At 38.2% G+C, this 255,822-nt stretch overlaps 3 protein-coding genes across 8 annotated transcripts; 1 reads left to right on the top strand and 2 right to left on the bottom strand.

The window, feature by feature from the left end:
* Positions 1-21,219: 21,219 nt before the first annotated feature.
* BIRC6 (baculoviral IAP repeat containing 6) lies at positions 21,220-208,099 on the bottom strand. 6 transcript variants are annotated; one of them, XM_065632740.1, is made up of 74 exons: positions 207,702-208,099; positions 192,200-192,381; positions 189,168-189,305; positions 188,563-188,756; positions 186,524-186,635; positions 185,122-185,204; positions 183,710-183,932; positions 183,449-183,609; positions 181,473-181,531; positions 178,821-180,215; positions 171,198-171,347; positions 167,529-167,754; positions 162,360-162,520; positions 159,452-159,583; positions 158,001-158,132; positions 157,542-157,720; positions 156,820-156,950; positions 155,807-155,968; positions 155,564-155,695; positions 155,205-155,302; positions 153,800-153,947; positions 149,335-149,468; positions 148,074-148,220; positions 147,360-147,547; positions 146,388-146,702; positions 145,869-145,968; positions 145,187-145,401; positions 144,793-145,001; positions 144,134-144,480; positions 143,019-143,238; positions 142,024-142,157; positions 139,315-139,452; positions 138,430-138,557; positions 137,728-137,859; positions 135,584-135,799; positions 132,821-133,004; positions 132,280-132,435; positions 131,781-131,914; positions 130,164-130,317; positions 129,277-129,393; positions 128,136-128,290; positions 126,898-127,024; positions 125,906-126,016; positions 119,144-119,277; positions 118,017-118,144; positions 115,443-116,005; positions 112,329-112,504; positions 111,682-111,778; positions 111,308-111,502; positions 109,614-109,814; positions 108,703-108,982; positions 106,368-106,624; positions 105,057-105,105; positions 104,362-104,583; positions 97,595-98,375; positions 96,820-96,963; positions 94,936-95,065; positions 92,225-92,356; positions 89,727-89,894; positions 88,053-88,226; positions 84,507-84,715; positions 81,997-82,297; positions 79,477-79,694; positions 77,669-77,833; positions 75,516-75,684; positions 46,537-46,747; positions 37,351-37,496; positions 36,402-36,512; positions 34,999-35,216; positions 34,382-34,543; positions 32,981-33,058; positions 28,149-28,337; positions 24,277-24,411; positions 21,220-23,279 (listed from the first exon to the last, which is right to left on the bottom strand). In XM_065632740.1, exons 1-74 carry the CDS (start codon positions 207,952-207,954, stop codon positions 23,100-23,102), a joined length of 14,535 nt encoding a protein of 4,844 aa, XP_065488812.1. In that variant the 5' UTR covers positions 207,955-208,099; the 3' UTR covers positions 21,220-23,099. The 6 variants fall into 6 exon arrangements, with proteins under 6 accessions (XP_065488812.1, XP_065488810.1, XP_065488808.1 ...); XM_065632738.1 differs by having other exon boundaries at positions 105,057-105,165; positions 148,086-148,220; XM_065632736.1 differs by having other exon boundaries at positions 105,057-105,165; positions 207,702-208,098.
* Positions 208,100-211,391: 3,292 nt separating this feature from the next.
* On the bottom strand, positions 211,392-226,345 carry YIPF4 (Yip1 domain family member 4). Its single transcript, XM_065632393.1, has 6 exons — positions 226,108-226,345; positions 222,417-222,570; positions 219,434-219,605; positions 216,882-216,959; positions 214,898-215,011; positions 211,392-212,438 (listed from the first exon to the last, which is right to left on the bottom strand). Exons 1-6 carry the CDS (start codon positions 226,190-226,192, stop codon positions 212,301-212,303), a joined length of 741 nt encoding a protein of 246 aa, XP_065488465.1. The 5' UTR covers positions 226,193-226,345; the 3' UTR covers positions 211,392-212,300.
* A 6,315-nt stretch (positions 226,346-232,660) lies between these two features.
* NLRC4 (NLR family CARD domain containing 4) lies at positions 232,661-245,474 on the top strand. Its single transcript, XM_065632521.1, has 9 exons — positions 232,661-232,743; positions 234,339-234,396; positions 235,962-236,222; positions 237,476-239,467; positions 240,513-240,605; positions 241,408-241,578; positions 243,615-243,707; positions 244,049-244,216; positions 245,158-245,474. Coding segments are annotated over exons 2-9 (3,096 nt in total). The 5' UTR covers positions 232,661-232,743; positions 234,339-234,395.
* Positions 245,475-255,822: the final 10,348 nt, after the last annotated feature.

Genomic DNA, 255,822 nt, shown 5'->3' with positions numbered 1-255,822 from the left:
GATACAAGAATTTTCAGATAATAACTTTCATCTTTAACTTTTTTCCAAGAGTGTAAGAAAATTATCCATATGAAGTGTTGTGCTACTGTGGTATCTGAACTAGCACATTTAATGTCACCTTGCAAGATATCTGTGCTGCTGTTTTAATGCAGCACTTATCTTCCGTTTCAGTTTTTTTTCCTGAAACATTTTGAAACAGATGGTCTCATCATGAAGTATTGAAAAAACAACCATGACCTGTAAAAAAAAAAATTGTAAGCTTAAAGTAATTATTATTAGCATAGACATTTATTATGAGATTTTTAAAGAGATGGGCTTTGTAAAAGCTGCTGTTAGGTGTAATTTAAATTCATCCTCAGTTCCATGTGCCAGGTCTCTGGTACTGTTGAAAAAAGCAGCACTTGTGTTATATGCTGGCTTTGAACAACAGTTGATCTGCTATTTGAGGAATGGGGAAATGGGAGGAATTATTGAGGAGAAAACCCAGTCATTGGTTTAGTAGGATGAAAACTTGCAAGATTGTGTAACTAAACTTCTGCAATTTTAAAGAGAACATTTGATGTATCTAGTGAGAGGTGGGGAGCTCTAAGGCTTGTATTGGGGAATTCTATCAGCTTTTCTTGCTGTGTCTCTGTTAGTTCAGTCAAGCTATATCCCAGTAACTAGTTATTCTTTGTGAATCATGGTATTTAAGGTTACACCATCTTGAGTTACAGCATCAGCAACATACTTCAAGCTTGTTGGAAGCTTAGTGGCCCCAAAAAGACATCAGATAAATGTTCAAACTATATTTTTCAGTTTTGTTGAGTTTAATGCACAGGCCCTCCCTGTAAGGAGAAAAGTGGTCCCTCAGAAAGCTTCCAGCATAGCTACAGCTTTTCCAGTTACATTTGCAATTTAAAAATAGACCTAGACTTACAGTCTTGAGGTGACAAAAGCAAAAGAACGACAATTACTATACAGCTGTTACGACCTACTGGTTGTGTATCTCAAACACGGGAACTGATGTGATGGTTGACATGTATTACAGTTATTTCACTCCATTCACCAACAAGCATTGTGTCCATTGGTTCTCTCAGGGCTGACCAGTTTGCCAACTTTTGCTCTTGCTTCCCCCAGACTCTGAATAACAAAAATCACTGCTTGGCCAGTGAGGTGGAAGCAGAAAACATACACTTCTAATGTGCTTAAACAGTAGCGGTTAGGAAATGATTTTCTCTTACAACCTTTTATAAAGCAATAGCTGGGAGAGACAGTGTGGGCCACTGCACAGCACAAGAAAAGAAAAAGCAATTCAAATCTCTCTTTGAGAATGTCCAGCAAAGAACATGGCCAGTTGCAAATAGCCCCGGACAGCTCTTCTCTCATACTGTGGTGACTCTTACAAGTGCTGACATTAATTTTCTTTGATCATTTATTGTATTTGTTGTATTCTAGTATTACTGTATCCTTTTTTGTGAGGTACCCAAGATTAGTAAATAACTGGACAAAGATAAAGTAGGTCCGGAGCAAATATATGTCTGTAAAACAAAATTGCAAGATCTGAGGTGCAGTCGACCCACTCTTAATAGGTTAGTTTTTCTTAAATTTAGCCATTCATTTACTATTGTCTTTCCTGATGTCAATGAATATATTTGCTGCTCATTTAGCAAATGTTTCTCTGTTCCTTCTTTTTTCTCCTTTCTGTCACGTAAGAACATACTTTATCTGAACTTTTATGAACTAATTCTTGCCTGGTTAATCAGCAGAAATTTGCTCTGCATCAATTACATAACATCTGTGAGCTTTCAGACGAAGAAACAGCTTACACGAAAATAATTAAATTTACTATTCAACAAAAGAAGAATTCAGCAATTACTCTTTAATTTCACTTATAGTGCTGCTTTTTCTGTTGGTTCTCCAAAGTTTGAGGTATCTCTGTGACTTTTCACCTCACTGAGGTTTGGTGTGTGACTTAAAGAATGAGGACCATTGGTCATCTATGTTTTATAATACAAGATTTGGTGAGTACTGTAGATGAAAATGGTTGTATGTGTGTATATCTGCATGTTAATTACAGAATATTCCATGTGAATAAGCAGAAAAATACTCGATATGTTTCTGTGACTATTTTTACAATAAGCAGCTCTTTTCAGCCTTCTGTCCTAGATTCTGAACAACACAATTGTTACGTGATTAAGCGTTAATGCATTTCACACAAATTGTATTCCAGAATTGTCTTAGATCTACAGAACAGTCACCAAACTTACATGTTATAATGTAACTTCCAATATGTTTCTTCCAACTAATTAGCATGAAGGATTTAACTTTAATAGTGGTACTATCTTAAATGCTCTATGGCAAGTGATAATGAGAGACAGGATCATCCCGCCTGGTGAGAAGCTCTGCAAAGCTCACAGCTCTGCAAAATAGCACAAATACATAGTTTGATGAGTTGAGTTCAGCACAGAGAAATAAAGGGTGTGTGAGGACCAAGTGTTCAGGCAGGAGGCCTCAAATTCTGGAAATGACAGAAATCCAATTATTATAGTAAATTTAATCTAGATAATCTCTTGCACAATATTGATGAGAAGTTAATAGTTTACAGTCTTTTCAAATGTGATTTTGAGTAACATAGAGCAGCACAGAGGATGCTGTTGGTCCTCCAAAGTTTGATGTGCGCAAAACTGTCTGCAAATGTTAAAAGCTGAAAAATAAATAACTAGATTATAGAATATTCACAGTTAAAACACCAGTAGGTCTGACTGGACTTTAGCAACCTAAAATCTGCACTAAAATGAATTTTCACATTCTCCATAATTCATTTCTGCCTAGATCTTTCTAAGTACTAGCTTCTTTGAGAATTATTTGTCCTGGGAAGAACAAAACCAAGAAAAATGTTCTCTTTCAAAATCTGCCCCAAAATGACTATCAATATTTACTATATATTTGTAATATGACACAGTAAAAAATTGATGAGGTCATTAACATAACTAGGATGACTCATTTCCCTTTCCTTCATGACTGTTTCTGCTGAGCTCTTTACTTCTCCTGGCTGCCCAAAGGAGAAACTCTGACATATTCTGAGCAGGCTTCCAGACAGTTAGAAGAAAATGACCCGTTCTTTTACAATCCCCAAAGGTGATCAAAGGTTTCTTTAAATCTCGCTAATTTTCTCTGTACTGCCAGTACCCATGACGCACTCAAGAGATTTTTCATTCATTTTGCACAGTTGTTAATCGTTAGACTCCACAAACATCAGGAAAACTGTTGGATGTCACTTACAATCTCTTACTTTCCACAGGCAAAATTGATAAGATCAGGATTTGACTTTCATTCACATGTGAAACTTATGTATAATCTTTCAGATCGTGTGGTCAAGTGAGTGCTGTTATATTCCAATCCCCTTCCAGGTTTCCTGTGACCAGTAGGATGAAAATAAGTTACCATAGGTTTCCAACTGTTCTTCTTAGTATCAGAATTATGCCTTACTTCTGTTGCTGTGGGAAATTCTTTCTTTCCGCTGTTGTAAGTTAAGGAACATTCTAGCAGGGTTATGACTAGAAAGCAGACTAGAAATGCACATGATGAGAAATCACTTTTTGTATCTTGTTGCGTGCCTGAACTCTGCTGATCTATTATACATCCATTCTGTTCAAAGACTGATTGTAGCAATTGTTGCAAAGGCAATTGTAGCAAACAGTAAGGGATTAGTCCATGTCTACATGTTAATTTATGTTCTGCCACAAAATAAATTACAGGGCGTTGTAACCGTACTTTGAACATGAGAGTAAGGAAGATATTCATACTGTCCTCAACCTGTTTCCTTGAGAGAAATGCAGTTGCATGAGGCTTATGTTGCATCTCAGAGGAAGGTTTTTCTTATTCAGCTTTACGAATAAAAAAATGCATAAAGGTTCATTTTTTGGTCCTTATCCAGTCTTGAGTTTTAGGATATTTGTCTGAATTGCCTAAGGTTCTGTTTGGCTGTGTAGTACCTCTTGTTTAACTGATAAAGAGTGGCCTGAAACAAATACGGTCACTTTACTAAGGACCAAAAATCAGTTGAAAACAGACTTGCAGTAACGAATTTTGGGAAAAAAAAGAAAAAAAAAGAAAAAAGCTTATCAGAAAGTTGTTGGAGATGTGGGAGTCTATTAAGAGCTGGAGAATACTTTTTGTCTTTGTACGGATTCACACAGAGCAAAAACATGTTGGTGGTCTGACATCCCAGAGTGGCTTTGAATTGTCTGAATCACGGAGCTGCATCATAATGACTCATTCTCGTTGCATGCTGCCATCCCTGCTGGGAAAGAACTGCAGTTTCTCCCTTGGAGCAATTTCAGTTTGCACATTTTTGTTTTCTCCTCCCACTGAACTGTTTGTTCTTACAGACGTCTACAGTTGAGATTGCCTTCTTCAGGAAGAAGAGCTAGCACTGTTTTGCAGGTGCACTAGGTCATTTATTTCTGTATTACAAGCAAGTATTCACTCCTCCAAATGGAAAAGGAATATAAAATCCTATCCAGTGTCTCTAGGAGCTTTGCTATAACTGAAATCCCTCCCACTTCAATGCCCAAGAGCATAGTAACACAAGCATCAGTTGCAGATCTGTACTGTTTGTGTACACCTTTCCTTTATATACATAAGATCTAAACCCTTTAGAATAAATATCCTAATCCGTATAAAACAAGCAAGTGAGCAGCCACTGAAGGAAAAGCCTTTCTAAAATAGGATGATCAACCAGTACCATGAATTCTTTTGTATTCAGTTCCACTCAGCTCACAACTGTCCTGTCTGGGATGAAACAGTACATATCGTGTGTTTTTTCACCACCATAGGTCAGTCCAAGAACGAGTGAAGCAGGAATGGCACACAAAGAGTAGATGCTTCACTAACCATATGCTCTTCTCATCTCTGGATGTAGATGAGACATTGTGTTTTCAGGGCAGATTCCCAAAGTTAGGCGGGGAGCTAGAACCCAAAACATCCTTTTTCCAGAAATGGTGATTTTTTTTTTCCCCCTCCTATGCTTATCATCTTTTATAACCTTGGTAACACAGTGGGTGATCTGTCCTTCCACGAAGTCATTAGAATTGTTACTCACTGCATTTTTCACAAGGACTTTTCAGGTATATGTTAGCGTTACCGCCAAATTCTTGTCAGCACACTCAGGCTAAGAGCATATGACTTGATGTCTGGCAAAAGTCCTACAGGATTTGCTTCTAAAAATTGCTAAGTCCACACAAGATGAGGAGAGATCAGGCCAAAGAGGCATAATGATAGTGCTCTCCTGAATAAAATATCCTTTCTTAGAACTCCCAAGGAATAGGATTTGGGTATCTGCTGCCACCTGTGTCTTGATGTTATTCTCAGATCTTCTTGTCCAGAGGTGTTTTTTTTTTTTTAACTTTATGAACCCATGCCTTGCCTTTTCTTATCCAGAAAGTTGAAGCTTAGGGTATTTGATTCAAGTTTTCCTTTGAAGTTGGCAGCAATTCTAAGGCTACACGCTGATTCACTGTTCCCATGCTGGATGCTCACATGGAATTTCAACCTTCAATGCAGTTAAACTTTGTAAACCTGTTTAGCTAAAGTTTTTCCCTTATTTTCAAATAATCCTTCTTAGAACCCATTTATAAATTATTTTTTTCAGCAACAGCTTTTTGGAGTGCTGAAAATGCACCACTGTCGCTCTTCTATTAGTGGTTTTTAAAGTTACGTATTATTCAGTCCTAATTTGATTAGGTGTTTCACCTACTAAAATAATGCTTTATTACCTTCTCTAAATTGAGAAAGGTTATCAACAATTGTGTATTGCTTTCCTTGTTTTCTATAGATAAGTATATTTTTAATAGCCAAATTTAGATTGCAGAGGTGACATTGAGACTAACTGGCGTGGAGCCAGATTTCTGATAGCATCACTGTGTGGTATAGGTCAAGACTTAATTTAGTCTGGCTTCTAGTGTGAACAAATTCTCCTCTAATGTCATCTCTTTGATTCTGACATAGAATAATAGCTATTTCTATTTACATCTCATTTTTAAGCTATGAAATTTCTCTCCTAGCACTACAAAGGCAAGGAAGGTACAGGATAAAGATAGTGTCCTTGCTGTAGCTGAATTGTTTCTGAAAGAACAGAAGTAGGGGTTGGGGACTTCATTTTCGTCCTGGTCTTTAAAAATGAAAAAAGGTAAGAAAAGGCTCGTATCTTTAAGTCACCTAGTTAGTGTAGCAATTCATGTTGGTTTATGTTGCGAAGCCCTCCAGTTTCTAATTTAAATGAATCTACTGCAAGGATTTAATATGTCAAACCTGAGTTTTGCAGAGACTATAGGTCCTTGTTAGAGAAGTAATGCCTAGCTTATACTTGTAAATTATATTGTGTCTTGATCTTTTGGTTTTTAAACATGTAATAGAATCACAAACGTGATTGCGGTTCCTTCTCTCTCCTCACAACGAGTTTGTCCTTAAAGTCCTTCTTTAAAAAGTAACAAAATGTTTTCTTTCTCTCTCCCTCTCTCTTTTTTAATAAGCCATACTGTCCTCCATTTCTGGCAGTCAAGTTTCTGGTCTTTCCAGGTTTTCAATCAGTTATTTGGGAAGTCTGCTGCTGGTTTTGTTTCATAGTATTTCTATCATCTTCTCCTTAACTGCTTATTGGGATTTGAGTTTTATATACATGGGATCTTTAATCACCATTTTTTGGCATCTTAACATCTTGAATTAATTTAAGCAGATGAAAGAGATCAATAGGTAAGGTCTTAAATATTCTTGATAGCCAGATGCTCCTATATTTTTACATGCAGAAATCTTCCAGCTGCTGTCAGGTTGACAAATGAACTGAGTTTTGAATGTGTCCCCTGTTCATTGTAATGGCTGAGTGTTCAGGTATTCCAAACCCCTTGTTCTGTCTCTGCATTGAAGTGCATAGGCCTAATAACAGGGAAGCTTCCTACTTACTAGTTTAGTATATAGTACATTTCTGGTTTAGTGCCATCAGAAATAGATAATTTTAAATATTTGTAAGTATCTTTAGACTTAAATTCCAAACACAGAATCTTTTAACTGCTTCAGACTTGCACAGGAGGCACTTGGAGGAGGAGCAGCATATTTCAGTAGCTGGCTTTTGAACCCGAGAATTGAAAATGTAATTATTTGTCACGTGTGTTCTCTAGAATTACTTTTTGAATTTGCTACAAAGTTGTATAAATAAAAACTGTCTCATCTTAGCATGTATACAGATATTTCAGTCAGGCTTAGATATTATTGCATTATTCCAGCCTTTGCAAACAAGCTTAAAAATCTATAGCCGTTACTATATTCTCTGTCATTATTTATGGTAAGGACTGGTATCAGAATACACATGGTGTCCTGCTGTAGGAAGGTCCCAGACTCAGAATGTACAGAGTACCTGTTGTCACAATGTAAAGCCTTCACATTGTTGATAAGTAAGTTGGAAGGTAAGGCAACATGTGGGAGCAAAATTTAAAAAGACATTATAAACTATGTTATCATTATACTACTAGAATAATTGTTGTAAAATTCAAGACATTAGATATCATAAAGATTTTATAGTTGCTTAATGACTTAAAAATACAGAAAGAGTCAAATCCCATGGGGCCAAGCACAGCCAAAATCTCTGCCAAGGTACAATTTGGAAAGATGCCATTCAACCTCCAGGAGAAAATCCTGCCAGAAGCTTGGACTAATAACAGAGTGTTCAGACTCACTGTCTAAATAAATAGACTTTGCAGTCTATTGGATAATGATGATACATAAAAATATATTAACAAATCCCAATAATGGGATAATACCAACATCTTAGTCCTACATGTGATTGAAAATAAACAGAGAACATAAGGGAGCAGAAAGAAGCTATCCAGCCCCTGTGTTCCTGTTCTTGCCAGCCTGATTTTGTGGGGAAAACAGATCTATGCAGTCTTGTCTTGCTGACTGTGTTCATTTAATAGATTCAGAACCCACTGGCCATGTTCAGCCAAACTGAAACAGAGGCGTAACTTGTCTCTTAGATTAAGTAGTTTTTTCTAAGTTTGTGAAAAAGCTGGATAGATAAGGAGAAGAGAAATAAAACAGTCCCAGTTTGTGTCTCCTGCATGAAAACTTTCATCATATTATGTAACAGGGAACTCAAACTTCGAGGGAGCGAGGGGTGTGCAGGAGTGGGAAACCATTAAATGCCCTGAGAGCAAAAAAAGCTTCATTTGCAGCTTGCAGTCAGCTGAGACACAAGGTGTTGGGAAGCCAGGCCTCACTAACTCTTGTGTATGCAAAACTCCTGATATCATTATATCACCACGATCCTCAACATTTCTGCTCACAGCACACAATTTTGGAAACTGTTTACTTTTCCCAGTAATTTTTTTAAAATTATTTTTAGTTTCTCTTTGTACTTATACCTAGTATTTATTTTCCAGTATCATAGTATCCATGTGCATCTGGGCTAAATTCTGCTGCCGTTGGCATTGCAATTAGTGGTATCATTTTTTTTCATGACAAGCTTACATTCAAGTTTTCTTTTCATCACTAAAAAAGTGTAGCTCACAATCTCCAGATTTCAGTTCCAAACCAGAATTTGTGACTATAACTCCTGCTGATGTCTTCTGGGGAAGGAAGAGAAGATTGGATTCCGATGTACCATGGTTTTCTTTGCAGGGTTATTCTGTGTCTGTCATTGTATGGCTAGTTGTTGTCAAGGTGTTCCAGACTTTCTAACATGGAGGATGTGTTGCTTTGCTTCAGGTTATTAGCACAGTCTTGAAAAAAAACATTTCTAAAAAAATACTGAAGTGTGAGAGGGAGAGATGAAAGAGGAAAGGCTTTACATTTTCTCTGTTGAGTCAGATCTGCCAGAATCCCCAGATTGCAAAGTTGACAATGATTTTCTTTAGGCGCGGCCTTAATTCCTTTTGGGATGCAATATATAATCTTACTGAAATACCTTTAAAGGGTAGCAGGGCCTAACAGGGGCTTATGAGTGAGATACGTAGGATGATCTATGGACTTGAAAAATTTATCATTTAAACTAAACAAACAAAAAAAAATCGTGGAAAAGATTAAATAGTCCCATTAAAATACCATCACCACACTTGCCCTTGCAAAGAAGAGCTGAATATTGCCATTAGGTTCTCCGTATTTCAGTGACATTGAAAGTCGCTGCTGGAGTTGCTGCTGCCACGGGGGCACCTTCATGGTGGTTTCCAGCTGCAGAAGCACTGGCCGCTGCCTTTTCACATTTAATGCTTTGTCTGGACCCACGAAAACAGCTGTGAATTTCTGGAACAGAGTTTAAGGAAGGGATTCTTGTTCCTCACTGTATAAGAGGTCACAATTATAAGTTACAATTTTTAAAATGCTAACAGGGAAGGTAGGGCTTCAGTCTCTGGATGAGTGTTTTTGAAGCTATTTTTAACTTAAACTTCAGTCAAAGAAAACAACAGCTAATTACTTGCAGCAGTGGTAACGGATTCACGCTAATCAGAAATAACCAGTTTTAAAGGAGTTTCCTTTGAACAATTCTTTACAAAACTTTCTTTTGGGCATCAGAGCTATGTTGATAGTGGAAGTCAAGTATAAAACATTCTGAATTGTTGCTTTTCAGTAAGAAAACCTAAAGCAAATTGGTAAGCATAAATAAGATGTTACTAGTAATTTATTCATTTGTATAACTTGCAGGACTGCTAAACCGCTTTGTAGCTGGCTTCACATTTCAACCCAAGATGATGTGAAATTCAGCTTTCATGGCAAGAATGATTGTCAGTGACATTCAGAACTCCCCTTCTGAAGAAACCCACCAAAAGCTTGTGGCCAGCCAAGCTTTTCACCTCCTCGTCCTTCATACAGCAAAAAGCAGCAGCCGTGGCATGAAGTAACTGCTGAAACGGAAATACTGTGGAAATCTCCAAACTCTTGAGGATTCATAGAAAAATTATTTGTTGAATATGACTACAAGATGGGTAAGCTGTCTTCTTGGTTTCTTTTTAAAAAAACAGCTGTCCCTGTTCTGATCTTTTTTTATCCTAATGATGTTTATCTAAAGGTGAGATAGCTTTGCTCACATGTTCGAATACAATTAAAGATGGAAGAGTAGCCTGAGACATAGAAAAAGTATCAGTTCCCAGAAATAGTGATCTCCTAGTATTTCTATAGTCTTCATAATTTCCCTAGGTATAGTGAATTCACAGCTTCTATAATGTGTGACATTTTGAAGAAGATGGAAGTAAAATGAAATTTAAATAAAGCCAATGCTAAAGCTTACTGTTTTGTGTACTAATGCAGCAGCAGTCTGCATTTTTTTTTTTTTAGCACATGCTCCAGTGGTACTGTAGTCAGGTGTCTGCCCTTGGAAAATTTTACAGATTTCTCAGGTGAAATACCTACCTTTCTTATCGTTTTTGTAAGCAAACCTCATACCTATCGTGCAAATGACTACTTGAAACATGAAGGAGATCTCTCGTTGATAAATATCGCTGTGTGGTGTGAGGCATTGGCTTGAGGTATAATCCTGGCAGCTGCTAGATTTCAAATGCGAGAAACTTGGCACGTTCAGCACAGGATAATCCTCAAGCTGGGAGTAGCTTGGGTGGAGCCACAGGATGAAATAAAACCAAGAAATCTCTTAAAAGTGATTTATCTGCATTCACTGAATATAAGAAAACAGGCTCAGTTTTTTCTCTGATGTTGACAGTGCAGTTCAGTGCCACCAGCTAGAGCGTCACTTACAGTGTGCTCACATAATACATTATTCTACATTATATATATATAATATTATCTATTATTATTATACATAATACATTATAATACAAATACAGAGTGCCTGCAATTTTTTCTATTTGTAGATATGATCTTTTAAGAATAGACAATATTTCAATAATGGTTTTCAAACTCTCAAAAACAACAGACGAGGTATTTTCTTTTTGAATTTTCAAAGTCTTGTTATTTATTCATATTAGGATAGGGCCTCTCATAGACCCTGCTGTGAGAGTCACTATATAAACCCAGTATTAAGCAGTTAGTTCGTTTCCAGAGAAAGAGTAGTCTAAATTCAGTACTGCAACAGAACAGCTTTGCTTACTCATTGCCTAGGAAGCAATTTTCTTATTTTGATTGAATCGTATTGAAATAGAGCCTAGCAATCTTAATAACGGCAGAAGAACTGGGTGACAGTCCTTGCTACGGGACTGTCAGGGCCCGCTGAGTGCCAGCTGCTCCTTCAGGCCCGTGAGCTGCAGGGGGGCACGTGGCTGGCCGGGGTCCCACAGGGCCCGAGCAGGGCAGGCCCTCAGGCTGTGGTCACATTCAACTGAGGCCCGGGTGTCACAGTGAGGAGGAAGCAGGTCCAAGTTGAAGCCAGCCCAGGGGTTGGGATCAACAGGAGCTGTGGCAGAGCTGGAAAAAAACATTATGACAGCCTAGGTCAGGACCTGGGCTGGGCTTAAGTAGAGCTGCTGGGCGCATGGGCAGAGGTGTGTGTGGAGGCCCCAGGTGAGGCTGGTCAGGGCTGTTAAGGCCTATTAATGCAGTAGAGGAGCTAACAAGAGCTCTTGCAGTGTTAAAGATATGAAGAGAGTTGTTGGAAGATGCACTTGGAGATGCTGTGGAGAGCTAATGTCGTAAAAGGCAGAGAAAATAAGCCAGCTGTGTGAACAGCTGCATCTTGTCTGATTTTATCTTTTTAATGAAGAGATCTGAATGCTACATAAATAACAGAAATTGCTGCAAACCCTCCATGTCTATACAATCAGTATGTTGCAGGAGCTGTCATGGCAGATACTGAAAAAGGACGAGAAAAAGAGTGTCAGAAGTGGCATTGCAGACAAGCCTGGAAGGGTTTTATTTTAGTTTGCCTGTAATGCGGTGTGAAAGATGGCATGAATGTGTTTGTGGAGGAAAGGGTAAACAGGCAAGGGAAATGGGTTGTTGGTAGCTGGGTGAGGCATTGGGCTGTACCAGTTTACATACATGGATAGTAAGAGCTCTAGTATCTTGCTCAGGAAGGGATGAATAAGGGGGAGGGGGTGGGCATTTAAGAAGTCCAATGCATTATTGTTACTGAAAAGGAAAATAATTATTAGTGGTAGCATTTTATGCTGAGGGTCATGTTCTGGAAGAACCGCCTGCTAAGTTGTGGCAGTGTTGCTGGTAGCGGTTAAGCAGCTGGACAAGAGGTTCAGTGGTTGATCCAGACTACTTTGAAGCGTGCTTTGTTTCTTGAGAGTGCAACAGAATTTTCCAAGCAAATGAAACCCAGCCTGTGTTGTTTCCTCCCCCCCACAATTTACATTCTTTTCTCCAAAAGACCTCTTAGTTGTCTTGGAATCAAGAGCATTTCAGCCTCGTAGCTCAAATACAGGGCAGATGGTGCCCTTGCAGAATTTAAATAAGGTATCAGCATGTTGTCACCTCGAAGTGCAGTGGTTAGAGCAGTTCTGCAGTGCAGTCACTGGGATGTCAAAAGCAGAGGAAAGAGAATTTTTACTTCAGCAAATGCTGCATACAGCAGTTTTGTGAATTAGTTAATGCGATTTGGCTTGCTGCAGTGCACCTGGCAGAAAATTATGAGAGACATACATGCACACTGTGAGTTAAAAAAAAAAACCAACCACACCATGTAATTGGTTTCTGCATGCAGTAGGTTGAGCGAATTAAAGGGAATTTAATAAATCCATAGCTGGCAGGTTTAATTTGTCAGCTTTTAGCATGGCTTTAGTTGATAATGGGCCCCAGTATGAATTTAAAAAACATACTAACTTTATCAACATCAGGGAGCACAAAAGTATGAATTTTTCTTAAAATAAATACAAAGTTGTCAGGTGCTGTCTGTTCCTGAACTTACTGCAATATGGAGAATGTGTGTGTATATTTCCCTCCTCATTTCTGTAGCGATTGTCATTATCATTTAAACATTACATTAACATGTTGCTCAAATGAATCATTGTTTCCATCACTGAACTCCATGTAATATTTTCCTCTTAAAAGGGGCAGAAAGGAAAAGAGCTTGAAAAATAATTTAGATGGAACACAATTATTTAGGCTGCCATTTTAGGAAAAAATGGTGACTTTTTACTGTTAACCTAGAAGATATTATAGGAGTTAAGAGAATTGGGCATCCAAGTATGAGCTAAGTACTAAAAACAAAGAGTCTGGAGCAAAGGGTCGCACTTTGCCAGAAGAGACCATTTTTTAAACAAAGAAGTCAAGCTTTGCAAGCAGCTCTGAAGTGAGAAAAAGGGGACCATCCCCATTCTCGCAGCAGTGATCTGTTTGATCAAGTCATGCCATCTCACATGCCTGTGTACTGTGCTTCAGGATGAAATAGATGATTAAAACATTTGTGTTAAATATCAAACCTGCTTAACTGTTTTACCAAATTAAACTGCCCAGACAGAATTGCTTCTCCTTTGGAGTCAGGTGTTGAAGTATAATTTGAACACGAAAAGAAACAAAAAATGAACAGATCCGTATTTTTAAGTGTTAGTTCTCTTTTGCCCAGACTAGGTGTTTTGCAAGATGTTATTTGTTTCTTTGGGGTGTCTTACTTGTAGATGGAGATGTAGAAGTCTTACACGCAAAAAGCTGGCTTTAAAGGAGCTGATGGGGAAGCTGACAGAGCTACAACCCTGCAACCATGGTGCTCGTTAGAGGCTGTGAAACCCACTTTAAGATAAATGCTGAGGTGATGTCCAGCTTTCTGTTGTAGCTGTATGTGAAACAGCTGTTTCAAAGGGGACTCAAATTGCATTGCAGCTGGTCTGTGTGGGCTGCACCTCTGCTTAGATCAGCTGTGTGGAAAGAGAAGAATGGCTGTGCCTTACCCAGCAGGGCTCTGCGTACACGGTGAGGAGTACGGATTAAGGCCATGTGAAACACAGCTTTTCCCCAGTGTGTTTTTCATCTATTTTCCCGAAAGGAAAAAAAAAAGAGCAAATAGAAAAAAATTGTTTGAATCAAACCGAAGTCATAGAATTCTTCTAAAACCTGACTTGGAGAGATCGTATGCAAAGACACAGAGAGTAACAGTTTTGACTTGCAGGTTTTGTCACAGTCCTTCCATTGTCCATGATGCTATATGTATATATATTTGTTCTACTATGCTGCTGTAGGATTTCAGTAAACAGTTGCATTTTGGTTAAGGTATACACTGCAATTCAGGCAAGGCTTGTTGCTTTTGTGGGGAGAAATAAAATTCTGTTTCTCTTCTGTACTGCTGGTTCCTTGTTTGAGAATTCTTATGCACACAGTCAAATCAGATGCAAAGCTAGTATCAGTTAAAAGAATTTGTGTGTTCAGCTATATAGACGTACAAATGGTGAACATGAAGCACTGAATTATTGCTCAAAAATTGTCCTTAAAAAGAGGAGTGAAATTATACAACTTGGAAAGTTAATTTTTATTTTAGCCATCTTTTACAAATTTCAGAAAATTTTATTATTAGTTGGAGCTGTTTTTTTATTCTAGAAAGGTCTAGGGTTCTTACTGCTCCAGTACTAAGTGATGAGTGTATTTTCTCAGTCTGTAAAAGTGTGACTGTGTCAATATAGTATTTAGGTATATTTTATGAAAATTAAAACCAAATTCTTTTTACCAGCAGCTGACATCAATCATGCCTGGCCCGCTCTCCATAACCTTTAATGCTAAAAAATGTTCCAAAAGGAAAATTTATTAGATCACCTATTTGGATTCTCTGACATAATTCTGTCATGGCAATGAAGTGATTTACATGGAAAAATGTATTACCTCTGCTTTTAGACAAAATGAGTTTATGATGATTAATGGTTTTACTGCAAGTACAAGAGAAACTGGAAATGACCAGCCTTTTTAAAGTGAAACACTGAAACATGACCTATGCTCAGTTTTCCTCCTTATTTTCTTCACCTTTCGTAAGATGGTTTTGAGTAAATTAAAAAGTACAAATTACGTCTTGTAACTGAAGAAAGCTATAAACGCAGGGTATCCATGGTAACATCTCTGCATAACTGGAACTAGAGACAAAAGGGAGAAAGCAATTAGCTCAAAGCACAGTCTCTAAACTACCATGATGGTCGGGGACCTACATCACGTATTCCACGAGTAGCTGGAGTCACTGAGGGAGCTGGACGTGCGGTTTGGGGAGGAGCAGGCTCAAGGGGGATCACCTCCCGCTGTCCTTCCTGCTCAGCATTTCTGTGATTCTGTGCTACAGCTGAATTTGGGCAGAGGACTTGGCATACAGAATGGTCACACGAATGGCAAAATAGTATTTTAACAAGAAGGCCAAGAGCAAATCATCTTTTCTGATCCGTGCTTTAAAATGACACTTGAAACATTTCTTTTAGCTTCATACAGAGCGTTTTCCTTAGATGCCACATAAATAACAAGTAATACATAAAGACCTAAACCAAGATGAGAAGATGAGGCTTAATAAGAACTCTGAAATCTTTTCTTTACATATGCTAACCGAACTAAATCCCAAAGGCCATTATGGCAAAAGCTGTCCAACTATGGAAGTACTGATATTTAGGAAAAATTTAAATAGCAGCATTTTTTTCCAGATGGCTTACGGAACAAATTCGGTCTGATAAAAAGGCAGCAAATATTGAGGTGCACACTGCTGGCGATTCAATCTGCATGGAAACTTTGCATCAGTCACAGGATGCAATATTTGGGAATGAAAAGAGAATAATTCGGGTCCGACGCAGCAGGCGCGCTTTGCTGGGTGACCCCAGGGGCTGACCGGCAGGGTGCCCAACGGCAGCCTGTGGCGGGCGCTGGGCACTGGGCAGCGTTCTGCTGCCTCCGTGGAGCTTTGCTGCTAGAAGGTCAGTCTGATGAAATGTGGAAAATGAACTATCAGGGAGAAACGAAAACTGGGTGCATTTATAGTCATGGTTTGTCCTTAGTGACATTGACTGGACAGCTGTCTTTGAGGGCAATGGAAAATCACTTGCTGTTGGATTCTCTGCCTGAAAATGCATTTGCAAGTAAAAGCAAAAGCGTATTTAAAGTAGTAATTAAAAATACACTTACGCAAGTCATACTAACATTTTCAGGAAGACAGCAGTATCGCAACAAGCATTTTAACTGTGTTATTTTCATTCAGATGCTTAATCCATGTCTTGCATTAGGCGTACATTGAATTTAGCATTTTGCTGCAGCCCTCTGTATGCAATCTTGAAATTTCAGCACTGTCATGCATTGATTTCTGCTAGCAGTACAGACTTTGAGAGCTCTGCAAGGTAGAACCATCCTTCCTGAATTACACCCTTGTTTATCAGAAGCCATGTACTGCTGTTCTCCTATTCTTTGTTTAAATGGCTTGGCTTCTCCTCTGATGCATGTTATTGATGTTCAGTTCCCTGCTGCACATCATTTGTTCATCTGCCTATTTGTTTTCTAACACGAATGATTTCCTTGGAGGAACAGCTAAAAAAGAGAGGAAAGAGGTTTAACGCATCAGTAGACAATCCAGATACAAAAGAATGTTTTGTTCTCGGGAGTGCCTCTGCTTTGGTCTCCATTTGCTGTCATCAACAGCAATTGTTTGTGATTGAGTGTATGTTTGTAGGTTATTACTATTTTTCTAAACCAGAGTGAAATCTGTATTGAGTTAAATCATCACTTGGATGTAGTTTCTACCTTGTCTTCCCTGTTCTGTCATATGGATCAGATGGTCTCTGTTACACCCTTCACGTTGCTCATGTTTAAAGCCTCCCAGGGAGCTTGATGACAGCAGGTTTCAGTGTCTGTGTGACCTGCCTGCACACTCAGTTGCCTTTAGTGACCGTGAGGCAGATGAGAAATGTGTTGAATTGAATCTGCAATAATTTTTTTTTGCCTAGTTTGGGGCTTTTGTAACGCTTTGGGACTTATTCAGAATCCCGCACGCTATGGCAACGTTCAGCCAGCCAGATGGTTGCACGATTTCTCTCGTGACTGCTGCTGAGCTGGAGGCCAGCCCCCACAAATTTCATATATCGCACCAAGTCTCGCTGGCTGAAACTGCCTCAAAATGTAGCTGAGATTTGCACAGCGACAACTTGGTAGTTGAGAGGATGGGTCCTGTTGGCAGGCGTATCATTTCCTGTCCAGCGATCCTGCTCTTGGCGATTGGTTTTGCTCTGCCACGTCACCTCTGTTGCCTCTTCAGTCGCTGCCATGGTACGTTGCCTGCGACCGTGTGCGAGGTTTTCAGGGCAGCGTGAGCTGTGGCTGCAGCCCGGCTGGGGTCTGGGACTCGCATCCCGCAGGACCACTCCCAGCCAGCACGCACAGGGATCTGACAGCCCGGCCTCCCTCAGCTGAGCGTGCTGCTGCTCAGCGGGGCTGGTAGCGCGTATGTGACCAAGATGCCCTCGTTACATCCTGAATTAACCACGCTGGTCCCCCCGTGCAGCGCTAAGAGGTGCTGTCATACTCAAGGCCTAGAATTGTGCTGTGCTGGGCTTCAGCTAAGGCGGCTGTACAGCTGTGTGGCATCCAACTCATTGCCACCTTCTTCCAAGCTGCTTAAAATAATTGTAGAAATAAGCTGCTTATTATTACCAGAGGTTTCAAACAAAGGAATTTTGACCAACAAAGTCCTGGAAGTTTGCACTGCTGTGGTTATTACTGATTTAGGTATGGGCAAAGGGCTGAAAACTTACAGTTTCAAGGTGAGAACAGGACTTCTGGAGACATCCAACCATTGTTTAGGAGTAGGCCGCAAGACGTTTTCTGTTGGTACTCTTTTTCTGAATCACATACATGTTTAAAATATCTGAAAGAAAATAAAAAAGATGGAAAACCCCGCATTTTGTTTTTCCCATTTGCTGTCTTGGTAAATGAGAGAATACTTAATGAAGCAACAGAGGCAGTCTTTAATGATGGGAAATTGAATTTTTTTATTATGAGATTTTAGTTTGCTTTAATTTTCTGGCTGGGGGGGGGGTTGCTTTATTATTTTTTTTAATTGTATTTATTTTTTTTTAAGATGTGTTTATATGTTTGCTATCAGGGGACAGGGATGTGGTTGATTTCTACCCATAGAGCTCTATACAAAGAGTTTATGACCTAGCGAAGGCTTCGTGCATGTCTGTGGATGTGGGTTGGTAGGTGAAGAAGAGAACAATGAATGGAGGTGCAAGACAAATTCATTGAAAAGAAATGCAGTAAGGGGTTAAACTGGAAGTATGGAGCACAACAGTGGCAAGAGCAAAGTGTCTGCAAGTTTTTAAATGCAGTGAGACATGATACGTTTGAGAAGCACGTCATGGAAAGCCATGTCTGACTCCAGCTCTAGCAACCTTAGTAGATCAGTCTGCTTCTTATTTTTGCAAAAAATATATTTTTATTTGGTTTAAGTATAATTTTGGGCAATACTCTCGAGGTTTAACAACGTCTGTTTTGTGCAAGTCTCACCACAGTTACCCTATTTCTAAATGTCTTTGAGGGGCATGATGTGCCTTTCCTTACTCCTGGGTGTTTTTCTTAGGGGTCTGCTTGCACTGGTTCCCAAGATTAACTCCCATCTTCTTGACAGAAGCAGGGCTGCTAGATGCCCTGCATGGTCTCTAATAAAGAACCTACTTCTTTCCCTTCTGGCCTTTTAACTATAAAATTTTGCGATCTGAATTACAGAAACATTACCAACTCCAGCATTACTATTATCTCAACATTGAGGATGATACTGTATTATTAAATGATACAGATATTATAGGCACTCTTAATGTAAAGGATAAGTAGCATTAATACAGCTGGAGAACTAAGTGGACCAGGTTATCACTTTCCAAGAGCCAAAAAGTTGCTTCCGAGGCAAGAAGCACAGAAGAGATTGCAGCCTGTAGAGACAGCAGGTCACAATATGCAGAACTCGCTCCAAGATGGAGCAGTGTGGGTTGGGATTTGTCTTCTCTGAGCCTTTATTAAAAATAGAGGCAGCAGTGAGATTAGTATACTAATACTAATTAGTACTACTATACTAAGTCTGCATTCATGTTCTAGGAGAATAAAACAATGGCAACAGCAAAGTCTCTGGAGAATTAAATATTTTTACCTATGATTAATTTTAGTAATTGTGGAATTTTTACCTCCTTTCAGCTTATTCTGTTTCAGAAAGCTCATGTTCCGATACAAACGCCTGCACGTCCCACCTAATGTTGTCACTAGCTATGGAAAAGGAGAGGGAAATAAAACTCAGAGAACTGTTTTTTGAAGACAGGTAACTACCCGACCTGATACATTTATACATATATGAGTATGTATACGTGTAATACATGATAAAAAAAAGAATCAGAACGTATATCTGAAATAGTTGCTGTACCTTATACTTATGGCAAGATAAATGTATATCTGTGTCTCATTTCCATTGAAAAATGCTTCTTATTTCTGTTTCATAACTACAGAGAGTTGATAGTCCAGGGAGGTGAGTCCACGTGATAGTGACCGGCTTCTGGAGAAACAAGGGAACCAGAACAGAACACTTCCAAACCACACTAAAGCAAAGGCAGCATGGAGGTGGAAAATGGAGGCAACGTGCCTGAGAAACTCCTACTAAAAACCTAAACTTAAGTAATTCTCCTTCACAGGCATCAGAGTAACATAGTATAGACCCAGCTGAAATGTAGGTCAGCTGGATTTGTGTTCAGATATTTATGGGTAAACAAGGTAAATTAATAATATGGTTGTTTGCTTATCGTTTGCCTCAGGATGTAAAATAGAATATTTGTTTATGTAACACCAGAAACATTTTGGGAAAGAAAAGCTCCCCTAACAAACATCCTATGTATAGGATTACATAGTTGTGTGGGAAAAAATATTGTTTTGTAGTAATGTTTTCTTAACAATGTAGTTCCTGCCAGAAACTGAATGCCCTATTTGATACAGCAAGCAGAGATTAAAGCCATCAGAAGTAGTGTACATTTTTTTTTTTTAAAGAAAGAATTCAAGCTCTGTTGCTGCTTAATAGATTATCATCCAAGCACAGTGCAGATGACAGACCCACACCGAAGCTCCCAGGAAGTGACCAGTGGTCCAGCGCCTCACCTGTGCTATGATTTCACCTGCTGCGAGGGAGTCTCCTCGACAGGCTGGCAGACGTGCACAGACTCTACCTGGAACTTCTGTCAAATGTATAGAGAAGAAATACAGTGACAAAACCCAACCAACAATGCCAAACAGGCTGCTGTAAACCCCATCAACCTATAGTCACACATAGTTTATTCTGCTAGTACCTAGACATCTAATATGTAATTACTGGAATGAAACTTGAAGTTGTTTACGGGGTTCTTATGTTTCAATTTTTTTTTTTTTCCTCCTAATTGTCATCTTTGTTTTTTTCCTGTATAGCAGTGGTAGGATTCCAGAGGAGCATTAATCCATATGTTTATGCACATCTTTTACCCAAGGGAAATTCCAGAGGAAACCACTAAATCTTGTGGAGGTCTCATTCATGCGTGTATACAAAGAGTACTGTGTCTACAACTGCAGAGCAGAACAGTTGTTCCTGCACAGCAAATGGGTGCAACGAGCAGTTTGCTCTCACGGAGCACAAGGTCTCACAGATTGCCGAGCTGTTCCCTCTTTAGTAGGCAGATTGAATCAGTCACAAAAACATGGCGTTATTGCCTGTGAAGCGTCAGGAAAGGCTACTGAGTTACGTGGTGTGCTCTTCCTTCACATCCCGCTCTGTGCCGCATGGCAACTTGTCACCGGTGGATCCTGGGCCAAAGGCAGTACCAAAAACCGTGGGCTGAAATTCCATAATGATCTCATTAGCAGGATGCTGCCCTTTGTGCTTTTGAAAATAAATTCTGCTGATTTTTCAAACATTTTCTACAAAAACAGCGTAACAGTTAAAATACAGGACTTCACTGGGATGGCTAGAAACTGTGATATATCAGTGATATATCTATACAGGTTATCTATTCAGTTTGATAAAATGGTAAAAGATAAGGGGAGCTGGTTAAAAAAAAATTCTCAGGTGCCTACAGAACTCATAGCATTTACTGTGATTTTACTGCAAAATAACACAATTACCGTGTGTGTTATGTCTAAAAACCTGAAAATACGGATTTTGTATCTGTTGTCAAGTTCCCAGTTTACTTACCCGACTGTAACATAGTTGCAAGTTATTAAGGCTGGAATCTGTGCATTAATTTGGTGCAATACCATTCTCGCTCAGGTTAGAGCAAAAAAATGATAATTGGTACGTGGATTCAAATTAGAGTTTAATATCCCATGCAGCTGTTTACATCTGCTTAATTAAGCAGCAGTGACTTTACATTAGCATTGCTACGATACCATAAATACACACTATAGAAAAAGGTACAATCATGTTAGCCACCCTCTTAATGTCAAATCAATGCAAGTTAGGTACTTTCTATTTCAGTGTTGCTTTTTAATGGTAAAAAAAGAAGTCTTCACGTTTAAGGAGGATCTTCAAGTCTGATACATTTGGTTTTGGTACAAGTGCCAGGATTTTACAAAAAGACTATGCTCCTGTAGGCAGACAGTTTAAGCAATAAATGAGGAGCTTTAATGGAAACCACTAACTTAAATTAGTTGGAAGTCAGTGGGTAATTTTGCTTTTGGAGCCTTTACAAGAGCATCACAGTCATTTTGTACAGTAATAGGAGGCAAGTAAATACCCATCCAGAAAAACGCGGTGCTGGTTTAACACTGAGGGAGTTCTAACACTTCGACTATGTAGCATAAACACTTTGTTTCATGTATTTACCAGCAGCTCTGGCACAGAGCTGCTTGTTTTGCTTTTTGATTAAGGATCCCCTGAAGTAACGCACACGTGCCTAAGTTGGTATTTTGAGAGGTGCGTACAATCAGGACATGCCTTGGATTAACACAACATATCAATATAACAAAAATCGTACTTTGGTCAGAACCATCAAAGTCTGTTTACCATCAGCATAAGAACACAACCTCAGTTGGTGCCGTTTTTAATGATTAGAAGTAATACATCGTAAAACAAAAAGTGAAAAAATTCCAGCGTGATACTTATAAACAAAGAACAAATATGAAACGAAAAATCTTCGTTTTGCCTGATTTATAGTATTTATAATACAACAGATCATTAGTCTGAGGTAATACCAGTAATAACTTTTTAGTCCTTCAAGGACTGCTCAAAAATTAAGAACAGTGACAGTAACGCATGTGATGTCAAAAGCGAGCCTTGATTCTTAAATCAAGCAAATCCTTTACCCTTTTTAGGCAGGGATCTGTGGTTGCAAGTATAAAATTAGAAATAAAGTCTGTACAGTAGGAACTACAGAACGTTGGAGTCCTGCATGGCACGTCATGAGCCCCGGTCAGTACTTCGAGTACGGCTCATTGTGTAAAAATCGGACATTTCAACAGAGAAAAGACCATGTTCCAGAATAGCCCTTCAGAAATTTAGAATACTGTTAGTTTGCATAAAATAGCCAAACAAAAGATGAATTCGGAAGTCCAAATTTTGGCATGAGGTAAAATCATGTGCATTTATTTCATCTGCATTTTAGAATTAGTAAGCATAAAATTAAATATGTTGACTGGGATGAATTCAGTCATACAAGTGCAAGTCTTCAGCTAGAATGTATTTTATGGCAGTTTATTTAAAAAATGTACCAGTAAATCATAAAAGAGGGATCATGTCCATTTAACGTTTATTGAAGTATACAGGAGGTTTTCTTTAGAATCAAATATGAGCATGAATATATGGCCAAACTTAAAATCTATCAAATTCAGTGAAAATTTTCTGACTTTAAATAGTAGCTGTAAGAATGACCAATATATATTCTTTGTTACAACCGCCCTCACTCTACAAGTAAAAAAAAATAATAAACATTCAGTAAACATTCTTTCCTAAGGTAGTTTCCCTTATATATCAGTGATTTCTCCATTTCTTGTATACATAACTTTTTAAACATACCAATCAGTGGTTCTCACAATTGAAAAATAAAAGCACAAAAAAGTTTACACTCTTGTACAGGTAAATAAAAGATCATCTTGAATTAAACTGTATATCTTAAGGGCATAGTATAGTTTCAATTTCATTACCTATTACATAATTAGTTTCTTACATACAAATATTGACATATTTGGCTTGTGCTTCAAAGCCTTTGTGTCTAGAAAGTCCATGTCAATGCAACTCATAACTTGAAATCAGTGGGGATGTCTTTACTGCTGCTGGGTTTGACCTGTTCGTGCAGCAGAGTCTCTTCTGAGCTGCTTGTGGCACTGCACTTCTCCGGGGAGTCCTCGCTGTCCGGATCCAGCCCCTCTGGACACGGAAGCTTCAGAAGTTCTTCCCGCAGCTGCGCTGTATGACGCTGAATATACACAAAGATGTCAGCATGGAAGACCATAGTTAAAACGATACTTTTCACAATGTTGGACAATATCAGGCGGAAAAAGAAGTAAGTAGAAAAAGTGTAAATGTACCGTTTCAGTGACTGTATTTAAGGACTGGGGCTTCCCTTGTAGTGACAGAACAAGTAGCAAGGGCCGCTAGGGACAAATTCAAGGCAGCAACCAGAACTGCAGCAAACCACTGCATCAACAGAAACACTCTCAGTCTCACAACTGAGTCATATCTGCGTTCTGCGCTCACAGCAGAAACTGGCCTAGACGAGGCGGGTCATACAGTCAAAGCTGAGATTTATAAAGAGTTCACGGTCTTGATGAGATCGGATATATAGAGATTTGTGTACTCATCATAGTAACTACCTGTAACTTCCATTTTGAAGACAAGTCACACTGAAAGAATGCCAAGTCTAGCAATAGAAAAAAGAAGTCTTTAAATTTTTTTTTTTTGCTTCTCAGGGGAAATAATAAATATAAAAATAATATAGGTCTGTTGTCTGTGTGGACACAAAATACACAACTGATAGTACTTGGCTAGAAGGGAAGAAAACACTATAATGGTTAAAACTGTTGATAAAAGTTGAACACAGTAAAACTAATTGTAATGGGCCACAGTTTAATAATTGTGCTTACCTATTCAAAAAGCTTGTTTCCTGCCAAGGAACTGGTTACAGTACAACTTTATCCTAAACAACAATAAACTTTCTATATCTTGCACATTTATAGAAAAATAGGCAGGACAGGTGCTAAAGGAAAAACCTAACTTGTAGAAAAAAGTACTGAGAAAGTGGAGTGCATATACACTTTATATCTTGACAGTCGGGAAACCGAGGTTTGTTTACATGTTTTACAGTTGCTGGAGTTTTCTATTACTGTTATCATAAAACTCAGCTGCTCAGCAATCTTATTGCCATTTGTCATCTTTGGATTAAAGAACGTAAAACTATAAAAAGCAAGTCTTACCTTGAGAGCTGCTGCATGATGGGACATGGTCCTGCCTACCCGTTTGTCACTGCTGTACTGCTGGATGTCTGCTATCCACTCCTCACACTGAGCCATGATCTCCACTCTCTTCAAGTAAAAATGTTTGTGGATGACCTGCAAGAAAATATTCCGAATGAAGGAACAGAGCAATCATGCTTTTCTAAGAACCATATACTTTAACGATATAAAATTTGCAAGACTCATTTGAGTCTAAGTGGATATAAGGAAAAATAATCAGTATAATTCAGCATTGAACCGGGATGCAGACAAATTGTGGAACTTCTGTCCTTGGAGGTCTCCAAGACCCAAGCGAAAAAAGCTGTGAGAAACTTGGTCTGAGTTCAGCTGATCCTGTTTTCAGGAGGAGGTTGGCCCGGACGTCCCTTCCAGTCTGTACAAATCTATGATTTATGTGCAGTTTGCCAGTTCAGCGTTCACTTGTGGTGGCTGGGTGAAGGGTAAATGAGTGCCAGAAATACAGTATCACACCAGGGAAAAGAAAAAGTGATAGCAGAATGTTAGACCATCTTTGAACTGGAGAACGTGTCTAACTGTACAGGAACTATGTATGGACACCCATGTTTGCACAGGTGCGGGGTTACCCAGGTGGAATATTAAGGCTTCTATTGTTGCTTTCACAGTCTGTGTGACTAAAGAAGCACAGGTGGGAAGTACTAATACATGCACCACATCTTTCCCTGTCACTAACCACTTGCTGCCTGCACAGCAAACAGAAAAGCACAAACACTGTCAACAGCGCGAGCGCAGGAGCAGAACGTGTCTGCACAGAGCGGCAGGATCACACCGCTGGGGTGCGAGAGCTGCAGCCACAGCCACGTTCCCGAGGCAGAGGCAGCACCTCTGGGGACACGGGAACTCCCAGGCAATAGCAGTTGATCTGCCCACGGTTTGGGTGGGAACCAGTATTTGATCGCATAGTAACTGTGGTATTTCTGTACCGATTTTTGTTTTACAAAAACCCTTTGGACAAAGTTGTGAAACTCTGGTTAGCGTTGGCTTTGTCTTGAACAGTTTGCTAAAACTCTGCCTGCTGAAATAAACAATAAAATCAAAGAAATTTTATTGAGCACAGAGTGTTCTTGGCAATATTGCTACATAATTGACAAAATCATCTTTCCCTCTAGAGGTTAGAGTATATAGCTATCTGTCCAAAGAAAAACTGCCTATTGAAAGCATAACTGACTTTAATTCTGGATGTGTTCCTTATATCCATAATGGAGCTTGGAAGAACTCCCAAAGACTGGAGTTTAGATCTCCTGAGCCTACCTGTCATTTAAGACACTGAAGGGAAGGCAGCTCAGATTTGTGAAGACAAAACATTTATAAGTTGAAGGATGTACATTCTTTCTCAGAGCTCAGTTTTCAGGATGCCTTTACATTTATGTTACGGAATGATTATTATTGTTCAGGTTCCTATAAAATGCCTAGAGAGTCTTAACAAGCACCTTCTCTCTCAGAGGAGTGCTGATAATCTGTACCAGAGATGTATTTACATTTGCATGGGGCTGCAGACAGAATCTAGTGTTCTTCCAAAATTTGGCTCCTGCATCAGAGAAGAATGTAATGCTTTCCAGTGCCAAATTTCCATTTTTTGATATGTGAAGAAAGCTACAAGTGCCTTTACATAATGATAGGGAATATGTATTCGGAGAAGCAGAAAGGGAGCTCTTGTTGCACAATGGATAAGGCACTGGGTAGGAACCCAAGTGTAAGGCAGAGTGACTGTGTGTTTAACACAAAAGCTATCTTGGCTTCAAAGGTCTCCTTACTGAAACAGGCTATTGTAGCTTCAGGCTTCTCAGAGTCTGGAGGGTATCATCATACTGTCCTAAAGACCTCAACACATGGAAAAATAGAGAATTGTATCTTGGGAAATAAGGAAAATTGCAGTTACCTAAACCAGAACAAAACAATTGGGATGCAAAGCTCTGAAGCGTTGGCCAGTTATTTTCTGCACAGCAAAACTCCTCTGTTTGCAGGTAACAGAAGGGAGTTCTGAATGTTCAAGATACCTCTGCAACTGCTACCTACCTCTTAATGCTACTTTTCACTTATGTGTATGTGGGGGGGTTTAGCTTAACTCAGCCCTAGGTATATACATCATTTATAAGGCCAGAAGTCGTATTGTTTTCAGCATCTGCCTTCTGGTAGCAATGTGCTGTGCACACGTCATCTGTTCTCAGGGCAGGGCTGCAGTGTACAAGCTCCCTTTTCATACGAGTCGTAGACAAGCTATGCTGCAGAGTCAGCACAACAAGGCTGAGATTCTTTTGAAGAAAAGCGCAATAACGGCAAACTGGGATTCATTTACCAACTACTATAATATTGCATCACCTTCATTTCTGTATATGTGAAAAGAAAGATGGACCGTTACTGTCAGGGAGCTCACTGCCTTCTAATATCTTCAATTAATTTAAACTTAATGTAATTTGAGAACTTTTTTCCAAAACCAAAACTCTTACATTTAGCTAGAAAAAAATGACCTATTAGCAAAGGTTATTCGATTATGTGTCATGATATTATCTTTATCATGGTCTTCAACTTCTTGAGTAAAACATTTAAGAGGTAATTTAGAACAATCACCATGTTTTTCTTCATTAATTCAAGACACTAGAGTACACAGCACATGACCTTCCGCCTGCATGTGGATAAAATATTTACCTCCTGTCATGCAGGTGAAGTGTCCATGGTTTCTTATTCCACAAGACACAGCAATTTCAATTGAAAAAGGTTTCTGCATTCCAAAGGATGTTTTTTCAGGAAGGGATGGGAAACTACCCTCTCACTCAGATGCCATACTTAGCCATGTGTACAATCCTAAAATAATTATCCTTTCTCAGCATTTTAGTATGCAGACAATCAAAAGCACAGGTGATACTACAAGACAGTTCCACATCTCAATTTAGAAGTGGCCACAGTTTTAGTGCTCAGAGTTAAATATGTTTTTCTCTAAGTATTTGCTGGCAGTACCATGAGATGACTCATGTCTAACCAACCATTTTGCATTAATATTCATACAGATTCTCTTACTGATATATTTTCAGCTCTTTTTTCCTTGAATCCTTTGCCATATATGTTTAAGTCCCTGACATCTAATGGACCTGCTCTGGGAATGGAGTTGGACTAGAGACATTGAGAGAAGTCCCTAACAACTAAAGTAGTCTATGATGCTATGGGTGAGTTAGTCTGTTTTCAGGAATACAAACAAATTAAGCAACTGGATCTCTTTCAATATTTTTTTAAGACAGTGGGGATGCATTACAGCTAGTATTGCTGTATCAGCATCAAGACAGTTGTTTTCAAAAGGCACAGATTTCTACTTTAGCACAGATGCTTTGTGGATCCTTCCATAAATAACATGCAGGCTGGAATTTTTTTGAAGGTATTTGTCCAGTTTGCATTGTTTTGGTGTATCTGAAGTGTGTCCTAATACTTGCTTCGAATTCATGTTTCTTGGAAAAATACTTGCTGTCAGCCATGCTGATAACAAACACCCAGTGCCCACTTGTAGGGCTGACCAGCAGTTGTCACAGGGAATGTAAAAGGCACCACCTGGCACTAAGAATGAGCCAAGCTGTATGAACCATTTTTTAAATCAAACTGTGCTCCAAGCCTCCTTACAGGTCAGTCCCAATTTGTGTGCGTTCCCCTTTCCTAGAAAAGAATCTGGGAAGTCAGGTGCCCCCTTATTCACTTCACTCTCTAGGCAGTTGTCCCAGGAAATAAAGAGGAGCCTGAGAGGGATCTCTCATGCATGCTTCCAAATACCTGCATTATTCTTAGTGCTCAAACAAGATAAATAAATATTTTTAGCATGTCACAAAACCTACCTCCTTAAAACATGGCGATGGATTTCTGATTTGTTCGAGCATTGCCCACTTGACTGTTGCCTGTCGGATGTTTCCATCATATTCTCTGGAGCTCTGGGTACCACTGGGAGTACCTCTTGATCGTTCATAACCTGGTTCATTAAAATATGGTTCTGCTACCAGTATTAGGGATTGGACAGACACTAACACCTGTTAAGAGAAGAAACTAAATATTAGAATTGTGCTACCCACTTGTTTTTACAAATATACATACTTCTGCCCACCTTATTTGCAAAACCACTTCTATGGCAAAATACTTTTTACTACATTTGTAATACAGGCTACGTCCTTGCTTTCAAACCAAAACCATTATTACACAAACATAAGTAAATGTTTAAAGGAAGAGATATCTGATTGCACCCTTTTGTGAAAGAAAGTGTATTCGTCAAGTTCTCAGTCAACAATTCTTTAACTTTTTCTGTGGCTGAGCTTACTAATTCTAATTCTGAACCAGATGGAAAAGGAACAAGGGAGTCAAAATCCGAACCACTGAAATTAATCTTAGTATAGACACTCTCCCATTTTTTCTTTCAAACACATTCAGTTGGTTTACATATATTTTTAGCCCTTTAGTTTCAGCTTTTACATACTACACTGTGTCATATGCCATTAAAACAAAACCTCAGTATTTTTCCTAGATAGGGGAAAAAAGCGTTTTCAGTGCTATATCAACAAAGCACCAACTACTCTGTGATAAGGAAATGACAATTTTCTCCCTTTCAATTTTACTACTGAGTACATGTGGGAACAGATGCTTACATATATACAAGGCATTTAACTATACACCCAAATATACCTAATATAAACCAAAAGAATTAAGGAGATACATAGGGCACTTAGGAATCCAAATGTGTATACATTGCATATTCACGATTTGATGGTTGGCTATTTTTCCATTTTCAGAATGTTTGTCCCTGTCAACTTGTTGTATTTAATAAAAATTATGTTACTGCAAAAATGTTGTTATGTAGGTAGAAAGACATAACTGACTTTTTTTTTAATGAAGGATAGGTTATTCTTATGTACTCAGGACAAAGTCCAGCAAGAATTTTAGGGATTACAATTCTGTGACAGAAACCTAGTTCCAGAATTGTAAAGAATTCAAAAAAGGTGATTTGAACACTTACATTTCCTCAAATAGTGAAAAAGTGATAAGTTAAATGCCTAAGAATGGCATTTCCAGCCTACTTTTCTAGCATTTTCCTGGCATACTTAGGTGCGAGCCACCCACTGCAGTACATCAAATATGTCAGGGCAGCTGTTTCTGGAACTGACTCTTCTCCCAACCTAGGTACAATTTAAAACTTGAAGCTGCTCCCTCATTAAGCATCCCAGTTTGAAGATTTGGGTATGGATGACAACAGCCCTTCTTTTCCTTGGAACATGCGGAACACAGAGCTGCCATCAGACAGGGGCCGTGTCACTGACAATTAAAGACGTTGGTTCTTTCACAAGGCAGCACCCCAACAAGGAGGAGCTGTGCTCGGTGCCTACACGTGGCCTTCTCTCCGAGCGCCTCTTGCAGCAACGCCAGCACAAAAGCCTTCCCGCTTTCCATGCTCTCTGCGATGTGTCCGTGCTCCATAGACACAATGCCAAACCAGGAACTCATATTAAAGACAGCCCAAGAATCGGTGCAATGTGACCCAGGTTAGCCCCACCACCACTCACAGAAACCCCCTCTGACTCCTTCTGGGGCCAGGGCACTTTCTAGCTGTATCTGTGGAGTTGCTTTGCTTGAGCTGCAGCACAGCAGGGCCACCCAGGGCAGCAGGTCTTTACCCTGACGGGGCAGGTGGCTCTGCAGTGAACCAGCATCCTTCGCTAAGCTGAGAAGGAAAATTCAACAAGTGTTTGTGTTTCTCAGGCAGGTGCTCCAGCTACCTGCTCTCACATGGTACCGTGTGCGCCATCACGCTGCCTCCCGCACCCGCCACGCATTCAGCAACAAGCAGCCATCGCTATTTTGTGTTACACGTACAAAATTCAAATAAGGATAAATGCATTAAAACATACAGAATGTGCCTTGCAAATTAGGTTCCAGCAAGAAAATGGCCACTTATGACACTAAAAAAGGTCCAAGGCTTCAGGTACCTGAGGCGTTTTGGTGATCTGTGGCCCTTACATGTGTCTGGAGGTAGTTGGGTTTTGCCTTTCAAAAAAAATTTTGTATTTTTTATATATATATATATATTTTTAAATAGTTGTGGTAGAGCAATTTGACAGTATGCAGCACTGTACTTTCTTGGCCTTAAAAACCAGTTGTTATTATACTTTGAACTATAATTGTAATTAATGAGAAACTCTAAACTGATCTTCCAGTTTCATTTGGGTTATAAAAGTTAATTTCTGAAGTATTTTGGGTGGTCTGACAATAGTTTAATCTTTGAGCCAGAAAAAACATGCAGGGTTTAATACTTTCCAACTGATTTATTTAGTCCTACAGCTGTTTTCAATTTAACAACTATGAAGTATTTTTCTCCCAGTATGGGGGCTGGGGGACAGGACTTTTTCCTACAGCTTTTTTACTATTTTCAAACTGAAACCCTAAAAAACTCTTAAATTTGAAACTTAAATGGTGCATGAGATTTCTAACAATCAATTATAATATTTTGATCTAAGAAAAAACATTAATGAAAATACGGGTTCCTAGTACTTCTACACTTCTACGTTGATTTTATAGTCCAAAATTTCAGTTTCTCTCTTGATTAACAAGTTGTATTTTGGCAGATTTATACTGTGTAAGGAACCACAACTTAGATCTCAAAATCGTAACTGGCCTGTGAAGAGAGAGGGAACATTAATATCTCCAAGGATGGAAATTCCACAATCTCTCTTGGATATCATCCTAGTGTTTGATCACGCTCACAGCGAAAATGTTGTTCCTAATATTTAAGCAAAAGTTCCCATGTCCCTGCATCTTTAAGAGGTGTCTGGCTCCATCCACTCCATACCTTCCCCATTCAGGTACTGCCGACAGCAGCAAGATCTCTTTGCCATTGGTCCAGCCACTTTGCTACCACTTACAATGCACACCTCCCTGATTTGGTGACAAGTGTAGCAGGGGAGACTGCATCAGAGGTCCTGATGAGGTCAAAGGGAGCCACGAGCACTGCTCTGCCTTTGTGCAAAGCCAGGCACCTCACTACGGAAGGCAAGCAGGGATGTGCTGCTCGCCTCCAGTGAAGCCGCACTGCCTGTTCTCAATCACTTCCTTGTCTTTTGTGTACTTGACAACAGCTTCCAGGAGGATTTGCTCCATAATCTTCCCAAGGACCACAAGGTGTTGCTGACCAGCTTGCAGCTCCCCAGCTCCTCCTTCTTGCCTGTCTTGAAGCTGTGTGTGAGATTTGCCAGGAAGGTTCCTTGATTGTTCTGACCTTCCAAAGATGAGAGCTGGTGGCTTTGCAGCCACACTGGCTGGCTCCCTCAGCACCCCTGGACGCATGAGACCTGGAGCCATCAACATGGGGGTCCAATCAGCTTGAACGCCCTGTTCTCTGCTGTGGGCAATTCCTCATTCTCACAGACCATCCTAGTGAGGGCTCGGGGAGATGGAAAAGCAAACCTTACCACTAATGCATGAGGCACAGATGACCTCTGCCTTTTCTGTGTGCCTGTCAGTACATTCCCTGCCCTGCTGAGCAGCAGGAAAGCCAAAGAAAAATGTGTTCTTCTGCTTCCACCACACTTGTAAGAAGCCCTTCTTGCTCCTCTTTATATCTCTTGCCATTTTCAACACCAGCTGAGCTTTGTTTTTCCTAGTTTCTCTCCTGAATGCTTGGCCAATGTCTGTATTTCTCATGAGTAGCCTGTCTCCTCCTTGCACCTTCTGTGTACTTTCTGTTTGCAGTGGAGCTTAGGCAGTCGTTCCTGGTTCACCCATGCTGGCTTTCTGCCACTCCTGCTTGACTTCCACACAGGGCAACAGACCATGCTTGCATTTTTAGGAGATTGATCAACCAGCTCTCCAAGGCCAATTCCTGAACAAGCTGAAATCTGTTTTTCTGAAAACCAAGGTTGTAATTCTACTATGCTGAAACAGAAACTGTACAGTTTTTTAGGATTTGGAACAGAAAATGTACCTTGTGCTATGTAATAATTACTCCAAGGAAGGAATAAATTCAGAAAGTGGCATACGAAATAAGCCATTGCAAGCTTTACTTTTATTTAATGTATGTGCTTATGAGTCAGTGCATTTCTACGGCATAAAGCTGAAAATTATAAACGGCTGTATGTCCTAATAAATTCCAGTAAAATTTAACACTAATTGTTATTGAACACAGCACACCTACACTTTAACTCCCTTCAGCTTTATTCCTCTGTTCAGCTTACTCGTAGGCTTTGGAGGAGCACCTTCACAGTTCGCACTAAGACACTTCACCCGCTCATCTCTCACAATGTGGAGCCTGCTTTGTCTTCACCACAAATAGCTTGTGATAGAGAGTTCTAGGAGGTGATGCCATCTTGCAGACTTTTTTTTTTTTTTAATCAAATATTTTAAATCATCCAAGCAAAGTCCAGGCAGTGCAGGAATGAGCTGCACACATGAACAGCCGCTCTTCCAGGACAAGACCAATAGAAATATTGGTTGGAAAGAGCACTTTGAAGGGCTTGTCTACTCTGCAGTGTTTGTATTCTCGTGTTCCAAGCATGTTTTCTGGACTTTCGTCTTATTTATGGTTGAGAAAGAAAATTCTGGTTTAAAAGCACTAGAAAAAGAATTGTTAGGATCAACAGACCACTTACTACTCCTAAATGATATCTACTGAAGAAAACAAAGAAATGCTCACCTGCAAAAAACTTGATGTTTGGGGATTCCATTTCTCTTCCGGCCTCCCATGCCAAGTGTTAAGTATGCTTAAACACACCTGAAGAGGTGACATTATTAATACCACAGACAAATACTGTGATAAAATTGTTCTGCTTATGCAGAACAGAATGCTAACATTCCACTTACATTTTTTTAGACAAACTTTTGTATAACTGCATTCTAGAAGACAAGTCTGTTTCCTATGAAACTAATTTGAAATCAAAGCAGATAAAAATAATGTGGATAAACAAGAACAGGATGTTAATAAATGAACAAGGCAAGGTAGATTACTTTGCTTCAAGGAAAACCTATGGTTCTTGTGGCTCCAAAAATAAATGAATCATGAATACTATTTGATTCTTTACTTTCCTCTTTAAATACTGTTGTGACACTTATTGTTGTAGATTTTAAAAGACAATCACTCTCCTTAAGCATGTGAAAGGTGGTTTCTGTCACACAGATTATCAAGGAATTGAAAATATTCCTTAACTTTTATGACTGATCTGGACTTTAAGGAAGTCTATGGAAGCCATGAACAACAGTGGAATAAGGGAAAAACATTAGCCTATGGATTAAATATTGACATACACATACGCAGACACACAAAGCTGAAGGACTGCCATAGCGCTACAGACGAAGCTACTTAGTGGGCCTGTGCTTGGTGGAGGCACACACACAGCCATCTCTATAGCTCTGTAGGGAATTTAATGTGTGCTGATTTTTAATATACACAGAAGTCACATCTCCCTGATATGCACTTAGATTTTTGTGACCTTTCTGGAGCCTTTAGAATGAGCCACAACATACCAAGCAGATGGGGGGGAGGGAAGGGAAGAAACTTGTTTGTTTTAACTTCTATTGCCAAAAGCTTAATTATTGTTTTCTCAAAAAATAGTGAAGTCCATATTTTAGAGTTACATTTTCTTTTATAAAGGATACCGAGGTTAAGAAAAGTCTTTTATCTTCTCCTAAAGAAAAAGCACTTTTGCATGGAAACAGAGAGACAAGGCACTTGGCAAACACATTCAGCTGCAGCTGATATGAAGCACACTTTGCTCATGGAAAGGGTATTTCAGCTGGCCCAAACAGATTTCTGCCTGGTTAATTTACCAAAGCAGGTGGAAAAGAACATTTGTCTAGGTCAAAATTACTTGCTTTTTGATCCAATCCAACTCATAAAGGCTTTAAAAAAATCTCCAAGACTATTCAGAGAGGAGATCATTCCCATTTGAAACCCTTCATGTCAGTTTGAAGACCAGTTTTCACTGAAGAGCTTCCTCCCGTATGTTCAGAGCAGCTGATCACTTGATTGCAAAAGGAAAAAAGTTTCCTCCGTTTCACTCCCTTGTTAAGTCTATACCCAAGCACAAAGCTGACCTACCTTGCCATCGTTGTAGAGGTTTGGATTAAATCTCACGCTGTGGCCTCCAGTTGTTTCCAGATTCACAAGTGGAGGGGAATTAGGATAGTCTTGTGGAAAATATACATCAAATTCAAAGCAACCATTTGCGTAAGGGGTGTCTGCAGGACCAGTAATAAGAACCTACCATTGCAAAAAAAAAGATGACAGTTTTTTAAAAAAACCTTATATTTGTCACACAGTTGATATATGAAGCTTTTATTTCTACATGCTACTTATCAGAAAATACCATTAGACATCATAATCATGTGCAGGCTGTCAGTCTGTCCATTTTGATACTCCGGGTGAACAAAGCCCTCTGCCAACGTTCATTTCTCCAGATTACAAATGGAAAGCAAAACAGGAGGAGCTAAAACTCTACCCTCTAATGGATGCTATTAATAGAATTTTGCTCCAGGCTTCAGGTCCAGAGATATTTAATATACTTCTCTAGACCTACTCCTTTTAATTGCCTTCAATGGCTGTATGCAAAGATACACTTGGACCATAATGGAGTAATAAACTTTTCCCTTCAGAATAGCTTGAACATTTACATGCCAAGCTGAAGGAGGGAAATAAAAATAACTTTGCTTCTTTACCTTCATGATGTCAAGCCGCTCCTCATCACAACGCACAAAAACGCTGGATGAGGATGAGAGAGGCAGCGATGTGGAAAGAGTCACAGCTTCTTGAGCAAGACGTCGGGCTCTGGCAGCACTGTTGGCGTCACTTGCATTTTTTACCTGAGACATGTAGTGGTAATTGACTTTAAAAACCAATTTTCCATCATCATCTTCAGAAACCATTTCAAATGTATCTAGAAGAGAATAAAATTTTAATGCATCAGGAAAGCAGGGAAGTTAATAATGGATTAGTCTTGGGTAAAGACTCTGAGTATTAAAATCAGGAAAGTTTAATTTGCATTATACTAATGCAAAAATTACATATTTTGTGAGTTAACCGTGGTCACAGAAAACAGAGCATTAACAGTCCTGGGTTGAATTAATTCCTGCAGAGAATTTACCAGCTTTCATATGCGACTTGTCAGATATGCACCACTTCTGATTTGGAAACCTACCAGCTACCCTCCTGACCAGGAATATAATGATACTTACGAATACATAATAATGCTCATAAAGGAACTGGTGTGAAGCAGAGTGCCAGCGGTACTTACCTCTTTGGTGGTTGCAATGTTATTAAAGAATCAGAAAAAACTACAGTGAAGCAAGTTTTCTCTAATTACTTACTATGCAAAATCTGCAGCACAGCTGCCTGGGTGAAAAGCCACCACTAGAAACTTGCTCACCTCCTACTCTTGGCCAGCACTCCACAAATATTTGTGAGGAAAATCCCTTACAAATATAACAGCAAAGAAATGAGACTGCAAATGCTGTCACTGCAGTTTAAAAAAATGCTCACAGAACATGTTTTTGCAATAATTTTGTAGCTCTTTTTGCATGAGATTTGTTCTTTACGTGTTTGTGGTTGGTTTGTTTTTTTAAAACACCTTCCCTTTATGGCCACTATAAGCACCGACTCCCACCACATTTTCCAAATGCAACACACAATAAAGTTTACTTCAGTTTCATTTAAAAATCCCCCACATTTTGATCTGAATTCTATTCCATTTAAAAAAGAAAAGCTACATTAACAAACATATATAGATATATACAGTCATGTATGAGCTTTAAAAAAAATAATTTGAGGACTGAAAGACTCACAAATCTTTACTGGAATGAAAACAAGAACACCATGAGTGAATCCATCTGGTCCCTTGAACAAATCTAGTGTATGCTTAAAACATTTATTAGCTCAAAGAGTGCTTTAGTTGGTAACCTGAAAACACAGACTTCTATAGTTTTCCATATGTGCAAAGTATCAGTGGTGATATATGTAAAAAAGTTGGTAACTTTTAAAAATAATCAGGGAGTCTGTCCAACAGATTACATATTTCTTCAGTATCTGCTTTCTAAAACACAAATATTCACACTTCTCAACCTACCAAACTGGAGTTTTTTCATGACAGCCACATACTTTTCTTCAAGAGACCGTAAAACAGACAAAGGCTTGGGCTTCACAGCAGCCTTTTTGGAGAATTCAGCCATCTTCTTTTCTGTTATACAAAATGCGATGACTATTTGTAGTTAATCATGTAATTATGAGACAAGTATTGCAAGAACTTGGGGATTATTTAACTTGAAATGACATTTTATGGTTACATTGTTCGCAGAGAAGCATCAAAACTGGGGCTCACGACATACAAATCTGTTTTTCTCACTACCATGCATTTTATTAACTGAACAGCTCAAAGAAAATAAGGTCCTAATCTCAGCTCAGAAATAATGAGTACTGCTGCTATGAATATTCTCTTATTGTTTCTTCTACTTTTTTACCAATTAAAAATAGGAAGTATGACACAGGCTTGTGTGAATGGACATTTACACATGTATTCTTGATGCACACTCCAAAATCAGGAGCTGATTTTACACACCTTTTTGACATCCACTCCCCTGATTAAGCTACTTAATCTTTAGGTTTCTTTACCATACAACCAGGTGGTCCTTTGAACGTCTGCAGGTTTAAGCCATGATTTAGATTTTTGTTCTGCATTCACCTAATTAAGAGTTAATCTAATTTATAAGATTTAGTCTTAAGAGCAAAGGCTTTACTATAAAGGTCATGTATGTTGTTTTCTGCCAAGAAAAAAAACAAAGGTGCTACATAATTGCGTTGTGAGATGTACTCTAGCTTACTTGAATGATTCTGTTTCCTGAACAAAAACACTGAAGACTACCACTAGGTTCCAGCCCTCTTTGAAAATGTTGTCAGTGGCTGGGGGCAGGAGGGAAGTACTTTTTCTTGCTCTTAAGCTAATTTCTAAGTTACCTGTTAATGATACACAATGATACTGTTATAAATACACAGTATTTATAAACATATTTCTATTTTACCTTGATTTGCTTGGCGCAAACTGGTGGTAGCAGCATAAACGATCTCTGCAGTCTTTTGGATGTCTGGTACCAAAAGTGTCAGGCCCTCTGGTTCTTGATCAGAAGTATCTGGTTTTACTCCTGCTTTAGCCTTGTCTTTTTTAGACCTGTTTTGAGCAAAGAAATAAGATATAGTATGAGGGAATATTTTTCAACCAGTCATACAATACTCAGCATATTTGTGAACAAGGAAAAATACCAAAGATTAAAGATTAAAACAAGTCTTCTGAAATGGAACATATCTGTGTATCTCCAGGTTAATCACTGAATGCAGCAACCAACTGTGACAACACTGAACATACAGTCTTGATTCAACAAACAGAAATACATACAATATGAACACAAAACCAGTGATACTATTATACTAGTTTCCGCTTCAACCACTTACTATCCCTGATTGCTACGCTGCTTGCTGTCCTTATGTTTGCACACTTTCAAAGACACTAGAAAAGTCCACAAAATCAGCATCAGATAGATCATGTCATGAATGTGCACTTCATCTGCCCACGTAGATCCTAGTGCAAACTCAAGACCCGAACAGGTAATCAAGTACTCTTTCCTATTCCACAGTACATTAGTGAGTCTTTAAAAGACGCTAACAGGAAAACACTAGGAAACCAGCAAAAATTCACAACATGTCTATGAACTACAACTCAGGCATCACAAGAGAGGAGGTCAAAAATGAGGTTTGTCTCTCTCTGCAGTTCTCTTCTTGGCCATAAAAGTTAAGACCTTTTATTTCAATAAGCAGTTCAATGGAACAGAATTTTAATAGTCTTACAAATATAGAAGGTGCCTATATTATATTGGATGTTTATAATAAATATATTGCAAATTAAAATACCAATTTAAACACCTCAAATGTTTATAATGAAATAATTTGAAAATACAGTATATACTAACACTGTTGTTTGATAGAAGCTAGTTGCCTAGTAATAAGATATATTTAAATATTTTGATTGTGATAACCCAGTATTTACTAGTATATATATTCAACTGTTGAAATTAAGACATGGTATTTGATAACAGTGCAATGTAAATGTATATATTTAAAAGCTACTATGTTTTAAGAGCTGGCATAAATTTACATTGCTATTCTGCAAAATTAAAGAGATTTTAATGCTGACAGCCACTAAATCATTTTACTGTAATTTCTGCATTTTGTGTGTTTGTTTTAATATCACCTGTTCATTTTAAGAGTCAAACAAGTTCAACAGCCAAGAAGCACTGGTTTTCTCTTTCCCACTACCATACCCAGAAGCAAAACAGAAAGCTATCTACACAAGAAAATATAGCAACTTAATGCTCTGATGTCCCAAACATATTTTAGCAATTGTATCCTTTCTGTATTTTAATTCAGACTGAAATCATGCATAAAGAATGAGTCTCTAAACCATTCAGCAGACGTGATTACAGTAATACTCAAAGTCTGTACTGTACCTAATCGAATGAGAACACCCCTGGAGTGCATTAATAACAAAATTCATTACTGCAGCAGGGTACATTTGCCTTGTTCCAGATTTAACCCCAAAGGCTGTTAGCCCCCTTGCTGACTCGAAGCGATGCTGAGCTCTCAGATGCACGAGGTTGGGAGGAAGGCACCAGAGCCCAACAGCGTTGTCCAGTGTTTGAGGAACAGCTGAAGACAAAGAAGCAGCAGCTGCCTCTCCCATTCATATTTTCCAAAAATCCTTATCACTGCCTTTTTCCTTGTGGAAATCTAAGCCAATATTTTAAAAATCACTAAAAAAAATGTGCATTTGAGCCCACTAAACCTCAGTGATATCTGTTTTAACATCACAGACATGCTAGCAGCTACCAGTGTACAGATTTAGAACTGCTGGCTGTTGATGTAGAATCCTTAAGGTACTTGTTACAAAAACCCCTGGAGAAATTTTGACTAAAATGAAACGTTAACGGACTTATCCAAGAGAAAACTGCATGAAAAGCAATGCAAATGTGATTGGTGAAGATACTGAAAGTGAAATTAATTCTTACAAATTTATTTTCAAGACAGTTACCTTGTAGGGCTTCTACCTCCCCGTGGTTTTACAATTTGGACTACCAGCCTTTTCCTCCTACTTGGTCTTAGAGTAAAACAAAAATTTAAGTGTTGGCCTCATTAGACAAAAGGCTTAAACCACACGCTGAAAACCTCCTGCAGATATACTGAGTTACTGACAGTCAACTACCTAAGCTGACAAGGAATATATGTCTAGTTGAAGCAGTAGGAAAAGGAGATGCACTCAAATTCAAATTCTCAGTACCAATAATAGAATTTCCTCTCGTTCCTCGTGAACACTTCAGTGCTTTTGAAGTATCGCAAGAGAACATATTTTCTTAATGTCCCTTTTACCACTAATACAAATATTCTATCCGCTGTTATCCTGAGCAAATAGACAAAAAACCCCCTCTCCTCAGAATATACCTTGTAAATCAAAGGTTGGCAGAAAGAGCTCTACCCTGTCACCTGCAGGTATCTGGAGCTCGTGTGATGGTCTACGTGACCAGGTTGCCTCACTCTCCAGCCAGGCCAGAAATCAGACTGTGTAGAAGCACTTTAGGAAGCAAAGTGTGGGAGTGATTCCACCTTGGATGCCAAGAAGAAACCAGGTCTCATATTTGACCTTAATTCTGCCCAATCAGGGATTTCAGTCGGTTTCTTAGTGAATATAAGCTAGCTGGCATCACAGATCTCCCAAATGAGACATGCTGCCTTACCAGCATTCAGTTTCCTCACACAAGTCACGCTTGTATATTTTAATGGTTAAAGTAAAGGTGCTATTTTTTCTTCTCTCTTTTGGGGAAAAACCCAACTGATACTGCCATAACTTCTAAGTTATTTGGAGGTATTTAACAGTAGAGTTTTTCAGTTTATTTACAATCAACATACAGTAAACCAAGTAATTCCCTAGACACTAGATGGGGAAATCAGTCAAAGGTTCCCCAGTGGTACATATTTTCACACTGATTATAATTTGTAAAGTTCACACAGTTTTGTCATCTCTAGCCATCTGAGAAAGAACTGAATTTAATCGCAGACGTTAGCTATTAGACTTCATTTTATATTTCTTTTACATTAGAACACCACAGAAGCCCTTTCTAAAATAATATCCTTACAATATGGTTTATCATGACTTAAATAAATGCAATTTAAAGAAAATTAGATTAGGTACACTATAAAATTAAAATCTTCTGTGAAACAGCTCTGGAACTGCAGATGGACGTGTGCAGCTGGTCCATCTACCCATCTGCCCGATTTAACAACACATCTTGGTCTGGAAAATCTAAAAGCCTCTGTAGTTGCGTAAACTATATGGTGATAAAAGGGGAGAGACACAAATGTAATTCAAAGCCTTGTGAAAAAGTTGAATGGGGTTTTACATATACCATAATCTTACCCCACTTGGAGAAGTAAAGGTCAAAGATTTCTGTGGCCTCTGTAAGGCTGCTGCAGCCTCTGGGCCTGCGCTATGGCCTAAGTAATAAATACTTTAACAGGCTTTGCGAGGTTTGGTCTCGGAGCGGGGAAGCGGGACTTCCAGGATAGTGCAAATGTTACTGGAATGGCAAACCCATTTCTTAGTGTCACCTGCAACACATGGTATTACTTTGTGTGCACATGAAAAAGCAACCTGGGGACCATTCTACATTTGCTAGCATGTGTAAACTGGGCAAAGCAAATCATTAGTTGAGAGAATGTCATCCTCCCTTCTTGGTGTCATCCCCACCGTTATGCTGCTGCCACACTCCCACCTGGACTGGCAGCCGCAGCAAGCTCTCTCCCAGCTGTGTGTGACACACAAGCCTTCAACAGGGACAAGTAGAGTCCCAGCTCGAGAGAGGGGCTTGCTGGGAATAACAAGACTCCCCCAAAAATATATGAATAGGGAGATGAAATACCAAAATTAAAATGATAAAGCCAGCAAGATCCTGCAGCTCCTTCCCTGAACTCTAGCAGCCTGCATATAAATTTATGTATGTAGATAAACTAACAGTGTTATCAAATTCCTGAGCTCCAATTTACAGATTTTTTCAGTGGTATTCCAAAGAAACATGAGAAACAATAATACTCATAAATAATAAACTATGGTCGAATATATAACCATATCAATATTTTGCTGTACATTTTATCTATTTTTAGAAAACATCCAAATGTCTGCATTATATTGTATATTTGTTTCTGCCAAGATTCTGCTTGAAAGGCAAAATTTAATGCAGTTATTTAATACAGTTATTTAATACCAGCCAAACCTTTATCTAAACATTGCAATTTTCATGGTGGAGGAGAAGCCAAATATTTAATTTAGACTTTCAACCACTGAAGAAAAAGCAGACAAAATCATGTCAATTCATATTTAAATGAATGACAGTCACTAATATATTTGCTAGAAGAGACAGCAGTGTACATGCTAATAATTTAAGTCACTAATTTAGCTTGTGCTAGAAGATGACAGCCTTCTCTTCATGCTGTGCTAAATGAATAATGAATGATACACTCCCAGGGCAACTTTAATTTTTAAAGCCAGTACTAATACTTACTCACCCATGCCTGATACTTACAGGTAAACGTGATGATACGGAATGATACCTTTATCAAAGTATTCATAAAATAGACCAAATGAATCATTCAGCCCTTCCGTAAAACAGACAGTGCTTATAGCAGAATTCTGTTCAGTTTTATGGTGATGCTTCACTGTCTTGGGATAAAACTGCCACAGGTTTGCAACCATGGTATCACTCAGCTCTCATGGTCCCCCACCTTCTGCAGGTTTCCACAGGTACCAAGTAGAAGCTTGTTCCTCCCATTAATTCACAGATTCTTCAACCAATCTCTCAAAACCAGGCAAAACAAACACGGGAAAGTGCCTTTGCAAACATACACTGGTGCCTTTGCAAACACGCACTGGTGACAGTTGGTAATCTCCTCAGATGGCTCCACATGCTCCTCCTTGGGGGAGCACCTACAGACACTAAGCTGAAGCATCCCAAACCAGCCCAGGCCGCAGGACTGCTCGCTGCAGCCACCCATCAGCTCCCAACACGAGCTTAAGGGTGCAGCAAAAGAAACAGACACTTGTTTTGTCTCTTAAAGAAGAATTCAAACAGATTAGGCCTCAATTGTGGGACCCAATTATAAAGAAAAAATTTTGTTTGCAAAATGCACTGTTTCATGTAGAAGTTCTGCAAAATAACAGTGAAGACAATGAAAAGCAGGGAAAACGCCGCATTCCCACACAACAGAAAAACACTGAGGTGATAACGACAATGGGATAGGCAGGGCTGGTACATTCAGACCACCTTGGAAGTGGCAGGATTAACCCTTAGTAGCAGTGTGCCAAGGGACAGATGTGTGAAGATGACAGAACTCAGATCTCCCTCAAGCAGTTATCATGGGGGTGGCAAAGATGATGTGGAAAAGGAAAGTATGGTTAGGAATTTTAGACATAGGCTTGCTATACTCCACCTTACACAAGTAAGCTGTCAGCTTATTTTGCCAAAATTAACAGTTTGCCACGAAGCTCCCCTAGCAGATGCCGGTTCAGGGGAGGCACACTGGCAGCTCTCTGCAGCAGAGGGCTCAGCCACCACAGCAAACCCATGTCTCAGACTCAGCCCTCGTGGCAACAACCCCGCTACATGAGCCTGACCACTCAAATTAGTGATGGCTTTTGACTCCCTAGCAGTCCAACAAACAGGCACGAGAAATCATCTCGTACCTGAATGTCTTCTCCATTATCCAGAATTTTCCTAATTTACCTATAGACTATTATGGCCTTTGAAAGCGAATGAAATTAAATGCTAACTGGAACCCAAATCCCAAAGATGTTCCGCTTCAAATTCTGGATCCAGGTGGACACTCTTGCTCCAACACGGAGATGACATTCAGTAGATATGCAAGTAGAACTGCTGTTGAGATAAAGGAAAGTTTTGTCTTTGAAAGGATATTCCACAATTACGTTGTTGTTCTGGCATTTGACCTAGAAGGGGCAGCAGATTGTCCCATTTAAGAAATACATGCCAACACTTGCTTATATTGTTGGCAAACCTTCAACTAAAATGCTGGGAATTAAAACCTTCCACTCCAATGAGTCCAGGCTGTTCAGGCTGTTGGTGTTTTCATCCTTGTCTATATACTGCTTTAAAGACAAACAGTATTATGCTTAAACTAATTAGAGTGAGACAAGATTTCTTTTTGTGCTGATATATCAAAGTAATACAAGAAAATTGTACAGATAATGTAACTGAACCAACCACGGAATTTTTATCAAATCCATAAATTATTAAAATCATACCGAATATGCTTCTAGAATTCTTAGTTTTCAGACCCTGCCTGACACTGAAGGACTAGTCATATCGTATTTTATGTCACCAAATTAAAAGAGCTCATGGGCAGTGGTCATGTGCCATTCTTGGGAAGAAATATTTTAGACTTCAGCCTGGGTAAGTGACATCAGAAGATACAGTTTCCATGCCTATTAAATCTGAGGCTAACAGATGACCAGACTTGCAAAAAAAAAAAAAGTCATTGTGGTAGAGAATTTCTTACATCCATTTCTACTGGAAATGGATTACACAGAAGCCAACTATATTTTCCTTTCTATTGTAAGAAGATTACATATACTATTATCTATATAACATTGCCGGCAAGCACAAGCTGACATTTTTAGATGCATATCCAACATAAAGAAGAGTTATTTGTCCTTCCTATTTTTTTTTGCATTAAGTCAGCAAAATATACCACAGGTACATTACATGCTTGACATGTGAGACTAGCAATCTCAGTCAAGAAGGATTAGAGAAATTAATGGGTAAAGTCCAGTCCATGATGAGTTACTAGAAAGGGTTCCCAATAATGGGATTCCTGCTCAGAAAACCTCTCACGTATTGGTTGATAAATATTCTCAGTTCATAGTAGGAAGAACATTCTACACACTCCTTTTCTTGACATTATATTTACCTTCTTTTCATGATGTTTCAGCATATACTTATGGACAGCACTAAATTTTAGAGGGAAGGATGGGTATTATTTCTTAACAAGTCATCTTTAAATTGGAAGCAAGTCAGCAGAATCAAAAAACCAATTAATTGCTGGAAGCAGAAAATTATTAAAAGAAAGACATGCAAATCTGTACTGCTGCATTTGCTTTTCCAGCTCCTTCAGTCAGAAGACAAAAAAGAAGATTTAGTGATTTAAAATCCCCAAATCCTCAGTTCTGGAAACTAGAATGGTTGAAGACTGAGAAAAACAGAGATGGCAAGTACGTTGTGCAACCTGTACCAGCTCCAGCACCTCCCAGAGGCAGGAGGTTCTGGGGGGCGCACCGGGGCTCCCGTGTGTGTCAGTGTCGGGGCTGCCCCTTCAAACAGCAAACGTATCCAGCACCCATTTATTTGGTCAAATGACTAACAATCAGGCCCTCTCAGATGTGTATCCTGCTGTGTGAGCCATGATGGAAATGCAACATTCCACAGAAGGTGACAGTCAGACCTCAGTGATAGCAGCATTTCTAAAGATGAGAAGCCATCATTTTGCAGTGCAAAAATTGATGAGAAAAGCAACCACAGAGCAACACTGTGAATCACTCAGAAGTGCTCCATGAAGATGATTTGAGCTTTGGAACAGCCAGAAAAGGTGAAAGAAACATTAGGAAGGTAAAGGTAAGTAGTTTTGGCTGTTAAAATAATACAAAGCTGCATTGTATTTACCCAGAATCTTCAGTTTTTCTTTGCCAAAAGGGGAACATTTAAAGGGAAAACTGATGTAGCAGAATGGTTACTGGTTGTTACTGAGTAGAACGGGAAAAAGACTGCCGGTCTACATTTTATTCTTCTCCAACATCTATGGCACAACCAGCCACAGGGATAATAGGACAATAACATAAGGTTTCACAAAGCAAAACTGTCTTGTAACTGTGAACTACACCAAAATCATCAAGGAAGAAAACCAGCTAACAATTAGCCTGGAAGAGAATCTGTGTTTATTATCTCCTTTATAACCATTTTACAAAGGGAGTTACCTAGAGGCTGGCCTGTGGTTACTGAAAGAAATTGCCATTTATGATTTATCTGTCTGCTTCCTCAAAAAGTCAGCTGAACTCTGGCAGGTGTGCAGAACCACCTCATATGGCACTATACTGCTACCCTCACACAGTCCCATGGCATCACAGCTGAGATGGGATATTCAGACACTTTTCCATTTGTTTGCTAATTGCTCTGCTGGACTGCAAGTGTTTGACAAGAACTGTCAAATACAGAGTTTCTCAGAGGAGGCTGAAGACCTCGAAGTCTGACATGGACAGCTCCAGGGCATTCATTTGTAATTTCTTATCATCTTCAGCATACTGGCTCACCTCTGATGCCTGTGCTAACTGGCAAACTAGTCATCATAAAATCACGAACGTATAGAAGCCTGTTTTTCATATACAGCACCAACAGATACAACTAGTCAAAAATTTTCAACCATGCCTACATAGTTAGGGTTCTCACCACAAAAAATAATTCCCAAATTTTTCACCTCCTGAAACTTATTCTTCCTGAGAGAAGCTGAAGCCTTCTCTCCTAACTGGTTAGCCTCTGATGGGGAATCCATTGAGGAACCTGGTCCTTATTCAATGGGTAAAGCAGCACAGAAGCATATAGAAGATAGCTGGGACACTTCTTGTAAAAAACACCATTTGGTTTGGCTCTCGCAATCCCATTCTTTACAAAATGGCCTTGTCCAACAGCTCCTGAGGAATGCTTCTGCCCTCAGATTGACAGCAGGAAATGCGCAGTCCTGCAAAATAAAGATTCACCTCACTGAAGAGGGAAAGAAATTCATGAAAGATTTGAAGCTCCTAGATTCCTGAGCAGCAATCTTCTTTCTGATCAGTGGGCAGTTACCAATGAAGCAAACAGAGTATGCAAAGCTACCAGCTTCTTTGCATCATACAAAAAAAATTCCTTGTAAATAGTACAGTAAAACAGAATATATACATATAAACATTAAGCTATAATAGATCAAATAGATGGTATGTTCTTACTCTGGACTGCAGCACCCATTCATATAAAAATACAGAACTGAATTTTTTTCACTTCTATATTCATCATATATAAGCACAAAATACAGTTTAAATGAAGGTCAGGGATGATAAAAGTGATTACCTCAGTCGGTTGGTATAGGTATCTACACAGGTCTTCATTTTAGCCAGCAAAGTCCCAACAGACGCTTGCGACTCCAATTGTTCTTCCTCCTCCTCACTACTTTCTCCTGACAGAGGAAGCAGCAACGGTACCATCGAGGTGCAGGATGCAATAGCACGGAGTAATTCTAGCAGGGCTCGGTAAAGGGGAACATGTCGGGCCATATCCAAAACTATGAGAGAAAAATAATTTACACAAATTACTAAAACTGAAGACCCTTCCACTCTTAGTGCAGATGTTTTAAATAGAAAAGCTAGATTTTAATAATTATTGAAATATTAATGACACTTAATGATAAAATACAGTATCTTCTAACAGCCATTTATAATTTATGTTTTAATAGACTTGTCCAGAGAAAATAGGATAAGATACCTGGAAAACAAAGGTTAGCAAAAGACATGAGAGGACATAAGTGCTAACAAGGTATGGAACAGGATTACTGAATATTACATTCATTTCCAGTAGATTAATATATAATCCTGGCTCAAGTTGTATGTTTACAGTAATCATAAACAAATGTCTATGAAGGAAAAATGATAACCTATGGCGTAGCATGGCAGCATTTGCTGATTCTAATAGCATAAGTATTAATAAAGACAGACTTACATATTGCCCACTTTATTTATATTTATCTCCTCCTATGGGAAAATTTGTCTCCATTATTGCAGGAATATTTGTGGTCATGAAATAAATGAAGTTATCTCATAAGAAGTCTAGCTTTGCTTCTTTGCACAGAGAAAGTATTGTTTTAAAAATCATTATGCATTCTTCAGAGCATGCAAAGGCTTTGAAGAAGATGCAAATTTTAGCTGTGTATGTATGAACCACACGACAATGAGGATGAGTAAGACTATAAACTAGGCTGGCAAATCTTACTATCTTAGTGCTGCTCAGTGTGATATATACGTATTATAGAGGTAATCATGGGTAGACTATAGATATGGGCTCCTCTGGCTAGGAAAGGCAGGGGAGACACACAATTCTAATGGATTCTCTAGCACCACGTTGTTTATTTTTCTTTTCCACTTGCTTGGATAAATATGTAATGGATGTCATTTCAACTGACTTTGTATCATTAACAGAAATCCTGAAAACGTAGCAATACACAGATATTTTAACACAGCTGCTTCCTCTGTCCCTAGGACATGCTATTTTTAACTGAACTGCAGAAAATAATTGCTCTAGTTCAAAGAATTTACAAATGACTGAGTTTATGATAAAATAAATTCATGCTTTTTCCAGCAAAGAAACACCAACAAACAAAAAGCCCCTGACAACCCGCATTAGGACAGAACAAAGCACAGAACTCTAATGTTTCATTTAGCACACCTCACCCTGCAAGCTAAAGCAGATCACAAACTTTCATCTCCTGTCACCAAACCCTTAGCTCTAAATGCAACACGACGGGACAGTAGAAATAGCCAAGCAAAATTCACCAAGCTGGATTTATCTCTAAGAGTTCTTTGATCAACAGCTTGCTATTCATATTTTGAAACTATTACAATGGCACAAAGTCTTAGAACTGAGTGAAGTTCTAAGAACACTTACCGAAACAAAACCCTGTACCTGCCAGACCTCATATCACGGCTCTAAAAATATCCTGTGTCAAAATATTCCATATTTAAAGCAAACTCCATTGAATGTAAACATTAGCATTAGAAAACCAGGTTCAATTATGTGTCGTTTCTTACATTTTATATATTATATATATTTTTATTATAAATATACATCCATTCCTTATGCTCAGTCTCTAGCAAACACTGGTTGCCCACAGAAAAATCTCCACAATGTGTAAAATGGCCTCAAAATAAACATGAATAGATATGATGATGTGTGAATTAAAAAAGTGTTGGGGTAGAGCAGGGCAAAAGAAAGGGAGACAGGGAGACCATGAAACCCCATAGTGTAGTCCTTGCCAGAAATCACCTCCCAATTGTGGTGCTAAAGATCAAACAGCTCCTCAATTTAATCAATAGCTGTTTATTATGATGATAGTGAGCGAAGGAGAGATACGACCTCTTAGATAACCACAGGATTTCACTACTGGAAAGCTTTTATTTATTTATTTTAACAATGAAATTTTCATGAGGCCAGAATATATAATTTCAAATCCTTCAGTGCTTGCTTGCCCTCTCCTTTGCTAAACGGATAAATTCAAAATTACTGTCTGTCATGAGGGAAACTGAACTGACATAACTTTAAAATAGGAATGTTTTCTAGAAAGACAGGAGAGAATTTTGGGTTTTAGCAGGTTTAACTTACTTGCACTGTTTTGCAATTGTTCCCATGTGAAGCAAATGACATGTATGCATTTGGTTTCAGTTTAAACAGTCTTTTAGCAAACAACTACCAATTTATTTTACTTTAATGCTAGGTGCTTTTAAACTCAACTCCTTAATACCATTATTTGTCTTTGATTACTTTTGTCCAAGGCCTTTATTATACTTACTAGGGATTATGACCCATGCAAGTGTGTTTGTCCAAAAAGCCAGAATTGCCCCCATCCCCAATCTAAATCCTAAAAATGTTTTTCAATACTGGATATCTGGATAAGCATCAGAAAAAACTTGCTGTAAAGAACTCAAAATTGCCAAATTAGTGTTTATTACCTTTATTGGCAGTTTGTCTACTCCTTGTGCCTACTTTGCTTTCAATGGAAAGAGAATGCCAAACTGACCACAGTGTGTTTCCTGCAGATACAGCTCTGCTTTCTGAAATAGGTTAAGAAGACTCGAGCATTTTTTAAATCTCTACATTTACATGTAATTAGATGTTCCAAACTGGATGATGCTCAATTTCTAAGACACAGTATTTAAGCCACTTGGACTACAAGACACTCCTTTGTAAAATACCCCCGTGGCCCAGATCTACTGTTCTCTAACCTGTCCATCTCCTGGCATTCCCGGCTGCATTTGCAGATGTCCTGACAGCACCTTTCTGGACTGACCATGGCTGAGCCAGTCCAGCAGCATTCAAATGAGAACCTCTATGGTCAGGCTGTACCACTCAAGACTCCATCATCATCTTTACTGCTTTTAGTGTTTGCAGCATATTTAGGTAGTTGGGATTTATAATAGGCATCTTCCCTTTAGATATCATTATGTATATATTTGGGGAGAGTATTTCAGAAATATTAATGATATAGCTTTGTAAAAAAAAAATCCTTAGATCCCATAACAAAGTACTTTAAAGGAATCAAATAAAAATATTAAAACCAAATTAAAAAATAAAATACAAATCTGCAAATTAACAAGTCCTATTTCCATCAAATAGAAGCAGTGGAACGTTTTGCCTATCATCCTCACAGACAGGTATCTTACCAACTAAGACACCAGCAATTTAGATTTTTAAGCAAATACAAACTTCAATGAAGAACAAGTGTTAAAAGTAATCCACTGTTTTCCTAAAAGTATGCTATTCCTTGGGAACATACCCAACTTTTTTCTACCTGACTGAATTGGGCAATACAGGTGTAGTGTAACATTTTACTTAATTACGGTAGCTGCTTGTGTAGGGAAGAAAATACAACACATCACAAACCAGAAACAAGTACTTCTGCTTATAGCAGAGCAACAATTTGAGTGTAGCATTAGCGTATCTTAAATATGTCAGATTTTTTTAATGGGTACTTCAGTTGTATAAGGCGGCACTAACAACATGTGATTTATATGGGCACGCACATAAGCACACCAAACTGCAAATACACAGCATTCCTAAGAAAATCAAAACGGAAGATTAAAACTCTTGGCTTTATAAAAATGACAGATGGATATATTATCCAGGATTCTCTGTTATCCCCAAACCAAAAACGTTATTAAATGACGACAAATATCCTTTCGAACAGCTCAGTTCGGTGCTCTCAGGCTCCCGCACCACCCTGCTGTCAGGCACACACACACACCACGGGGTCTGTCCCCTCTGTCCGTCTTTGTGCTGTCAGTGCTCCCCGATTCTGTGGGGCAGTGAATTGCTGACGAAGGGCCAACCCACAGTACCAGGGACCAGTTCAGAAGCTCCTCCTTGTTGACTCTCAAACAGAACTGCTGCCCAAGAGAGCCTATCTGAACTTCTGCTACGGTTCTGAGCACTTCTTCAAATCACTACTATATGCCATATACGTACATCAAAAGCAAGGTAAAGATTATTTTATTACTGGACTCAGAGCAGGTATTTGCACTCAGTTTTTATCCTGCTTCCTTGACTGCCTTAACCAGGGCTGGTGGGACAGGCCCACCTGGCGATGACCCAGTCTGCTTCCCCCACGAGCTTACTACGTGCTTCTCAACTTGCGTTCCATAAATACATGTCAAGGTCTCACCTTTGGCTATACCAGCAGTTAAACAGATCCAGCAGTGGAACATGAAGTAGAGCACGAGCTAAAAACTGCTGCTGAACCTGGAGCGTGAGCAGGCAGCTGTGACAGCCCAGGGCAAGGGAGCAGGGCCAGGAGGTGACAGAGAGCAGCGGGGCAACACCACCAGGGGCTGGGCAGCAAGGCAACAACAGCAGTGATCTTCATGGCTGGAATTTCAGTACTACCACCACAGACAGATGATTTAAAGGATAGTAACAGCGGCATCTTTATTACCACCTTTGTTTTATTAATTGCAGGAATTAGGAATCCTAGAAGGACAAGTGGACATGTCCAAAAAACAGGCCAATCTCTTGTTGTCCTTGATAATTAGCAAGGAAGTTCACTGTAGCCTTTCTGGATGACAGGCAGCATGCATATACACTCACAATTCACACCAAATGTGTGTCTCAGGTCTACATTTATTCTGTTGCATTTATGAAAAGCAGAGATCTCAGCAAGGTCACTGCCATTTACTAAGATAGGTAGGAATGGTGAACATTGGAAAACATCTCATGGTTTAGTGGGATAGGATCTCGGCTGCCTCCTCCCATTCTTTTGGGTAATAAAGGTCAACTTTTACTGGAATCACGACAGTGCAGTTAGCCTCCTGCCACACTATTTGGAATTTACAAAGTCACTGAAGGCTAAATAAGTAAAAAATAGACATTTCCTAAAACCAGATCTCTCTTACATGCTAACAACAAGCAGTTCTGATTTGAGGGGGTGGTGGAGGGAAGAGGAGTCTTACTGAAGTTATTTTAAGAAGTCTTGACTTTCAGAAACTGCTGGGCATCCCGTCATTTGAAAACTGGAGTCTTTCACAAGTGCCTAAAGGTCATGAGATATTAAGGCACTGATCACATTTTTGAAAGCTTCTAGGCACCGCCTGCCGAGAAACAGCTGATTACCATGTGTGTGATTTCAAAACATTTCAATTGCCTTCCACACATCCATTTATTAATCACCAATACAGATCTATCTCTTACAAAGACCTAAGACTACCTCTGTGCAATTATAACCTTAATATAAAGAAAAAGCATACAAGGGTAGGTAGTTTCATAGAATTAAGGTATCACCTTAAATAGCATATAAAGCATATATATTTCTCTCTCTCTATATATATATCTGTAACACGATAATGGCCCAACTGAGTCTAATACTCCTTTGCTTTCTTTTAATATTATGCAATACTCAAACAAAGAATAGCCAGGCCTAATGGCCCATTAAATAGACAGTACTGAACAGCCATAAATTTTTTTTTTGCAATTCATTTAACATCCTCAGTATAGCTTAACTGTCTATGAATAAGATTATAAAACATATTTTCATTGCAAAGGATATTTAAAACGTATCACAAAGAATATGCACATCTATTTTAGAATAAAGGAAACTATTAATACAGCATATTCATTCTATCCCAAAATCTTTACACTTTGCAGCAGACTAAAGAAACAAATAGAGAAGAACAATTTGTAAGAATACGATGAGAAGTTCTGCTTTATTTGCATTTAATGTGGAGGCCTTCCCACTGTGATTCTCACTGTAACCCAACTAGGAATTTCTAGCCCAAAGAAGCCTATGAACCTGATGTAAAATAAAACAAAACAGACACTTGGGGAAAAAAACCCAAACACTTTTACATGCATCACATTGGCAGATGCATACTCTCCTTGCTTCTGTGCTATGAGAAAAGCTGTAATAGATGCTCTCAATCTATCTCCTGTACATAATTTCTCATTTACTAGACTCAAATAATTTAAGGAATTATTGAAGTTCAGTTATTTTAGAGGCATGACTATATTTTCTTATGCACATTTTTTCTTTTACTTCTGATCAATATAGATGACTTTCTGCCTTTGCTGAAGGAAAGAGGGGTGTGCTGGCAGCCACAGCAGAAGGCACCACTAGAAACTCTTTCTCAATTACTGCCTTTTAATTTGTTTTCTCAAAGAGATCTGCCACTGCAAATATGAAAGGGATGGTCATGAACGGACAATTAAAAGAAAATAACTGAAAAGAAAAAGGCATTCTAGAGAGAATGCATTTATCTAAAAGGAGGAAATGTAAATTTAAACAAAAACATTCTTGCAAATGGCTACAAGTGTGGCTTACATATAAGAGATCAGAAGAGGGGAAAAAAAGCAGGTTAAAACTTGAAATGAACAAATTGCCATCTATAACCAAAGATGAAATTGAATTAGGATTTTATAATTCCATTTCAAGAGGCCTCCTTCTTGCATGGGGTAGAGTTTCCAGGGATGCAAAAGACACCCTCAACTCTAATTTCCTATTTTGTTTTGGATCTATTTTTCTCCTATTTCAAGGAAACTTTATATCTTCCTGGAAAGATGAATGATTGTATTTTCTTAAATATTTGTCTAGAGGTAGCCATCTAATCCTGCCTCTGTTTTAAGTAATGTGAAAGAAAACCACTGATATGTATGTAGAGCACCTATATTGTAAAACTGTTCCCTTCACATCATGCACTAATGCTCAAAATTTACTACAGTGTATCCAAACCTCCCCTGCAAAAAACCCAAGAAAATACCTTTGTATTCCAAGACACCTATTTTTTCTTCTATAGTAATAAAATTCAAAGAACATTGGTCTCATCAATTTAAGAAGCTAAAAGTAAAATAAGACATTCTTATCATCATGCTAGTTACTAAAAAGTTTTAAGTTCAATGTTAAATCACAACTGCAGTACCACACACGCCTGCCACTACATTTTTCTTTTTTTTTTTTAAATTTTACCTTTTTTTAACTCAGAGTAATTTAAAAACAGATCTTAAAATTCTGTCAGTTTTACACCATTTGTAAAACACACTTAGTAATTACTGAGGACATTTTTTTGATGCCTCAGTATGTTATTCACAAACCTAAAACCCAGAGCCGTGATTAAATCAAAGACATCAGGATCTTATTAACATATTAAAGACACTCAGCAGCTACAAACACCGCTGTTCAAAAAGCCACACAAAGGAAGCACTCATTTTGTATTTTTAATTAAAACCTTCAGATGCAGTCTCGTGCCACAGTTAACTGCCAAGCATGAGTGAGACACATTGTTCTTCCAATAGGGCCACATGTCCTTTTGCTAAATATTTTAAAACTGGAGCCATTCCTCGGTCCCCCTTTACTGCATCTTTGCAAACATATGATCTATGAATGCAGTCCATGCTGCAGGCTATAGTGTCAGTTCCAAATACATCATGCTCTGCTGCCTCTTGATTTTCCATTTCAGAATCAACCCAGGGCAAGCCTCTTTTATAATAGGCCTAATTAACACCCTGTGTTCTGCTCCATGGTGATAGAAAAAAAGATTGCCTATAGAGTATTTCAAAATCGGATCTCTACGAAAACATTAGCCTTCCAGCAAAAATAAAACAACAGCTTTCAAATATTGTCATCTTGTAATAATTTAATTAGCTTAGCTTTTTCTTCACTTTTATTTATAGGAATAACCCAAGCATTTTCACAGTACCGTTCTGAGTATAAAAAAAAGCATCAGAAAAGACCAGTCCTCCTTCACATCAGGAAGCAGGAGAAGGAGGGGTTAAGCCTCCCTACAGGTCATGAGTTACAAATCCTGTGTCAGAGCAGTAAAACAATGCAAGGAGGGTGGGCGTCTGCATTCAACATGTACAGTGTGAGGCTCCAAGTTTATTATTATTATTATTATTGTTCAGCCACGGCCTTAAAATTTTGCTCATCTGGTGCCAGCACTGAACTCACTAGCAGTCAAAAAAGAAAAAGATCAAATGTTAGAAAAGCTGAAGTGAAATCAGAAATTACTTCATGAGACTGCATTCAATCTTCAGTGCCACTTCAACACCATGGGCATCTTTCCCCTTTCTTGAAGAGACAGGACAGAACTGGAGAAGGGACAAGCGAAAGGCAACTAAGCAACCCAAGGTGAGAAATGAGCTGCTGTACTATGTAATAATACTTTGCAGCCTTGGGTTTCTTTTCAAATTAGGGGAGGTAAAAAAAGTGAACAGAATTGGACTGATTAATATACTAAAAGGACTGGGTGCACTATTAGAAGAAACAGTGCTGCTTGTACAAGAACATACACTGCACAAGACATCACTATGAAGTTTTGGTGAAGCTTAGCACTAAATGCTGAGGCAGTAAAAATAGTTACAGGTTCAAAAGTAACTGGGTAAATTCATGTAACAACAGGCCATTAAGGGCTAATAAATGAGGAGACACCACCCCTTGCCACATACTAGCTAACAATACCAGGGCGGCATCTGTATGTCAGCCCCATCCCAATAGTCTCCCACAGGCATCTGTTATTGTCCACTACTGGTGATAAAGTAATGGGCTAACAGCCTTGGTCTCTCTTGGCACTGCTATTCTTGTAAGTGTATTCTAGGAAAACTGGAAAAAAACCCCAGTTTAACTGCAATATAAAAGGAAAATTGTGATCAATTATAGAAGAAAAATGCATTGCTCAAGTTGGTCGGTCAGTCATCTGGAGTTGGAGTAGTAATGTGGCTGAAGGGAGAAGACTATTGCCCTTAAGTATTTCTGGTTTGCTTATTTTTAAAGAATATTTGAGTTTGGTGAAAGTAAGTATTTTCAGGAAAATTCTGTTTACAAGTGAAGTCAAACAGCACTTAAAAACTTGTCACAAATGTATCTGTGAAACCAGAAAAAACCTCAGCCAGAAAAAGCATGAGGAATTATTTCATTAGGCTGGTGTGTACAGTTGAGTAAACAGACACAATTTCCTGTATTTTGAAAGGATGGGAAAAAGAAACACAAGTTATATAAAAGACGTAAGAAACAAACCAAGATCTTAAAGCACAAGGGACTACTAAACCAATGCGTGGTCCCCAGTTTTGGAGGTATTTCCATGCCACACTCCAGTCCCTGGTAGTGGAATCCTTTAGATCAGGGGTGTCAAATTCACCTTGCTGCTGCCTTCAAAGGGCCAAATGTAATTTTAGGACTGTGTAAGTGTAGAATTAGTTACATTTGGCCCTTTGAAGGCAACCGCAAGGCAGATGTTGCTCCTGGTGAAAATGAGTTTGACACCCGTGCAATAGAGAGATCACTCTCTGCCATGAAATAGTGCCCCAAATACTATAACTCTGAAAAGGTGGTCAGGTAATGAAGCGATGGTTCTTGGAGGCTATAGAGCCATCTAAATAGGGGGTGGGGAACACATCGTCAAGTAAGAATAATGAATGAAAACTAAAAATGCAAAATTCCATATTCATTGGGTTTGTTTGAAAAAATGGCCCAGTAGGCATCAGTGTAGAAAGGCTGTGAGCAGACAGGATCCAACCCCACTGCAACTTTTAAGAATCTCTCCTCTGAGAAATCACTGGTTTTATCCACTGACATCAGTTCTTAAAAAAAATTAAAAAAAAAAAAAATCAATAAAATATGATGAAATACAATTACAGCATAAAGCTATAACCAAATCATGTTTGTGTGCAAATCTAGAAAACAAATGTAATGAAGCATCAATGTAAAGCTGCAGGATTGCTCCTCTATATTATCCAGTAAATGTACAGTGATATAAAGAAAGGCATAGATAAAAGAAAGATTTTTTTAAAAAAGTAATGAAATAAACGGAATATTAAAGGTAAACTAGAAGTGTCAATCTTCCACTTAGCTAAGAAAATAAGAAAAATATTTTCTGTAGTGAAAAAAATACAAGATTTCAATATTCTGCACACAAAATCTTTCTTGTATCGGTAAAAATAAAAACAGGTGCAAGCTTGCCTACCACCTCATGTTAAACGTCTCAAGTGCAGGCACTCCACAGAGATGAAAGGAAAGGTATCGCTAGTTTAAGAACATGAAGCAGGATTTTTAAGGAAGTTAATCTGGCTTTCATCATGCCTGCACTGGTGGAGGGAATAGTGATTTCACTATTTTTGGCAGAGGAGTGGGCAAGCAGCCACCTTGAAATGGTCCTCAGCCTGAGCGTTACCCTTTCCAGCCCATAAAACAGTCACTAGTATTTTAGAATAAGATGGGAATTGAAAATAAGATGGAAGCCTGCCATTTCATTGCACATGCTGCAGAAATCAACGTGGAAATTCAAAATTAGATAATGACATCGTGGGATGTTGGATGTTTTTAAACCATTACTTCAGCAGATGGAAAAATGCCAAGACTTGGGTCTTCTGTCAGCAGATAACAACATTGTTACTGGAACGAAAGGATGTGCACTTCCTATGCTTTATGGCAAACTTTCCATACGTGTGAGCACACCTACAAGATCAGGTCCTCAGGGGACAGGAAGGAGACTACTTAGGAATCTCATTTTCCCTAAATATCTAATTATTTTGCTTGGCCAAGATGGCAGAGCCCCTGCGCATACACAAAACAGAACCTTTATCACTTCAGCTTATTCTCTAGAGAATAGTTGGCTGTTTAAATAACAATATGAGCTTTTGGTAAATGGGCAAAGTGCAGGCTAAGGAGAAAAATTCAAGCCTGATAATCTTCCTGAGTCTAAGTTAAATGAAAGGTAACACCTTGCGCTCACTTCATATTGAAACTGCTTTAGAGTGCAAATAGCTATGTGGTAAATTTATCAGCCAGTTTAACTGAGCACCTCATTATGATGGGGAGAATCATCTCCATGCCCCAGGGTTGTGGAATAGGAAAATTTTCACCTTCCATGCAACCTCATGCAAGTTCCTGCATCACTTCTTAAAATGTATCATCCTGCATTATACCACAGCATAACAATAAAGACAAACTCAAAAGAAAATAAAATATTCTTCTGTTAATGTCTAGTACTATCTTGATATTGTCCTCTAGAGAGGACAAGAAGATACAAATACTATTTAAAAAGTTAGAGGTTTTGTGTTGGAATAATCTACCATAAATTAACTCTCTCTAGACTGCTTCAGCTACAGCGATTCATTTCGTTTGACTTGTACTCAATACCATGAATACCTTGAGAGAACAATAAGAAAGGAAATACTATGAATGGGAAGTGTCTGCATAAGAGTATGGGAAATGGCAGATACATTTACAACATTTTATTTTAAAAAACAGGAGAGAAATTAAGAATACAAAAGAAACGAAAGACAAGTGTGACTGTTACTGCCCAGAATAATGAAGACCTATCACTTGGCCAAATGAGACTTTCAACTGCTGAAAACAAAAACTGCCCTCACCTCAATGTTCCAGTAAGTTCCTTTCAAATGCCTGCTGAGCTACATACCTCAGCTGACAAAACTCTTCCCTGAAAGTACACTCTTAGGAAAGGCAAAGTAAAAATGTCTAGAACTAATCCTGGCAACCTGCTCTGAATGTGAAAAGAAAGGGACTGCTAGTTCATTTGGTCAAGAAATTTTTAGCAGCTTATCCAGTTGTGCTGCCACTAATCGACAAAGCCACTAACACAGAAAAATAGAAAAAAAAAAGAAAAGGCAGTACATACAGTCCTTTGAGAAGTCTCCTGTGTGTACCAATAAAACACTTGTGCCCTGTAAGTGGTTTCTGTATCTTTGGCAACAAGGACCAGGAAGGCATGAGAGTTTAAAAAAAAAGGAAAGACGACGACTGTACATTTCTATGATATAATATGGAAATGCAGGACTTCTAGTATGGTGTCACATTCCTCTCTGATGTCATATTCTCTTAGCAACAAGGACTGAGCCTGTCGGTAATTAGAGGCATCAGTTTTAAAATTCATTCTTAATGCCTCTGGTAAAACCTGTGAATGTCTGTAGCTCGTGGGGCTGCACAGCAATCTATTCCAGACACCCAGCACTCATATTTCCAACCATGATTAGCAAGTCTAAATGAAACCACTTGAGATGTACTGTCTGACTAAAGTAAAGTAAGAAAAAATGGGAGGCCCAGTAATATTTACTCTGGAAATTCTGAAAGATGCAATGTGGTATGTCAAATTTTAAAGGGCCTGCTGAATGTCTTCACCAATTACCCTCAGGAGGAAAACCAGTATAGTACTTACAGACTCCCAATCTTGTCCTACAAGCAGGGAGAGAGGTACCAGGGTCGGTTTCCAGTCAATGAAGTGAAAGAAAGAACTGCATGAAATGCTCATGGGCCTTAGCAATGAGAGAAACGGAACAGGAAAGGTTAAGAACAAGCTCCCTCCACTTTAAACCAGGCAAAAAACTTTACTGCCTGTGCCTTGAACAATCACATCAGCGACCTGTACTGTTTTCTGTAAATGAAACAGACTTGACTTTACTACTTTACTGTCACCATCACAAGATGGTGACAGGCTATTGGTAGAGAGAATTTCATTGAACACCTATGGCCAAAACCAAACACTTTTTTGAGGACAACAGTACTTGTCTTTTATTTCTCAAGTGAGTAATTAAAAAGAAACATATAGAAAGTAACTTCAAGAAGGAAATGAACACCAGCTGCATCTCATGTATGACTGGTTAGTTTCTACACATCCTTCTATCAAGGATCAGCATCTAACTGCATTTCTCCCGAAAGCTTATTAAAAAAGACAACTCATCTGTGGTAGTCAGGAAGGCAACCACCACAGTTAAATTTCCTTTTCCATAAAACATATTACACAGTGGAGCGCAAGGCATCAAGATTTGTCAAAAAAGTGTATCTCACAGTGGTAGCAGAAGAATGATGTCTAAGTGGATTGAAAGGGGAATAGCAAAAAAATTACAGGTTCTTGGCAAGCACATACAGATACATACGCAGTCTGTTGCTCATGCTTTCAAGACAGTCATACTATCCTGTAACTGCAGAGGTCCAGAACTTCATGGTAGTCTTCAGATGAGAAAAAAATCTTTGTACTTATTTATGCTTTCAGGATTGTTCTATGTGGCACCTTCAGTGGCTTAGTCAGTATTTGGAAAAATTTCTGTTATTTAAGGCTCATAAAAACAAACAGACAAAAAACCCTACCCCACTCCTGATGCCGGAGTACTGTTTTCTGTGAAGTACTCTGCATTATTTAGGCAGCAGGACAAAGAATATGTAGGTGAGAAACAGGAGAAGGAAGAACAAGGTGAGATGCAAGAAGTCCCACTGAAATCTAGCCTTTACTCCTCCTATTTCTCACCTGATGATTTCATTACTATCTTTCTTGCAAAACTCCCTTCTTCCTGGAAAATCTAACATGCACTTTAATTCACTGTGATAAAGTGAGTGGGGCTAGAGGTTGCAAGCTAGTCTGAAGCAAGCTCTGCACATGCAGCTGCAAAATCCACCACCAGCTGTGTAAATCAATGAAGAGCTCTCCAGTTAATGGATTTATGTTAAAAAGCCATATAAACCAACATGCAGTACAGAAACAGATAAAGATTAAAGCAGAAAGTTACAGTCTCTAATATTTTCTAATAATTTGTTGTAAAAATATTTCTATTAGCTCTCTGAAGTATAGTTCAGTCCTTAAGGACTAAGTGCTGTATCTGCCATGCAATCCTGTATCCAAGTACAAACAAAATCTAAGCTGCTTTGTTCCTTGTAACTAGGTTTTTAATTCTCAAATAACTCAATGCCATGATGTTGCAATACATACTTCCTAATTACTCCCTATAAATTATAACAGATTTCTGCAACACAGTAGAGCTAGAAGTAAAAATTTACAATTATTTCATAAATCTTTTTATATTATTAACCACTCAAACAGATAAATGGTTTTGACATTAAAAAATTATGTTATTAAAGTTATACTCCAAAGGCACTATCTGCTAGGAAATAGTATTTTCAAATGCTTTGAAAATATAATAAGCATATAGTCATGTTCTTTTGCTATAGAGAGTAAGAAATTTCATGAGATAATAATTTCGCCCTCTTATTCCAAAACTATTTCCAACTAACGGTGACAAATCAGAGGAAAGACATGTGGCAAACGGTGCTGGGATGGTGGTGTATTCCAGGTTTGCTTTTTTAAGATCAGTCATCTGGAAACTCATATGGACAAAATTTGTTTCTTTCTTACAAGGTAAGATGGTTTAGGGGTTTGGAGAAAGAGGAACTTGCTTCAGTACTGTTGTTCTCCAAAAGCTGCCCTTGTGGACTAGGATCGGTTCTCATTGCTCTGCTTCCCTTTGCCTGCTCAGTAACGACTCAATATTCACTTAACGGACTCCTTGAACACAACAAAATTTATGAACCCGACAGGTCAAAACCCTGGTACTTGGAAGCCCTAATACTCCACAGTCATGTAGCCTACACTCAAGCCAAGGTGGAAGAAATAATCCCAGATACCTGCTGTCTTCGACAAAAAAACCTCCTGAGCTGCAGAGAACAGCACTGAATCATGACCAAAGCATTTTAAAAGTTACTAATTGCTTCTTAATGTTACAATACTCATATGAGAGATTATTTTTGACACCAGTGAAGAAGAGAAAAATGAAGATTGCCTGAGGTCCCATGTGAAACTAGAGACCGAAGAGAAAAAAGCCTCTCGCCTTTTTTCCATCATTCCTTTCCACCATCTCCAGATCACCGCACAGAGGTGGGGCTGAAAGCCTCACCTCTAACTCCAGAACACTCATCAGTCACCACCTTCTGAGTTGCTTCAGTTCACCAAGAGAGTGATTAAAAAAATTCCCTCAAAAGCAATATGGGACATGTCACTCAAAACCCTCCAAAGGCAAGTTGGCTCAGTTTTTCCTGAGCTATTACTCAACTGTCAAAATTACCACTTTTTGTGACAAAGTAGCGGTGTGCATTTTGACCATATTCACTGACAATAAAGCAGTGGTTGATCTTGACTGGTGCCAAGTGAAGCTGGTGTCAAAAGGGGTCTGGCAGAAGAACCAGTTCCACTCTGTGTCCATTTTACTGATTTCTAAACACAGAACTATTTTAAAGCAAGTGTGAGAGACCAGAACAAGTACATTTCTGGTAAGTGAAGACTGACAGGTGGGAACAAACTAGAGGTACTTCTGGAGTTAAGTATGAGAGAATTCTGGATTTTTCCAAGGATATTCTGGGTCAGTAACTAAGTTGCAAAATCAAGAAAAACCCCCCCGACAACAGTCAAAAGGCATTGAAGTTCTTCAATCAGAAGGCAAATAAGATGTAGACATATAGTTGAAGTGTCAAAATCATCAAGCAAATGCCGAGATGAAACACATGAAAGAGGTGTGAATGAGAACAGTAAGAAATCTAAAAGTAAGTTGTGTTGCTATAGATGAAGGATGTGAATTTTTACTCTTTTTTCAACAGAAGAGTAAAAAAATACTGTGAAACCTGCCTCTAACTGGCCATGCCCATCACTGCTGACTTAAGGGCATCACACATCAATCTATATAATTAAAAAAATCAGCTAACAGCTCCCACAAAGAATACAGTAGCTGTATTTAGTTCTCAGGAGAGGGGGGAAAAAAAAAGAGAAAGAAAAAAATAAGGGAGAAGGAAGGAGCACGGATATCCACTTCTTGTTTACGCGAAACAAACCAGTTCATCTTAATTTGTGCATACCATTTCATCTCCCAACAGATACAGCTTTGCTCTGTTGTTGCGCAATTTGACTGAAAAAGTGTCAGATCTCACAAAAAGAAGTTCGTGCAAGTTGTTGGAGAAGAAAACTAGAATACATCACCTACAGGATGCACGTGCTACTACATTTCAAGTAGCTGCCTGCATCCTAGGGAAAATGCAGAACTACAAGGGAAAACAGTCTTCATGGACAACTGATGTATGCATGAATGATCTTTTGGATTTCATTACAGCATTTTGACCTAAATTGACTTTAAAGGTTTAGGTAGGTCTTTACTTTTTTTTTCAGTTTTCTCCTTCAGATCTTCCTTTACATTCTGCTTTAACTTGCAATCTTTTTCAGAGCATTTGCTCTCCATAAGGGCAAACAATATATGACTCAAAGCACGCTATTTTTATGAAAAAATACAGCATATAAAATAATCTTAGAGTACGCAAATATCAAAATTACATAAATCCATAAAAATACATGAGGAAAAAGAAAACTTATACTTCAGTTAAGAGTACTTGTTCCTTTTGTAAATGTGATGTTATGGGTGTACTACATTACCCACATCAGTAGCATATAGCGGCATAATGATAATCTAAAGGATCGAGACTGTAAATCCTTGAATTTATACCACTGAGTTTTTACAAGACAGCCTGGCAACTCCCTCTTGAAGTATGAATATCTTTAAAATATGACACACATTTGTATTGCCTAAGGTCCATTCCCATGCAATACAAGTGCTCCAACATCAGTGGTAATGAATAGAATGACCTCTAATCAAGAGAAGTTGTTCTGCTCTTGGGATGATACATAAATCAGTTACCAAGGAGTTGCCCAAGTCTTACTAAGTGCTTGAAAGCTCTGCCTAGATGGAAGTATAACAGAATTCACTTTAGGACATTTTTGGATACCAGTGGCCAAACTCAAATACTATGTAACCATGTAATATTCATCACAAAACAGGGGGCTTCCAAGCTCTAATGTTATTTTACATGAAATTTAAACTATCTCCCCATCTTTCCAAATACCATCAAATATTATGGATAAATCGAGACCTTTTCAAATCAAACTGTTATTATTCCACCTGTAAGAAATCTTGCATGAAATTTTCTCATAATACTGAAGATGCACTGTAGCTATAAGGAAGTTATTTGTAAAATACCAGCTTCCACCCAATTCCTCGAGTTTCCTGTAACTGAGAAATGTTAAGCCTGACAACCTTTTCTCTTTTTTTTCTACTCCCTCCCTTCCCTTTGCCAATACTGACAGCTTAGGCAGCTACCGCCTTGTCCCTCTTATTGTGCTGTGCTAAAGGATTTATTTTTGGCTGGGTCTCTTTTCCAAACTGGTTCACGGCACGTCCGCACAGACATGCATATCAACGCAATGGAAGGACGGGATGGGAGAAGTGCCACCAAACCAAGGTCCATGGCAAATGCTGGATCTGGATCCCCGTGTGCAGGAGGAGTTGCTCCCCCTCGACTGCGCTCAGAGGGAGCCCAGAGAGATTTGTTTCCCTGGGTTCACCTCAGCCACTCAAGTGTCAGCTGCATCCCGACTTTGTGCATGGCAGACGACTCTGAGACCTCAGCCATGGCAATAACCACACCAAGAGACATCCTGCGAACCTTTTGCCGCTCCCTGTGGATACACCTGAATTAGCTGGGTATTTGCAGCGGAGGTGCTGAATTTATTGTCACTATTTATACTTGAGAATATTGCAAGAAATTCTTCTGCTGACCTTGAACCTTTATACCTGGTTGTGTCAACAAGGTAACAGATTCCTACCGTCCAGAACCATCTTTAAATAAAAAATGCACAATGCACAATCTCCCCCTTTTGACAATGGAAAGGGTTTGATTTTTAATGTGGGATGGTCAATAAAGAACAAAGGCTTGAAAATTTGTTTATTGCTAGATGCTCTCGGCAAAGTGAATGGTCAGAACAGACAGGTGAAAATGTCCCTATCTCTAAATGGATCTAAATTAATACAGAAATACACTCAAGATACAGACAGAAACCAACTCCAGGAACAACTGAAGTTGCAGCAGCGTTTTCAGAATAAAGAAAGAGCTTAAAAGGAAAGACTACGTATATACATATTAGAATATATTTTAACGTAATTATTTAAGTCTTCTAAGAGTTACCCAATTTCACTGAGGCAACATTACTTTCAGGATAAAGGGCAAATTATGTACAAGTACCATACTACTCACAGTACTTCAAGCATGGTATTTACCACTAAAATAATGCACGTGTAAAATATGCAGTTTTGTCCATTACTAAGAAACTAACAAATGTACTTAGACACTTCGGAAAAATAATGAGAAAAAATTAACGTATAAGTAAATTAATTTGAAAATGGAAGTATATAAAGCAATGATTTTACTCTCTTTTGCTTTCTCACAAAAAGATTATTGAAAATTAAATTTCAAACAATGCCTTGTAGTTTCTAAAATATGCTGCTCTGGAAAGTGATCAAGGTTTCCAGTTACATTCCTACTGTTTACTGAATTCAATGTAATTAATTATAATTTGATTTTTCATATGCATAAGCTTTTCGTACTTCTGAATTCTGAATTGCTTGATATTTTAATTATTTTTTTAATACGTTTTCCCATATATGTAAAATATAGTTGCCTTCATATCAAGAAGCTATGCTATACCAACCAAAACACATTGCATTGGCAGCCATCACAGAACAAAGCGACTGAATAAAATTATTTGAAACACAGCTACTTGCAGAGGTTATTGAAATTGTGGCTTTTTATCTGAAGAGACTGAGAAGAAGAGGAGACTTCACAGAGCTCCCTCCCCTTTCCAACAGGGCAGGCAAAAAATACCTCTCTGGTCTACCTAGGAAATAAATGAGTTACTGCTTCATATGAAATCAGGAATGGAATATTTTTCTTTAGGTCTGTGTTTTCATTAATTCCGCACTAACCTGCATTCTTTTGGGTGGCGACTAAAAAGAGGGAAAGCATTAGAAGCAGCATTTCCCGTAGAAACAATTGCCTGTCAAAGCATAAAAAGACAAAAGGCAGCAACACTCTTTCAGCTTGAATGCCTTAATGTCACCATTTGTCACGCAGCGCTCCCTCAGAAAACCCCGAAGTACAGTTAACTCTGCTCCTCTGCCCACCGCACACTTTCTCCTCCGTTGGTGGGGAACGAGGATGTGCCGGGCCTGACAATGAGACAGCAGAGCCACCGCACATTGTTATGCAACTCCTCGTCTGCAAGGGTGGCTCGTAGCTCCTGCTTTATTCAGCAAGTGCCAAGTGCATGTTTAATCAATGTCACAGCTCACCACAGTGTGCAACTGCCGCCACTGTCACTCCTTCCCTCAGATTTGCCTGGCTGAGTTATGCAATGCTCTGAAGAATACCTTGGAATTCTTTCTGGAGGCTCTGAATGCAGGTGCGTGGCAGCATCCACACTCCTGCCAGTGAAGCAGACTTTCTTCGTCCTTTTTCAGGCTGGACTAAAATCACACAGTGTGACAGCACGTACTCCGCTGCATTTGGAATTACAGCATGCCAACATGAGAAAGCCTCTTCAGACGGCTGCCACAAAGAGTAAATCGAAGGCTGGATTTTTCTGAAGTCTTAATAAATAACTAAGTATCACTGAATAAAACCAGGAGCTGTTTGTATTTTTTTTAAAAGGCTAAACGGAACAGCATGCATTTTGTTGCTCTGCATCATCTAAGGGAAAAAAAAAATCCTCAATTTTAATGAGAATTAGTCAACAGTGAGGATCATTACCAGGAAGGGTTTTGCTGTTTTTCAACTACACCTGCTTTAGTGGATTAGTGAGAGAGAAGGCCAGTCATTTGGAAGATACTGTAACATTACCATCCTCATCAATAAACTTCATCAAGGAACTGTTCATGCTCCTGTCTGGTCTGTCTGAGTGAGGAGAGCAGCCCCTTCATGAAGATAAAAGCCTGCTTTGCCACTGAATCGACGAGTAAGCAGCATGTCTGATGACATTTTATTCCTGATGCAATGTAGGGTAAGAAACATAATCTTTTTTTTTACCTTTCTGTGAGATATGCTCCAAGCTGATGGCTTTAATTAGACTCACAACAGAAATACGTTTATCTCCAATGATTAAAGATGTTTGCCAAGAGAGAAAAATGCTATTGCACTATAAAATGTGATTGCAAATTTTCAGTAAATTTGGGTTATCTGAACTAGCAGAAATTCCAATCAAATTTTGCTTTAAGGTTAGGAATTTGTGATCAATAAGGCTAAAACAGCATAGCAGATTACATATAATATCAACATCTCAGCCACCAATGAACATAATTTTACAGGGAATATGTTTATAGGGGATATTTGACTGTAAATTAAGAGTACCAGAGCAGCTAAGTAATAGAGACGACCTGTCAACCTCATTTTTGCAACAAAAAAGGTAATAAATCATACACGCATCTGTAAATCTCTATCTCAAGCCCTTCTATTGCATCGAATTTTGTTACCGTAAAAGTACTACTGTCCTTTGGTGTACTGCAATAATAAAAACATAAAACTACAGCCTTTATATTTGAAGAGACAGACATTTTCTGTTAAATGTTGACTATGGATGTCCAAGAGCTGATGTATTAAGCAAGTGAAAGGATAAGATCTCACCTGCAATTACCTACCTAGGGCTCCCTGGTCAAAAAAGACTGCAATACTGCATTAAGGAGGCATATTTTCCATGTTCGAAACCAGACGACATGAATATTTTCAACTGTTCTTGTACTGTGACAGTCAAATATTTAACAACAGCTGAAAATTCACATACTCTCCCCAGGCATTTCAGAGTATTTGACAATGCTCACATACCTGCTTGCATCTATTTGATGTTTCATAAGGAAACAAATTAGCTGGTTATAGACAAATTTTAAATTTCTTTTATAATAAAACATTAATTGGCTTGAAGCATCGAGCTATTTTTCACTCGTTCTACCAAATCTATATCTACAGAACAACTACTTTTAACATGGACATGTTAATACAAAAAGAAAACAAAGATGAATGCAACTCAGTGAATACAGCATTAAGAAATACTGTGTAAAGAAGTAGAGAGTTGTTTTTACAAAGATCAAAGCTTGCATGTTTGTCAGATGAGCTTTACTGTTTGCTTTCTTTCTTCTAGCTAGCTGCCAGAATACTAGTGAAGGTATTTGCAGGAAAAATGGGGACCTCTGCCATCACAACACTGGAAGATGTAAAAAGGCAAGAGGAAAAAGAAGAAAAAGAAGAATCTATTTTAGCACTGCTTGGGATTATTGGAACTGTGCTCAATTTATTTGTTATTGTTTTTGTGTACATCTACACCACGCTTTGATGACATTTGTGAACATCGATTGCATAGCACACAGTGCAAAGACCAGCGATGGTAAGAATGATTTCTAGATTTAAAGCAAAAAAACCTACTGTCTGACAAGATGATCGAAACATTCCAGAGCAAAGTGCCTGGCTAAGGGCGCCGCATCAGTGACTGCTAAATGTACCTGTGAGCCCAGCTAGGGTGCTAAATTACGTAAATGAAGGCAGTCGATATTCAACTTCTCATTGATAACAGATGAAATCCAAGCAGCAGCAACAGAGATGGCACTGTTTTATTGCCAGCAAACATGCAAGACACAAGAAATGTAAGCAAACACTGAAAACAATCAGAACATAAAACCAAGTTGATTAAATATATGAATACATATAAGCAAGGCCCATGATGCTTTCTATGGTTTTGTGCAATATGTCTCTTCACAGCTGAGACCAGAAAACAGAAAAAAGGGTTTTATTTTTAGAGCATCATAATTTAGGCTTATAACTTACATTAATGTATAATCAGTGTGGAAACAGAAACACTGTTATACCAAAAATTGTAATATTATAAATAAAATTTTAACTATTGACTATATTCTGCAGCATTTTTGTTAGTCTTGTGGAAAGCTGAAAAAGGCTAGATTTTCTTGCCTTTACTGAATCTGTATTTGGAGTCATCATGCTCTATTGACCATGTGCTTTTCTAATTAAAAATCCTTTAAAGTGGTGTGAAAAAATAAAGAATAGTTTCAGTACTTTTTTAAAGAAATACTAACAATCACAACAACACACTAATACAAACGAAAAAATCTCAAGTTACATTTTCTATATCGCCATTTTTAGAACATGTTTAACATAAGTCAAATACAAATTTCCTGTTTTTATCCTGATGCTTATTTTCAAGCCAAGTAAAAGATATCACGTAAGGATTCATGGTGTTGCATGGAAAACAGTTTTAAATATCTTCACCCAGAAAGTGTACTCTCGTTTTCTGGACCAGGTCCTGAAGACATTTTTCCTTTTTGTACCATTTATGATTGAGGCCCAGAATTGCAACTCTCATACATATTTCATGCAACATGCAATTAGACTAATGAAACTGATGAAATATTTCCTTGTTTTAAATTAAACCTATGCATGTTTTTGAATGAGATCCAAAGCTGCAGTCTGAGATCATAGGAGTTTCTGTATCTGTGAATATATCTCGCGTATCTCTCCTAACAGAAAAGCTACTTTTGAGAATTTAGGATTCAAAACACAGTAGAAAAATAACACACACACACACAAAAAAAGAGGAGGCACTGATTTTAATAAATGCCGTTCTTAGCAATACATGTGCCACAGAGGAACTGAGGAGCTGCATTTCTGAAAATCAGCTCAGTTCCTTCTCCTAGGCTGCAAAGCTACATCTAGTGCTTCCATAGAATGACCAAGAAATACATCTCTTGTATAGGTGACAGCTTATTACTGTATAGGACTTCATAACCGCTAGGCCAACTGAGCCTTTGGAAGTTGCTTCTAAACAAGCACATGCATAAAATAAGGTCAGGGAGCTAGAACAGAATGAATTTGGCAACCATATTCCAGTCAGCTGCAGAAACTACACTGTAACACATTGATTTATGGATGAACGAGGTGGAAGGTGGTATATTCTGGTTTTGCCACTCTGAGTCAATACTGGCTCATCCAAAAGAAATGATCAACAGAGCTGAGGCTGCACTGGAAGGAAGCATGTGCAGGCAAGAAAATTTATTCACTATCCATAGCCTACAGCAAATCTCTAGTACTGTATACTCATTTTCAGTATATGAAGCATCAAAGCATTCTGTAAAGTAAGCTACATTCTAAAGGAATTATGCAGGTTATTCCTGTTTATTTAAGACTATAGAATAGAGTCGATACATTCTTAAATTCATCAATGTAATTCTTACATCTCATATTTATGGACATTACTGCACTAATCTCATCATACAAGGATATTTGAGATAGGGCATAAAATGAGAGGTTACAAGAACCTGAAAACGGAACAGAAAATCAGGTAGAAATTGCTGCTGTTTATTTTGATCCTGAAGTTATTTAAAACTTGTCTATTCTGTGAAATAAATAAACATTTTTATTTCATGTCATTCCAGTGCACAGCTCTCGTCTCAAAATTGTGAATCAACTGGTATACCAGCACTGGAGTGAGATACTGCATCTTTTTTTGTAACACTTCAACAGCAAAAAAGATAAAAAGCAATTCCAAAGTTATAACCAAACGTGTCAAATGTGCCAGCATCTTTCTTTTACCAATGAATGAGTTCACTAACATTAATGGAAACTAGTGGAAATTTTTATTTGGTAATTCTATACTGTCTTTCTAACCTGCCATTGTATTTCTTATTTCACTTAAAGCAAAAGGCTTTGACCCTTTGAAGAAAATAACAGGGTAATACTATCATAAGAAACTGCCTTAGCGTATGAGTTATATTTTGTATTAAAACACAAGTCCAATATCCCCTCTTAACAGGTAATACTTGTGCGGACCTAAGTCTTACTTTGGCTAAACGAGCTCCAATATACAGTACTGATGTTTAAATGTTTAATCCAACATATGCATAAGAATGTCAACAACAAAATGTATCTTAACAGCAACTACCTCTTATTAGACACAGTAAAAAGTCAATAGCCTAGGGAAAAGCCTAATTTCATGACGATTCCACATGTACACTGCAGTAGTACCTTCGCACCTTCAGCAATGGATGAATACAGATTAGTACTCTCAGCTGAATGAGCTTAGTGCACCAACGTCAGAGATCCATAAGGGAACAGGAACATCCTAACGTCATCAGCCTACTCGGTCCAGTGGAACTGGACTACTTTGCAAAAAGTAAAGCAGCACCATATAATGCCTTGAGAATAAGTATGATTAGTAGAAAATCAGTAGAAAATCAGCAGAAAAAAGAACTTCAACAGGAAATCTAGTGTAGTCCAAGCTCTGAGGTAAGGAGGCGAGGCCTGAAAAGTATAACTTTAATGGACCCAACTAACAAAGGTATTTCAAAAGAGGCAGAAAAAAGAATTCAGTACGTTCACCTTCAACAGATTTGTCTATAGTACTTACTACATAAAGTTCGCAATTAGGTATTTGGCAGTAGGACGAAGCAGCACAATTGTTAATGAATCCACAAATCTAGGGTGCGATAGTACTTGCTGAACTATGAATGGTGCATTAAAACTAAATATTGGACTCTTAAGATGTGGAACATGCTGGTCAGTGAACACAACCCTCTTAGTAAATCTCTCACATAGAAAAGCATCATCTCAGCAGTCAAACCTAAGGAAGACTGAGCTAATCTAACACCACAAGCGATGCTGACCACACCACATGGAGTCTTTGTTCACCAGAGAAAGAAGGGTGGCTAAGAGAGCTAAGATGGGAGCATGCAAGAAAAGCCCAGCTAAAAATCACAGTATCACCTGCTTCCTGTAATCTTGGGAATTCAAGCAAAGAGAATTCAGGCAGAATTCTGCAACTTGCTATGAGGTCCATCTTCCTCACCTTTAAACGAAATTAAGTCATCTCAAGGTTTGCTAGATAGTAGTTTAGGGACAAGCTAGTACAACTCTATATTTAAGAAAGAAGAGTCTACCTAATATTGTGGTATCAGTGAAGAAATCCCAACTTCACTGGGCTTTTTAATATCCAAGAAATACACAGTCCTTGTCCTAAAAGTCACTTGATTTTCCTTCTATTTCAGTATTCTCTTCCACTGCCTCTCTCTATAAACCTTGTGAGCTACAAAGACTGTTACTGTTGCTTTCGTCTCTCCCACTTGTAAATACTAGCTTGTATTAGTCTTCATAAGCCCAGGTCCACCGGTCAAAGTAACTCCTATCAGCAAAACCTAGACCTTCAAGCTAGGCATGTACTCTAGTTAGGACCTGATGGTCACTTGTTTGCTGGGAACTTCTTGTTGCGCAGCACAAATTTTACTGTTGGTCATTTTGTTCAAGGAGAGAAATGTTCACATGTTTGACCGAGTTCCCATGGCATTAAGTCTTTGAAATGGAATGTGTCGTATACAAGACAACATTGAAAAGGTTTTATACGGCAGATTTTGGTGTGAAATACGCGCACGTGCTAGTTGTTCCATGATACAGAAGTTAAGAATAACATGAATTTTACCAATGTAAACACGAATTAAGTAGTTAGGAATGAACAAAAATGTTAAAAAAACCCCCACCTCACCATGTTACAAAGATAAACTTTCGACATTTATAAAATGAAAGATAATAAAAGTCACAGTTACGCCATATCAAGATATGAAACAAATATAGGAAAAAACGATCAAGAAAGAGGGTGAGGATTACAGCAGTTATTGCTCCTTGTGACTAGAGCTATGATCCACCTTGCGTAATAAGGAAAGTCCTTCATAGACAGATAAACCTTTTTTCCCTACAAGAAAAAAGCAATTATGGAAATTAATGAAAGTGGTCACTTCACAGTTTTCAAGGACTTCCCAATCACCTTGCTCTGATACAGATGAAGCTGCAGAATGTGTCCGAGCCATCTGCTTTGTAAAGATCTGCTTCAGGATGAGGTTTCTAAAAGATTAAATGGTATGTGAATGGACACATTCTGACCTATATTTCTTTTATCTAGAACAATCTAGATAACAATCTAGCCCATGTATGATTTGGGCAAATTGAGCAGGGATGGCAAAACATATTTAAGCAACAAAAACACCTAGATAAATTTCTAACTGTGACAAAGGCCAATTTTCTATTCTGATAATGGAACTGTTCAAGAATTTTGCCAAAATGACTTTGTAAGCAGGATTTATCATACCTGTAGCTAAATGAACATGTCTAAACCAAACACAAAATTCTCATCAATACCAAAATACTCACCATTCTTGTATCACCATAGTGGTATCAACCTACTGTGCATAAAGGGCAACAGCACACCCAGCAGCTTCACTGCATTCTACATAGAAATTTTTTTCCCACATCATTTTATGCATATGACAGATATATAACATGTGAAGATCACTGTTACTGCAACCATTTACAGCAAAACCGAAAATCTAGCAGAATATCTCCAGCATAAGGGTAAACTTTAACTGGTACCAACAGCATCCATTAAAGTTTGAGAAAGTTAGAGTTGCTGAAAATTGCTGTTTTCTGTCAGCGTTGTACTGGGCACAGCTTGTCCCTGCTGGGGTGCCAGAACCCGGGAACACTCTATTAGCATTCTGTATACAGCATCCTCATTTCTCATTCCAGCATGGTACAGGAAGAAAACAGTTACCTGCCTCTTCCACATGAAAGTGCATTTTGAGAGCAGAAGGCACACTGCTCTGAAAACTAGAACACCATGTACATGAATGTTACTAATAACGCTGTTCCCTTTCCTGCTCCCCCGAGCAGGCATTCAGCCCTACTGGAGAAGGGAATTTTTCAGTCTTATGAGCATTGTACCAGAGCTTAACGCAGCTCCAGAGCTTCTCAACCTCTGTCCCTCTTGCGACAGCCAGGCTCCCTGTCAGCCATGTCTCCTGACACTGTTGGTGACACCAACAGCCCCAGCATCACCTCCAACTCAGACTCATTAGTGTGAGAATTACCTGTCTGCTTTTGAACTAAACAACTGCATTGGAATTATGCCTGGCTATCACTAAGACAAACTATTTTCAGAGACTCCTTTCAAATTAAATGCATCTGACTCAAATATTCATGAAGATATTGTTTCCAGAACTCACGCCTTTTTGCACATTTCCTTCTCATGCTGATATTCCATTACATCTTAAAAGACGAGCCTGACTGATATAAGCCCACAAAGCTCTTTTTTTAATCCAGAAGAACATTGTTAATTATAACTTTTTATATAGTATTTTGAACAAATACCACAGGAAACGTGCAAGACTATGGCTTGGGTTGATGTATTAAGCATAACAAGGCTGCTACATTAAGAGCTACAGATCCATTTATGAAAAAGCAGGAACTATCTGCTTTGTTCACTCTTTACTAATCTTTATTTCACAAGCACAACGTATGAACGTGCCCTGCTAACACAACAGTAGTCCAGCAGTGGAAAACATACCTAAAATGAACATTTCCCAATGACACTTTGCCTTTTCTCTGTATTTTGGGAAAACAAATGGTCTCTGAAAGCCCAACTAGCCTGAACTTCTCAACACCAGCCACATATCTGATATCTTCTATCAGTATCTGACTGTTCTTCCCCAGTTAAAGGTGCATTATACAAACACAATTTTCTATTGAAAACAGCAAAAAGCAATTTCAACAGCTGTGATTCATCTATAACTCAGAAACAACAGCTTCATCCTTCAGATAACACAGCATTTTTGCCAGATCTTTCACTGACTTCTCCTTTCTACCTCAACAAAGAAGAAATTACGAGTATCTGTTAGAAAGATTCTTTGTTGTTTTGCTTTATCATCTACTTTATTGTTTTACATTAGATTTTTATTTGCAATAACAAGCCTGGTCTTTAACCTACAGAGTTTGTTTTCCTCACTGTAGTATGTGCAAAATAGAACCAACAAATTAATTGCAAAATCAGGAAGAGGTGTCAAACTGTGGACTGGCAAGTGAAACATCTTCATATTTTAATTTTTCTTATATATGGCCCCAGCAGGCTTTTTGAACTACTTCCATTCCATCATACAGGATTACATAATGCTCTAGTTACCACAGATTAGAAAAGCCACATTCTTACTTTAGTGCTCAGTAGCTTTGTAACTAGTTAAGTCACAGATGATTTCTCTTTTACCCCCGAGATAAAATACACTGTGTAATTCAACAGGAAGCTACAACATTATTTCAAGAAATTCACATCACCACACCCTAAAACTGGCCTTCAAAAGTACTATAGTAACGTGACAAGATGTTTAGCAGTTAATCCAAAAATAGGGCAAGCAAAATAAGGCTCCAAAACGAAATTATTCACATTCTGAACAACTCCTTCTGCTATTCAGGGATTAAATCCATCCTTACGAAACAAAGAAACAAAAATTCAACTTAAGGCTAAGGTAACGTTTACAAACTTCAGGCTGACCATTATCTGAAGAAAAAATGCTTATCGATGTCTTCATACTAAAGCCTGTCATCTAGTGAGACTGAGCACAAATCACAGACCCAGTCTGCTGGTTTTGCCATTAGTTCCACACAGACGTGCTTAACTTATACTGCTTGACACTACCTTATACAACTGAAATAGTTTTCACAGCAACATACTGGATGAAATTACCAAAATGTCTTTAAGATTACAAGTAGAAATGTGATGACAATATATAACTAATTTGTTTTTCCTTTTAAAAAAAACCACAACAATTTCATTGTTCCCATATATTTGAAATATTTCGCAGTTTTGATGAGGCTTATTTTTGTATTTCCTAAATAAAGCAGAAAAAGCTCTGATCAAAGAGAATTGCCCTAGTACGTGCAACATTTACCAACTTTGTGCATATACCTGCTTAATTTTCTCACAAAATTAACATTTTTCTTCAGAGTCTTGTATAAAGTACTCTCTCTCACCATGTATCTTCTATAGAACACCTAAAATACGAACTTTTCAGATAGAAATACTATTTTCCTGTTAATTTCAACAGTTTAAGAATTAAATCTCAAATTTAAAAAAGACACTAAAACAAGGAAGTTCTAACTCTTTCAACAAATGAGTATTTCAACAAACACCACAATTCTGTTTTCTAAGGCTCAAGTGAATGTTTTGTTAGTACACTTCTAAACTGGCAAACGTACTGAAACTACCTACTGTTTCTGTAAAAACTTATTTGACAGAAGTAAGCTGACTTTAATTTAGGAGACAATGGCACATTACCTGAATCGTTGCGGAGGTATGATGACATTGCTGGGATGAGGCAAGATTGACTGAGTAGCTCGAGGAGAACAGATGGAAGAGCACTGCTGTTCTGTCCTCTCCCCTCATGGCTAGTTTGGGTCTCCCCATTTGACGTACTCCCTGCAGGATTTATGTAACTGGCAAGAACCTGAAATACACAAAAATATTTAATCAAACCTGATTTATTTTAGGCAAAAGAACTTCGACTTTCCTTCCTTAAGGAAGACACCATAACACATCATTAGCTATTTCGCTAATTCTGTACAGGTATCTACTTCAGCAGTCCCAAAGATCTCTCAGAAGAAATTCTATACAGTTATTAGATTATGATTCCAACTTTAGCTAATGCTAAAATTAATTAGCTCTTATAATTCTGAATGACTTTAAGAGATCAATTAACATGAATTTTGACAAAACCGCTGGAGTTATCTGAAGCAGGAGTTTGCCAGCTCACACCACCGAGACGCGCTGCTGATCCGTCCCATTCACTTCAGAACACCCACTAGCAACAAAAGATTCTTTTTTTTAACTGCAAATGTTTTAAAAACACTTGTAATTTCCTTTTGGATGGGACTTCAGGGCTTACAGATGAAACACTGACTTATGGTGAGCATGAGAGTTACTTGGAACAACTGCTTGGGAGCATGGCTGGGGCAGCCTGCCTTCTCCTCAGCATGGCGGGGGAGTCACCTCACGGCTGCCCGCCTGCTCCTCCCAAGGGAGCTCTTGCCGAGTTCACAGGCCCCTACTGTGTTTTGTAGATGTACAAACTAATGCACTTCCATGGCTCTGATCTGTGCAGTTGTACTCTCAAATTAAATAACATCGAGGCTTGAAAGGCTGTATTGTTTGAAGTTTCAGGGTCTCCATTCACCTTTTTAGCCTCTTCTCCTTCCTTTCATCCTCCCTCTTTGCTCTAACCCCATTACCACTGGTATTTTGGTGCAGCATCTTATCAGCACTCTGCAGAACAGAACTTTTCTAAACAACCTTTCTAGAGAAGGGACCAGGCAAAGTCTGCTGTACAATTGGCTGACATTTTCAGCAAACTGCTGAAGGGTTTTCTACTTCTCCCTGCACTTGATGATTGCTCAAAGCAAATGCCTCCTTACCTCACGACTTAGACAGTTACAGCTAAACTTCTGCATGGCATAATAGAGAGCACTGTCTAGAAGCTTCGCCAAGAGCAATTCAGGTGATTTTCCTCCTTCTTGCTTAGGAAAACTGTTTCGCATTTTGTTTTGCTTTTGCAAGGGCCATGATGCTTGTGCCTTGAAAGCTACACTGACCGGAATAACTGATTACATCAAAATGATATCTTCAGTCAGGGCGTGGTCATTTTCAGATTTTCATCTCCTACGTGCTCTACCCCAGCAGAGCTGTTAGCTAATGCATTTGAGCTGACAGTTCTGTGAATGAAATTTTTGATGACTAGATAGAACCTCATTTTCCCTACACTGACCTAAAATAACAGGGGTTGGTCACATTTCATGGTGGAGTGAAAAGCCTAATTATGCAGGATTTTCTTCTCCTTAGCATGAGGCATTTGGAAGGCAGTTTTACTAAGATCTGGATGTTTACTGGTGATTTACTGTTGTCATTTAATTGACTTACTCATGATTTTATAGTATTGCTGAGTGAGGTTTTGTTATATTAACATAAGACATTCATGGACACCAGTAACAACTATAGGCATTTCCTTAAAGCAGAGCAGAAGTATGCGAGAAATGAACAGGGAAGATTATTTGGCACACAAAACGTCTATTCCTGCATCCTCCTCCTTTAATGGACAGTTTTTACTTTTGACTGAATGCAATTATGTCCACAGAGATGTATGACAGCTCCAGGGAAATACACTGGAATGCTTCTTGGTTCATTGTTTATTCAAAACTGTCACACAGGCTTATCCACTCACGCCTTCTTTATGCAGCAGCCCACTGACGTTTGAAAACAGCCTCACTCCAAATACGATCTATACCATTTTTCATGTAGACAGGCAGTTGCAAACTAAATTTTTCCCAAAATACCGTAATTACTGAGCTATATGACTGAAAAAATATAAGTTCAATTTTTATTATCCAGGTTCTAACGTTTCAAGTGCTTATCATTAATGACATTTCATTATTACACACCTGTAGAAGGCAGGTCACGTGCTCTTCTTCTAGCCTTTGCTTTGTCAGAGCTTGTTCAACATCCCATCCTGAAGCTGTGGAGCCTGTGCCAAAACCTGTACCCTTAGCCCAGTACAACTGCTGTTCTTCTGTTGATGCACTGTTGTGTGTACTTGACACCTGTGGCTAAATTACAAAACAAAACCAAAAAAACCCACCACAATAATTGCATTTTTTTCCATCTTATGAACCAATTCTTTAGAAAGCCTTTGCTTTGCAAGAGAAGGTAATCACATTTTATTAACTTAACAAAGATATCACTGGGATTCAGGGGAATTCAAAGCTTTAGATAGGAAAGACTCTGCCACATCCATGGAACTCCAGTACAGGTCAGTGCTAAATTGTTCCAAGTGATTCTTCTCTAAAACTATTATTGTTCTCTGTTAAGATACTGTCACTGCTTACATGATTCAAGGTATTAAAATGCTACTTAATCCATATCACGCTAAACGTCACAGCTCTGTAACTATTGCTGTTTAACAGCTAGTCAGGTTTAAAAGCATTATTAGATGAAGTGAATAGGAGTAGAAATGTCATCAATGTTAAGATGCTCAAGCATGTGCTGATTTTGAATAAATGCTCCATATCGACAGTAGTCTAGAATCACCATTTAGCTTTTGCATTGGGAATGTAATGCATCTTGGTGATGAAATAGCTGTGTGATTATTCTTATGTAGACATTACTCATTACATCACTCATGAACATGCTCTGCCGTTAACACTCAAGAGGACTGTCACAAACACTGAATTAAAGCACTTAGGGGAAAGCCTGGCTCCAGAAACACAAGCCTCAGTGCAGGTCCAATGGATCTCTAGTTTCAAGTTACCATCTATCAACTGATGGGTATGAATTATGAGAAAGCAAGCTGGTTAAGGGGTCATGGTAGAACTGACGCAGAGATAAGAATTAAAGGTTGCCCTTTCCCTCCAAAAGCGCAATAATGTTAAGGTATTAATGTATTAGCAGCCTGATAGCCCATTAGGAGCAGAATACCTCAGCTTAAATTTGACTAGCCATTAAAGTGAATTATTCTCATGCACAGATTCATGTCTTCCTTGCTCAAGCCCTCATCAGTATCAGAGCTGCTAAAATATGGACAGCCCTATATTTTGCATTGTCTTAGCCATATTTAGCCACCAGGAACTTTTCCATGCAAGCCTCTGTCACAAAGTTGCTAAAGAAGGCGAATCATCAATTTATTTTAAATGTTTTTATAGACAAGTGGTATGTCTGTAATTCTGGAGATTCACTCAGGATCTTCAATGCTATGGAAAACTTTTGTCTTTGGATCTCATTTCCCCATCAGTAAAAAGCGGATTAAAAAAAAAATCACTGCATTAATTCAATAATTTTCACAACTCATTTACGTTTGTGAAGCATTTAAGAGGAAATAATTTGCAGCCAGCAGAGTTTAGATGATGAATGCTAAATAAGGTAATGAGGTCATGCTATCTAATGAGGTTTAAAGAATCACCATCCATTGAGCATTATGCCTCTCATACACTGAAAAAGAAGGTCCTGTGAAAGAAAGTGATTACACCTTAATGCATCAGGACAAGCCTTCTTTGTTGGTTAAATTTCATGACTACTACGTTTATCTGCAGCATGCATGGAAAATTACTTAATCAAGTACTTTTTTTTTTTCTCTTCCTTCAAATGCCAACTCTGTAGAAATTAGACTATAATTAAAGCAGGAAAATTATTTTCTTTTTTATACTGAAAACTCTTTACTGCTTCTCAGTGGCAATTATTCTGCTGCTAAACTTACCTCTGCCTGGTTGGGACTAGAGTTGGGCACTCTTGGTGCGTGGTGGCTCAGAGCAGACAGACAAGCAAGGATGAGATGTACAGCCCCGATCTCCAGAGCCATCCGCCTCAGCAGCACCCCATCATCTGTAGTCAGCGGTGTAGTGCTGAACAAACTACGCAACACATGGAAGGGCAGAGTTGGAAGCACGTTTGCTGAAGGAGACTGAAGGATATGACCTAGATTGAAGAAGAAAAATATGAAACCCACATTTTCTTTCAATAGTTCAATACAGACTGTTAATCTCTGCAATGACACATACAGAAATATACTAAGGACTTAAGCATTTGCATATAGGAAGCTAACTATATTAGTTTTCTCTTCAGAAAAAAATTTCAGCATGAGAAGAGTGTAGAAGAAAGAATGTTTATTTATTTCCTTTATGGGTTTTGGTTAAGAACCGAAATTATAAAATCTTATTTGCCATTTCCAGGGAGAAAACTGAGTCTGTGAATGATAGCGAGCATACTTCTGTATTTGACTACACTTCAGGTTGTATTTCTGAATTATTAAAATGAAGGTGGTTCAGACTAATATATTTTTTTAAACATTCCAACTACAGCAAGTTAAAGAAAACACAAGCTAACAACAGCTCAGCTGACAAGGTGCTGTAGTTTATCATGGCAGAGGGGTTTTTCCATATTCATGTGCTCAGCGTGGCAATTAAGTCACTGACACAATCCAAGCTGTGATGCTATTCAATACAGGGTGAAATACCAACATAATTTGAATTAGATGAGCTACATGTCTGAATTTTATTGTAGAATTATTTTATATTTTTAACACTTTTCCATTGCGAGCAAAAATTACTTCTTTTAAAAGCCACATTTCAAATAATGGCATGACCTATTAATGCAATGTACTTGGATTTGGGAAAGTGTGTCAATTTTTTCGGTATTTAACAATGCATTTCACATTCCTTTCTGAATGCATATGTAAATATAGATATTTGACAACTGAAAATACTTCAAATACTGAAGATACTTCAAAATAGCCAACTCTGGTCAGAAGTTTGCTCCTTATTTTAAAGATATATTATTTTCTCCCTCATTCTTAGAGTTTATCAGCTCTATCATCAGGTCTAAACTGAAATACGTTACAAATATCTATGTCTATATTTGTATGTATATGCATCTGCATACACACAGGAGTCAATTCATACCTATCTGATACTCTTTGTAAAGACAATAACAAGAAGGAAGCAAAAAATCCTCTGTTTGGGATCTTCATAAACAAAATTGAACACCTCTTGAAAAAAGTCCATCTGATAGACTTACAGAACTGCAGGTGTAGCCAAATGACAAGGAGGGAAAAAAAAAAAAAAAAAGAAGCGCTAAACATTTGCGCATGATTTATTTTTGCAGACAACTGAATCCATGTTAACCTACAAGCCATAGATTTTTAAGTGCAGCTCTTCACATTATGCAAGAAAGTAGAGAGATTCTAGGTATATGAAAAGATGCATTTCCCAAAGAAAAGGAAAATATTAATGTTTTATATAGGGAAATAATGTGGACTACTGTGTACAATTGATCCCACAATCCATAAAGAGTCGAATTCAGATGTTTGGCTTAGGGAATGGATGAATTGACTGTTTAGTCCAAACACAAAGGCTAAGAGGAAATACAATTCCTGTCAAAAATGCATTGGAGAAAGAAGAGCTATTTATCATGAGGAACAATGCTGGCACAATGACAAATAGGCATAGACTGGATATGAATAAATTTAGGTTGAAAATTAAAGCAGCCACTACCTATTAGGAAAACGATATTCTGGAACTGTATACCAACAGTAGTAGAAAAACCAGCATTTTTTTCAAAGTCATAATGAAAGGAAATGTCTTAAAGGTACTAAAACATCTTTCGCATACACTCTTCCAGTTTTTCAAAACACTAAAAAATACCAATATTAGAGCTATATGCAGAATTCCGTGTTTGGTTGTGTCTCAGGTCACTGTTCATTCATCGAAGAATGCCCCATTTCTCTCTGAACTCAGAGAATTAAGGCAGATCTCCTGCTCAGCTACTTTGATCACTATGATCTTTAGATCTTTCTCTCCTTTTCTAAAATATTATTATTCAACAGTTTATTCTACATCGGCTGTAGCTATGCTTCTGTTTATGCTATTCTGCATTTTGTTGTGGAATTATATGACATTTGCTCAACTAGCTGAGCATACCCAGCTACTCAGATCATTCTGTTCGAGCACAGTGTCATCTTGACAGTGTCTTTGTAAGTCTTGTCAGTAGTTGTTTTACAATTATTTTGACATCTAGATAAGGACACTTGAATACTGATGATTGTGACAAAACTTCACCAAAGAGAATTTAATATTTAGAGACAGACTATCAAAAGATGCTAGCAACACAGTTCTGCAAAAATAAATTCTAACTTCCTGCTAAAAGCATTACAGCGTAAATAAAGTTAAGTAAAATGATCTAGCCGTGGTCTACAAAGAAACATAATAATTGCAGCACATACTTCCTTCACCATCATCTGTAACTCCCAACACCAATCTCAACAGACACTGAGCATGTTTCCGTTCTTTTAGCAGCACCTCAGCATAGCCCGGGAGACGAAGAAATAAACCAAAGGCAGCCAAAGAATGCGCGGGAATGGGAGACATAGTCTGAACTGTTGACTTGATCGGTGGAGGTTCTGCAGCAATTGTTTCTGGTGCCTCATACACCAGTTCCCCTGATTGTTCAATGGTAACCCATTCAAACTGATCACTGTCCTTCTGCTTTTCCTGCGTGGTTGATGTAACCACTGGCGTGCTCACCTTAACCAACAAAAAGAACAAAAAAATTGGTGGTCATTCAGTTAATCCCATAGGCAGAAAGTTTATTAAAGTTAGGATCTAAAGCACATACGATCTTCATATAGGACACCATTAAAAAGTCACATGAACCACACTACCATTTACAGATACAGGGACCAGGCTAAATGACTAAAAAGGGCACATTGTTGCATTTTGAATACAATTCTAGAGAGTCACGCCTACATAAGAAAGCAACTGTGTTTTGCCAGCCTCAAATCCCCAATTAAAAATGTGTTGCTTAAAATCTAGAGGCATAGGAGACATAAGTTACATAGAAATAAGCAATACAAAGATTAGTTTATGTATCAGACTGTTAAATAAGAAATGGCCCTTTTATTCTTAACATTAAACAGCATAAACTCGGGTGTTTAATTTTTAATTACATATCGCAAAAAGGAGATCACCTGATATTAATACCTCTAAAAACTAGGAAGAAATTTGGGTATCTTGGCAGTCTTGTACCAACTTGTGCTCCTTTCAGCCTTTTGACTGATTTGGCAGGCTTTAGTAGTATTATGCTCTAACACAACAGTCTGCAGTGCTGTTTTACGAACAGAGGACTATGCAGCCAGGTTATTATGATGGGAACCAGAGTTTAAGGGGGTAATAGCTGCACAGTTGCCCAGGAAACAGTCATACACTCCGTTAAAATGAAGGTATGACATCTCGGTCTCTGTCATAATTAAACGTCACGGAAGTTTCAGGCTTTTATGCTATTCAGATGAACTCATGCAATCATATTTAAAATTTGAGTATTTATCAGACTGATCTAAATGGGAAAACATTAATCTGAAAAGCCTTTGCAGAATTTATTCAGAATATCAAATTCCTAATTAAAAGTCAAAGCCATGTTTAGCTGCATTTATTTCAATCATCTACACATAAGAGAATCAGAAGTATCAGTGACTTAGAGAAATATAAAAGCAAAATTAAACGAAGAGTCAGGAGAATTCATCAGTCTTCAATCTGAATCTTCTATTTGGTATTATTGTATTTAATTTGTTTTTATGGATCACAGAATTCTTATTCAGCATTTGAATCCAAACTTATATCAGAATCTAAAAAACTGTGAAAAGAAAACTTTCCAAGACTATAGAAAAAGAAGCAAAAAAAGGGATAAAATTTCTCATGGTCATAGGTTGCTTTTCATTTGTTGCAGAATTCCATGAATCAGTCTTCTTCAATACAGAGTAGACGTTATCCGTCTTGGATTTCAAATACAGTAATTGCTTATGTGAACACCTTTCCTTAACTTTTAATTTTTGAATTTTTGACTTCTAAAACATCTTCACAGAACTATTGACAAATGACTCATACTAATTATCTGATCTCAATACAGGGTTACTATTCCTGCCACAGTTTTGCAGTCAGGGTACTGAACAACATCCTTAATTCATGTTTAACTTAATTTCAAAGGGAATAAATATTCACAGTCTTTCCTATTAGGACTATCAGCCAAAAATTTTTAAAATAAAACCAAACAGAATTTAAATAATTCAAAGGTTATTTTTCCCTTTTAAATAAAGACTGTGTACCTAGAACAGCAGCTAAAGGAGTAATTCCACACTAATGCCATCACTGAAACTTTCGAAAAGCCTGCCAGCATTGCCAAAGAAATTCTATACCTAATTTAATAAGTAAAAAAAAAAATAACGGATATATTATTTATTATATAATTTTATTCTTAGGTATATTATGTATTATTATAAAGATAATTAAGATTATACAGTTGTTTATTATTTATAATAATAAATCTAAAATAAAATTAAATAATCTGCTTTAAGAATTTATTTCACTTAACCATTAGAAAAACCTCTGAGGGTACATTTACATAAGCAATTAAATGATAAGCAACTATGGCTTTATAGCTCATCAGAAACTTTATGTTACTGCACCCTCCAAGATATTTTATGAATTAACAGAAGTGAGGCAAGCAGCAACACTGAATTAATGCATTTGTTCCACAAGGACGTGGCTACCCAAGCAGCCATAGCATGTACAGGGAAGCGTATGTATAGCTGGACTGGGCTGTGGAGTTACGCACTCGCCTATTTTAAAGCATCTTCCTCACGTAATCGAGATGTCAAACTGAACCATAGAGAAACATGAGGAAAATATTGTCCTTAAACAAAACAAATAGAACACTCTTAGCATGTTTTTCTACACTGACTTTTTCACTCACTTGCTGAATCACATCAGGATAAAGCATAGGGAGTCTCTCTGCAATAAGGGCCAATCCACCCATTCCTGCAAAAACTTGCAGCGGAGACTGAATGGGACAGGTCTCAAGAAGCGATTCATCTAGAACTGCATCCATACACTCATCCCCAGGACTGATTGCTTCATCTTCAGGGCAAGGTCCCAGTAAATCTGCATGTTCTACAAAAACACAGGGATAAAAGAAATTAATACATCATCATCATCAATGTTGTCCTCATTTAAAAGAGTACTTCAAAAGCAGCAGTTCCTTCTTAAGCAAAACTGAGTAAAAAACCTGAAATTAATAAGTTCGAGAGTATCAAAACAAAATAAAAGCATTTGTGGTACCTTTTGTCAATGATGGCAGATCCATCTCATAAGTTTGGATTATTTATACAGGCTCATATGTTAGTTATTAGAATTTTATGTTTAATTAGAATTTGATCTATGCCTTCAAATTTTTGTTAACTTTGGAAGTATGACATTTTCTAATACTGTCTTTCATCTAGGAGGTAAGAGTAGGTTTGTTACTCTCTGATAAAGAGTTTATAGCTGAAGAAACGAAAGATTACCTTAAATTAGTGTTGCTTTTTCTTCAAAAATGCTGAACAAGAATTTTTTTTTAGTTTCCCCTTCGCATCATTTAGCTCACCATCCATAAAGTCCTATCACCTATCACTCACCACACCTGCCATTCTCACATCTCCTCTCTCTGAGAGGTATCAAAATGCCCCTCTGACAAAGCTATGAAATTTAATTATATTCTTCCCCATAAAAAAATGTCTATTTTAAACTTTCTACTAGCCTCCATCCTCTCAGTTTATGACTAAGCACTATAATATCTTCTAGAATGGACAAAAAAATGATCACTGCATACAATGATACACACAAATTGTATATACAGAGCCCTACCACAATTCATTTGGCCAAAACTTAACCCTCTGCTCATTACCACAGGCAAACTTCTCAGTGAATATTCAATTTATTTCATCTACAGAATCTGTATTGTAGATTATGTTATTAAATACTATAATGCAGTGGTATTCAAAACCTTCACAGTACACCTCAAAAGGCAGCATAGATCAAGTGGTCTCAGTACTGCTTCGCTGTAAGCAGCCTGACACCCAGCTGAAAATCCATTATTAGACTTTAAAAGCTTGTATGCATACGTTATCATTTATTATATGCTTGCACAAAGAAGCACATTAAAGCATACTTCATGTAGCTACCAAACCCAACTCTTTTAAGATTCAACCACACATACTTTATCTTTTCAAACCCTTTTTTCCCTAATTTGTAAGGGAATAGGAAACAGCAGGTCTTTCTCCATCCCAGTTCTCAATTTTTAAATGTGCAAGAAGCACCATTTTACAAGGACATCATGGATATATTGTGGCAGGAGCACATCGTGGTGGAGCAACGTGATCAAAGTATCCAATTTAATAAGTTCAAATCAGGGATTTGTAAGAGTATGTACAGCAATTCTCCTTAATTCAAACTGGTGGACTGAGAAATAGAAAAGATCGCATACTCTTCCAAAGCAGGATAATCCTTGTAAGAAAGAGCCCAAACATAACACCTACAGCACATACAGCTTTGATGTCTACTGTTTGTCAGGATACAGACAGAAACACTTCTGCACCACGGAGGGTGGGCAAGGATGTCTGCAAACATGCTGGGCTCAGCAAGGGACCTCTTCCATCAGACATGTGGAGGGTTCCACCACGCTGGGCTGAACACCACTTACAGTTCCACTGCTTGCAATACATGAATTGATCAGACCATGAGAAAGGCCACATTTCTCTGATAAAGAAAATTTTAAAATAAAGATTTTGAAGAAGACTCACCCCTCTGTTTTACAATGTAAAAAGCTGTAAGCCTTCCCAAAGAAGGAAAACAAGAAAATAGACACACACAGTATTCAGAGTGCACAGAAAGATCACTAAGGCCAAATGCTTCTCTGCAAAAGACACTTGAAAAATGTTACCAGTGAGTAAGGGTATAGGCAGATGTTTTATTATGAGTGCGAATACAATGCTGCTCCTTTCACATCTTAAATATTGTTGCAAGCAGTTACACCTAAGTACGCTTCTCTAGTACTTGCTTCTTATTACCCAATTTAAACCACTTCAACTCCATGAATGCTCTGCAAGTTTTCAGTAAAGTCACACACTTCAGCTATGGGAAACTGCTGATCTCAAAGGCGCACAGAAAAAAACCCAGAAATAAATGACGCTATTCCTCAACTGTAGTAATAGTAAATGCAGCTGTAGAGACACCATGTGAAACTATAGTCTATCCACCACAGATGAAAAAAGAAGTCTACTTTAAGTAGCAAGTAAGGAAATTATTTCTTTAGATATCAAAAACTAGTAATGTGAAAGCACCTAGGTGAGGTTACACAGGAAGGCGTCCAGGCGGGTTTTGAATGTCTCCAGAGAAGGAGACTCCACAACCTCCCTGGGCAGCCTGTTCCAGTGTTCCATCACCCTCACTGAGAAGAAGCTTCTTCTCAAATTTAAGTGGAACCTCTTGTGTTCCAGCTTGAACCCATTACCCCTTGTCTTACTGTTGGTTGTCACCGAGAAGAGCCTGGCTCCATCCTCGTGACACCCACCCTTTATATATTTATAAACATTGATGAGGTCACCCCTCAGTCTCCTCTTCTCCAAGCTAAAGAGACCCAGCTCCCTCAGCCTTTCATCTTTTTCTTCATTCTTCTTTCTATTTATCTTTTATAGGAGATTGATCTATCAAGTGAACAGTTTTTGCAACAAGCCCCTGTTTCAAAATAACTGAATGATTAACTTCATAATTCCATGCTGTGTCAGCAGACTGGTGATCAGCAGATCACCTTAGCTCGATTTTAAGATCACATTCTTCTATGGAGTGACACCAAAATATCTCAAGACAGATTAATGGGATACAGCTTCTCCCTCCCCTCTCCCCAGCACTCTAAGTGGACAGCAAGCAATTAGAAAAACCCTTAGCAAGAAACAGACTGTATTAGAAAATGTTAAAAATAATGTTTTTAAGAGCCAGTTACAAGACCTGCTTAGATGGGCTTGAGAATAATTGCCATTTTTAAAGCAGATTTAAACACTCAAGTTACTGCAATGAAAAATTTCACAGGCTTCTGTAAATCATGTGGTTTCAAACAGCTCCTCCATTACTTAATCTGCTCTGGTTATCAGCATGAACACTTACTACAGAAAACTGGTATACATGTCGAGAAGTAAAATATACGGTATCTATACAATCATATGCAATACTACAATGAAGAAAGACAAGTGAAACCAGAACAATCATATTGGTGCATCTTATAGATACAGCCTAAAGATAGGCAATGAATTTGTTCTTTATCATGAAGTTTAGCACTGGTCTCATAAAGAATAGCTCTGGAACATCATCCAAGACAAGACAGAAAACTGCTGGTTCTTACCAAGAAAATCAAAACCATTTTTGTCCAAACTAAAAGCATTTTAAAGGAGGATACAAAAAAAGTAAGAACACTCACCTTTTTCTGTGTGAAGACGTTTAAATGAGTCTGTTTTCGATAAGCTTGGATCTGAGATTACTTTGGAACCAAGCTTAACTGTCAAATCTATTGATCGGTATCCTTGAGGGAGTTTACGATCATACAGCAGAGTCAGAAGCTGGGCAAGTGTCATTTCAGCTGGTAGCGGCTGGCCTGAAAAACAATGGCATCAAGTCAGCGGGGAAAATTATGATTGGGTTATTTTAACTTACGTGTCCAGGTGGTGTTCACTATTTGCACCACAGATGCCAAGTAGACTAAATATTATCTGGCTCCAAACCAAGGCCTTAGTTTTACAATTTGTCCTCTTGGGAAAAGGGGTCCCATCAGTTTGGAACCAACTATCAGAAGGCTATGCCAACATTCCCTAAGGCAGCTCTGTGCCAAGAGCCCAGGCACTTGGCACACCTAACAAATTGCTAAGCCTGATCTGATGTGCATTTTAAGCAGGTACTGCCTGTCCCCTACTATTAAACCCCACCCCTGCATCACCCTTGAATTGTGGTGGCACGAAAGTTTGTGACCATAAGGAAAAATGGCCTAAGTGGAAAAAAGTGGAAAACAAAGAAACGTGCAATTCCTTTTCAGTCCTATTAGTCCCAAGTATAGCTCACTGCTCCTGTGCTGGGACACAACTCAGCAAGGAAAAATGAATGGCACCACCAGGAACACTTTTCTCAGCAGCAGCACAGACTTGAAATGCACATGCAATACAGCCCAAACTGAGTACTCAAATCAAGATTTTGGCCACTCTCTTGCTTACAAATAATATGTTCTTGCCTGAACTTAAAAGTTATTCTAAAGGCAGAATTTTTTTTTCCCTGGTAACAAGTAGACTTATATCTAAAGTAAAATGTTTTAGAGCTGGACCACATAATACACTTTGCACGCCTGTTTCACCTTGACTGTACTTAATCAAGTAACACAAGTTCCAGGAATGTCTGTAGTACCAACTTGTTTCTTCAGTGGAAGATGGTGTCTTAAGAAATGAAAATTAGAAATGTCTTGCCATCATGCAAGTGAAGAAGTTTTCTGCTCTTTTTTTCATCATTGATTCTGCTTTCCATGGCTGCTTTTTTTTTTTTTCTAACAACAGGCTGTTGCACTTGTGATCAACCACAGCACAACTACAGAAGGGTCTATACTACTGTTAGTAGACATTCAACCTTTACCAGCTAGATACTGAAACAGGCAGTGTGTTTTGATCCCCTTTCCAAAACAGTAGCTTTAACTGTATCAATTTTAGATATTTTAATCCAGGTACATGATCCCTCTAATAATTGCTTGAGGATAACCTCAAAGCCAATAACTCTGTAGTAAGTTCCAAATTTAGTTTTTTACTGGGTGAAAATTATTTTTATGAGACAATTACCACTTATTAGCTGGTTCCACATAATACTGAAGTGTTTCACTCATGTTCCTGTCCTTTATCCCTGACCTAAGGTTAAGAATTCCAGTCACACCAATCTCTATTTTTGTCGAGTCACCATGATGTTATAATGCTCCACTTTCAGCTGAAAGCTGTTACCAAGCCAGAAGGGCTCTCCATAGAAAGATAAAAATGTCTGTTAGGATTATATCTACTTTCTGATGACATATCAGCCACTGAAGAAGACCATAATTCCGGAGTTTAAAAACAGCTATTAAAGTTACCTGGTAGAAGTTTATGGTATAGATGAAAGACTGGAACACTAATGGTCTTGCTGGAAGATTCTCCTCCTGAGGAAGAGGTACCTACTTTATCTGCCACCACTCTTCCTCGCCTTGATGGTGGACGTGGAGGGGTGGATGAAACAGCTCTTTTCGACTGAGATTTCAAACCTAGTACGCAAGTAAAAAATTCAGTCATTCTGGTATTTAGTAACTTCAGCTAGCCAAGATGCAATGTATTCAATACCTTCAAGGACAGCAAAGAAAGCTAAACTTTTCAGCACTGGCAGATTAAATTTCAGAATAGCACTCATGTATAAAATATATTTGGATGTAATCCTGGAATTTTTAGTCACAATGCTGAGCATCCTCCTGAGCCTCAAACATAAACCAAACTGTAACTGTACTGGATCATATAATCCTTTTAAAAAAAAAAAAAAAAAATCAGAAACTATTCTGATTCTGCTCTTAAACTTAGTCAAAGTCCTGTCTAGCCCTATGGTAAAACTATTTTAGGTTATTTTTTCAATTGGAAGCAAGAAAGGCAAAAATTTCTAAACTGAGAGATATTTCAGCAATAGATAGATAACAAGCACTTGTCTGGCCTACAAAGGTGACTTCAGCTGCAGTACTGACAATAGCACATGTGATGAAAGGTGTCTTTAAACATGCTCTTAAAGTTGCCTAGGTCAAAACCTTTAAAGTAAATACTAAATGAAAATTAAAAGGCAGAATATGTACATAAAAGCTTACTAAGCTTGTACAGCATGACTGCCCTATTTTGGGACAGCTTAAGTTGCCTCAAGGCACAGTGAAACTATACGACTATCATGTACCCTTCTGTGCAGGTGATGGACCAAGTAAAAAAAGCCGGCAGGTCCATAAACAAAGACTCATACAGTCACTGCCTTTTAATAAGCCCAGAGCAGCTGGAAAACTAACAACACCCACACCTGAAACGCTATAATACACTCTGGTTTCAGCTGATCAGTAGGAGTACCTATAACACACAACACATTCTTCAATAATCTCAGTATACAAAACTAGCTTGTCTCAGGAAGATGAGACTTCAAGTACCATATCTACTCTCTTAATTTTACCAATAGGGAACAAGTTAAACACTGGCTGCATGAGGCTCTGAGCATACTAAAAACAACCCTTCAGAATAAATAAAAAGACAAAGACTAAAGAAGAAAAGATTTCACAAACAGGTAGCAAAAACAAATGAATTAAGTTTACGTTCGAACTGTTTTACTTAACTGGGAAAAATACAAACAAAAAGAAGGAAAAACTGAAGTCTGCTTCTTTCTAAATAGGGAATGGGTTATATCAGGCAGTACGATCAAAGATGCAACTGGTATGAGATGTGGTTGACTATATTATGCCATATCTTCAAGCTTGGTATATTTTTTTTTGCCAGATTCTCCATGCATGTTTAACTGTTCATTTAGGCTTATTAATATTTTAGATCTTATCAAACATGTTTACCCTGTTTAAGTGGCACCTACTGCAAATATCTTTCCAGATAAAGACACTGTAATGAACTATTAGCTGTGTTGCTGATCCATGAAAATGCTGCCTTATTCAATACTTGAGTTTAGAGTTATATTTACATCTAAAAACCTGAAATAAAAAGGTTAAGAAATATTGGTGCCAGAAGTCAAAGGAAATCAGCATCTCTTCTTCATGCTTCATGAAGTGTAAATGAAATTGAGGTAGTTCAATGAAGGCAGAAAGCTAGATAGGAAAAGGGTAGTTTGAAGTTCATTAATCTCCCTCACATACGGCAGAACTTCCAACCAAAAGACTAATGGTCTCTACAGTCATCATCTGGACTGTAATCTTGTGCCAGTGCAAAATTACTATGTTCAATCTATAACTTCTATAGCAGTTTTGGAGAAGGGTTTACACGAATGATTGCAGGAGGATCTTCACATTAGTTTTTAGAAAGAAAACCCTGTATGTGTGGTTTCCAAGTGGAATAACATGGCTTCATCTGACAGGTTTTTTTTCAACATCTTTATCTGACAGTTTTTAGCAGAGTTCCACCAGTTGTTATGCAAAGTACATGGATTCTTTTATTTCCAAAGCATATTGTAGGAGTAGGTGATCAAACTGATGCACCAGACACTACAAAAAGGTAGAGGCAGTAATACCCATACCATAGTAATAGTACACAAATACTAATGTATTGTCATATAATCCAAGCTCTGGGTACGTCTCTACAAAATGCTGTAAACTGTACTAGCAACGGCATCCACAACATACCACTGACACACGCATTTAGGTACAAATTTGCCTAAGTATATAATCCGCTAGAGGTAGCAGTTGTATAATACAAGGAACCAACCTTTGCTGCCTAACAGCCCCTAAGATTAATTGAGCACTAAAATTTTTCTAAACACCATTAATAATATAAAGAATTGTTGGTAGATATGATTCCCCATCCTCCCTTAATGTAGAAAGATCCATTTTTCAGAGATGGAAGAAAAAAAACATACCAGAAGCAACCACAACACTATAATTGTCCTGAAATCCATTTTCTGCTTTAACTTTTTCTTTCTCTTCATAGTTCTTTTTTTCTTTATCTTCCTTCTGTTCGTTAATTAGCTTAGCTGTGATACTGGGTGTATCTATACAGGGAAAAAAAAAAAAGGAGAGAAAGGCATTTCAAGATATCAAGTTAATTTTGTTACAGCTTCTAGGCTGTTAACAAGGCTATTCTCAACTCCTTTAGTGGCTTAGAGTTTCATCCCAGGCAGCAAGAGTCTTGTAAATATCTACGAGTTAAGGTATTATGATAATCCTGGTCCCCTCTTCCCCCAAAAGTCTGTCGTCTGACAGTTTAAAACTGTCTGTCTACCTATCTATCTAATTAGACTGGGTGCTGGCTTTTAAAAAAATATTATTATTAAACTTCAGAGTTGCTGTGGTTTGGTCCCATGGACCGAATGCCTATTTATTGCTAAAGAGTTTAAAGTTCATTAATAAAATTAAGACTAAGGTGAATGAAATACAAAACAAGTGGTACTCATCCTAGACAAACCTATTTGCAGTGATAATGCACATTTTCTTCCCATGGTGAAGGGATATGAGTAGCAGACTTAGCAATGATTTTAGATCCATGTCGTGTCCCCCTCGCCCCCCTTTTTAATAGGGCTAGGAGAAAATGTATGAAATAAACATAGTTATTGTGATTTATTTTTACAGAAAACACGACACAATCAATTTGAAACGTTAACAGTGTAGTTGAGAAAAAAGAAGTTAAGCAAAGGGACAGCCTCTGGCAAAGGATCTTCATGACTTCGACTGCTGCAGTGGCAGCAGCCTTTTCTTCCTTTCCACCCCCAGTCCAGCACTTCTCTCCCCCCGGCACCCAAAACACACAGTTTGCTCCTCACACATTCAAATCTTCTTAACTATGTCCTAACCATGGACTTAATGGAATGATATACATGTATCACAAAGTTTTAAATACAGAGAAATCACATCAGATGAGGGAGGGAAACACAGAAGAACCTGAACTTTTCCAGAACTAATTCTTCCAATTTAAAATGAAAGTTAAGCTGAGGAATAACAATTCCAGAGCAAACCCCAAAGTTACGATGCCCTACAAAGTCAGCATTTGATGCATTTCAATTATAGGCATTACAGTCCATCACATCATCCCATTCCCCTCCCCAGTCCCTATTAGCGCTGGCTATCCAGCTGACCACAACAGACCAGCAAGGCAGCTACTCAGTACAGTTTATGTCACCGCTCAACAACTGATTCCTTCCTCATCTGCACTGACCATCCCACCCATTGCAGCAATTCTGACCATAAACTGCACCAGGATCTAAAGACCTTGGGCACATTCCACACACGACCATGTGAATACAGGATCTTGTTCTGTCTAGTGTTCTGCCGAATACCATTATAGTACTTCTATCACCTCGTTAGGGAACATATTTATTGCTCTAATGAATTTGATAATAATTTCAACATAAAGATTTTCAGCAAACATAAAAAAGCAATAGCTCCTCTAACTCCACGAAGACCTCCTTCAGAAATTAAAGTTAAGCCACACCGAGTTCCAAAATATTACACAAACAAATATCTGCATATAGGAACATACAAACCTAGTTGGATATGTGTGCAGCTAAGTGGACACACTTCAGTGCACATCTACAAAATGGCAAAATCATTATTTGCTGTGATGATCTTTGACTTTTCTTTGCTATTACTGAGAACCAGAACTCTTAAGAGTAAAGAGAAAGTTCTGGGTTCACCCTCCCTGCTGCCTTTTTTTTTTTTTTTTTTTTGAGTTAAACATGCTTAAAACTGATTTTTGATGTAACATGACCTAACAAATTTTGGTCTATTTCTTTCTTGAGGAGAATTGACTTGTATCTTGCTTGGTTTTACCTAGAAAGCTCTGGCATGAACCTGACACCTTTAGTATGAATTCTACTCTTTAACTACATTTTAAAAAGATCACTAACCCTAATCTTTAACATATAGTTCTATGTTCTAAAGTATTAAATAAAATTTCAAGTTCAAGGTGGGATTCGTTTCAAGGTTAGGACATCTATCATTTGGGTGTTAAAATTCATATTATGGTCTGTGGAGGCCTGGTCAACAAAGTCCTCTACAGGGGTTCATCTCTCCATGTATGTTCAAGTGGTGTAACTGGAAGTACTGAACTATAAAAAACTAACAAATATATTAATGCCTTAACATCATCCTCTCATTGTATATAATTTTAAAATTAATCTCTAAAAGTAAGTTCTGGTTTTCAATCTCCATTTAGTAAGCAAACTCAAAAGTTTATGTAACAGGCAAACGCATAAACACAGAAACTAGATGGAGCCTTCCCTAATGTCATGATTTCATTTTCATCTTGAGATAAACTTTTAAAAGTTCCAGGATATTTAACTGACACAATTTGGGAATATTTAAGTGACTGGATGAAAGATAGGGTGTTCTAAAGACGGATATTTGCAGCATCATTTGTGCGGTCTTGCAAATATCCTATGAGATATGAGAACACATTGATACTAAAAAGCAAACACGAAATTCCAAACCAACCAACCAACCAACAAGAAACAAAAACCCTCATCTGCCCCACCTGAGTTTTATAGATGGCAAAAATAGCATTTGACCAGTAAGAGACAATTTTTTCTTTAGAACTGCATCTTAAAAAATAAATCATGAACTATTGCAAACTTGCCTGAAACACGATCAAGAACCTCTGCTAGAGTTGTTGAGACAGGCAAGTGAAGAGTACGAAATTTGTGTCCAGCTCCATACATTGGATGTTGAATTATGTGACTAGTAGCATTAATTCTACCTTTGTACAGCTGAAAGGAAAAAAAAAAAGTCAACATTTAACATGCCTATAACATTCAGGAATAAGTTAAAACGCTAAGTTCTTATAAACTTGCCCCTGCAAAATAAAGCTATACTTTTTGTGTGCTGAAAAAGGAAACTGATATATCCTTCAACTTTGGACATATACTATAAAAATGCATAAACTTAGGACAGGTTTTATTTTTTAACGAAAAGATTTTGCTTCAAAATCCCATTTTTTTTAAGGATGAGAAACTATGATATCATATTTGTTTTAAAAAACCTAATCATTTTATATAGCTGTATATGACAGAAAAATTGAGTGTCTGAGAATTGCAATTATTTACGAAATTAAAACAATTCTGAGATTCATTAAGAAAAATCACTATACTTGCTCTGACTTGAAGATGAAGTTTGTTCTAGATTTAATATCAACTTTTTGTTATTATGACAGATAACTAAGTCACTACTAGTTAAAACATTTCAAATATGTTAACATCTTTTGGCCCAAGTTACATTCATATGTTGTATCACTCTTTGCTTGCAGTGAATTTTAGACTTTTCAACAATGAGAGTGCCACTGGTCCCCTTTCTCCTGTCATCAGGAGAACTGTTAACTAATATTCACACGCAAAACCAATTTATTGTGCAATATTATCAAACAAATTTAATACTTGATGACAATCAAAATCTAGCTTATAAGATACAGTTTAGTTAAGAACTTAAATAAAAATGCGGATCCAATCTTTGAATGGTTATGTTGTTGGATATACTAGAAGTATATGCTGCACATCCGGGTTTCTTTTTCAGTGTTACTGAGGAGATTATGATTCCTCCTCTAACAACAGACAGACTGTTTCCTGGCATTTTTAACAGAAGAAACTGAATTACTTGGCAACTTCTATTCAAGATATTCTTTCTGCTTTTACATACCTAGTAGCATTCTGTAAAAATCTGTTCTACGTAAAACAAATTATTAGATAATTGATGTTACTTCCACATTACCAATGGTCGTGTTAACAATTAATCTCAACCAGGTTAAAATAAAACATTTAAATGTTTGTGATAAAACTGTATTTGTTCCTCCTTTTCTTTTTTTATACTAAATGATCTGGTCTCCCTGTCACATATCTCCTGTAGTACCTTCCTTCAGAGATGTAGTAAGAACAGCAGCAACCGAAGCAGAAAACAATTTTTCCTCATATGGGAAGTGTCAGATCTTTTAGTAACTTCTGTTTTTCCTATATTTCTTTATTCACAGGCTTCAACTGAGAGCATAGCGCTTTAGTCATTAATTATAAATCTGTGTTCTGGTGAAGTATAAAATCATACATCTGCTTTATAAATTAATCCAATAATTTAGGCATGGTGTTTCGGCTAATGCTGAGGGATCTCTGCCAATTTTGAAGCATCACAACTATGACTGTTCCTCAATGAAACTGATACTAAAGAACTGTTGGAAGGTCTAGAACTTGTATCTATATTTGCTGCTAATGCGTAAGGATACTACTAACAAGTCTGCCATAAGATAAATTTCAGTTGTCAATTCTTTCACAAGCAGCATATTTTCAACAACATGGCTTTATCTTACAAGAGTGCCTTAAATTTTGTTTTAAAATGCTGAGTTACAATTCACCAACACATTCCTTTCCAAAATTCTGCAATGTGTACAGTAGGAAAAGCTGTTATCTGACATTTCAAAGTTGATAATGCTCTGATTATTAATTTATTCTATGTTCACCATACAGATATGAAAAATTCTTACTGGACATGGGGATTGAAGAAACAAAGTCACTTTCTCATCCTCCAGCATCAGCTGCAAAAAAAGCCTCCTAATAAATCCTGAAATATTTCCAGAGGTTGGGAGGTTCCCACGCTGAGGAGAGGACTGGAACAACTCACAGAGAACCTGGGAATGCAAGATGACATCAGATTTAAAATATTTCTATATTTAGGTCTCTAAAATATAGCTCTATACAGCCATACTAGGCAGTGCTTAAGATCTACCTTCCAGTTATCATCTAAACCAGATCAGAAACTGGTACAGCTGGAGAAAATACCAGCAGCAAATAAGGGGTTTTTTTAAATTAATAAGTTCAAAACACTGACTACGGCATCAAAGTAATTGTAAACATGTAGACTACTCAAAATATAAAAAAACTGAAGACAGAGTATTTAGAAAAACAGCTTTCAAATTCCTAAGGCAAAAATTTCCCACCACATAATGCAGTATTACTACCGGCCATTAACAGAGAACTGTACTGATTTTTTTACTCAAGTCTACCTGTTCCCAGGGCATTGTCATTCTTAATGTGGAAAAAGCTTTCTTTAATTCTACTTCAATTCAACTAGGTCTACAACATTAACAAATGTAAGGAAAATAGCTGAATTTTACTAAAATGCCAAATGCAAAGCCATGTTCTGCAATAGTCTGTATTTCCCTGGTCACAGATTGCACTGAGCATATGCTTGCACAAACAAATTAACTAGGAAATCTTAAGTTACCATTCTAAAGTAAAACTTTTTTTTTCTTTTCTCACCTGTGCCATAAGCCTCTGGTTATTAGGATGGCAAGAAATGCACTGTAAGAAGAAAGCAACTGTTGCGTTTTCAATTGCTGTCCGCTGCTGAGTGGTCAACCCTGTTGTTACAGTTGAAGAAAGCAAACTAGATCTTGCACTGGTCTGTTGTGCCGTCACATTGTGTCCTCCAGAAGTAGCACCAGAATGGCACAACAGAAATAAAAGTGCTGTCCACAACGGATTCACTTCAGAGCCACCCAACCAATCCTTCATCATGTGGCTATTGCCAACTTCTGTCAAAAACCTGAGAACAGGAGCAACCAGGTCTGCCGTGATGGGCATTTTATTAAAGTGCTGTGGAACATGATGCCTCCTGAGCCTGTCCTGGTTGATATCCGTTGATTGTGCAGTGCAGTCCGAGCTAGAAGTATGGTTAAAGCAAAAACTAGCAAGACTTCTTACAAGCAGTGAAGGCAAACCTGAGTCCAATAATTGCTTGATAGCTTCAGGAGACTGAGATGAGGCAGCAAGAGTAGCCAGGTGAGATTCTGTTAGTGCAAGGGGAGCTTGTGCGTTTTTAGAGTCATCTGTTAAAGATGAACTAAGGTCCTGCTTTTTGCTGTCATCAGTCATGGACAGTCTGTGTTGACACTGCATTGGAGGAGGAGTGATACCCATCCATCCCATGAGCAAGGAAAAATAATTTGGGTGGATGTGGCACATTGAGCAAAGCAAACTATCAACAGCTTTCTTCAAAACCATGTTGCAGGGAAGAGACATGGACCAGATAAACAGTGACCTGTAGAAGACAGAAAATCATGTCAACACATAGTTTGCCACTCATATTCCCTTTTCTTCATTGGTTCATAAAACATCTTTCTAAATTTATGATTAAGTGTTGTAGAAGCTGCTGTAAAACACATTGACCTGAGCTTGAAAGCCTCATTTAGATCACACTATCTGCAGGACGTTCATTACCCAAAAGGCATCCTCAACTCTATGTTTAAATTTCTTTCATCATACTGTATTTAAAATAGAAACAAACTGACTTTTCTGACATGCTGCACATTAAGGACAGGATTTCAGTCTTTTGACAGTTGTCACGTAATGTATGCGTTTTTGAGCCAACTCTTCGTGCTTTCAACTCTCCAAGCTGCAGCTACTATGTAATAGGATCACACACACACACTTATTTCCATAAAGCTCTCTTAACTCTTTGTAAGAACTGAAAGTATTTTAACGTGTTTCCAAAATTTTTAAAAGTTTGTTTTATTAGAGTTCTACCTAAAGATGGTGCAAAGAAATGAAGGCAGCAACCATCTTGTTTGCTGATTGTTACCTGCACTATCTTTACTCAACTTGAACTTGGGACACAAGTTAACAATATAATTATTCCTCAGAGATACTAAAATCCCACCTACCTTTGCACTTACTTCTATCCAAATGCTATCTGCTTGAATGCTAATCCAAGACAAATGAATGCAAGAGCTAATTTAGCTCCTATTATTTGGCTCAACTTTCAGAAATGCTATTTGTAAAACAGTGAAAGCATAATTTCTTTATATAGATTTGTTCAGAGTAGAAAAAGTATTTAACCCCCCCCAACCAAACAAAAAACCCCAAAACAAACCCCAAAAAACAAACACAGTTTTCTGAACTGAATCCACAGTACCATGACACCATACATAAGTCATATTATCTTAACCTTTACATGCAGAGATGAACACACACTTTGTGCCACTTCACCTTAGTTTTTTAAATAAGTTTGGATGCATCATCATATATCATGTTTGAAGACAAGGATTGTTTTTCCCTCTTCTGGATGGAAGCATTATTCTGTGCTTAGTCTAAGGGATTCTAAGAGTCTAGAATAGAACATGGGTCTAACCAAAAGTTAGCTTTATTATCAGTCTAGCGAACAGCTAACGAAAAACCCTCTCAAGATAAAACATTAAAATATCATCTCAGTGATCAAATGACCCACAACTTTGAGAAGATAGTTACAATTAAGTCCACATATAATAAAAGTAAACTTAAACTCTTCTCCAACTGCATATAAGATTCTTTTCCATCTAGATATTAAAAAATAGCTAAGGAACAAATTAGTATCAATTGGCCAAAGCAGAAATCTTGAAATGGAAAATGGAAAATGAGGATGACGGGAAAATATATCCAAGAGAAAAATGACATATCATATGAATAAGAAATTAGGAGTTATAGACAGATCAATGAAAATATTTCAAAAGTTAAAATATCAAAGAGGATGAAGAATACATGAGTAGTTATTTTTATTTGAAGAATTATTTAGTCTTATAAGTCTGACAACAATCCTTCTATATTTATTAAAAATGTATATTATAATTTGCTCCAGATGCTGGCTGATATGAATTACAGTTTTATTTGGCAGGACATACAGGAACGAGGCTATATTACAACATGAATACTCAAACTAGATATAATAGTTTTATTAGTGTTCCTTCATTTTGTCCTGTGATGAAAATAACAAACTCTCCTCCAAAAGACAGGAATTCATTTGTGATATCCACTTTTATATTAGTATAAATCTAAATGGGTTATCCATTTTAGGAAGTCTGTTTTTATCAGAGTTCTTTCTTTTCAAATGTTAAAATTCTTAAAATTCATAGTGAAAATGTATTTCCGTTTAAAGGTATTCCTGAAAAGACTAATTGACCTGCAATTTAAAATCCTTGAAATGATTCCCAAAATGAAGCAGCTCACTTTGAATTAACAACTATTTATACAGCAGTACTACTGAAGTGTCTTTGGAAAGGGTCTGACTTGTAGTCATGTCTGAAGACCATCATGCTGCACATACAGAAAGGCTCCACATGCTTCTACCAATAACCGTAACTTGTACATTTCCCAGTGTTGGAACGTTTGACTGCGCCTAAAGCAGAGACTGAGGCAGCAGAAAAATACGAACATTTCCTAAGGGCAACACAAAATTTTGTGCTATTAAAGTTCCATTCATTAACTGGAATTTTATTCAACAGTACAAATGAAAGATGCCATACTAGATACCATTTAACAGCTATATTTCCATAAAACAGATGAAACAAAACTATGTGGCTCTCTGTTTTGTTTAAACAAAAGAGATGGTTAAGCAACATAAAGTAGGAATGTTAGCTCATATATTTTCAATCACTAAAAGTATACATTTAGTATTTAAGGTGAACTTTTTTTTAGAATCAAACAACATCCAAGTGAATCCATGGTTCAAGATTCACTCAAGATTTTATGCTCTGTTTCTTTCTAATCAGACTATGGCTGGAACAAAAGCGGCAACTCCAAAAACCCAATCCCCTCCTCCTCTAGCTCTTAGCTATCAGTTATAGATATTGGATACCATGAGTATTAAAATAATGCTTCTATAATAGGATACTAATGAAGATCATGATTTATAGGTACTGTGAAAATTACTGCAAACCCTCAATTTCAACAAGAACAGCCCAGAGCTATCCATTAAAAGACAAACAAAACCAGGCAAGTATATACACAGATTTGCTGTTTTGTTTTGGATTTTTATTTTTAAACACAATTACACCTGGAATATGTCAAGTACAGTTTTGTGTTTAGAACTATAAAATTACCTGTTTTCCCTCCTTCCATTTTCAGGTGATGATGTGGGATGGAATAGAAAAATTCAGTCCATAAGTGATTGGCTACAAGACTGGTGCTACAGACAGGGCTTTGGATTCCTTGATAACGGATGGTTTTATAAGACACCAGTCCAGATAGTGATACGTGGGAAAGGTTTATCTCACAGGGGCAAAAGGATGCTGCGACAGGAATTAGCAGGGCTCATTTGGAAAGCTTTAAACTAGATTTGAAGGGGGATGGGGTTGTAGCTGGGCTTGCACCAGTGGGGAGGCACTCTAGAACTGATGAAGACCGGGAGGCCTCCCATCCCCCTAGGCTGAAATCAGTGTGCTCAGCTCGCTCCCTGAAGTGCCTGTACACCAATGTGCGCAGCATGGGGAATAAGCAGGAGGAGTTAAGAAACCTTTGTTCGGTCAGGAGATTATGATCTGGTGGCAATTACAGAGACATGGTGGGACAGCTCGCATGACTGGAATGTGGTCAAGGATGGCTATGTCCTTGTCAGGAAAGACAGGCCAGCCAGGCGAGGTGGTGGAGTTGCTCTTTACGTGAGAGAGCAACTACAACATACTGAGTACTGTCCAGGCACGGATGAGGAGCGAGTTGAGAGTCTGTGGGTGAGAATTAAGGGGCAGGCTGGCAGGGGTGACACTGTTGTGGGTGTCTATGACAGGCCACCAGATCAGGGTGAGGAAGGTGATGAGGCCTTCTACGGGCAGCTGAGCGCAGCCTCACAGTCACAGGCCCTGGTTGTCGTGGGAGATTTTAACTACCCTGATGTTTGCTGGAAGGAAGAGAGGTGTGCTGCTGGATCTCATCCTCACTAACAAGGAGGGTCTGGTTGAGGCAGTAAAGGTGGAGGGCTGCCTTTGTTGCAGCGACCGTGAGATGGTGGAGTTCAGGATCTCATGTGGCAGGAACAGAATAGCAAGCAGAATTGCAACCCTGGACTTCAGTAGGGCCAACTTTGGCCTTTTCAAACAATTGCTGGGGGAAATCCCATGGGCAAGGCTGCTTGAAGGTAAAGGGGCCCAAGATAGTGGGTTAGCATTCAGGGACTGCTTCTACCAAGCTCAAGATCAGAGCATCCCGACACGCAGGAAGTCAAGGAAGGGAGCCAGGAGACCTGCGTGGTTAAACAGGGAACTGCTGCGTAAGCTCAAGTGGAAGAGGAGAGTTTACAGATCATGGAAGGAGGGGCTGGCCACTTGGGAAGAATATAAGGCTGTTGTCAGAGGATGTAGGGAGGCAACTAGGAAAGCTAAGGCCTCCTTAGAATTAAACCTGGCCAGAGGGCTCAAGGACAACAGAAAGAGCTTCTTCAAATACATGGCAGATAAAACTAACACCAGAGGCAACGTAGGCCCACTGATGAATGGGGTGGGTGCCCTGGTGACAGAAGATACAGAGAAGGCAGAGTTACTGAATGCCTTCTTTGTCTCTGTCTACTCTGCCGGAGGCTGTCCTGAGGAGCCCCGTACCCCTGAGGCCACAGAGGAAGGCAGGACAATGGAGGAGTTTGCCTTGGTTGATGAGGACTGGGTTAGGGAGCAATTAAGCAATCTGGACATCCATAAATCCATGGGTCCAGATGGGATGCACCCACGGGTGCTGAGGGAGCTGGCTGAAGTCATTGCTGGACCGCTCTCCATCATCTTTGCTAAGTCGTGGGAAATGGGAGAGGTGCCTGAGGACTGGAGGAAAGCAAATGTCACTCTAGTCTTCAAAAAGGGCAAGTAGGAGGACCTGGGTAACTATAGACTGGTCAGCCTCACCTCCATCCCTGGGAAAGTGATGGAACAACTTATCCTTGGTGCCATCTCGAGACATGTCAAGGATAAGAGGGTCATTAGGGGCAGTCAACATGGCTTCACCAAGGGGAAGTCGTGCTTGACCAACCTCGTAGTCTTTTATGACAGCATCTTCGCAGCTAAACTGAGGAACTGTGGTCTGGACGATCGGGTAGTGAGGTGGACTGTGAACTGGCTGAAGGAAAGAAGCCAAAGAGTTGTGGTCAATGGGGCAGAGTCTAGTTGGAGGCCTGTATCTAGTGGAGTGCCTCAAGGGTCAGTACTGGGGCCAGTATTATTCAATATATTCATCAATGACTTGGATGAGGCAATAGAGTGCACTGTCAGCAAGTTTGCTGATGACACCAACCTGGGAGGAGTGGCTGACAAGCCAGAAGGCTGTGCTGCCATCCAGCGAGATCTGGACAGGCTGGAGAGCTGGGCGGGGAAAAATTTAATTTAATCCACCAAGGGCAAGTGTAGAATCTTGCATCTGGAGAGAACAACCCCAGGTTTCAGTATAAGTTGGGGAATGACCTATTAGAGAGCAGTGTAGGAGAAAGGGACCTGAGGGTCCTGGTGGACAGCAGGATGACCATGAGCCAGCACTGTGCCCCTGTGGCCAAGGAGGCCAATGGCATCCTGGGGTGTATTAGAAGGGGGGTGGGTTAGTAGGTCGAGTGAGGTTCTCCCTCCCCTCTACTCTGCCCTGGTGAGACCACATCTGGAATATTGTGTCCAGTTCTGGGCCCCTCAGTTCAAGAAGGACAGGGAACTGCTGGAGAGAGTCCAGCGCAGGGCCACAAAGATGATGAAAGGAGTGGAGCACCTCCCTTATGAGGAAAGGCTGAGGGAGCTGGGTCTCTTTAGCTTGGAGAAGAGGAGACTGAGGGGTGACCTCATTAATGTTTACAAATATATAAAGGGTGAGTGTCATGAGGATGGAGGCAGGCTCTTCTCGGTGACAACCAACAGTAAGACAAGGGGTAATGGGTTCAAGCTGGAACACAAGAGGTTCCACTTAAATTTGAGAAGAAACTTCTTCTCAGTGAGGGTGATGGAACACTGGAACAGGCTGCCCAGGGAGGTTGTGGAGTCTCCTTCTCTGGAGACATTCAAAACCCGCCTGGACGCCTTCCTGTGTAGCCTGATCTAGGTGTTCCTGCTCTAGCAGGGAGATTGGACTAGATGATCTTTTGAGGTCCCTTCCAATCCCTAACATTCTGTGATTCTGCGATATCTTTAAGTAGTCACTCTACCAATTAGCTATTTGCACTACTGTTTCATAATGAGTGCAGTTCAAGTTGTACCATTTCAGTGAACAAAATAATTCAGTTATAAAAAGTATGTGGTGAAAAACTTTGCTTTACTTACTCAAAGAGCTCTCTGTCCAGCAATGCTGGTAAATCATATTCAACAAGCAATTCATAACTGTGCCACAAAATTGCTGCTACACAATGCAAATGGGAAGGAGATGGCATCAAAAGACCATACTCTCGCGTTGAGCTATTGGGACAAACGTAGCTGACCCGGCCACTTTTTTTCATAGCTGCAACTCTTGCAGAATCGCTCACCCATTTCAGCAATGCTTGAATTCTGGAAGGCAAGATGATGTAGTACATTATGAAGGGTCAAAGAAACACTCAAAACCAAATTAGCTTGCTGCCTCTTAGTAATCTCATTCACACATTTATCTCTTTCTTTGAAGCAAAATTCAAGAGTGAACTCAAACTTCAAGACTTAGATCACTAACAGGGGAAAAATTAAAAACACTTGTCATCTCGGACAGCCAAATGTAAGTGATCTTTCTATAGCGAAAGAAAACGTAGCAGGTGTCTGAGTTCCGAGTATTTGAGAGAAAAGTCAGTTGAATACTAAAAGTTTTATCACACTTATAAGAGCAAAAAAAGAGGTATAGCATTCTTTGCAAAGGATAAAAAGAGATAGGAGGGAAAGCTATCTCATAACAATCACATTTTTTAAAGGCTGTTTTCGTGCAGTAACACCAATCGACTATTTAGCAGATTATTTTTGTATACACTTCCACATAATCATGTAAATGATATTACCTGTCTTTTGTTCCTGGGTCTTGAGTTGTTCCAAGCTGATAAAGAATGTCTATTGTAGAGTCAGAAGAGAGACCATTTAATCTTCCAAACAGTAAAGGGCTATTCAGATCTTGCCGCGTTCAAAAAAAAAAATAAACAAAACACAAAAGGGGAGGGGAAATAATAGAAGTACTTACATATGCATTTTTAAAAGTACTAATGAAATTGCTACAGAATTGCAATATTAGCATCTAATTGTGTTTTGCCATTAACATAAGGATGCAATTCTTATACACACCATTATCTCAAAATTGTGGCTTTTGTATGTTCACCGCCATGTGCAGCCTTGCTATAAAAGGGAAAATCATTGCAACATTCATCAGATACAGGACTTAAATGTTTAACTAGTAGAATTTTCCTCAACATATTGCAAAGAGACGTGACTAATTCCAATAGAGCTGTCAAACCTTGTGCTTTCACAGAAGCAACCATTCAGTTCAAAATGGAAGCTTACAACTCCAATTTCCCTCCATGGGACTAGGGCCAAGAACTTCCTCAGATTATTTCCGATCCACCTTCTCATTGTGTTCATCTTCTGCCCTGTAGGAAACTACTCTCTAATCTAACAACATTAAAGCAAAACACAGTAGGCTACACTGAAACATTAAATCGTGGCAAAATATGTCATAGAAGCTGTTCTGAAAAGTGTTTTTTGTTAGTATCAGCAACTTCAAAACAGGAAAAAGATGAATTAGGTTTTCTGTCATTTAAAAGACACAAAACAGCAAAGTGGTATGGAATCACAAATACAAAAACCCCTGTGCATTAACAGAAGAGCTACTGCAAAATTTCATTTTAGGACACAGATTAGTTCTTCAAGTGTCTTGATTATGTACCTCCATCTGTAAATTTTTTCAACATTTAGTGCTATTCAGAAGTTATGATGTCTTACAGAATATTACTGCCCCAAAATTGCTGGATTTGTTTTCCTTAATGCTACTCATGGATGCTCTTTATTTTGAAACATCTAGACACAGTATCTATATGAAGACAAACTTATGATATATTGCGTCTCCTACTGCCATGTCTTCGAAGCATTCACCTAATTATCTCTTCTACACAAAAATAAAAACAACCCTGATCACACTGCTTTACTGCTGTAGAACTACCCACATACAAAGACTGTGATACTTAGAAGCATAACAAAGCACAACTGCAAGTTCTGGCAACTCAAATTCAGAATTGGAAAGTAACATGCAAATATACTATATTTGTACATTTACATAAGTGATGTTTTTAAAAAACAACTAAAAAGAAAAACATTGCACTCACCTGCAGGATCGCTCCCTGATGCTGAACAGTTTCTTAGAAGAATGTCAATCAATTTTAGGCCTATTCTGGTGGACTGAAGACCAATTTTTACAAGCACAGCCTCAATGTTTGGAGAATGCATACCACAGTAAGGCGACATTAGTAAAGCAGCACATGTCTGCAACAGATTAGCAGTGGGTGCCGCAGCACTAGCCATCATGCCTTCTAAATCACTTATGTGAGTGAGGCAGTGGTGCAATAATCTTAACCATCCAATACTGAAAAAGAAAACATGAAAATGAGTTAATGTATAATTTTCCTATTTTTCATTTGTAACATAACTACCTGTATTAAATTCTAGGGTAAGTACTGCAGAAAACAGCTGTGACATGGTCAGACACTCAATTTAATCTGCTTTTCTCAGATGATGAATTTAAGACTACAATGTCATATACATTAGTAATCTGTTGCAACCACTGGTTTAAGGTTATAAGAAAGGCAGGGTCTGTGGACAGGAAGAGTTAAAAGCCTGCAAGTTTTATTATTAAAGTACTCAGGATTTCTTTATTCACATACGTATTTTTTCCATTAGGGGCAACCTATTAGGGGGAAAGTAGAGGGGAAGGTAGAGGATATGCTGGTTCTCTCTTTTTTTTTTTTATCCATTAAAAGGAGCTGGCCGAAACGTAAACGTGAAACATGAAACGGCACGCTGCCTCACTTAGACACCATTGGATTTATTCATATTTAAGGTTAAGATTCTGCAATAGTGGTTGGCGTTGCAATTATACGCCCGTAAAGCTTCCCTGACATCACAAAGGTTTTGGGTCATACCCTTTTACCACAGATTACAGTGAACCTTCATGAACTTGATTTAAAAAGCATGCAGAAAAAGTGTGCACTTTTTTAAAGAAACTAAAAATGTGTTAGCCACTGCATTTCCCAGACACCTCTCTTACTTCTTTGACAATATCGTTCAGTATTCCTTTTAATAATAGATCTTGAAAAGTATCCTATTACAATTGAATCAATTTGGAAATATATTAGCTAGACTTTATAAAAAGTATACTACAATGCCGTTTAAACAAGCACTATGAACAAGATGGCAATCTAAGCTGCATGAAATAAAGAGTACCATTTCACCGAAAAGTTCTAAACTAACAGGTTAACTTATTTTCACAGCTAACCTTATCTCCCACAGTTCAAAAACAAACAAACAAAAAGGCAAACTTGCATCTAGATCTTAAATGAAGTTAACACTAACTTTAGCAATAATTTACTCCTAAATATTTATCATTTTAGAAAAGAGCAAGTTTTCTGTTATGCCTCAACCAGAATTATGTCCAAGTTTATTGAATACATATCATTTTACTACTATTACTTTATTGAGATACTATTGATAACTAAGCTGAAAGCCACAATAAAACATTCCAAGACATGATGTACACTCACCTTCTTTCTTCAGATACTGATTATTTTTGTGTGACTTTAAGATAACCTTTTCTAAAGTACAAATATAGCAGCAGTATAATTCGGCTATGCAAATTTGCTTCACTGCTATTCAAGATCAAAGACCAATTTCAGTTATGCAGCTTTTATCAAATACACACTGGACAGTATTCATGTTCTCTAAATTACTCTCTCAAAATTTTTCCCAGCAAATGAAGAAAGACTTTTAAAGATTTCCCATGCTCTCTTTTCAAATTTATAAACATTACAGTTCAAAGATGAACTATTCCAAAGTAATGAATTTTTACAATTAAGCAACTGAAATTTCAGAATAAGGAAATCTCAGAAATTCACCCATTCAATTCAAAGTTGGTAAACTTTAACACTTATTGTTTAAAAATGCTCAAGGGTTTATTTATTCCTATTTTAAAAATCAGTAAGAAACTCAAGATGCCACCTAACCAAATAAAAGCTTTTGAAAAGAAATCTTGCTGATATGTCAGAATCACAACATTCAGTTCCTATTTTCAAAACGTTCACAAACAGCACTATTAGATATGACTTCCACAAAACATCCCATTGTCCTATTTCTATTCCTGCTCCAACACTTACATAACCCTGTTGACTTCAGTAGGGATAAGAAATATGTTGCTACTTCAGTTTTTTTGAAAAATGCCTACCCATTAAAAACAAAGAATGCAACTCCAAGTGCTCTCCTGCACTTTGTATTCTTTCACAAGTTTTCCACGATATTTGAAACAGATTCTGTAAATCAGCTAGAAAACCAGGTACTCATGAATACAGTTTGCTACTGAAAGATCTGACTCAGAGCAGGAAACATCATTAAAGAAGACAAAAGCATGAACCAGCACAAACATGCCTCTGTCCATTGACAGTAGCAGCTTACCTTGTTTTAGAGACCTGATCCTCAGAGGGAAGGAACGGATTATTGACAGTTGCAGAGGAGGTGTTTCCGAAGGCGGTGAGGCCTAACAGTTTGATCTGAGAGAGGCCCAGGGTACTGGCATCCCGGGGACGATGGAGACGGAGGCAGACAGCTGAGGCAACTTCAGCTTTTACCAGCTGGATTTTTATATATGTGAGACCACTTGTGATAACAGGAGTTGACAAAGGTAACATATTGACACCATCTGCACTTATTTCAACAGATACTGATGAAGGGCAAGCTACAGAGTAAGATAAGAAGGTTTAATACTGTTTAAAAATTTGTACTGGTTTGAATTTTAAGCATTAAACACGTATCCCTGTTAAAGATACAGAACAAGATGACTGAAATGATCTTAGGCAAACACTACTATGGAACTGCAGCTGGAGTATTTGACCTGTGTGATGGTATATGTTGAAAAGCACAAGCATTTTGCTACACGGTCTATACAGTCTATTTCAAAGACTTCAGATGAAGACAAGTCCTGTCAGTGTAAATGCCACGTTTCCCTAGCAGAGCTATGACAATAAGGGCTGAAAATCTCAGGCTTTATACCACACAAAACTGTTTTGCCTGAAGACTCCTGACCAACATCACATTCTCAGTAGGGAAAGTTTTGAGAAGTTTGACAAATTTCTTTTGGCGCATGAAGAGTTAACGTCACAAAACAGGTACTGAGCTAGAAGAAATCAAGCAGAGGCAGGGCCTTCCATTCTCAAGGAAAGCAGAACTAGAAAGCTTTTCAACTTACTTTACAGGCATTCTTTACACAGTCTGTCAGCTTTAGTTCCTCTAATTATACTCCTCGTATCATTTCTAAATACTACCCTTCAAATTTTCAAACCGGCATCAATATCAATGAGTTTACTTACTTGCCAGAGAGGCCAAGTGAGGCTGGATGTGGATCTCCTTGAGCAGCACAGCTGCAGGAAGGTGAATCGTGAGGTCGCACCAAGCTTCCTCGGGTAAGAATATGTACGACCAGGCGGCAGAGCGAGCTCTTCTGTGGGGAGGAGTCGCCTGCAACAGCACTTCAGCTGGCTGGGCCGTGGGACTGCTGGAGGTGATGGAACCTTCAAAAACAGCACCGTTAAAATAAACTTTTTGTAATAAAACCCACATTAATTTACAACCTGAACTGTGAAAAACACCTTTCCCCCCCGCCCCGCCTCCTTTCTCGCCTGTTTTAGTTTATTGATAACATCCCATGAGTAATAACGACAACTGCTGAAGAAATTTTTCTTTTACTCAGGCTGTTTTACAATAGGCAGCTGACATACCCACATGTGTATGCACGTGCTTGAAAATTTGCTAGAGGACACTTGCTACCAAAATCGTAAACTTTCTATCAAGAGTTCATTACAAAACCAAACCAATCAAAAAGGTGCAGGTTGAACAGTATGCCTAGAAGTTGAACTCAGTTAATTCACAGTTAACATAATGAAGGCTTTAAATGTTTAAATATCACAATGGTAACATAAACGACTTTATAACTCAAGCCTGCAAACCTTTTTCTCTAAAAAGATTTGTTGCACGTGAAAACCTTTTTCTAAAAAGGACTCCAGAGTCAATAACCCTGACCACAGCAGCTGCTAATATTTCTAATCTTAGTATGAGTTAAGAATGAGTAGAAAGATCTGAGCTATGTCTTCTTTAGCAAGTAGTATGGCACAACAGGACCAGATTTGTGCTGTTCAAACTACAGGTACTTGTGGTGTTTTACTTTAAAGTAGCTCTAGCCTGGCCTCATGACTGAATGCTTAGTAGCAGCTGGAGGTGAATTCCTGTGAACATTTTTGACACTCATAAATGTGAATGACAGGACTGAATGGATTTCTCTCTTGCCCAATAATTTTTCCAGAAATTTTAAAAACAATCCTTTCTCCCCTCTTGATAGTGAGACACACTGTATGAATACATTCACAGGCTATGCTAGCTTAGTGGGCAACAACAGAAAACATTAAGACACCAATAGTGAAAAGGAGCCTGTGCAAGATATTAGAGCACATTTACATCTTAAAACACATGCATTTCAGTTAACTAGCAGCCATGGTATTGATACTAAAACAACATTGCAATTCTAGCAAACGTGCAGATGTGAGAGCAGAAGCAGCAATATCAGCCCTTCTCCAGATTTTGCTGCTCTGTTTGACCTGGCTCAGGCTCATTCTCTGTCATCCAGCTTTGCTGTGCTTCTCTAACACCTCCATCAAATCTGATGTGCTTTAAGTGAAGTGAGCAAATCTCAGTGTGCCTATGGCAGATGGTGGGCTGGAACGGGGTATCCCTTGACCAACGGGAGGAAGAAGGGGCCCACCTTGATGCATGAGAACATCAGATACAGGTCGCTCCCTTTCCTTCTTTCCTGTACCCACGTCAGGTCTTATTACCTGTGGAGGAGGACCTAATCTCCTCCCCCAACATCTTGAAGCACCAGCAGCCCCTCTGTTCAGAAGATTTAATAGTATTGCAACATTTGATGCTATCGTGGTATTTTTTGTTATGAACTTGATAAAGACTCAAATGACCAGGAGATATTAATGTAAGAGAAAGAAGTATTACTTACCCAAAGGCGCGAAATTGTGAATTCCTTCTGCATTATCAGGCTCAGAAGCTAGCACTCTAGCTTTCAAACTGCTGTCTGTTGCTTTGGTGGGACCAGAATCAAGAAATTTCATAATAGTTGAAACCATGCTTCTTGCTGTGTTAACAATAGCTCTCGTGCTCGTTACCATGTTGTTACAAATAAGCTGAACGCCACCTGTGTATAATACGGGCCGGGGGGAAAAGCACCACTGTTAGAAGCATGCCATAGATTCTAAGAAGCAAAGGCCTATTTAGTAAATTTGCTCCTCCAGACACGTATCTGTATTCCTTCTTTAAGTGCCAAAAAAAATCTACAATAAACCTTTCATATGATGCAGCTAGAGACATTCTTACCCATATCATGGAAAGCCTTCAGTGCCTCACTTGTATCCAACACTCGTAAAATGAACCAAAGCAGTGGCTCAGATAACTGACAAGTGGCAAGAGAACCCTAGAAGAAAAAGTTAAGAAAAACAGTTTCATGCAAAATTAATATGACAGAAATAGGCATTGGTCTCCTCTTTCAGCAGGCAAAAGTCACAGAGGGGAAATGCCACCGTAGCTGACCTCTCTACCACAAACCAGCAATATCATGCTCCATACGGTTCACTCCTATGTAGAAGTCTCTGTGGTAAGGAAAAGATCTAACTACCAGGGGTAAGTAGCTGCAGGGAAATTGGAGTATTGAGCATTTATAACATCCACTGGTATGAACACAATGAATATATTTCCCACCTCAACACAATAAAACATTCAATCCATCTTCAAACCTTTAGCCAGGAACATTTATGGGAACATCAAAACACCCTTACAGAAACTCTCTCTCTCCCTCTACTAAGGACAAAAGAGGGAGGCTTCCTAACTTCAGCACCGAAGTGAGGTTGGGAAAATGCTAACATTTCTTTCATGCAGCACTAGTTCAGTTTTCTGAGGGTATTATAGGTTACAGTATCAACTAACCTGTATTTCCCTTGCAGCACAGCAGACCTAAGGGAACTTACCTGTCTTCCCATGTACCCACAGGCCATGTAGGTAAGAATTGGCTGAAGCATCACTTGCACTGTTGTTGCTTTTTTACTAAGCGTTGTCAGGATAGTGAACAACCCATCTCCAACTGATATTGCATCTAAGCCACCATGAAAGTTTTCATGTTTAGTGAGATGTAAGCCACTTGCACCTTAGTGAAAACAGAAATAGTTCAAAGGTCAGAAGCTGAGACCTAACAAACCATTACAGCACATAAGAGAACTCAGGGATATTTAAATTTCTTTTCAGTTAAATGTTGACATGGATTTTACAAACTACAAATGGGCCAATTTTCAGGATCATATTAAATTACTGTTAGTGTTCCAAGGTATATGTTACCTTATTTACAGTATAAATAGGTAGACTTGACCCAGGAAGTCAGGGAATTTAAGTTCAACTTTAGATAAGACCACACAAATGACTGTAATTAGTGAAGGAAACAGAATAAGAACAACAAAGATTGGAATCGCTCCTAGCCAGAAGCAACTAGAAAGTATTTAACTTTTTTTTCAGATAATAATAGAAGTTACAGCTCAGGATTTATTAATGAGGATTTACTGAATATCAATATTCAGTAATATTGATTACACATTGCTGAAACTGAGGATGAAAAGCAAAAGAATAGTCTTCCCAAGGAAGAGATTACCTCCATAAATACAACTGTCTTAAAAATATATGACACCAATCTGGAAGAGCTTCTAAAAGTGGTTTTAGATTTGAGTGGGGGGTATAGATGGAATAATCCCATTCCATTAGAGAAACTGGAGTTATACTAACAAATAATAAAAAATAACATGTTCAAGTGATCTTTGGAATATGCCTTAGAGAAACATTCCAGCAAGAGAACTGACAGCTGTAGGACTTAAAACACCCTCCAGCTATCAAGAAAGAAAATATTGATAAGCACTGGATGCATGGAGACAGACAAAGAAAAGTCTTAAGACTCAGTCTCTGCTTGGTCTAGAAAAGTTGAACGGAATGAATAATGGAGCCGAAGCCAACTAAGGTGGGTTTGCTGTGAAGACTCTGAGGCAAGGAGAAGGCAGGATAGAAGGGGAATACTGCTACTTGTATCACTTTCATAGTCCATCAATGACAAAGCATAAAAACCTAACGAAATAAATAGACAAAGTGGTCATATAAAAAACCCAACATATGTTTTAACTTCATGTGACAAGTGAATTACTCAAGGCCATCCTGGTTCCTGAGCAGCTGGCTCGCCAGGTGCAGTAAATTAACATTATTAGCATAAATTTTGACAGCAGAGCCACTACTTATCAGCACACGTCTGCAGCAACCTTCTTGTTTATCTTCCCTGGGTAGCCAGCATGCTGCACTAGCTGTTACGTGTTTACTACTATATGACTATATGCTGATAACTGATTTTTTGATCATATATAACCCTGGCCAGTGTCTTGGAGAAATGTTTTTTCATAGATGTTGTCTGGAGAGAGCTTAATACAGTTCTTCATTAAGTAACTAAAACCACAAATAGCTGCATTACATCTTCCCAAAATACACATACAAATTATTTTCAATAACCTATATTAAAAGACCTTGCTAGGAACAATCCACTGAAGGGATTGATCAACTGAAAAACATTTTGAAACAATACTATCTTTCCAAATTGTCTTTCTTAAAATGCAAAACTGCTGCTGGACAGAAATCGGTGGTTTAGAAAGACATTAAAGTTGAGGAGAAGAATTTTTGAATTTCACCCCAAAGAAACACATATTGAGCAAAAACCATCACTACCAGAACAAACTACTTTCAGTGTTCATAGCGTATTTGCAATACGACACCAACTACCCAGAGTAAAGGAGGAGACGTTCTGGAATTAATTTCGGAAAGGTTCCAATAGCTCAATCCAGGCTTGTCAAATCCTGCCTGCTGTTTAATTTGACTACTGGAGGTTACTACTTTTTTCTCAATTGCTTTTATGCCAAAATGAACCACTGGTCTAACATTTACGTGCTCTTATATATACTGTTTTCTGATAACAGCATTGGTTAACAGTTTCACATCTGCTTAAAAGAGACTAGCACAGAAAAGGCCAGAGGTACTTTCTTCAAAACAAGGGAATCATTAGAAAAAGAAGAAAATTTTGCAACTATTATGCCTGAAATGGAGTGTAAGCTCTTTGCCTATCCTCCTGAAAAATGTTTTCCCATTTTTGCACATGCAGTAACATTCATGGTATTTCAGTCAGTGGTTTAGCTTGTTCAAATAAACTCTCTACTACCATCACAGCTCATGAGCAAGGCACAAAGAGAACCTCTCTGAGAAAATGCACCTTAGGTACATGTCTGACAAACAGCAACCTTGCAGTTCAAAGTTTCATCAGCTTCCTCACTTGTTCATAGCAGGAAGATCCCACTCACAAATATATGACTGGAACCGATATTAATGAGATTTCTGGTAAAACAAAGGAATAGAAAAGTTTCTGTATTCTGTGCAAAGGCCACAATTGTAATTTGTCTTTTCTCAGTAAGGAGTGAAAAAGAAGGAAAATAATGCAATACATAATGATCGAGGTACCGTGTCTATAGTAGAAAATGCAGACTGACCCTAATCCATGCACAGAGGCATGGCCATGTGCAGAGACTGAAATACAGGAAGAAATCCCACTTAAACATAAGAAAAGGCTTTTCTGCTTCTGGAATGATTGAACATTGTAAGAGGCTGCCCAGAGCAGTTGTGAAGTTTCTGCTTTTGGAGAATTAAAAACCCAACTAGACAAGGTACTGAGCAACCTGCCCTCTGAGGCGGCTGCCGGGTGACCCTGCTTTGTGCAGGGAGGTTGGTCTAGAGAATCTGCAGAGGCCCCTTCCAATGTTGACCATTCTGAGATTCAGTAAATTCAAATGCCAAATGCATTCCCTGTTCAGTTCTAATCACTCTCTCCCACCTCACGGTAGTTTGGTTTTTTTTCCTCCCATACCTGTCCCCCTTTCACTTCTTATCAGTCTCTTTTGTCCTGTCATTTCTGTGACACATTCTTTCATGTACACACTCAATTTATGAGTTTGTAGAAATATTAAGTGTTTTACCACCCCAAAGATCTTCTGTTTTATTTACAAAATACCTACCAATAATTGTTGCCATAGCACTGCTGTTACACTGGCCAAGTGCAGACAAAATCTGGCTCATAATTTGTTGGTTGGCCAACACCAAGTCTGCCACATATGCAGTTGATCCTTGAGTATTAGGGTTGCTTCCATTGCCATCTTTGCCTCCTGAAACCTTTTCTTCATCAGACACACTGTCTGTAGTACTGCTGGCTACTGGAACACGGGCACTATATTCTCGGTTACTGGAAAGCGGCAGCTGAACTAAAATGTTGACCAGCTTTAACAAATCAAACATAAGTTGATCCCTTGTCATTTCTCCACAAACTGCTTTGGCATCACCTGGACGGATAATATTGGCAAAAAGCCCTCCAAAACAGGCTCGAGCGCCCACAGAGCTGTCTGAGCCACTGCGAGACATCACTTTGTCCGAACATGTAATGTAATGATGCACAAGGAATGTTATAGACTCAATTACTGCAGAAATAGTGCTAACTGATACAACTTCAAAATTCTGTTCCAAGGTAAATTCCAAGAGTTTCACTTGTGCATCTAAGGGTCCCTGGCCGGTCTGGAAAGCACCCCTGAAAGAAAAAAAAATATATATTAAAAAGTTAAACAGGTTTGGTTGTTTGTTTTGTTGTGGACTTTTTGTTCTTCTTTTTTTCCTTGATTTTTGAGAATCAAAAAGCACACCAGACTTTCAATAAATAAAAATCCAGCCATTTCCAGAAATCCATGTTGAAGCACAATCTGATGCTTCACATGGGACAAGCATTCATAACCCCTTAATATACTGGTTATTACAGAGCCTGTAGAACCTGCTCATCCTATCACTTTCTTAGTACCACTAAGGATTAAAGGTTTTTTTTAAAAAGTCTAGGATCCATAATAATTTTTAATCATCCAGTTAATTTTGTAGGTATAGGCTTAGAATATAGTCCTGTTCAGTTGTGGGAGAAAGGTTTTGTATGTTTGCAGAAAAATTTCATGTGAAGAAGTCATCTAATACTTCATATCATTAAGATCATTTGTTTTCTAACAGGATATCATTAAAACACTTTTCTTCCCATAGTGCGTTTTGGGTTTTGCTTGCTTTTCTTTTCCCCCACCTAAGGTAGAAAGAAGAATGGTCAGGTTTTAGCTATCTAAAAAGTAACTATACATAAGACCATGAGAAGGTACTCAAACTATTACAGTTTGGTGCTTGCAACCTTCGATTGCTTGAAGGATCTCTTTTAAGGACAAGTTTTTCCAAGTGCTTTTACACATATACCGGTGGACTAAAAAAATGAACCTTTTGAATCAGTATATTTAAAATAAAAATGGTGCTAATTCTCGGTGTTAGTTACTGATTTTTGATATAATCATCTTTTGACATCAATTAATCTTACTATAACTTTTAAAATTAAATATAGAACAAGACAGTTTACAGAAAGAGCCCTGAAGAAAATATTTGGCATTTAATTAGTTATGACAGTAAAATACTCCTTTTCCTCACAATCAGTCTTATGCTTATACCAGACCTGATATACTTCAATAATTACTTTAGGTTTTAGAAATAACCATCTAAACCCTTTTCTGGTGCTTTGCTTCCATTGTATGACATTTCAGTCCCATTTTCGGTTTGTGTCAAAAAAAAAAAAAAATCAAAGACATTCTAAAACCTATCCTTTCAGTGGTGTCCTCAGCTTATTTCAAACCAATTACGGCATGCAGACATGCATTCCAAGATTCACTGTGAAATAATGATTTTATTGTATTATGGCATTTCTTGTATAAGCGATTGATCATCAAGGAAATGTGCTAAACACAACCCATCCAATTTAAGTTACTGAGGTAAAATCTCTTAAAGAAGGCCAAAATTGGTGTTTGTATGATTAAAGAATAGATAACACCAAAGTGCCACCTACTGGGAAGCCAGAAACTGAGGAAGCGCATCCCTAATTATATGAAGCCTTTGCCTGGGAATGAGCAGAATATCAATACTAGAAATAAATGATGATTCTCTGGAGATGTTTAAAAGACACTTAGATCAGGTTTTTAGGGACATGGTTTAGAGGTGGGCTTGACAGCGTTAGGTTAATGGTTAGACTTAATGATCTTAAAGGTCTTTTCCAACCGAAATGATTCTATGATACTGTGTACTTCAGACCAAAAAACCGCCACATTTCTGGTGTACTGCTGTCTGCACAATCTTGTGCCCATCGACACAACCTTCAGGGATCAGAGCTGTAAAAGACAAGCCATAAGCTCTTCTCTTTCCCCCGCCAGCAGCATATCTTCTCTACGCTAGTGGGGAAACAAGACATCAACAGGCCCCAGAAGGAGAGTGGGGCAGTCCAACCAACTGTTTAGTGCTTCTGTTCACTGTCCCTCACACACAGACCGCTGTGTGTGGAACCCGGTCACACTCTTCCATGTGCCAGAAGAGCCCAGATCCTGCTGATAGTGCTGCAGTAAGAGCAAAGATCTCATCCATCTATAACCTGACAGCACCACAAGGTGGGACATACACATGTCATTGTGATTCAGAGTCAACACAGTTTTGAAAGACAAAGAGGGCATGAAGGGAAAAAAATAGTTAAGATGTACCTTTCTGTTGAAAGTATATGTATTAATTTCAATAAAAATTCACTGAACATCTGAGGACAAGTTGAAGAAAGGTGCACTTGTAATCGAGTAAGAAATTCTTGCATAGCTTGTGTCGCTGTTGGCCCAACCTACAGGGAAAGGCATTTTAGTATTATATACAACTGAAATGTCTTCAAGAATGTTAAGCTGTATCTAACAAAAATACTGTCTAAGAACAGAAATGTATTATGTAGCTTAACTTGCTTTGTGAAAAAATTTACAAGGTTTTCACAAGAGAACTTTTCCATACCAATTATGTGTTTTTCTATTACTAACCATGAGTAAAAAGCAAATAATTCCATTATTTACCTGAGACTCTTTCTGTAGCTTGAGACTTTACCTTTTCAGCAACACAAACTATGCTTCACAGAATACATTTCTGTGCTAATCTGCATGTTTTTTCACAAACCACACATTTACCACAAGTGCCTTAAATTAATAGCACTGCACAATGTTTAAGTTCTGGGAAAGACTATGTATTTTCTGGAAAATTTTCTGGAAAATACTGGAAATACCAGGCATTTTCTGTCTCCTAAACTAAGTGTTTCTGAGACTTCTGTGGAATATTACAGATAATCAAGTTAACTTGGTCGTTTTTTGTCACTATTCAGAGATTTTTCAAGGACTGCAAAAAGCAAAAAAAGAAACAGTAAACGCTACACAAATTTAGAAAACTGGCAGAAAACAAGACCATAATTTTAAATTCTGGAATTATTAGTTATTTAAACTTAGACTTCATTGGCATTTTGATCCCAACCCAATGAGATTCCAGAAAACTAACTGAACTCTATTACTTTTTTCATGTGTGCAACTAAGAAATCCTAACATGGAACATATTCACTGACATATCGCACAGCATCCTCTCGCTGTGGCAAGCCTCCAGATAGTTGTAAAAAAGTACGATCACTACTCAGAGTGTATCACCAACATGAACTTCCCCACGGTTGCTCATCAGAACCAACCAAGACTATAACCAAAAAAAAAAAAAAGAAAGAAGCCAAAGATATAACACATTATGAATAACACATATTCATGTCAACTGTACTGAAATCCTATTATGAAGAGTTTTTCTCTTAATTGCTAGTTACCTGTGGACTGTGTTGACTTGTTCCATGAGGATTAGTGCCGGAAAGAAATTTCACTAACACATGAATGAGGTTTGGATCTGACACCAACAATTGGGCAGTACTTTCCTGAGCTCCAATGGCACTGCTTGGACCAGCTTAAAAATAAAGACATGAGAATTAAATCTGAAATTGTAAGCATTAAGTGTAAATCAAACATTTATACTGCACATCCCTTATTCCATGCTGTGTAAATATTCTCTGCAAAATCAGTTATTGAAAGCTGCTTACTCAGGACTACAATTTTGAGTGTGTGTTTTCCACTAAATACAGATATAAACCCCCAAAACTTTTCCATCAGCGTTCCAAGCTTGCTAAGGCAATATTCTTGAAAGCAGAGCTTCCTTTCGTAGAAGCAATGTATACAGACATTTTGATTTGTTCCTCTTTGCTAGTCCAACACTTTAATAAGGTTTAAGTGCATTTGTGAGTTTGTCAGACAGAGATCACATGTTCTATTATCCTGTAAACAATCAAGATATTTTTGTTCTTGGCACATTCAGAGACTTCTCATCATTGACTAAAACTGTAGGGAGCTTAACAGATAAGAACTTTGAGGACCAGAATTAGAATTAAAATATACCCCTTAATGATTAAACAAATGAGCTTTATTACCTGAGAAATCTTACAAATTCAGTAGTGGTATATAGAATCAATTCAAAATATTGAATAAAAATAGGTATTCTTATAATATTATATGTATCTAAATGAAATTTCAGGTTATTACAGTCTGAGAGACATCACCTCTTACAGTATATCTCATCATATAAAAAAGATTATATCAAGAGGAAATGATGCTCTGGTACGAGAGCCTGGCTGGCATCGCTTCGCATCCCAATGTCAGATTCTTAGTTAGGGAGGCTGTTAAAAGAACCAAATCCTGAATCCCCATTCTGTCAGAGTCTTCATTCACAATCATCTCCTTAAACTAAAGATCCCAACCAGGAGGGAAACATCTCTGTCAAAAACAGAATTAAACCTTGACTACTTCCATCTCAGTTGAAATGCTTCCAGAGCAATGAAATAAAAATAGCATTGGAAAGACACTTGCTATGAGAAGAAATCCTTATGGGAAGATGGACGGAGAAGATAATTCACAGTAAGTTTTCCCTTTATCAAATGCCATTTTATTCTCAAACTATAAACAGACATCTTCCTCTAGATGAATGCAGAAAACTAACAAGGAAAGTATTTCTTGTACAGCTATAAAAAACATTTTGCATTGATTTATCAACATTAGCAGTGGAACAAGCCTGTTGGCTATGACTGATGGCACAGCAATAGCTGGAGCTGAATAAAAGCAAGAAAGCTTCCCACAGCATTCCAGTTCCTTTGTATTGCAGACAATAAGCCTGTTCTAGTTTACATTTGACAGTGCACAAGATGAAAAACTGGCTCTTGTCTGGGCGGGGGACAAGTCTGCAAAAAGTAACCACAGAATTTCACAGGTTCTCTGAAAGAAAAACTGAACATTTCAGAACAACAGAGAAGCCTCCATTGCAGGATGTGCCTTGGAAATACCAGTCTGAGTGAACTCATCAAGTTGATTTTCCTCCTCTGAATCTGCATTCCTGAACATTTTCTTAGGTAAAACACACAACACACTGATTTTCCCTCTAAGAAAACTAGGTATGTAGATTGTTGGTGGGGTTTTTTACGTTGGTTGCTTCAGGGTGGTGTTTTTGGGTATATCATGATACAAATTAAAAATGAAAATGACACTTAGGTCACACAGAACACCAGTTTGCTGAGCTTGCAGCTCTTGCATGTAGACTTGACCTGTTTTATTACTGCCTTTTGTGGGGGTTTTTTTGAGAGAAGTTTCACTTATAAACTATTTTGAAATTTCAAATCACTATGACCAAAATTACATTCAACTGCAGCTGACATAACTAATGAAAATGAGAAGTTAATCTGAATTCGGTTATTCTATTTTTCACAGTTTTCTGTAACTTTTCATTGTTTCAGTGTAACCGCCTCATTCCAACTTTGTGTATGACTTCAGTTTTGTGCTATACATCATTTGAGTTTGTCCTAAAGTATGGAGTATCCAAATTCATTTTAAAAGCATCCAAAATGTTCATATTTTTATTTCAAAAAGGGACATACTTTTGTGGTTTCCTTCACAGAATGGTACTTTCACAGACAGAAGGTATTTCATTTTCTTGAGAGACCTTGAATCACCTATAAGGATCAGTGTGACAAGCAACATCGCTATTTGATGTTCTTTTTTAAAAAAGAAAACAAACTAAAAGACTCTCTATTGAAACTACAGCTTTCAGAATATTTATGCTTGCATTTTTCTGAAGAGGGTACACTTGGGTTGTAGCCTCAAGTCATTTAATTCATTCACTTGCTGTTCCTTTCTTTGAAGGTAACATTATTTTTAAAACTCCAAATTTTTCCTGTTGTGTTCACCTTTACTTGTTCGGTCTGTATTATAACTACTTAATTAAATCTGGCTATTTGTGAAGACTTTCCATCTTAATACAAGCAGATGTTATGTCCCAGCTTCCCTGGAATTGACAGTCCCAGCCCATCTCCTCTTGACCAGCAGTAGCCAAGTCCACATGCTAACTCTCAACCAATTTCCTTCAAGGATTAGAAAGCTCCATAGTTTTTCTACTGTTTCATGATAGAGTTGATGCCGTAACTGAATAAATACATCTTCAATACTTCCTATGTTATTTTATTTTTATATTTTCTATTAACAGCTGAAAATATCACAATAATATAAAAAATGACTTTTTTCTACATTGTATTTGTAATCTGATATGTTTTGTTTGACATTCCAACTCGGATATCACGATGCATCTATATTATCTGCTCTGTCAGGTAGTGTTCATGCTCAAAACAATGCTTTCAAACAGTATTTCTGGTGACAACAGTAACAGATAAGCAAAAGGGCATGTGAGGAAAGCATGAATAGTTCTTGCTAAAGGATCAGATGAGTAATTGCATTATGAGAATGCTTTGACAGATGCCAGCTGTTTAGAGCAACTGTAGCTCTGAGAATTTTTTCTTAGCCACTGTAGATTTGCTTCTACCAACCTTCCTTTACATGGCACTAAATGGTTCTAGATGTCATCCATCACACACATCATATACACCATTCTTGCAAAATTTGTCCCTGGATCTTGTAAACAAATTGAGGTACTTGTTCTGAAAAGAGTATCAGGTTTGTCCCTGAAAAATATCTTGCATTCCTCAGGTTTCTGAAGCACAGAAGTAAGACAGACTGAGCTCTCATTCTGAAGACATTTCTTAGCACATAATGGCATAACGAAATAAGATTTTCTAACCATCAGCTGATGTGCCCTAGACAGTAGTTGCTCCTAAAATCCCAACAAGAATCTGCCCCATACTCAGGTAAGGAAAAAACAAACAAACCCCTACAACAACAACTACTAAAAAGCCTTGATTGCTACTGGAGAGATCTGAGGTTTTGGAAAAATAACTAAGAAATAGTTTTGAAATTAACATTAGGATGAGATCTCTAGAACCACTTAATTTCTCATGCCAAGATCTTCCAATTTATTCATCTCTTGAAGAAATGGTGACCAAAACTGTAATCTTCAGAGTACAATAGTTCAGAAGTGGGTTCAAAGAGACTATCCATAAAATGCAAATAAGGCAAGCCTCTTATCTAGAATGGATGGAAGAATATGAAAAAGCACTGCACTTTTTTTTTTTAATCTCCTCCCCCTTTCCTTTCTCCTTTCCCTTCTTTTTTCCTTTCCTTCCCTTGAAAAACATAATGGCTGAATGTGAATGTATATATCAAATGGCAATAATTAATTTCAACTAAATAAAGCAAACTTAAGGAGGTTCTCTGAGAAGGCTTTGAGATGCAATGGTTTACAAAAAGAGCGATAGTGGGATTTTCTCGGTGCTAAAATGTCCACCTGCAAAGAGTTTAGTGAATCATCTTCAGTTTCTGAAGCAGCAAATATAAATATGATTATCTAATAAGGATTCTGCCAAGAAGAGGTGCCTTCTTGCCTATTCAAAAGGCTTATTGATTCTGAAGGGCATGTAAGGATAGGACACAGGCTTTTAACTATATTTAGATTAGGTACAAGGAAGAAATTCTTCACCATGAGGGTAGTGAGGCACTGGAACAAGGTGCTCAGAGAAGCTGGGGATTCCCCACCCCAGCAAAGTTCAAGGCCAGGCTGGATGTGGCTTTGAGCAGCCTGATCTAGTGGAAGGTGTCCTTGCCCATGGCAGGGGGTTGGAACTAGGTGATCGTTAAGGTCCCTTCCAACCCAAACCATTCTGTGATTCTATGATTCTACAAAGAGGTTTATTACACCTGAAATCACCTGAGTAAAATATTTTTTTGTGGTGTTTTATTTCATCAATAAAGACATCCTCCAAATGAACACATTTTGGGGCTTTATTGTATTTTGGGTATTAAAAGGGGAAAGAACCTCATTTTATAACGACGCGCATCTAGCAAGACCAACCTAAATTATTCCCAATAAGCTATAATTGACATCTTAGTGGTTAAAAAGGAAAACAAACAAACACACAAAACCCAACCCAAAACAAAACAAAAAAACCCCCACAAAACCTGTAACCATAACCTGTCAACACGGTGAAGATATGTGAACCATTTGCACTTCATAGCTTAAAACATTACAAAATTAAAGAGGATAAAAGAGAAATTTTACTCCTAAGAAAATCAGATTCTGGAACAACTTGTCTTTAAATCATTTGCTCTCTACTGGCTGTATATATTTAAAACCAAACCAAACAAACAAACACAGACACACAAACAAAAACACCCAAACAACAACAAACATGATCTCTTCTGGAAAGCATGATCTCAAAAGTTATAAGCTTGTGAGAACTCCTCTGAGACACAGTCTACAATGGCTTGTGAGATCATTATTAATCCCAGTTCTGGACTAAAGCACACAGAAACCAAATTTATTGATTGGAGAAGTGGTCTGATGGATTCCACCTTCAGTTGTCAAGAATTAAACATTCCACTTCTTAAATGTGACAAGTCGGTGCCATTGAGACAGAATATTATCTTGAATTATTAGCTGCTGAGGAATCCTGACACAGAAGTCATCTCATGGGGGCTTAACCTTATTTAGCTCCTGGTTCTATCAGTGAGTATGGGAAAAGGGGCAGCTAAGTGATATGTATCTGTGCTAGTCCACACACATGTGTAAAAGGACACGCCTTCAACCCTTTGCCCTCCAGCAAGCTTGCACCTCCAGCCCTTTCAAACCCAACCCCAACCTTGGGCTCACGATCCTATATACACAAAAATCCACAACCACATTTGTATGCTGAAGTGCACCTGCAATGAGCTGGAGCAGTTGCTTCTGAGCAGCTTTTTATTCACATCCTCACTTACTGATCTCTGGCAGCTGCCTAAGAAACTCCTGCAAACACCCAGCTGCGTGTCTGCCAGCGTCAGAGCACAAACATTGAGCCTCATACCACTTGGAAAAGATTCACATAGCAGCTCAGTGATACATACAGCATAAGTTTTGGAAAATGCTAATCTACAGTTACAAATTGGACTGGTGAAAATACACGTGGCAGGCACTCTTATCCTACAAATCTGGCCATGTTCTATTCTCAAATACCAAGAACAAGAAGAGGTCTCAGTTTGAGAATATCAATTAAGTCTCTTCCACTAGTTGAATCACAGCTCTAGTGTTTCACCTAATAGCAAAAATTTCAATAGAGTTTTGTGAGACTGAAATAACATCACAGAAAAGGGACAGAAAGTGAAAACTAGAAGAAAAAGGTGCATCCTAAGGACAGTGGTTTGAAATGGCACATATTAAAAAAAGATTCGTAAACATCTTTGAGGAAAGCTGTGGAAAATAGCTGTCATATCAAAGGATGGCAAATTGCTTCTCAGAAACGTGATCTTCAATTGGCTTTGGGTTTCTTTCTTCTGTAATTACTGTCTTTAGTCATATGCTTGGACTGAAAACAGAATTTAGAAGAGCTCTGACTTGGTCTAACGTAAGTTTTAAAAGATTCTAGTCTCCAAGTTCTTACTACTTGATTCTTCTTTAGCCTTGAGGACGAGGCCACAAAAGCATTCCTCATGACAGCTGCCCTAAGATAGCGAGCCATTTAGAAGCTTAATTTCTTAATTTAAATATTACATCTTTTAATTTTTACCAGTCTTGTGGCAAAATCTCATTCACAAAGGGAGATTATTTCTAGTGTGTTATGGAGCAATATACAGAAAGAGAGACAATCTGCTGTGCATAAGGAAATGAAATGGCTGGATTTCTTTTTCAATAGATTCAGCTTCTAAAGGCTTATTTTCAAATAGCTTAACATAAGCAATGACTAGGGCCTGCATACTTACGAAAATATTCCTACTGTATCAGAAGAACATAAATCTCTTTCATTGTGCCCTAATCCTTTCTCTCTGCTACTTCTTCCCATAGTACAAAGCTAATTCCCACAGATCATTAGCTAATCCTAAAATTCATTTTTAGAAGACATTGACAACCTATTTATAATGAAGTTTTCTTTTACCACAATGGCTTCATTTTCCATGGTACAATTCAAGGAGCCCACTCTTGAAAAGCCTCAAGGTAAGAAGAGCCAACGTAAGTACTTAGATGACAAAGGGAAAGTTACGGTAGTCTTTCAGATGGGAATCGATACTCATCTGTTAGTCAGTAAATAGGCAACATAAAACCAAAGCAAAACAAAAACAAACCACCCACAACTTACCGTTAAGCTGCATATTTGTCATGAGAGTTAGGCTGTGAAGCACAAGGCACCATGTCCGGAGTAAGGTGTTAGGATACCATGCCAGAACTGACAGGAAGCTAGTTACTGAAGCTGTCAAGAAAAACATGTTTTTCCAAGATTTAGTATTCATGGTGGTATTATGAATTTTTTACTTTCACTGTGAGGTGCTATATTTATTATTGTTATTACTATTATTATTATTGTTTGTTATACTTACTGTGTTTTGACAACTATTGTTCCAGGAAATTAGAAAAGAAGCATCACCAACACTTCCCAGGAACTGCCCCACAGAACTTTCTGCAGTGCCCAGACCCTGATATCTCATAGAAAATGATGCAAAGAAACTTCTGGTTTCAAAATGCTCTCATGGAAGTCAGCACTATAGTTTCATTACAGAAAGCACTAATGTTTCGGACTGTCACCACAAGATATCACAGATTTTTAAAACTACACAAATTACAGAAATTCATAGGGGAAAAAAAAAAAAAATCGACATGTCTTTGTAACAGATTAGTAGACTGATGCCAAAAACTAATAGAGATTCCCCCAACACCAACTCCTTTGATAATAAAGAGATCACAGGACGGCATACAAGAAGAAATTTGTCAGAGAAGTACATACAGGTGCACAGTTCACCTTAGACAAAAAATGTCTTTTAAAAAGTCCTCTTGCGACTAATGATGATTAAGAACCACAAATTTTACAATTTAATTTCTGAGGAGATTATACAAATTCAAGTAATCCATCTTTTAATTACATACTAGCTACACGTTTTTCATGTTAAGATGATAATGAGCCCAAGAGCTCTTTAATAAGAACAAAGACATTATCCCAACATTGCTGTTATCAAGAATACTTATTTTAATACTTCTTGCTTATTAACAAAAATTGAGTACTTAAAAATAATAATAACATAATAAAATAATATTTCATTTCCTGAAAATTAATTCCCCATATTGAACGTATTTTACCTTGGTTCAAGGAAATTACAGGTATTCGGTTAGCATTATAAAGGAAGATATCAGCGCCACTATCTTTACTTCCAGAGGAGCTGGAATTTAGGCTTAATGTGAGCCATAACTGTAAAAGGGATTCAAGCTGAAAAAAAGGGAAAAAAATGCAGTATCAGATCAAACTCAAGTGTTTTTCCAGAACTCCAGAGCATGAAATGCTATCTGTTTTGATTTTAAAAGCCTTAGCTACATTCTCAGGTGTTAACGTTTCAATGATAACACACACGCACTTTACTTGATTTGGAGATTCTGATAAATGTAATATTCAAGTCATATTCAGCGTAACTACTAAATGTTTCTGCTATGTTTTTGTAAAAATGATTTCTTCTAAATACAGTTAAGTTTTTCTTAAGAAGTTTCTTCAAATCTACATTAAAAAATAGCTTTACACGCTGCTTAGACATGGCTGTAGCCTAAACTTACATCTGTAACACTGGTTTGCGTGTAAACTTTTGGAATATCTCAATATAGTCAAGTGATGTTCACTAGTCATCCAAAATTATTTAAAAGGTTAATTTAATTACTGGGTAACCTCCTTTATTATCAGAGACACACACAGAGGAAGCATCAAGGTCCTTTACCCCACAAAACATATTTTGCCTGACATATTTAAAGAACGACTGAGGGACGGAGTCACTTGCCCAGTTAAAACATGAACAGGTAGGCAGGCACCTAACCACTCATCTACAGCACACATGGCACTCCCTTGTTTCTATCAAGAAAAGCGTTGCCAAACTGACTGTTTAAAAAGCATACTTCTAACTTCAACATTTAGGATCACTGTACAGTTCAGGTTGGAAGGGACCTCTAAGAGGTTACCCAGTCCAATACTCTGCTCAAAGAAAGTCCAACCAAGATGTCAGACTTGGGCGGCTGAAGGGTTTATCCAGCTGGGGTTTGAAAACCTCCACAGATGGAGACTGCACGCTTAGTGACACTCTTCACTAATAAGCTAACGACCTAATAACTTGTTTTTAAATATGAAAATGTATACCCGCTTTTTAATGTATGTCCTATTTGTCAAAAGCTTTCAGCAGTTTGTCTATTACATTATTGGTACTGTTGTACATTCATAAGCAATAAAGCACATAACGTAACAGGTTAGTTGCATCCTAAGTATTAAGAAATACAGGCAAACAACTTGCAAATGTAGAGAGAAATACTAACAAAATACTTCAAAGTTCATAATTCTGTACCTGAACATGGTGGACTTGTAGCATGGAAAAAAGTTTGTTGAAGCATGTGCTCAGCATAGGTATAGATGACAACTGTACAATCAATTGGGCGTTTTGGTTAGCAGCATGTAATCCTCTTAGCAAGGAATCATCTGTTCCACTAGGAGACTGAGTTACTAAAAAACAAACCAAAAAGTACCAGCTCCCCATGAGTTACTTTGTAAAATTTGCTAAAAGTAACTCCATATTTATTTCCTCATATTTTATGCTTAAGGGAAAGACACTTATTTTATAATTTACAATATCTTCAATGTGGTGTTCAGCTGAGCTTGGCTACTGACTACCATACTGTAAAAGGCACACTTGAATGTCAGACACTTCCAGCTTCACAAAAAAAATCTTTGGAAAGTGAGTCCATAGAAATACATTTTCACAATTCTTGCCAAACATACATCATAGGAGTGTCCTGGTAACACAATGGTAAGACAAACAATTGGAATGTCTCTTTCATGCATTATGGTAAAGCTACTGCAGTCAATAATAAACTTCCAGAAAATAAAGTCTGAGGATGTCACTAAACCAACTCCATCATCAGATATTCAACTAATGACTGCATGGTACCCCGAAGAGCTACAAAGCAGCACATCTTAACAGGACAGGCAGTGCAATTAATTGAAAAGATGTTGAAAAGTAAATCAGCATTATGAGTTGTTTTATATCATAAGCTTACTAAACTGGTGAGTTCAAAATTGTATTCAAATGTTTTCACTTTGATCCCTGAAAAGGTGAAACTGTCAAGTGCAAAGCAGCTTTCAAACAGCTGAAATTCCACACTGAATGCAAGAACGGAGCTTCAGAAAAATAGGAAACTTAACCTTCATTTTTACCTACATCAGAAAACAAAACCAATTCCTCCATTGTAATATTATGCACTGTAAAAGGAATCCTGCATATTTGACCAGTTTCACAAGTTGTCTTAAATATGTCTATGCATAATTAAAAAATCTAAATAAAGAAATATCTCTAAGCTCAGCCTAACAAGATAGATCAAATGAAATTTAACTTTTTCTAAGCTGCTAGAGTGACTGCAGAAAAAATTAGTACAAATTTCAAAGCATCATGGTCATTATGCGAAGAGAATGATTTGACAACATGTACTTACATGTAGGAGATGTGTTTGTTAATGCTTGTAGAATGGAATCAGCCTCCAGGGTGGACATCATTTTCAGCATCAGCTCAGCCTGCTGTTCAAGTCCAACTTCTAGACGTGCATCTAAAGCTACACAAGGCAACAAAACAGAGTAAACTGAATTATATCAAAGACATATATAATTAGTTACTATAACTTCCTGTGCAAGTAATATAGATAGACAGTCCACATTAAACTGAAAAAAATCTCAGTATCACTAACAGGAAGATTCACTTTTATACATGACAGAAGCAGAATGTAGAAACTGAAAATCTAAAATGAACATAAGATTCTTATAGTCATTAAATATATAATTAATACTAAATTTCTGTGAAACACACATATTGCTTTTCACAGTCACTTTAATATTATAGATGACTAAATTTGCATATGTGTAAGCCTGTTTTTCCTAAAGGTAATAGCTCTCAAACAAGAACTAAAAAGCTGTTTTCCCCCCCTAGTGTGGCAGGGGAAAGATCCGTCACCCCAGTTCAGCAGTACTCATCCAAGCTTAACAAGTGCGCCACCTCATTTCTTAGGGTAAAGTCAACTTTCAAAAATACCAGACAACCAGAAAAGAGCTTCCAAAATTTCCTGACAAAACAGGAATGATTTAGCACTGCTTATAAGTGTGTCTTCAAAAATGTTAGAAAAAAAGATTTGCTGCTATGTTAGGCAGTTTTAAATATATACCTCGCATAATATTCTCTCATTTACCACAGAAAAACTGCCGCATATAGAAAACTGAATTATTTCCATTTCATGCATGCAGAGATTGTCAACATAATTTGATATGCAACAGTGTCAAATACCGTATCACAGAAAACAGACCCTGAACAGAACTTCTGTTCATTGCTTACCTTGAGAGACGGATATGCTCACAGTTTGTGATCCATTTTTCTCTGTAGTTACCGGTGGTTTTGCAACTGGAATTCCAACACCTCCAATGTAAGGATTGTAATTGTAGGTGCCATAATCGGCACCCCAGTAATCATACCAGGTGCTGCTTATAGGCTTAAAAGCCAAACCAAACAACATGAAAAAAATAAACAGCAACTCATTAGACTGCCAAAGTACAAAAATAAAATTACTAACACTGAAGTAACAAAAAATTAAAACAATAAGATTGGATCCAATAGCTTTAGAAAATTTTGTTTCGATTTTTATTGCAGTATAAGCTACTGAATCCTTAGTGATTGTCAAAATCCAGCAATTGTAGTTAGCTGTCTCAAAGATACCAGAAGTTTTTATTCACACATTTGTATCATATTGTAAATTTAGAAGTGGAGTATCACACAGATATTTTGAAAAGTTATTTATCAAGACAGAATACTATATCGTTAATTGTACTCTTAAAGTCCCTTTAAGCCTCAGTGAGGCTCAGGGATTATTTGCACTGCACTCTGCAAAAGAAAGAGTTGAATAATCTCTACTTGAGTGTCACAATTTAAGACACTTAGAAAGTACATGGATCAGAAGAAAAAAAGATAGTAATGCAAGACTGCATGAAGGCGATTTGTGTATGCCTGTCTTTGTAACGGCAAGATCCAGTATCAACTGTCATTTTACAGATACAGAGCAAATCTTAAGAAGGATTAAGAATGAAGAAGTGCTTTACTGACTGTTTTTTAGAGGACAACTAATCAGGCAATAAGATCATGTGGATAAAGTGGACTAAGGAGTACTGCCAAATGAAATAATAGCAGAATAAAGAAGGAGGGAAAAATCGGTAACTCAAAAATTAAGCAGTAAGTAGAATATTTTGGTAGGGTGAGATTTAAAGTAAAAAAAAAAATCTTTCCATGATAGATAATCAATGGAAGGACATATGAGAGAATACAGAAAATAAAGAAAATTTAGTCTTGTCTGAGCAATTTAGTCTTGTCTTGTTAATTCAAATGAGGCTGAAGGTTTAAGTCAAAAGTGAGGAGTGGGAAAAGTCCAAATGAGAGAGTCACCCTTACAGTCAGAGAACAAAATCATATAATAATTTTCTTGTTCCACAGTGAAATCAGTTTTGTAGTTGCTTCTCTTCATAGTCTGAAGCTGGTCTGAACACTAGCTGCTACTGACTTTTTTTTTGAAAAAACTCCACAATACTAGCAGTATTAACTCTTAGAATGAATTGCAGAAGCAAGTGGCACTTTATTCCTAACAAAAAAGGACAAAACTAGACCTTATTTTTCTTTTATATTACTCTTTTGTGGTTTTTATCATGTGCAAAAGTATGAGCAAAGTTAGAATCACTTTTTTATACAGTTATCTTCATGCAAACCCAAAATATTTTGTGGTCAACTGAAATATATCTAAGATGTGAGCACAATCTTTACCTTCTTTCCTATCATTCTAATTAAACCTTTATAAAAAGCTAAAAGCAGGTCTAAAACATCAAATAACACTAATCAAGAAGTGTAAGAGAGAAAGGATTTTACTATTGCACATGTAAAGGTTATCCTGAAAACTCGGCTGTGTCATACCTTGAACACTTTGGCTGCAAGGGGATCTTTTTCCAGATCAATATCCAAAGGATCAATATCAACTTCCATCAAGTCTTGTAGTAATTCAAGGTCAATGTCCTTGTCTTTTTCCAAAGATGACAGAGGTGGAGCACCTTTGAATGATTAAAAAAGTATTAATACTAAAGACTACAGATTATAAAACATGGATATATCACACACTTAATGGATAATTTTAAAGCTTTTAATGTTAGAGCTCTTAGTGGAAAAAGTTAATGAATGCAATAAAAAAATGAAGTTGCCTGTTTTAAACAATCAGAAAAACAAGCATTTTTTACTGATCAGATGTAAAACTAAGTTGAAGCATTGCTCATCTTCCGCCTACATTTTCCAAAACTAATTATCCTATAACCAAAAATATTTACTGATATTTTGACAGCTGAGTAACAGCAAAGTTTTGGGTTGTTTTTTGGTTTTTTTTCCAGTATACCTATATATGTCAAGAACATGAATAATTTACCTGTGATGTCATGTGTCAAAGGCTCATCTATTGTTTCCACTAACTGAACTGTGGACTGCTGGAGAGAGTCATCAGAATCACCAGCCGAAGCTCCAGCATCTTCTACCAAAGCACTCTCTTCAATAGCTTCAGCTGCTATCGGTGCCAACAACTCTCCTATGTATTAGATTAAGAAGACAACTCCATTTCAAGCTTTATTCCAGTTACAAACTAACATCCCAGTTTCTCAAGCAACTAGCTGCTTTTCTTCATCTAACTCTAAATTTCTAAGGGATACTTCTTTATGGGGTAGAGTTCTGAATAATTTGAAAATCATCAGGGTCATATAAATATTAACTTCTCAATGCACGAGTCATAAATTCAGGATTGATTGTAACTGCAATTTTAAATTGCATTTTTTACACACTAATCTCAATTTTAATATTTTTTTAATATCTTAATAATGTCAGCAGATTCTAACATAACTAAAAAAACCCCCTAAAACATTAAAGAAAGTTTCAAGTGTAACATACATGCTGAAAAACATGAACTTAAACCAAACCTGCTAGAATATCCTGCAGCATACAAGTCAGAGAATACTGAGCCCATGCTCCTCCCCAAGAGATGTCTCCTCTGTTAAAGTCGGTTCCAACGAGAAGCAGCAATAATCTTTCCAACTGAGTCTCATTTACAATCTCACATAAATGAATTGTTGGTCTTGTAGCATTTGCAATTCTAGCAAGAACCTATAAAAAACAAAATATATGCCTATTCATATTTAACACTATGAAAATATGTAATAGCTTTTAACTTCTATTATTATTAGATTTTGCTTGCAAGTAAATCAGGTATTTTTACTAGCTTTAAATTTTAGAATTTTACAAGTGCAATTATGAAGTTGGTGCAAAAGTAACTGCAGGTTTTGTATTTTTGAAATTTGCCATTTGAAATTAGAATACATTCCTAAATAAATGTGGTTATGTCATATATCATTTTAATGTGCTTTTCTCACTGTATGTTTTTTTACTACTGACTTATTACTTGATGTTTATTTGATATTTATTTTAGACTATGGAAATAGTTCTATTTAATCTCTTTATCAGTGACCTGGATGAGGAGATTGAGTGCATCCTCAGTAAGTTTGCAGATGACACCAAAATTGGGTGGGAGTATTGATCTGCTGGAGGGTAGGAAGGCCATACAGAGGGATCTGGACCGGCTGGATCGTTGGGCTAAGGCCAATTGTATGAGGTTCAACTTCAAGCGCCAGGTCCTGCACTTGGGTCACAACTACCCCAGGCAGCGCTACAGGCTCAGGGAAGAGTGGCTGGAAAAGGCCTCATGGAAAAGGATCTGGGGGTGTTGACTGACAGGCAGCCGAACATGAACCAGCAGTGTGCCCAGGTGGCCAAAAAGGCCAACAGCATCCTGGCTTGTATCAGGAATAGTGTGGCCAGCAGGACTAGAGAAGCGATTGTGCCACTGTACTCGGCACTGGTGAGGCCCCACCTTGAATCCTGTGTTCAGGGCCCCTCACTACAAGAAAGACATTGAGGTGCTGGAGAGAGTTCAGAGGAGGGTGACAAGGCTGGTGAGGGGTCTGGAGCACAAGTCTGATGAGGAGCAGCTGAGGGAACTGGGGCTGTTTAGCCTGAAGAAAAGGAGGCTGAGGAGAGACCTGATCGCTGTCTGCAACTACCTGAAAGGAGGTTGTAGCATGGAGGGGGTTGGTCTCTTCTCCCAAGTAGCAAGTGGTAGGACAAGAGGAAATGGCCTCAAGTTGTGCCAGGGGAGGTTTAGATTGGATACTAGGAAAACATTCTTCATGGAAAGGGTTGTCAGGCATTGGAACAGACTGCCCAGGGACGTGGTGGAGTCACCATCCCTGAAGGTGTTTAAAAGGTGTTTAGACAACATTCTTAGGGACATGATTTAGTGCCAGAGTTAGGTTAGGTTATGGTCGGACTTGATGATCCTGCGGGTCTCTTCCAACGGAAATGATTCTATGATTCTGTAAATGACGTTAGACAAAAAGGAAATTCAAGCAATTTTCTTATTCGTGTTCAAAATGGGTCATAAAGCAGCGGAGACAACTTGCAACATCATCGGTACATTCGGCCCAGGAACTGCTGGTGAACACATGGTGCAGTGGTGGGTCAAGAAGTTTCGCACGGGAGATAAGAGCCTTGAAGATGAGGAGCATAGTGGCCGGCCAGCGGAAGGTGACGATGACCAAGTGAGAGCTATCATTGAAGCTGATCCTCTTACAATAAGAGAAGTTGCCAAAGAACTTAACATTGACCATTCTATGGTCGTCCGGCATTTGAAGCAAATTGGAAAGGTGGAAAAGCTCGGTAGGTGGATGCCTCAGGAGCTGACCGCAAATCAAAAAACCCGTCGTTTTGAAGTGTCATCTTCTTCTACACAACAACAACGAACCATTTCTCAATCGGATTTTGACGTGCAACGAAAAGTGGATTTTATATGACAACCGGCGACAACCAGCTCAGTGGTTGGACCAGGAAGAACCTCCAAAGCTCTTCCCAAAGCCAAACTTGCACCAAAAAAAGGTCATAGTCACTGACTGGTGGTCTGCAGCCAGTCTGATCCACTACAGCTTTCTGAATCCCAATGAAACCATTTCATCTAAGAAGTCTGCTCAAAAAAAAATCGATGAGATGCACCAAAAACTGCAACACCTGCAGCCGGCGCTGGTCAACAGAAGGGACTCAGTTCTTCTCCATGACAACACCCGACCGGACAGCACACGACTAATGCTTAAAAAGTTGAATGGATTGGGCTACGAAGTTTTGCCTCATCCATAAAATTCACCTGTCCTCTCACCAACCGACTATCACTTCCTCAAGCATCTCAACAACTTTTTGCAAAGAAAATGCTTCCACAATGAGCAGGGTGCACAAAATGCTTTCCAAAAGTTTGTCGTATCCCAAAGCACAGATATTTACGCTACGGGAATAAGAAACTTATTTCTCATTGGCAAAAATGTGTTGATTGTAATGGTTCCTATTTTGATTAATAAAAATGTGTCTGAGCCTAGTTCTAATTATTTAAAATGCACAGTCCAAAACCACAACTACTTGTGCACCAATCTATTTTTTTAGGGTTACTTTTTCTCTGCAATTTTGAAGCCGTCAAATTTTAAGTTACACAAAAGGTGACAGATCAGAAAAACTACCTCACCAGAAATTACTAGAAATTGTAATGCTGCAGCTAATTTTTACAAATAAGCCAGCAAAAAAGCAGTAATAGAAAGTAATGCGGTCTCCATTGCAGCTACAGAGTGATATGTTCCGTATTTTTTTACCTTACAAACGAATAGAAGTAAATCTGCATGACAAGTAAAGTCCATTGACAAGAGAAAGAGTGCCAGCTTCTGTACTACAGAAATACAACGTTCGTGTGCCAGTGTAAATGGAAGTGGTTCAATTTCTGGAGTTTCCTTTGTTGTTGATACTTCTGTATCTAAAGTAGAACGAGGCCATTCTGCAGTCCGACGTAAGCGTATTAAGTCCTTGAAGTGCTGCAGAAGTTAAATTCGAAACAAGTTACATTTTCAAACTAACCTCTGAATCTTTTCCCAGTGAAAATCTGAGGCAGCAATACCAGTAACTAAAACTTAAAGAAAGAGGGTCTAAGAGTATATGAGAATATGGAATGGAATTAAGGCTTTATTGACAGAAATTTGTTTTGTTATCTCAGGTGACAGACTCATAATCAAATTATCCAGTTCTGCACAGGTGAAAATTAAGTCTTTATTTTGCCATAAGTCATATCGAGAATACGAATTTTAGAAGTTCCTTTTGTATTTCCACACCTGCATATAAAGCTATGGTTACCATAAAGCAAACTGTATACTAAAATACCTTACACGGAAATTTACCCTTACAAGAATGCTGACTTCTCAGTTCTTCACATTCAATAAATCACCAATAATTTCTAAGTTTCATTAGCCACCATAAGTTGAATTAGTTTGATAATTGATCAGGGCTCTAATCTGCAACCTCTTTTACATTGGGTCTTCAAATTCAATGGAGGAAAGACAGTGCTTTTATTAATCCTCCCATCCACCATGAGTACACCTTTAGCAGCTCAGTTAATTTTATCAGCTACAGAAGCAGTCTAGAATTACATAACACAAATGCCTTTTATAATCTCACTTAAGCAGTAGCTACTGAAGCAGATAAGAGAAAGAACTATTTACTAAAACAAAGGTTTCGGTTTTCTCCTAAATGCAATAAATGTTTTAAGTTACTCACAGCTTGTCATAACTGAAAGCAATTAGTAGGCGAAGCAGCAAAAACTGCATGAACTGCAACTATCAAGTGTACAGTAAAACCGTAACTAGATGTTAAGATACTGCAAGGGGAAAATCCTTTAGTTCAACCTGGCTGCTGTAAAGTGAAACTTAAATAGCTGGACAGCATATTTCAGCCAGTGACTCACTTAAAGATGTTTCAAGGGAGCCCCCAGTGGAGTAGCCCCCCGATACAACCTGCTGGAATAAAGCAGAAGATAGTGCAGGAAAAGAACAGCCATGACAAGCAGTGTTAGTGAAAACTTAGGCCTTTATTTTTATGCTGGTGTTTCATTTTTTGTTGTTGTTGGTTGATTGGTTTTTTGTTTGTTTGTTTGGGGTGTTTGTTTGTTTTTCCATAATTATGGAAAGTTGTTTTAACGTTTCCCTTTAGACTGCCTTTAAGGTCCAACATTCTACAATCTCTTTTCACAGGCCTATTTTCAGTTATCCTAACAGACATTAGTACTTCTGGAACTAAAGAGCAAATATTTAAAGAGATACCTAAGTTTGGTATCTAGAAAGATTTTCACATTTGTTTGTGTTCCCTGCAAAGTCTGTGTTGCCATCTCCAGAAATCCCCATATTTCAGCACATCATCTCATGATCAAAATAATTCTTTAACTACCACATCCACTTTCAATATCTGGGGCTTACTGCAAGATGCTGCAACTTAGGTGGCAAGTACTTTTAGGAAGCTAAGAAGCTTCTGAGAAAGCTCAGAAAACAGTCTAAAAAGTTGTATTTATTAGTTCGAGGAGACAGTCATTGGTATGATTATTTTCTGATTACTCAACCGGAAGAGCATCCAGAAGAGTATCATGCATTGAAATTCACCATATAAAGTATTGTTTTACATTTCTATGGGTATATGTTATGCAAAGTGAAAAGATACAACTGGCATTCCCAAAGCTACAAGATTATTACTGATTTTGGCCATTACTACCTAAAAACCCCTGTAGAAAGATAAACTATTTTTCACAGTGCAAGAAATTTACAGATGGCTGCTGTTTTCAGCATTAGAAAATACCTGATAGCAGCCATGATGGAACAACCTTTTAAAACAAGGTCAGTGTAGGACAAAAGTGACTTTGCAGGAACAGGTCTTTTCACATGAAGGACAAGAAGTCAGTCACAGTTTCAGAGCATCATACCTTTGAAGTGGCCTGCTTTAGTTTTGCCTGTTCTACTAAAAGTTTGTATGATGATCCTTTGTTGCTTTGTATTTTCTCTTTTTCCATCTGTTCCACCAAAGCCTTCTGTTTTGCTTTTAATAAGTTAAGTTGCTAAAAGAAAATGTTAATAGGAAAAAATGAAAATTTAAGCAATAAGAAGTTAAAAGGATCGGTATGTTCATATGCTAGTAATCTCCGTTCGAATTGCAACTTGAGCTTTTAAAATACAACTTATGTACAATTATAACTAAGACAATGTAAGGGGCTGCTAGCAGACCCAGAAGAGATGAAGTTTAAGAAGAATCAGTGTTTGTAAAGGAGCTCAAGACATACATGCCCAGGGTCATAAAACCTGCATAGTTGCACTTACAAATGAAAATTTTGTGTCTTAAGAATTACCAACTTTTAAACCACAGCTTAAGTGCACAGATTTATCTAGAAACTAAATTATATTTACTGTCCAATATGGGCCAGAGAGTGCAAATTACACTCCAACATCTGTTCTCCCAGCAGATCCCAAGCCCCACAGTTTGAGATGAATGTCAAAGAAGTTAGGCAGCCTTTAGCTACAGAACCAGACCTATGCAAAAGCCAGGCTGAATGAGTCCCAAGGCCAAAGCTGTTCTTTCAAGAAATGAGACATACTTCCGTGAAAATAGCCACTACCGTGCTGGAAGTCACCTGTTTATGATGCACAAGCTGTTTTCTGATCTTTCGGGAATACAGTCTATCTAGGCTACTGTTGCCTTTAGTTGATCTGCTCAGACTCTGAGTGTGAAGGCTGTTATTTATAAAACTCCACTGGTTTCCTAATTGAAACAGGAAAAAAAAAGGAGGATATATTAATCCATCTTATTAAACTTCATTGAATTCCAGAGAAAAGCATTTATGTTGCAGCAATGGTTAGCATCTCCATATACTAAATACTAAAGAAACAAGTAAAATCTAACTCTTAGTGTTATGCAACTATCACCATTGATGGCAATATTTCTGTGTAATTTTAAAATGCAATGGTACCATCTTGTTCTCATTATTTTTAGAACATATAAGGAAGTAAGCAAGACTGTCCGAACTAAAAGTGAACAGCTTCCACACCACAAAAACTTAGCAGTTTTTGTTTTTAGAAAAGATGTTCAGAGAAAACCACAGCTAATCTACTTAAATAATAATAAAAATAAACAGACAGAAAATGTATTTAAAAACACTGAATACAAATACCATGGCAAAGACCAGAGAAGTTACGAAGTCATGCCATTGCCCTTTCCCACAATACAAACTGTCTCAACATGGTGTACTCCCAATTGCCAGGTCTCATAGTCATAGGATAGTATACAGACTTTTTACAAACCAAAATCAGTCCTGGATTTTTCATTTAATAAAACAAAAGAGGTCATATTTCTAAGTAGACGAGGACGTAAAGAAGCAGATAACAGTGCAAATAAAATGAGCACAACATCTATTGTAAAAATATTGTTTTTCAGGTGAATTGAAAATACATTTTAAGTATTTGAACAGCTCCCAAATCAATACCCATAGAAGCAAGTTTTGATAGTAAGTGTTACATACCTGTCAAAAATCGTTCCCTCTCTTTTCCATTCAGAGGTTTCTTGGCTGTGGCTGCTTCATCTTCAACAGTAGCCACGTAATCCAGCAGTCTGGACACCAGCATTACTACCCAGCTGATCATGGGAATGTCTAAAACTCCTTCAAAATAAATAGATTTGAGTACCTTAATAAAGTTTTGAGGCCGTAACAAACTAGTTTTAAAGATATCATAGAAAGCACTAGATGGCACACATTTCACTAGGTCACAAAGATTCCATTCCCTTTTTTTAAAATGAGGATAGGAGTGTGAGCACTTATAAATGAGGGACGATATCAAACATTCAGTATAGAACTTAAGCAAAAGAAAAAAATGTCAGTTCTCAGATGAAGTCAGAAGTCAAAAGCTCGACCTCTACCGCTAATGTTAAAAAAGCAGCATTTTTTTAAAAAAAGTGAAAAATTGTATGTCTACATTTCCTAAATACCAAATGCAGAATGACAGCTGCTTGCATTAAAGCACATAAATCAGAGGTCTCAAACTCCGCAACATGAATTTCCTCCAGCAACCAGGGCTCCAACAAGACACTTATAACCGTGCACCCAAATACCTTCATTTTGACTCCCTTGTTAGTGTATGCTCACGTAGCCATTTTAATAAGATGCAAGAAAGTCAAGACTGAGTCCAGACTAGATGAACCGTGCTGGTGGCACTAACGACCGGCTACTGCCTATTTCAGTCTCACACATTAAATGTAGTATTCTCGTATAGGAAGAAGGAAAAACACCATATCTTACACATCAAGCAAGGAAAACCTTTGTGTGCATGAGCGAATCTAAATTAATAGTTCTAAAGTGAACTCATGAGTGTTCAATAAGAACCAGAAACCTAAAATTAACAACCACTTAATCACAGTCATTATGCAAATGGCATACTTCTACATAACATCAATACAGCAAAGTCATTAGTACTAAAGGTTACATGCACATTTTCATAGGTGTGCACTGTGCTGAGCCACATTTAACTGCACTACACTTTTCATGCACTTACCTCAAAAAAAGCTTAAGTTAACTCAAACAAATATTAATTCCAGATCAAACAAGAAAACTAAGGCACAGAAACAACTTGTCCAAAATCACATGTAGCTGCTGGCAGCCCAAGCAATAGGATGCTGGCCCTGACTGTTAACTCTGGGTTCCTGTCCACAGGGGCAGAGAGCAGCCTGCTCCAGGCAGGCAGAGGACAGGAGGCCTCCCCATAACAGGACCTGACAGGAACTGCAGACTAAATTGCAAGAATAGAAATGTGTAGCACTGGTGAGCACTACACACCTTTTGGGCTGGCAGAATAAAAAGAACAGCACCTGCTGCAGAGTGAAGTATATACTTCTTCATACTTCTGTTTAAAGAAGTACGTTTCTTTTCTTTTTACCTCTCTCTCTCAAAAAAAACCCAAAACAAACGAAACAAACCAAAGACCCCAACCTTCAGCTTCTCCCCCTCCCTCCAAGTGTGCCTTTTGCTTATTCAATTTTTTCCCCCTCTGCCTCAAAGTTTACAATTTCTCTCTATCCACAATACTCAACTCTTGCTGTGATTGTCCTTTGTTTTCTGACTTTTTCCTCAGGAAGTTTTCACCCCTTGGACCCCTAGTTATGTGTGATAGTTCTCAAACGGGAATTTCTTCAGTTGTACCTGATGCTTCCACCACACATAATAATGCCCTAGTACTCACCTGTACTGACCAGGAGGAAGGAAGCTGGAAGACCAGCAAATAGAGCTCTGAAGTATCAGTTACTTCTGCTTCCTAAAGCCCTCCTTGAGGACAACTAGTAAGGCAAGAGCTATGAAAGGAACTAGCAGCCATGGGGAGGGTGCAAACAGAGGTAGAGGAGATGTAAGCTTTGGTTTGCCTCAGACTAGTTCAAGACTACAGCAGGATATGGCCACGCTAGAGAAAGTACATGGTAGATCAATGGGAAGCAATAGGAGAGCTTCTGTCCCTAGCTGTAGGCTTGTTTACATCAGGAGACAGGGTATAAAGTAAGGAGAGAGTCTTGGGGGGCATTTATCTACTTCACAAAGCCAAGAATTTTAAACAACATATTTTCTACAATGTTCTGCTACATGTACAGAACAAAGGAAGTAGCCTAGAGTCTGATGTTTTCAGAAGCAAGCATTTTCTTCAAACTTGAGATAGCTAAGAAAACACTCAAAATCACATTTGGAGAGTATAGTTTTGGTGATTTTTTTTAGGGACAAAAAAAAAAAATTCTTATGATTGCAAAAAAACCCTATGTAGTTTGCAGAAACCATGCAGATACACCTAACAAACTTGTCTTCATAACCACTTGAAACTTTGAAAGGATCTCATGAGCAAAACGAGGCACTTCTTTCAAAAACGCTAAATTCCAAAGTCGTTCAGAGTCACTAGGGCTGTCTACATACTGGATGCTCCTCCCACTTTGTTAAAATTTTAAAGTTTCCTAGGTAAATTAAAAGCAACCAAATAGATTTTGCTCACGTTTAAAGAGGGGCTGGGGAGTCAGGGAGGAATCTCTTTTAGCACCTTAAGAATATGAAGTTTCAGCACATTTTAGAAGTCAACTGTGTTTTGGAAATACAGTAAATGAGCAATTTCTTATTTTAATACACCAAAAACTGTGAGCTGGTCTCTCAATTTGCTAGCTTATAATGAATATGAAAATACAGTTTCCCAAATTAGAGGGCTACCTTCAGTTCTTCTGTGCACAGGTAAATGAGGTTGCAGTGGTGACAGCAGGTTATCCAGGAGATTAAGTAAACTTTCTAAAACACCACTGTTGCTAAGCGATCTTTGGCCAATGCAAGAAAGCAACATGAAGACCCTAAAAATAAAATTTACATGTTTAAAATTTTATTTCTTTTCAGATCCAGTAATATTCTGAAATACCCCTTATAGAACAATATTCCCCTAGGCTTTCATCTTAGACAGAAGCACATTGCTACAGAAAACAGTACTGTTGCCCAGCAAGTGAAATGAATTTCACATTCTATTGTTGTGAGGATAATGCAGTATTTTAGGAGAACATTTTTTCTTTCACCCTCAAGAGGTCAGCAGAGCATTCTGCTTCGTGTATCTGAAACAAGATCTCAAGATCTTATAATTCCTTTTTAAAAATTATGCAAATATACATGTTGTTGTCCAAAGAAGGCAGAAAGCCACAGAACAGCAAATATGTTTGATTAAAATAAAATGCTAACATTTAGAGTTTCAAAGACCTCAGTCAATAATCTGACATTATCAACACATCTAACATTCAATGCTCAACTCCACGCTTGTTTCCTCTTATCTCAGGGAAATCCTCTGTGTTAAATGCTAATAGTGTGCTTTCCAGCCTCAATTCTACTTCCAAACACACTAGAAAAGCAGCTCTATGATGAGGGTGCATTTAAGCATGCCAAAGGAGAAGGCAGTCTTTGACACTGGGGAGCAATCCTGCTAGGTATGCAAAGATCTCCAAGTAATGAAAAACAGCAATTTATTGTGGTGCAAGCAACACATAGGTGCAATAAATAACTGCAATCAGACATCTATCATTTGCAGTGCTTTTTGGGGACTACTTCTTAAATCAATGGAATACATGGATAAGTATCCTTCAGTCACATTTTGTCAATTCCAATGGTAAGCTATGAGCAATGGAATTATTTAAGTGACCCACAGGTTATGATATAGACTTATACCTTACCTGTCTTGTGGGAATATGAGAAGTTGCTCTGAATTGTATAATTCCTGCAGCACGTTTGAGAGAAACTGACCCCACCACCTTTCTCCTCCACAGAGCTGAACAAGCAGAAGGCCAGTGTGCAATCGTATCTTTGGGGTTCCGCTGATACACAGGTGTTTAAATAACTCTTCACAAGCTTGAGCATGAAAAGTACTTTGCAGAACCACAGGAACAGAGTGCCCTTTAAAGAAATGAGAACAAGCAACTATGTTAAAGGAGACGATGGCTTCAAAACATAGGAGGAAAAGGTTGACGGGAAGTTTTAAAAACTATTATGATTAGACTAATTGGCAAAGGGGGGAACAAATGGGAGACAGTAATTTGCAGGTAACCCACAATAACCAGGCCATTTGGTCAAAACCAAGTTAGTGTCCTGTCAGTGCAAATACCCTCATGGAATCTACACAAAGCAAAAACCAAACCATTATTACGCTTAAGAACAGACTGGTACAGAAAATTACAAGACAGACACACCTACCTATCAATAGAACAATATTCTGCTTTCTAAAAAAAAAAAAAAACCCAACACACACACGAAAAAACAACAACAACAAACCCCAAACACCACTGATTGTCTTGGAACTCTTTCATGACTTCCCCCCGCCCAGGTCCGTAGAAGTAATTTCTGCTTCCCCTCCCCACTTCTAACTGCCTAATCCATGCCCAGTGTTGTACAGGCTTTGATGCTCACAGATCCTTCCACAAGCTGATTCTACCAACAAAACAACATGACTGTTTTGCCCCAGCAGTCTTTTGCTACTTCAGCAAACCAAATCAACCCACAAAAGAATGAGATGATTATCTGAACAAAGGAATATGCAGTCAGGACTATGGAAAAGGGTGAAGGATCTTGACATGCTCTCCTATCCTTTTTGGGAGCAGGAAGTGGTTAGGTCAGCTTGGTGCCACTGGTGAAACTTTATACTGTATGTTACCAGCTACTAAAATAATAGTAAAACATATCTGAACATAGTTTCAAAGCTTTATAGTAGGAAAGTGCAGATCAAGAAATAGAAACACTTGCAAATTGTTTCTACTAACATGACAAAAATATCAAAACCTCAAAAAATACTAACCATTGGAAGAATGAAGCAAACTAAGCAAAGTATCCAGTAAATATCTAATGATGGTGCGTAACTGTTCCGTGGATGACATCTGAATCAACTCTTTTGGATCAGATTGCTCCTTCAGCGTTTTCCTGCTTGCACCTAAAGCTACTTTGAGCCTCTGAACAGCATGGTGAGCCAAGTTGAGTTGAAGCTGTAGCTGAATGCAGTCCTGGTAAGCAGAAAATACTCTGCTATCTTCTTCTACTGCCTTGTCTGGCTTTCGTAAAAAGTACTGGGCATTGTTAGCACTATTGAGTGGTGGCAGGTCAATACTCTGCAGAAGGATTTCTAACCGATGACAGGCCAAATTGTACCTAAAGGGAAACATTCCAACACACAATTCAATAGACATCAGCAAATGGCAATGCATTTGACAGTCAATCCTGCCAGAAGATGAGTTCTGGTCCATTTTGAACGCACTGTTAAAACAGATATTAAAAAAAAAAGTACAGTGTAGTCTTTGTTACTGCTATAAAGATATTGACTGTAACAACTCTACAAAGGCAGAGTTTTCTTTGGTCTGGAAAATATCATGGGAAAAAAAAAAGCCCAAATCTATAACATTATGATACCCCAGTGTTTTAAATTAAAATAACTAGTAAGTACACATAATTTTTTCTTCTAACCTGCATTGTATGTCTTCTTGCAATGCAACCATCATTGCCAAATGTTGGTCAATTTCTGGCTGATTTGCAGCTTCACCTTCTCCTCTGAGGGGATCGTGCATTAGTTTCAGTTCATTTTCAAAGGGTAAGATATAGGTATGGCCATAATAAAATCCTAATGGGATTTTTGCTCTGGCATTTGTGCTACCATATCGACCAATAACAGTGATCTGAAAGAGAACACAACTATGCTGTAACACAATGGTATCAAAAAAGGCAAAATAAACATCAAGTCAAAAATTCTTTAAAAATTTACAGCCAATTAAAGTTTGGATGGAAGAGAACAAGAGAAAGTTCACATGCTAACAAAGATCAAGAGTTTAAAAGATAGAGTATGCAGCCTATCTCTTTTTACCTTCATAAACCTGCAAACTGGGGGTGGCAACAAGTCATGTAAAATAAGTGAATGTGTGCTAATGTCAGTAGCCACTACCAGTCGCCTTCCATCCACTTCTTCTCCTAAAGTCCAGATGTCAATTGACAAGGAGGCCAAATCTCCACAAGTGGGAATCAATACATCCGTCAGCAATATCGGTCTTCCAAAATCTAAGGTCACGAATCTTCTTGCTCCTAGGGGAACAACACAGGGCTGCCTAAAATACCAGTGCATGCTAACCAGCAAAGAGATGTTACTTCTCAAATAATAAAGCTACTGCTTATATATTGTTCAAAAGGTGTATATTTTAGGTTAAAAATAGCTGCACTATCTCAGAATCTCTCACTACAGCTTGCACTCTTTGAAAAGAAAATTTTGGCTTCAACTTAAATTGTTATACTTTTTATGCATTATTTCAGAACAGGTGCTCTGTCCAGAGACCAAACATATTCCCCCACCCTCCAGGATTTTTCAACTCAGTAAACATCACTGCATGCTGGGTCTTAAATTTCCAGATACAACAGAAATACGAACTGAGAAATATAATTTCTTTGGAAAGCCAAGTGAGACTGCAGCTAAGCAACTAACTTAACACCCTGGAAAACATTCCGCTTCTTATTAGAAAATGTGTCAAAACTATTATTATGAATTCTGGTTTTACCTGAGTGCATTCGCTCTATAATAATTGACTGATGAGGTGGAGGTTGAAGAAAATGTGAAGCGTGAGATATTGCAAGAGCCAGACCAGATCCAAGAGGATTCTGAGGAGTGAGAAAACATCAGTAAAACTAAGTCATTAAAACCTATGCATTTATAATAAGCTGTTATTTGCAAAACACTATAAGAAAACCTTTTGTGATTTAAAAGTGTAAAATTTTGACAGTACCTCACTACATTCAGATTTGAGCATGAACCACCAGAATATTTTAACTACAAAGTTCAAAGGATTAATAAGTCCTTATACAGTTGAGCTACTTCCAATTAAAAGAAACCATTGGAGTACTACAACAACTCTACCTTGCTTTCATAAGTCTGTCTTTTCATATGACCTAAATTAGTCATCCAGTTTACACATCTCATCCAAATAAACAGATATTTACTAGCACTCAAGTACAAATTAGATCCTGATAAGGCTTTACAGCATCTTGTTTCTACAAGAAAAACAAACAAAAATAATTACCGTTCTAGACTTGCTTGTATTTTTGTTATGTGCTGCAAGGTTAACTGCTGGAGGATCGATGACTGAACCAGGGAAAAGCTGAGCAAGCTCTGCATTAATAACGGCAGAAACTGCCTCATTAGGTGGAGTCAAAGGTGGAGTCATGAATAGAGGAGTTGTTTTTGGTGTGGGTGGAATGACATCTGAAGGATGGATGAAGAACCCTGGGGCTGCTACTGGATTAGAAGTCACAGAGTTGTGAACAGGACCAACTGCTGATGCTGCTGCTGCTGCCGCCGCTGTCGTCTGATGCAGTTTTGCTTCCAGCTTTGCTTTCTGCGAGGAAAATCAAAGCAGCGTATGTAGCAGATAATACTGCTTGTGAACACAGTAGTAGTATTGAACTACAACTTCAACTTCCGTTATAAAACTAGATTTAATAAATGCAAGCCACCTTCAGCGCAGGCATGTTAGATGTCCAACTATAAGCTGAAAAATGAAACTCTGTTCAATTTGACCTCGCTTGTTGAAGAACATGAGTAATTAAGTAATTCATTGGAGTAATAAAAAAAAATGTAAAAACCTACAACTGAACAGCAAAGTAGAGTCAACACACAGTCAAGCTTCATACTGACAGTGGCTTTATGACTGATACTTCCCTGTGCTGGCAATCGCACTTTTCACTTCAGCAGGCTTTTTCAGTTTTAGATTGATATACGTACGTATTAAGACTTAGTTTTGATTACAAACTCCCAACCCACCCTCATAATACACAAAAACAAGTCTGAAAGACCAAAACAGTATGGGAGACACTCTCAGTATTTTGTTTAATAAGAGTGATCCTCAGTGCAGAGCTGTTCCTTCCTCAAATACACTATGGAGCAAAAAATTTAAAAAAAAAAAAAGAAAAAAAAAGGCGACTAGCTCTGCAACTACTTTCTCAGCTTTTGAAGTTTAGAGACAGCATTAAAAAATAGCCAAATAGCCTCCAACCTGTTGCTGAAGCTTCAAAAGCTGCTGCTGTTTCTCTTGCAGCACCTGGAGCTGTTGCTCGGCTGAGGCCATTGCATGAGAGAGAGACTGCAAAGCTACCTGGGCTGCTGAACTCAGTGCTGTCGAGGCTTCCCCAACCGTTCCCGAAGAGAGGCCACCAACCGCTGGGGTAACCCCAAAGGTACTCACTGGCATGAAAGAAACAAACAAACAAACCCAAACAAAACAAAAACATGTATGTAGAAAAGAAATGATAAGAACACAGCTTTAATTTAATTCCTTACTAATTGTTAAGAGCAATTAAAAAACTGGAGAAAGGTCTCCTTTTACCCAGTTCTTGCTACAAAGTAACATCATCTTGAATTACAAACTATATGATTATTTATAGACTATGCACAGTCATCATATATGCATTTTTGTTAAACAAAAGTCACCTAATGCCCTGGAATTCCTTTGCCACATAAGGCTGCAAGGCAAAGATGCAAGCTTGTATGTTTTACTTGCTGATAGAATCAAATTTATTCAAATTAATAAATTTGAAATCCAGTTTGTTAAGCTCAAAGAAGTTTAACTTCATGTATAGTAACTATTTTTTAAAAAATTCAACACTTTTAAAACTACAAGTAATCTGTTTGTTAAACCATGCTCATTATGTCCAATTAAAAATATATTGTGGAACTATGCTAAGTAGAAAAAATGAAAAACTGTATATACCAGTAAACGTACTTGCATCGTCCCTTTCTATTCTAGTTCCATCACTTGTTGAAACACAGGTAAAGTGCAGAGGTTCAACTTCCAGGAGTCCAGTAAGGGAAGTAAAACTACCTTCAGCAGCTGCACAGCTACTTATTTTCCCATTTCCTGAAAGAGAAATAAATACCTGCACAATCAGCTGATGTTTTCTTGCTAGTGACATTTCAAGTCATGCAGAGTTGAAAGGGATAACTAAATATAATCCACATATTACTTCACGTTGTGGAACAAACACCTTAACACTATCACATCCACAATATAACAGAAGTATATTTCAAAATGGATAATGTTGCCAAATCTGAACAGAGTACGTTAAGTCAAACTATCAAATGTGACAGCAGAATGATAGTGTAACCTTCTAAATTCCAGAAATAAATTATATATGGATGCTTTATTCTTTCCTACACTGTAAGAAAATTAGTTTGCAAAAATACACTGATGTTACCAGAAAGGAAGAGAAAGAAAGTAACAGACCAACTAAGATCATACACTAAGTTAGTACAAAAACTAGACTATTATTCAATATGCCAACAAATTCACAGTGTTCTACAGAGGGAGGGATGGGAAAGAGATGGACAAGAGGATACAAGAAAGGTAAAGAAGTCACTATGACTGATGAATACGCTTGCTATGAAAAGAATTTCCTGACAGGGAAAGATTGTCTCATTCTTTGGACATTCCATGGCCTAAAGATTCACTGATTAACTAACCTGATAGGATAGATACAAATATGCTTTTAAGGTACTTTAATGCCTCTGAAATAGAAAAAAATCTCATTAAATCTGTAATATTTAAGTAGAAGAGTGCCATATGGCAGCTTCCCAATTTCAGAAAAATCCATTTAGGTTTCCCTGCCTACAAGACAGTTGCTAATCTACATGAATAAGAACATATCTCAAGGAAGCTGCTCAACAGAAATGACAGATGCTTCCTAGATAACTCTGACCCAGGCTATGACAGCAGCCTTTCTGTTTAATCTCTAGCCTTTTCTTAGATCTTCTACAGGATAAGAAAAGAAAGTATTCCAGAAAGAGGCTTTTTTTCTTGCCCTAAGGGCTACAGGAAATATAAGACATCACGAAGCAACAGAACATCTTGAACTTCATTATGTACAGCTATAAAACAGATGGAAAGTATAAGACCACATCTCCACTAAAGAAAACCAGTATAATAGAGAGAATTACCATTTCTTCCACAATAGATTACTGTTAAACATACGTACCTGACAGAACATCAGACAAATCAATTTCATCTGACTGTACTCCAACGCTGCTGTTGTATACATTTTTACAAGAAGAGCCACTTATTTCCAAATCAAACAGAACTGGATCAAAAGGTGAACTATATAATCCATATCTGCAAATGGAATAAGACAAACAGCACTATTCAAACAATAAGAATTTATATAAAATTATTTACAGAAAAAGGCAAAGTATTTCAACATCAGGATTATATTCCAAACTATTCTTAGAAATTACTATTCACTCATATTTCATTAAAGTAATTTATTAGGTGACCTTTTCAAACAGCTTATGATGCTAAATAAGTAACTGTTACTAATTAGTTTTGAAGATGTAACACTGTCCTGGGAACATGACACATAATCACACTCAGACATGTAAACTACAACTACAAGCCTTAGACAATTAGCCACACCAACACACATGCCTGCGCATGGTAAATCAGAGATTTATCTGAAGTCAATAAACACACAGTACTGTTTTCCAAAACAGCAAAAGAAATTCCACCTCAGCTTTTTCTTCCAGCTGAAGTAACAAGGAAAAAGGAAATGCTGCTAGGGATACAAATCAACACTTGTGAGTACTTTAAATATCTCGACAGCAGAAAATCTCATTACTCCTACTCCGGCAGTACTGCAGGGGAAAAAAATGATGCATTCACTCAGGCAAGAAGGTGGTCCCAAATCAATTAAGGTATTTTAAGCCAAGAAAAAGGAAAATCCAAAGTAATAACAAAATCAGTGTTGTGGGGTTTTTTTTGTGTACCAATACGTATTAACAGCAACTGACACAAGGAGAAAAAAAAATTGAAATCGGGCCAATTCATTAAGCAGGAGAGGAAAGAAAGAATGCATCTGTGTAGGTACAAAAGTGAGAAACATCTAACAGTTCTCACTTCGACTGACAAGAGCCAAAACAAATATGAAGTATTTCCATGAACACACCAGCAGTGACAGAAGGTTCCTCCAGCCTCTTCTCCCTCTGCCTCTGAGCAGCTTCTCTGTTCTTTAGCAGGCAAGGAAAGCTCCCAGCAGGTAATGCTGAGAAGGCTGGAGTGTTTAAATGTCTCTCAGTCATGAAAGGATAACTGTCTACATGAATGCTACAACACCAGCAACAAGGTAGAACATTTCTCTGAACGTTAAAACACTTCTACTTTGGCTGGGCTCAATGCTTTTTGCCACACAATACTAAGACCACAACTAGTCAGAAAATTACGTTATACAGGAGGGCAATAATTGCTACCGATCATCAAAAAAAGAGGCAAGAAAATATGACATTTAATATACATTCCCCAACCAAGTTACTTAGAAGCATCCTCAAAGTGGCAAATTCAAGACGACAACTTTATACTAAGAACAACACAGGTTGCTCTCTACAAGCATGTACTGCAGAGATACAGTGCACACCACACATCTAGCAAAACTGACATATTTGCTGTATGCCTTTTTTTCATAAGCAAAGTAAGACAACGTGCTACTGTAAAGTGGTGACAAGAACACACAAAAATGCTCAGACAAAATTCAGCAGGGTATCTTCACAGTCTGTTTTTAACCTCAGATTTACAAACTCAATAAATTAGGTCAGCTCAACATTAACACTTGCATGATTTCAGTTAAGAGTTTGATTTATTAGGTAAGAAGAGATAAACACTAAAAAGGGGCTACAAGAGCTTTGTAGAACAGGTTCGGAATTCAAATGTATGGCAGAGTTAAGTATATTCTGTCCAACCCAGATATACTTCAGTAAGCACAGTGCCTTTTACTGCTCCTTCAGCAGAAATGATCAAGTTGACAGTTTAAATCTGCATTAGTGACACTTTTCAGAAAAGAATATAGAAGTTACATCGACAAAACAAACATAAAAACCACACACACAAAAAACCCCCAAAACCCCAAACAACAAACCAAACCAAATCAACAAACAAAAAACCAAAGAATGAATCAACAGTGTCACTAAAAACCCCATCACCCTATTCATCTACACAGTAATTAATATGAACTGTGTGAAATAACTCTTCTGCTTCAATCAGAGATCACAACTGGATTAATGTTTACAATTTTGTGTATCACAATTCAAGGAAGATGAGGACTAAAGAAAACAGCTCAAGGAAATGTTTTAAGAATGACTACAGATCTGGATAATACAATCAAGATATGAACATCCTCTAGACATCCAAACTTTGTTATTAGCTCTTTATCGCCCAGGTGCACAGGACACAAACATTAAAAGGCTTCAGTTGCAGCAGGAGAGATTTCAGATTGGATGTGGGCAGAAGGAGACAGTCAAGTGTTAAGGATAATTAAGCCATGTAATAGCTTACAATATTTAGAATAACTAAATTCTACCACTACTTTAATTAGGTGCTCTCACAAACAGGCTGGAGAAATTAGTCAGACTTGCTAGGGACAAATGAGCATGCTTGGTTGTAGGACAGCCTAAAACACTGTCTGAAATCCCTTTTTTCTTGTTCTGTAAACTCCAAGTCATGTAACATACACATTTGACCTTATCCTTGCAAGTTTTACTTGCTTTATTGTGACACACAAAAGTAAAACGACTACTACTCTGCCTGAAGACAACATGAATGTACAGAACCTTTAAGTAGACAACTGCTTTTATTTAATTACCAAATATTAGGCTATTGTACCATGGAACAATGACAAAGAAGAAAAAAACCAAATTCTGCAACACAAATGGACACAAATATGTGAGAATACAACCCAAGGAGAGGGAACAGAAAAAGTGTAAAGCAATGGCTGCCTACTAATTTCTTTTTTTTTTTTTTTTTAAATATGTATTAACACTTATCTTCTACATTAAAAAGAGAAATTATAGCATCTCTTGATATGTAGACATATGAAGGAAAGGTCAATAAATTCTGCCTGAATTAGTAAACTAAGTCAAGAAACAGCCAGTCCTCACTAGAGAGAGAGCTATAGTAATAAAATATGGGATTAGACAGATGTCTCTGCTGCTATTCTTATCCTAACTGTGGGGATACTGAGTTAAAAGAGGAAGTAGATTTAGTTCCAAGAAGAAAATCAGTAAAACACCATCTAGAAACATTCAGAAAACCTAAGCTTGACGGATGCCAGGAACAGGGTCTCACTTCAGAGACCTTTCCTCGTGCTGCAGACAGCTCTGTTCACCACTAAGTGATCTGAAATGTTACATGTGCAAAACTCAAAAGTAGGCAACTGGAAAGGAAAACTTCCATTTCATATATGCTGTCTAAAGGAGGTACTTGAAAACAATCTATACGAAGGAACAAGTCAATTCCTATAGAAAGCCGCCATTCTCACGTCAAGTAGAATTCTCATGTTTTTCTCTTACATTCGGTTTCTAAAGAAAATCGAACGTGAAAACAAAAACACCTTTTATTTTTCCAGTTCACTTCGTGTATTTTCCAAAATTCTCTGTTACCCAGTCACCATTTCTATTGCCAGGATAAGTCTTCTAATCAACTGCAAATATGATGGTGAAATAAAATAACAATTGAGAAGAGGAATGCAGTATAGACCATGCTAAGGATCCAGGTATATAACACCTGAGAAAAACATTTTGTCAAGTATTTTGTAATTATAATCCTTTAAATTAAAACAAACCAACCAAAAAAATAAAAAGATCAAACGACCAACAAAAAACCAATGACAACACCACCAACAAGAAAAATCCTGCCCACCAAACTTATCTTACTACATTTTCAATTTTATCTGAAGATTCTGAACTAATGTCTACCAAACCTCTTCTACCTTGACCTTGCTTGACTTGGAGGATAACTCTGTCACCCAAATCACAACTGAAGGAGCTGCCTAGCAGCAGCATGTTCCCATCATCATAATATGGCTTTCGAAACTGCTACAAAACCGAACCACCAGATATTTCCTTTAGGTATCACGTAAATCCAAAGTTAAACGGCCAATCAGTTCTATATGTAAAAAATGCAACATCACAGTCTGAAATTACATTGATATATCATTTATAGTAAGAACTTGCGTTTCCAGTAAATTACACTTAGAATCTGGCCTTTAATAGCAATATATTAAATGTAGGTCAGCCTACAGAGAAACTACAATTTTGTGTAGAATTATGCAGAACTGAAACTGGTCAGTTCCCTTCCATACCCAAAATAGGACATGATTCGTTAATTCTTACACTACAAATCATAAACACTAACTTAAAGATTGCATACTTCAAAGATTACATACACATTTGCTGATTTAAATTGCACTGTAAATCGCAAGATAGCAATTAAATTCACCTTAAACTTTGCACAAGTCAAAACTATTTTCCAGAACTGTAGTGAATTAACCCTTCCTCAAATAAATATGGCAAAATGCAACTTTTTAAAAACACTTAACCTTTTCAGAACACCAGAGGATGGCATTAGAGAGTTTTTATGTTTGTTTTTATTAAGTTTACAAACACCACATTTCTTGATACCTTGTTTGAAGTAATGCTTCCATAGGTGTTAGGCGATCCTGCAACTGTCGGGACACAGCAGTTAGCAGTGATGCACAAGCTGTACTACATCCTGCCAAATCTTCATCCTTCACATAATTCAGCAATACAAAATACCAATACACAGATCCTGCATTAAAAAAAAAAAAATTAATTTCAGGTGAAACACAATGTGAATTTCCCACTCAGAAAACAAATTTTGAAACATTATCAATGGAAGTGATAAAGGAAGTATCTAATGGTTGCTGAATACAGACTAGGAAACTTTCTTCCCCTCCCCTTTTTTTGAGACTTAGAAATAGAACTTAGAATAATTCTGTAATCATTAGTTTCCATGAGTACTTCACATTCTCTTATTAATACACAAGTGAAGAAAAAAAGGTTCCCAAGAGACAGCTTCGCACATGTTTCTTCATTGCTTCTGCCCTTCCTCATTTCTTCTGCTTCCGCTTCTACTAAGCACAACAATCAAAACGCTCTTGATACACTAAGGTGTTAGGCTAGGGGTTCCAATCCCTTCAGAGCTAAGCCTTACTCTAGAATCAGCTCTTCCTCTCCTCTTATCCTCTGTTTTTGGCTTCTGTCTCCTGGTGCTTTAGTTGCTGGAGGCACTGTTTCCTTACAGATCAGTTCTGGGAGCACAAGGCAATCATTCTGTATGCAAAGACAAACCTCAGCTTCCTCCTCCCCTGTGTATTCCATACCCTCAACACCAGTATGCTAAACGTTTCTACCTTGGTAGCACAACAAGCACTTTGTACCGTAAACTAACTTTCCTGCAAGACCCCTTGGTGATGCCAAGCTAGATGGAAACCAACAATGTCATACTGTGAAAAAGACAAAGCAGGTCTTGTCACCCAAAATACAAGTGCTAAAGTCATCCTTCTATTCTATCTGGCACTCAAAAGGCTTCAACAAGGTGCTAGGATACCATTACTCTGCAATATAGATGAGGAAGGAATTTAGTTTAAAATTTTCTTTTGTTGCAGAAGCAACTGAAGTGGATTGCTAGTTGGCCATCATTTGGATAGCCAGGCTACCTGGAATAAATCTCCTAATTTTCAGAAATAACATACAATCCTGACACTCACTTATGGCAACAGAATCTGTCATTGCTGAAGACCTTTGGAAATTCATTCAAAACTTACTTAAGCTCTCCCAAAAATGGCAGTGCCTTAGCATTCTGTTTTAAGCAAGCTAATTTGCTTAAAATTCCATCATCTACAGATGCGTACTTCATACTTGGATACCACCTGACCGGATCACTGCAAGAAGCAGTGTGTGCTAACTGAACAATTATTTAATTCGTATTTCACAAGAGAGTCCAACAAAACATGCCAAACAACACATGTACTGTGTATTTTTATGACAACAAACGTATACATACCACCTGTTGCAGCAGCAGGCAAAAGAGGCATATTGTCAAGTAAAGCTTTTAGAAGAACTGATCCAAACCCCTGTTGACTGGGGTCACATCTGCCATTGCTACAAAGAAACACATGGACATTTTAACATTTAATTAAGCCAGAACAAAACACGACATCTCTTCCAGAAAACGAAGTGGAAAGACTGATGTTCTTTGCAGTTATACCCTAACACATTTTTCCTCAACAGAATAACTTCCAGATCTTGTTGCTTTATAAATTCAGTGTGAAACAATAACAAACATATATATACAATTCAGACTGCATGTAAACTCCCCAAATATATATAAAATATAAATATATATCAATAATTAATACTGACCTGATGCATAGTGCAAGAAATCGTGCACATTTGTGAGCTATGCTCCGCCCAGCTTCAAAGAAGCAAACACGTATTATATCAGAGACACATTTACGTGTTTTAGAAAGCAAGCTGTCGTTTCCTTCCTTTGAGCTGTAAAAACAAGTTGCATACTTCAGAGAATCACATAAAACTGTATTTTTTTTTTCACAGAGCTGATACTGAGAAATAGTCATCCTAATTCAAACACCACTTCTCTCCTACCTGCCAGGTCCATTTGAATACACCCCAGCCAGCCAACAAAGCGTGTCTAGTACGAGACTCTGAGCATGTTCTGTAGTCAGACCATCATCTGTCTTCTTGCAAAGAGTGGTGAGCAGCTTCTCATGGAACTCTGAAAACTGTAACATGGCACACCGTTGAACTCTAAGGAGGAAGAGAAGGAAATAAAAACCAGAATTATCCAAGAAGGCCATTCTCCCATGAAATTGTCCCTCCAGCTTTTTATCCTGTCTTAGAAGCAGCAAAAAAAAGATGCCTAGATGAGAGCGGAACTAGTACACGAGCATATATGATACTTTCCATGCACAAATTCCTCACCTTCCTGTTTTCTGCTCACAGAACTTCCTAGGTTACTCTATATTCAGTAAACTTCAGGGATTTTTTTTTTCCTATTAACTTCTAAACCTAAACAAACTTTCATCATCTACAACACCCTTTGGCAGCGATTTGCATGTATCTTTTTGCAGCCTCTCTGCTCTCTTTTATGGTCATTACAGACAGTGCCACCACTGTGGGGCGGCAGTTGGTAATACAAATTAAATACTGTATTAATTGTATTTATGTCTGTAGTACCAACCTATAGAAAACTTAGCCTGTTTTATGAGTAAGAATTTGTTAGTTAAATTTGATTCTGAACTTTTTGACAATATACTCTCTGCTGTAAGAAACAAGACAACATGTGGAAATAGAGAGATGCTTCCTTTAAAAATAATCTGTTTGAATAATTTATCTAATTTCCCAATAAAACTTATTTACATTGGTCTTTTCGAGTCAGGCAAATAATCACTCAACATACAATTTTTTGCATGGTGTTATTCTATTGCAACTTGCACAGCACAGTTGAACTCACCATTTACAGGATTTTCCATACAAAATACATTTATGAAATGACAACTTGAAACAGTAGTTTGACCTGAGCTATTTTGAGAACTAAGTACTTCATGAGAAGTGTAACTAAAGCTAATGTATTTTAGAATTAAAAAACACCTACTAACCTTTCCTTTGAAATGGAAGTTTTTTTAAATCTTCTAATTGTTACAGACACTTCTTGAAGTAAGTCACAGCCTCTCAGATTATCTGATTTTCTTGAAGAATTAGTGGCTTCAATTTTGCTAGATGGCTTTTCCTGATTTTTTGGGGGAAAAAAAGAAAATTTCATAAATCACATCGCTTTTCACTACTTCATTTCTATACCTTGTTCAGTGAAATAAATACAGTTCAGTAAAATCTCTCACACAGCTTGAGCATTGTACGAAAATAGACTACTTTTATTCACTAATTGCTTTAATACAGAACATGAAATTTAACAATGTTCTATAATTTATTATGTTCTAACCATTCTAATGATGTCCACAAGATGTACATCGTATTATCCAGTCTTACAACTACAATGATCAAGAGCAAAATACACACACACAAATCTTCGTAAAAGGACGAGGTGTATCAGCTACTGAAAACACTCATGGAAACAGAGGTTTCAAAAAGAAGTGCTCGGGATGGGGAAGGGGCACAACAGACCTCTTGACTAAGTTTGCACAAAAGAAACAACTTAGAGATGTTGAAATGTGATTCTTGAAGATGTTAACGAATTGCCAACTCTTCAAAAAATCATTTTTAATGGACCTTATTCATCCTAACAGCTGTTCCATTTTCAGATTACAGAACTCATGCCAATTCTACAACTTTAACACAGACGTCTTTCTTGGCTATTCATTACCTTGCCTGCTGCAACTTTTGCCAACAATGAAGCAAGGGAATGGCCCTTGTTAGTCTGTGGTTTTAGAGATGGTATTCTAACAACTGGTCTTATGCCACCATTGCAGATTTCTTCTGTTCCTCTGTCATTCACTGCTTTAACATGAATCAAAAATGAGCGGTACTTGCCACCAGCCATGCCTAAAAGCAGAGGGAAAAAAAGGGGCAGTGCAGAGAATTTTCATAGTTCACTAGGGCAAGTTGTAAACAGATTTCAACTTCACAGAGATAGTCTACAAGCAGAACTCAGCTACATTAATCACAGTACTTTAGCACCAGTTTGAAAAGGTAACTCATGATTGTGCTATACAGCAAAATTTGTCAACGTGAAAATAAATACAAACCAAAATCTGCCTACAAAAGTACGAGATACACTTCAGTCAAACATACTTCCAGTGAACAGCATAATAAACTGGTTTACCTTTAACAAGCTTTGGACTTGTTAGTGTCAACATTCCAGCATGTCCTGATAGATCCAGTCCAGTAGCCAGCCATACTGGACCGCAAAGTATATCTTCCTTGTGTTCCTCCAGAAATGCACACAATCTAAGACCTTAAAACACAAGAGTAATATGGACCTGACTCATAATTAAGTCACAAAATCTCATCAATTTCATAGGTTAAAAATACACCATATCAAACTCTTGTCACTAAATACATGTAAACTCTACATCAAAAAACTAACAATTACTTGAGGTTCACATGTAGCCTTCCAGTGAAATCAGTGCACGTAAATGACACTTTTTAAAGCATTTTCAGTTATATGATATGGATATTAAGTACATTGACTGGCTCATCAAAGCCACCAAAGACACAACTGATAAAATGATGAACTAATATATTTTGATCCATGGCTATCATCGGGTGTTTTCTGAAGCAGAACTGAACTGTTTGGTGGTTTGTTCGTTTGTTGCTTTGTTGTTGTTCGTTTGTGGTTTTGTGTGTGTTGTGGTTTTTTGCTTTTGTTTTGTTTTTGTTTTTCATTTGCTTCTTTCAAAAAAGGCTAACTTGTTTCTTCTATGCTATACTGAAATTATCACTCACTCATCTGTTGTTTCTTTCTCAGCATGAAGCATCTCCTTCCAGTACTTTTTCTTCTATCACCCCTTTGATCCCTTCCCTCATCCTTTGCAACACCTTTCTTGGAGTCACAGAACCAGAGAATGGTTTGGATTGGAAGGGCTCTTTAAAGCCTGATCACATTAAAGAAAAGACGATGTAAAGTAAGACTGCTAAAAGGACCAAGAAAAGGAATCAAAGCTCTGGAACTGATTCACTTCAACTAGCAATTTCTCGTCTGTAGCTCTCCCCACTCAGATCCAATCTGATGGCCTTTCAGAGTCTCTCTAACAGATCTTATGGAAGAGTACTGGTTAACAAAAAAGATTACAAAAACAAGCACAGCAAGTCTCATGTTACTGAAAGTCAACATGACTAGTTACGAATTCTTTACTAGCTGTTTATTATTTTGCTTGGTTTACAGCAGCAATCTCTACCAAAGCCAGGTATGCAAAGAAAAAGTCTACTAAAATGAGCTAAGGCATTCAAGTAAAATACTGCTGGAACAGGTAAGAGTTTAAGACAGAAAGGTGACATATCAACCTACTTTATTTCTAATTTCAGATAGATACTAATCTGCTTTTAAGCACCAAGACTCCAGTAGGTTGGGTTCTTTTGGGTGCATTTGTGTTAAACTTTCAACTTGTACAGTAAACAGATCGATAAGAGAGGCAATATTGAAGAGGGCTGAGAAATTATTCTATTTCAAATGGCTGAGAACTTTTTGCAGAGAAATTCCAGTATATCATTAAAAAAAGAAAAAGAACCAAGCTCATATTTCAAACAAAGTATAACAAGATAAATAAAACTTACATTGTGGTTCCTCTATATCCATATACTGCATTTCTTCACTGAATTCAACCAGTCCTGGTTTTCCATTTCTCTCCACTTCAATATTATGAGCTGGAGATAAAGGAAATGTGATCTGCCGATCTACTGCTGCTTCTGGAAACAAAAATATTACCAAGATTTAATAAAAATTGCTTAAGGCTCAAGGAAAACAGAAGCAGTAGTTTTCATAGCAAAACACTATTTCTAATATAAGAACCACAAACATACAAAGTCATGTTTTTCATATTAGGATTGCAATTGAAGTTGCAGCAAGTAGTTAAAATATATTTCTTTGAATGACCTGTAAACAGGCTTCTTTGCTTAAACATTGACTATATTATTTTCTCCTAACAACCAACTGTAGATTACTCCCAAGTAACTAGATTCCGGTATTGAAATTTTGATATTTTAAACTGAAAATAACTGTATTGCTCCTGCCGAACAGCAGACATTGTTTTTATAATACTTAAGTACAGCTCTTTTTTCAATTAAATGGTTCTCATCAATCATAAATGAAGAGGTCACGCAAGCAGATGAACAAGAAGCATACATAGTGCATTAACTACCACATCAAAAGCATTAGTTCCAAACCAAAAGAATTATGCCTCTGGCCTTCCTGTTATTACACACTAGATATTTAACTGGTTCCAGGGTTCCTGTCACACAAAAAAATGACTGAATAAACTCTCCCCTACACATCTCCTTTAGGTCTCATTATCTTAACATTTCAGTTTCTCTCTCCCTGCCTATGGAAGGAGAGAAAGGTAGAAGGCGGAGTAAACTGAATTTCAGTCTGAAGATTTTTATACATTTTCAAACGCCCCCAAATAATCCCGAATATTACTTCTCTCTGCGATTGAAACATTTTGGATAATACCCAGCACAGATATAAGTTATCTAGGTTTGTTTCCCGTTATAATTAAATCATTAGTGTCTATTACTTCATTAAATAGTGCATACAAAAAAGGCAAATGTCATCAAGGTCCTTTCCCAAAATCCAAGAAACTAAAATAAGGTAGAAAACAACTGCAATGCAGTAACATTTGAGAGGATGTTGGTTAGTTGAGGCACCCCAATCCTACTGAATCAAAAAGAAAAAAAAAGATAACCTGGCCCTCCACTCAATGCATTCTCCACCCTATCCATTACAGAAAAAAGCAAATTCCATCATACTGCATGTAAGATAGTGAAATACCACTTTCTGGAAGAGCTCTGTCATATCTTATGCTGTACTGTAAAGCATCCATAGAAAGCTCTGGCAATCTATTTCACAGCCAAATCAAATCTCTTCAAAAATTACCAACTCATGCAACTGTTTGCTCTGAAATATTTAAAACTGCAACATTAAGGAACACAATTTAGCTTTTCTTCTATTGTTGTGTTTCAAAGGTGAGGGTTTGCAAATTAATTCGGACATCCCGGTCTGCAAATGGACTGAATTCTAAAATTCATGCTGAAAACAAAGCAGGTTCCATTTAGAAGAGCAACATGGACTATCTGTCCTATTTTTTGCTTTGATAGACAAAATTCTGGTACATGTTAAAAATAAAGGCTTTACTTCCAGCATTAAATAAAGCAAGAAATTTTAAGAACATGTGTTGACTGCTGTCCTGCAGTCACAGCTAGTGCTTCCGTTAAAACTCCTAAAGCATCTTGTATCCTAAAAGAACATGGTTTTCTCCCAGAATATTGCTATGCTAGAATATTTTATTCTTGGATAACCAGCAGTTTATAGGATTTCTTCAAGGAGCATCTCCAGCTCACTCTTTTTTCTTGTTAAACTCTGGGAGATGCTGCAGAGTGAGAAGTTGTATAAAGGCATGTTAATGATCTTTGGCATGCCTGTATTCCTTTTCAAAATTGACAGCTGTTATCCTTGTTTAACTGGGGTGCTCTTACTTAGCATGTAAAAAAATAGAAAAAGAAAAAAATAGCTTTTATAATCATTCTTGCTGTTCTCCCTAACACATTTTATATGCAGCAGCCAATTTAATATTATCCAAGATCAAGACTTCTCTGAACTATTGAGTTTCTAGAAGCTTTTCAAAAAGAGGTGGCCAGATAAAGATCACCAATTAATGCCTCAATAAAAGGAAGAGCTGCTTCCATCCCTAGCAGACAGGGCAGCAGGACATGCAATGAACACTCTCGCCACAGGAAAATCCCAGTGGAGGCACAAACTTTCCCACATCAAAGAAGTGACTTTTCAATTTATGTTACCCCCTCACAGGCTCCCCGAGAGCTCATAAGATGCAGAGTCCAGCTAGAAGTCTTCCCAAGGCAAGAGCATTCAAAGCTTTGGTCTACCCTGTCAAAGCTTCGAGGAACAAAAGTGAAATCATACTGCAGCTTTCACGTTGCTTAGTTAATGAGCCAGATGATGAGAGAATTGCCAGTGAAGCCAGGTTTTATCTACTGTCCTCAAAAAAGCCTTGCTATTTTCTCTTATGAATCCAAGAGGCACTGGCAAGTAATTTCCTTCTGCGACTTGGTATAATTTATTATAATTTTTTTAAGTACATCAAGAACTTAAAAGAACACCGTTTGTTTCATCAGTCAATCTCTAGGATGATTTACAATTTACAACATTTCTTTTAAGGACTGTAGGATTCAAGCAGTACAGAATAATAATTCAGTTCAACCTTTCCGAGCTATACACTTCTATCTGTATAAAATTCAGGATTTTGAAACTGTTTAGCCAGTTTGTTTCCCAAATTTACATTCAAACATGGTAAGTTAAAACAGACCATGATGCTGAGAAATAGAATAAAACAGAAATAAGCAAACTCAAACTATTTACACAATTTCAAGCAATTCTTCTAATATACATCACAGAAAACAATGAGTTTGAGAAAAGAAAAAAAATAATCGGAAAGATGTTCTTCCTTACCATTGACTTTGCCTAAGCCTGGAGCTTTATTTTTCAGTAAAGTCACTTGAATCTGGGGAATGTTTGTGATGTTTGAATTCAAAACAAATTTGAAATCCACATGTCCAACCATACAGGCTTTTGGTAGAACCAGTTCAAAGACATGCTCATCCCAGCTGTTGCTGTCATGAAAAAAGACGACAATGACTCAGTGTTAAGAGGAAATTCAGACCAAGCAGGCAACATTACCCTGGGCATTCTCCATCTATGCAACTTTCTTTAACAAGAAGAAAACCTCATTTTGTGTTAGCTGACATCCACACAAATTTCTGAAGTAAAATTCTTTCGAGCTGCAGTTAACCACATTCATTTTGTGAAGAACGTGCTAAAAGCCAGTTGATAAGAGGGCAAATCAACATCTGGATAAAAGTAGCAGTGAAAAGATTCCCTATATCTTAATTCAAGTACTGTTTCTATATTAATATAAATCCAGTTTCTCATTCCTGGAAAAAAGAATGAGAAAAAACCAAACCAAAACAACACACTAAAAAAGCATCTAACAATCAGTGAAGTGTATGAAAGCATGACAGTAACTACCTTGCAATCTCTTAAGTTGGCCTTCCCCATTGGTAAGTGTTAAATAACATCACTTTCGGGTGGTACAGAGTCCAGAAGACTCAAAATACTAGTTTTAAATTCATTTCTCAAATATATTTGATAATTTATACAGGAAGAGAAATGCCTCTTACCGCATGCGCACTCAGAAGCCTGTGCTGTGCAAAATGGGTGCAGCTTTATTTCAATGAGTCATTTTCCTTTTGAAGCCCACTTTGGTTTACACAGAAAGTGTAAACTTGAGATAATAATTACCCCTCAATGATCAGTTCCATAATTTGATACAATGAGGTTTGCAAAAAATAGTTTGAATCAAAGAGCAATTCAAATAAAACTAATAATGTGTCAGTTGTCACATTTTGTATACATTTTAAAAATAACTGCACTTCCTGATCTTCTCAATTTATCAGTAAACACTTTTTAAATGTAGTAACTTCAATAGTCTGTGATTATCTAATTGCATAATTGATTTCACTAAGAAACTGAGTATGCTGCTATAAATATTGGTTAGATGTTTTACTAAATTCTAAATTACAAAAAGGTATTTTAAATCAAATAATATGCTACACAATGATTACTGTGCAGAAAACCCTTTAAAAATAGATTAACAATTGGTACAACTATATTTAATTCTTTGCATTTTTTACAGTACTATGTCTGAATGCCGTATCTCCCTCAGGCAAGTACAAAACACTTCTAACGGATTCCAGGTACACATAATGAAATGGCATGCCAGCTTTCCAGAATAAGCAACATAGAAAGGGAGTGATTTTGGAAAGAAAGACAGACACAGACGGACAAAAAGAGCTTGTGTTTAGGATTTAAGCAGCAACAGCGAAGAATTTTCAGCTAACTGTACAAAAAACTCAGGTAAATATCATAAAAATTTATCCTACAACTCCAGGGGAAAACAAATTTGCTAGCAAATATAACACTAAAAACTTAGAATCATAGAGTCATTTTTGTTGAAAGAGACCTTTAAGATCATCGAGCTCAACCATTTAACACTGTCAAGTCCACCACTAAACCACATCACGAAGCACCACATCTGTGCAACTTTTAAACACCTTCAGGGATGGTGACTCCACCACTTCCCTGGACAGCCTGTTCCAATACTTCACAATCTTTTCAGTGAAGAAATGTTTCCTAATATCCAATCTAAACCTCCCCTGACACAACTTGAAGCCATTTCCTCTCCTCCTGTCACTCAGGAGAAGAAACTGACACCCTCTCACACTCCAACATCCTTTCAGGTAGTTGTAGACAGTAATAAGGTTTCCCCCTCAGCCTCCTTTTCTCCAGGCTAAACAGCCCCAGTTCCCTCAGCCGCTCCTCATCAGACTTGTGCTCCAGGCCCCTCACCAGCCTCATCGCCCTCCTCTGCACTCTCTCCAGCACCTCAGTTTCCTTCTTGTAGTGAGGGGCCCAAAACTGAACACAGGATTCGAGGTGCAGCCTCACCAGCACTGAGTACAATGGCACAATCACTTCTCTAGTCCTGCTGGCCACACTATTCCTGATACAAGCCAGGATGCTGTTGGCCTTTCTGGCCACCTGGGCACACTGCTGGTTCATGTTCAGCCAGCCTTTCTTCTTGGTTGGAGAATACAGAGTCCAGTGTGAAACAGGGAAAGGTTTGCAAGTGGGTTTTTTATGTCTGAGCGTTCCCATAGGTGTCATGCAAAGCATGGCCTGAATGAGACATTCAAAGGAGGCAGTTTTCTGAAAGACTAAGTAATATTCTTCTCATCCAGTTTAAGTTAAAGATCTGGTACAAAACCAGAAATGAATAATAAACCAGCTTGTCTGTACTAGTCTTTTGTAGTCTGTTGCATACGACACATACTGCCATACTGAATTTCAACTGCTACTTGTCTACTCCAGAAATCTATTTTTGACATAATTCAGCAGCAGTTGCCCCAAAGAAGTTTTAAGCATCTCTCAACAGGCACATATTGAATAATAATCCCCCATGAAGATCTCCTATTAATCCAACAGTGAGTTCTTCCTATACTTTTAGCAATGAACTTCACAATCTAATTGTGTGATGAGTGAAAAATTCCCGTTTAAACAGCTTTTTAACTTCTCATAGCTCTGTTAAAGTGCATCCTCTTTATTCGTGTGTACAGTTTCAAAGAAAAAAAAAGATATTTTACTTCCTCCTTATTTTCTTAAGATTTTGGTATATCCATCGTAAACAACACTTTGATAATCTAATGCAAGTTCTTTTAGCAACTTTTCTCACCTTTGAAATCCTTCTAAATCTACAGCATCTTTTTAAAGAAGAATACACAATCAAGACTGTGTTCTAAATGCAACTATACCACCATTCTCACAACTACAAAAATTTTTCCAGCACACTTCTTCATTCCTTTTCTAGAACGTCTCATCAATGTTTGATCTTCCACTACAATTGAACTTCGAGCTGCAGACCCATTTCTGGAGTTTAAACACTGGAAAGCACAGCAGTACCCACCTCTTCCTTCTTTCACGTATTTTCAAATATGTCTGCATAAGATGAATACATAAAATATTTCTCAATATAAATTTGAGAAAAAGCCAGGGAACTCGGATGTCGCTATTTTATTAAAGCACATTAGGAAATTTTTAAAAAGGATTAACCAAATTTAACATTTCAGTTAATTTACCACTGAAGGGGAAACACTGATATTTGGATAATTTATACGGTAAAACAGACTCTGTTTTTTCTGTTGTCTTTGTCACACAGCCTTTCAAAAATAACAAAGTAGGACTGAAAGAGTGTGAATGTAATATAAGGCCATTCCCTAACATACATTTACAGAATTATCTCCTTCTATCTATTTGAGAAACAAAAGAATTACCATATCAAATTGCATTACTCATCCACCTAACCCTGTAATCCCACATCTTGATAAGAATCAGTATGAGACACTCTAAAGGAAGATAAAAGGAATTTCATATTAAGGACCAGCAAAATAACCCAGAAGTCAAAAGGTTTCTTCCCAGATAACTTTTAATTAAGCACTAACATTGCACTTGATCTTGTATATTTTACCTTATGAACAAAGAAACTGTAATTTAATCATTTTCATCATGAGTCATTAAGCAGCTGTCAAAGATTTCCAGTACTAAACCAAAACTTTTAACTTTACCACTTTAAGTTCCTGTTTTACTTTGCAGCAGGCATAATTATTTTCCTCTAATGAAACAATATTGCTAAGCTAATGTTCCACTTATCACCTTCTAATTAACAGCTATTACCTTCACCGCTTCTTTGTATCTTCATTTTTGTAGCTTTTTACTTTTCAGCAGTTGCTGAGCACACCAGATAATCAATAGTTTTAACTGGAAGTTTGCAAGGAACCACCTCATTGCCATTTGTTACATACACACCATTTTACTTACACAAAGCAAAATCACAAGATAAACAAAGGTTTTAAAGCCTACAATGCACTGCAAGTTTTTAACTGTAGCTTATGAACATTTAATAGAAGTAAGTTCAGCTCACATTAGCTGTCAGCCCTGGAAATGCCTGCAACTATTACCTTCTAGACCTGTTTTCCCACCTGGAATGCTTCTTTATCACATGCAAGCTTTCGCTTATTTATACAACAAGCTTTTTTCCTCACATATGAACTCTAGCTCCCCTAGCTCCCCTTCAGCTATTTCATTCTTTCCACTGTACGGACATTTAGATTCCGCATTACTATTCAAATCTTATACATCAGTGGGACAGATGTGTGACAGCCCAACCCAAAGGTCCTGTAGTGCCTTATTGCATACGTCCCTTAGTATAGCACACAACACAGCTTATATCTATATTTTGTTTCTCCAAGCATTTTACAGAAAAACTATGCAACGCTACTTCAGATATGTTTTAAGCAACTCTTGAAGGTGATTGCAACACTGCCATTGTGGCCTTTAGGATCCCTGAGGAATTCCAAGTTCTCAAGCCACGCGTAAAAAACTACAAAGTGCTACACATACCATGTCAGTGCAGTTCATTGTAATGAAAATATTGCCTACGTTTTAGCACGACTAGGGCTCTCTACTGCCTTAACTAAATGTCTCACTTAAAAAGATTTAACTTGACCTGCACAGACATAAATCCAGATTCTATCTTCACATTTTAAAATAAATTACAATATGATTTCGTTTATGACAACTAATTATTATAGTAATACTGGCACCCACAGCTTGCATTTTCCAATTAAAAAAAAAAAACGTACTAAGAATGTTCATATGCACAAGAAAGGTGAATCAGACTTTCATAGAAACGATCAAGAGTATCTGTAATTCTGGGGGATGTGCTTGTCTAGTTATATAATGAAATTACAACATTTGGCAAAGAAAAATACCCGAATTCAAAATTTGACTTTTCAATTTGTTTCAAGGTCTGCTAAACCAACTCTGGCAATCTCAAAAACAGCTATAATGCAAACTACCAAATAGGCATTATTATGTTTGAAAGTATATGTTCTCAAACTTTCATGCTACTTCAAAACAATTGAATTGCATGAAATTTGTGACTACACAGGCTACACGAACCAGTTAAGCAATACAGACATGCTTCTTTCTGCACCCTTGCCCTACCCGTCTGTCTGCAGTTTCCAAGTTCGAGTATGCTGAGCTGCATCCCCATGGTGCTGCTGGTGCAAATGCTGAGGATGCCGCCTCTGCTGCTGCTCTTGCTGGACTTCTACCCAACAGGGAGGGACAGTGGCTGAAAACCGTGGCGTCAAGGTCTCAAAACGGGTCAGTTCCACCAGGGATGTCAGTGTTTCAAGGGAAAATGGCTGGTCCACCAGAAGATCAACTCCTGAATAATTACAGAATATACATTAATCAATATGTAGGTATTTTTTCCAGAACATCCTATAAACAGTTTGAGATATATCCAAACTGCTATAGGTAAAATTAACTTCATGTTATATGAAGTTGATTTAAAAAAAAAAAAAAAAAATCACAACAAAACCCCCAAACAAACGAAAAGAGACAACACCACCACCACAAAAAAATCCCAAACACAAGCAACCAAACAACCCTAGTCTTGAAGTCAGTATCCTTTGAAGGCAGCTCAGTTGGAATAAATTTTCTAAGTACTGAGAGCTCTGAGCATGCTGCCTGGGACTCAACCAGAAGCATCAGGAAAAAGTAGTTAGCCAGCTATACTTTGATGTTGTGAAGCTGATTAAAACATTTTTTTTTAGTATTTCCATTGACTCTCAAAAATCCAAGAAAGTTTTATATTTCATGAAAACAGACACATGGAATTACTATGCAATTGTAACATTTTTATCACTGTTTAAAACATTACTTTGGCACTTGCTTATCAATATAGACTTGTTTTATGGTGGATTACTAGAATGTTTTGGAAGACTTCCAATTTAGCTTAAAAGAGGGATAAGTGAAAAAAACCCATGCTTTATGTAATGCACTTAAAAGACACTGGGCTTAGACAAGTATTTTGTCTTCTTGTCTTCATATTCAAGTCTTGTCTTGAGGAAACAACTATATTAATTGAAGAAGTACTGAAAATTAAAATATCCCAGGGAGAAAGAAACTCTAAAAATAACCAGGTTTCATTTAAAAAAAAAAAAAAAAGGAAACTTCGGGAAAAATAAGATATGTACAATCTTGTTACATTTTGAGCATTTTATCTTAAAAATGCATTTTGGAGAAAATATTTTACTTGTAAAGAAATTATGTTTTTCAAAAGGAGAAATGTTTGCTACCTGACTCCTACTGTCACCACCCCAAGGGAAAAAAAACAAACCACAAACCACCAACACAAATACCACCCACCCAGTAAAGTCTGAACCTAGAGACTATCTTGCAAAGCAAGCCCAGCTGAAACCAGAACACAGCTTGAGTAGAAAGGCACACACATTTCTTTCCCCAAACTGGAGATGTTTGCACAGCCCTAGCAATCATTCGCACATTATATGCTAAGAATCGAGTATTACTGACTTTAGTATCCTTAACCCAGATAGCTCAGACTAAGAGCTCTGCAACCACCATTTGGTTTCAACTCTTCTCTCTTGCCCTCTCATGTCAGCACTGGCTTCCTGTAACTATTAAGCTTCTCTCACAGCTTTTAGTGGCTCAGTTTGATGCCACAGCAAAACAGCACTCAATTTATCTGATTATTACTGTATATCCAACAGCTTTTCTGAAAAGTTACAGACCAAGTTCAAGCAACACTATACTCTCTGAATTATATGACTACTTAAAGGAGGATCTGCAGCTTGTGGGTAGTCTAAAGATACAGCTATTTGAAGTCTATACACTAGTAAATACCTTTCTTGTTCCAATAAGTCATATTCAAGCCTATACTGAAGGCTGGATGGGGAGGAGAAGAAGGAAAAAAAAAATGACCATTACAGTACTGGCAGAATTTAAACAGTAATGATCAATTTGATTCATCAGGTTAGCCAAAGTTACCATTTGATTTGAAGTCATTTAAATCTGCTGATAAGCTACTGCAGAGTGAATGCATCTATCGATGCACACCTATGTCCTGGATATTCAAATTCTTTTCATTGCTTTATTTGCCATTAGCAAAAGAAGGAAGGTGCAGAAGAAAGCCACAGACTTCTTTCCCTCACGTACGTTCAACCATTTATTACCTAGAGGTCTTCAAACTTTAGGAATGGCTCCTTCAGTGAAAAAGAAGAAGAGCAGGAGAAATTCAAAAGCAGAGAAGACAACAAAAGTCCCTTCACTGCTGCTTACAGATAATCACATGGCAAAAAGCATCTTTTCCATTCCTTTTTTTATCACCTCTTGTAGAGTAAAATCAGGGGTCACACAAACACAGCACAACACAACTTAAAGTGTTACAAGGCTGGCAGCAAGCCGGGGTTTGGGGAGAAAGACGGCAAGTAGCCTGGTGACAACAAAGATGCCATGATCCAAAATGGTCCCCATACTGCCACTCAGTCCTCTCCCGGCTGGTTTTGTCCTCTGCAGCTGCAGGGAAACACATGCGCCACCACACACACATAAAATTAACATCACTTCTTTGAAATAGTCACAGCTACATGAATGGTTTATTGCCATTGTATCATTGCTTTATCTTCATGCTTTATATTATTTATTCTTGTATTTTACATTATAGGTCATCTGTTCCCAGTATATTCCTACTTCTGTACCAACAGACGCGACCAAAACCTCCAAACTCCAACCCAACTAAAATAGTTATGCTTTGTGTCTGTATCTTCAACAATTGCAGGTTAAAACAAAATGAAAAATGTAACAGTTTCACAGCTCTCTCATAAACAATTCCATTTAAAACTCGAACCAAGACTATAAATATACATACAGTTTAAAAGCCTCAGTATGACTCAAAACTTCCACTTAACCAGCAAAATTACGTTTGTTGTTAAGTTCGTAACAAGTTATCTTCACTAAAGCACCTTTGATGAGGGCTGAGAAAAGACTGAGAGGCCCACACAGGAGCTCCCATAACCTGCACACTCACTGCTCTCCCTTACAAGCAGGAGGAGCCGCTCACATTTTTCCCCTTTGAACTACCGTCTCACCCAACTCCTTATTGCACCTAAGTGAACCAGAATACCACCAAAGGCAGAAGACTGGTCAAGGGACTGGTGTCTGAGAACTGCAGTAAAGACAATACTTAAATGTAATGTTTGGGGTGAAAACAGGATTTGGACAGCTAGAAACAATTATTTTTTGCTGTCAAAGGGCAGACAACCTTTCCAGGAAGGAAACTAGTAGAATGACGGCAGAATTTGAGCATAGCTCGACCTAGACAAACTGCCAATGACAAAATTCCAAGAGTTCACGTGATATGCTTAATTTATCAACAGCAACTGCACTACTTGAACTACAGAGGGCATCAGTTTCACTGTGTGCAACGGAGACCTGTTGAATACATGTTTTTTTACAGTTTTATTAACTTTAAGGCAATTTTACATAACGAACACGTGATTTTAATTCCAAGTAAAGAGCTCAAACCTATTTAAACTATGAGAGAAGCTCAGTGTCTGCATAACTACCTGTTTTTCCCTGTCTGCCACACGTATACAAAAGGGGTTTTTTTGTATCAGGAACTGCTAAAGTGTTATACTTGTATGTAACCAGTAACAGTCATACAGCAACTACAGAACTCCAACTTCAGGCAGCAAAAAAAGTAGAAAGCAGCATGCTATTAACTCACTCAAAATCATCTTAATACGCAACTTCCAAAAACTACAAAAGCTTTTTTACCTACGAGACATTTAAATACATGCAATTTACCTGTAATGCCTGGACTAGAAGGGTTAGATAAGGGCTTGGTGCCTTCTGATGACTGTTCTACACTTTTGGAAAGGGATCCATCTACAAGTATATCAGCTTCATCTATGTCATCGCAGGTCCCTCCAATCTGAAGGAAATGAAGCTCCCCACCTAAAATCATCACAGACAACAAAAGAAGAAAGTTTAGACAGGCATACTGCTAAACTGAACTCAGAAGACAGGCTTGAAGTGCTACACAATTATGACAGTAATTATGCAGGACCTGAAACCAGTAAGATTATACAGGAATACTCAATTTGCTTCACTACTAGAATTTTTTTCAGGGTAAATGCAAACCAGAAATACAAAAATACTGACTCCAGTTGTAAATGGCAACAAAGAAAAAACATATTACGGGGAAGGGGGGTTAAAAAGGAATTAACTAATGAAACCTCAATAGAAACCCAAAATCATAACCTTATGACACTTTCCGTAATCCAAATCATACTTTTAAACAGAAAATATTCCATTATGTCAACTGAAGGCCTACACTACCTCATTTGTACAGGTTCTATAAATTTCCTTTTAAAGTTCAGTATTCGAGAATTGAAAAATCACTTCCCCACTGAACTCGCCTAAGGCGCTTTTCACATTATTTCATCAAACCTGGAATTACAACACTGAAGAGGTCAACAGACAAAAGAGCAAGTACAAAATTTTCAATGGACACAATGTCTTGCTGGAAGCTTGAAATATCCAAGAAAGTTGCCCATTATTCATCACTACTGATATATCTACAGGAATTCTGTCATTTCGAGAGAAGTCACTGAGAAGGAATGCTCAATTTTACATAAAGTTAGGGGAAGGGCTGTTAACAGTTTCAGAAGTTACAAAAATCCTAATCAGCAGGATTCAAATAGAGAGGAAAATCCTAAGGTAGGCGTTCCATGGTTTTTCTGAAAATTGATTACAGACTGTCTGTCCTTCAGGATCCAGCATTAGGTCAAACCCTGTTATGCAAATTATCCAAGTAATCTGAAACAAACGAACTTGAGATAATATATGTAATAAAAACCCAAGATAAAAGCACAACCAGGAGGTACACATTCTGAATTGTGAGGGGTGAGAGAGGTAAAACAGAGCGATAGAGAGGCGCGGCGCAGCAGAAAGCGAGCGTCTGAGAGGCACAGAGCAAAGACGACAGAAGACGTGAGAGACACAGAGAGAGCTGGCACGGGTCTTTTCTGGATCTCAATAGGAAAGGACGGACAACAAATGGCTTAATAAAATAGTTGTTTCAACAGGACAGAATAAAGAGAGGAAAATAATAGCTCAAATGACCAAAAGGGAAGAACCTCTCCATGGACAGGATCTGTGAAGTGTGCTGTGGGAAAATCCACCCAGGGTCTGGGTGATGCTGCACAACAGCAGGGCTCCCAGCATCTGAAGGGATGTGAGATTTTGTCGCTATCTTTATTTCTCATCTTATCTATCTTATTAAAACAGCTACTTCATTAAGCCATTAACCCATTTGTTGGTGGGGCCGTTCTCACTAAGATCCAGCAAGAAGCCTTCACCACCCCTCTCTCAGCCGCAACCCACCCATCTCCAGTGCAGAACAGCACATCCCAAGTAGATACCAAGAGTGCAGGGGAAAAAAATAGCTCTAACGAATAACACTTGAAATTAAACAGCTCACAAATGAGCAAACCCTCATGCAATGGAAGTTCAACATGCTGACGTGCACTATCTGCCAGTTTTACAGCTCACAGCACGAGAAACACTGCAGAGCTTCAGAAAGTTGTAGGTTTTTCTAAGGAAAAGTTATGCCAAGTTCTCACTTATTCTGTAGATGGTTTGGTACAGTTAAGTTTTAAAGAAACAAAACCTTGCTTCTCATACCAAGTCTGTGAACTTCTGTCCGTAATTAACAGCAGTAAAAAACATCCTTACCATTTTATCCATACTACAAGAGATAATCACAATCCCTGTTTTCCTGAAAGACTCCATCCAGCACTTCTCCAAGAAAAATTCTGTGCTAAACTTGAGATCTCACTTCCTCCCCTATCTGTTTTTAAAAAGCTCCTATAAAGAAGTTTATCATGAACTTCAGTTATACAGTATTAGCCTATAAATTTATTAGTGCATATGCACGCTTTCCAAAACCTGTCAGGTGGCTTTCCTTCTGTATGACAAAGGTGGAATTTGTTCTCCTAGAACATCCAAAGACGACCTTCTAAAGATGCATGCTTAATTATTTGTTTCAAAGATACCATAGTTGCTATAGTCAAGTGCCAGGGAAAAAAAACAAAAACAAAAACAAAAACAACCAAACAAACCAAAAAAACCTGTGCAAAAGTTAATGCTGCCCTTTTATTTTCTTTGGTGATACTACTGGTTCATGGTACGCACTACTAGGTTGAAACAGTGACCACTGACTTTGTGTTCACTAAGTAAATCAGAAGTCAGAAGAGAATTGGAAACTAGCATCATTATACTTCCAGAAGACAACAGGTAACACACACAAAACATTGTTAATTTAATTCTGAATTGTATTTAAAATCTGTAATTCATTTGAACTCAAGAACCTGGTGGGTTATACAAACAGAACATAAGAATCATAAATCCATCCAAATAAATCCCAAGCTTCCTTCTGGCAAAACAGTTACTGGTTCCAGGAAAGCAGCATTTGCACAAGTTAGGGAACGTGTCAGAGACTTGGCCTGAATGTATCCTGTACTCTGGCAGGAGTCAGAAAGAGTGACAGACACAATTGTCGACAGCAAATCACAACACAAGGACACAGCTGAACAATACCTGAATAGTCAAAGCCATTAAGAAAACAAAGCCATAGCAGAGGAAACCAGACAACTTATAGTCCTCCTCATCTCACCACTCGGTTGCACAGCAAGGGTTAGCTCTAAACATACTAGTTCAGAACACTTGAAAAATGTCCTCAAGAAAGCTCCCCCAAAGCCTCACTCCAGCAGAATCGAGACTATTCTTGGAGATTTCAGCTGCAAAATTCCATCCCAGCTTAAGAAAAAATAGAATGCAATTGAATAGGGACAAGTGAAAGTTACTATGCCTAGCAAGAAATAATTAAATACACTATTATGGGATGAAGAAAAATCAGTTAGCCAGCAGTTCTGTAAAAGAGGCTCTTGTGAGTCAGAAGATAAACCTGATTCAATTTCCTGCTCAGAAGTGCAAACATCCCACTGTGTATACACACACATGTTATGTACAGACTGCAGAGCTGCTAAGAAATTCTTCTGTTCCATTCAAAGACATCTGTAGGATTACTGTACCTGGTTTTGTGTATCCCATTAAGAAACACGTGTACTAACTTGAGCAGGTCTTTTGGGACGGGAGAGGAAGGGGTTTTCTTCTTTGAAAGCTCCTGATGAAAGTTTAAAAGGACTGGAAATACTCAGCTAAAGAAAATAAATGGTTGGAGGAGGACAGTACCTAAATAAACTCTGTCTTCCCCTCCTTTTCTGAAGCAATCTCTTTGCCATGTTATAAAGGATAGTAATTACTCCAATCTGCAAAGATGATACAAGCTAAACACTAGGGAAAAAAGATCATCATCAAGGACAGCATGCAGTAGAAAAAAATTGCATGAGTAGGCTGTTATATCTCCATGTTGAAGATCTTCAAAAACAGGCTGATCTTTTAGCATGACTTCCAGCACTAATTCTGATGTGGAAAAAACTCGAGCTCTCCCCAATCCCATTAGATGCCATTGCCTATGAAGGCAGAAAACTGAAAACATTGATTCCTGAACTTCGAATACACCAGTATGCAAGGCTGACAAGGCCTAATGACATGGAAGAGACAAGAAAGACATCCAAACAAAACCAGAAAAAAAGCTACAGAGAATAATTAACACACTATGTACAACTCAAGAGCAATAAATCTGTTATAATTGAAAGACACAAGATTTAGGGGAATCCATTCTCAAATGTATGAAAGTGCCATCCAGTTCTGCCAGACTTGCAACATGAAATATTAGCACAGATAATTCACTTTCAACATATCTAACTCAAGTCTGAAAAAAACCAAACACAACACCAAAAAAACCCACAACATTTTCTCCAGCAAAGAGGAGTGACTAGAAAATCTCTTGTTACAATGTTAACACTGCAGGCAAGAATTTAAGAGAATCATGTATATAGTAAAGAACATTAAAAGAAAAAATAATCACATACAGACACCTAAAGAAAAAAGTGCTTATAAATGAAAGTGTAAAACAATCAATAAGATACAAATGTACATGATGGGTTACATTCAGTGTTGGTGGTCTTCTTTTACAGCTTCCAACTATGACTAATTCAGAAACAGATAATATCCAGAAGAAGTCAGCTACTGTGATCTTGGAATTGCTACGTGTGAGAGGCTGATTATGGAACTTCAATTGGAGCTGGGTCTTTTTGTCTGTTGGCTCTGAAGCAATGTACGCAGAAAAGAGAACTGCTAGAGCGAAAAAGCACTGGGGTTCTTCTTATGGTGAAAAGAAAGAGAAAACCTTATTTCGTGCCCTGCTTCTACCCAAACTACTTCCAAATAATAATTAAGCTGAAAATATAACTAAATCGATGTAAGGAACTACAGTTTCAGGTGAGCACAATCCAGGAACTCTTCACTCACTAGAAGGAACTCAAGCACTCAAACAGATCACACAAATCTAACACCTACTCAATCAGTTTGGCAGGAAAATATGTGCCTCATCGCACTACCATCAACATTTCCACTTGTAGCATTTGTTTAAAAGACCACCTCACTTTCCTACTTGATAATATTTCTTCAGAGAGCTTCAGACACTGAAGTTTGTAACTTGGCAAGGGAGAAGATCAGCAGCAGTGAAGGACAGAAAACTGTCAATTCTTAATGATCTTTAAAAAATACTCCTAGAGACACAAGTATGCACAATCTTCAAAACTGCCAAAATGAAATACAAGCAGAGATTTACACCTTTATGTAAGATAAAAAGAAACACTTCAGATACATCAATTTTTCCACCTCATTCCATATTATAAAGCAAAGTTCAACAAAATTGCCTGACTGGCAAACACAGCTGAGAAGCTAAACTAAGGAAGCAACCAAAACAACTCCCCCCCTAAAAAAAAAAAAAAAAAAAAAAAAAAAGTAGAATGTGTACTATTGACCATTTTCTTAAGTAATTTTTGCTAGGACTGTAATTTAAAAAAAGAAATATAATTAGATGAAAACTGAGATATAAGGAGGGCAGTGACAAATGTAGCTCTGGAAACTTATGTATCCAAAACAAACTATATCCAAGTCCTCTTAAACACCAGACAATAGGCTTCAAATATCAAAAAAACACCCTAGAGTTGTAACCCTATACCTGTCAGCCTACTGTATAGTTTTATAATCAAGAAGTTACTTATTTTGGATGCTACAAAAGCAGAATCTAAGCTGTTTTATACTAATGACACAAGACAAAACATTTTAAACCCCCATATGATAACACACAAAGCACTACTAAGAAGGATATTAATTATAGTCTACCTTGGCCAAGAGGAAGAGAAGAAAGCAAAATACAGAGATTAAACTCTACTATGTCTGCTTAACAGAAAAAAAAACTTTCAGACATTAAAGTACCTTTTTGCCTACTCCCACCATCCAAGCCAGTAAACAGGTAAGAATTTACTGCTCAGCTAATATTCTTTGATAGTTTTCCAACTACATCCAAGCATTTCCAGGGCATGTAAGTTCCAAATCTTCTACTTAACATTTTCACTCTTGTCTTTGCACTAGAAGCTACTTGCTAGAAGGAATAATGTTGAATACGTCAGTGATTATAGCTGTTCTACTTTCAACACCTATCTTTCTAATGCTGTCAGACTACAGGCACCATTCCTTATGTGGTTGTAAATATAGAGGAGCAAACACCTGAAAACAATTTTGGAAGAAGCCTAAGAACACTGCATTTAAGAAAACAATAAAAAATAAAAGAAAATAAAAATCTTCAGCTGCCTAGCAGATAAGCAAGCAATTCTGCCCACTTAAAGCAGAAAGATTAAAGGATGATTACGATTCAACACAAAAAAAAAAAATACACAAAACCTATTCCTTACATCAAGTTATTCAAATGTACAATAAGACATAGGATAAAAAAAGTCAGGCTTTCTGATTTGCTTTTACTTTTAGCATTCCTGAATTTTATGCAATACAGTTATTTATAAACATTTAAGATAAAGTCATTCTTTACAAAGCCTCATATTTTGGCATTAACATTAGGACTCTGAGGCTTCAGATGTATCTAGTATCAAATCCTGAAATCCAGACTTCTAGGGGACATTGGTCCCTAAATATTTATTATGGCTTTGGACTTCATTTCCCAAAGGTAAGAAAAATTATACCAAAAGAAGTAACTGAAATGTTCAAAAAGAAACAGAAATTGAAAGCTTCTAAAGACATTTAAACAATGAAAATAATGAATTCTGAAGTTCATTCTAATTTGGTTGCAGAGCAGAAAAATCAAGATCCAAATAGAGATGCAGTGGGTGTACATGAAAAATAAGAATAACCAATAGATAAGAAAAAACTGAAGAGTTATCAAAGTACCATATCCAAAAGACTTGATGGCAGAGGGATACAGAAAAAAAAAAAAATCCCAGCCATCTTAAAGGCAGGAAGAACAAAAGAAATCACAGCAAAGATACTTATAAATTACTATATGGATATTTTAACACTTTCAGAGGAAAAAATACAGAGATATTTACTGAAAAAGTAGAATGATGTGCTTGTCTATTATGAGGAAGATGAGGTATTCTCCAGTCAGTAACATAGGTGCTGGTTATCTAGGCAGAAGAGACAAATACTCCTACACACACAGAATAAACGCTCCCAACTCAACAGACCAGCACTCAAAGTCCCAAAACAGGTTTAGATAGCACCAAATGCTACAAGCACATAGTGACCATATGCACAAACACTGGATGGGAAAGTAGTGTGTATAGCAACAAGATGCCCTTTAATTTTTATCATCAATCTTAAAACACAAGAAAGACAGAAGAGATTTGATGTTAGAAAAAAAGATCAGTAGTAGTATAATTCTGTAGAAAAACACCTTAGCGAGGTTTTTTTTTTTTTTAATGAGACTGTGGTTTGATCAGTGAAGTATAGGTAAAAACATTATGACATGGATATGATATACTAACAGTTTTCAAAGGCAATTAAACTCACAGCTGGAGTTCTGTTTTTACTAGGAAAAAGCATGCACTATTAAATAAAGCTAAAACAGTGTAATAGACACCCTCTTGAATATCACCAATTAGAGACAGGAGACATTTTTCTGAACTGTGGATCTCTAGCACAGAAATCATTACATACAAGAACTACTTTTATTTGGTTTGGATTTAAGAAAATTTCTGCCTCTACAAGAACAAATTTGCCAGTATACTGGACACACCCAAGAGTTACTTCCATTTAAAAATTAAAATCTACATTTAAGATGAGGAATTAACTGGAGTCTATGTCCCTAGAACAGCATTAAACTACACAGAATTTCAATGGAATCTACCTATTTTGAAATGCAGACTCTAACATTCTATAATATAATCAAAATACAGTCAAATCAAGCATTAAAAAGATTTTTTTAAAGGAAGGTCTTACCTTTCGTGCATGCACATAATCTGTCTGTGCCCGAACAGTATATCACAGAGACAAACATATCTGGTTCCTCAGTGCCCTCTTTTTTAGGTGGCTCCACTTTGGCCAGAATTTCAAAGTTCGAAAGATCTAGTATTTTTACATATCCTCCCTGAGTAGTTATTACCAGGTGCCCAAGAGTAGAGATCTCAGATCTTCTCTCTCTCCCACTGCCATTTTTAGAAGTTAACTGTATTTCCTCTACAGGCTCCTCACAGTCATCCTCTCGGTTATCCAATATATCTGGTGGGAGCAAAATCATTGAGGTAATTGTGTCTTGGGGGTCTTTGATATGCTGGATTTTTACTGGTTCCTCCTCTAGAGTAACTATTCTAGTGGCATAATTCATCTTATAAAGCACTAGGTATCCACCACTAACGCTTCTCTGTTCAGGTTGAATTATTAAAGGTGTTGGTACATCTGCTGGTGAGTCATGTTGGATTACATCAATACTCGTGCCATTCATTACAGCAAGACTTGATTCTAGTTCCCCCTTCCTTCTATTACATAGTGCTGAGTTTAATTTATTTAAATTATTCAAGGCCTCTACTTGATTTATTGCACTCAGAGATTCGACAGGACAAGTCCTCAGTCCTACTAACAAATGAACTCCATCTGCACAAGGAGTGATCGAATCTACACACAAGTTCTCCTCCTCTGCAAACTTTGGCAGACGCAGGCACTGAACCAAAGTCCCAGGCTTGGGAACCATTGAGCTCCACTTGTCCGAGTCCGGAGAAGTTAGGGTGGCTGCAGCATCTGCAAACTGCTGAATGTAAGTCACCGGGGGATCCTGTAACAGCAACTGCTCCTGACTGTCCAGCTCCATCTCAATGATCTGTGGAACTGTGAAACCATCATCGTGTATACTTTTACTCATAATATTGTTCATCTGTGAAAAGAGTTTTCCTGCTTTTTCATCAGACTCCTTAATGCTGTATAGCAGCAATACAGGTAAAGTCCTCCTTACCAGAGGGGAATTCAGTTCTGAATTAGTGCAGGATTCATTGTCAGTTGATCCCTGTTCCGAGACACTCTCACCTCGAGTCCTACTTAACCCATCCAGTGACCTCTGAGAGTTAGTGCTAACAGGAGAGGTAGCAGGTGATTTGTAGGTTAACAGACCTCCAGCTAATAAACAAGGAAAGGGAATGTTGTGTTGTTCTAGATGTTTTTCCTTCATCTTTTCACTCTTACAGTTGGCCAAACAGGGATTTGCCCCAAGTTCTTCTAGATCCTTAACTGTGTCTTCCAGAACATTTGCAACAATTTCCCACTGAAGCTTTTCAGGTTGCTGAAGAATACTGAGAGCTGTTATATCAAGGCTAACTTCCATAGTTTCTTTTTGTGATGTATGCCCTTTAAAACAAAAATGTTTAACATTACATATGTTCAAAATAAAGGAATTATATTGCATTTATTATGGACTTACCCTTATATTAAGCAAAAAGTCCCTGCACTACCGTTTCAACATGTTAAAACGTTCCACGTATTCCAGATTTGATAGTCAAGAAACAATAAGAGGCCCAGAAACATTCCTTCCACAGAGACTTACAGTTCTCCTAATTTTATCATCAAGAGTAAAAGTAGGGAGAACAGGATATTAGCCTCTGTAACAAGTCTCCCAGTAAACAGCATCATCTTTCTACCAATTATTCTACTTAGGCTAGACCACCATACTGAAATCCAAATAATCTAATCAACTCAATTAATGTTCTGCCATATTTTATTCCCCTTCCTTCCTAGACAATCCAGTACCATTAAAAATCTGCAATTCTGCAGATTTGTTCTCCAATCTTAGTTGAAAAACAAGTCATTTTACTCTAAAACTTGATACTTCCCACCATTAACAGACCACCTAATAGAAACAACTCCAAGCTATTATAAAACAAAACACAGTAAAAGCTTGAAAGACATAGTGTGATCAAATTAAACAAGACTGCAAGAATAACAATGAATCAGAAGACTTCAGCTAAGTAATATACATTTAAAAGATTACAAAGGACATCGTACAAACCCAGATTAAGAGGTGATTTAAGCATAAATGACAGAGAACCATCTTTGCCAACACTTTTGTCGAAAAATTTCCTTTTTACATCTCAAGTCTATTTCCTTGTGTTTATGCACATCCACACGTTCTTTTTTTCCTAACTTGCTGATCTGTACTCAAAGATGTAAAACAGATTATGGAAAATAAGCACGTAATCCTCTCTCCTATAAAAATTTCTGATTCAACCTCTAAGAAAACAACCAAGATACAGGAACTCTCTCTGGCAATCCCCTGAATTTAAAGGGTTTTGTACAGCTGTAATTTGTTCCCATTCTCAGTAAGTTCTTTTAACTTGGTTTGCATGTTTTATTGACAGCAAGATAAGCAATGCTTGTTGTCAAATAAGACATTTAATAACCAACAAAGTAGGGTTTTTCTTTTCTCCTGTTTGCAATCCCTCCACCACACGGTGACTTAAAGATCAACAGTGCTTTCAAGATCAATCTTTTCCCTTTCTTCTAATACAGTGAATATAATATCATTGGTTTTGACAGAACATTTTTACAAGTCTGAGAACAATTCCCCTCCTGACCTCTAAACTATTACACGGAATAGATACAACGTACCTGTCACAGATTCTGATCTGGAATGCTCTTCACTGTCTGAATCCTCCAGTAGGTCATCACTGAAAAAAAATAATGCATGAATGATACCATGTACACGGTAGCTGCATTCGTATTTTTAATGATTTTTTTTGTAATATAGTAAAAAATGCAATGTGTATTGTAATGCCATTTCTTTCAGTCAACATTGTACATCCATTGATGAGTTGGTCACACACATTAACAAAATAAAGACATTTTCCTCCATCATCAAAAACAGTAGACCAGCTTTCCATTTACCCCATTCTACTATTGTATTCTCAACAATTCAGACATAAATGGAATTAAAATGAAAGCCAAGTAAAACAATACCAACCAAACAAAACCTCTAAAACCGATGCCACCTTCTTCAAAGTTCCTCAAAATAGTATCTGAAAGGTGGAGCTGCCAGACTGGTCTTCAATTCTATCAAGGAAATTTTGTAGCTAGTACACAAAGGGTCTACAAACCCTAACGTGTGTTGCTTTGAAAAATACTATGAGATGAATCATTTTTTCATAAAAGCAGATTCCATTCAAGATACTTCTTCAAGAGAAATAGGCCCTTCAGTAGTTCTAAGAACATATGAAGATTTTACACACCTGGCTTTTCCAATATAAGAAAAAATTTCCTATTACAGGCACCTTACAGACAGGAAGGACAGTAATGCCTTTGCAGCTTCAGGTATAACTGCTCACAGTACAAAGTCAGATCCCCAAATTTCATCAAACTGGATGCTTCCTCCTCATGCCCAAGAAATAGATTTTTTTGGCTCAAACCTGATCGACCTTCACAACAATTCAATACTTCAATTCTCAGCCAGCTTCCCCTTGAGTGGGAAAGTAAAAGTAAATTTCATGTAGATTAAGTGAAGTGAAAGATGCTTAGTCTAAGCAGTTTGATCGTACTGATGGTACTGTCTCTTAACCAGCTCTTAAAATTGGCTTAATTCTTTAACTCTCAAGGAGTTTACAGCCCTAAAGCTACAGCAGAAGTCTAGGCCCCAGCAGCTGTTAGGTCTCACACTCTGATGTTGCCCTTTGTTTCTACACAGCCTCTTCAGAAGAGCAAGCTTCATATTTGCTCTGGAGTGCTGTGGAAATCACACCAAGCTTAAAACCAAAGATTTACTTTCCTGTGCGTGTAGCAGTACTGTTATTTTCTGGGATGCTGAAGTTTAAGAAGAAACATTCAGAAAACTAGCAAGACTCCCCAAACACCTTTGTGCTGAGTTTTTCAACAATTATTCACTCTTTTGCTTGAGTTTCAGTAGAATGAGAAAGGAGTTTCCAGTAACAGACTGTAAGAAGCATAAATGAAAGAATACTGCTTTTTCTCACATGGGACTTTCTAAGCTTTAGCTTATTTAAAAGCTTGTGACACGACTATCTAATTGCTTAGAGTCTGTATGCATGTGTTAAAGCTAAAAAATGAAAGCAATTCCTAGCACACCTACATAATTTATTTTCATAGAATCATAGAATCACAGAATAGTTTGGCTTGGAAGGGACCTTCAAAGGTCATCTAGTCCAGAAATTACAGAGAAGCAATCAAAGCAAAGCAAGTTCCGTAAGTCCATGAGTAGCCTTTACTTTCAAAACCTGAAATGCGTAATTCATTACTAAAATGAAAAGCTATTCCAAAATTTATATTGCTTTCTTTTTTTTTTTCTCTGCCTCTGTAACATCAGGTCATGGCAGCAATGAGATTTAATATCTCTCTGTTAGTGGAGAATAAAAACTGAAACAGTAGGAATAAAATGGAATTGGCTTTAAAGACAGAAATTTAGATTATTGGTTTTTAAGTGAATTGTGTACAGATACACAGTGATCAAAAGAATTATCTTCATTAAAAAAAGTAAACCTCACCAATCTTATGTTTCACAAAGCATGACTTAACTAAATGGCTTCTACCACTTACAACACAGCATTTCATATTTCTAATTTTGTAGATCGGCATACCTGTCTCCTTCTAATTTTGGTATATCTGAGCAGCTAGATGAATCTTCTAGCCATGCTAGTGTTGGTCTCCTTGAGTCAACCCCTGAGCTCTGTTCTCCTGATAACATAAGTTGCTGCACAATAGCCGGATCATATGCATTGATCTCAAATTTTAAGTGGACCTGAAAAATAACAACAAAAAAAAGAAGCGGTCTTTGATTTACATTGAGATATGCTTAATCAGTAATAAGTTGATAAAAAATGGTTGTTTATATTGTATACCTTCATAAGTTTGGAAACATCCCATATGCAGATCTTTCCTCGTTTTGTTGCAGCAGCTAGAAAATGAGGGCAACTTCCTGATCCAAAGCAGGCTATTCTGTCAGTGCCATCTGTGCAGGGAAACTGTGCTGGACTCGTTGCCAGTGTGACTGAGAGAGGTACATTCTGAGTGTGCTCACCCTTGACAAACGGGCAGTTTGGGGAATGTCTCTCATGTTCAGACCTTTTCATGTTAAAAACAAACATAGTAAATATTGACTTCTCACTGTGAAAAATACACACATCATACAAAAACTCAGCCCTTGAAGTGAAGGTGAAGCTGAACTCTTTGAGCTATATTGCAGTCAACCATACAAGAGAGTTCTGCAGCTTTCCCTGCCATTGCTCAACAGCAGACTGTATTAAAGCCTTTGACCACTTAACGGATATTCATATTCAAATGGAAGAATCTACACACAGTGCTCTTAATATAATTAGCCTATTTTAAAAAATAATTGTTCTATAGGCAGTAGGCCATCATGTCCTCATGAAGAGAAGTGCAGACTAAGTTCTACAGAACGTACATTAGAATTTGAATATTATATTATGATAAGTAACCTTAATAAGATGAAGCAATGTCCTGTCTTTAGTTCTACATCCACACTAACAAAAAATCAAAATTGAAAACAGTCCTGAAGGACACATTGACCAAGAAGTATGAAAAAAACCTTCTATTCTGAATATACATCTAAGGAAGAGACATGGCAAAAGGCAATTACACTACCACAAAATGTCTGGAAACTACCAAGGGAAAGGAGGAGATAAGGGCTACGAAGATAATACTACAAAGGAAAGTGTCCAGCAAGTCAGGATTTTGATGTGTTCAAATAATGACTTAAAATTACCAAATAATCAAGACAAAAATTATGGTAAGATCACTTTTAAAATCAATATAAGGTCCCACATTTCTGCCACTATGTGCGATTTTAGCTGATTCAGAAAACTAGCAATGCATCTCGCAAATTCACATAAAAGGCAAATATGCACTGCATGGCCACTGAAGTTTACGAATTAAAAAAAAATACCCACATGTATTTTATTCACAATCACACAGAAGATGGAGTTTAGATCCCTGCAAAGAAATGTTGGCTTCCATCTTTGCCATGGAACAATTTGAAATGAAACAGCAAATCAGAATTAAGAAATAAAAACAAGTACAACTTTGGAGGTTTAGTATTATAGAGAAATTTGACAGAGTACAGGGAATGATTTTGTGATTTGTCCCATGTAATCATTGTGGAAATTCATCCTTGTCAGTTACACTCCCTAAACTCACCAGAAATCCCACTGAAATAGAGTTGATCTTTGTCCTCCAAAGATTTCTAGCCTCTTCAGCACAAAAATGAATCTATTCCAAAGACCACTAAACTTACCAAGGTTCATCTGTAGGCTCCCAGCATACCAAACACACACTGCAGGTAAAGCACATGGCTCTGTCATCTCCTGATGAAGCAGGCTATAAAAATAAGAAGAAACACTTCACATTTATATAGCTATGTACTATGAAACACTTTAACTAGGTGATGAAGTCCTCTCCTTCTTCTAGTGGCATAGCAAAGCACCCTATTAAATGTATAAAAGGCCAAAAAATACATACAAAAAAGTGTCAGTATTCCACATGGGGAAAAAAAAAAAAAGATACATCACATCACTATTGAAGAGATTTAGAATCAACACTTGTGCAAGTCACTGGATAAAAACCACACAGACATAGAACAGAACTCAGCATCACTGCTACGACGTTTTTTTCTTTGGAAAAAGTTCACAAGGTTCAAAAAGTTTAGAACCTCAGAAGAATAACTGTACATTGATATGCTTGGAAAAACAAGTTAAATATTTCCTATTATGCCTTCAATCTGCTAGAATAGAAAGCATTCTATATTATATCCCTCCTCTGCAAAGAACAGTTGTTACTACCTGAATTGACAGAGGAAAAAGCATGTAAATTTCCATTCTCTTACAATTTAGCATTTGCATGACCACATTTCAAGTCACTGAGACATACTTGGGAACATGCAGATGCAATTCTAACATATCAGTTCCCTGCATTTCTTCTCCTGAGCAAGCTTAAGAAATCCTCCATAAACTTTATCTACTTGTACCTATCAGGCTTTGCAGCTCATTTAATGAGATAGACAATATTGATGCCAAGTGATATGCACTGCCTAGCCATCGTTATGTAATTCCATAACATAAATACTTTTTATATTAGAAATAATTTCAAAAAATGAAAAATGGAAATAAGCAAAATTAGTGGAATAAAATGGTGAGGTTGTATTTATTAACTGAGATTAATAATTGAGCAATGTGATCTAGGACCATTGTTCGTTACAATATAGTTTATGTATGGTAAGAAAACTCCAATGTCAAGCTTATTGCCTTTTTTTTTTTTTGGTTTTACTTCTAATATAAAAAGTAAGGATATTTATTCAGCAATCTAACAAGGAGACAGAGAGACTCTGTAACAAACAACTTCATGTTTAAGATTGAAGTATCAAATTGTTCTGAGTTAAACAACAAAGTATTTTATATGCTGAAGTTCAGAACAGTATTTTCTGTGATCTGTATAAAAATAGAAGCAAACTCAAGGCATGGAAAAAATCTGAAACTTAAAAGAGGAAAAGAGCTGAATGACAAAGCTTTTTCATTATGGTTTTTGCATAATTGAATGAGTCTACTAAAAAAAAAAAAAAAAATAAAAAGAAAGTTACTTTTTCCCCTGCTCCCCAAACCTTTGCCTAGGGAACAAACACGAAGAACAACTAAACCTTTTACCTGGTGATAGAACCCAGCTTGAGCCATAGGATCTGGCTGTGCCCACCTATAACCCACATGAGGCCATGAAGTGAATGTCTCCCGTCTGTTAGCTTCACTATACATCAAAGACCTAGAAAGGTGAAAAATTCCACATTAGAATTTTAAAAGTAAACTATTTATGAGGTATTTCCAATGCTTTAGTAACAGCAATATCACAGCTGGTTATCGTTAACAATTACAGAAAATTTACAAATTTCTCTCACTTGAGTGCCTTAAGTACAATCTCAGCAAAAGACCAAAATTAATACAACAACCTACGGGCCTTAAAAGCAAAATTAATAAAATAAGCTTCCAGGTAGCCTATTTGGTCTAACTGCAGAAAAGCACCAGATATCCAAAGGTACTCTGCATTTAGGGAAGATGCAGAATCTTGCCCGACAGAACTGGTAGAGTTATTTCAGGTTTTTGGTTTGTTTTGTTAAACAGATGTGAATATGCATATTTAAAAATACTCCAAAGCAATATTTTAGGCTTAACTGATATATGGTACAAATCCCCGACATTCATCACTCACTGCATACTATTAATACTTAAAAATTATAAACTAAGTGACAAAATATGAACTCCTCTGCAACTCAACATCTACAGAGAAAAGAAGCTCCTCTCTTTTCTACCTTGATTCAGCGTATGTCCCTCTCATCTGAAATAGTACCTAAGAAACAACCACCAGCTTTTGCTTTTCCTGTACAGAAGTTTCTTCTCCAATATCATCCCAAGAACTAGTGCAGCTAGATGGAAAAGTGCCTTACTTCTTGTTTCTGTCCCTAAGTTTCAGGAGATTTTTGCTGTCTTCTAAGAGAACGGATATACAGGGTTTTTCAAAAAGAAAGGCCCAATTTCAAAGATATGGTGATTTCAAACTGGGTACACCTTTTTGAAACACCCTGTATTAAACACTTCCTACTAAAGAAGTGAACTATTCTTGCAAGACCCACATAAGGGCTGTCTTGACATTATACCATCGTAAGAGACAGATCTCAGAGACCTCTAATCAAAAATACAATATGATGAGATACAGGCAGACCTGGAGGCTTGGGGAGGGGAAGTAAGAGAGAAAATTAATTTTATTAAATTATTTGAGCTGTAAGAAATGATAATATGCTTGCAAAATGAAATTTCTATAGAAACTTTCAAGAAGGAATGAATTTATAGACTTAGAAGATTTCAGTATTCTAACTAGTGTTGGCTTGTGAAGGCTAAAAAAATGGGTTGCTCATTTGTGTACACATTATCACTTGGATCAGAAAGAGATGAAGCAACAGTCTGAGGTAAAATTTTCTCTGACCCGACACACACAGCAGGTGACTAGAGAGTTCAGGAATAGCATATAGATACTCTGCAGAGGTAAAAACTTCCTAAATGCCTGAAATACAAAACACGGGCATAACTCTTGCTTGCGTGAAGGAAAAGGAATTGATTTCATGATGCAGCATAGTATGAGCACCCTGTCTTTGGCAGACAAATGAGTGCTCTCTTTGCATTCAAGTGGCATACGTAGGCTCTTAAACTTATGCAGTTTCTGAACACCTCAACATTGCAGTCTCAGTAAGGTTTCAGTACTAGTTTGAGTAAAGCCAGTAACTTAAGTAACAAGTCACACGCATCTGACTGTTCAGATACAACCCATAATCAAACATGATGAAGAGTAAAGCTTAGGCAAACCTATCACATTAATGTGTTACAATACCACCTAGGGACCTAAATTTAGGGGTGCAATTGTTACTTTTCTGAAAGTATATGTTTGGATTAACAGCAAACTGAATTAAATTTGCCTGGCATAATCCAAACAAAACAGTCTTGTGGCACCCCAAAAGGTTTCTCTAAGTTTAGCAATACATACATAACATCGTGCATTAAACAGTTCATTAGTGGTATGTGAAACAGCAAGAAAGTAGAGAATAGGACTAACTCCTCTGGCAAATAAATGAAAGTCATCTAAGAGCTTATTCTGATATAACTAAGAGGTCAAATTCATCAAGTATTTTGTCTTAATATACCTGTCCACAGATCGACCAGGTCCCACACCAAGTTCTGGTCGTGCGCTGGGTAAGAGGTAAGATAACCTATCCATCACAGAGGATGCTACAGGTAAGGCAGCAATATTTTGATTTATCTTCTTGAGTTCATTTACAATGGCACTGGCGACAGACTTCAAAACATGATGAGGAAGGTGGAACATAACCGTTGCCCACTAAATTAAGAAAAAAAGTGCCTAGTTTATATTTTAAAATTTTAACATCTAAACAACAAATAGATCACAAAAGTGTCAACAGCAAAAACAAACACATATCTTGCACCCTCTCTTGATTTCAAGAAATAATACAAGAACAGACGCACAAAAGCAACCTGAACATAATGCAAGGAAAGTCAATAAATTCAGATTTTAAGCTCAGTTCAGGTTATTAGTTGGGTTTAATGAGCAAGAAACTGACCTTGTTTGTTCTCTTAGCAAGTGAAACTTCACACAGAGGAACTAAGGAACACACAATACATTCTTTAAACAAAATCCAGCACACTAAGTCAAGCATTTTTTATGCTTCAATAATGGTAGCCAAGCAAATTAGACTTGGGAATCCATGTTAGTACAGAGACAAATTCTTACCTTTGCAACTTTATGATTTGCTGCTGTTTCATGTGAGGTATTTTTTAAACCATCCTTCAGTTGTGTGATGAATAAGTCATATCCCTCTGTGCTAGAAACATCTACTTTTTCTATGCAAGCAGATAACAGCTGCTGAGCCTAAAATGCAGATATGCAAAAAAAGTTAGCATGGACGTTGAATAACTACACACAAGAATTACATCTGTTTCATTACTCCGGGAAATGTAATTTGTCATGTCCTACTTTATCATACATCCTGTCAGCATAATTCCTGTAAAAGACCCAGAGTTGAGTAAGCATTTCCAAATTTTACTTTGTAGGCCAATCAATGGATAAACTTCCGCAATAGTGACAGTAATTAATAAAAGTTCCCTCAAGGGTAATATTATAATACCAATGTTAAACAAGTCAGTCATATAATCAATTAAAACAGAACATATAGTATAGCCAAGCAAAAAGGAGACATCTATTGCCCAATGTTTTCCCTTCAAAAGGATTCATTCAGCTTTAGAGACAAAAAGTGAGAACAAGAACAAAGTCTTGACATTTTTCTGAGTAGCTTTGTATCTTAAAAAAAAACCCAGATGAAAAAAGTTGTAACAAAAGTAGAGATAAATTACTTAAAATGCTAGTATAATAAAGTTGAAAAATGAGGCAGAAAAAAAAGGCTTGTTTAGAATCTAGAAATTCTTAAAACTCACAAATAATGCATCTAGAAAAGAAAACTATAAACATCAATCTAAAGACTCTTTTCTTCCAAGTTGCATGTATTTCTAGCTTGTCCCTCTGTCTGTCAAATACATGTCAACAGGTAAGAGTTAAAGGTACACTTTATCTGCAAAGCACAGAGTATTCTGTATCTGTTGTTAGGTGGGCTAACATCTGTAAAACGTTTTATGAAATCTTTGAAGTTACAAACACAGGGAAATATTTCACAAGGGCAACAGCCAGCCGGTCCTTTAAAAAGCTGCAAATTGCTCCAAATGGAATGGGCCAAACAACCACTTACTTATGTCCTTGGGGAGGTCAGGGAAGACAGATAGAAAGAAGGCAAATCAGTCCTCTAGCTAAGGCTGAATCTGTTTCTCAGAATTTAATAAAAAGACAATTACAATTCTTGTGATATCTCATTTTTCCCAAGTCTGTTGCAGATGACAGAAGAACAACAGATAGATTGTGGAAGTTTATGAATTTACAGTGTACACCGGGGAAGTAAAACCAGCATAGAGCATGCATCATAACCTGTCAATTCTGCTGATTAGAAATGCATAAAGATGCACTGCATTGCCAGCAGATCTATCACATTAAAAGACAAATTAAGTGCAAAAACTTGCAGAAAAGTTCTAGAGACTAACAAAAAATAAAGGCTCTTGCTTGGATAAAGGTTCTTGACCTTCCTATGATGAAAGAGGCGGACTGATGCGTTTGTATGGTATTTGCTTGCTATTTACTAAAATTTTCTGAGGTTTAAGTATGTCCGCTTTAAAATTAAAAGAACTGAAGACTGCTAATGTTTTTCCTCCCACCTCACTGATTTGGCCATGAACTCCCCAAATCTGTTCCTACTGAACTATAATACTTTCAAATTTTTTTCTACAGGAAGGACCTTTACAGAGAAGTGCCCTATTTTAACCTTGAAATAAAGGTCCGTAAACTCTTTAGAACAAAAGAACCTTTATTTAAAACTGACACAAACTTACAGGTGGTATTGAGCTATGTGAGACTGCAAATCAGTGACAGCAAAACTTATGAAGGGAAATGTTGACCTGTCAGTCTCTTCACACTCAGCCACACATACCAAGATTTTGTAACTACACTCACAAAGGGTGTAAAAATGATGCCAGTGGCAGCAAGCCTGAAGAATCTGGAAAGCTCTCATTGGAGACCTCTATAAAGCAACATTTTATTGCTGTTACTCCTCCTCAAGATGTTAAAAACCTCATACATAACACACATTCTTCGTTCATTGTAAGCACCTATAATTCAATACTCCAAAAGCACTTAAATATTTTAAAGCAACACTCAGGATAAGTTTATGTTGTTGGTGCATCACTCAATATAAATTTATTTCACACAGAGATGAGTGGGAAGTGCTCTTTTCTCAGAGTGCTTTAAAGATTCAGAATCTGGATCGAGTAGTCCAGTTTTGTTTTTTAAACTGTAAGCACTACTCTAAATATTACCATTGGAGATGCTCTATGCTTTTCCCAAACAAAGAATTCATCTCACTTGTAATTAAAACTGTTGTACAGATTTACTTCCTAGGTCTATTACTTCATGAGCACTACAAAGGTGAAAGCTACTTTCTTCATCACCAAATGCCTTAAAATAGAAGCATTCGTTAGCTATCTTGTATTAGGCAACATTTGAAAATAAGAATGCATGTCCTACCTCACCTAACAAATGCTATGCTAGCTGAAGGTAAACCAATACAACAAAATCCTAAGCATTACACTCTGAGGAAAAATGTATACACTAGATTCCCTTAAAGTTAGACTAAATGCTTGGTTATATTGTCTCATACCAGGAGGAACTGCATTAAAAAGGGAAGCCAGGTTTGCAGAGAAAAAAGCCTTTCATCAGGACAACTGACCTAGCTAGAAAAGTTAGATTCCAGCACTAATTCATCACAGGTAGCGACACCATAGTAGCAGATTTTAATTGTCTATTTTCCCTGAAAGCCTAAAACAAAAAAAAAAAAAATCAAGGATGCATAGCAGCCCAGATGGATTTCTAGAAGTGCATATAAATGCCATACATAACCACTGACAAAGCTCTGGAAATGAGTCCTTATTTCTGGTCACTAGAAAGTTCTTTTGTCTGAAAGAACATGCTCTTGATGAGGCAATCTCTTATTTGTTTGAGATACAGGTAACTGCAAAAGGCTATTGCCCTATGACAGCTAATAAATATGAAAATTTTCCATTACATGCTGTTAATAGCACAGGAGAAACTCAGGGTCAAACGTCTGGTTTCAGTATTTCAGACAGAGTTACTTATATACTTTCTTTTTTCCCCTTTCCACATCTTACCTCTGTAACTGGCAATTCAAGCTGAACCACATCATCTTGTTTTGAAACAGGCGTTTGCAGAGCTGTGTCTAACAGTAAGATACCATTGAGATCTTTCCTACATCCTACTGCATAATCATCCACAAAGATCACTTTATCCACAGCAGAAATATACTGACATTTCACCCGTCCACCTGGTTTAGCTATAAAGGGAAAGACAAAAAGCAAAATCTGATTAGAAAACAACTTTTATAAAAGACCTTTAATATCCATTCTGGAAAGTAATGTAACACTTCAGCAAAATCTTTACTTCTCCAGATGATAAAAAGTAGTGTTTTAGCTACAACAGCTTTCAAACTTTAATATTTCCTACATTAAAAAACAACCAAAATCTATACAACCCATCAACAACTACAACCATTTTATTCCTAGCATGGAAGCCATCATTCAAGTCCTGTTCCTATGAGGGGGCCTAAACAAGTGTTTTTAAGCCTAATGTGATAAACACCATTTCATCAACCAAAACAATACTCAAACTTCTGAAAACCAAGTACAGCATATAACACGTGCCAACGTTACAGGCGTTCCTTGAGACACCGAGGTAACTTATTTCTGCCCAGTGCTGCACACGTGATGTCAGTAACAGGTTCGAGAAGCTTGTTGGGGGTGGAAGACGACTGTCAGCAGATAAACAAGGAAAGGCTGTGGCAATGGATATTATCCCCACAAATGTTTAATGTTACTCAGAATTATTATGTGTACGATGTGTCTAAGGCTGGATAGATTGTAAAACTAAATCCATGTAATATGCTATCTGTGTAGAAGGCAAATTGCTTTAATTCATGGGAAGTATAAGCTGATGCTACAAAAGCAGACTGTATGTATAAGTGCATGGACACACCATGCAAAGGACGAAGCTGAAATCACTGGATTGTCAACACAGACCTCTACTTGGTGCACAGGAACAGGAGTTTCATTACATTTTATATTAATCAAGTCCCATTCCTGTTCTGCTCTTTCCTCAGACACTAGATACTGGTTTAATTATAAATAATTAAAAATCACCATTTAGCATACAGATAAAGCATTCAGATGAAGACAGCTACATAATTCTGTTGTCTTCACAATTTTATACAGTTAAATGGAAATTAAAACTTCCCCAAATATAGGGCACATCAATCTGAGCACACTGCATTTGTTGTATCCTCTCTTGAGAGCTCAGGTCAAGAATAGTTGTCAGCTGCCCTTCTCACCAAAATGTTGGAAACAATGACTCACCTATTCTCAAAATATAGGACATATGCCTTTGCCTGCACCAAGTATACTGCAACTGCAATCATTGCTATAACAGTCAGAAACACTTCAAGAGGCCTGGAATCGCTTGATAGTTGTGAAGTTGTTAGTCGTAGCTCAACAAAAAGAGGCCCTCTGAATGGCAAATCAACTAGTTTCAAACTGTATTTTTGCCAATATGTTGGAGTTCCTCACACAAGACTTTCTAAACACCACACAGCTGCAGGCAAGGGAGTAAGTCGCTCTACAGAAAAATAACTGTTCCAACAAAAATTCAAACACAAGTTTTAACATCTTTATTAGTTTCAACGATGTACAGTAACTATTACATAAATAAATTGAAAGGTGTCTGATGCCCTAAACTAGAAACCTCAGTAGCTTCACATGGTGAATGCAGTCTATTCAGCGTGATCCAAGTGATGGATCGCCTCAGTATACTTTCTTCTCCTTCCCATAGAAAATGTGAGAAGCAGCTCACCTTTTCTGGCAGTGCCAACCATTCTTATTTTATCATTTCTGTAGTGAAATTAGTGAAATTTCATGTCTAAACCACCAAATGGCTAACTAATATCCTCTGTCTAAGTAGTCGCAAGTTTTAGGCACCTATGAAGATTACTAATGAGGTAGATAACATACCTAATTAACATAATAATTCTGGTACGTTAAGAAAGAAAACAAATAGTTATAACTGCAGTACAAAATACATTGCCAAACAGCTGTGATTCTCACTGTGCCAGTTAACACTTTGGTTGGTTACATTAACAGAAAGACTTTGGCCAAGCTATCTCTAGAAAGTTATTTACAGTTGCCAGCTGTAGTTTATTCAAAGCATGATGGGGCTTCAAGGCAATGACTGAATCAACATTTGAACGATTCCAACACCCTGGGAAACACAGCTGTCTGGTTTACACTTTGAATAGCCTCTGAACTGTTCACAAGCTATTTTGCAAACTTGGGAGTTTAATTTTGAAGTTCAGAAAACACATTTCAAGATGGTTCTACTGCTAGTAACAAATGATATCATAGTTTGCATGTGGCTGGCCATATGATTAAAACAGCAGGTTGAGAACCAGGAAACTAAAGAATTTAGAAGTCACCACTATAGAAGAAGTCACCACTGTAGAAGAAATGCCTAAAAAAGTTTAAACATCCTCAAAGCATTGTCAGAAGTGTCCTTTCTAACTCAGGATCAAGGTTTTGCAATGTGCAAAAGGACTCTGACCGGCATCCTTTGAAAAATCTACCGGTGGCATTAGAACATTATGTCCTGGCTATCCAGCCTGGCTAAGTTTACTAGCAATAAGTAGTGATCTGCAACTTCATAAGTCACAGTTCAAAAGTTTCACATAAACTCACTTAATGACTTAAGCCGGATCATTAAAATCCAATTTTTATTCCCATTTTAGCCCTAGTTCCTTCAGTTGTAATTTATTTTGGGTGCTGGAAGGAGAAACAGTCAAAGTTTTTAACAATTTTGCTTTTCGGTCTTGGTGCAAGTGGATCATAACTTCTCCCAATACCTCCAGCTTATCTGTCTGGGATTAAAACCAAAACAACTCAAAAAGAAGTCATTAAGCCTTTTGTAAGTTCCTATAAGAAAACCTGACAGGCTGCCAGCATGCTAGAAGTGCAAGCCCAATAGCACCTATAGCAACCTTAGAATGAGCAACCCGAAAACTTAAACCAAAAGCAAACATCAGATTGCAGAAATTAAGAATTTGGGAAGAGGAACATCCCCCTTCCTTCTTTGTTTCAAACAATACAGAACAGAGATCAGCAATTTCCTGTGATCAAAATCTGACCTATGAAAAATATTACAGAAAAAAACCACTTGTCTGGAGAATATATAACAGTCTAAGCAGCATCTATTGGGCCCCCTTGTCTGTAGGCATTAAGATGAACCAAACTAATTAGAGAATTAGCCTCGCATTTCAAGAAGTAGACAAATGAAAAAGCTTGTCTCCATTTCTCTGCTATAGATAACTTTAGTCTAAAAGCTTTAGAGCTGAAGAGAAAGTGGCTGTCACCTGAATATATGTGGCCACCATCATAAAGAAATGTAGGTTAATGTTGATAGTAACACCTTTGGTCTTTTCAAATACTGAAAAAAGTTTGCCTTGAAAACTGCTAGCCAGTAATGGCACTAAAACATCATAAAGTCAGCAATTCTCTTGACAAGAAGCTCCCAATGCACAGCACGCAAAAACCCCCAGTTTCTAGATGACAGTAAATTAACACTTTTATCTGCAGCTATAAAGTGAGAGTGGTACACATGTGCATCATAGCACTAATTCCATAATGCTAAGATCCAAGACCAACCAAATACCTAAAGGAATATCCAGAACTTTGATCTGTGAATGCAACTAGGTCTTTAGATTAAGAATTAAAGTAAGATTTTTTGTGAAACAGAAATCCCATCAGCCCAGCAAAATGCACACATCATGTGCACTGATACCAATTTTTGCACTTTCAATTTAAATGAGAATATCCAAACAATATCTCAGTACTCATTTCAAACCATGAGAAGATAAATGGAAGAAGTTTCAGGAAATTAAAAGCTCTGTTCTATCTATCTCTTCTATTAACTTCGTATCATTAGATTTGAACAGCAAGCTATTTAAAGGCAAGAGAATCCCAAAACTCAAGAGAAGGGAATGGTACAACTGTAGAAATCCTTAAAATTCACTGTTAGAATTAAAAATAAATTTTTAATTTTCCCCTTTCTATTGTGAAGTGTGGGTGTAAAGCTTCGAGTTTAGGAGATATCACTCATGGTAATATGCTGTGTGAAATTCTCCTTCCAGAAGTCAGGCTAGCAGACAGAAAAACTATCCTTTCCATTAAGACAAAAATGCTTCTTGCCAGAACATTGCTCAGCTACTTCTCACACATTTTTCACATGTACCTGGGATTAAAAAACGATATGTATCAGTTGTCCTCATTTGTTGTAAGGCAGGTACCTCTTCTATTGCTACAGTTTCACATAATCATAAAAACAACTGAAAAATGTAGTTAGCAAGTATAATATCTCATTGTATGCTACCTAAGTAACACAGGTTTGCCAAGGCAAGTATATCAGAACACTTGCAGTTTGAGGAAATTCACAGTACAAATAAACACCTATCTTAAATTTTAACTTGCTGTCTTCACTTGCTGTATTTGCAGGAAACTACTTTGAACTAATACTACATAAAATCACAACTATGGATTAGTTACAAAGGGTAATATTTTCGCACAAAAGAGGACAAAAAGCAAATGACTGCAAGTTCTGGTTTAAAAATTACAAAGTTGTCTCTAAATTGTTTTATATCAGTGGCTCCCAAAGGAAACAAAGGCATGGTGGCTATGAACATTTGGGAACACAAGATGGCTATGGCATGGCCAAACCAGGCCATGACTGCTCATCATTACTGAATTCATCAGGTATAGATTCTCTCTTGTTCCTCCTCTTCAGAGGAAACTTCAGCAGTGCAGTTTTATCCTCCAAGTTCAGGCTAAGCCCCTTTTTTGCTCTAAATATCACCTCAGCAAAGCACTCTGCTGCCACCAGGAAGACACTCCAAGGGTCCCTCCTTTCCCAAAACAAGAGCACTCTCAGACTTGAGGAAAGGATGGAAAGGAATTTATTGGATGAAAACAAGTTCAAGTTGTGATTTTAGATGAATTATACAGACCAGCCTAAACCAGCTATATACATGCAACATTTTCTCTTCTAGATTTCACTATATACACACACCTCCATCTGACACATCACGTGGACAAGCAGTCCAAAATGACTGAATAAAGCAAAGACACATCCAGAGCTGAAACAGGAAAGAAAATGAAAAATGTTCTCCAAACAGCAAAAATGCTAAAGGAGGCAGAAATACCCAGCTTAACATAACAAAGCACCTTCAAACTCCCTTATTGGCCAAAACTGGATTTAGTTAATCAAGAACAAGACATATGATCGATAGTTTATCTTTTCCTTTAGCAACAAATACAACAGAATTGTTTCAGTATCAGTTTCACTATATGATAGCTGGTTCTAATAATCCTTCTTAGAGTAGGAAGATGCATTATCTGGGCCAAAGCATTGGAAACTGCCACATGAATATTAACTAGATGTGTCTGATCAAGCAAGTACGAACAGAAGCTGACATTAACACTTAAAAGGTTTCAGAATATAAACAAAAACCCACTGAGATCAAGGGAGTTCATGTCTCACCCGCTTTGCAGGCACAGGGTCCTCTTCCACTCTACAGACTTAAACCGAGACTGCATCAGCAGGAAGACACTGGTGAGCTCTTTGTGCCCACGCTCTTTATGTTGTTTCAGATCTCCATGTATCTAACATTACTGTTGCCTTGCATGCTGTACATAACACAATGGCTCACAGAGCTTTATACCATTATCCCAAGAACAAATGGTGAAAGCTTTCACAAGGTATTTTACAATCCTTCCTGCAAACTCAGGTAAATTGTGAAAATTTAAGTCCCTGCAATTCTCTTGCAAACACCTCTGGGAGGACAATGTCTTCTTCAAAATTTTGCTCAAGGTGAAAAACTATGATTAAAAACCTTTAGGAAAGATGTCTTTCAGAAATTGCAGACAGATTCTATAGCATCCACCCAGAACCAGAGGCACGCAAGGAATACTTCACGGCTCACCAACAGAAAGTTCCCATTCTTCAAGAGAAATTCCCATCACAGCCTTTGACAACAAAGAAACTTTGCCAGATGAAATTTTACCAATAGTTCCTCTTTTTGTCAGTAAAGTGGGTAGATCACCTGTGTTCACCCATTATGTATCCTGCGGTCTCTGTAACAGGAGAAACCATCTCCAGTTATGGCACTTTTTAAACTCCCAAGACTGTTTGGCAGGAAATGGTTTAGCTTCCCTCTGCTGCCACCAAGCCCCAATATTATAAGAAGCTTCCAAAATATCAAGCTCAGAGAAGCAGAAAGTTCTCAAAAGCAGATGGGTGGGCTACAGGGCAAGTGAAAAACTGGCTAGACTTTCATGTGCCAAGTTCAACACCTACCTGGAAGCCAGTTATGAGTGTCATTCAGCAAAGCTTGATACAGTTTATCATCTTCATCAATGGCTTGAATAATGGGATAGACTGCACCTTTAGCAAGACTGGATGACATCAAATGGGAGGCAACTGAGGACAACCTATGTATTAAATGGCAGGGCTGCCTTTTAAAAGGATCTCAAAAACCCAGAGAAATAGCTTGACACAAATCTCCTGGAGTTCAAAGACATGCGAAGTCTTGCATCTGGTATGGAATATAACCCCATACATGAACAGAAGCTAGGGACCAACTGCCTAGGTGGCAACCGGAAAGAAAGAACTCGGGAATCCTGATGGACAGGCTGAACAAGAGGCAGCAATGCATCCTTGCAGCAACAAACTGCTACCACGCATCACCCAGGCAGTAGATCAAGGAAGAACTTAGTCTCCTCCGCTCAGCAATTTTGAGCCCACATCCAGAATACCATCCTTTGGTCCTCCATCTGAGATACCAGCACATATGTGAGAGTCCCACAAAGGGGTAATAATTAGAAGGCTGGAGCATACAACAGGAAAAGAAATACTGAGATAACTGGGCTTGTTTAAAATGCAGAAAAAAGGGCTTAGGAGGAAATCTAACAGCAGTCTTCCATTACTGTAGCAGTAGTTTGCCAGCTATGTTAAGACTGCTGAGTTACTACCTATCTTTCTCTTTTTGACAGTACTTTGAAGAATATACAACATTGAACACAGAACCAACCAAACTGGATTCAGAGGAAAATCCGCATAAGCCCACATTTTGTCCAAGACAGTGGTCTAAACCAAGTGGTTAGTGAAGAATTTAAGAAAGGCTATGTACACAATGGTACTTTCCTGCACCACTCAGGCCCTGCTAGCTCGTGCTGGGGTACCTTCTGAGTCAAAAGTGATTCTTTTTATATATAATCACCTTTGATAGATTGTTCTTCCATTAGTTTGTCCAACACTGTTGTACTTCCACAAACATGTACTTCTAACACGCGTACTTCCTCAATGTTCTGTAGCAAGGACCTCCATATTTTTACTGCTTCTCAGTTACTTCTTTTGATGCTCTCAGCTCTTGTACTAGAAGAGACAATCAACTCCAAATTGACATTTTTCACACATCCGGAGTTTTGCCTCTCTCACTTTCTTACCTTCCCATTCCAAATCATCCCCACCACCACCTTTATCAGGTTGAATACTGTCTCGCATACTTAAACAATCCACACCTTCAGTTTCTACTTCTGTTATACTTTTTTTGAGATGGAAATATCAAAATTGCACACATACAGGCATTGAAATGGACTTATATTCTCAGCTGGGTTCTTGACAACTTCTCAAGTAATCACTTGTATGACAACTCCTGAGAGTTTAGCTGGTATTTCACATTTCTAGCACAACTCCAAGATTTCATTCTGGTATCATGAGTCAGTTAAGAGCCCAGTACACCAGGCACCAACTCTACTAAATTCTTATGAGTACTTCATATGAATTAAATGCATCCTGACATTCCCCTAATAATTGCTTCTACATAGGAAAGCGGAAGTAGAACAGACTAGATCCATTAATGCTTAAGTTATATTTAAAAGTGAAACTATTCTTTAGGACACCTTTTCAAATTCTTTAGAGAAGGTGGCAAAACTAAGGAACCTTGTTTGTTTAAGACACCTATCTGCAGCACAGGAATACTTGAACATGGCGACTATATAAGTTTAACTTTAGTTCCGTCACTAAAAGGGGACATTCAGAAAAGCTCACTTAAGTCTTGTAAGACTGGTCTGGCCAGGCTCCTTCTATAGGTAACGGGAAGCAAGTTTCTCCAAAAGTTCAGAGTAAGGACTCTTCCTTTCTCTGTACTGAATGGAAGGGGAACCTAAGATTAGTTGTTGACAAATCTAATCTTGTTAATTTTGACTTATAAAAGCTACAAAAACCTGAAAAACAAAACAACAAACAAAACAACCACACTATTAAAAAAAGACTATCAAGCAGTGTTGCATGTCATCATTTATATCACAACATGAATCTAGGATCTTTTAGAAGACAGGTCAACTAAGTCTACCACAGTATTTCTCCAGAATAGTCACAGCACGTTCTTGCTTGCCAATAAAACACTCCCTATCTTCCCAGTCTTCGCTGCCATCTCGCCAGCTCCCCACTTCCCTAACCCTTTCTAACCCTTTCCCCATTGTCATCCAGCTACTCCATCATAGCTCTCAGTCCCATCCTCACTCTCACAGCTCTTCCTTTCCATAAGGAGTTTCTCATGATAGTCTCTGTGACCTGTCACCCAGTAAACAGTTTATCAAACTCTTTTCCTACAGCTGCCAAATGCTCAGATGAGGTCCTATTAGCTTCACACTCAGGTCAGGAGAGTACAGTGGATCAGTTTTCCCTCCATAAACTGCACAGGGGCCTGAAGAACTGCTGACAGACTGTATGCCATGCAAGCCTTCATTAACCAGCACTTCAGACTGGATATGTATTTTCACTAATGTTACTAATTTTCAAGACTACTCAACTAATACAGAAATTCCCTCCTCTCTTAAGATACATCTTAAAAAAAAAAAAATCAATAAAATACTCACTGAACAGTCCTAGCAAACACATCAATAAAACTTTAAATGTAGTGTTTACATTAATGTGACAGTTATTATTTCCATAATTTTACACTTTTAATCTAAGCTGTAAAACAAAAGCTGTTTTTTCTCCCCTGCTTCTTGTGCAGCATCCTTATCTGCTCCTTCCCCTACCACACACGCAAATCTTAAAAATAAAAGTTTTGCATATATGGGACTTCCTGCCTAATTTTTTACTAGCAGTGTGCACTAGATCCTTAATAAATCTTCATACCCTTCTCAAAGCCAAGGCAGCAAAGGAATTGGGCCAATACCCAATCCAGTATTCAACTCTACAAAACTCAAAAGAAGCTGCAAATGTTGGCATCCAGATGTACTTCGCAAATAGAAGAACTGAGGACAAGTGCTGTTCTTTCCTGAATGGTCCACTCAGTGATAAGCATTCACGTGGTGACTGCATGCAGTCATCGTAATTAAGAGAGCATTAACTATTTAACGGACAGCTTTCTAACAGCAGAAAGCAATACTGTGGCATCACTTAAGAACCATCAGGACAGTGAATGGATCCATGTGTACATTTTTTATTTAAGATTAAATTATGTTGAGGAGCAACATCCAACAAGCTATCTCATAACATGACCTAGGAAAGACTGAGATGCTCAAAAGCTGTCCAAGAGTCCACATGGTTGTAAGCCTAATCACCATCTCCAAAACAGTCTAAGAAGCATTTTTGAAGTATGTCACGCTGTTCAGAGAAAACGAAAGAATCCTCATAACAGCAAGGATGGGCAGCTTTGTTTCCTGATTTGAAAGAAACTCAGAAATACAACCTGAAATAACAGAACAGGACAATATCAAAAAAACCCAGACATAATAGTTATTAAAAGCTTGAGAGAAACAATTAAGGTGAATCTTTGGTCTAGGACAGATTTTTCTTATAAATTTTCCTTATAAAATCCTAGATGTTTGATTTCACTTAAGCTCAAGTTATGGAGACTAATGCAATAGTAACCATAAAAATATTTTATAAACAATATAACTAAAGACTCAGAAAGAGGTTCTACTGAGCCGGCTAACATTATCGTTGGCTGCTAGAAAAGACTAATTATAGGACAGCAGAGTATACTAAATCCAAACCACTGATGACCATGATGTTCAGAATAGTAAAACAATTTGGGCTTCGAAGGATTACTAAACTGGACAATCCAAAGCAAAAAAAAAAGCAATGCATGTTTGCATTACTTCAAGTCCATCAGAGATTTAGCTGCTTCTTCTGATGATGTTGTGGACTTGAACTAATCAATTTTATCTGCCAGAACATATTTCTGCCAAGTTTCTTCTAAATTTGATGTGATGCAGTACAGAACATGATTGGTAGCTGAGCTGAAGGGTCTATGACATAAACATATTAAAAGCTGTCTTGACCAAAGCTGGACCACAATCAGCACTGAGGCTGAAAACCAGTATTTTCCCTGAGGATTCTTCATATCAATTAGGAATACCTTAACTACTTGTGAGGTGGAACAGGGGAGGAAGTCAAAGTTCAAATCTCTGATGCAGGGCACAGTAATTCCTCTTCGGGACAGTAAGAAACATTTCAAGATAAATCTTCCTGCAGAAGACCTTTTTCAGAGTCCATTTGCAGAGAGCTAGGCAATTTCTGATTATCTGACATTAAAGCATTCTGCAACCTTTAATAATACAGCACTACTGTTACATTGACAGCCATGAATCCATCAGTCCAGATATGAATGATATGTCAATAAAATAAAAAATATTGTGCTATCTTGCCTTGCAACTTAACATATCCCTGCATCACTGTGTGTTGTTACTTCTGGATCCCTGCAATAAGCTTAGTAATGCAAATAACCCTTTAAAGGCATGTGAAAAGAAGAGATCTCTATTCTTACTTTTTTTTAGCTTCTGCAGAAGATAATCCAGATGTGCTTCCAAAAAGCCTGGAAATAGCAATTAACAGCATCTTGACAGCCTGGCAAGATGCATAACAAGTAAGAAGGGATATCTGACATAGTCTGATTAAACTAGCAGCACAAATGGAGCACATAGAGATCTAGAGTCTTTATTGGTATAAAACACTGAGCTCAAATCTAACAATTGTCCTATTCTGTTTTTTCCAGTACTTAAGGCTCTTCACAAATGACCTTAAGATCACATAAATCAATGGAATGATCTCTTTGAGAAGCATTTTACCCAGATTAGTACCATCAACCACGTACACTCAAGGGCAAGGTGGGCTGTAGCAGATCACTAGATATTTGACAGTACTCCCCATGCAATGAGAAAATTCCATTAATAGCAGCCTTCATAATTAATATTTTTTTGTCTCATAATTGAACAAGTGAAAATAAGAGCCAAGAAGATGAAGAAACTTGCCCCAATTCTGAGGAATGAAGAAGCAACTTGAGCAGTATTACCACAGTGAGCTTGAAACAGTTGAATTGATGATGATGATGTCTTCAAATAATTCAAGCCTAGAACTGGATGCCAGAGTATCTCAACAGTTTATTCCTAGAGATTATGAGAAGTGTACACTCCCTCTACAACTTCCAAGCTACAAAAGAGCATCTTTTCTTCTTGTTTTGCCTCCTGCATCACATGGAAAGCAGTCAAAGAGAAACAGAACTGGACATCCCTTGACAGATTTCCAAGGCTCCATAATTCAAAATTATCCAGCTGAAGACAAACGGGACTTCCCAAAAGGGAATGCTGACAGGTAGACAATGGTGCTGAACTTGCTGGCACAGGTGAGCCCCCTGGGCTGGGATCTATTTCCTTCTAAATTCTTCTGTCAAAGGAACAGCAGTTGAGGGCCCCTGGTGATAATGCAGAGACCCCGTCTCCCCTACAGGAACTTGTACATATGTGCAATGAACACATCCTTCCCTGTATGGATTCAGAAGTCTGTATTTTAATTACTGTTAGGGCCTCTATAGAAATTTAGAAGGCTTTAGCTATGAAACAGTGTGCATTTTCACGAACGAGACTCTGAAGCTATTGCTATGTCAAGTTAATCTAGAAAAAACTACAGAAACACTCAAGGTGGTCACTTTCCACCTGACAGTACATTTCAGTTTCCTATTGTGTCCCTGGCCAAGCTTCTCTGGGAATTACAGCACTCTCCCAATTCAAGCAGTTTTCTTATTTTACTTATAAATAGAAGTAACTGGTAAACCAAACGTCTCTAGGAACACTAAGAGAGTCACTCCATATTTTGGAAATTTGGTTTGATTCTCTGGAGTTTTTCTGTCTGGTTTCTGGTTTTGGTTTGGTTTGGGTTTTTCTAGCCAAAGGCTTATTCCCTGGTGCTGTGTTTGGAGATTGATCATTCATACTCTTTGGCTACCAGTGTTCAACTTAAAACTGAATGCATACAAATATTTAAATGTCTAAGAAGGAAAATAAAGTACTTGATAGACTTGCACGACAGATTCAAAACTCATCCTGACCAACCACTACTAGCAAACACACAGAAATACATAATATCCAGTAGTCACAAGAATCGTCCTTGCACTACCAGTCTGGCTCTCTGAAGTGCACAGTGCGCGTGCAACAGCCATGGTAGAATAAAAATGACAACCTCATGACCAGGTAAAACAAATATCAGTCTTAAAGGACCACCTGATTTTCCCCATACCAATGGTGCTCTTACTACCATGCTCTGGGCTGTTGCAAGTGATCACCTGGCCCTCTTGAATAGGCCTACAGTGCCCACACAAGAAACAGATTAAACACGAACATACACTTTCAAGAGACAGATCTGATGAAGATTCAGCATGCTACAATAATAATCATAACCCATACTGGATTCCTACAGTTCGGGCTCAGAAGAACAATCCCTGGATCAGGACGTACATCAGACCAGTGATGCTCACGTGAAAAACTGAAGCATACAGACCAGAGACCGCATCCTCACGTTTGGACCTGGTCTATAACTGAACTCTCTTTTGGCTGTGAATCCTTTGTCTTGCTCTTTTACAAACCACAGCAAGCAATCTGCATTTACGTTCTAAGGAAGGCAGCCTCCACTGCTCTACCAGATTCAGTCTTTTCACTGAGAAGCAGCTCAAAGCTTAATGTATTGCTGCAGTGAACTGCGACTGCAAATAAAAGCGACACTGAGGCTTGGTGGTGTTTCCTCTTCTCCCCCCTCTCCCTCCCTTGATGGGAGATCTTTTTTCTTGCTCTGCTTTCTAGAAAGTGAGGCCTGCAATGTTTTGTTTTCCCTTGGGTAATGAGCAACAGCATTTCTGTCCAACACAAATCTTTCGGCAGGGCAAAAGACCTGCAGCCCCAGTTACCAAGGAGGACAAACAGTCTCCCAAGAGAAGCAGTTTTAATTCCTAGGCACTCTACTTTTAGTTATAGCACCAGAACTCCCTGAGGCAACAATATCCTTTGACCTGCCATTTATGGTGGGGGAGGGAACAGGGACAGAGTTGGTCTACAGGTCTGAGTGTCCACCTGCTACTCTCCTACATTAAAAGAGCTCACACTGTACAGAGCAGGTAGATACCAGAGAACAGTTGAATTCCCTCTTCCTCATCTTCTCAAAGAAGGGCTGAAGAGGGAGAGAACAAGAGTGAACACAGCTGCTAACAGCCCAAACAGACACCAGCTGCTGAGATGAACCAGACTTCTGACAGGTCAGTCTGAATCAGGAAACTGATTTAAAGTTTATTCAAACTAAACTGAGGTTATATTTTTTTCCCCAGTAATGTAACCATCAGCTATATCGCACAGATAAAATTTGGGTAGATTACAAGCAATTTTGTTGTTTCATGTGAGGAAGAGTAGAATCCATCTTTTACAGTGATGCTGTCACAGAGAAGGATGACGCTAAAGGAAGTGTATGTGACTGTACAGCGCAGAGGCAAAGCAATACATTATTTTTAAGTAGTTACTATTTAGGGGAGAATTGCCATTAGCATTTTGAATACTAAATCAAATCCCTTGCAAGGATTCTATCACAGAAAAGTGTAAAACAACAGCTTAGGCTTTGATTCACCACTCACTTCTTTTTCTGTTCATGAGAATTAAGTATCTCCTACACAGACAACCAATTACAAATTAAGTCCTCGATTTACGCCCAATTCACTCACAACTTAAAAGCAACTCTCAAATTCTGGAAATAGCTTGAAGAAAAGTACAAAATGAAGTTATTAATTTTTTAAAAAGCAATTTATGAGATAGCATGGTAGAGGAAAGGGAATTATAAAAGCACAGCGATCTGAATTCTGAACAAAGTGGGAAACACCACACAGGAGCCTCATTTTCAATAGAAGCAATTGACAACAAAAGCAGTTGACTCTTCCTTAATAATTCCACAAAACTTTTTTTAATATTGTCCCAAACATTTAACCTTTGCAGTTTAAAATGTACCCACTTTAATTTATGAAAGGAAATCACTGATTTTTGTCCTGTTCTCTTCAGTTTGACATTGTAATACAGTTGCTGGTTTTCAAGGTGAAAGTATACATATTACCCAGACTATGGCATCTCCGTACATTTCTTGACATTACTATACCACATGCAGGTGGAAAACATCAACCTTTCACTACCACCACTCAGCAAAGCTAGATCTTATTAGCAACACATAACTGTAAGGAGAACTTGAACGTGGAAATGCACAACTAGTAAGAGGCGTATCTTTCTACGCCAAGGGCTGGTCTCACCACATACCAAATAATCCTGCTTACCCCTCGGCAATATTCTGACCAGTACCACAGTTTAAGAACCATTCATGAAGGAGAAACAAAAGCTGTTAATGGCATATAGGCCTTTTTCTACAGAGCTAGTTTGTTAACAGTGTAAAAACACTAATGGGCAACAAAGAAAGTTGCTTCAGTTTCACAGTTATAGAGATGCTACAGTCTTAGCCTCCACAAAGTCAGTACGTAGTCATGCCTCCTTCACATAATGGCAGGGATCCTATTACTAGCACCAATCAAGATACTCGGGAGCCTGAAGAACTACACAAGTAATTCTGAAAATGTGCTATAAACTAACTTCATGACGGATTCTGATCTTAAATAATTCTGAGCTAGAAGACAAATGACACTTTTAAGAAATAAGCCTTCTTAACAAACACACTTATTAAGGCTCAATAAATAAATTACTACAGTATCGCATATCAATAAGAACTAGAACTATGCCTATCCTGCATAACATGATTTTCTAATATTTAGAAGGTTCAATGTTATGTCACCCACAAGAACACCTGAAAAAATAAAATTAAAAAATACAGGCCTATACATCATAGTCTTCCACCCCCATTTAATCTTTCAGTAACCACACAAATACATTTTACTAAAGAAAATCGCCTCGCTGCTGCCTACACGAGCATGTCGTGGGAACCGTTCAGGCTTGAAGAACAAGAAGGGGGGAAAAAGAGCCAGGGGCAGCCCCGCGGCAGCGAGGGCCCGAACCAAGCCCGGCCTCTCCCCGCAGAAACCCCTCGCCCGCCATGACACCTGTTTTGAGGCGAGCCTCCGGCCCGCCCCCCTCCGCGGCTCCGCAGCGCCGCGATCGTGACCTGCAGCCGCCCCGGCCCGCTCCCCCCGCCGCCCGGGCCGCGGCCGAGGGGCCCGGCAGGCCGCGGGGGCCCCGCGCTCACCGTTGAGAGCCGAGGCCTGCAGCGTGGCCCCCGAGGTGCCGTCGATGACTTTGATGGCGCCGCGAGCGGTCACGGCCAGGATGGCGTTGAGCGCCGGGTGGTAGCACAGGCTGCAGAGCCCGTCGGCGTCGCAGCGCAGGCAGCCGTCCCGCAGCAACAGCCACTCGCAGGAGCCCGGCCCGGCCGACACCGGCCCGGGCCCGGGCCCAGCCGGCGGCGCCGCCGCCGAAGAGCAGGAGGCCGCCGCAGCCATCTTGCCGGCCGCTGCCGCCGCCGCCGCCCTCAGGACAAGAGGCCCGGGGGGAGCCGCTCACTGACAGTCCCTGGAGCCGCCGCCGCCGCCAGTCACCATCCGGGTCCGGGGAGAGGGGGAAAGGGAGAGCGCCAGCGTGAGCAGGAAGTGACACAACCGCGCCGGATGCGGAACGGCCCGCCGGCCTGACAGTGTGTGGGGGGGAATGGGGGAGGAGAAGCCAGCGGCCGCTCCTCACGGAGAGGGGCGGGGCGGCAGGGGCGGGGGCGGGGCTCCGCTGCGCGCGCGCGGCCGCACCCTCCCCCTCCCTCGTTCACGCGCGCGCGGTGGCGGGTAGTCGCGTCCTCCGCGGCTGCGGAGCGGTGGCTCCTTCGTGCGCCCTGGGGCGCGTCGCTGCGGGCGGGCGGCACAACCCGGGCAGCGGCGACAAGCGGGGCCGGAGCGGGCCGCCCCAGGAGGGCGGCGGGACGCCGGAGCCTGCCTGCGCGGCCTTGGCTTTGGCCTTGTCGGCAGAGCGGCGGCGGCGGCGGTGGTGCCGGGCCCCGGCCCGAGGCCGGCGGCGGGAGGTTTCTGCCGCAGGGCGGGCGGCCGCTCCCTATGAGGAGCCGGCGTCATTTCTCTGTTCTGGCGCCGTTTCCTGTAGGGCCCGAGGGCGCCCAGCCGGCCCTCGTCTGCCCCCGGCCCTCCCGCCTCGGGGGCACCGGAGCGGGGATTTGGTGTTCTTGCCCTGGCTCTGAGGCTCTTTTGTACTTTGTGAGTGATGTGAGAGACCCCTTGATGGAAGTTGCCTCCAGCTTTGGTACCGAGTGGAAAAGCGCTCGTCTGCTGCCGCCTCCCTTCGGAACGAACTCGGCCCTTGGGGAGGGTGTCCCGGCGGGGCCGGGAAGGGGCTCCGCCGCTCCAGGGGGGCGGGGTTGGCGGGGGGGGTCCCCTGTGTAAAAACAATGGCTCAAGAATGAGTTGTTTACCCCAAAAAGAAGAGATAGAGTTGTTGTACTCATGAGAGCATTTTGTTCTGAAACGGTATTCACTATGCTTCAAAAATGACGTAACTATGATAAAACCTTTCGTATTGTTGAGATTTTCTCTTTTCACCCACTGGAATAATAACTTGTATACCCAAGACCACCTGTAGGCATTCTTTTAAGTAGCATGTTCTGCCAAAATATTCGAGAAACCTTTTAGGTAACTGATGGTCTTAAATATAATGAAGTTTCAAATACAACATGGTTTCCTACAGAAGAATATTTTTATCAGGACAGGGTGTTGTAGCAGGGAAATGATTTCAGCAATAGTGTCTGTGTAAAGAAAACACACACAAAACCCAACAAAACAACCACACCAAAAGCATGTAGGTATGGATACCACCCAGGCTTAATCAACATTGTCCTGAGGGCAAAATAAGCAGCTTTTAAGCTTGCTTCACCACTTCAAGCGAAACATAAAAAGATCAATAAGGGTAGTGACAAAACTTAAAGCAGATCTGAAGCTCTATGTTTTCTCCACTTCGACGCAATTCATTTCATATACTTTTCAAGCAGGTGCAACTTTTCTGATAGGCAGCAGAGTAGGTCTGATGGGTAGGAGATGGAAAAAGTCACATACACGCGCATGGGTTTAGCTATTCTATACAGAAAATTGTCCAAAGATCATGACTTATTAAGGTATGATATCCATGTCTCTACCTTGAAATGAGGTGTTACACCTTGGAAAGGGAACTTTTTGCTAGGTGGATGCACTTCAAATTTCCAGTTTTGACAGAAATAGTACATATGTAATATTATCACAAAAACTTAGTTAAAGGCTCAAAGCTTGAGATTGGTGACATATATAGAAACAGAGAGGTGTCTAAATTCAGTGAATATAAATGAGCTTCATACATTCTGTAAACAAGTTTAATTCAAAATTTTTATAAAATACATCTTGTATTTACACACATACCTCATCTAAAAATATGAGTTTGTTAAATGCAAAGTTATTACAAACTATCAGAACCATTTGAGGTGTTTGTACATATTTCTTGCACAGCATATGCAAAAGGTGACCCTAGAGATACTAAGATTAAAAGGTGCAAATCTGCAGTTGTGTACAAAATATGTACTATGTTAAGTGCATATCTACATTGCATATTACACATGTGCCAGGTCTGTGGAAAGGAACCATTAAAATTGCAACTATGAGTTTCACAGAACAGTAGTACAGAGAAAATTAAGATATTTGGCGATTAAATAGAACATTCTTGCATCCTTTGAATACTCAGTCATTTCAGATGCACAGGATCCACTATGGACATCTAATGAGCAGCTATGCAAAGAGGAACTAAGCTTAAAGCTCTCTGACAGCCTCGTAACCTAAATGGTTGTGGTGATGTTAGTTAAACATGTATTCACAGGGTCTGGACTGAGTCTTCTAATGCTAGTTGGATATTCCTGTTAAAAAATATAAGCTATGAAAAAGAGAGAGACCAGATTATCATGCAGGATTCCAAAGCTAACATGTTTGGGTTTTTTTTAAATAAATTGTAATTGCCTTTTTTTTTTAGAATGTGGTATGAATGCTCACAAAACACTTGCAGATAAGTACTAAGCTGCTAGTGTAATTGGTTTAGTACAACTGCGCAGTAATTCCACCAGAACTTCTGCAGCACTCAAAAATTACGTGAAAAGTTGATCACTCTACCAGTTTTTCTCCTTTAATATATTACAAGCTAAGTATTACATTACACTTTATGTCCAGCATCAACTTTAAGTAGTTCCATTTAAAGTCAACACAAGTATCAGCCAGAAAAACAGACAGAATAAGCTAAAGGTTTATGGTAGAGTTAGAATTTAAATATAGATTTTGTATCAGTAACAAGTGGTAAGCTACTAAAATGGCAAGCTACACAGTCTAAAAAGCTGAAAAAACAGTTCTGATAAGGAAGCAAGTCCATCAGGGATCAAAGACAGCCCTGGCTATTACCTTGTCATGGTTGATTTTTATTTGCAGCATCAAAACAAAACCAAAAAACCAAAACAAGACATGGGGAATGTTTTTTTCTGTTACCAAAAGAAACTTAAGATCCATTTGGCAGTGCTAAATACTGAAGACTCCAAATGCGTAACTCAGTACCATGCAAAGCGAACTTCCCTGGACTTCCCTTGCGAAGAAACAGTACCATAAGGACCATTACATAAGCAATCAACACAGCACACAGAAAATATTTAACATGTCAGCACGCTATTACATAATCCTTGGATAGTCAAAATTAGCAAGACCGTAACTGTTACTAAGGCTGTAATTCTGCCTTATCAAGTGGAGGGAAAATCTGGCCGTACAAATCTTTTTTTATTTCTCTTTACAAGGGATTAATAGTACTGAGGGAAAAAAAAAAAAAGGATGCGTGTTAAATACCATGCTATTAAAAGCAAGACAGAGCAAGATGTTGTAAAACATAGTTAGGGAACCATTATTTTTATTTTGTCATCATAAAATAACATTGTTTAAAGATCACACGAATTTGATAGATAGTCTTTTTTCCTCCAACATTAAGCCAGCACTACAGGTGAGAAAGGTGTTCACCCGTTTCTCTGTAAATGTATATTTTTAAGTAAAATAATTTGATTCTCTAAATATGCATTTTAATTATGTCACACAGTAAATATCTTGCTCCTTTGGTCAGAGATAGGAAGTGAAGACTTCAAATACTTTTATCTCCAATTTTTAAAAACCCAATATACATCCTTAACCAAGGAGTATTTATGTTACACACAAGCCATAGATACAAAATACACAGTATATACATGTTTTGAAAACAAATTGGAATTTATAAAAAACTCAATAGCCAATTCAAAGTAATTGAGGCACTAAATTAAAAGTAGTATCTTCATGTCTTGATTATACAGACTGTTCTGTGAACAATCAGGACTGTTTCATAAATATATATTATCTACAGAATTTGCTGTGCCACAAAAAGCCAGCTGTGTTTAAGCTCAAAAGAAAAATTGCACTTTGAGATTGTTACAGTTAACTTCTCATTTTTCTCCTTGAATATAGTAATCTGGTCCTAGTGCTTTTGGCACAGGTATTGAGTTGTGGTTTTGCTACACTCTCTTATAAAACACAAGGTTCTTTTATTTTGTTCATTAAAATCTGAAGAGTCTTAAACAAACCTAGAACTTTGATACAAATCTATATAGCTACAATTGCTTCATTAAATAATATACACAAATATGCTCTTCAATCTTAAAACATCTGGACAACTGGATACAAAACAGTCACTTGTATTATCTCCAGCCTCTTTAATCTTATGCATTATCAGCCTGCAAGTCAATAAAATATGGTTTCTGGCCACATCTTGCACTAGATCACACCCCAGTGTACAAGGACAGAAAATAAATGTATAATAAAAAGATTGGATAAATTAGAAGGGGTTTCTTGGTCTTGAATTCTTCTCCGACTAGTAATGATGCAGCACTGTATGCAGCCCAAAAGACTCCAAATAACTGAAAAAGAAGATGAAAAGTCTTAGCTGACACCATAAGAAAAATATCTCCAAATACCAAAATAAAAATCAGTTTTTCTCTCAATGTAATTGAAAAGAAACCCCCTCAAAAAGATTTTTTGGGTGAAGAACTCCACACACATTAAAAAAATAATATACTATGCATTTTCATCTAAGTTTAAAGAAATATTTAGCAAATAGGCATGTTATTTTCATTTGAGACATTTGTACTGAAGTGAGCAGCTAAGGATGTCCAGTAAGTTTTCTCTAATGTAAGACATACAGATACCACAAAGCAAACCATAAGCTTACAGGCACCGATAATTTCAAACTTCACTGTATCAATAACTTTCCTTTCTACCTTGACTGTCCCCAACCTTTCTTTAACCCCTTCCTTTCTTTAAGTGGAAGAGGTTAATATAGTTGACTCTTCCTCCTGCAATATAGACCAGAAGGTTAAATCAGCATTTTTTATTTCAGGATTCCTCTGGCTCATAAGCTTTTCTTTAATTATGGTGCCCCCACCACAAGATAACTGAACCTCACCTTCCTATTCCTTTCAGGTGCAGTGAAAAGCCTGCCAAACTACAATCTGTGTGAAAAACTGTATTGCTTACTAAGTTATCAAAGAACCAGCTTATAAAGGCTGGCAGAAGATAACATTACCTATGAATAAGCACTATGTTATATGAAGTTAGCACGCATACTTAAAAAAAAAAGTCTTGAGGTCAGTGAACTTGACTCAAACCTCAAACCAACAACGTTATAGCAAAAAGTAATATGACATTATTATCCTCTAGCAGCACCTTTGGTATTAATTTTTAAAAAAGGAAAAATAAGGAAAAACAGTTAAAACTGAGTGGCATGCAAAAACACTTTAATCTGCAAAACACAAGACCAAAGAGGGTAGACATAACAGGGCTCCAGCAGAAAACTTTTTCCACAGTTCTGCCAGAGGAGCTGAAGCCCCTTCAGGGATTACATGGCCCATTCAACTGCCATCATAAAAACAAAATAACAAAACAACACAACCAAATGCACACCCCGCCCACCCACCCCCCCAACCAAAAAAAACCACAACACCAAATAAACAAAAACCACCACACACAAACCCAACCAAAAAAAAAAAGTGCATGTGATTGCATACTTTTATTTTTGCAGGACTGCAGAGATGGACAAGATCATGACTGAATTCTCTTACATACATAAGGAAAATTGCAGCAATTAAAGTAATTGAGATGCACTGCTCAAGTAGTTTACTTTACTGATTGCAACTGGAAAAGAACTGACTGGAGTTCCACTATTTCACTGCAAGTTCCCCAACTTTAGGACTGTGAAATATTTCTCCAAACACAAAGCTCTCAAGCCAAAAGAAGTAGAACTTATCACAACATCAGTAGTTTTGGTCATATGGGGCTTGTCCTGCATTTTCACACTAATGATGCAAAGAGCCTTGCACAGATTTGCCCTGAAGTTAATGTAAAACTGTTAGTACTAATCAAGTAACAGAGGTTTCATTAACATATATTTATTTTCAAGTTATATATTAGTTAACTGGCAAGTTAATGATTGGCTTTCTGACTGTATCACTTAACAGTAATTGCAAGTTATCAAATCGCAAACACAGCAATTTTGTTATTAATCATACACTTTAGTTGTACTTCAATCATACTGTTTACCAGCGAGCTAAAGGGACAGAAATCAACCAAATCAACAGAACAAGAACTCCAAAAGTGTGCAGCTTAGCTATTGACAGAATTTTCTCAGTCAATCCTTCCAAAAGTCCAGCAATATCTTCAAAGGCTACCTAAAGTGTTTTAAGAAGTACTGTAAGTGTTCAAGAATGTTATGTAGTTCTGGGATCTATCAGGGAGCACTGCTACTTTCATAAAAGGTGTCCAACGGCAGGTGGTATCAGACAAGTTATTCTTGCTTTGTGCCTTATGTTCCACATCTGTAAAATCAGAACAATACTTACCGACTCTGCAAAGGGTTTTGAGAGCTTTGTACTGCTACCACTATGGGAAGGTCTCAGACCAATGACTAACGTCATCGTCAGGCTGCAGTAACTAAAAATAAACTGGATGATGGGGGAAGGGACAGAACAGCTGATTTTCAGATTCATCATTTTGAGGTTTAATTAAACATCCTCTTCTCAAAATTATAATCCTATTTATTTTATAGCATAGCAAAATACTTAAACAGAAGCTAACCTGATAACAACAGGTGTTATAGCAACAGTACTGTAAATCCTCAAGTACTCAAAAGAAGCATTTAAACCAGATTTTGCTTGGCAGTCGTGTCCACCATGTTAAGCAAAAGGAAGACAGAGCTCACGTTATAGCTCTGAATATTTTGACACATCACCATGTTGTCCTGAACAGATGAATACTTGAAGTCTTAGACAAGTAACTTAAAAAATAACTGTAAACAGTTCTCAATACATGATACTGAACTTACTTTTATTAGGGTAGAAACAACTTCAAATGATCCAACCACCAAAAGTACAGGTGCTATGACAATAAGGGGAAGTAGGGAATATCCTATCACACCCAGAACTTGGCCATAAGCAACCTGAAATTTTCAAGCACATAAAAACAAGCTTTTTAGTACTCAACCTTTGTCACCAAACACAATTCAATCTTGTTATAACAGTATGAACAGTGATAATAATGTGTTAGGTATTTATGAAATTTCAGCTAAAGGAATCTTGCTAGTATAAAATTGGTTTTTTATGCTATCGCCTAGAATTTTGCAATTAATAATTCAGTTCTCTTGGAAATAGGTTGTCTTTTTTATTTTTTTTTAACACTGTAAAATACAATTTTATCACTTCCAAGAAAAGTATTTACACAGGATCAAATATGTAATTCCACCCACCCCTCACATGTTCATGTTCTGCCTTAAGTGACTCTCAGCTACCACTCTCCATGGACTACACAAATGATACCCAGGAGCACAGAACTACAACAGACCCCTCAGTCACCAGCTGTCATCCTGCCTGTCACAAGCAGCAAAGATACAGTTTTCTGCATTAACATACTCATATCCATTATACATAAACTCATAAAGTACATTAATGCTTTTGGTGTCAGCGGAAGACCGAAAACCTGATCCCTTTAAGGCACAGAAATCTTCTGATTTCCAGTTTAAATTTATTATTACTATCTTAAATAGATTTGTTCAAAGTATTTCCATAACTGGTTTTAGCTTTATAGGGATTAAAATGTCTGACATTCCCCTATGGTTTGAAATGTTCCTGGGCCCAGCTAGGCTTCTTGGATTTAACAGGAAAACAGTGCCGAAACAAATGACAATCTTGCAAGCAATCTCTTGTGGCCAATGACCCTTCACAGTGAACTGTGCAGACCTATACTTTCTCCCCAGTTCACACATTCTGGTAGCTTCACATTTTGAGCCACAAAACAGATTGATTTAAGGGCATCTGGATTATGCCAGTATGCAGAAAAACCACACAATCACATTTATAAAAGCTTTTTCTTTTGAAACACTGTTCACACACAGACTCCAGCAATTATGATTTAAAGGAAAATCTAAAAAATATTAAAGTAAATTTAAATAATGTAGGAAGTCTTCAACACTAGTTCATCATTAATACAAGATGCATAGTAAAAATATAAAAATCAAATATCACTCAATATTTAGTTCTTCACAACACAGTTCAATGCAATTTATGCTGCAGAGCTATTTTAAGAAGTTTCTACCCTCCTGAATGTTCAGTTGTAGCTGTCTGTGGGCCTTGCTGCAAGTCATTTTTTGTTGTTTACAACTGAATCACTTAGTGGCTCAATTTGTAAACAGCTCAAACAGCTATTCCAACCCTGCTGGTGCAAGCAGCTGGCAGGAGGGATGAAGGCCAGAATTTCCATTGGCTTTGCAGCTGAAGAACATGTGCTGACTTTCATCCTTTAATGGCTTTGAACTGCATCAGGCCAAGGATGAAAACAAACACTGGTAGGTGCTCTACCCACAAGGACATTATGCAATTGCTGTTAGCCCCATTTAAAGCAAACAAAAAAGATTAAATAAAGGGCAGTACGAGAGCAGTGCAAAGAAGGAGAAAGTCTCATCTAGCTCAGTGACCAGAAAAACAGAAAGCCCTTGTCCCTCAAGAATGGACTTCAGCTCTGGAACACAGGCACCTGTTTGAATCTCTGCAATTCATAATGTGAATTTCCAGATTGTTTATCACACCCAGCCATGCCATCCATAGCACAGAAAGATTAGCTGACTACCTCTGTATTTTAGATTTTATTCTACAGGTCAAGAACCTGAAATGAAGACGTTAAACTTACCAACTGCATCCATTCATAGTTTGCTACAAGGTCCAAAGCCAAGCACCAAGAAAACCCAACTATTACTGAAAAATGTAGCCAAGTTTACATTACCTCCCTCTATGTCCTTTTCGCATACAAGTACTTACTTCTCCTCCAAGAACCCTGGCCAGTAAAAAAATTGTCAAGGATCCAAATATCCAAATAGTTATAATCCAAGAAACAACCTTAAGAGATAAAGAACAATTCATTTATATTAATCATTTTCATTGTAAGAAAGGAAAACTCACTTCTATTAATCACTTTCACTGCAGTCAAGGATTTTATTATGCAAAACTGAATTCTGAATTGCGACAAGAATAGTTTTACTTAGTGCCGCAACGCAACTTGAGAATAAAATTCAGAGGTTACATTTACAGAATGTAATGTAATGTAATCACATTAATGGTAAGTTTGGTGAGCATGGAATGCACATGCAATGTGGTTTGTAAGTATTGTAATATTGTATCAGAGTAGGAAGAGTTCAGTTAAAACTAAAGCTAAGACCACCCTAGCTAAATGTCTTCACATCGCACCTATTAAAAATGCAGGCTCAGAGTTTTTAAAAGGCAGCCCAACCAAAACGAGGAGTTGAATTCTGTTTCTTTCATCCATAAATATGCCACTTTATTCTTTACCCAAACTAAGAACAGTCAGAAGACATAGGGCTTTAACTTTCAGGAGAACTCGAAGGTGATTACGACTTAAGAAACAGCCCCAGACTCCTGGGACAAAGTCTGTAATTATTTTTTTCTAGTTTCTTTCATTGCTCTACTCATAAACTGAGGAAAAAAATCTTAAAATCATTCTCTGTCTTAACAGAACCTTCAGAGTAACTTAACTATTCTTGGAATTGAGCCACTGGGAGGATTAGAAGTAAAGCTCTCCCTTCTGAAATACCTTTTCAGAGGGAAACAACAAATCAGCTCAGTATCTGTATTTCCAAATGTACAATGGCTGCACTTAAAAATTAAGTCAGTACTCAATTCAGGTTTTTTTGCATAATTAAAAGTTCCGGTTTCACACAAGACTCAAATAGGGAATGATTTTTTTTAAATTTAAAACCGGCTTAAAAAAAAAAAATCACAGCACCACTTCAAAAATTAAGGTAAATATAACGGCTTTATGCTATTTATGTTATGGTCTCCTTTTAATTCCTGCCTTCTTCCACTGTCTAGAAGAGGACCATACTGAATTCTCGGAGCAGGAATGCTTGTCTCCCTCCAGCTTTCAGCCCACCCATTCAGTTCATAGAATCATTTTGGTTGGAAGACACCCTTCAGATCAAGTCCAACCATATCCTAACTCTACCACTAAACCATGTCCCTAAGAACCTCGTCTGTACATCTTTTAAACCCTTCCAGGGATGGTGACTCCACCACTTCCCTGGGCAGCCTGTTCCAGTGCTTCACAACCCTTTCCCTGAAAAAGTTTTTCCTAATATCCAACCTGAACCTTCCTTAGTGCAACTTGAGGCCATTTCCTCTCATCCTATCACTTGCTACTCTAGTCTAGCTGCTGTCAGTCATCCTGTTGCTAGCTACTAGCTTTCCCTCCTCACACATAAACAGCACTCTCATATCTGTATGGTAAATGCACCGTTCCTAACAATCACTAGACCTGTTGTTGATGTACAGTAGGTACTTGAACTGCAGGAGGTAGTTTATCTGTCATGGGATCAAGGAATGGTTCTTGCTTTGCCTGGGAGACAGCTCAGTGGTCCGTTTGAATAACAGTGGTTTAGTCCACTCACTTCAAGTCTCATAGAAACAATATACTCAGAGTGAATTCTCAGTTGGCATTTGGTACACCATATGGAAGCCAGAGGTCACAAAGTGAATGATTTTATCTCGCCATTCACAAAAATCCTAGCATAAGCACATTCTGTTCATTTCCATATGGCTTATTGCTATGCTACGTTGCATTTAAAACACCTGTAACTACACATACAGTCGAAGATTTCTGAAGCAGAAGCACCTAGGCTCACATTCAAATTGTGACTATAAATGATACCACTTTTCTGTTTCAATCTGAAAATAAAGGAAAAAGCTAACAGTGTTTATAGAGGCCAATTAAACCTGCACAATGCCTCTGAATAGCTATTCACTCTGGAGTTCAAAAGGAATTATGGAAAAAGTCTATTGATCAAAGGAAAGTTATTTGATAGTAATTGAGCAGAGAGGACAAAACAGCAAATGGCACTAATGAAGATTAAATACACCAGATAATGGCAATGATATAGTATGAATTAAACAAGTAGCTTTGTCAGGAAATAAAAATTCACGGCAACCAAATAAATGTTCTTTGGTAACATTTTTTAGTCATAAAAGCAAGTTAACAAAAGGTCATAATTAAAATGGAAAGATACACTAATATGACTCTAAATCCATTAGTATCAATCTGTTCCCTCTAAAAACCACATCTTTCCTTTCTTTTGCTGTATAAAAAACTTGACATTTCATCATGATTAACTTATCTGTGGGCTACTTAATACATTCGTTACTGCTGTCTTTCTACATATTAACTTGAGAAACAGCATTTGAAATTCTCCTCATTAGTATGTGAAGAAAAGACTTTCTGCCTACGTAAGAATGCAAATTCCTTAGCAATCATGTCCCTAAATTTAGTTTTGATTTTTTTTAGGTAGAAGGCTTATACCTACCTTAAATTGTCCATATAATGAAATCATTGAGAAGAAAAGCACAACCGCCAGAGGACCCCAAAAGTCTGGATTGTCTCTGACTACCTGCCTATTAAACCCAAGAGATGGCATAGGCATCAACACACATCGAATTTTGTAGTAAATATCCTTCAGATCAATGTCAAGTTCTTCCCTGAAATTGTAAAGCAAGGGAGCATTACTATACACCACAGTAATGAAACAGAGCATAAAAAAGTAAGTTCCAGGCAAACCGTAAGTTTATAGACCAAGTCTCCTGTCACCCATAAGGCTTTCTGAAGCCATGACTAGCAAAGGAACCCTTCATCCATAACAAAGCAACAACGTATCTTCATCCTACCTTCAGTAACTGGTGTGACACAGTTACATATATTTAATTATTCAAAAATCAATTACATGACTGAGAATAGAGAACATACACAATATACCATTAGGATCTATTTTCTGACATGCAGGAACACATGACATTCATACCATTGTAACTACTCAAAAAAAAAAAAAAAGACATGCATATGCAGAAGTACACAGTTGTGTATTCTGATGCTGAAGTAATTTGCCATGAGCACAGCTATTATGGAAAAACCTTATTTTGAATTCTACAAGAAAAAAAATACTTTCACTAATCATAAACCATTCAAAATACATCAGGTAAAAGCAAGTTTTTAAAATAAAATGGGCTTTCACTTGCTTCAGCAACAGCAGCTTTTAGCGGACCAGTTTATGCCAATTGTTTAATTAGTAGTTTCTTTCCAATATGGGTAAAAATAAATAAAAGACAATTAAATCAGCAATAAATTTTATCAACAGATCTTGTTCTTCTGTAATTGCCTTTGCCACTCCCTGCTACAAACTATCTGTAAGCAGCTACAAATTGACCAGAAGACTCTTTTGCTTTGGAAGCTCTGAACAGGTCCATCTTGCCCTGATGGTGCTAGTGTAACAGGAAGGAGGCAGCCTTTCCAAGTCTACCTCTTTAAGATTATGTGCAGAACCTTAAGACAGAACTGTAGGCCAGTGTTTTCCTTACGCAGTCATGACTGAAGAGCTCTGAAGAGTTGCAGGAGACTTGTGGAAGATAACCCTCTCGTCTATATTTAAGAGCACAGTGGAGAAAGATGTAGGATAGTATCTTAAGTCTGTTTATGAAAGTTTTTTACAAGGCTTTAATTTATGGCTTTTTCCTCAGAAAAGCTGAAGCAAGAAATAAATTCAAAGACATGATTCACCACAATTTCTCTTAAAAAAAAAAGAAATACTGCTGATTGAGTCTCTCAAGGCAATTTCAAGATTGCTATTACTGAAGCTATTTGAGAATTGGTATTACTAACCTGTGACTTAACAATAGAAATTGTTCTTTAACACAACCTTGAATCTAAAGAGTAGACTAGAAGCATCTGTTTTCCTCCGTTTATCTGAACAGGAGGTAGCATTCCTATATTTTACTCTTACAACTGTGTAAGACAAATATTTCCTTCCTGGAAATAATTATTTCTCATTGCCTACGGCTTCTGACAGTTTCTCACGCGAACTGTCTTTTGCATGAAGCTGAGAGCTACCTCACCTAAGAAGTGATGGCAGCTGTAGCAGGAAACAAGGGTCTGGAGTAAGGCTGCCCAATGAGACAGAAAAAAAAAAGCAAAAGTCACTCTATTGAACAAAACACTGGCACAGTAGCACCATATTGGTGAACTCTCCTCAGCTGGCTGGTATTGTTCAAATCTATAGTAGGATTCAGGTTACCAGGCTTCTTTACAGCATTTGTTCTGGGAATAATCAGAACTGCACAAGAAGTGCTACATGAAAGTCAGATTAAGGTCATCTCTGTTAGGATTATTATAGTCATCCTGTTTGTCACAAACTGATCACTTCCATGGCATGTTCTCCTCACTTCTAGCAGTCAGCAGCTACGAACACTCAGCTGTCTTTGAATCACAAACTTGTTTTTTGCAGTATAAAAAGTTACGCAGAAGAGAGAAATTAATGTTGTCACCTCAGTACACCATCCTTAATTAGAAGTTGGAGGTTTACGGAACAGACTTATTTACACAAGGAGCTACTTTTGCACATTTAAAGTAGTTTTCAAGTAGCGGTTTCATCATTAAGCTCTTCAGACATCTGTTCTCTCCCAACATTCTAATTTCAGTTCTCCAGAGTACTCATCTTCTGCTCACTGCAGTTTTTTAGAGCGTTGTTATATTTAAATTGCACAGGAAAACACTGAGACACTGCCAACGAAGTTGCTTATGTGCAGAACAAGGACTAAGACCCAGGCTGCCTGACTCACAGTGTAGTAACCTTAAGATACAAACTTTCTTCAGCCAACAACCCCTCTGTGAACAGAACAAGGGATGCAGAGATTTTCAGTTTTAAGGACATTTTTGTCTTTCAACACTAGCACCCTTTTAATCTATCTTTATACTATAAGATAGCATCAAAGATTATAAAGTTTGTACTGCCTTGCTTCTAGCATCCCTACTGTAATAAGTGTGATTCACAATGCATTTACTTCAGAGTAAATGACATAATTTACTAGATTTACTCACGTGAATCTTTCCACGGGATTCTCTTAGCCTCTGATTCTTTGACAGCATTAAGAAACTCACAACATCAGCGCGAAAGACAGAAAGAATGTAATCTAATTTTTTAAACCATTACAAGATCAACAGATAAGAGCGGAAAAGCCATAAAAGCTTTATACTTATAGAGATTAATAAAATTGGATTTTACTTCCTCCTTTCTCCCCCACAGTGAATAACAAGCCTCTCTTATACACTAAAAATAAAACCCATAATAAAAAACATAATGTTTTCATTCCTGCACCAGAAAACACTCATTGGTCAAGTAATTTGTCAAACAGAATTCCAGTCACAGCAAAAGGCTGTGGGACCATTTAAGAGGCTACAAGTTGTTTGTTTTTTCCTACACAGCTAATAAAGATAGATATCAAAAAATACTGATGACATACAGGAGTGGCTTGTTATCTTCTGGGTCATCATCTTCCACTTCCAGAAGCCAGCCATAACCTCTCTGTCTTAGGAATGTAGTTGCAGTAGATTCTTTGATGAATTCTCCTCCAAGATTCAGCTTAACATCTGGAGTTGTTATGGAGCCACTAAGATCTTAGAGAAAAAGGGAGAAAAATATATAGCTTTTAATGTCTTGCCAAAAGCCATTTGATTTCAAAAGTACTGGAAGATAAACAACAGATATATAAAGCTGCATGTGCTGGTCATCACCATGAAATATTCAAAATTATAGATTAAAATTATACATTAGCAGATACATAATTTGAAAGGGTACTTCTGGTTTGAATGCAATAGTAACGACATTGGTTTATGTCTCAAATTATTAAGTTTTAGCTTCTATATGGAACTCTTGTTTTGATTACACAGTGCTACGGTATGACAAAAAGGCTTTGATTTGTACTTTATCATTAAGCATTAAAAAGTCACAACAGGAGTTAACTAATGAAAGTCTCAGAATACTGTATGTTATGGATTATTTACCTTTTTTTAGCTGACCACACTATACCTCTTTTGGAGCCCACTCCTGCACAGTGGCATTGTTTCAGACAAAACCATTCTCTGCTTTTATGTCAAATTTTTCATGAAAGAAAAACATTTGTATATGTTTTCATTTGTAGCCTGCCTTTAACACAGGTTAAAAAAATGTTTGAAAAAGAATAATATCAGAGAACCCTAGACTCTAGCCAATAAGAGGAGATACAAGGAGTTCTCTTCAATATGCTATGATCTTGCTCTGCCACAGTACTAAACAAAACAAAGAGCAATTTTTGTATGTTCTGGCTGTATCAAAGTCACCAATAAATATTCATTTTATTTGCTCATTGTATTCAGTTATATACAGATGAAAATACAAAATAGTAACTGAAAATATATGAATCAACTTGAAGAAAGAAAAATATAGAAGAATAATTATTGCTTTAGGAAATCACACATTTCCACTACTTGCTAAAAAACCAAGAATCCAAACAGAAACATGTACAGTTTTTGTACAAACCTTATCACAAATATATTGAGAGACAAAAACTCTTCTCATGAAACATCTTTTCACTTCACCAAAGAAAATCTTATTTTGCTTTTTCATTATCATGTGTTCTTCACATAAAAAGTTCCTAGGCACAAATTTCCCAAAACACCTAGCTATAGCAAGTATTTCTGAAACACATACTCGGTCAAGTCAGGCCACATTTGTAGATTGCATTTGTGACATCTTCTATCAAAATTCAATACAGTTTTATAGAAACAAGATGCATACAGTGACAGAATCTCATAGTCTTCATCCAGCATGTCTGAAGTGCTCACTGATCATTCAGTATCGCAATTATTTTAACAGAATAATCCTTCCTAAATCAGCTTTTGCTAGGCCACTCAAGCTTAAATTTAAGCTTCTCCATAAATGCTTTCCAACTGTTTCATAATCCATTGCTTTGATTTTTGCAACTCCACCCGCACAAGATCCTCGTGAAGATCACTGTAAGTTAAAGAAGGAATTTCACTTTGCTCCTGTGAGTATCGGCACACATACACCATTCTCACCAGACACAAGCAGGCCTTCCTCTGCTGTTTACGGAGGGAGGAAAAAAGAAAAATGTATTCCTAATGCCTGTGTGTCAAGGCAGAGAAAGCCTCACCAGTTCTCTGTTGTCACTGGGACCCTTTTATGATTTAAAAATATTTGTTTACGCTACAACGTAACACTGCTTGCCAAGGAGAGATTCTTGCTATTCTTTGTGCACTAATGTAGCTGTCAAAACAAGCAAATGTAACAGTCCAACCAGCCTTTTATTTCTCCTTTCTCAGTGACAGCTGAAGATCCATCCTGAGGCAGCGAAACGTCTACACAAGTCTTATTTATCAAGATTCCTTTTAGCAGCCGATAACTGGTAAATACCTACGATCACACTTTTTAATCATGAAACCTATTAACATGATCTTAAGTCTATTTTGCAAGACATCTGAGGTGGGACATAAAGCTGCAGAAACCAATGAAAAAAAATGTGCTACCTCCTCTTCTACAGACTGCTTTGAATGAGATGGCTAACTGCAAGCCAACAGAGAGACGAAGAATCTGCCAAGAACTGATGGTTCTAATGCCCACTAACAAGAGTTAAGGTGCCTTCACTGCTACTGGCTCAGGCAGAACACCACAGAAGCAATGCTGAGGCACCTCACACGCCTCATTTCAACCACACATTGTGGAAAAGTAGGTTTCAATAGTCTCTGCTTTCAATTTTGAAAAAGCAATACAACAGCTAAACAAAACCAAACTAGTTTGTTTGTTATGGCATCTGTCCAGAGAGAATACCTCTTCAGCATTCTTCCCCACAAACAGTTCCTACCTCTCGTGGAAATAAGATGGAAAAATAAAACACCTTATACTTCTATTTTTCATATGGACCAAGATTTGGAAAACAAATAGAAATTAGAGAGCAATGTGTTTAATTTCGCTTGGTTTTGTTTGTTAGGGAACGTCTACACAGCACTCTGCAGACAGGACTACACTTGAACAGGCATGAGGTCATACCTTGCTTGTATTCATAAAGAACACAGAGCTGAATCCAACTCAACACATCCTACCGGAAAGGTAGCTGTATTGGACTGGGTTCAGCATTGCTCAACAAATACTTCCAGGGGTAATCCAGAGAGTTTCCATTCAGAGGTACATGGATCCTTTTTAAGGCCAAGGTGGATAAGAAATACAAAACAAACAAAAAAAACCCCCACACAGTCAAGATCGTACCTGTTGATTGGCATTCCTTGTCAGAAGGACTGGTAAGTTCACCAAAGAACAGGTATTCTACAGCAAGTTTTCCATTTCAGTAGTTCTTTACCAGGGTGGGGCACATAAGGATTTACACGGTTTCCTACCCCTGTCCGTAATTACAACAGTAATTAAATACATACATAAAGCAGAACACTTATTGTTTGAATGGGTAGAGCCCAAAAGGTCACTCTCCATCAAAATAAGGTAGCACTATGTTGACTCTTATACGTTCATTTTTGCAGTCTTAAGGCTTCATGGCACACTCCGGCAGAACGCCACAGCCATTAATGCGGCAGTTAGGCAGCTAGCCACACTTCGGCCCCTAAACTACACACAGGGCTTCTTCCCCGCCCTGCTCGCTACTGTGCTGAAATGAGACACAGCACAGAGCCTTTTGCACAGCACTACAGCGAATGTGAACATACGGTACAAGCTTCAGTAGACACCAAGCTGCACTTCCAGCAACGCCGGAAAGAGGAGCGGTCGGTGATAGCGCCTGTCACGGTGATGTCAGGTCGCCGGGTGCAACCTCGGTGACGGCTTTCAGAAAACCTGGGGAACAGAACAGCTCGGCCGGCTCTGCCGCGCTGGTGCTTCCGCCACACGGACGGCGCAGCTGCTCGCACCGGCACTCAGCCCCGCTGCCGGCAGCCTGCGGCAGCAGAGTCCCGCAGCCTGAGGGCAGCGGCCACCTCAGCCACCCCGCTCCGCCTCCAGCCACGCCACCAGCCCGGAGGAGGAGGCGGGGGGAGAGGGGAAGGGAGGCACCTCTTGCCTCAGCGGCACGGGAGCCGCCCGCTCCCCCGGGGCCTGTCTGAGCCCTTCTCGCGGGAAAGCGAGAGCGGCCCCAGCCGCGGCCCCGCGCTCACCTTCGGCGTCTGCTGAGGAGACAAAGGTGAAGTCCCCGTTGCTGGGCGCATAGAGCGGCGGCTGCTGAGGGCCCGGGGGCTGCATCTCCCCGCCCTCCGCGGGGCCGCTGGGGGCAGCGAGAGGCGAGCGGGCACCGGGGCCTGGGGCCTCCCCGATCCGTCCTGCGGCGGCGGCCGGTACCGACACACAGAGCGCAGCCGCCTCACAGGGCAACAACAAGCGACGCCTCCCCTCCGATTGGCTGCTTGCAAAGCGCGCCGTGATTAGCCGCCGCAGGACCAATACTGGTTCTGTCTCTGGGAATGCGGTCACTTCCACTCCAGTATAAAGCTTCTCCTGATTGGACGAGGCGTGACCCGGGGGTGGGAGGGCGCAGGTGCGGGGTTCCTCTTCTCCGCTGGCTCTCGCTGGCTCCTGCCGCATCGTTCGGCCAACAGCCGCTTCCTGAGCCGCTTCCTTCTTTCCCCCCTTACCCCCACCCTCAAGGGCGTCTCGCCGGTGCCGGGTCAGCCCCCGGCGCCGCCAGCACCCACCTCCGCGGCCGCAGGGGCGGCGCCGAGATGCGGCGGTGGGGACGGTGGGTTGGGGGCGGTGGGTTGGGGGCTGGGGCCGCAGCCCAGGGATCAGTCCCCGCCGTTTGCCGGCTCCTCAACGTGCCCCCGTCGTAGTGCCCGGTGCTGTTAACTGCTGAGACCCGTGGGTGATCGGGTCGGGGCGGTGCTTGGGCGCCAGGGCAAACGGCAGCCCTGAGAAATGCGCTGCTGTCAGCCCCCTCCCTCCCCCAAAACACAAGTGTTCCTCCGGCCAGTGCGTCGGGTGGCGGGCGGGCCGGCAGGGCCCCATGCACGGTGGGAGGCAACCCTCTTACCCCGGGGGCTCTGTGGGGCGGCCTGCGGGCGGCTGCCGTGCGGGCCCTGCTCCCTTGGCCATGGGCGGTGCCAGAGACGGGAGGAGTGATGCTGGGAGTGCGGCCCGACCTCCCAGAACCGATTGGAAGGCTGACAGCAGAAATTCGGCATTTGGAGGACCCAGGGACGACAGCTTCACCCCCTCGCCGCCATCTACAACAGTTTTCCTGCTTTTCTTCTACAGATTGTTCATAAGGAGATATTATCATCCTATATTTCTGCATGCTGCGTGACCCATGTAATCAGCTTCCTGCATACCGCTAAAAATAGTATTTTGAACTTTCAGCATCAAAAAATTTGTGAATACTTAGCCTTTCAAATACAACTCTGGACTTCTTATTTTTCTTTCTTTGTTGAATAAAAGCATCATCCCAAATATTTTCCTTCCATGATGGATATGAAAAAGTGCATAATTCCTTTTGACTATTCAGAAAGATTTGCCTCCATTTTTACTATCTAGTGACATTTTGTATGGCTCTACCTTCCAGTATTGTCACAGTCATCTGCAACCCTTTTACTAATTGTTTTCCATAAATAATCCTAAATCTGTTCTGTTACGCTACACATTTTTTTTCCTCCCCCATTGTTTTGGATTTGCCCCCTCTCAGATGCAGTTTTCATGGTACTTTTTAAGCTGTGCTTGGTCCCTGTGTATTAGTGGTATCCTTTGCAGTCTGCTGCAGTTCTGAGGCTTCTGGACTGCTCTCCTGCAATTCCCTTGTCTAGAAGGAAATCTGGCATAGTCACAAATCGGACATAGAATGCAGCATATTGCATACACTCCAGAAGGGCTGCCTTTTTAGTTCATAATTGCATTTGCATATCTAAAAGCTTCTCCCAAAGTTTAAGGTGCTATATCCAATGCGGCCCCTATACCAGGCCTTGCCAGCAGCAACTGTGATGAGCACAACAGGATAGATTTCAGTTGGAAGGGACCTACAAGGATCATCTAGTCCAACTACCAGACCACTTCAGGGCTGGCCAAAAATTAAAGCATGTTATTGAGGGCACTGTCCAAATGCCTCTTAAACACTGACAGGCTTGGCGCATCAACCACCTCTTTAGGGAGCCTATTCCAGTGTTTGACCACCCACCCTCTAGAGAAATGCTGCCTAATGTCCAGTCTGATAACCTGCAAAGCTTCATAAAATGGTCCGTTCATGATCTGATCAATGATTGTGCTGTGAAACTTACCTTTGACTGGCCTGCAAAGAGACCTCTGTAGTACTAAAGAAGCTGTAAAATAATATGATTGAGATCCAGTTGCCAGTCCGTGTTATAGTAGGATGACAAGGACGACGGCTGTGGTTGTGGTCTATGCTTTGACGAATGAGCAACCGGACTTTTTATGTGTTCAATGACCGCTAGATTTAACAGAAAAGCTCCCAGATAACTCTGCTTAGGCTTAGCCTTGAGCTCCTTCCCTCTGCTCCCTGCTAAATAACAGCACATTTCTTCTCAGAGGACACGCTTTTTTCCTGACATCTCAAGGAAACAGGCTGAAATTTGGTATTCATGCTACATGTATTTAATTCTACTTCATACATAGAATTCATTAATTATCATGGAGTATAAATATGGATGTATTTTAAATTTAAAAAGCTACAGGATGAGAAATTGCGTTAGAGCAGTGGTTTGATTTGGAGAAGGAACCTCCTTTCTCCTTTATATCGTATTAAAGGAAATCACTGTGAGTTCTATCTCAAATAATTTTGAACAAGTAAAGGCCAATCTGATTTCTATGGAGAGACCATGAAAAGTTCCTACTTCGCCATATCCAACCATAACTGAAGTTTGCATTGACATAAAATATAGCTTGGGTTCAGGTTCTCTGTGGACATTTTACAGTGATTATCAATTTCCTTGCAGCAGCAGAAAAAAGTCACCTATAATTGCATGTAACTTATTTTTAAATTGAAAACTGTCTTCATAATACAAAACAGCTATACCAATATTTGTCTAATTTTATTTCCCCTTTAAAAGATTGAGCAATCAAGACATCTGGTAAGAGTAACTAATTTTCTTAACTTGTTTGTTCCAGGACCTTTGCAATAGGTTTCCTTCAGTTTCTGATGTCTCTTCCTCTTCACTCTGTTATAGCCAGAATTCAAGGTGCTTTTGGATGATGCTCTTAGTCATATGGTTTATTCGTAGGTAGTCCTGCAAGGAGCAGGGAGTTGGACTCAATCATCCTTATGGGTCCCCTCCAACTCAAGATATTCTATGATTCTGTGATTATATTTACCTACGCTGATATGTTTGTGCTGTTCCCTGTTGTTGCTGGGATATCTCAGATGATTCTGGAAGCTGTGCCTTCCATAGGATGCCAGACACATCTGGTTTTGGAAAAATTTAGAGTCATGGCATCATATCATCATACAATCACTTAGGATGGAAAAGACCCTTAAGATCACGAAGTCCAACCATTAACCTAATGCTGCCAAGTCCAACACTAAACCACATCCCTAAGAACCTTATCTACGTGTCTTTTAAACACCGCCAGGGATGGTGACTCAACCACTTCCCTGGGCAGCCTGTTCCAATGCCTGACAACCCTTTCTATCAAGAAGTTTTTCTAATATCCAACCTAAACCTCCACTGGTGTAAGTTGAGGCCGTTTCCTTTCATCCTATCGCTTGCTACTTGGGAGAAGAGACCAACCCCCTCCATGCTACAACCTCCTTTCAGGTAGTTGTAGAGAGCGATAAGGTCTCCCCTCAGCCTCCTTTTCTCCAGGCTAAACAGCCCCAGTTCCCTCAGCCGCTCCTCATCAGACTTGTGCTCCAGGCCCCTCGCCAGCTTCGTTGCCCTGCTTTGAACTCTTTCCAGCACCTCAGTTTCCTTCTTGTAGTGAGGGGCCCAAAACTGAACACAGGATTCGAGGTGCAGCCTCACCAGCACTGAGTACAGTGGCACAATCGCTTCTCTAGTCCTGCTGGCCACGTTATTCCTGATACAAGCCAGGATGCTGTTGGCTTTTTTGGCCACATGGGCACACTGCTGGCTCATATTCAGCCGGCTGTCAATCAACACCCCCGGATCTCTCTCTGACAGACAGCTTTCCAGCTGCTCTTCCCTGAGCCCGTAGCGCTGCCTGGGGTTGCTGTGACCCAAATGCAGGACGCGGCACTTGGCCTTGTTGAACTTCACACAATTGGCCTCAGCCCAATGATCTATCCAGTCCAGATCCCTTTGTACAGCCTAGGCTCCTTTAGGGTCCTTTTTTTTTTTCTTTTAAAATTTGGTTTGGTTGTTTTTTGTGTGGTTGGTTTGTTGGTTTGTTTGCTTAATTTGACTGCTTATTGGGATAACAACAAAGAATGCCATGTCAAGGAGTTGCTTCCACTTAAGGCAAACCTGTCACTTGCTTCATTGCAATCCTTATTTATTGAAGCTGGATCTCAAAACCTTTAAGAAGTTTGGTACCTGTGTCCTAACAAGGCCAGCAACATACACAGCCAGAACAAGACTTGGAGGTGTATGGAACAAAAGTAGCGTACCTCTTGATAAACGCGAGGAGTATCTCTCAGAGCACTGTAAAAGAGTGGGAGGAGACAAACAAGAAAGAGACGAAGTCTCACATGGGCTTTGAGGAGGAAACTTCGGACAATGATAATTAATGACACAGTATTATGCAATGGATGAGTAACAAACACACATTTTTTTCATGTGCCAAACAGGAGCAGTGACAAATAAGATGGCAAGCCAGGCCGGGTGACTGGTTCTTTCCTCATTCGATGACTTCATGCACTGGACCCAATGCTATGCACATGCTGTATGATTTTCAAAGTACAACTAAAATGCGGGTTGATGTGAAGTAGAAGACAATTTTGTGACACTGCGGAGCCTGCCTAGCAAAGAAGAGATCTTGTTCACTATTTGGAAATATTTTCCATGTTTTCTCATTATCTGTGATTCTGACTATGATCTCTGTATGAACATGGGCAAGTAAGTCATTCTGTTTCTCTACTTTCAATAAACTATTTATACAGACATTCGTTATCATTCACTGTCTTATTTTTAAACATGATTTGGGTAATAGAAGGAACTTTTTAAAATAATCTCTTTTCCTGGGGACTTTTTGACCAGCTGAGAACCAAACCAAATTTCACACAGAAGAGACACTGAAGGAGAGAAAGACATTCTGCACACGTTTACCTAAAACAAGAACAGTGAGTAGATTTTCAAGAGTTGCCCCTCCTGCTGCCCTGTCAAACAAGAACAGTGAAGGACAGAGAAACACACCTGATCCAGGCACTCTGGATTTTTCTCAGCATTTGCTCAAATATTAAGATTTTGCCTGTCCTCCCCTTCCTTTCAGCCCCCTTCCCTTCCCCTTCAGTCTCTGCAAGTGAGCTCCCCGTTGTCCCCAGGCTGGGCTGTGCCAGCGGAGGGCACTCCAGCACTGCTTTTGCCAGATCAGACCTTGCCCAGGGCTTCAATTCAGGGTGGGATTCTGAAAAAAAAAAAGTGTTCAAAACCAGTTGAGTAACCTGTTTGACCCGGATGCTGCTACTAGGTTTCTCAGCATTTTATGCATTTTCCCTTTCTGTGCACTTTAGAAATGACCTTCATTGATCAAGACCCAGACTACACGTAAAAATGTGAACAATCATAAATTGCTCCAGTTGGTCTGCTGAAGTTTAGGTTGTCTTGTAGCTCATTGCACACAACCACCTTTCCACATATCTTAGCTGTTCACAAATGCTGGCTTCACTCCTGCCACCAGTGGGACAATTTGCTTGCGCTCTGGCTTACTGTATAGTAGTCAGGGAAAAGAAAAAGGGAAACAAAGTGTTTAAAAAGGCTGTAGAAAGCTGTGCTGCATACAAATGCCTTGTGGGATGGCCACAAGTAAGATCTATCTGCAAATGGTTATCTTAGGAAGGGCTCCCGTTAAATGTGAATTTTACAAATACAAGAATCACGCAGTATGTGAATTTACGGGAACATTTTGTAATATTCACTGTGTGAAAAGGAAGTGAGAATCATTGATGTTAAGTCATCTTCCAATTTCTTGGGGGAAGTGTGGAGCCAACTGCTGTGACAGGGGAAGTAGGCAGAGTTGCTGGGGAGTTTTATTCCTAATGTCTCAGAGTAATAGCAGATAAAGCCAATCTTTATGCTGATAGCATAAGTCATCCACTTTGAAATGGCTTTTGCATTTGCATCTAGGATTGTTAGACTCTCTTTTTGAGCCTGCTTCGCTATATGTAGTTGCTCGAGACAGTGCTGCTCTAGTTAGTGAGGAAACCCCTGAGCCCTGGCCGCTTGGAACAGTGAGATGCTGTGGTTTAGTCTAGATAACTACAGAGTCCCGCGGTGAACCTCTCACTTTTAAGTTAAAGCTACTATCTTTTAATGAAATCATTGAAGAATGAATGAAGTAAATTCATCGTAGATATACTCATTTTTACTGGTAGCAGAAATATTTACTAACTTGACCATTAGCTCTGGACTGAAGGCTAGGTTTTTGATAACCGCTGTATCATAAAATTTCAAGTATTTGAGAACTGGAACTTGCTTTGCATCAAGAAACAGTTTCATATGTTTCTGGAAACAGAAACGTATTGCCCAACATACTCGTTAAGCAAACGAAATATTGAGTAATTGTATAAGGAGGAAACTTGCAGAGAAGGAACCTACAGATAATATGGAGTCCGTTTTTGACAAGGACTACAACACTTTTCTGCCTACTGAGTCTTTTCAATTTAAGAACACGCTGATGTGGGTAAACCGCTTACTTTCTTACCACTACCTTTCTTTTTGACTATTTGTAAAAAAAAGAACGTTCGGAGATGTTTTAATTTCATTTTGCTATTTTTTTTTTCTCTTAAGAAATGTTACATGACTTTGTCAGTGGAGATTTTGCATTTATTTATTTTAACTAATTCTTTAAACAAAAAATAAAAGCTTGTGGTACTTTTGCTTAGAAAAACTATTAGACAAGTTGTAATATTTAAGGTGATAGTTTTTACAGGAGCAATTTCAAGTTAGTCTTTCAGCGCTGTAAAGCCAGTATAGTTCTCCAGAACTTATTGCTAAGTAGTAATCTAGTATGCTAGCAATTACTATTAATTACTATGAAATATTAACATACTATTTAGTGTGCTACAAACTATGAGATTATTACTGTGCAAAACTGGTAATACTGGAGACTGTTGTAGATTCTAGAAGTTTTAGAATATTTATGTTTTGGATTACAGAGGATTAATGGCCATAAAGTGCACTTCTACACTTGATTTTTGAATATTTTAAGGATTTTTTTAAAAGCTTGTTTAAGCAAACGGTATTTTTTGTTCAGTATATTGTTAAGTTACTCTTAAAAATCATGGTTTTGCTTAAATAAGGATGATGATTAACATTTACAAATGAGAGCTGGGGTTAAAATTTATAGCTCTATGAAAATACCTGCTCGATGCTCAGCAAAAGCAAATGGAAGGAATTGTCAGAAAATAGAGAATGAAAGGGAGAACATTGTTGTGGCACTGTCTCCATCCATAAAGCTGTATGGTATCTTAATACCATGGTCTGCTCTAGCATTCCATCTCAAAAATAATTTAATGGAAATGGAAAAGATCCCAAGAGTGAAACATCTTACAGAAGGCACTGCCGGAGATGGGATACTGGGCTAGATGGACCTCTAATTTGACCTGCTACTTATTATCACAAGTGTACTTTGTTTTCTTAGTTTTATCTATTAAAAGAAAGTAATTTTATTTAAGGTACCTTTATTTAGTTATATGTAATGAATACATTAATTTAAATGTTGGGTTTGTATGCTATTACCTTAATTACCATTTCAATCCAAATGTATCTTGGTATCATACAAAGTAAAAACAAATGAATTATGTGTGCCTCATTCACTATTCTAACTGATAAAAATGTAAAAAATAAGCATCTGCATATATAAATTACACCATGAAACTACGTGAAACATGAACTGAAACAATGTGAAACATGGACGGATGCAATGTGAAAAATGAGCAGTATCTTTCTGGTTGTCAAAAATAACGATCAACTTTAAAGATTATATTTTAATGATTATGCTGGTCTAGGAGAATTATCTGTTTCTAAGGAATTAGAGCACAGAAGATTAAAATCGCTTGTGCAAATCAGTATTTCCTGCTTATTGATTCGGAACATGCTTTAAAGTTATCAAATATATATATGAGTTACCAAATCAAAGTAATTTTAGAGAGAATATTGTTATATCTGACTAGTTTCATATCAGTATTTTACAAAATGTAATTTTTTTCTAGTCTAGGAAAATGACAGTAATATCTGGATATTCAATCTTTTTATTTGGTTTTGTTTTTCAGCCTGGATATTAGATTCACTTTTCCACAGTTCAAGCATTGAATCTTTCAGTCTGAACAAGTAAGATCTATGAACTACAGTTTCTTTGTATATAATGTTAGATGTAAATAGTAATTAAAAAAAATCAAATAACCTTAAAAAGATAATGTCTGTATTTATGTTCAAGTTATACAATATAGCTATTTATTAACATTATAAAAACTCTTGCTCGAAAAAGTTCTTAAAGGTAGCCTTTACAGAGAATTTTAATTAAAAATTCTCTATTTCAACACATCACAAATATAAAATTTTGGATTAATAATTTTTTCTGACAAAATATTTTTCTGAATTGGATATTTCTCATGTTAGCTATCTTGTAGTAATTTCTATGGTTTATTCCAAAATATCACAGATAATTTCAGACTTGTAAGGACTAATTTCTCCCTTTCCCTCACAATTATACAGAAGCTTAAGTTTTATAAAAATATTCCTGAAAAATACTTATTTACTGTAATATTCAAGGTCTAAAAAGCTCAGAGGAATGATAGTCCAGTTTTATTTTGACACATGGAGGTAAATGAATATCCCCAACATTTATTTTAAAATTCCACGCTATGAAATTGCAAATTTGCAAAAAATGTAAATTTCTCAAAATGGAGCTCTTTCTGCTTGTGGCACATACACATCTGCCCACAAAAGACACTCCCAAGACTACTCTAGTTATTACTGTTACATCTCAACCCTCTCCTGGATTTTGTGGAAGGAAAGAGAACAGAGCTGCCCAGCTGAAGTGGCGCTGTCCCTAATGACTCCAATTTACCTATACCAGGCCAGAGCCCTGCCTCATTCCTCTCACATATTTCTTTTATCTCCTTACCGCCTCTACAATGCTGTTACCTACCTTCAATGGGCTATTAAAAATAATTTTGGCCAGATATTCTTGGCTAACCTGGGAGCTGAGAATCTGCATTTCTCCAAGCTAGACACAGATAAATATCACATATATATATTCCTTCTGGGTAGGAATGCTTGCATGCCCCAACACTGATTCTCCATCATCCCAACCACAGAGTACAGAAGCCTGTTGGGGGATGTTTTCATCCTGGGATGTGTTCAGGACTGCCCATGAGCTTGGACATTAAGTTTAACTTGACTTTTTTAATCTTAAAATGAGTGTAATAATGCTTAAGTACTTCATACAGGTTTTGTTTAAAGATTCAATTTATATTTGTGGTGACCTGCATCAAGCTGACAAGATTTTCAAATGCAGTTCCAGAAATATGAACCCATATTTAGACATATCATTAAATAATATAATTTTCAAAAGCAATTTCCATTGAAACTTTTAATGTTTCTGCGATGCCAGCCAACATCTCAGACATACCATGTGACTTTCATACCCATGCTGATACATTCCATCCTGCATCTTTTTTTACCAGAAACCTCCTATCCATTCACAGAAACTTTTATAATTTTTTCTACATTCTTACTAAGATCTCACCATTCCCTGAATACTATTTTTACCTGTGTAGATATTAGCCAATCAGTGCACCACAAAAGTGCACATTGAGTATTGAAGGACAGTTAATCTGTCAGCTACTGTATGAGCTAGACTTATTCTAAGAAGTTGAATTCTCTCTTCTCAGTGGAATTTATAAAAAGCAACAGAGTACATCTCATTCAAAGAATGGGAATGGTCACCCTCAAGCAAATAGCGGATGACCTTTTGGTCTGCAATGTCATGTCTTGTGAAGAAGTGAATACCATTGTCTGTGAAAAGGTCGAACAAGAAGCCTCGAGAATGTTGATTTACATGATTTTGAATAAAGGTTCAGAAGCCTGCAATATTTTGGTTAAGTCACTCGAGAAACACAACCCTTTTCTCTTTCATGACCTGCGAGGATATTGTAAGTATTACTGGTTATATTTTTGTCTTCTAGTCAGGAAAAGTAAATTCTAATTCAAGTTGTATGGTCTGAATTGTTTCATCTGAGAGAATAAAGACAGCGAACACTAAGAAATTGCACAAACATTAAGACACATAGAAGGGAAACCCAAATCCAGTGAAAAATTATGAAAGGGTGAAAATCATCTGTGATCAGATAGCTGAAGTTCAGACAGTTAAACACATCCCATCACTTGTTTATGATAAGTGAATTGTGGGTGAGCTGAACACTGAATTAGATCTGTCCTATGGACAAAATTCATATAAAATCTAATGGGAATATGTAATGAGTTTTTCAACTATAAACCTCTTCCTGGAAGCTGAAACTACTTGTGCACAGGCTGCAAGTTCATTATGTTGTTAAAGGAATATCTTATTGTATGCATGAAACACAGACACCTAGCCTAATCTTTCGGCAGTCCCAGAGAGGCACGACATTTGTTACAGAAGCATTTCCCTAAAATAGGTTTCTGTGATTTCCCTCAGTTTGTGGGACTGTGCTGTCTGATTTGGAAATACACATCTGACTCGGCCCTGTCCCTTAGGCTACATATATGTGCCTTAAAAAGCAGTGCATACAAACCTTCCAGGACTCCCTTTAGATGCTGTTAGATGTTACTACATTTTGTTATGTCCATGATGGAAGGTTCAACTGAGCTTACCTCCAAACTGCATGAAAGCAACTCTTAGACTAACCAAAAGTAGCAAAAATGCAAGAGACCTAGTTTTAAAAAAGAACTAGATTGAAAGTTCATTTAGTCTGACTGTCAAAAACTGTTACTGATTTACAAATATCTCCCTTAGTATTCTAATACCTTTCATATATATATATATGCCATCTTTCCATATTAAAACCTTATTACATAAAAAATGCATACTCTCATCATGCGTTTGTACACATAAACTTTCATGTGCTTGTATGCAAGCTTACATTTTTGGAATTCAATGCAGAAATAGGATGAGTTCAAAACACCCTAAAATAAGGAATGAAGTGGAACCAAAGTGGTATCTGCAGACTAGATGAATCTCCTGCACAAGGAGTAACTAGAGTAACTTGCCTAGACAGTGGACAATAAATACATCTCATGCCTCTTGCTTATAGCTATTTCATTGATTTAGCCAGTGCATTCAGGCAGTTATTCCAAAAGTAATGAAATTTTAATTGACAAACTCATTCACTATTCGATTCACTGATACATCGTCTGTTTGCCTTAGGTACTACCGGGCAAGTGGAACAAGATAAATTAAATGACTTGATTCAGGATTTAAAGTATGTGTACCTATCTTCAGCTTTTCAAAAATATCATCCTCTAGGTAGTGATATTGACATAATTTTTGATTTGGGAACTGCCTATACTGATATCTTGCTGTCGAAAAAAGATATACATAATAGCAGGAAACGGCAGCTGACGCTAAATGTCCTTCTGGAGGAACTGAAAAATCCCTGCATTATAGAAGGAGAAGCTGGCAAAGGAAAAACAACTCTTTTAAAAAGAATTGCTGTACTCTGGGCTTCTGAAAAGTGCTCCACTTTGAAAAAATTCCAATTTGTTTTCTTTATCAGCCTGACTAGCACAAGAGGTGGAATATATGAGACTGTCTGTGATCAGCTTCTTTTTGAACGATACCCCATCTGCAAACAAGATTTCATGAAAATGCTACTAGCACAAAGACAAAGGGTTCTTTTCCTGTTAGATGGATATGATGAATTCAAACCCTCAAACTGTCCAGAGATAGAAGCGATGATTAAAGAAAACCACAAATTCAAGAACATGGTTATTATTGCTACCAGGACTGAGTCTATCCATAAAATCAGGCAGTTTGGGTCACTGGTTGCTGAAATCGGAGATCTATCGGACGAGAGTTGCGAGAAGCTCATTAAAAATGTCTTGACAAATAAGCTGGCTGATGGTCTGTTAAACCAGCTTAAAGAGGCCACTTCCATGAAGAACCTTATGAAGACTCCGCTCTTTGTCATCATTGCTTGTGCCATCCAAATGGGTGAAAATAATTTTCATCCAAGCACCCAGACTCTACTTTTCTCCACTTTGTATGACTTGATGGTGGAGAAAAACAGGTACAAAACAAAAGAAATAACAGAAAAACATATTATGCTGAGCATAAATCATTGTGGAGACCTAGCTTTAGATGGAATATTTGATCAAAGATTTGATTTTCAGTCTGAGGATTTAGCTGACATAAAAGAAGAAGTCCTGCTAGCTTCAGGTCTTCTAAATAAATACACAGCTCAAAGGCTGAAGCCAACATATAGATTCTTTCATAAATCATTTCAGGAATACACTGCAGGCAGAAAACTTTGCAAACTAGTGACGTCCTGTGAAGAAGCAGAGGTCAAGAAAGGGTATAGTTATCTACAGAAAATTAATACTATTTCAGATGTTACTAATACTTACTTCAATTTGCTCCTCTACACTTGTGGATCCTCCCTTGATGCCACTAGAGTGATTTTGGACTTATTGAAAAGAATTGATCAGCATAGAGATGTTTCTGAACTGTCTTCATTAAAGAATCTGGCTTTGGAAAGAGAATACACAAAAAAATCAGAAAATATAACAGAAAAGGAAGATTTAAAAAGAACTGAAAAGGATATTTTTGCAGAGTGTGTCATTAATTTCTTTTATGAAAGTTCTTCAAAATCAGCCTTGAGCAGAGATTTTGAAGAGTTTTTTGGTGATAAAAGTGTTTACATTAATAGTCAAAATATCCCAACTTATTTCTCTGATTTTTTTAGATACTTACCAAATTGTCTTAGTGTACTAGGACTCATTAAGTTAGATTTTTTTGGCAACTACTCACCAAATAAGGAAACAGATGATAAGAAAGTGGAAGACCTTCAAAGTAGTTCACTTAAAACTTACATTCCTGAAAAGGCTGTCTCCTTATTCTTCAACTGGAACCAGAGTCTCAGATCTTTAGAAATTACATTGAAAGATTTCAACAAGTTAAAGAAACGTGATATTAAATATCTGGGCAAAATATGTTGCTCTGCTGCGAGCCTCAAGCTACACATCAGCAATAGTGCTGGTATCACAGGAACATTGAGTGAAGTCCTTGAAACCTGTAAAAACTTACAAGATCTCACTGTGGAGTCCACACCTCTTACTGTGGAAGATGAGCAACAGATCACAACAATGACAAAGCTGAAAACCTTACATATAAGAGATCTGCAAAGTGAAAATCTAGAAGGTACAGTATTACTGGCAGTAAGTGAGATCTTGCAGATAAATGTGGATGAAAAGAAAAAAAGCAAAGGGGCCCGTGGCTGCCTTGTATATGGAAGATGCCTGGCTTTGATCTGTTTGAGAAATGTTATATTGCTAGAATGCAATTCTATATTCATGGTGGAAGTGACTGCATTCTACTCAGTTATGTAAATTTATTTATGTTATTTAGTTGTATAAGTCAAGTCTGGCCTTTGAATTCCTGTGAGTTGCCATTTCATGATACTCGCGGTTCTTGCGACACAAAGGCCTTTGCTTTCATGTAAGTCGTCATTCCATCGTATTTTTGGTTCTTGGTACACAATACATTAAAAAATCTGGTTTTAAATAAAATAGTATATGTGGGAAAAATTTAACAACTCTGGTCCAAATAATCCACAGTAAATGAGATAATGTCTATACCACCAGTGAAACTTCGTAAGTGCCACAGGATGCAGCCTGCCATCAGTTTCACTTAGTTTTCACAGCAGATACATACGTTTTTGGCAATCAAATTAAAGTATTGTAGCCTAATCTAGAGCCACAACATTGGACAGGAATTTTCCTTCCTTCCTACATCTCTGTCATAATTTCTGGGCAAGCATTTTTTTGGAAGAAGTCTAGTTGTGACGTTAATACCTAATATGGTAGAAAACCTGCAGTATCTTTTCATAAGTCATTCCCATAATCAATTAAATGCTTCTAGCTTGAAAAAATGTTTTCTCTTAAAATTACAATGGCATAATAAAGAAGAGCATAGTAACTATAGTGTAGCATGCTCCAGACTTACCTGAGGTGAGGGATTCTGCAATAAGGATGAGGGACATGTATTTCCTTATGCTACACATTACACACATACAGGATCCTTCAGCACTATTGTTAGAGCAGGGTGCTAATGGAAGATTGAGGCATTTTCAAACAAAACTGTTCACAAAAACCTAATATCACTGAAGTGTATCTATTCTACCAATTAATTTGTTTGTTCATTAAATCAACATGCTGTGTATACCTATGGGGTGTTTTTTTGGCAGGTGGACTTATTGATGGAATAAAGAAACTTGTAAATGCTGAAGGGCTTGTACTTGACAACATAAGTATGGATGAAGGTGATGCAAAAAAATTAGGTAATTTCCTCTATCCTATTTCACACCATAATCAAGTAAATAGTGCTGAGAATGTGAATGTTTTAGTAAGCTGCTCTGAAGTTTTTACACTACAAGGACTTGAAAATCCTATAATCTAATTTAGAGAAGTAATTTCTTATAAATTTTCGTTGAAGTCTTGGTATGTTCTGTATCCTGATTGTCTCAAAGTATCGGAGTGCTCCTTTCAAGTTAGTAATGCATACTGTCGTCAAGCAGATCTAACATACCGATCCCAGGACTGGCTGTTCTGCATGAACTGCAAGTCAGGAGATTGCAAAGGTGATATATTAATAGTTCCCTTCCCTGGCCTATTGCTGACTGTCAGCAAGGTCAGTCACCGGATACCAAGGTTGAAAAGTTCAAATAATGTTCGCTAGGGCCACACAGCCCTGTAACTGAAATGGAGATGGCAATTCATATGTCTACCCATCCTCTCTTTGATGGCTTGGTAAAAAAATGCTTGGATTTGTTCCACAGGAAGATCACATTTGATCTTCTATGAGTTGCTTTCTCTGGGCTGAGGGGCAATTTATACTGATTACATGATTACATGAACAGGAAGTTGTGTTTGTCAGTTTTTTTCAAACAAATCTTACCACACATCTCATGGCACCAAAATATAGATAGTTGTAGTATGCCAGACAGTAAACAACTAATTCTGTCCAGCCATTTGATGTGATCAAGATATCATAAACATTACAAAACAGTTCACCTAACAATGTCAAATGTTTTGTTTTGTTGGTTTTTTGTTTATGTTTTTTTTTTTCCATTCCGTTCATAGCTGAAGGTATCAGATATTTGAGAAAGCTACGCTTACTTTACATGAATCACTTGACAACTATTGGGGATGGCATAACCTACATTGTGAGATCAGTCTCTGGTGAACTAAGTGAACTTGAAGAAATCCAGCTAGTCAACTGCTGTATCTCCAGTGATGCTGTGGAAATTCTAGGTAAGAATAGTAATACTAACTTTACAAACTGAATATGTGTGTTTTGAAAATCAAGACATAATTTTATAACAGAAGAAAAAAGCATATATGGATAAAATCAGAAATACATGGGTTCACAATGAGTTTCAGTCAGCAGAGATATAAAATGCAGCAAGGGAAGTTTATATAAAGCTTTTATGGAAATCCTAAGTATAAATGTTGTATAATCAAGAAAGATAAACTATTGCATAGCTCTGTAAACAAACAAAATAGGAAAGCAAATAATGGATGATGGAAGCAAAACTAGTTTTCAAAGTTGTTTTTGTTTCAGTCATTACTGAAAAGATTCATTCTGATTAGGTACCTACTCAAATCATTTTAACAAGGTCACAGTAGTACAAATACAGATAAATAAAAATTATTTAACTAAAACACATGAACTCAGGTTAGCAGAACTTAGGGAAATTCACAATTAAGTATGTAAGGAACAGTGGAAGAATCATTGAAACATAGACAACTGTCTCTGAAAATCTGTGGAGGCAGGGAAGTGGAAAATCCAGTATCTTTTCCTTGAAAGGAGGAAATCATAGACAAACCAACCTCACTTAGATACCAAGACAAATTCTGAGACAGATTATCACACAATCATTTTGTAAGCACTTAAATTATAGAGATAAAAGGTAGTAGGAACAAATCACATCAAAATTTTCTAGGAAACAGCATAATAGGACTGTGAAAAGATAAGTCTGCATCTATCATAACTCCAATGAGGTTTACTTTCAAGGAATGATCACAAATGTTTCACTAAGTGAGAGAACATTTTGATACAATCAGTTAAGTTCTTCCTTGTTCTATACAGTATTTTAACTGATGGCTTAAATGACAGAATGGAGGATATGCTTGTAAAATTCCAGATGATACTGAGCTTCCAAAGTGATAAGCCTCATTGGAATACAAAACCGTAACTAAAATAGGATGCATTTAAGAGGTGGTCCAAAAACAATGGTAGGAAATTTGTTATAGGCAGATGCAGAGGGCTGTAGCTGGGAATGAGACATCAATTTCATTAATACAAAGTGGAGGTTTACCTGAGTAACAGGAAAGAATCAGAGCTCTTCTGTGGAAGACTGGAAATATTATACTATTGCAAAAAACATGTGCTGGTGAGTCCTGAGCAACAAATCTGTGCCCAACCTCAGTATCATAATTAAGAAAGGTATAGAGAAATTGAGAGAGCACCGAGAATGGCTAGAGATGAAGAAAATGTAACTTACGAGGAATGGTTCAGTTTTGTGTTGGTTGAGAAGTCTGAAAAAGATATGATAACAATTTTATGCCCTTTAAACATTACTACAAGGAGATGAAAATCAACCATTCTTTTTGTCCATGGGGAGAATAAAGTAGCTACATTTGCAACAAAGAACATTCAGATTGGATATTGGCAGAAACTTTCTAAAGTCAGAAAGGTAAAATAGCACCTAGGGAGAATATGGAAAATTTTAAAGAACAAAATAATAAATACGTATCATGAATGGTTTACGCTTATCAGCATCCTTCCTCATTACAGATGTTTAGACTCAAATGTCCCACCTAGTCCCATGCTTACACAATTCTCTGTTCCTGTAAAAAGTACATTTCTATATCATAATAAAAAACTCGACAGCTTTGGGAAGCAGGACGCTGAAGTCTCCAGGGCTTAAACCACTAAAGAATCTCCCATGTATTCAGACAGCTTTGTCCTGCTTCTGTGTTGCAAAGACGTCTTAAAGTTGTCTCATCATCACTGCAGACTCATTTAGCCACCAGGGTATGTTATACAAACCATTACTCCAGTTCTTACAGCTTGCCAGGTCCTTTATTTTTTCAATTCCTGGAGACACAATTAAGAACAAGAGAACAGTTTGCATCAGAGAGGCGTCGGAAAAGCAAGAAAAACCTGGAGGGTTTTAAAAATTTTGTCTTGCTGTTCATTAAAATACAAAGCTAAGAAAGATGCAACAGAAGATAAGTCATGCTGCACTAAACACATGTATAACAAGCTTTTTTTCCTCCTGTAGCTCAGAATCTCTGTAATTTGCCAAAACTGAATGTACTCGATTTGTCGGAAAATTACTTAGAAAATAAAGGAAAAGATGCTATCCACAGACTTGGTAAGTCAGAAGATCTCTTTAGAGGAACCATTTAAATTGGGAATGAGCTTCAGTTCTATGACTTATCCAGACAGAAATTCAATAATTCTTTCATCTTTTATTTTTAAGTAGGATATAATTGGTATCCTGAACCATTTCCTGTCAGTAGAATGGGAAGTTTTTAGAAGTAAAGAATATTGTATGCAATTGGCTACTCTGTCTTTGCTATCAAGGCAACAGTCTTGAAGTCTCTAACCTACCAGTGTTTTCTTTACTGTTGAAATGTGATTTGGTTTAACTTTTTAAACTTATTTTATACTCAGCTGTTATAACAAAAAAATTTTACACTTATTTTCATTTAGTTGATGGCTTAAATGTCCTGCCTGGGATGAAAGTACTGATGCTTCCCTGGGGAGATGATGTAAAGTTTTGCCTAACAAAATTGTTAGAACTACTGGAAACAATGCCACAGCTGACAAAACTTGGATTGAGGAAATGGAGCCTCACTGATGTGGAGGTCAGAATTCTAGGTAAGGAGAGGTACTGTGGATGATCAATAGATGATGGACAAAACCCAGGAAAAACAAAGAAACAAACAAACAAAAAACCAACAAAAAACCAGTTTGGGAAACCCAGCAACTTTTAATAATGTAAATGAAATAGCATCGAGTCTGGGTAGGAGATATGTATATGTATTATTAGATTAACCAAACGATGCCTATATTTCTACTCGATGAGGACCATTTTTCACTGTGTAAGTAGTGCAAGGAAGACTGCAGGCAACTGGAGGTTCCTGGTGAAGAATGTCCTTGGGAGGGAATCTTTTCTGATTGACAGATTGATTATCTTCTCCATAAATATGACAGGAATACAAGTGGACTATTCTTAAATCGAATCTTCCACTAACATAATGTCTGTTACGGAATGTATGTCAATAGCAGAGTTGAAAAAGGGCAATACTGGTATAATTTTTATCAAGGTAGATAGCTGAAGATCAGGGAGATATAGAAACTACCTGGATCCATATCACTCACCCCTTCTGAGGCTACAGTAGCAATGAAATATCAGAATGAATGAGAATTTTCATGAGCCTGATCTTGCAATGCTTTTGTGAGTGATCACAGGCAGCAGTCCAGAGCACCATTCAAGGTAATGACCTTTTTGTAGTTAAAAGGATCCTGTTGTATGCAACATACTGCAGGTTAAGTTTTAACAAGGAAGAAAAGTCTAGATATAAAAAAATTGTAATCTGTTGCTGCTATATTTTACATTCTTGGTTCTAAGTAAGAAAAAAATAAACTAATATGCAAACACCTATTTAAATCCTTTTTTATTAACAGTGGTATTTCTTTAAGCGTAGAAGTTCAGCTGAATTCAATAAGACTCAATTCTTCAATATCCTGAACAGGAGTAATTCTCTTCATTAGGGCTTGAAACAAAATCAAATACATAAACAAATATATGTTCACAGGCAATTTTTTTGAGAAAGAACACCTGCAGAATCTACAGCACTTGGACTTGGCAATGAATTGTGTGACAAGCGATGGCTGGCTTTCCTTCATGCAGCCACTGATCTCTCTCAAGAAGCTGGTATCTGTAGATTTCAGCAGCAAACAAGACTGGGTGCCTGCATCACTGTTAGTCTGCAAATTAAGTCAGGTACTAACCACACTGAATTATTTAAAAGAGATTAAAGTGACTGGATGGAACTTCGATCGCCATGATCTTGGACTTATTAATGATGCAAAGATAAACTGCAGAAAACAGTTTCAGCTAGTGCATTCTTAAACAGAACAAGCTTTCCCAGTGCGCATTCACTTACGATCTTTCATATTTGAGGAATGCTTTTCTCTATAAACACACATTGAATCAGTGGCTCTGGGGTAATTTGGATCTCCTGGTCTGCTAGTGAGACTGGAATGCGAGTACTATCACATCCTCTTCTGGGAGAAACAGGTCAAAAGAAAGTCAGAGAGAGATCACTTTGCATTAGCCCCAGATCCTGCAACTGGTAGTGTCTCTCAGACTTTAAATGGTTTCAAGTAGTGTTCACTTTGTCTGTGTATGCTTTCTATGAGCTCATTTTTATTAGCTTTGAAGTTGAACTCTGTAGATTAGGAGAAGCTCTTAATAAAAATGTGAAAAAGTCTGCAACTTGATGGATAATAGGTAGGTGTTCTACCAAGTTTTTGTATGTTTGTTTGTTTTTAAGTTAGACAGTGTAGTTGTCTGGCCTAGCACAGAGAAGCTTTTCCTCCTGGCAAGGCAATTCTAATATATTTACATCTCTAAAATACATTACAGGAAAATTTATTGCAAACACAGGATATGCCAATGAAAAATTAGACCTCTAAAATAACAACAGTACGATTAGAGCATATTAGCTTCACAAAAGAGGGCATTGTCACACAAGTGGCCATGAATTAAACAGAGATGTAAACAGGAGCTATGCTGCAGTTATTAGCCACAAACAAATTCTTACTCCACAGCAAAACACCAAATAGTTTATCTCAAGTGACTTTTACCATCTTTAAACTACCACCACTTTGGCTTGCAAAATGAAGTCAGCATTTAGTGCTTTCTTTCACAGTAAGCTCCCTCGCATTTCGCATGCGGTAAGACTTCTGGTGCCGACAAGCCAGCATGCAGTCTCCAGGCCCTCATCGTCCACAAACACCCCAGGAGAGAACCGTGTACACAAGGCAGCTCCAAATACAGCAAAACAGAACGGGAGTCACTTGGCCACTTGTGCAAAGAGTGGTGGCCAGCCCAAGACAGCAGACTCTTGTTTCCAGTCTGCCACCGGAATGAAGGGACAGGAGCACCACTCAGAGCTGCTATTTCACTTCTCCAGGCAGTGTTGAACCGTGGGTGCTTGTGCATCATGAACCCACTAACTCTGTGTTATCTCCTCACAAGCGCTTGTACTTGTGAGGTCTGTTTTGTGCCAGAGGGAGCTTCAAAGCTGTTTAATTAATCTCTCTGTGCCTTGCCAGTGAAAAGAAATACAGCATTTTCCCTGTAGTTAGAATCCTTCAAAGGCATGATCCCAATTCAGCAAAGCACTGAATTCAGTGCAAGTGCTTTAAGTTATCTCTCTGACACAGACTAGAAAATACTTCTTTTTTTCCAAGCAGCAAGACTCCATATCAAATATATAAACTGAAAACTGAATAAAGCTGAGTAAAACAGAAAAAAAGATTAAAAATTACTAGGGTACATCTGTGAAAAAAGGCACATGGATTTCTGTAGTAAATATGTACTTTTTATTTTAACACAGGAAAAATAATACTGTTTAAAGAAGATAGTTTCATCAACATTGATGAATTTCAGTCCTTTCAATTTCTTAGTTGCTTAGCAGGGCAACTTTGTGGTTCAAAGCTCTGTTTCAGATTGGTGTGAAAGAATAACCACCTGGTAACCCCTGCGTCTCTCTTCCCACGGCTGTATTTGGTTTCTTTCCTTCCTGCTCCCTCAGCAGACTACACTTCTCACCAAAGACTGTAGTTAATGTTGTTTACAGTAGAAACCATGAAAAGTTGAATAAATTAGAGATACCATTTTTATTCTGTGTATTCCTTTGTTTATTCTTTATCACTGGCACCCGATTCTGCAGACCCAGGCAATTTTTTGGCTCCACAGCTTTGTTCTGTAAGAAAAAACAAGTAGAAAAGCACACTACTTTCTGTCGGATATTGAATTGCAACATACTAAGCATTCCTGTCTTGAGATGTATAAATCCACTCTGTCAGTTAAGACATATGATACAAAACCAAAGAGCTCTATTAGGCCTCATAATAAACGTACTAGGATGTGGACAGGTGCTTGAAACAACAAACACGTCTTCTAAAGGACTTTGTTTTCCATTTGAAGGTGGCTGTGAAAACTAGGATCTAGAAGCAGCTGACAGAAAAGGGTTAATAGCTATTACTGAACCTGAAGAAGAAAAGTGTGGGTAGTCCAGGCAGGTGGCCTTGTAAGAACAAGATCTTAGAGAGATGATGGTAACAATTCAGTCCTGGAGCTTCAATGGAGATGGCTGATCCTTTTTCTGAGGATGATTGCCTTTAAGGCACCTTAGGAAGAAACTTAGGAGGCAAACCAGGAGCTCAGACAAGATGCTGAGAAATTAGAATGACCAAGAAAATAGTTACTTTGTGCTCCAGGTGGTTCTGCAGTTTTCTTGCCAGTTGGCATCTTGGATACAATAGGGCCAAGCTGGAAGCCTGAGCTATGGCGGAGGCAGATTTGGGTAAGGCCCAGAGAGAAAATACGAGTCAGATGAGGGCTTATGTCTGGTGCTCTGCCAGAAGCCAAAGGACTATGTGAGCACTGATGCAATCGCCTTCCTAGAGCTATAAATGGAATATGTAAACTTTTTCAGTGCAGATAAAGAAGGGAGAAGAGTCCATGGAGTCACAGAAATGAACAAATGATGCTGCTGGTACAGCTGGGGACAAATCTGTACAAGTTTAATTTGACAGTGCCATCAAATTGAACTGATGACTTCACTTGTTTTTAGGCTCTCATGCTATTCAGCCTTACTCTTCCAGTCTGAAGACCTTTCTGTTTTCTATGAAAAAATTAACAAAACCATGCATAATTTAATTATTATAATTAAAGGACTATTCTGTTCTTTCCAGTGTGTTGTGTTGTCTTTTATCCCAGCGTGTTGTGTTTCTAGAGAGAGTGTTTCACAGTGGCAGCCTTTTGCCCTCCCTTTGTGCTGATATAAGCAAACACATATAGTGCATGACAATGGAAAATCAGGCACTGGAAATGTGGAAGATTCTGTTGTATAGAGAACTGAACTGTGTTCTATCTCTTGTGCCATCGGAAACAAGTGCCCTTAACTCTAGTCCTTGAAGGAAACCTTTACTTTTGGTAAGCAGTGGAAAAGTCTTTGTCAGGACTTTTGACAGGGAGAAAAAAAGCAAGCAACCAAAGAGCAATGTTTTAAACACTTTCAAAAATGGGTAACTGAGCCTTTGGAAGACAGTTCTAAAGAGGAGTCAGTTGCAGCCTGTGGATAGTCTCAGTCCTACTGGAAGAAAGGCATAATATGGCCAGACCCCAGTTGTTCCATGGCGTGCTCTTTTCCTCACTACACCAGCGCATTTCAGTACTTATACGAAAAATCAACCAGCAGCATCCTCCCCTCCATCCTATAAAGAAAAGGAGCATGAGGCATATATAAAACTGATTTTTCACATTCTCTCAGTTGCTTTCCCCAGTTTTCCTCCGCAATATCTTGAATCATATTCTTTTATATTTCGTATGTGCTTGTAGTAAGCACAGTAGTGCTGCCTGTAAACATGAACAATTTTAGGTTTGTTTTTACAGTCTATCCCCTTCCTTCCTAAAGGTCTGGTGATTAACAAGCTGAGTTATAATACTATTGGTACAGAATCACAACTTAGGGATAAAAAGATGCTGATGAGATAGTTAAAATGTCAAAACATAGATATATAGAAAGCAGGAAACTGCACCCTACAGAAGATCATTGTCTGTTGTTACAATGCTGTATAGTGTATGCTCTCAATGATTTATGAACGATCATTTAATCTGCCTTCCCAGCCCTCTGGACCTGAATTAGTCGCTTGATAGCTCTGATTAACTTGGCCCCCTTCAGTTATATAATGCTGTTTTTGCTTGCAGATAAGCAGCTTTTGGTTCGTTGTATTTGGACTGTTTCCCACAAGTGGTATAAATGTGTCCTTAATGCTTCTTACAAGTTTGCTAATAAGATTAGAAGGATGATTGTAATATTTGTTGATTAGTATCCAGTATACTGCTAATCCATCATGGCAGTGAGGAAAGGGAAGTGCACAGCATGGATTTGAACATAAATCTCAAACAGTAGCACTTGTTAACTTTCAGCAGCTTATGGATTTTATTGTGCTCATTGCTAATTAAAATTCTTACACGGAAAGCTTGCTTCACCCTAGGATTGACCTGCCTCATATGATGCACTGAGGTGGCAATTTCCTTGAATTAGGGTAGTTTGGGCATGTGACAAGTAATATTCTCTGATCACCTTCCTCATTGTGAGTCTCTAATAACTAGCTAGCACGCAAGAAGAGCATTAATGTCCTTATGGTGTTAGTTCTCTTGTGTGAAAACACAACGGGTTCCCGTGGAAGGAAAACAAGATTGGGACTATTTCTAACTGCAGAGATTCCTTCACGTATGACAAGCATTCCTTTGAATTTACTCCTCTGCATTTGCTCTCCTTTTCTCCTTTAACTTTACTTCATTCTACTCCCATTCCTTTTTTCCCTGTGAATCTTCCCTGACATCCTTTTGTTTGTTTGTATGTTTTGTTTTAATACAAAGAGATTTTTAACAAAATGTATTTAACTAAATTTTTATGGGAATATAGCAATGATCAGGTAACTTTTGTGGGAGCTGCAACTGCTCAAATTCTTTCAAGACTGGGACCTCAAAAATTAGCTTGAGATTCGGATCAAATGGTGCCAGCTGCGAAAAGGTAGAAAATAACAATAAGAACAGGGTTTTTTTCCATGGTAAAACTCACAAAATGTTCTCCAAATTACAAAAAAATAGTAGGGAGAACAGCAAAGGGATGTTTCTCTTCCAGCCTGTGAATATCCCAGTATCCAGAGAGAAATCTCATTGATCTGAAGGCACTTGCAGAAACCCAGCTACTTCTAAGCCTTCTTCATGAGACACGGATGTCTCAGGCACTTTATTCACAATCCCTTAGGCTCTCTACTCAAAATTAGCCCAGACCGCTTCCATATTGAAGGTTTGAGGGTACAAATGTGGAGCACGCCTATAGTAGCTCAGCACTGCTAGTAGCAATAGTGTCTTACTGGAAAACTCTGGTAGGAGCTCATGCACTCAGGGCAAGAGGGCACGTCAGGTCAAGATAAGCCTAAAAAAGGCCTAAACAACCCCTGTTCTGGTCAATATCTTAGAAGATGAGAGTGATCGTGCATGATTGGTAGGAAACGAACCTTTTCCAGCACTACATGAAAGGAAAAGAGGGTGACTGGGAGGTTTTTCTGCAGGCTTTAGGACAAAACCAAAAACTTCATGAAAGCCACAGCCTAGAAAATGAGTCAGTGTACTAATATACCACAACAGTCAGGGTTACACTGTTGTAGAGTATTAGTCAACTCACAAGAATATATTATATGTTCCATGACCCTGAGGCATTTTCTCTGGCAGATTTGCAACAGCGTGTGTCATTTGGGCCAACACCTACAGGCAGTTTTGCAGAGTTGTGCTCCACGGGTGCCACTGGGATCTTCAGTGAGGCTGGGCTTCACTGCGCCTTCACCTCCCCTGGCTCTTGAATGTGCTCGGTCTCATCTTTTGCAGTGTACTAATGCTAGACTGGCCCCGGCACAGAATCGCCCTTAAAACTCCTTCCGCTGAACATAAGAACATGAGAATAGCCTCTGTGAAGCTTCAGCAAAGATTCAACAAAAATTTGAGATCAAAGGTAATTGAATTACTGAGCTGCTGCTCTACATAAACAATCAATGACTCTACTGCTAGATCAGAAATCAGGAATGACTCCTTAATATTTGCTTCATTCCAAGCAGGAAACTTCTCATTTATGTCAAGATGACAATTGCAAGAGCAATTTATTTTCTAATCAAACCTGGCACCGACTTTCCGTTTTGAAGCCCGACCTAGCTCCTGCAAAAAAATCCACAATAAAATTTCAGTCTATACATTAGAGATAGAAGAAAACCAGCTTAGTTCTTGAAAATATGAAGTGGTCTTCACACATTGTCAACTGTAAGAGCAGATTTGCTAGCCAAAATACTGGCAATGCTAGCAAAATAAAGATGGAATAACAAATTGAATGTAAACCATCCTATCTCCTGCCCTAAAGACAAAATAGAGAATATTTCCTCTACAGATTTGGTTAGCAAAAGTTTTGTGACAAATGAAAACAGCTAATTATTTGAATTGTACTTGAGCCTATACGATTTTATTTAGCAAGGGCTCTAAGGAAAAATTACGTTAACTTCATTTTACTGTGGGAAGTTGGAAGAGTCATTTTAAAGGAATTTTTCATAAGAAAGTACAAAACGTAGCCTAAAAAGATGGAGACTTGTGATATTTTTATTATTCATTGCTTAGTATGATTAGTGCTGTGTATTTCTATTTTATTTTAGTTTAGGCACTTCAATAAAATATATAAACTAGAAACAGAAAATGAATCACATTGTCCTCAGTTAACAGGATATGCTGGAAGTTTTCTGACCTTGGAACGTGTATGAACTAGTCAATCAGATCCAGCGCTCAAAATAGATTATGGGTTAGCCTATTATATTTATTAGCAGCCACTGGGTGTCGCTGTGTCTCTACAAATACAGACTAAAATGGGCTTGATAATAAGGAAACAAATGTGTAAAAATTGCACATAAGGCATACCATTCTTGTGTCTTTATATGGAACTGTCAGGTTGCTTATTCTCTTAAAAAAGACTAAGTAATGATCTGCTAATGATCAGAAAACTAGAAACCAACTAGGAGGTTGCCCTAGGAAAAAGATACTCTGTTTGCTTTTTATACGGTCTATAACTGTGATTGCTGGCATCAGCATGGGTGTAGTTCATTTTATATTTCTTTGCTTGCAATGCACTGGCTACAAAAAAAAGACTACCATACATTTTGTCCAGCCTCTGAAGTACCGTGTTATTAAAGCATCATACCTCCTTGCAGTTAGAGGCCATTCTCATTTAAAAGATTCATAGTGGCTATAAATATCAATTTCAGCATGGAATTCAGCCTATAAACAATATGTGCTCCAGAAGGAAGTTCTTTCTTCAGTGAATATTTTAACAAGATTGATTATGGCACGTAACAGCTCAAAATGCTGGGTTCTAACCCTGTTTCACCAACAGCTTTCACTCCAACTGCAGGAGTAAAGGCCAGGATGACTTTTGGGCTCTGAACAGACCACAGTAGATATTATGCCCCATCAAATACTTCTCCAGTTATATAGGTTTCACAAGGCAGAGAGCAGTTGTCAGTGAGGGCCAGCAAAGCTAAGCTCAGCAGCAGGAGCCCAGCCTGGAGCTGCGCTGTGCTGAGCTCCTGCCAGCAGGAGCTGAGGGGCTGCTGCAGGACTGCCAGCGGGTGCTGTGGCAGAGGAGGAAGGAACCTGGATCCTGCTCACCACAATACTTTAAGGTCCTCACTGGAGAGTTTAAGCGTGTGAGTGGGCTCTCACAGTCCTTTTTCATATGGTTCTGCCATGTATTGTTGTCATGAGCTGCACACACGCAAGGCTCAGAAGAAATATATGGTGATACTCTTCTGGCATCTGTGGATTTAACACCAGCATGATCAGAAAGCATTAAGACTAGCATATTCTCCTGAAGATACGAGATGCAACAATTCTTTAGCCTTGCTTCTATGGTTTCCACAGAGCAAGGACCGACAGTGCTGGGGAAATGCTTTTATATTTGGGGTCAATTTCATGTGAGGCATTTATAATAGCAACAGGCAGCTGTGGGTATCAACAACAGTACTGAGGCTGATCAACCACAGCAAGAGAGGCAGGAAGGTCAGTGTCCTGGAGAAAGGAAGACAGAATGGTACTGGCTTAGTGTGAGCCATATGTATTTCGTCTTCTGAAGTCTGAACATACATTAGAAACATTCCCTAGTGAAGGGCTGGAGGAAGTATGCAGTTTGCTCTGCCTCTGTGAGTCCGTAGATGCCTAAGCAGTTGCATAGATTGAGGCCTTAACACTGAGGCTAGAATTAACTAAAACTTTGGGTTTTTTTCAACCTGAAACGTGGAAAATTTCCCCTCTGATTTGGATGGAAACTACAGTCGTTGTCATCCCCCACAAATTTCTATGGTCTTCTTGTTTTGTTATTTTTTTTTCAAAAGGCAATGAAGCTGACTTATCTCCTGGGGACTCCCCGTTGGGTTTGCTGCCGCGGCCCTGCGGCCTGGCACAGCTCCGCTCTCTGGCCGAGAGCCCAGGACACTCAAAAGCCACTGTCTGTGTCCTGCCTTCCCGGCTCCTAACCCCAGCTCAGGCAGCCTTCAAAACTGCCGTGCCTACATTTGGCACCCAGCCCCCCAGCAGGGAGAGGGGAGGTCTTGTGAGCCCCGGCATTAACTGAGGCTCCTAGGGGACCCCCGGGGGCTGGGGAGAAGGGAATCCTGCAGCTTGCCAGGCAGAGGCTGGAAATCCTGGGGACCTCTAACCTCAGGGCAAGCCTGAAGAGCAGGCACCATGCTTTGTATGTTCTGTGAGCACTGAGCTCACCTACATGGATGCCGCCATCAGTCTGCCATTAGCCCAGCCCCTGTCCAAAAATGAATTTGATCTCTCAGACCGCAGATTGGGCCTATACCTGTGGGAGCAAGATTTATGAAGAGCTGCTCTCTGAGCTGCTGCATCTCTCTGCCCAAATCTGTAACGCCAAAGTCCTCAGTCACTTTCCCAACACTGGGCAGAGCCAGGTGCTGTTTGCCCCTTTCCCTTTCCCAGCGAGGTTTTTCAGGGCTGGACATGAGAGGAGCAGTCCTTTTGCTGCCAGGATGGAGGCTGAGGTGCTGGATTATTTCTGCTCTGGTCTTCTTCTGTCAGGAGGGCTGAGCAATGGACCCTCTTTGCTCTCTGCAGAAGCTATCATCAGCTGCTATAGCCCAGAAGTAGGGCTGGGATACCAGCAATCTATTAGAGGGATTTCTTCTGAGTATTTTGTCAAGTGTGGTCTTCTGCAAAGCAACTTTTTGTTCACAAACTGTGAACTTTGGGTCTTCATCTCCTTCCAACTCAACTCATTTTAAGTGTTGCCAGAACTTTAGATCTTGAAAACACAAACTCCTGAGCAGCCTGCTACATGAATTGTCAGAAAACCGGGTAAGTATTTAAAGGAAGTATGACTGTGATTCAGGAAAAGTTTGTTGAAACCAAACTATTTCCAAAGAATATGTTGCTTTTGACAGATCAGCGTTTCCCAATTATATTACATTTTGTCCTCGAATTCCTGAACAGCTCCAGTCAGGTCTTCGTTCTGGTTTGGTGGCTGCAATGAGATCATCATCCAGTCATGCCAGACAGCAAATCCAGTTTTGTAAAAGTACCTTTCTCAAGCTGTGAGTTTTGACTTTCCTAAGGGTCTTGCCACTGCTTTAACTTGCCATTTGCATTTCAAATTTTCTTTTCTTGAAGGGAGTCACAGGATGCTAAGAGGAATACCAAAGGCATACTTTATAGTGAGATCATTCGTTCAAATGCATCAACTGAAAGTGTTGATGACAGTTTTGGCAAAGAAGGTTGAGATGATTACCTTGAGCCAAATAACAAGAGATCAGGGTGTAAAAGCAACATCTGTGGATGTATGTCTCTTGGTTAAAGGCAAATAGAGGCAGGAAGGTAGGAAATGTCAGAACTAGCAGGAATTTGCTGACATTCAACTCACATGCTGTGATTGAACTGACATGTCCCTGAATATCCAGCAGTTAGAGACACTTGCAATGCTGCTAAGAGAGACATTCTCCAGCAACCTCTCTCTTCACATATTTAAAATATTTTTTTGCAGGATTCCCTCTGAGGTTTTATTTGGCTTACTGTGTCACACATGTTTTTATCAGCTATGTTTATTTTCTACCCCACTCTTCATGATGTCCATGGAGTATATCCATTTTCCCACCCCTAAAACCTCTTTTTTGTTGATTAGTGTCAGAGTGTTCTCTGGGTTTTTTTCTCATTTGTTTTTTTAACCATTTTAGATTGTGGTACCAGACAGATACTGTGATTTTAACACAGCAGTCCTTAGTGGTAAGATCACCATCAAGAGCATGCATGCAGATGTTCTCACATTTTGTTGGTTTGCACTGAGTAGACTCAGAATGATGTAAAATGTTCCCTGTTTCAAAAAGGCCTGTGAAAAATACCGGTGGATTACCAAGAGCCAGCAATAAGATTTTCATCCTTTAAATTCCAGGTGATTGGTAAATTCAGATTCAAAGATCATGATCCGAATTGGCTTCAGAACTGTTTGGTTCAAGACAAATCAAAACGTAACAGGACTTGTTTTCAGGGCTATTCGTGATTTGCCTCCTTGCTAAGGAAATAAGATGTTCACCTGAGAGGAGAGGCAAAGCATTTCAGAAATATCAAATGA

This window comes from Caloenas nicobarica, chromosome 3 (genome assembly GCF_036013445.1).
Source record: "Caloenas nicobarica isolate bCalNic1 chromosome 3, bCalNic1.hap1, whole genome shotgun sequence".
In the NCBI taxonomy this organism is placed as follows: Eukaryota; Metazoa; Chordata; class Aves; order Columbiformes; family Columbidae; genus Caloenas; species Caloenas nicobarica.
Note: the sequence above shows the minus strand (reverse complement) of the source record. Positions and strands in the feature narration are given on the sequence as shown.

What these genes read in the sequence shown, in the direction of transcription:
- BIRC6 (XM_065632736.1), bottom strand. Translation starts at nt 207,954, where the DNA reads ATGGCTGCGGCGGCCTCCTGCTCTTCGGCGGCGGCGCCGCCGGCTGGG. An exon ending in TTGAATTGCCAGTTACAGAG is followed by an intron (nt 189,306 to 192,199) that starts GTAAGATGTGGA and finishes TCTGCATTTTAG; the next exon opens with GCTCAGCAGCTGTTATCTGC. An exon ending in CCAAAATTAGAAGGAGACAG is followed by an intron (nt 181,532 to 183,448) that starts GTATGCCGATCT and finishes ATTTTTTTTCAG; the next exon opens with TGATGACCTACTGGAGGATT.
- YIPF4 (XM_065632393.1), bottom strand. Translation starts at nt 226,192, where the DNA reads ATGCAGCCCCCGGGCCCTCAGCAGCCGCCGCTCTATGCGCCCAGCAAC. An exon ending in CCAGGGTTCTTGGAGGAGAA is followed by an intron (nt 215,012 to 216,881) that starts GTAAGTACTTGT and finishes TGAAAATTTCAG; the next exon opens with GTTGCTTATGGCCAAGTTCT. An exon ending in TTGTTTCTACCCTAATAAAA is followed by an intron (nt 212,439 to 214,897) that starts GTAAGTTCAGTA and finishes CTTCTTTTTCAG; the next exon opens with TTATTTGGAGTCTTTTGGGC.
- NLRC4 (XM_065632521.1), top strand. An exon ending in GCAAAGTGAAAATCTAGAAG is followed by an intron (nt 239,468 to 240,512) that starts GTACAGTATTAC and finishes TTTTTTTGGCAG; the next exon opens with GTGGACTTATTGATGGAATA. An exon ending in AGATGCTATCCACAGACTTG is followed by an intron (nt 243,708 to 244,048) that starts GTAAGTCAGAAG and finishes ATTTTCATTTAG; the next exon opens with TTGATGGCTTAAATGTCCTG.